Source organism: Mytilus edulis, chromosome 2 (assembly GCF_963676685.1).
Source record: "Mytilus edulis chromosome 2, xbMytEdul2.2, whole genome shotgun sequence".
In the NCBI taxonomy this organism is placed as follows: Eukaryota; Metazoa; Mollusca; class Bivalvia; order Mytilida; family Mytilidae; genus Mytilus; species Mytilus edulis.
In genome coordinates this window covers 21,165,386-21,376,988 of record NC_092345.1, presented here as the reverse complement: position 1 = coordinate 21,376,988, position 211,603 = coordinate 21,165,386, and the positions used below count along the sequence as shown (strand labels likewise).

The 211,603-nt window shown below is 31.9% G+C and overlaps 8 protein-coding genes across 12 annotated transcripts; 2 read left to right on the top strand and 6 right to left on the bottom strand.

The window, feature by feature from the left end:
• Positions 1 to 3,923: 3,923 nt before the first annotated feature.
• Positions 3,924 to 23,897, bottom strand: LOC139511701 (uncharacterized). The gene is made up of 14 exons (XM_071298730.1): positions 23,796 to 23,897; positions 23,211 to 23,350; positions 20,908 to 21,009; positions 19,946 to 20,044; positions 19,587 to 19,685; positions 18,984 to 19,082; positions 18,039 to 18,139; positions 17,309 to 17,698; positions 15,691 to 15,879; positions 14,637 to 14,917; positions 13,054 to 13,318; positions 11,904 to 12,189; positions 10,257 to 10,342; positions 3,924 to 4,622 (listed from the first exon to the last, which is right to left on the bottom strand). Exons 8-14 carry the CDS (start codon positions 17,540 to 17,542, stop codon positions 4,590 to 4,592), a joined length of 1,374 nt encoding a protein of 457 aa, XP_071154831.1. The 5' UTR covers positions 17,543 to 17,698; positions 18,039 to 18,139; positions 18,984 to 19,082; positions 19,587 to 19,685; positions 19,946 to 20,044; positions 20,908 to 21,009; positions 23,211 to 23,350; positions 23,796 to 23,897; the 3' UTR covers positions 3,924 to 4,589.
• Positions 23,898 to 29,168: 5,271 nt separating this feature from the next.
• On the bottom strand, positions 29,169 to 51,628 carry LOC139511700 (uncharacterized). Its single transcript, XM_071298729.1, has 15 exons — positions 51,537 to 51,628; positions 51,206 to 51,345; positions 49,814 to 49,915; positions 47,488 to 47,586; positions 47,132 to 47,230; positions 46,150 to 46,248; positions 45,044 to 45,144; positions 44,350 to 44,746; positions 41,373 to 41,561; positions 39,545 to 39,825; positions 38,634 to 38,898; positions 37,019 to 37,304; positions 34,883 to 34,903; positions 33,195 to 33,285; positions 29,169 to 30,709 (listed from the first exon to the last, which is right to left on the bottom strand). Exons 1-14 carry the CDS (start codon positions 51,547 to 51,549, stop codon positions 33,197 to 33,199), a joined length of 2,181 nt encoding a protein of 726 aa, XP_071154830.1. The 5' UTR covers positions 51,550 to 51,628; the 3' UTR covers positions 29,169 to 30,709; positions 33,195 to 33,196.
• Positions 51,629 to 58,493: 6,865 nt separating this feature from the next.
• On the bottom strand, positions 58,494 to 88,421 carry LOC139511698 (PAT complex subunit CCDC47-like). 2 transcript variants are annotated; one of them, XM_071298728.1, is made up of 13 exons: positions 88,340 to 88,421; positions 85,516 to 85,636; positions 83,604 to 83,716; positions 82,496 to 82,609; positions 75,132 to 75,306; positions 67,101 to 67,285; positions 66,388 to 66,489; positions 65,161 to 65,265; positions 64,630 to 64,712; positions 64,222 to 64,280; positions 63,817 to 63,926; positions 63,265 to 63,458; positions 58,494 to 59,116 (listed from the first exon to the last, which is right to left on the bottom strand). In XM_071298728.1, exons 2-12 carry the CDS (start codon positions 85,631 to 85,633, stop codon positions 63,267 to 63,269), a joined length of 1,356 nt encoding a protein of 451 aa, XP_071154829.1. In that variant the 5' UTR covers positions 85,634 to 85,636; positions 88,340 to 88,421; the 3' UTR covers positions 58,494 to 59,116; positions 63,265 to 63,266. The 2 variants fall into 2 exon arrangements, with proteins under 2 accessions (XP_071154829.1, XP_071154828.1); XM_071298727.1 differs by having other exon boundaries at positions 58,494 to 58,990; positions 63,291 to 63,458.
• A 2,348-nt stretch (positions 88,422 to 90,769) lies between these two features.
• Positions 90,770 to 109,339, top strand: LOC139511688 (uncharacterized). The gene is made up of 16 exons (XM_071298705.1): positions 90,770 to 90,800; positions 91,005 to 91,064; positions 91,393 to 91,494; positions 93,929 to 94,027; positions 94,391 to 94,489; positions 94,775 to 94,873; positions 95,452 to 95,543; positions 97,584 to 97,938; positions 98,368 to 98,562; positions 99,085 to 99,362; positions 99,739 to 100,003; positions 101,525 to 101,825; positions 102,517 to 102,549; positions 108,067 to 108,156; positions 108,413 to 108,522; positions 109,083 to 109,339. The coding sequence occupies exons 2-15, from the start codon at positions 91,026 to 91,028 to the stop codon at positions 108,517 to 108,519; spliced, it is 2,154 nt and encodes a 717-aa protein (XP_071154806.1). The 5' UTR covers positions 90,770 to 90,800; positions 91,005 to 91,025; the 3' UTR covers positions 108,520 to 108,522; positions 109,083 to 109,339.
• A 4,593-nt stretch (positions 109,340 to 113,932) lies between these two features.
• LOC139511687 (cyclin-dependent kinase 5-like) lies at positions 113,933 to 131,813 on the bottom strand. Its single transcript, XM_071298704.1, has 11 exons — positions 131,682 to 131,813; positions 128,780 to 128,868; positions 127,842 to 127,909; positions 126,200 to 126,317; positions 124,553 to 124,648; positions 124,078 to 124,152; positions 123,037 to 123,133; positions 121,517 to 121,586; positions 120,845 to 120,905; positions 116,267 to 116,347; positions 113,933 to 114,304 (listed from the first exon to the last, which is right to left on the bottom strand). Exons 1-11 carry the CDS (start codon positions 131,716 to 131,718, stop codon positions 114,182 to 114,184), a joined length of 915 nt encoding a protein of 304 aa, XP_071154805.1. The 5' UTR covers positions 131,719 to 131,813; the 3' UTR covers positions 113,933 to 114,181.
• A 3,963-nt stretch (positions 131,814 to 135,776) lies between these two features.
• LOC139511695 (SWI/SNF-related matrix-associated actin-dependent regulator of chromatin subfamily D member 1-like) lies at positions 135,777 to 199,189 on the top strand. 4 transcript variants are annotated; one of them, XM_071298718.1, is made up of 17 exons: positions 135,777 to 135,931; positions 154,619 to 154,733; positions 155,744 to 155,782; positions 167,939 to 168,053; positions 178,698 to 178,743; positions 181,104 to 181,226; positions 184,174 to 184,236; positions 184,563 to 184,622; positions 185,693 to 185,812; positions 186,160 to 186,261; positions 186,814 to 186,975; positions 187,283 to 187,380; positions 187,856 to 187,910; positions 188,481 to 188,561; positions 196,258 to 196,380; positions 197,309 to 197,410; positions 198,789 to 199,189. In XM_071298718.1, the coding sequence occupies exons 1-17, from the start codon at positions 135,857 to 135,859 to the stop codon at positions 198,840 to 198,842; spliced, it is 1,533 nt and encodes a 510-aa protein (XP_071154819.1). In that variant the 5' UTR covers positions 135,777 to 135,856; the 3' UTR covers positions 198,843 to 199,189. The 4 variants fall into 4 exon arrangements, with proteins under 4 accessions (XP_071154819.1, XP_071154818.1, XP_071154821.1 ...); XM_071298717.1 differs by having other exon boundaries at positions 187,838 to 187,910; XM_071298720.1 differs by lacking the exon at positions 155,744 to 155,782.
• On the bottom strand, positions 144,520 to 153,302 carry LOC139511696 (steroid 17-alpha-hydroxylase/17,20 lyase-like). The gene is made up of 8 exons (XM_071298721.1): positions 153,168 to 153,302; positions 151,354 to 151,605; positions 149,463 to 149,665; positions 148,480 to 148,726; positions 147,257 to 147,449; positions 146,775 to 146,927; positions 146,342 to 146,446; positions 144,520 to 145,629 (listed from the first exon to the last, which is right to left on the bottom strand). Exons 1-8 carry the CDS (start codon positions 153,177 to 153,179, stop codon positions 145,289 to 145,291), a joined length of 1,506 nt encoding a protein of 501 aa, XP_071154822.1. The 5' UTR covers positions 153,180 to 153,302; the 3' UTR covers positions 144,520 to 145,288.
• A 4,492-nt stretch (positions 199,190 to 203,681) lies between the features above and the next one.
• LOC139511694 (E3 ubiquitin-protein ligase TRIM71-like) lies at positions 203,682 to 206,296 on the bottom strand. Its single transcript, XM_071298716.1, has 2 exons — positions 204,975 to 206,296; positions 203,682 to 204,359 (listed from the first exon to the last, which is right to left on the bottom strand). The coding sequence occupies exons 1-2, from the start codon at positions 206,291 to 206,293 to the stop codon at positions 203,987 to 203,989; spliced, it is 1,692 nt and encodes a 563-aa protein (XP_071154817.1). The 5' UTR covers positions 206,294 to 206,296; the 3' UTR covers positions 203,682 to 203,986.
• Between the last annotated feature and the right edge of the window lie 5,307 nt (positions 206,297 to 211,603).

Here is a 211,603-nt window from a genome sequence, read left to right as displayed (position 1 = left end):
TGAGGGTTCATTTGAACTTAATCTCATTTACATGGATCTTTGATAATGTTAAGTTAATGCAATACAGTATACAGTAAAAAAAATCTTAAAGATTCAACATTAAACCAATCATTATCAGTAAAGCAGGCAAAACATTTCAGCTTGAACACTCTACAATTTAATTTAATTGTATTTTTATTATAGTGGATTTGTTTCAATTTTGGCATTGGTAAAAAAGGGCTGAAAGATTCCAGAGGGACATTCAAAATCATACATAAAAAATAAACTAACAATGCCATGTCTAAAGTAAACAAACAAAAGTACAGAAAACAACATAGAAAACTATGGGTAAGAGCAACACTAACCCCACCAAAACGGGGTGATATCAGGTCCTCTGAGATGGTAAGCATATCCTGCTTGTCATGTGTCACCAATCGTATTCCTTATGTTAGTACATACCATCATTTCATAATGGTCAACTTGTGATGTCTTCTGTAAATCTTACGAAGGGTTTACCTAAACTTCACCACTTGGAACTCTTGGTTTGATAGCTTCCTTGTGAACAGCAGCTCTCTCTCTCTCTCAATGATATAGGAAATACAATTCCAAGAATATCAAATGGGAGATATATACTCCGTATGAAGGTGCTGCTGGAACATTGCTACATAGAAATGGAAAGTTCACAATTGGGAAGCTGAAATCATTTCTTTTTCATTAAGTTTTGTCTTAAACCGATCCTCATTGTCAATTTCTAGATGAAAGTCAATATATGAGGCAGACGTCACTCTAATTGTTGCATCCTTTTTCTCAATTTCGATAGGAAAGATGCGTTCAACATAGTCACCAAAAATGTTGAATTATTTAGTGATAGTCCGAGAGTACATCATCTATATAGCGAAATGTTAATTTAAAAGGATATTGTTAAGTTCTTTTCTTTCTTTCTAAAAAGTTCTGAATGAAGTTTGTCTGGTATGAATTAAGGAGCAAGTCGGCAAGAAGATGGGCAAAGTTTGTTCCTATGGGAATACTGATCGTTTGTTGAAAAACATGTCCTCGAAAAGTAAAAAAATAGTTCTCAATCAAGAAATCAAGCATCTAGCTACAATCCCCTTCCCTTTTCATGAATGTGACCTACCGAATTAGACTATTTACCGGGTTTGTAATAACATGAGCAACACGACGAGTACTGAATGTGGAGCAGGATCTGCTTACCCGTCCGGAGCACCTGAGATCACCCCCAGTATTTGGTGGGGTTCGTGTTGCTCAGTCTTTAGTTTTCTATGTTATGTCATGTGTACTATTATTTGTCTGTTTGTCTTTTTCATTTTTAGCCATTGCGATGTCAGTAAATTTTCGATCTATGAGTTTGATTGTCCCTCTGGTATCTTTCGTCCCTCTTTTGTATCTGCGTTGTCCAATTTTTTTTATGAAGCACAACAGGACCAACTTTTTCAATTTGTCTTTTAGTTTGGAATGGGGAATACTTGTGTAAAGTGTAGAAAAGCAGATAGCAAGATGAAAGAGTCTTGTATTGTATTGTTTATAGAATCCACATCTGATTCACGCCACGTCTAGAATATGTAGTTTCACAATAACTTTAAAGCCCGAATTTGATTGTTGATTAAATTGATGTTAATAATTTAAAGAGGTTTCGTGGAACACAAGGGAGACCAGCAATATACTGTTGTATGTAAGGATTGCTACGCTAATGTTATCTTATCATAAACTCAAGATTCACCCTTTATCTTAATTCCTATATAAGGAGGTAGCAATATAACTAAAATATGCAATGGGATATCTGTGTAAATTTGGATCTCAAAGCTATTAACATACAGAAATAAGACAGTTTATGCATCTCACTTTCCACGTTTTTTCACTCTGTTTTGTATTAAAATTTTCATCAGAATTACTGAAGCTAAATATTAGTATGTCAGGTGTTGTACTATCAAGTCGTACTCAACGGATATTTACTAGGAACATACTCAATTACTAGTTATCTTAAATACAAATGAACAAACTAATCATCGTACACTACTACAATTATGGCTTTTTACATGCAATAAGTATAAAAATGGTCAGTCCAATCTATGGAGTATGCTATCGATTTGTTGCCAGCTAAGGTCAGCTAGCAAGCAAAAGTTTCAAGGAAACCCTAACTTATTTTCGCAAAATGACACGAGTTATCACGGATTTGGCTACACTTTTTGGACCTTTTGGATTATAGCTCTTCATCTTTTATATAAGCTTTGGATTTTAAATATTTTGGCCACGAGCATCACTGAAGAGACATGTATTGTCGAAATGCGCATCTGGTGCAAGAAAATTGGTACCGTTTATTTTATTATCTCCATTTTGAATTTATGAGATATAAATTCACTAAAATCGTTGACATCAAACTTCTGTTTAAGGAATATAATCTTTGTATAGTTTATTTGGTTGGAAGCTGTTGGTGATCGTGGTTATTTCAAATAGGATTGTCTGTAGTACATTTGTTGATATCCTTCAGGGTTCATATATAATTTTGGTTGAAAATCGACTGTCCATTGTGCTTGATCAGGTGAATCTGTACGGTGTAATTTGTAAAGGATTTTTTTTTATATCAGACATCAGGTTATAGAAACACGGATACTTGTGAGGCATTATTGTTATCATCAACGATACTAAATGAAGACTTCCTTTTTAGAATGCTGATACTGTCAAAATTAAGGGAGTTTCACATTATCATGTTTCGGGATCTTACAGATGTAGAACTCGTTTATGGATAACAAATCTCTCATCACTTGGCTGGTATGTAATGAATATTTTACAGGATTAATAGAAATCTGGGTTTCGTTAGAATCATAAATGACGACTGAGCCATCTCTTCAAATGTGTCCATTTATTCTTACTTAATTTGACCACTCAAATGTCTCTTTTAATTTCTGTTCATCTTTTTCATGCTTGCTTCTCCTTCTCATGCTTGTACAAAATTCAAATGAATAACATACTTCTTTGCAAATGTTATCTGTCTTGGTCAGCACTTCGGTGTTGACATGAACATCAATTATATGGTCATTTTCATAAATTTCCTGTTACAAAACTTTGAATTTTTCGAAAAACTAAGGATTTATCCAAGGAATAGATTACCTTAGCCGTATTTGGCACAACTTTTGGAATTTTGGGTCCTCAATGCTATTCAACTTTGTACTTGTTTGGCTTTATAACTATTTGATCTGAGCGTCACTGATGAGTATATTGTAGACGAAACGCACGTCTGGCGTAAATACAAAATTTAATCCTGGTTTCTATAATGAGTATCTACAAATGCTTGTACAAAACTCAAATGAATCACCTACTTCTTTGACAATGTGATCTGTCTTGGTCCCATTTGACAAACGACCCATGAACATAAAACAATTGAACATGTCGTATTTTTGTACGTTTCTTGAGGTTTGCAAAAATAAGAATTGTGATTTTTTTTCAGTTCTTTCTGAGCTGCAAGAATTGACCATAAGTTGTCATTCAATTCTTTTCATTTTTTTTTATGTTTTTCTTAAAGCTTTCACTTGTTTCATAAGCTCCCCTTTTAAACATTTCAATCAATGAATGTTTCAATTTTGTTACTGCAGTTACTTGTATCACTGTTTGATATGCTGGTGTGAATTTTACAGCTTCTTTGAATTTTCATCTCAAACTTGGTGGCATATATCTTCTTGATTATCAGAGGATAAATTTTAGTTTCAGCATGGTGAACCCATGTTCATTAAATGTACCAGAGTACTTCTTATAATCTGGACTCAATTGTCTTTAGACGTCATTTCAAACTTCTTTTTTTCTTAAAAAAATAGTTTAAGGACCTACTTATGAGGATTAAAAAAGAATAGAGAATAATGGGGAAAATAATTAAGGTTAGAAGGAAGGTAGAAATTAAGCACCCTATTCAATGACATATAAACAAACTAAACTAAAGTTTTTCAAACTTTACTTTTGGTTAACGAAATTCTATAAAACAAGATCATGTGAAGACTGAAAGTGAAACAATTGCAACCATTATTATCAAATGATTACTTATTAATTAAAGTGCGTAAAACAATATGGATACAAGGATTTTATTAGAGCAATACATCAAAACCCTTGTTCAGTACAAGCTTGTTACAACTGGAAGATGAGTTATTAAATCAGTAAAATATTCCAAGTAAAGATATCATGTTTACATATGTTAACATTCATATACATGTAGTACTTTATCCCTATTTTAAAATCATTATTGATCAATTGCTAACTTTATGGTTATAATTTGGAAGAATACTGTTGAGCTACACATGTCAGGAACTATGTATATTTGTATGTTTCGGATGGATAGACGGACAAAGTGCTTTTAGCGAAGACGTTAAAAGACAAATACCAAACTTCAGTAGTTATTGGTCCATCAATAACACTTGTGTTGGCCAAGCTATATGTCAATGTATACAATAAATGATATTTTAGATATATGAAATGTTTAGCATTTGTAGATCATGATTATCTTTGTTCTGGATATTTTGAAGTATATAAGAAAAACACATATTTTTAACCAAATAATATTGTCACAATTTTCCAATGTTTTCAGAATTCTCCAATATTTACACAAACTAGAAGTCCTCCTCAGGGAATTGCTCTTCATCCTATAAAATCATACAAATGATACAAATCATCCTATAAAAGCATACAAATCATGCAAATCATACAAACCATACAATTAAATTATCTTGATTCATAATATTCACGATAATTTCTATTCATTTGAAAATTTGTATTTATCATCCCAGAGACATATAATATACAATCTATGGGAAATATTTATTTTATCTAAAATATATGTATACTAGTCAACAAAAAAAACGATACAAGACTTTTTTCAAATTAAAGATAAAGTTTTCCGTTCATTGGAACAATATTGAAGGTAGTAATACTTAATCATTATGGAAATATAAATCCGTTTAAAAAAAGATTTTTTTGCTTTCGTGACGTTTTTTCGCGATTTTTTGTTTTTTACAAAATTTACATAAAACGACAATTTTAAAAACAAAAATTCCAATTAATGATGCCAACCTCTCATTTAAAAGTAAAGACAATGTTTGCCATCAATTTGTTTTTAAAAATCATACAGTTTCTTTGTTTATTTGTTAAACAAAGTTCGGCCCCACGAGAAATCGTTAAAATGTATACATTATCAACTGATTTACCATATAGACAGTATGTGTAACGTGATATTCAAAAAGCGGTAAAAATCTTAAAACTAATCCGAAAGGTTCCAAATTTACTGTGTGTTGTTTTCATATCTAAAGCATTGATTTGAGACGAAAAAAAAAAATTTTTTTTGCATTTTTTGAGATTTCAAAAAACACTTTTCCCCCAAAATTTAAAAAAAAAGAATATTTCAACCCATTAATTACAGCATGAACATAACTTGATTATCATATTGAATATTTTTAAGCAAACTTGAAATTTTATTTAGTACTTAGAAAATTATCTGTCGATTTTTTATTCAACTTTCCGCAAAACTAATTTGCACCCTATGCTCGTTTACACGGAATTTAGATACTTTCCGACAAGTTTTGATTTTCATTATCACATGTGCATACATTGCAGATGAAAGCTTTTTTAAATAGTATGTCTCATTTTGTTTTATATTTAATACTTTTTGATAAATTTTATTTCAAAGTCGTGTATCGTTTCCTTTGTTGACTAGTATATATATATGTGAAATAGGCAAACGATACCATAGGGTTATTCAAACCCATTTGTCGAAAATAATCATAAATCAATAATAATTGACAAATGATGAAAAAAATCGAAACTACAAATTGAAAATTCTATGATATATCTATCAGGTATATATAGATATTTTTCAATTAATCATATTTAGTTTTTGAGTGTCTGACCCAGTAACATATTCACCAACAGAAGACACATTCGTTGATTCATATGTTATTATCGTTGTGAATATCGTACTCAAGTTATAGCCCAATATATATGGATATATACTCATTTACTTGTTATCTTAATATTGCATCCTGTACTAATATCACAAGATTTGTATACTTAAAATTGTTTTTACGAACATATGTCAAAAGTATGCTCTGGTCGTTGGACGAGACTAGTCTCACCCGTTGGTAGGTAGTCTTGTGTGGACGAAAGCGCGTATTGTGTACTAAAATTACAAGCATAGTATCTGTGCTTACTTATCAATTGAAACTAGAGACAACGATGGAAGAATAATACTCATTTTAAAATATAGAACTCGATGGTAATATCTTAATTTACACTACTGAATGTGTATGCTCCAAACATTGGTAGAAATAGAAACCCATTTTTCAAAAAAGGAAACGATATCGATAACAATTACCGCTTAGGAATAATAAAAATTGGGGGTTGATAAAAATGAAAATTTAACTTCAGATGATAGAAAAAGTATTAGCTCTATCAAACAAAATAAACGACTGTCAACAGTTAAAACCAATTAATGAAAATATATATTGATATTTGGAGAGAACTTAATCAAAATACCAGTCAGTAAATTTACTTGGAGAAGAAAAAGTAATAGAAATGTTGCCAACAGAATTGATTTTTTTTCTAATAAGCCCAGATACGAGACCTCACATAATATCAGCAGATATTAGACCTGCACTAATATCGCATACAGACCATCAAGCAATCTCTATATAAATAAGACTGAAAGCTCAAATTAAAATAAAATTCATACAATGTAGTTACGGCCATTTATTGGTGCTCTTCAATATCCCATTAACTGGGACAGATTAGGTGAACGTTCGTCTGTAACGCCCATTGCTCACGACCACCGTATTATAAACATTTAAAAAAAACTGTGGGGTCACCAAAGGTTCTCAACGCCTAAATAAAATAATTCGAAATACTAATCATGAATGACCTTTGAGTTTTGATTTATATTTAATACTTAAGCGTTTTTTTACTTGTGTTTTCGTTATGCTTTGACAATCAATTTTGATAATATGATAGTGCACGTTCTTTCAGAAAAAAATACTTAACTAGCGTTAAAAGTTACAATGCATGTGTTGATTCTTTGATTTTTTTTTCGGAAGTCAAACTGTTTAACAATTGCGGTTGTCGAATTATGGCATCTTTCAACTTTGCATGAACAAATGCAAAATCCACATTTAAAAGTTGTGCAAATACAAAACATATAGACAAAATATACTTCTGCTCTGTCTTTTTCGTACTTGCAAGTTATTGGATAGTTAGACAGCTATTTGGATTAAACCTTGTGAAATTTGCATTTAAGTTATAAGTAAAATGTATAATTTTGTGTGTATAGGAAACGTAAACTGTTCTGCTATACTGCTACAATACTTGAGAAAACCCTTGGCAACAGAAACGTTTTCAACTTTTTTTTTCTAAACTGACCCAATTTACATAGTAATGGACGACTTCGTACATTTTATGAATGCAAATAAAATATGTATATGATATTCTGTGTATTGTAGTTCGTCTATTCGTTTTTGTTGATGATTTGCCGTCCTTCTGTGAGTGATTATTTGTTATTGACTTCAAGCTTACTTGCAAATTATTTAAAACCCAGACTTGAATTATAAAAATGTCCAAACAAATCATGATTTTCTTTTTTTTTTTCAAACATACATCACATCCATAGATAAGGATTTAAATTCGCCAGGTCTTTAATTTCAATTTAGTGAGTTGACTAGAGTAATATTGCGGACCATTTTCCGATTTGCCTGCGGTATCTGTGTTATTTTCCCTCACTCAACTTTTGTGTTTGTCATGCCAAGACTTTTTGAAGCTTTCATGTTATACAGTGTGTGTTTTGCTTATTGTTGAAGGTCATACGGGGACCTGTAGTTTGGTAACGTCTGTTGGTCCCTGAAAAAAATTTGTCTGATTGTCTATCACACCACATATTCTTATTTTTATATGCAGTTATATCTATAATAACTAGAGGCTCTAAAGAGCCGGTGTCGCTCACCTTGGTCTATGTGAATATTAAACAAAGGAAGCAGATGGGTTCATGATAAAATTGTGTTTTGGTGATGGTGATGTGTTTCAGTGGAAAATGTTAATAAAAATTTACAAATTTTATGAAAATTGTTAAAAATTGACTATAAAGGACAATAACTCCTTAGGGGGTCAATTGACCATTTCGGTCATGTTGACTTATTGGTAAATCTTACTTTGCTGAACATTATTGCTGTTTACAGTTTATCTCTATCTATAATAATATTCAAGATAATAACCAAAAACAGCAAAATTTCCTTAAAATTACCGATTCAGGGGCAGCAACCCAACAACAAATTGTCCGATTCATCTGAAAATTTCAGGGCAGATAGATCTTGACCTGATAAACAATTTTACCCATTTTCAGATTTGCTCTTAATGCTTTGGTTTTGATTTATAAGCCAAAAACTGCATTTGACCCCTATGTTCTATTTTTAGTCATGGTGGTCATCTTGATTTGATGGCCGGGTCAACGGACACATTTTGTAAACTAGATACCCCAATGATGATTGTGGCCAAGTTTGGATTAATTTGGCCCAGTAGTCTCAGAGGAGAAGATTTTTGTAAAAGATAACTAAGATTTACGAAAAATGGTTAAAAATTGACTATAAAGGACAATAACTCCTAAAGGGTCAACTGACCATTTCGGTCACGTTACTTATTTGTAAATCTTACTTTGCTGAACATTATTGCTGTTTACAGTTTATCTCTATCTATGATAATATTCAAGATAATAACCAAAAACAGCAAAATTTCCTTCAAATACTGATTCAGGGGCAGCAATCCAACAACAAGTCCGATTCATCTGAAAGTTTCAGGGCAGATATATCTTGACCTGATAAACAATTTTACCTGGTCAGATTTGCTTTAAATGCTTTGGTTTTTGATTTTTAAGCCAAAAACTGCATTTTACCCCTATGTTCTATTTTTAGCCATGGCGGCCATCTTGGTTGGTTGGCCGGGTCACCGGACACATTTTTAAAACAAGATACCCCAATGATGATTGTGGCCAAGTTTGGTTAAATTTGGCCCAGTAGTTTCAGAGGAGAAGATTATTGTAAAAGTTAACGACGACGGACGACGACGGACGACGGACGATGGACGAGGGACGACGGACGCCAAGTGATGAGAAAAGCTCACTTGGCCCTTTGGACCAGGTGAGCTAAAAATGAGAATTGAATTGTCAAAGAGACAACAACACGACTAAAGAGCAACAAACAGCCAAAGGCAACATCTAGATCTTTCGTAACTATTTTAAAAATTGCATAGTCTTGTATCTTATTAATTTTACTATATACTTAAAATATAGATCTCTGATTTCTTTATACTTCATATGAGTGTAACGAAATCAGAGATCTATATTTCAATTAAATTGTTAATTTTAGTTCATTTATTTGTTTATGAGTTAAGTAAGACGGTTATTTTCACTTTTCACAATTTTACACATTTTATTGTAGTTTTTCTCTATTGCTCAGGCAAATAAATCACGAAAATAATGCTTTCCAACAAGAATACAATAAGAACATTGATTTTAAAAATGCGGCCAAAAGTCAAAATTTGCTCGCAGCGGGAAAATTCAACAGTTTGATTTTTCATTTGAAATAAAATAATTGTTATGATTTATACGATGTTACTTTTTCAAATATAAACATTCGAATTCGATATAAAGTAGAGCACAAAAGCGAGGTTCATCACCCTTCTTCTGCTGTAAGTTTAATTAAGTTTTGTTTCATGAATTGGTATTCTTAAATTTGAGACTGTTGTATGTGATGGTAAAAGATGTGAAAAGAAAGTTTCATTTTATGTTCTGTACCAAGTCAGGAAAATGGCCATTGTTATATTATAGTTCGTTTCTGTGTGCATTACATTTTAATGTTGTGTTTCTGGTATGTCGTAGTTCTGCGTTTCCCTCAGTTTTAGTTTGTAAACCGGATTTGTTTTTTTCCTTACCGATTTATGAATTTTGAACAGCGGTATACTACTGTTGCCTTTATCTATGTATCGAAATGTGTAACAATTGATTATTTAGATCCATACTGGAAGGCCTCTAATAGACTGAGTGAGCATTAAATCATACTCGACGATAAACAAGTTATAGGTGAATTTTTCAGTATAATTACTGATAAACGTTTTACGTCCGACGACACTGTCATGAATTTGATTCTAAAGGCAAAGGTTTCTAAGATAAATAACAGTATACTGATTGATACAAAATACAAAGAAATAATAATTAAACTAAATGACACACATAAAGAAAAAATACTCACCAAAAATAATGATCCTAGAGTTACTTGAGACATTTTCACAACATCAGTAAGGGATGTAGCCATAGCATACGGCAAACAAAAGGCTGCTGTAAGTAAAAATGAAATCATGTGACGCCTATAAGATTGACCCATTTTGTCATTCAAATCTTTGTGACCCCAGGGACGCCCCTATATTTCATTTCAAATTTGTTATATTGTTATATTGGTGGGGTGACGCCTGGGATTTATTGTCCCGTTCAAGGGTATATGTGGTTTAGGGTGGATCGCAACCGTTTGCCAGATAAAAGCACATTTACAAATTTACCAAAATTAGTTGGTCTCTTTAAGTCATAGACATGCAAATATATCAAAAATAACACTTGCATATGTTAGAAATGAATGTTTTGTGATACACTATATACAGTTTACAGTTGTCAGACAAAACCAGGTTCAACCAACCATTTTTTTTTTTCTTGAAATGTCCTCTTTTCTTTAAATGTTCTTTTCTTAAAATGGCCATTGTTATATTATAGTTCGTTTCTGTGTGTGTTACATTTTAATGTTCACTTTCTATTGTGTCGTAGTTCTCCTCTTATATTTGATGCGTTTCCCTCAGTTTTAGTTTGTAACCCAGATTTGTTTTTTTCTCAATCGATTTATGAATTTCGAACAGCGGTATACTACTGTTGCCTTTATTTACAGTATGATATAAAACCATCCTTAATGTTTTCTGAAACCCTTGGAAATAGCCAGAAATAACTGTTATTTTTTTTCTATAATACCTTTCAGACATAAAATATGACTATTATTCATATAATTTGTTATTAGGATTAATAACTATTTATTGCATTTTGATTCATACAAAATTTTAAAATGATTTCGGAGGTATTTGTTGGTTTTATGATAAAAAAAATCCACAAAAAGAAGAGTCACAATTTGTTAAGCACTTATGCAAAAGAAAACAACAATCTGTGTTGAAAATTAGTGAAAAAAATCTTTAAAGTATGTAAAAGCTATATCGTAAATGAAAATAGTGTCAATGGTGTACCCTTACAAAAATCATTTTTCGAAAGCTTTCCTAAACTTTAATTGAAAAGATATTGATTGTAGATACATGCACCAGGGACAACATACATAATAGGGGAATTGAACACTTATTTTGCAACTTAATCTAAAATGCATGACATTATTTCCTTGTCGGGTTTAGACTTAACTTTTGGTCCTTTTCGGTTTTATTAGCTGTTAGACGTATGAATTAAGTATACATTTTTTTACCTCCAGCGTCACAAAAGAGACATTATTTGTCTGAATAAACTCATCGATTAATTTTGTATATACGCCAAACGCGCGTTTCGTCTTCAAAAGACTCATCAGTGACGCTCGAATTCAAAAAAAATAAAAAGGCCAAATAAAGTACGAAGTTGAAGATGCTTTAATGTGCATCTGGTGCATTAAAATTGATACCGATAATCTTATTTTACAAAGAAAAAGATTATGCTACGTCGTTGTTGTGGACTGACACTTTTAAACAAAATTGAGCTTGACAATTTAAGACTTTTTTTATTTTTTCATTCGTTCAAGCTTGAACCGACTAGTGCAAACTATGAACTTACTCCTTGCAAATTACCTTTGATATACATTCAAATTCATATGTCGTATTTCAGTTACCTTTTGTTTTTATGACCTCATAAGAAATGGTCTGCAAGCTTTCATACTCGATATTTGTAACTTTCTTTACTCTTTGATCACTGCAACAGGAAAATAAACCACTCTTCTTTAATGGTATTGTAAGTTCAACCTCATTTTCGAAAGATATGTGGACTTCTCCAGTAAATGTTTTTTTGGGGTCATCTAAACAGATATTAATTATCTGGAAATTATCTCTGTTGTTTTGGTAAGTTAAAGCAAAACTCTCTTCTCTTGATACTTCCACTAGGTTTCCAAACAAGGTAAACTGAGCAAATAAAAAAATAAACAATTGCACAAACGTGAAAGATATTAAGTTGTGATTTTTGTGAGAATATACTGATTTTTAGAATAATAATAGAAGATTTGATATATTAAGTAATGTAATTTCAAGCGTACTACTGATTATTTAAATGACTTAGGTATGAACCCAGCTATGTTCCGTCAATACAAAATTAAACATTCCAGAAAAAACTATCAGAAGCAATGAATGTATACCTACTGTATTTAAATATCGTTAAAATAAGAGACTATATTAAGCTTTAGTTATTGGTCATTTTACGCTTATTTGTAAAACAATGTTGTATTTTCATTGCCACATCCCCATTCATAATGTAAAAATGATCGACTTTTCTTTGAGTATTCGTGGATATGTCCGCATATCGTACAAATAAGGGCAACAGTAGTATACCGCTGTTTGAAATTCATAAATCATTTTCCGGACTTGGTACAGGACATTTTAAGAAAAAAATGGTGGCTCGAACCTGGTTTTGTGGCTAACCAAACTCCCGCTTTTTTGACAATGTTACGTATATTAACATTAAAATGACACCATTAAATGACAGGACTGCAATACAAATAAATGGGAGAACATTTAGGACAGAGAAACACACGAATAATAGCTATCAAAAGGTACCAGGTTTATCATCTAACACGCCAGACGCGCGTTTCGTCCACACAAGACTTACAAGTGACGCTCAGATCAAAGAAGTCCGAAAGTATCCCAGATATCTATTTGGAGATAGTTCTTAAATTTCCTAATTTGTCATGAAGTTAACTATTGAAGCTTTGATTCTAAAACTAGATTTGAGAGTTACTTTCTATAAGCTTCTGAATTCAATTGAAAATTTACCATGAATCTTTGCCCATTTTTGACAAGACTTTCTTTGCTTCTCTTCAATGATTTTTCATTATAGCCTTGTCTCGCCCAATAATTGATTCTACTATCAGATTTCCGTGCGGCGATCCCTTCTATTACCAAGAGTTGAGCATCAGCATCTACCCATTTTGTTAAGAAGATGAATTCAATCTTTCTTTGTCGGTTTATAGATCTATCTAAAGCATCGACAACCCCAGGTAAGTCTTTTTTCACTTTTTCTTTTGATGATCCAGCATAACTACAAAAACGAATACATAAACAAAGACATAAAATTTAACCTGCATAAAAACTTTTTTCTGAAATGTTAATTCTTTCTTATAAAACGGGGAACTAACACTGCCTGCAACTGTCTTACAATTGAGATGTTTAGCTAGCTATAAAATCATATTTAGTCCATCATTTTCTACTTAAGAAAATGCCTATACTTTCAGGTATTTCACATTCAATATTTTGTGGTGATTTCCTTATACTGCACCAACATGTCGGCATTAATTTAAAAAAATAACCAAACCTTTAAATAGACTCACTTAGAAGGGATATAATTACGACACTATTGTCATGTCAATAAAGATGGCATATTTTAGTTTTAATATTGATTCCCTCATATGGTCTTTGCATCGGAAATAAACACATATTTTATAAAACAAGATACGGGTTATGTTGTTATCAAGTCAGGAATATGACAGTCGTTATCCATTCGTTTGATGTGTTTGCGCTTTTAATCTTTCCCATTTGATAAGGGACTTCCGTTTTGAAATTTCCTTGGAGTTTAGTATTTTTGGTGATTTTACTTTTCATAATTTTCATATATACACATGTATCTTTACTTGTTTCAGCGGGGAAAAGCCAGGCTCTATTTTGACTGAAGTAATATAATTTCAACCGCTTGAAGGAACTGAATTTTATTGAAATTAATGTTTTCTAGTTGTCTGCTCATAGTACGTTATTTGTATACTCACGCTGCATGTGATATAACCATTTAGCACGACAGGGCCGACTAGATTAGACGTGTTTCCCAGTTAAAATTTTATTTTGCTTATATGAACTTATTTGATGATGTATTTAATGTTTTGATTTCAGTAGTACTAATAAATTACTGACTGTATTTTGTCGATATGATGTTATGTATCATAATGTGCAATTAAAATCAGCACATGGCACTGTCGTATGGGTATTTTTATTTTTATTAGTGTGTAGAGTTGGGTAGTCTATGGGCGCCAGTAATCATAAAAGAATACTATTTTGATGCCCTAAAAGGAAAAAAATGTTTTTAAAAATAACTTAGCATTATCCTCTTGGTGGTATGCCTTCCTTTTGTCAACTCTTTATATCTATTTAAGACGTCGTCCTAATTATTGAAGCTACCAAGTGCATATTACAAATTTAAACAATAAGGTTCAGAAAATAAAGTTTTAAAGCAAACATATTATGTTGGTATAAAAAAAAACTCTTTCTTTCGAAAATGAATATAAGATCAACCTGGCTATATTAAGAAAACTAAACACTTCAGATGCAAAATATATAAAACATTTCATCCTTAAACCAAAATTTCATACATAGAAAAATGACGTATTCTAAAAGTTGCAGATTTTCCAGATTCGTCCATTTCTGCCTCCATAACTTCCCAATCGTCAACTGAACAAGGCGCATCGATAGATGTTGCCAGTATAACTACAGCATCATCCTCAGACAACTTGTGATGGATTGGGATTTTAATACCAATTTCTTGCTTTGGTTGTTGACCATCAGTCATCGATATGTCGACTATGTTTGTTGTCAACATATCTCCAGACTCATCTTCCTTTTCTTCTTCATTCACTTCTTTGGTATCAACAATCTTAAAAAAATATATTTGTCTTATTTGGTACAAAGTTGGGATAATGACTATCTTTTGAGTAAATATAAGACTATTCATTGAATTCACAAAAAAATATTGCGATGTTATTATATTATAACAAGAATGTGTCCCAAGTACACGGATGTCCAATCCGCACTATCATTTTCTATGTTTAGTGGACCGTGAAAATGGGGTAAAACAGTAATCTGGCATTAAAATTAGAAAGATCATATCAAAGGGAACATGTGTACTAAGTTTCAAGTTGATTGGACTTCAACTGCATCAAAAACTACATTGACCAAAAACTTTAACCTGCAGCGGGACAGACGGACGAACAGATGAAGAGACGAACGAACGAACAGACGGACGCACAGACCAGAAAACACAATGCCAATAAATGGGGCATAGAAATAAGGTTTTATTTCATTTTTTATGTGAATAGATACCGTTGGTTAGAACATACGTTTCGACTTAAAATTTCATCCAGAAATGAACATTTTTAAAATTTGTTTTTTAAATAGTAAATAGTAATTTAATAGAACCGCCTTCAAAAAATGTTTATTACTTTTGAATATAACTGAAACATGTTAAATACCTTTCCGATTATTTCGTGTACTTATAAAAAAAAACTGCTTATATTTCGGCATTTGTGGACTAACACATAAGAGAACTATTTCAGCTTCAGTACGAATTGCTTAGTTAATGTTAAGTATGTATTGGAATACATATTAAAATTGCGTGGTACAATTATTATAAATTGTTCAAATAGCTACCTGTAAACACATTTGTCCTGCTGATTCAAATGAGCCTTTTGGAATACTTATTTCAGCTTCAGGTTCTCCTTTTGGCTTCAGTGTCACAGCTTCAGAACCGATGCTAAACTTTTCCGGCTCTATTTGTTTTCCAAAGTAGAATACTACTGACATTTTTTTAACACTAATAGTTACATGAACCACAGAATACTGAAAAAAAGAAGGGCAAAATGAAAAATGTGGTAAAAAATGATCTTAGCTGATTTTGGCAAAACCTTTCAGAATATTTGTCTCTGAATGCTCTTCAACTTCGTACTTTATTTTGCCCTTTGCCTATGATTTTTATAAAACGCCACTGATGAGTCTTTAGTAGACAAAACGCGCTTGCAAAATTAAAAGCCTTGCATCTTCGATGCCACTGCTGGTGAAAATTCTCCAAGTGTATCACTAGGCCTGTAGCTAGCACTTCTGTGTTGACATGAATAATCGTTGAAATTGTAATATTGATAAATTACTAGTAGATGTTTAATTGGAGAGTTGCGAGTTTTTTGTAGACGAAACGGGCGTCTTGTGAACAAAATTATAAGCGTGGTTCATGTATCTATGATACAAAAAAGAAGATGTGATGTTATTACCAATGACACAACTTTCACAAGAGACCAAATGACAGAGAAAGTTAACATCCACATATCACCGTATGACCTTCGACAATGAGAAAAACCCATACCGCATAGACAGCTATTAAAGGCACCGAAATGACAGAAGTAAAACAAGAAAACAAGAAAACTAAAGGCCTAGTTTATGTACTAAAACGTAACGAAAATCAAATATGTAACACAGCAACAACCACTGAAGTACATGCTCTAGACTAGGGACAGACGTGAGAGGGCGCTAACCAACTTTTTTACAACCGCTTAGTCGATGTCATTGCTGGTGAAGCCCAGTAATGAGCACCTCTGTTTAACATGAATTATTATTAATATTATCAAATTAATAAGTTAAGGAATTGTTGAAATTCTAAGCATTTCCTTTGAAATGAATAGATTACCTTCGCGTGGCAAAATCTTTCTTAATTGTTTGCCTTGAATGTTCATCAACCTCGTACTTATTTGACCTGTTTACTTTTTTTATCCGAGCTGTCACTGGTGAGTCTGTTGTAGACCAAACGCGCGTCCGGCATTCGCAATTATAAGCCTGGTATCTTAATGAGTCTTCCTTTCTTATTAGCTAATATTAGTCCTTACATTAAAAGAAATCAATCAAAACGGTTGATGGTTATCGCCCTTCTGCTTATTCACCTTTTTTCACATTTATGTTTGTTTTAATCTGAAATAATAACAGTAATAAAATATCATAATTTCCGCACGAAAATGTCGCAAATTTCTAGTAAGGGATGTTTCTGCGTATCCAAAGGATAATTTATTAATGTTGAGATAGTTCTTATTTTTCATATCGTCTCGCACTATCTGTCAGCTCTCAGATTACTAGTATACATTTTTCCATAGTTGTACCTCTCTGTTTTGTTTTTGCTTCATGTGTTAATGACTGGCATAGTGTCTACTTCAATCGTTATCGTGATCCTTATTTACTGAAGGAAACACTGATTCAAAGTGTCTTTTCATTTTATCAGATTACTCACATGTTTGGATTGGTTCTTGTGTTCCGTAAACTTGTCAATACAATCTATTCGTCCAATCTTTTCATTCGACGACATTAAAATAAGATTCTCACTGCTTGCGAGAACAGTTTCCAGACGTACATTAAGTCTCAGGGTCTTCCTCTTGTTACACCAAAGTCTGCATTCATAAATATCACTAACAATTTCAGTGTTGTCTTTGTGGCTATCCGTGACATCAGAGTATTCTGACTTCATCTTACCGCAAAACAGAAAAAAGCCGTCGTCATCCGTGCCATTATTATCAATGATTTTTTGTCATCAGCTTCATCATTGCCAATAATATTCACACCTAGATTTTCCAAATATTTGTTTTCTCTGGCTTTGAGATAAAATACTTCAAACAGAATGGATCTGCAATACAAAGACAATTTTGATGTTTCACCTCAAAGAGAGTATAGGGCATCAACTGTGAACACATAAGTAAAGGAAAAACAAAAGGAATAATACAGAATAAAGAAGGCATCTTCTATTAAACGGAACGTGAAATAAAAGGCCCATGTCAAAGGTGTGTCGATCTCTTTAAAATCTCTTGATAATGTCTGTCACATAAACACTAAATAGCAAGTCTTGGGGGAAAGAGAAGCACAGTTTGACAATTATCCCTTGAAAAACACATTACACATTTGTTTTTGTCAATATTTGCTGATGTCTGTGTATCAATTTTATCACAATTTGTGAGAAATAAAATTACTTTTGTGCATATCCAGAACTTCGAGAATGCTGCTTCAGCAATATTTCTATAATTTTCTTCTGTTTCTTACTTAGTTCGTGGTCGTCAATCATTGACCATGACTGGAATCAAATAACATTATTATAAACATTATAATCATTTTATCATCACATAAGTTAAAAATTATTTAATTTACTGTAGATATAAGTGAATGCAGATTTTGAGAGTTTGGAGCGGTGATAACGTAATGGTGTAGCAAACATTTAAAAGCAATAAATGCTTCATGCAGAATTCCAATAACATTAATTTTACTCAAAACTGGCAGGTCTGATTCAATTCTTTAAGAAAAGTTGCTTCAAAAGGTACTCTGCATAACAATGTAGATTTTGTAAAACAGAATGTGTGGTGTTGGGGGGGGGGGACTAAATAAAATACTGAATGAAAGTGCAACTATTTATTTAATACAAAACGATACAACTTGTGACCAAGAACAAATGATATATTTAAAGGAATATTAGCTATGACTGAGACAGGAAATCAAACATGAATAAAATCCGGCATATTGAGATAATAATTTGCCATAAGCAGTCAGTTTGGTTCAATTGTTAAAAATAAAATCATACAAACATTCTCTTGTGAGCCAATAATTGTATATTATTTGGGTCCGTATGTATGCAACATGTAATTTGACCCTTAGTTGATTTGTGCTGATTATGTCCAGTGATTGAAACGAATATCAGATGAAAAGTTGAAACTAGGAACGGAAGAAGTAAGAAGATCGTAGATGAAAACGTTACTAAGTTGTTAAACTTGTGTCTGATCCATTCGTGATTTTGCACAATACAATGTGTTTAACTAAACAAGGAAGACTGCAGTTAATTTCAAATATATTTGTTTTGTATTTCGTGACTCCGATTGTTGAATAAAGCTACCGATGTAATGAGATTAATTTTATATTGTACAAACCCAGTCTTGCAACAAAACTTCAACTCCAAGCATGCACAAAGTATCTACAACTGTAGTTTGGCCAGCTTTCACTGCAATCTCTAATGCAGTTTCTCCATTCTATAAAGTATAGAGTAAAACAATAAAACACAAGTGTATTGGTTTTTTTTGTCTTCTTCTACTGTTCTTATATGATAAAAGAAAACGACACTTTGCTGAAATTGGTGAAAAAATATACAGATGTCCATTTACCATTTTACCTCCAGATCATGCCTTAGTAAAAAAAAGTTGAATCATAATTTCCTGTCGATATGAACATCTACATAGTATGTCCTTGTTATCTAAAAGGCTTCACGAAATTTTGTTGTGTGATTCCTAGGAGTTAAGATGACAAACGGTTGCAGAAGTATATTGAAGCCAATAAGTTCAAAGGAGAAGAACTCCTAGAAAAAACAAATAAAATCATAATTTCCTATTGATATGCACATCTACAAACTTTCATGAAATTCTGTTGTGTGGTTTCAGGGTAGTTGCAATGACAAGAACAGGACTGACAGACGGCCCAGACGGACGGATCAAAACATTAAACCCGACACAATAAATTGGGAATAAATATCATCTTACACTGTTTACAGCACTAATTTATGTGCCAAAAGTTATGAGTGCTATAACTGCTTCAGCATGGCCCTTTCTCGAAGCTTTGTGTAATGGTGTTTCATTCGACTGAAATAAATAATTCTGGTATACTATAAATGTTTTCATTTGAAATTTTGTATTGGTTCAGAAGTCAATTTAAAGGTAATTGATTAAGTTAACTAACTATATAAATTTCTAACAATTATAACAAACGTTATGGATTGAATAATTTTATGATCATTTTCAAAAGTAAAATTTTAAATTCAACTGCTTCTCCTAAAACATCGATAAGGTTGGTTCAATATATACATACGAAAAAAGCTCTATTTTTGTCATTTAGTACTTACACAATCTAAGGCGTCAACTGAAGCTTCTTTCTCTCTCAGCTGTATTATTAGTTCCACAAAGCCGTTACAAGCTGCATAGTGCATTGCACTCCATCCAGCCTATAATAAGTTAATGATTAGAATACGTTAGTTGACTCATCTGAAATATAAATACTTAAAAGAAACTATTATTTAGCCGTTTTATGTATACATTGAATTTAAACATACATGTATATATATTTCGCATTTCAGTACCTATGGGAACATGTATCTGGTGTTGTCAGAACTAATGGTTCAGGGATATCAAAATCAGACAATATTTAAACTTCACAGGAGAAATTTTATATAAATAGTAGTGTACTTTTGTCCCTTCTATTCCCAACTCGTTCGTTATGTCTGTGTATGTAGTGGAATACAAGTAATATATATGTAACTGGTGCATTCAAAGGTCAGATATTTTGATGATGTTTGTCGTAATTTGTACGGTAATGTTGTTCATATATGGTTCGTAAAGCTAGAAACGATACATACATGTATAAGCTTATTGGTCCTTCGAATAATCTGGTTCCTCGGGATTAAAATTCTTACATGATAGTAAATATTTGAATATTGTCTTTGGACATGCTGCTTATTGGCCTATAATGGTTTTAGTTTTTACACATTGTGACTTGATAGAGAGTTGTAACATTGGCATTCATATCACATTCTCTTATTTCTATTTAAGACTTCTGACGTCTTTATATTTGTTTTGGGATTCACGTGTCTTCTATTTACGGTGACATCTGGTTTCGACATTTGTGAATCACGGGTTTATGAGTAAATTTTAACTGCCAATTACTATTAAAAACAAAAGAGGGTTCGGAGTTCGCCTTTATTGTTATTGGTCTTTTTCAGAGTGTTTTTGCTTATTAGAAAAAAGCAAACAATTGATACAAAAAAAAAGCATTTCTAACTTCACAATAAAACGTATATATTATTCTCACCTGGTCGCAACAAGATACATCTGCATTTTGAACAATCAGTTTTAATGCTTGTTTCGAATTCCCATTACGTAAAACTTGCAACAACTGTATTCCCAGGCTATTCTACAAAATGATACAAATAAAAAAAATCATGGTAATATAAAAAAAGAAGATGTGGTATGATTGCCAATGAGACAACTGTCCAGACCAAAATGACAAAGACATTAACAACTATAGGTCACCGTACGGCCTTCAACAATGAGCAAAGCCCATACCACATAGTCAGCTATAAAAGGCCCCGATAAGACAACGTAAAACAATTCAAATGGGAAACTAACAGCCTTATTCATATAAAAAAAAATGAACAAAAAACAAACATTTAACACATAAAACAAACGACAACCACTGAATTACAGGCTCCTGACTTGGGACAGGCACATAAGTTTGTTATACATATTTTCAAAGTATCTCTTTCTATATCCGTCTTATCAAATTTGATTGAATGCACAATAAAAATTTGTTGGTCGTTTTCAATACTAGTAGTTGTTGCTTGGCAAAAATAAAAATCTAACATTAAACTGCGACTGGAAGGTTCAAGACTGTAATTAAGTAAAATAATAAAAGATAAATCTGTTTTATTGTTTTGAGTTTTCATGATTTCAATTTACAAGAACGTTTTTCTTTGACCCAAGCATTTAACTGTTTTTGAGAATATAATACTTTGCATCAGAATTCCAACTTGGAGACGTATCATCTATATATAAGCTGTGAAGTTCCTTGTTGTGTTAATCTGTGGAGGCGGGCATAGGTTGTATTTAAAATGTAAAACGAAAGGGCTAGGTCTTGATTCTGAAAATCTTTAATAAGACTACTAGTCTTATAACATTTTAACATTAAAGAACAATGTTTGCTGCAACGCCAATATGATATTTTTATCAAGCACATCACAAATTAGTTCCTTTAATAGATATTATAATACTTACCGAACTGACTAGAAAGATGTTTCCATTAATTACTTTATAAGCCTTGCCTTTAGCTTAGTTTTGAAAGATATGTTACAGTGTCGTTAATCACAGATTATAGTTTTTTTACCTTGTTGATTTGTTGATTTTGATATATTGATTTTTAGTATATGCGCAATGCGTTAGCAGACTAAAGAGATCTGTACAGCTTATAAATTTTTGACAAATATTTTTTGAGTGTAAAACTGTATTTCTCTTTCTAATATAATTTCGTTTTAGAATTGCATATAAATTTCGTATGTTTATATTTTTGGCAGACCTTGAAAAAAGTTTTTGCATGCATTATAATGTGTGAAAGCAAAGATTACTCATATGTACGTAACTATATATTAATTTCAAATAAATCTTTTAAAACATTGTGGCTTTTCTTCATTATGGTTTCAGTTGTAAAAAGTAAGGATGTCAACTCGATAAAGACTTGCTAATCGAGTACTCGTTGGATTAACCGAGCGATACTTGAGTACTCGCTTGGACAAACATTTACGTAATAGAAACCAAAATTATATCCATTTTATGTAATGTGGGTCGTTGTCTTATGGACGTAAATCGCTCAACATTATTACCTAGGACGAGAAAATAGTCCAAGGTATTGTATACCCTAATTAATAACTCATTTACCACATGTACTAATTATATGAACTGACAATAATCTATTCCAGTAATTCATCAATATCTACAGAATAATAATTTCACAAACAACAGTATTTTGGAATCGTTAAAAAACATTTTTAATGATCAACAAAAGGGGTGATAATTAGAACTTACCATGCTTTTAGACATTTTCTGAGGGTCGACACAGGTGGCAACGAATTTGTTCTTTTTTTTTGTTATAATAATAATTGTATCTTTTTTCTGGGACGAAGCGATTTCTCAACTTTATTAGGTGAATAACAATCCTGCTGATAAAAATATATGCTCTAGCGGTACAGAAGTGGAGGAATGACTAAGATTAGTAAAAAAGCCTCTATTTAAATGACAGTTAAACGCAAACGTTAGAATCTAGTTTTACTTTTAGTTATATGTGATTAATGTTATTTCCAAGAAGGTGCTCTCAATAAAATATATTTTGTTTAAGCTCGAGAAAACAACAAAATTCTAAAAGGAAACCGATTAGTCGAGTATCATTCTGGTATTCGCTACTCGGTATAACCGATCAATACTAGAGTACTCGAGTAGTCGTTGGCAGCCTTAATAAAAAGTTAGATCACAAAATACTGAACTCCGACAATTGTTTCAATAACTTTTATATGCATAAACATCTACAAAATCATAATGGACATTGATCAACTGATGTACACTTACAAACTCTTTGGTATCTGTTGGAGTAACAACTATTTTAAAGCCAGTTAGTTCATTCTTAGGCCGCACTCGATTTGCTCCATAGTGGGATTTGGTTCTACTAACAGATGGTGCAGTTTTCAGAGTCACGTCTGTATCGATAACTGTTCAGAATTGAATTAAAGTAAAACACATATTAAATTGATAAATTGAGTACTTATTTTCACATATATAATTTCATGTATAGCTTTTCAAGTAGATTTAAATTGATATTTATTCAAAAATAAGTTTTGATATGTTGCCATTTTGCGCATGTCCCAATTTAGGAGCTACGGAGATTGTTAGTCTTATATGATTTTTAATTTTATTTCATTTTTTATCTTTCGGAGTTTAGTATGACGTCCAATATCACTGAACTAGTCTTTTTAAGGGACCAGCTGAACCACGCCTCCGGATGCGGGATTTTTCTCGCAATGTTGAAGACCCCACTGTAGCCTTCGGCTGTATTCTGCTCCTTCGTCTGGTTTTTTGTCTCTTTGATGAATTCCCCATTTATATGCTTAATTTTATTTGAATCTGTACAAGCAAAAGAGAATCTTAAAAGCTTACCTTTAGTGCTCATTTCTTTCTACAATTAAGAAGTATAATTAGTTTAATTATATTTTCTTTGTGGATATTGATTGACCCTCGGAGATTCTTCAAATGTTTAAATGGTTTATGTCATGATTTCATAAGAATGTATAATATTACTGTTGGTATCGGATACTTTCATTGTCAGTATTCATTGAACATGGTACACATTTATCTGCAGACAATAAAAGAATTTCATAAACCTGTCAATATTATAAAATCATATTTATTGGTCGGTTGCTAAATATACCAAAACATTTTTTTTCCAGGAAAGCAATTCGATTTTGCAATGCGTAGTTATTTGTTCTTTGTTCCAGTTGGGACTATTATAATAACAGGACCGGAAACCGTTACACCAATCCGTGTAATAATATCTACAGCATAGTCGTTCGAACGAGATTTTATCTGCGCTATTTATCGATACGCCATATTGTTTTGGCAGTGACAGCGTTAGACCTGACCATGCACGGGCATATTGAAATTTTGGTTTTAACACGAAGTTTACAAAAGTTCAAAACAAGGTGGCTATATTTTCACGAGACCAGGTTAACTTTTGTTATATGAATTGATTAGAAATTGAAATTGTCAACATTGTTTTTATTGCACATTTATGGTTTTCATAAGGATTATTTATGATCTGTTAACCTTTGACACGTTGTTTTCTTAGTGGTCAAGTAAAGTGCCGGCATTTCGACTCTATCTGGTTTATTTTCAACACTAATATTGTATTGACTACTTATTAATATTTTGTCGTAAACAATATCTATTATTTGCATTTAAACTAATTGATTCAATTATTATTCTTTATTTCAAATCTACGAATTTTAACTGTTTTTCTATTTATGATGACTAATGTTTGCCGATATATATTGTTAACATGAACCGAATACTAGTTTACTACGTGACACGATTAGTTGTCAATCAAAACAAAAAATAATCCGCTATCGGGGCAATGAAATAACAACAGATCGATCAGTTTCCAGTCCCGTTAGTATAATAGTCCCAGGTTCCAGTGACCTGCAAGGTATATTTACACTTTAATACAATCCGATGTTTAACTCATGAAAATAGATCGTCTTTAATTTCATTTCTATTTTATTTATATAATTAAAAACTATATCCTATTTCTAACACAGCTCCAAGCCCTCTGAATAATATTCGTGCAGTTTCTGCAGTTGAACTGCAGTTTATTTTAGATTTTTTACATTTATTCAAAATTTCAAAATTCATAAACGAACAATTCTAATAATTTTGTGGTATAAATATGTTTTTAACAAAGTACTGACTATTACCAAATTCAAAATTCATAAAAGACAGCTGGCTTATAGTTTTGTACGTCATAGTCGTGTTTATAAGAATCGTTAGTGACAAACTAATAAAAAAAGTCGAAAGGCAGGTAAAGGACCAGCAATTCCGAGATTGTTCCATATACAACTAAGGTAATCATGTATTAAGTTAGAAGATCCGTATTGTTTCGAACCAATCATAGTTTTGTAAACAGTTAATTTATTAGTATTATCATTTCAATGATAAATCATATCAACATAAAGGTACTAAATATTGGACAGTGATACCCTCGTAGACGAAACTTCGATCTGCATTGGCACAAATACCAGGCATATAATTGTTTTCGCCAGACGCTAATTTATTCTAGAAACAATAACACAAAAGACTCACAAGTGACGATAACATAAAATAAAAACCAAATAAAGCACAAAGTTAATTGAAGAGCATTGAGAACCAAATATTTCGATAGATTTTACCAAATACAGCTACGGTTATCTTTTTTTCTAGGATGGAATAAAACAAAATTTCAAAAAAATCAAAGTTTCGTAATCAGTTAATTGATATCATCATACCAATGTTAACTCATGTCAACACAGAAGCGCTTACTACTGGAGAAGTAATCTTCTCGGGATTGAGACATCAACCATCAGTGGCACCGCCCAGTGGTTAAAAAAAAACTCATCATAAATGACAGCTTTAAAATGTGAACGTCAGTCGTGCGTTTTGTCTGCACAAGACCCGTTAATTGTGCTCTGATAAAAGAAAAACTACAGTATGGAGTTTTGCACAGCATTGAGAACCACAAATTTCGTATGTTTTAATAAAAAAAAAACAGCTAAGAAATATAAACCTGGGTTAGAACATCCTTTGTATACTGAACATTTTTAAAGTTTTGTAAACTCTTAATTTATTAAATTATCATATCAATGAAGATTAGGTCAACCCGGAATGCTGACTTCTGTGGCAGAATTATTTGAGAAGGAAATCTTCGTCTTTGAAAACCCTTGATGAAAATCTAGAAAAGCGCTTCGGACGAAAGTAATTATCTAAGTTGTTTTAATTGTTCAACAGCCATGGAAAACACCAAGTTGTTGTAAAAACAATCATAAAAGACAACAAGCTTAAAAGTGTGTACGTCAGATGCGCGATTCATCTACAAAACTCAGAAGTGACTTTCTTATATTGGTTTGTTTTTAGTGTGATTAAGATTATAACACAATGTTGACTGCTCTACCCCTATTTTTCACAATTTTACCTATTATGTCTGTTTGTTTTGTTCACGCATCGTTGCCAATCGAATAGAATTTGATGAGACTGTCACACAAGTGAGAGTTTTGGCTAGCTATAACACCAGCTTCAATCAACCATTTTTTTCATAAGAAAAGTAATAATAGACTGCAACAAAAACAAACGCACATAGAAACGCACAATTTGATAACAACTGCAATATTCCTAATGTCTTACAGGACATTTTTGGGAAAATGGTGGGTTGAACCTGCTTTATGACAATGTTTAAAATATCGATGTCAAGATAGGAGAACAAGATTCAACATTGTGTTATGGTTCGTGTTGCTTATTCTTAAGTTTTCTATGTTGTGTCATGTTTTCTATTGTTTGTCTGTTTGTCTTTTTCATTTTTAGCCAGGCGCTGTCAGTTTATTTTCGATTTATGAGTTTGACTGTCCTCTGGTATCTTTCGTCCCTCTTTTTTAAACAATCAAATATGAGAAAAAACACAAAAAGGCATATAAAAAGCTCATAGGCAAAAATGAAAAACAAAAGTACAAATTGTACGGAAGATAAAGATCATGATAAATCAAAATATATTTTCGAAAATAATGCCACTTAAAATTTCATGAAGGTGAGATTCTCTGGGCTTTACCTCAAATTCTAACTCCAACTTAGATACACTAATGTGAACTTATGATAAACTCAAAATTAATCCTTTACAGATCATTCGTATTGGGAATATGTCTTGACTTCTATATATGATCATATAAGGAGGTATCATATAACTGACAAATGCAAGTTTGGTATATCAAAGTCGGATCACAATAGATATAGAAAGGTTTAGGTATGACTGCCAATGAGACAAGTCACAATTTATCAACAAAAAAAAAAACAGGGTTATTTACATACAGAATAACATCATATACATGTCACAATACGTTTTCGCTTTATTCCTACTTGTATGCTGCATTGAAATTTTTCATCAGAATCGCCAAAGCTAAAATCTAGTATTTCAGGTCTTGTACTTTCAAGTGATACTCTACGATATTTACAAGGCACATATTTTAATTAATCGTAAACACAGATAACAGATTGACAATTAATTTGCAACACTAGTCCAATTGAGGATATTTACAGGCAATATATATATTACATATATACTATATATATACAAATGGTCAGTTCATTCTATGTAATATGCTTTTTTTTGTTGCCAGTTAGACAAGTTTCAAATAAAATTCCAAAACGACTCGAGTTATCTCCCCTTTGTAAGATCTATATCTTATAAATCACCATGAAATATAAAATCGTTAACATTTCTGTTTAAGAAATTGAGTTTTGTATAGTTCAAATAAAAGTGAATGATGTGGTTATCTGGTTCGGTAGTGGTGGATTTGTTAGTGACTATGCAGTAAGCAAGAAGCTTTTTACATTTGTGGATATCATTATTGCATAAATGGGTACATGCAATTTGGTTGATAAATTCAGTCCAGAAGTTGCTTGATCATATGAAACTGGATGGATATTGCAGCAAATTGTTAAAGGTGTTTTTTTAATCAGACTTGCACATTTATAGGTTTTGGCAGCGGAATTACTTGTGGCATTATTGTTATTACCAAAACTACTAAATGAAAAATTCATTTTCGAAACTTTCGAGAACTTTACGGTGTTCCTAATTATCATCTTGTGGGATCTTACTGTTGTAGAACTAGTTAATTGTGAATTAACAAATCTTGTCACTAGGTTGTTACATAAAGATTATTTCACGTGATTAAAGGCCTACAATCTGGGTTTCTTTTGCTTAAATGATGACTTAGATCTCTCTGCAAATGTATCCATTTGTTCTTTCTGATTTGTTTACCTTTCAAATATCATATTTCTTTCTCAGTCTCCCTTTTCTTCCTCTTTACCATTGAATAACTCTTATCTCACCACAAAACGCAGACGAAGTAAATAGTTCTTTGCCAATGTAAGCTGTCCTTTTTTTCATTTGATATATGACCCGCAAACATGAGTTATTGAACATGTCGTGCTTTTGTATGGTCTTTGAGGGTTAGATAAGGAATAGTGATTTTTGTCATGTTCTGTTTGAGTTCTGCAAGAGTTTTCAACCAGAAATTGTCAATCAGTTATTTTAGTATTTTTATTGTTTAGTTATATTGAAGTTTTTATAAGCTCCCTTTTTCAACATCTCATATGAATGTTTCTTTGTTGTTACTGCAGTTACTTAAATCACTGTTTGCTTTGATGATAAGAGTTTTTCGGTTTTCACCGCAGCTTTGGTTTTCTCCTATGACTTAGTGGCATACTTTCATCTGGGAACATTAAAGGAGATCTCCGTATGTCTCCACTGTACATATGATTTAAACATATTCATTAAATATTACAAAGTACTTCGTATAAGCTGTACTCAGTTGTCTCAAAAAGTAAAATCACAAAAATACCGAACTTAGAGGAAAATAAATTCGGAAAGTCCATAATCACATGGCAAAATCAAATAACAAAACGCATCAAAAACGAATGGACAAGAACTGTCATGTTCCTGACTTGGTACAGGCATTTTCAAATGTAGAAAATGGTGGATTAAACCTGGTTCTATAGCGCTAACCCTCTCACTTTAATGACAGTCTCATCAAATTCCGTTATATTTACATTGATGCGTTAACTAAACAGACACAATAAATAAAACAGTAAAAATATGGGTACATCAGTCATGCTCAAAAAAGGTTTCGGGTCTTACACATATGAGGTGTCAAAATATAAAGAATAGAGAATAATGGCGAAATGATTTTTTTTTTAAATGAAGGACTCAATTCATAAAAACAAACTAAAATAATCTTTTAAAAACTTTATTTTTGGTTAACGAGATCATTTGAAAACTGAAAGTTAAACAATTGCAAACTTTATTATAGAAAGTTATTGAAAGTGCAAAGTAATATAAAAACAAGGATTGTGCTAGAACGAAATGATACTTTTTAAACCCTTGTTCATTACAAACTTGTAACAACTAGATAAAATCTTCCAAATAAAAAGATACATTTTGCATATCTTAACAAGTCATTGTAAAATGTCGCCAGTTAGAGAGTTTAAAATCAATTAAAAAACGACAATTTACTAAAAATAAGAAGTAGGAATTTAACATTTATGTCAGAGAAAAAGACGATTACCACAACCAAATAAAAGTATTTTTTAAGAAAAGAAGAATTGTATTATTAGTTACATAGTGTGCTAGTGACCTAAAACGGTATATATGGAATTTTTATTGACCCCATATTTATCGTATTAAGTCACTAGCACACTATGTAACAAATTTATCTTGCCGACTATCTCAACGTGTGAAATTAAGACTAGTGATTCTCAAAATGAGCAAGTCTTCAAAACTGTTAGCATTAAGAAAATACGTCCATTGATCCTACAAAAACAGTTGCCAACAATAACGACTTGTAAGGTTTAAATGTGTTTTATGAATTTATTTCAATTTTAATCATCAATTTCTTCGTCTGTTGGAACTTTTAAGTTTTTTTTCTCAGTACCGTTTTGTTTTTATAAAGGGACATAACACCATTACTAACCGTGTATGAAATAAGCCCCGCCCCCTTCTTACCAACTATGGAATATAAAGGGACGTAACTCCACTAATAACCGTGTATGAGATAAGCTCCGCATCCGTACTAACCTAATATCAAATATACACGGTTTACACGGTTTGCGGACGCTTTTAACCAATCATATTCCTGGAAATGTATACGAGGTAAGATAAACTGCTTTACGAGTATTTTTACACTCAAATGATCTGCAATATACATACATATATATATCACTCTGCCTTGAAATACCCCGATAAAAATGACACAAACGTAATGCCCTCTACTATTTGTTTTAAAAAAATGGACTATTTCATTACCTGAAAACTTAGGAAAACAAAAATAAAATCGGTCCAGAATAGGACTTTCCTTTTTGTATTCAATCTGTATTTGATCACTGCGCAATGTTTGAATATTTTAAAGGAATACTGTTGAGCTAAACATGCCAGAAACTATTTCCTAAATGGGTTTCGGATAGACTGGCAGACGAAATGCTTTTGGCGACGAAGTTAAAAAGACAAAAACCAAACTTCAGTAGTTCTTGGTCTATTAATTACATTTGTGCTGGCCATGCTAAACGTCAGTGTACATAATAAATGATTTTTCAGATATATAAAATGTTAAGCATTGGTAGAACATAATTATCTTTGTTCTGTCTATTGTTTAAGTATATAAGACAAATACATATTTTTACAAACAAACAAAAAAATGGTCACAATTTTCCAATGTTTCCAGAATTGGCCAATATTTACACAAATTAGATGTCTTCCTCTGTGAATTATTCTCTTCTTCCTATAAAATCATACAAATGATTTATGATCATGATATTCACGATAATTATTGATCATTTGAAACATGTTTTGCATCATTCTATCTAGGGGGAATATTCATTTGATCTAAAATATGCCGAAGAGGCGAAAGGTACCAAAGGAATATTCAAATCCGTAAGTCGAAAATATTCTGGTAAAACCATGGCAATAATCGACAAATGACGAAAAGACAGAAACTAGAAGTTGAAAATGTAATGATATCTATCAGGAAAATTTATATAGTATTTGAATGTTTTGGTCTAGTACCATTTTCACCAATAGAAGACTCATTCGTAGATTCATATGTTGCTATAATCTAATCATATGATATATTATCATTTTGATTCTCGTGTTGAACTATAACTTGATTGCGAGTATCATATTATAGCAACATATGATCAACGAATGAATCTTCTGTTGGTGAATATGGTACTAGGTCAAAAATTCAAATATCTTATACATATTTACTTTTTATCTTAATTTTGCATACTGTATTAGTACCACCAGATTTGTATACTACAGATTGATTTTACGAACATTTGTCAGATTAATGATCTGACCTTTGGTAGGTACTCTTCTGTATATAAAAGCGCGTCTTCTGTACTAAAATCATAAGGGCGCAGGACATTTTAGCAAATATTTTTAACTGCTAGTGGACATTTTAGCGAAAACATAAGAGCCCTTTTTAGTGCAGGATTAATCCGTTCACCTGTATTGTTATAGTCCATTGTAGCACAAACTTATTACTAGATTTATTTCACTTGACTGGGCGAAGTTTAAGAAGTTCAATTATTTAAGACCAGTCCATCTTTTGACAGGAGTTTTGGGGTAAACTCATCAATGAAGTGTCCAGTTATTCGTCCCATATCATACACTCAGTTCTTCTGTATATGCGTTTGGTGACACTGATAGGTGATTAGAATTCAAAAATAATTATAACGGCAATCATCTTCATCACACACATCTTCAAATAGATTGTCCTTATGAAAATTAAAACATAAGCTCCGCCCGATCAGTTGAAATAACATTGGTAATACCTGGTTGAATGATACTTATTAAAATCATGAACAATAATTTATATTGACTTAAAAGTTGTGTACATGCTCACTCTGGTTCATCATGGAAATAAATGTTGTTGAAACTAACAACTATTTACGTTTTTATTGATACTATCATCAAATTGCAAATCAACAACATATAAACAAATATAAAGTATTGACGATTGTGCACCACAATCTAGACTAGACAAAGAGAAAGAACAGGATAAAAATTTAAGGCCAGAACGGAATTTTATCATTTGCTTTAACTTTTAGACTTTTAGGGCTGTATTTTATTAGATATTATATTCTTTATATTGCTGTCTTGATTCAATTAAAGTTCATTATTATTAATTTATTATAAAATAGGTTAAAAAGAAGTGCGCTCAAATTACATTTCACAGCGGTATACTACTTTATTATTCATCCCTTATATTTTTTTAACTTTATATTTACATTGTATCATAGATCAAATTTATTCGTTCAGTGTATGTTCATTTGTGTAACTACGTCTTTTGATTGAGTTAAGCCTATCAAATTGATATTTTATAGTGTATCTTTCTATGTTGTGATGTTACACTATTGTTTCAGATAAGGGTGAAGGTATTGCTACCATTTATTCAAAATGTTTAAACCCGCTGCAATTGTGCCCACCTGTCCTAAGTCAGGAATCTAATGTTCAGTAATTGTCGTTTGTTTATTTGGTTCATAAGTGTTTCTCGTTTCTGTTTTTTTTATATATATATTAGACCGCTGGTTTTCCCGTTTGAATGGTTTTACACTAGTAATTTTTTGGGTCCCTTTATAGCTTGCTGTTCAGTGTGAGCCTAGGATCCGTGTTGAAGACCGCACCTTGACCTATAATGGTTTACTTTTGATATTAATTGTGACTTGGATAGAGAGTTGTCTCATTTTCACTCATACAACATCTTCCTATATCTATTGATAATTTCAATTTTCGCTAAAATGGGTATAAAATGTTCATCTAAAATGGGTTTTACTTTGGCGCTAAAACGTCTGATTTGTTTTCGCTAAATTATCATAGCAATGCGTGAAAATGTCCTCCGCCGAATCATAAGGCTAGTATCTTTGCCTTTTAATTTTTATTTCACTGACGTATTCGCCATTTCTCCTTTTTCACATTAAAATTATAATTAAGCCTAGTATATTTTATTTCTTTTCTTTTGTTTTATCTCATTGACGTATTAAGCATGTTCCCTTTTTCACATGTGTTTCTTAGAAACATTTTAAAGCAATTGTTTATGCTTGCGACATTTTTCATAATTACTGTTCTTACTTACACGTTCGTTTTTAAGATATTTCCTTTTTAACCATGAACTTCAAAACAATTTACCCTTCATATTTAAATGATCATATATACATAAATGTGCTGTTTTAGGTAGAGAGAATAACTTTTGAGACTTAACTTACCTTTAAATTTGTGTTCGTTGTCTCGTACTTGGCGGTTTATATTTGACTACCCCCAATTTATTCAGTACTTGGTCTGACATTTTCTTTGGCTCTGAAATGTTTAAATTGTTATTCACACAATCCTCATATCTACAGCGGTAAAAATAGTATTTTAATGGAAAAATAAGGAAATCTGACAAAGAATCGTCCAAGTAACTGACCTTATATACTCGGTGTGGATATCTACCTTACTTGTGGTCAGATTCCAATTTGATCTGAGCGTCACTGATGAGTCTTATTTTGACGAAACGTGAGTCTGGCGTATTAACTTATAACCCTGGTACCTTTGATAACTTTATACAATATATCCAGTAATAAATGCTTCGATTCTGGTATGGTTTGAATCAAACGGTTAGTTTGATAGTAGACTATATAAGGTGTGTGGGTTTGGCTTTTTTTTTTTGCTCATTGAATACAAAATCCTCTTTTGTTTTGGTATATTACAAAATGTTTCATTTATAAATTAAAGAACCTTAGTGAACGCACTCACATACCCCACGTCCCAACATTATCACTGGAGAAATGAAATAACTGTAGAAATAAAAAATTGTATCAGAAAAAAATTAAATCATAATTTCCTGTCGATATGCACATCTACATAGTATGTCCTTATTATCTACAAAGTTTCATGAAATTCTGTTGTGTGGTTTCATAGGAGTTGCGATGACAAACTGTTGCAGAGGTATATATTGAAGCAAATAAGTTCAAAGAGGCATAACTCCTACGAAAAATATTGAATCGTAATTTCCTGTAGATATGCACATCTACGTAGTATGTCCTTATTATCTACAAAGTTTCATGAAATCGTGTTGTGTGGTTTCAGAGGAGTTGCGCTGACAAACTATTGCAGCAGTATATTGAAGAAAATAAGTTCAAAGTGGCATAACTCCTAGAAAAAAAATGAATCGTAATTTCCTAGTTATATGCACACCTACATACTATGTCCTTATTATCTAAAAAGATTTCATGAAATTCTGTTGTATGGTTTGAGTGGAGTTGCGATGACAAGAAACATGACTGACGGACTGACGGACTGACAGACTGACGAGTAAAAAAAATTACACCCACCGCAACTTTGTTGCGTGGGGTATAATGACAAAACAACGAATGCTTTGCTTGTTTAACAACACTTGATAATTTGAATAAAGTACACCTCTGACTTTCTTACTTAGTACGCTCAATTTAATAAAATTTTGCATTTAATGGCATTGTAAATGTTCTATTTAATTTAATTCATGTGATTTAGAGGCTTCACAAAAGTAAATGACTTACTTTGTTCTACCTACAAAACAGGATTGGAAGCTCCGACCCCACCAAAGAAAGGGGTTCGTGTTGTTTATTCTTTAGTTTTCTATGTTGTGTCGTGTGTACTATTGTTTTTCTGTTTGTCTTTTTCATTTTTAGCCATGGAGTTGTCAGTTTGTTTTAGATTTATGAGTTTGACTGTCCCTTTGGTATCTTTCGTCCCTCTTTTAAAAGAATCTTTCTTTTACATAGTTAATTCATTATAAGTAGTGAGTAACTAGTTTGTGGGATTTAATAGGTTATGAAAACACGAATTTGATTGTTCCACAAAAACCCCATACTGTACAAACAATTTGAAGAATTGCAAAATATAAGAAGATATAATTTATACTAGCTGTTCTCACCTGGTTTGGGAGGATCCGGTTCTACAAAAAGGTTGATAAGAAGAGATATTAGTATTTTTTTCCGCATTAATTTATGAATGACAAAAGCACGAATGCTTTGTTAAAGATGCAGTTCTTGTAGTTATACAACAGAAAACAAGAATGCTGTTTACGATAAGAGTATATCATATTCATGACGATTATTTTTATAAACAATTTTGAACGACCAAATAGCAGAAGCAGTTTTTAAACATTATTTTTTGCATTATTAAACATTTAATGTAAGCACATGAAGAGAAAGCTGTTCCATAGTTTGTGTTTCATGTCCGGATATTATCATAACAAGGTGATGTTTGAAAGGACACTGTCGAACTGCCGATATTTGATGATTAAGTATAATTAACTTCCATCATGTTGTATTACGGACTCGTCACTTCATGGTTGACTGATGTGATACATAAAGGCAACAGTAGTATACCGCTGTTCAAAAATCATATTACAGGGCTGATAAAGTATGCTTTGTTTCTCATAACGAATGGTATATTTTTTTTTAGTTCAAAATCTTTCTTCGAAAGCATTTTTCTTTTTATGAGAAGCACGTTCCGCTTGTAGGGCAAACCAAATCAAAACCGTCCACACTTCATCCTCGATTTGAGCGACTTGACTTTGCAATATTCAGTTTTCATTGTTATTTGTTTTTCTTTCTACTTTTTCCGTAGGGATATTTAGTTATCCTTGAATTTCTCATGGTGATATTCATGCCAAAAATTGATAATAAAGTGGGACAATTATATATCATTATCTTCCTTTTTTTATATTTGAAATTTTCTGTCCTTGTTTGGTTGATATTTTGTTTGATCTTGTTCATACTTGGTTTGTCTTTGCAGTTATGTGACTATAATATTTTCATTTCTCAACGTTTGCAGTAGAAGTGGGACATCGTTTACAAAACTTGATAAAACTTTAATTTGTTATGATATAGATTCATTTTCAAAATATGAGTCTTCATTCAGGAATTCTTAATGAATATGTACAGTTTGTTCTAGGCATTTTCATTTTTTAACGCTCATATAAAGAGTGTAGGACAAGATGACGTTGCTGAATTTGTATGATGTAGTAGAACTTCGGTAGTGGCATGAACTTCGGATATTGTTGTATTCAAATTGGCAGATATATAGGTTCCATCATTGCAACAATCTCCACTCGAGACTGTTACATTATACTAATTAAAGCGCGAGGCTTGTCGACCTTTATAAGTAATTAAAATATCTCTTTTGAAAGTGGAGAAATATCGCAATGCACGAGTTAAAGCGGTGGTGTCTGCTTCTCTAAATATTCTTATCCTTCCTTTAAAAAGATTTGCACAAAGTTGTGGTCTTTATATGAGACGTCATCGCGCATGGTCGTCTTTTTCGGGATGTCACAATAGTAAATTTAGAAGAAATCAAGAAATTTTAACGTCATAATCAAATTTAGACCAATCACTTGCTGAGAACAAATATTTCACTACTGATAAGAAATATTTTTCTCACTTTTCTCACATTTGAAAATAACACAAAAATTAGCGAAATAAAAATAAATCAAACTTATTCTAATTTAAAGAATGTATTTCCATAAAATGCATAGCTTTAATTCCTTGTCTGGGTTATACTTTACTCTTGGTCCTTTTCGTTTTATCAGCTTTTGACGATTGTATAAGGTTTTATAGGACTTTGAGCTTCAGGAAAGATACTTTTTTTGTCGAAATACGCATATGGTGCAGTAAAATTGGAACCGATAATTCTATTGTACAAAATTAAATTAAGTCCAGTCATTGTTGTGGATTCATACTATAAATCAATTTGAGCTTGACAATTTATGGCATAGACGCTGTGATGAAATTAAGTGTTCAAATTTCTTCTAGGTATATATTTCTAAGATTTAGTGTCATTGACTGATTTAATATTTTACCGTTTCAATAATCCTCGTGTTTGACATAAATTTCAATATCGATGTGTCAAGCAAAATAAAATCATGGCTTTCTCTTCAGGAAATGCCAATTTAATTCTGATTTATTTTTTACAGAATGACCCAACTAAATAGAAGTTTGAACTAACTCCTTCTTCCAAATTACTTTCGTAAACATTCTAATCATATGTCGTGATTTAATTTAGTTACCTTTTGGTTTTATGACCTGATAAGAAATATTCTGCAAGCTTGTATGCTCAATATTTGTAACTTTCTTTACTCTTTGAGCACTGCAACAGGAAAATAAACCACTCTTCTTTAATGGTATTGTAAGCATAACTTCATTTTCAAAAGATATTTGAATTTCTCCAGTAAATGGTTTGTTGGGATCATCTAAACAGATATTAAACATCCGGAAATTATCTCTGTTGTTTTGGTAAATCAATGCAAAACTCTCTTCTCTTGATACTTCTGCAAGGTTTCCAGAAAAGGTAAACTGCGAAAATAAAATTTAAACAATAATAATTGCACGATGTGAAAGATATTAATTAGTGATTTTAGTTTATCGTGCAAAAACGTTAATTTTTAAATATACATACGAAGTAATGATCTTTTAAGATATGAAGTATTCAAGCGTACAACCTATAACTTAAGTTACTTAGATATACGTTCTGTCAAAATAATGAAGCATTCCAGACAATTCTGTCAGAAGCAATGAACGCATATATATTAAATTAAGATCTTTACAGTTACACGAAAATATTTAAGGGCTAAAACGTGAATCTTTTATTGAGTATATTATTTGGTAGTATCATGTTCAAAGTCTACTATTGCTTCTAGTGTACCAGTCTGTATGTGGCAGACAAAAAAGTAACATTTCTTGTCTTCTTATTCAACTGAATTATGGATTTCTCTTTCCTCAATTCGCGCTTAAAAGTGTCGCTTTAGTTTCTATGTGTTTTTTGTGTACTGTTGTATGTCTGTCTATTTGTCTTTGTCTTTTTTAGCCATTGCATTGTCAGTTTATATTCGACTTATGAGTTTGAATGTCCCTTCCACTCAATTCTAAAATGTACACAAAAAACTTATATTCAAAATAACAAAAGGATTATATAAACCATTGTTTACTTGATGACATAGTACAAAAAAGAAAATACAACTTTATATTCTTGCGTCCAAAGCATTATGACACACATTTGTAAAGCCATGGCTCTAAATAGTTATCAAAGGTACCAGGATTATAATTTAGTACGCCAGACGCGCGTTTCGTCTACATAAGACTCATCAGTGACGCTCATATCAAAATATTTATAAAGCCTATAACAATTATCAGAACACGTGAGCTATATCAAAATAGATATACATAAATTACTTCATCCTGAGGGATACAAGTTTTTTGTATGTCAGTTAAAATGTATTTGAACTTTGTATTAATTATTGTCTTAAAAAATTTCAAACTTCTTGCATCTAAGGAAACACTACATAACTTGCAAAAATCTTGTTCCAAATATCAGGGGAAATACCTGCAATATATAGGCTTCAATCATAATTATTTTGCTTCAAGATTCCTAATGCAAAACTATTGTTGTCAGTCAATGATAACTTTGTAAAGGTTGTTGCTTATTGATATATTTTTACCAAAAGATCTTATTCATAATTTTTATCACCATTTAGATAACAATGTTTAAAATAAACTCATCATAGTTATCGTATCTCATATATCTGTAAGGAGAACATTCTTAAATTTCCTCCATTGAAGCTTTGATTAAAACATTTGTTTGGAGAGATCCTTTCTATAAGTTTTTGAAATCAAATGAAAATTTACCATGAATCTTTGCCCATTTTTGACACGACTTTCTTTGCTTCTCTTCAATGATTTTTCATTATAGCCTTGTCTCGCCCAATATTTTATTCTACTATCAGATTTCCGGGCAGCGGTCCCTTCGATCACCAAGAGTAGAGTTTCAGCATTTACCCATTTTGTTAGGAATATGAATTCAATCTTTCTTTGTCGGTTTAAAGATCTCTCTAAAGCATCAACAACACCGGGTAAGTCTATCTTCACTTTTTCTTTTGATGAACCAGCATAGCTACAAAAACGAATACAAGGGCAAATTCATAGAATGTTACATGCACAGTTATTATAAAACTGGAAAATGACACTCCCTGTGGCTAGCTAAAAGTGTGGGGTTTAGCTAGCTATAACACCAGGTTTAATCCATCATGTTCTACTTAAGAAATACCTGCACCAAGTGAGGAATATGACAGTTGTTATTCATTCGTTTGATGTGTTTGAGCTTTTGATTTTGCAATTTGATTGGGAGCTTTCCGTTTTGATTTTTTCTCGGAGTTCAGTACTTTTGTTATTAACCGTTTCCTAATTTTAATATATACATGTATCTTTATCTGTTTCAGCGAGAAATACATTTTGATTTCCAAAGTATAATTTTTTGAAACTCTCAAAGGAAAAGATGTTGTTAAAATTACTTAATTATGCTATCAATATCGCTCTTGGTGGTATGCCTTCCTTTAAGAAACTCGTTATACCTATTTAAAACTTCATCCTATTTGTTGAATGAACCAAATGTATATTACAAATTTAAACAATAAGGTAGAGACATCAAGCTTAATGACAGATATATCAAAATGTTTCTTTCTATCGAAAATGAATATAAGATCAAACACTTTCAGTATATTCTGAACAAAATTCGAGATACTTAAGCCATAATTTCATACATAGAAAAATGACGTATTTTAAAAGTTGCAGATTTGCCAGATTCGTCCATTTCTGCCTCCATAACTTCCCAATCGTCAACTGAACAAGGCGTATCACTAGATGTTGCAAGTATAACTACAGCATCATCCTCGGACAACTTGTGATGGATAGGAATTTTTATTCCAATGTCCTGCTTTGGTTGTTGACCATCAGTCATAGATATGTCAACTATGTTTGTTGTTAACATATCTCCAGATTCCTCTTCTTCTTCTTCTTCATTCACTTCTTTGGTATCAACAATCTAAAGATAACACGTTATAAAAAGATGATATGATATTTCTTTTGGGAACAAAATATTGAAGCTACACCAGCTACATGTTTCTAATAAAGGCAACAGAAGTCACCTCTGTTCGAAACTCATAAATCGATTGAGGAAAACACAAATCGGAGCTTCAAACTAAAACTGAGGGAAACGCATCAAATATAAGAGGAGAACAACGACACAACAGAAACACAACATTGAAATGTAACCCACACAGAAACGATCTATAATGTAACAATGGCCATTTTTCTGACTTGGTACAGGACATTTTAAGAAAAAAAATGTGGGTGGAACATAGTTTTGTAGCATGCCAAACCTCCCGCTTTAATGGCAATGTTAAATATAACATTAAGATGACAACATAACATGACAGGATTACAATACAAAAAAGTAGGAGAACATATAGGACAGAGAAACACACGAATAATAGCTAAAAAAAACAAGTGAAACTGCGAGCTACTGCTCACTGATGATACCCCCGCCGCAAGTGGATAATATTAATAGTGTAAAAATATGCAAGTGTTCGGTAAACAGAAAGTTGTTGAGTGATGAATCTGAAAACGCATCACACGGTATAGCTGACTTATATAAATCCTGAAACCAAATTTCAGAAATCCTTGTATTTTAGTTCCTGAGAAAAATGTGACGAAAATTTTCAACTTGGCTATCATTTGTAAAATCAGACAAGTGTTCGGTAAACAGGAAGTTGTCAAATGATGAATCTGAAAACGCATCACACGGTATGGCTGACATATATAAATGTTGATACCAACCTTTTTTTAAAGCGGGGGTATAAAAAGACACCAGGTTTAACAATTAACACGTCAGACTTGCGCCCTAGTGACCCTCAGATGAAAAGAGTTCGAAAGTTCACCCTAAAAGTGTTTATATGTAATCAATAATGTTGAATGCATTAACATTGCTGGTAGCATTTTAATTCTTATTTATCGTGACACAGTTAAATTTCTCGTGACACAGTAAATTTTCTCGTATATACTTTGAGAGTAAATTGCAGATAGCTGATCTTTGCAATTGATTGTGATGACATATGTATGTGTACAATCTTTGTGCCAACCATGGTTTAGAAAAAAATGTTTTGTTTTGTGAAAAGATTATAAAATGATTATCTTTTGAGCAAATTTAGGATGTGATATATTGAATCCACAAAATGATCGCAATGCTATTATTTCATTAAACAAATAAGGTTATATTCCTTATTTGATGTGAATAAATACCGTTGGTTAGAATTTAGCTAGAATTGAAACAATTCAATAATCTATAAAATTAGGGAATATTGTTTTCTATAATAAATATATATATATATACAAGGCTAAATAGTATTTTATAGAGCCGCCTTCAAAAAGTGTTCCTTACTTTTTGATATCACTAAATTGCTTTTCCAATTAGTAAAACACATTGAAAACTATTTAAGCTTCATTACGAATTCCTTAGTTAATTTTACAGATATATCGGAATACATATTAGAATTCCGTGGTAGAATTACTAATAGTTGGTAAAATGGTTACCTGTAAAGACATTTGTCCTTCTGATTCAAATGAACCTTTTGGAATACTTATTTCAGCTTCAGGTTCTCCTTTTGGCTTCAGTGTTACAGCTTCAGAACCGATGTGGAACTTTTCTGGCTCTATTTGTTTTCCAAAGTAGAATGATACTGACGTTGTGTTAACACTTATAGTAACACGAGCCACAGAATACTGAAAAAATAAGGGTAAATGAAAGATGGGATACCATTTTACCTTAACTGTCGTCTGCAAAATCTTTCGGAATGTTTGACCCTGAATGCTCTTCAACTTCGCACTTTATTTTGCCTTTTGTCTTTTGTTTTTATTAAAACGTCACTGATGAGTCTTTAGTAGACAAAGCGCCTTACAAAATTAAAAGCATGATATCTTTGATGTCACTACAGGTGGAAATTTCCTCCTCGAGTGTATCACTAAGCCTGTTGCTAGAACTTCTGTGCATTTTGACATGAATAATCGTTGAAATTTTTATATTAATACATTAAATGTTTAATCGGAGAGCTACGTACTAGTCTTTTGCGGACGACACGAGCTTCTTGAGTACAAAATTATAAGCCTGGTATCTATTCTATGATGACTTTTTCACAACTGCTTGGGCGAAGCCAATGCTGGTGAAGCCCAGTAATCAGCACCTCTGTGTGACATGAATAATTAAGATATTATCACATTTATTTTTAAAACAAAACTTTGAATTGTTCGAAAAACTAAGGATTTTCTTTCCTTTATAAGAATAGACCACCCTAATTTGGCAAAACATTTCGTAAATTTTCAACTTCGTACTTTATTTGACTGTTTAACTTTTTTGTTTGAGCTTCACTGGGGTCTACTGATGACGTAACGCGCGTCTTTCATACACAATTTTAGGCCTGGTATCTTTAATATGTCTTCCTTTCAAATTTTATACGCTTTAATTAGCCCTAACAGAAGAGGGAATCAGTCGAAAACCGTTAAGTTTGTTAGAATCTGAAATGAACATATAGATTCTACCACTGCAGCGAGTGTAATACGATATTTATCCACTCGAGAGAGTTAAATTTTCAAATTTAAAACGCGAGGCTCGCCGAGCGTTTTAAATATTTGAAATTTAACTGTCGAGAGTGGATAAATATCGTATTACACGATATTTGGTGGTAGAATCTGTTTCTCTAATGATTTTCAAACAATGTGCAGGCAAACGTATTCCTTCTTTTCGAATGATCTGCAAAAATATGTGTTCTTTCTATGTTACGTCATCAGGCATGGTCGCTTTTTTCATGCCGTCCAGTAGGGAATTCAGAGGAAAGCAAGAAAATTCGACGTCATAACCGTATTTTAACCAATGAAGAACTGAGATCAAACGAACCACACGTTGATTATATTTTTTTTTTATCAAATGGGTGCAGAAAGGGATAAATTGACGAAGAATTAGAGAAAGTAATATAATATCACAATTTCAGAATAACAAGTTACAAATTTCTATTTTGTGTATGTTGCTCATAGTTATCAAAGGGATGTGTCTGATTATCCAAAGGAAACATAATCTATCAATATTGAGCTAGTTCTTATTTTTCTTTTCGTCTCGTCCTCTCTGTCCTCTCTTCATTTTCATATTTTCAAACCTAAAACCCCGGTCCCACTAGACCACGATCGCACCACGCTCGCCGCGATCTAAAATAAATTAAGATCGTGGTGAGGTCGCGATATGAGCGGCATGAAAATGTAAATTTTCATTGCTTCACGATGCTACTACGTCCTCATTACGCTTCTACAACGATCCCGCTACGATAATTCTACGTTCTCGCCGCGCTTATTCTGCGACCTCACTACGCTTATCAAGATCTTTCTACGCTCATCACGTTCTCACTACGACTATACCACGAGATATGCGATTGCAACACAATCTTACCACGCTTATATTACGATTATACCACGCTCATACTGCGATCTTACTACGTTTCAGCAATAACGTCAACATCGAGTTCGATATAAATACTGTTTCATTCCTTTTATTTCTGATTAATAAGTAGATTTTACAGAATTAATAAAGTCATGCCACCAAGATTTACCAGAAATCGTGGTCGTAGTGGTAGAGGCAGAGGGAGCTCTGATAGTAACGAATCCTGATCTAGCAGAGATGTCGGACCGACTAATGCAACCTGAATCACAACTTATTGCTGATCCATCAAGCTCAAATTACGATGTTTTAACGCACTATAGCAGGGATGACACATATGTTTCAAGCATGGTTGAGCCGTTGAAGAAAAAGGACAAGAGGTCCAAATTACATACAGACAATCAAAACCTGGATAGCTTTTATATATTTCATGTGAAAATGACAATGAGCATACATGTCGTAGTATGAACGTAGTCAGGTCATAAGAAGATCGTGATGAGGAGGGCATGGGCGTGCTAGAATCGTACTATGGTCTTAAACAGCGTGGTGTAAACGTAGTATAGTCGAAGTGTAAGCGTAGATAGGTCGCAGTGAGAACGTGATGGTCGTAGTGAGGTCGTAATAACGTCGCTGTGAGATCGTAGCGCAGTCTCTCCGAACAGAATCACGCTTTCGCTACACTCTCGCTACGATGGTACAGCGACCTTTGCGATATTACCATGACCTTAATGCACTCTCACTACGCTTCTACTACGACTTGATTTCGCAACGACCGCACCACGATTGTTTTGAGAATGTTCAAAGTTAGCCACGCTCATCACGATCTTGAAGACCTCACCACGACCGTATTACGACCGTACTGCGATCTACACAATTGCACTACGATCGTCAAAATTTACATTTTTTTTCACAGATCGTAGTGTGATTGTGGCCTAGTGGGACTGCGGTATTAGAAGCTCTCTGTTTTGTTTTTGTTTGTTGTGTTCATGACTGGCCTAGTGTTTTTTATTTTCGTTGTCATGATCCTTCTTTTCTAAAGGTAATAATGATATAAAGTTTTAGTGCAATTCAGCTTTTTGGATAACTCACATGTTTGGATTGGTTCTTGTGTTCCGTAAACTTGTCAATACTATCTATGCGTCCGATCTTTCCATTTGATGACATTATAATGAGATTCTCGTTGCTTGCGAGAACAGTTTTCAGACGTATACTAAGTCTCAGGGTCTTCCTCTTGTTACACCAAAGTCTGCATTCATAAATATCACTGACAATTTCAGTGTTGTCTTTCAGTGTAAGGCTGCTTGTGACATCAGAGTATTCTGTCTTCATCTTACCACAATAAAGAAAATAACCGTCGTTATCTATTTCTCCACTGTCAATAACTTCTAAGTCTTTAGCATCATCATTGCCAATCACCTCCACTCCTATCTTTTCCAGACATTTGTTTTCATTGGCTTTTATGGAAACTATTTCAAACTGAATGGATCTGCAATACAAGAACAATTTTGATGTTCCACCTCAATAAGAGTAAAGGGCGGCACACAATAACTGTGAACATACAAAGAAAAACAACTAAAACAATAAATGATAAAAAGAGCGTCTTCTGTTAAACGGAACGTGAAGTTAAAGAACGATTGTTTGTCATGCTCTTTGTGAACTCATGAATGAAGTCTGACACATAAACAATAAATAACAAGTCTGGGGGAAAAGAGAAGGCACAGTTTGTTCCCACAGAAATGGTGATTGTCTCTTGAAAAAGATTTGTGAGAAAGAAAGAAATTACTTTTGTGCATATCCAGAACTGCGAGAATGCTGCTTGAGTAATATTTCTATAATTTTCTTCTGTTTTTTACTCAGTTCGTTTTCATCAATCATTGACCATGACTGCAATAAAATAAAATTATTGACATTATTATTATCATTACATAAGTTATATTTTTGTTTTTAAATATAAAAAAGAATGCAGATTTTGTGAGTTTGGAACGGACAGAAAGTAAGAGTTTTAGCACAAAAGTCAAAGCAATAAATCAGATGACACAGAATGTCATTTATTTTGCTTACAATTGGCAGTTTATGCATTATCTTTTAAAGGAAAGTTGCAGCAAACGGTATTCTGCATAAAAATGTGAATTTAATAGCAAATGGATGCTGGGGGGGGGCGTAAATTAAGTTAAATATATATATGTGCAACTATCCAATAAATACAAAACCATACAAGAAGAAATGATATATTTAAGGGAATATTAGCTATGATTGAGACAGGAAATCAAATATGAATATAAGCGGGATATTTGAAAATAATAATTTGCAATAAGCAGCCAGTTTGGTTAAGTTTTTAAATAATAGAATAAAACAAACATCGCGGATAATTAACAAAACCCTTCTCTCGTAAGCCAATAATTTGATCTAAGAATGTCCGATAAAAAGTTTAAACTATGGAAGGTAGCAGTAGGAAGAACGTTGATGAAAACGTAGTGAAAGTAGTAAAAATAGTATCTAAACCATTCTTAATTTTTAACAATAAAATTAGTTTTAACTAAACAAGAAAGACTGCTTTTGTTAAATTTTACGACCCGCACAAACAGTACTGTATATGTGAAGAACAAATGAGATACATTTGATTTTCATGTTTTTATCTATGTAATACTATCAAACAAACGTTAGAAAATAGATAAATTCTGTTATGATTTAATTTCTGGGACTGACAATTTTTTTCATACTATCAAAGAATTTCAAAATTAATAAAAGTGCTTGCTTGGAATCAAATATTCTCATCGTCTAACAGTTGAATTATGTTTATTGTATTTAATTTTGATAATTTTGTTATATTATGACTGATTGTCGAACAAAGTTATCGATGTATTGAGATTAATTTCCTATTGTACAAACCCAGTCTTGCAACAAAACTTCAACTCCAAGCATGCACAAATTTTCTACAACTGTAGTTTGGCCAGCTTTCACTGCAAGCTCTAATGCAGTTTCTCCATTCTAAGTATAGAAGAAAAACTAAAACGTAAGTATATTTGGTTTTCAGTCTTCTTCTAATATAATGAAAGAAAACAAATCTTTACACTTCTCAAAATGGAATAAGGAGAAAATATACAAATGTATAGTAATGTACATACCATTATACCTACTGATCATGCCTTAGTCAAAATCGTTAACAAAATGCAATGTATGGTGACCTATAGTTGCTAACATCAACGTCACTTGGCCTCCGGTTGTGGATAGCTGTCTCATTGTTGTTAAACTCCATCTTTTTATTTTATATAAATAGAAGGGAAAGTCTTGCTTTGTCATATTTTGACAAAATAAATGTATCTAGGAAACTAAACATACTCTATATTTTACAATAATTTAATTTTGGATGTAACGCGTCTTCTGATTGGCTGACGTTATTTTGTTATGAGCCCATAGACATAATTTAGTCATGTGACCGTGACGTCATCAACGTTTGTTCATGGTTTTCTACGGTTTAAAATGGAATTTAGAATTAAATTATAAGAAATGACTGTAATATTTTTTCTGTTTATTCGAAATAACATAAAAAATGTGGTGCACACTGTTAAATAACCCGCTACGCGCGTTATTCAGTGTGCACCAAATTTTTTATGTTATTTCGAATAGACAGAAAAAGTATTACAGTCATTCCTTAATAAAACTGACATTTTGAACGGTGGTATACTGCTGTTGCCTTTATTTCTTCATGAAATAAACATGTTGCTGATCATAACATTAATTTCCTCTGAATGTCATTTCATAATAATAAAAACATATATTAATCAGACTAACAAGTAACATAGAATCATATAAAAAATAACCATCTTTGACTTCAGCAAGGGAAAAAATTATTTTCTAAATATAATCTTACACTGTTAACAGCATTAACTTCTGCGCCAAAAGTTATGAGTACTATAACTACTTCAGCATGGCCCTTCCTCGACGCCTTGTGGATTGGGGTTTCATTCGACTAAAATAGATAATTCTGTTTTACTTTATATGTTTTCATTACAATCTTTTATTGATTCAAACGTCATTTAAAATATAGTTGATTTATTTAACCAACTATGTGAATTTTTAACGAGTAGAATATCTTTTACGGAATGAAAATTGTATTTATCATTTTTAAAAGTAAAACTTTAATTCAACTGCTTCTCGTAAGACTACATTAGGGTTGGTCCAATATTTACATATGAAAAAGCTCTATTTTTGTCAATCAATACTTACACAATCTAAGGCGTCAACTGAAGCTCCTTTCTCTCTCAGCTGTATTATTAGTTCTACAAAGCCGTAACAAGCTGCATGATGCATTGCGCTCCATCCAGCCTATAATAAGGAAATGTTGTTTTTTTTAAAAAGCGTTTTGCATCTTTAAAAAAAAATACAAATATCAAGAATTAATTATTAAACGTTATTTTAAAAAATTGAGTTTAAACACACATATTTCACATGTATCGGGTGTAGTCAGAACCAATGGTTAATGGACATCAGAACAAGAATAGATTTAAGTTCCATATAAGAAATTATAATTAAAGAGGTAATTTTACATTGACTGATAATTATGTTCCTTTTTATGACTGTATTGTTCTTTTGATTATTTTTTTCACAACTTGTTCGTTATGCATGTACCTGAAGGGAAGTGTTTTAGATACCAATGAATGCAATACGTGTTTAACTGATAATTATCAAGTCAAGGAATGTGATAACACAAACTACTGAAAATATTCACTCAATCACTTATATTTGATTTTGGGGATTATTAGTCCTTTGAATAATTCTATTCTCTCATTGGAGGGTGAGAACTACCTGAATATTCTTGAAGACAAACATGTGTTTACATTATGTAAATTCAGAGCAGGTAACCATGCGTTACCAATATAAAAGGGAAGATGGCAAAACATTACCCGAAATGAAAGGACATGCTCGTTATGTAGTTCCGGTGAGATAGGCGACGAATTTCATTATTTGTTTTGCTGTTCGCATGTGAAGAACGAAAGACAATTATTTCTACAAACTAAATTTTCAAATAGCCCAAATATAATTTCATTTTGCTCACTATTTAATAGTAAAAAACAATCTGTCTTCAGAAAACTGTGTTTATTTATTAAGGGTATTATATATAAAAAAAACAAAAGGTGTCTTTCCATGTAAATGTAATCGCATAAGCATCTTACTGATTTTTTTTCTCTTTCTATTAAGTTCAACCTTTACTTGTACATGTTACTAAACATGTATGCCATCATAATTTAGTACTTTTAAATATCTTGGTAATACTGTATTTGTTTACCTGAACTATTATATCTTTAATTATATTGTATATTTCTCTGTAAACTTGTATTTAGTTTTTAGAGAATAAAGTATCTATCTATCTCATGATTACAAAGTTTACATTATAGTACGATTTTTGAATGGTATTAATATTGATTTTATTTTTAACAGTTTGATACATAATTATGTACTTCTATACATTGAGGAGCACTTATTTCCCAACAGCCTGTCGATACTGTATCATACTTATATTTTAGCATTTCAGAAGAACTAACATCATTATGACTTATGACGTCGTTACATAAAATCCGTGTTACGATAACTGTTTGATATGGTATTTTGGAAGACATGTTTTATTCATCAGTTGAACATGGGCTTTACATTACCAAAATACTTTGAAAGCAAAATACAAAAATAAGGAATTTAAAAATAGTTGGTAATTCACATACCATCTTTTGCTCGGAATTCGGTATTTTTTTTTTTTTTTACTTTTTAAAAGCCAAATACGATTAAAGACAAACGTAGGCCCAGATGTATACGCTAATGAAACAAAGGCAACCAAAAGATACAAAAAGCATTTGTACGACTAATCAGCAAAAGAAAAAGGTAAGGGTTCCGCGGAACCAAATGTCTCGCCTACTTTTGCTTTTAGTCACAGGATCAACAAAAACGGAGAAAAAGGTATCAATAGTTTTCATTCAGTTTCTATCTTTTGATTATAAGAAGCTTCTGTCCAAGTTTTATGGTTTAAGATTCTAATATATTTTTTTTTAAACTTTAACTGCAGACTGTATGTAATGTTAAATGGAAGACAAACTAAGTTCATTTATAAGTGACATACGGATAGAAAAAAACAGGAAATAATTTTTAAAAAGAAATATTCTAAATACAAGCTTTTGATAATAAACAAGCTTCTGTCCAAGTTAGTACAAATCCAGGATACTAGTAGTTTAAGAAAGTTATTAAAACAAAATTAAACACAGGATAAATATAATTTAAACTGGCAGAAAACCAGTCCATTTATAAGTAAACGATGAATAAACAGATTATTATTTTACAAAATTTACTTCTAGATACTATCTTATGACCACAAACAAGCTTCTCCCCAAGTTGTGAGAAATCCTGGATCCTTTAAGAAAGTTGTTGAAATTTCAAAATTTTTTACCACACAGTGAATATTTGTGAACGCCACCGACGATGATGACGAAGGACTGTATGATCGATATGTCTCGTTTTTGCGACAAAATTCGCAGGCTTGACAAATAATCGTACATATAATTCTCACCTGGTCGCAAAAAGATACATCTGCATTTTGACCAATCAGTTCTAATGCTTGTTTTACATTCCCATTACGTATCACTTGCAACAACTGTATTCCCAGGCGATTCTACAAAATGATACAAATGAAAACAATCATGGTAGAATGTATTTTCTTAGTACCTCTTGCGTTATTGCTATGTCCAAGTTATTTAATTCATACGCATCAACTTTATATATACTATACAGTTCTTGTCAATGTTGAACTATCATAAATATAAACATTTAAATGTGTAGCCGAACTAAAGTTGCATTTAAAATTGTAAAACAAAAGGGTTCTGTCTTGATCCACAAAACCTTGTTTAACACCAGTCTTATAACATTTTAAAATCAAAGAAAAATGTCTGCTTGAATGTCAATGGGGTATTTTTTATCAAGTAAAACAAAAATTAATTCGTCAAATTGACATTAGAATACTTACAATAGTTATCAAAGGTACTAGGATTATAATTTAGTACGCCAGACGCGCGTTTAGTCTTCATAAGACTCATCAGTGACGCTCAGATCAAAAAAGTTATAAAGCCAAACAAGTACAAAGTTGAAGAGCATTGCGGATCAAAAATTCCAAAATGTTGTGACATATACGGCTAAGTTATCTATGCCTGGGATAAGAAAATCGTTAGTTTTTTTAAAAATTAAAAGTTTTGTTAACATGAAATTTATAAAAATGATAAACTGTCCAGAAAGAATTTGCATTACTTAATATTACTCTATAAGCTTTTTGTCTTGGCTTTGTTATTAATATACTTAACAGTATCGTTAATCACAAATTATATTAATTTACCTTGTTCATATTTTGATCCTGATAAATTAAATTTTATTTAAATATATTAACAACAAACTTTTTAAGAGTAAAACTGTCACTCACTTTCAAATTAATTCTTAAAAAAACATGACACATTAATTGCATATGTATATATTTTTTTGTAGACCTTTAAAAAAGTTTTGCAGACATTATAATTTAAGAGAGTAATACTCATATGTGCGTATATATACATATATATTTCAAATAAATATTTTAAAAACCTTGGGATTTTTTAATGATTTCCGTGGTCTTTAAGATACAAACTTTTGTCTTTTTACTTAACTGCTTTATACATACTTTTCTACATGAGAAAATGCCTGTACCAAGTCAGGAATATGACAGTTGTTATCCATTCGTTAGATGTGTTTGAGCTTTTGATTTTGCCATTTGATTAGAGCTTTCCGTTTGGAATTTCTGAGTTCAGTATTAATTGTGATTTTACTTTTATATATTGTATTAGTGTATAATTTGCCTAACGTTTCAATGACTTGTATATGCATGGTCATAAACATCTACCAAATCATTATGAACATTGATTAACTGATGAACACTTACAAACTCTTTATTGTCTGTGGGAGTTACAAATATTTTGACAGCAGTTGGTTCATTCAAAGGGTGCACTCGTTTTGCTCCAGAATGGGGTTGGGTTCCACTAACAGATGGTGCTGTTTTCAGAGTCACGCCTGTAGTGGTAACTGCACGGATTTTTAAAGTAAAAAACAGATTAAATTGATAAATGTTTATACTTTGAATTTCACATCAATAATATCAAATAAACGTCATTATTAGAGCTTTCTTGTATAATTTAATTGCCATTCATTTACAAAAGAGTTATCATGTGTAGTCATTGAAAGCTGTAATGCATAACAGAATCTTAAAAGCTTACCTTTAGTGCTCATTTTTTTGTTCAATTAGGAAGTAGAATGGTAAACTTCGTTTAGTTCTCTTTTCTTTGTGAATATTGATTGACCCTCGAAGTTTCTACAAAAGTTTAAATGGAACATGACACGATTCTTTTCAGATCAGAATGTATACTTTTACTTATTGTATCGGATACTTTCATTGTAAGTATTCATTGAAACATGGTAGACTTTTATCTGCAGAAATTAAAAGAAATCTATAAACCTTTCATTATTTTACAATTAATGTAATTGGTCAGTTGCCAAAGATACAAAAAAAAAACATTTTCGGTACAGTATTTCGCTTTTTCATTACAAAGTTTTTATTTGTCCTTTGTAATACAATTCAATTTTTAACTCATGTTTATATTTTGTCTTTCCTTTAACTTTTATTCATGATTAAAAACTTTCGATTTATAATATAGCATTATTTCCTCTAGTTCTATTTAGAAAAAAAACGAAGGGTGAAATTTGTTCAGGACCAGACCCTGGTTCTTCGTTACATTTGGATCGAAAAGATTCAACGACTCATTGGTAGGGTATGTCCCTATTAAAATTAACCGGTGTCGGTTGGCCACCAAAACTCAGAAACCGTAAGTCGTAGACACCTAGGATCTTCACCATTCATCATCAATTCATGTAATTTTAAAAAATACCTCAAGGTCAAATGTGTATGTTGACCTTGACCTTTGACCTAACACCTTGTTATGGGATAATCTCAGCAACCTTAATACTTTCAGAGGTGTTGTATAGTGGAAAATGTTTGGGTCATTAATGCGCAACTTTGTTACATTTTGACCGAAGAGATTTGACCTTTCTGTAAGGGGCATAACTCTTGTTTTAGGTTTCTGAAAAGGCAAAATCAGCTTTTAATGTATGATCAAAGGTCCTAGACCCATGGGGTCTTCAGCAATGACATTGGGGACTAATGACCTTGATCAAGGTCAAAAGGTCATAGGTCAAGGTCATGTCCCATATAGCGAATGATGTGTTTTTGAGCTTATTTAAAAGATTTTCAGTGTGTTTTAAAGCTTTTTAAGGTTGACCTTGACCTTTGACCTTACAAATTTTTAGGATTTTTAGTCAATATCTCAAAAACGATTGTACTTTTTAGTACGTTTAGGTGACTGAGGCACAACTTTTTTAAATTTTGAACGAAGAGATTTGACATATTCTGAAGGGGCATAACTCCTGTTAATGGTTCCGAAAAGATAAAATGACCTTTAATTCTTGAATCAAAGGTCCTATACCCATGGGGCCTTCTTGCAATGACATTGTGGACTGGTGATCTTCACAAAGGTCAAGGTCATCTAAAAAGCGAATTTGTTGATTTTTATATTTAACGTTTTTTGAGTGTAAGAACTTTTCGATACATTCTACGTCTATTGGAACATGTATTTTACATTACAAAAGGAAAGACCTCTCAATTGTTCAAGAACAATTGACATTTTAATTATTTCTTCATTTCTTTATAGCCTTTAAGTTTATAAACGAACAATCTAATAATTGAATAGCATAAATCATGTCTGTACTACAGTGCGATTGACTATTGCGCTGATGATCTCCTTATGAAAGTTCATCAGCACAGGTATCGACCAAATGTTTAAAACATTTATATGTCAAATACAGTTTAGGTAATCAATGCATTGGTTAATTACATGGAGAATGTGTATATAGGACACAGATGCCCCGTCCCCACTTGTAAATATGCATGAGTCAACTTCCACATACAGATAAAGGATTCACGTATTTAAGACCGATTGTGATTATAAACATTGTATAAGTTTCATAACATTTGGTTGAGGCAAACTAAAGTTAGATAACGGATACGACCGATTTAGCCATTTTTCCATTTATAACGACGCATAACTGAAGAACGTTAAAAGCTTTATGTCCCCTACGATACGGCGGTGGCATAAAATCATAAGTATTTCGAACACCTCATAGTTTTGTCAACAGTTAATTTGTGAATATTTCCATTTCATTGATAGTTCATGTCTACATAGAAGTGTTAGGTACAGGGCTAGTGATACCGTCGGGGAGGAAAGAATTAATTAATTTTGTGACACTCTATTCAAATAAAAGAAGAATGTGTCAGTGGGACACAGATGCCCCCGTTTAAAAAAAAACTCTTTCAAATTAGACGGGTTTTTTTTCAATTATAAATTGACATAACTCGAGAACGATGAAAGTGACGCCAAACAAATTCAAACTTGATTTCTGATTTGTATTAAAAAGCATTGTGTATAAGTTAACCAAATTTTGTTGAGGTCAAAGTTAAGTAAATTGCGGAAACCGAAAATTCAAATTGATATGTGTTCGATGGTAATAACAATTATTTATCACATACTTAGCATTGATATGATAGCTTTTGCATATGTGTAATGAGCGGAAGTACACAAGCCATAATTTCCCACCCGGGCTGATAACCCATATCAGGGGCGTCTCGTGCAAAAACCCATAACAGTGCTTCTCGTGCAAGTTACTTCCTGTGTTTCCGGTATCGATTGTTTTCTTTTCCATTGTGACGTCAGATATTTTTTATGACGACGTCAAAATTTACGGGAACTTTTGTGGGGATAGTTTAGTACTTGCTAACAAATGCCATTGATAATTAAAAATAATTTTATAGTACAATAAACATGGAGTAATAATGATCATAAAACTCTTCCAAATTTCCAATGTTTCAAAATGCCTCTATAGGAAATGTTACCATACATATATATGGAGGTAGTGATGCGTGGTGTTGGACTATCATAGTTAGTTTGATGTTATATTTGTAATTTTCATCGGATTTTGTCAAATTGGTTGACCTCTTTTCTATTAAATTCATGTGTTATGGTAAAGAAAATTATTCACCGCCTTCATTTATTAGTTTTGATTTTGTTCAACGTAATCTGTATTTTTATGTTTGAAGTTAGATTCAAAACAAACCGGACATATATATAATATAGTTAATTGCTATTAATTAGTATTGCAATGTGCATTGTGTTTAAATGTAATATCAGTATTTAGTTCTATTATAATCTTATATCAATCCTATTTCTATCTTATTTTTTAGACATAATTTTTCAAATATGACGTCATATTTGTGCTGTTTCAGAAATTCAAATGTCTGCATGTCGTAATATTGTGCCTTTTCACCATTTCGTTCGTATGTGACGTCATGGTTATAACTTTTTGCGTTCAGGCCTGGTTTTTCACTGAGTCGGGCGTGTCTATTTTCTGTGTTGGTCTTCAATGTATTATGTATTCGGGTTTTGTTTTCTGTAATTAGTTGACGTCAGTTTTATGATGTAAATCTTTTATATTCATTTGATTAAATTTACTGTTTGCAATAGCATAATTTGTTCTATATAATAAGGATGTTCTTATCACAAGCAGAAAACCCTAGCCGTATTTGGCACAACCTTTTTCAACTTCTGATCCTCAGAGCTGTACAACTTTGTACCCAACCCTTTTTTGACTTTCGAACTTTTATATCTGGGCGTCACTGGTAATTCTTGTTTGGACGAGGCGCGTTTTTGACGTAATATTTTAAACCTGATGCCTTTTGTTATCTGTTGTTCGTGTGTTTCTAATACGTTCTCCTAATTTTTTGTATTGTGGTCCTGTACGTATTATTATGTTGTCATTTTGATGTTTTATTTAACAATGCCATCAAAGTGCGATGTTTGGCATGCCACAAAACCAGGTTCAACCCACCATTTTTTTCTTTAAAAATGTCCTGTACCAAGTCAGGAAAATGGCCATTGTTATATCATGGTTCGTTTCTGTGTGTGTAACATTTTTACGTTGTGTTTCCGTTGTGTCGTTTGTTTTCTCCTATATTTTAGTGTAATATAGGACGTGTCACGGTACTTTTCTATCCCAAATTCATGTATTTGGTTTTGATGTTATATTTGTTATTCTCATCGGATTTTGTCTAATGCTTAGTCCGTTGCTGTGTGTGTTACATTTTAATGCTGTGTCGTTGTTCCCCTCTAATACTTAATGTTTCTCTCAGTTTTAGTTTGTTACCCCGATTTTGTTTTTTATCCATATATTTATGAGTTTTGAACAGCGGTATACTACTGTTGCCTTTATAGTATATTTGATTCATAATTAATTTAACTTCTTTATAAAGTTTTTGGCTGTTTTAGTTATTGCATTTGTTTATTTGCCTTACATGAAACTATTGTCGGAAGTATATGATAAAGCGATTAATACATGGCCTTTTCCATATCAGCCTGGGTATCATCCCTCGACCCATATCTCAGCACCTCGACTCCGTCTTGGGCTGAGATGGGGGTCTCGGGATGATACCCAGGCTGATATGGAAAAGGCCATGTATTAATCTCTATGTATCAGTTGCAAAATATTTGGCTGAGGTAAGCAAAAGATGGTGAACGGAAACATCAGACATACTTCGCCACGGTGGGAAATAGTATAAGTTGGCAACCCGAAGTTATATCTGAAAACACAAATGTGTACTCCTTTGTAATACGTTTTTATGTACTGGTATTTAGGTTGTGTTATGTAATGTATCCATTTTTATTGTGTAGTTAGTCACCACTTGGGTTTTATCATGTTTATCTATCATATAGTCATTTTATAAAATTCACTGTTTGCAAAAGTATGAATTATTATAAATAATAAGGAGGTTCTTATCCCAGGCAAAAAACCCTAGCCGTATTGGTCACAACTGTTTGGAACTTTTGGCCTCAGGGCACTTCAACTTTGTACTTGTTTTGGATTTCAATATTTGTTCATCTCAGCGTCACTGATTGTGCACGAAACGCATGTCTGGCGTATTAAATTTTAAACCTGGTACCTTTTGTTAGCTATCATTCGTGTGTTTCTCTGTCCTATATTTTCTCCTATTTATTTGTATTGTAGTCCTGTCATGTAATGTTGTCATCTTAATGTTATATTTAACATTGCCATTAAAGCGGGAGGTTTGGCATACTACAAAACCAGGTTCAACCCATCATTTTTTTTTTTTTTTAAATGTCCTGTACCAAGTCAGGAAAATGGCCGTTGTTATATCATAGATCGTTTCTGTGTGTGTTACATTTTAATGTAGTGTTTCTGTTTTGTCGTAGTTCTCTTATATTTAATGTGTTTCCCTCAGTTTTAGTTTCTTAGCCGGATTTCATTTTTTTTCTCAATAGATGTATGAATTTCGAACAGCGATATACTACTGTTGCCTTTATTTAGCCAACTGCTTGTCATAAATGTGCATATGTATGTAAGTATTAAAATCCATAGATTTGATTTTTATCCGAACCATGTCTTAATGTCCAAATTTGGTTGCTAAGGGCAGTAAACAAAAATATTATAAAAGTGGCATCGACCCCGAGGACACAGGTTGCAATAAAATTCACCAGATACCAGGCTATTAATTGTATATGCCAGATGCGTGCTTCTTCTATGGGAGACTCATCAAAAAGTACAAAGGCGAAATAAAGTACGAGGTTGAAGCGTATGCAGATGTACGGAGAACCCAAAATTCTAAAAGGTTTTGCCAAATCCAGCTAAGGAATTAAAGTATTTTTCTGAGATATCAAATACTTAGTATTTGGAGGAATTAAAAAATTGTAAAGTTAATTTATAATTGTCATCATACTACGGGGCTAATATATGACAGGCTTCGAATAATTTCATAGCACAAAATATGTTCTTGTGACAATACTGATACAATGATCTTTATATAAATCCACTAAGAATCGAGTTTCTTAATATGTTAACAACTGAATATCACAGCAAAAACCAGCGGTTTTAGTTTGTTACACCGATTTTGTTTTTTGTCCATGGATTTATGAGTTTTGAACAGCGGTATACTACTGTTGCCTTTATAGGTCATGGTTACACAATTATTTGTGTCTACAACGTGGTTACTGTAATCCTTTTTCATTTGCACTACATTTTCCTTTCATAAGCAAATTTTCGTCGGGAGATCAATATCTGATTCATTTAAATTAAATATTCAACTATATCTCCTTTAAAATAAAATCATGGTACATTTTGGATGTAATTGCTAGTTACATATAAAATATTATATTTCTAGTCACGTTGACAAGTCCAATAACCAAACTAATTCATTAGCAAGTTATTTCAAGGATATCAATAATGAAGTTGAAGAAATGTCTAAATTGCTGTCAATTTTGTACTCGAGATAGGAAAGGAAATTTCACTTGCAACATAGTAGATATTTGAAACAGTAAAACTACCTTTTGAGTTTGTTATCCATTATTGTTTTACAGATGACAACAGATATGTTGCAATTCTTCCAACCTCAATTTCATTCTCGTATCCTCAAAATAGGCCCATCTTATAGACTTAAAACCAGGTGTGTTCTTTCATGAGCAAAACTATGGTTGCCACATGTGCTTGGACCACCAGTATTTTGGTAATGTTCATGTTACTTAGTCTTTAGCTTTCTATATTGTGTTTTGTACACTGTTGCTTGCCAATATGTCTCTTCGATTTTTTGTCATGGTGTTGACAGTTAATTTTCTACTTTTGACTTTGAATGTCCCTCAAGTATCTTCTGCTATCTCTCTTAAAGCAATAAGAATAAATATTCTTTATACCACAAGGCTTTGTCGCTCACCTTGATATATGGGATTATGAACAATGACTTATCTCAAACCCTTTTATACTTAATAACTATACAAATAAGATGTGGTATGATTACCAGTGAGAAAAATTTCCACCAGAAAGTAATGATTTAGATGTTAGCAACTGCAGAGCATTGCACAGCCTTCAACAATAAGCAAAATCTATACTGTGTAGTAAGCCAAACAATTTCTATGGTATTGAGATGTGCCAATGCTAAAACAATTGAATACCAAATATCACTGACCTACCAATAGTAGTTTCCTATAAACTGATCTAATCACAAATTAATACATTGTTGATGTTCAATAACGATTGATGCATTCAAAAAGTCAATAAATGAACACATGTAAAATATTTTATTTAAAATCTCTGATCACATTTAAATGTAAACTATATACAAAAGCACATACATATATTATAATAACACTTACAATCAGTTCTGATTATTACAAGAACACCTAACTCGCATCACTTTTTAAGTGTGTTTATGTAATATATGTGTCTATGATAAAACAGTCAAAATGCAAAAATTGTAGCTGCAATGAAATGAAATTTCACTGATTAGAAATAAAACTATGTTCATAATATGAATAGAAAGCAATATGAAACAGAATAAAAATATGTGTGTAGGTAGTAGGGGGACAACAAATAAGCTAATGATTTTACTTCATAGCTATACACTATGTCTCAGAGATATTTCTACATAGCCATACAGTATGTCACAATGACATTTCTACAAGGCCATACACTATGTCACATGACATTTTTACATGGCCTTGACTTTCATCATCTTCATTTTCGGCTGTTTCCTTTTGGCTTCTCTTCTACTATCTCTCTCCTACAAAAAATATTGAAAAGATAGAAAAATATCCTTATGCTTACATCATTCTACAACCATTGCAGTATTTAATGAATGGCTATTATCTATTTTGAATTTATTGAACCATAAAACTAATTTTTGACTCTTCACATTGAATAATCCGCGAAGCGGATTATGTAAAATGTGAAGAGTCAAAAATTAGTTTTATGGTTCAATAAAATCAAAATAAATTATTGCCATTCATTATAAATAAATTTCTATCAAAACTAAAGCTAAAAGAACTTTTTATATTATTTATATTAGCAATAACAACGTACACACATGTTGGCGTATGAATACACAACGGTCAAAGTGGGCGTGTCGCCATCAAAATTGACAACATTGAAAATAAAACGAATAATTTTAACCAATCAGAAGACAGTAAAAACACAAAATTTATTTATTAGAATGTGTAAATGATCAGACAAAGTTTTGGTATTGATAACATTTGTCTTTGAAATTTTACCTTATTTGGCTTTAAAAATTTTTGATTCAAATGTGATTGGTAATGTTTTTGCAGTACAAAATTTAAATGCTGATATCTGTGACGATTTTATTCAAAGTTTTTTCGATAATTGTAAACAAAAAAAATGCTTGTACCAAGTCAGGAAATGACAGTTGGTTTTTACATTCATTCAATTGGTTGACATCTGATTTTGTCAGGTTTTACTGACTTTCTCATTTTTCAATTTATCTTTGAGTTCAGTCTTTGTGTTAATACTTTTTTAAAAGAAACTAGAGGCTCTAAAGAGCCTGTGTCGCTCACCTTGGTCTATGTGCATATTAAACAAAGGACACAAATGGATTCATGACAAAATTGTATTTTGGTGATGGTGATGTGTTTGAAGTTCTTACTTTACTGAACGATTTTGCTTCTTACAATTATATCTATCATGAACTTTGCCCATTAGTAACAGAGAACTATATTTGGTAAAAATTTACATAAATTTACCAAATTAATGAAAATTGTTAAAAATTGACTATAAAGGGCAATAACTCCTTAAGGGGTCAATTGACCATTTAGGTCATGTTGACTTATTTGTAGATCTTACTTTGCTGAACATTATTGCTGTTTACAGTTTATCGCTATCTATAATAGTATTCAAGATAACCAAAAACGGCAAAATTTCTTTAAAAATTACTAATTGGAGGGCAGCAACCCAACAACCAGTTGTCCAATTCATCTGAAAAATTCAGGGCAGATAGATATTGACTTGATTAACAATTTAACTTCTTGTCAGATTTGCTCTAGATGCTTTGGTTTCATAGTTATAAGCAAAAAACTGCATTTTACCCCTATGTTCTATTTTTAGCCGTGGCGGCCATCTTGGTTGAATGGCCAGGTCATCGGACACATTTTTCAAACTAGATACCCCAAAGATGATTGTGGCCTAGTAGTTTCAGTGGAGATTTTGTAAAAGATTACTTAGATTTATGAAAAATGGTTAAAGATTGACTATAAAGGGCAATAACTCCTGAAGGGGTCAACTGACCATTTTGGTCATGCTGACTTATTTGTAGATCTTACTTTGCTGAACATTATTGCTGTTTACAATTTATCTCTATCTATAATAATATTCAAGATAACCAAAAACAGCAAAATTTCCTCAAAATTACCAATTCAGGGGCAGCAACCCAACAACCGATTGACCGATTCATCTGAAAATTTCAGGGCAGATAGTTCTTGACCTGATAAACATTTTTATCCCATGTCAGATTTCCTCAAAATGCTTTGGTTTTTGAGTTATAAGCCAAAAACTGCATTTTACCCCTATGTTCTATTTTTAGCGGTGGCGGCCATCTTGGTTGGTTGACCAGGTCACGCCACACATTTTTTAAACTAGATACCCCAAAGATGATTGTGGCCAAGTTTGGATTAATTTGGCCAAGTAGTTTCAGAGGAGAAGATTTTTGTAAAAGATTACTTTAATTTACGAAAAATGGTTAAAAATTGACTATAAAGGGCAATAACTCCTAAACGGGTCAACTGACCATTTTGGTCATGTTGACTTATTTGTAGATCTTACTTTGCTGAACATTATTGCTGTTTACAATTTATCTCTATCTATAATAATATTCAAGATAATAACCAAAAACAGCAAAATTTCCTAAAAATTACCAATTCAGGGGCAGCAACCCAACAACCGATTGACCGATTCATCTGAAAATTTTAGGGCAGATAGATCTTGACCTGATAAACATTTTTATCCCATGTCAGATTTCCTCAAAATGCTTTGGTTTTTGAGTTATAAGCCAAAAACTGCATTTTACCCCCTTTGTTCTATTTTTAGCCGTGGCGGCCATCTTGGTTGGTTGACCAGGTCACGCCACACATTTTTTAAACTAGATACCCCAAAGATGATTGTGGCCAAGTTTGGATTAATTTGGCCAAGTAGTTTCAGAGGAGAAGATTTTTGTAAAAGATTACTTTAATTTACGAAAAATGGTTAAAAATTGACTATAAAGGGCAATAACTCCTAAAAGGGTCAACTGACCATTTTGGTCATGTTGACTTATTTGTAGATCTTACTTTGCTGAACATTATTGCTGTTTACAATTTATCTCTATCTATAATAATATTCAAGATAATAACCAAAAACAGCAAAATTTCCTCAAAATTACCAATTCAGGGGCAGCAACCCAACAACCGATTGACCGATTCATCTGAAAATTTTAGGGCAGATAGATCTTGACCTGATAAACATTTTTATCCCATGTCAGATTTCCTCAAAATGCTTTGGTTTTTGAGTTATAAGCCAAAAACTGCATTTTACCCCCTTTGTTCTATTTTTAGCCGTGGCGGCCATCTTGGTTGGTTGACCAGGTCACGCCACACATTTTTTAAACTAGATACCCCAAAGATGATTGTGGCCAAGTTTGGATTAATTTGGCCAAGTAGTTTCAGAGGAGAAGATTTTTGTAAAAGATTACTTTTATTAACGAAAAATGGTTAAAAATTGACTATAAAGGGCAATAACTCCTAAAAGGGTCAACTGACCATTTTGGTCATGTTGACTTATTTGTAGATCTTACTTTGCAGAACATTATTGCTGTTTACAGTTTATCTCTAACTATAATAATATTCAAGATAATAACCAAAAACAGCAAAATTTCTTCAAAATTACCAATTCAGGGGCAGCAACCCAACAACCGATTGACCGATTCATCTGAAAATTTCAGGGCAGATAGATCTTGACCTGATAAACATTTTTACCCCATGTCAGATTTGCTCTAAATGCTTTGGTTTTTGAGTTATAAGCCAAAAACTGCATTTTACCCCTATGTTCTATTTTTAGCCGTGGCGGCCATCTTGGTTGGTTGACCGGGTCACGCCACACATTTTTTAAACTAGATACCCCAATGATGATTGTGGCCAAGTTTGGTTTGATTTGGGCCAGTAGTTTCAGAGGAGAAGATTTTTGTAAAAGTTAACGACGACGGACGACGACGACGACGGACGACGACGGACGACGGACGCCAAGTGATGAGAAAAGCTCACTTGGCCCTTCGGGCCAGGTGAGCTAAAAAGGCATTGCCATAAATGTCACTGTCAAACGTATTCACTGGCAACTTTTTTAATTTCCAGTATATTCTTTTAAGCATATCATTAGTGAACACAGTATTTGACATTTTCATTATAGATGCATATTCTTTCTAACATGTTATAAAAATATTAAATAGCCAGTGTTTCAACCATTACACTTTAAGTAAGATTAACCATAAAAAATATTTATTAAATGAATCAAGGAAATGATATTTACTGTTCCAAATAAACATGCTATTCAGGGCTATGTCTTTGCATTATATATAAAGTTATACATTTAAGAGTTACATAAATTCAAAAATATTATAAATCAATAAACTGAATGCATCTAAAGTATTTACATATATTTGACCTTAGTATATGTGTAAACATAATTTTGTAACAATAAACTACTCAGAAAAGTATCAACCGCACTTTCCCAGAAAATATTAAAGTATTAATTTTGATTCATTATAACACCTGGGATATAAATTTTCATGGAAAGTGTTTTCTAAAGGCTTGTATGTAGATTATTGTAGAACCACAAAATCAAATATTCGCAAAAATAAATTGTTTTCTTAATTCATAAAAATAGATACCCATGAAAATAAATTAACATTGAGTATTATCCTTTAATCAGAAACGCTCAGTTCAAAATAGTTCAAAGTCAAACAAGTACAAAGTTGATGAGCATTGAGGATCCAATATAACAAAGACTTGTGCCAAATACGGCTAAGGTAATCTACAAGCGTTTACCTCCAATTTTCTAGCTTTGTCAGGATCTTCTTCAGCCATCAACCTTTCTTTCTCCACTCTTCTTTTCTCTTCACGTCTTTGCTGAGCTTGTTCCTGACGTTGTTGATGAGTTGCTTTTTCAAAAACTTCTTGCATCTTCTGACGTTTCTTGTCTGCTTTCGCCCTAGCCTTAAAATGAGAAAGAATAACTTTGCTATTTCACAGTTCAAAGTTAAAATCCCCTATCACAAATAGATAATGTGTCATAATTTAAGTTTCTTCATAATATAAGTTCTATTTGGAAGAACTATTCTGTAATATCATTTCTACTGGAACAAATATTACTATGCAAATAAAACAATATTTGTTTTTTACAGAATATAGGGTGGAGAATTTGTTCACACCGTTACAGTTACTATGCATTGTTTTTAACAAAATTTGCAGAGGAACTCAGCCAGGTGAACAAATATATTTTGCCATTACCAAAATTGCATTGCCTATACTATGCAATTTACAAAATTTAATTTATCTATCATAAATTTCTTACCTCTTTTCCCAACTGAAGACGGCTGACTTTATCCACACAGTACAGAACCAGTTTAAGAAGTGGTAACATATTCTCCATGTCTGTAGGTTTACATTTTCCTTTACCAGGAACTGCAAATGTATTAAAAAAAAACACCTAAATATATGTCCTTAGATGAATATCTATAAAACTATCTTATACTTACAATAATGAACAAAATAAGATTTGGATTCATAGTAGAATGAAGAAAGTTATATTACTTTCTGATGTCAAATATTGATACATGAATTTGTATTAAAATAATGCCTATTCTGTTTTTGTGTTTGTAATAATTATTTGTATAGTTGTACATTAACAAACAAGCTGAAATGTAAATTTTTTCAGTAGTCTAAAATATTGCTGAAATAGTTCGAAAAATTGACTTACCATTGAAACAGAAAGTCAGTACTGGCTTGACCTCTGGAAGTTTTGACGTTTGGCTATCGCTGAAAAAAGGTTTACAATATAATGATAAAAAAAAAAATACTCCCAATTTCCATTTTTTCACAAATTCAGTATGTAATTTTCTAAATAGATTTAACAAAAAAATCATTATTTTATTACCATTTCTATTAAAATAATTTTTTTGTGATTTAAATGATAGGTTGTAAAACTATGGTTAAGTTGAATAAAATCTTGAGGCTACAATAAAATAACAGACATTTCTAGAAATTCATTTATAGGTCAACATCTACTTTCAATATACGATTTTGTTAACGTTCATAACTTTTAGAGTCAAGAAACATTACATATGCCTAATCCCTATTTTCAGTTAAATCTTTCACTCTAACTTACTCCTGAGCTTTTGGTCCACTGTATTGATCAGAAAAATGCATGAACTCCACCAGACCCTCATATTTATTTAGAACACTTGTCACCTATAATGAAATAGAAACTTTACATAGAACAGCCTGCATATCTCTGTTATATAAAAATATGAATTTTATGCATATTTTCTGTTGTAACTAAAGCACTATTTGCATTGTTAAATTGTTGAACTTTTTTAATTGAGCATTTTTGTCCTCTTCAACCTTGATAAAAGAAAGCTTTTTGGATCATAAAAGACCTAGGAAGTAATTTCCTGCCATTTTTATAAAATTGCATATGAATTCTTATTCTTTTATTTTTATGTTTTTAAGCAATAATCTATATTTTTCTAAAAATTAAAAATACGTTTTCACAATAAAAAATGTTTTGTTACCAGGATGACTCATAATTTAAAATTTTTAAATACTCTTAAAAATATGTCCCTACACATTGAAACTGACTCATTTTTTTTTAAATTCTTCAAGTACATATGTAATCAATAATATTTCTGTACATTACCTTTTTATCGAGAACTGTGACAGTTGCCTCCCCTATCTCACTCAATATTTGATAAGAACTACTGAGATCATATTTCTCTCCATTCTTCTTTTCGGTAAACTGGCTCTAAAACAAAAAGCACAGAATGAATGAGGTTCTGGATAGGGTTTACAGAATATAGAATAGCGGACAAGAAGTACTGAATAAAGGACAAAAAATGAAAGAATAGTTAAAAAACAGACCCTAACAAGAATGTGTCCAAAGTACATGGATGCCCTACTCGCACCATCATTTTCCATGTTCAATGGACCATGAAATTGGGTAAAAATCTAATTTGGCATTAAAATTAGAAAGATCATACCATTGGGAACATGTGTACTTAGTTTCAAGTTGATTGGACTTCAACTTCATCAAAAACAACCTTGACCAAAAACTTTAACCTGAAGCGGGACAGACAAATGAACGAACAGACCAACAGACGGACGGATGAACAGACCAGAAAACATAATGTAGGTATCGTAGGTGGGGCATAAAAAATAAAATATCAATAAAAATGATAAAAAGAAATATAAGAACAAAGACCCTCATGTATTAAATTGTGTTGGCATGATTTTAAAGCAATATCCAATCATAATATGATCTTTAAACTCTCTTTAAAATGTACAGTCCTGTTATTTTTCCAAGTTAGTAATAACATGGCATTATCATGTTATTGACCTTTCTTCTATACAAATACAGGTGCACATAGTATACAAAGTGATATAATTATTGTATATGTTTACTGTCTCCTGATACAATACTTCTGTTGCTAAAGAATTGTCATGTTCAAACTACTGTTTATGCCACAGTTCAATTTAAGGACCTTATCTTTGTTCGTGTTTGAGTCATGTCTATTTCATTCAAAAACAAAACTAACAGTTGGGAAGTAAAATCACTATTTATATAAGCTCAATGTTAAATTGCAGGATTAAAGCAATATTCTAACAGTGGAGGAAGATATTAAATTTATTTTTACTCACTACTAAACAGGAGAAAAGCTCAGCCCCTATACAAATGTTGTACATCTAACTTTTTTTTATTTTATTCAGCATTACAATGATTTAAAGTTGGCAAAGTTTTAAAATTTAAGGACTAGACAGTCTGTTATAAAAAAGACAATAGTTGTTTGGTTTCAACAATTCTTTCAGCAATGCAAATGCTTTTGAGATGCTCAAATATCTACATAATTAAGAGTACATAAAATCTTACAAGATCAACCATATCTTTATGAATCTTGGCACAGGAACGTTTGGTGGCAACAGCAAATACAAACTTATCCATCACCTTGGGATCCATATCTATCTGTACCATCTAATATAAATAATGAGAAATTAAAAGAATGATTAGATAACTCACTCAAATTTACAAAATAATTTGAAACATAATTGCAGTTCTACAATTAAATATATTTCTAATTTGTTTAATCATAAGTTTACTTTAATTAGAGTAGGAGATGACAAACACATACATATATATATTCCACAACTCAACGGAATCAAAGTGTGTCACAATTTTTCTCCATTTGAGACAGTTACATTAAATATTTTATCATTGGAAAATACACTTAACCAACTTATCTCTGTGGATACTTAATTTCCAGTTTGCCCCTTCAAACCAACTTCACAGGACTTGTTTCTGAAGTGTTCTTATTTCTTCAATCATTTTCCATTTACAAGGGAAGATCAAAATTATATATATTTACAATGATTTATCTTCATAAAAAAAAAATCTCGCAAATTGTGAAAATAAATCCCTTGAAAAATTGGTTCATTTGCCGCATCAACAAGTTATCAACCAAATCTGGAATAGTTATTTAACAAATATGTTGCCTGATAATCTATACTGTTACACAGAGAAAATATAGATTTTTTTTACTACAATGGGGTACATATGTCTTTTGGTTATTCATTTTAATAACTTACAATTTGATCCGATACTGGTTTCATGAATCCTGCGATCGTACTAATGAGATCTTGTCTTTTGATAAGTTTTAATTCTACCAACATTCCCTCCACACATGACCGACCACTACACCATAAAGCATAAACATTCTCTGATTCTTTTATAAAAGTGCCTGATTGAGCTTCTTTACTTGTTCCATCATCACCTGAACATTATATAAAAAATGAAAATATCAACAAACAGTACTGATTCTAAATGTATTTACAATTCACAGTACATATTTTACACATTATCATACCATCATGGTATAATTTTTCAATTTTTACATATATGCTTATAGTTTGGCATTGTATAAATTCTACATGCTCTTGTTTCGTTTTTTTCTCTCATGTGTATCAATTTCCATGGATTGAAGAAACATTGCATGGTCTGCACACAAGTCCACAGAACATTTTACATTTCGTTGAACCTTTGAATTTGTGGTTTCCCTTTACCCATGATTAATAATGAATCCACAGTATTAATGCTTTTCTAATTAAAAAAAAAAAAAAAAAAAAAAAAAAAAAAAAAAAACAGGAGAAAAACAATAAGGTCTTTCCTCGCGGAGAGGAAAGACCTTATTGTTTTTCTCCTGTTTTTTTTTTTTTTTTTTTTTTTTTTTTTTTTTTTTTTTCATCCAGCATTTCTTTGACATGGCCTCCCTTCGTTACTGTTGAAGTAATCAAGACCAAATATGGACCATCGGTAGACCTCATCATGAAGTATTACCAGATGAGGCTGTGTAGGATTTCATCATCCCCTTTAGAAGTTATCTCCCTTTTATTGTTTTTTTTTCGACATATCATGACCTTATTTGGACAATAGTTAGATCTCATCATGATGTGTTACCATATGAGGCTGCTAAGGATTTCATCATTCCCTATGAGAGTTATGTCCCCTTGAAACAATTTATTTCTTTTACATTTTTCTCAAAAAGTATTCAAGATAGAATCCATTTGAAAACGGAAATATGTACAAGACCAGATGGCAATGTTAATTAACATATACAATCATTTTGTTGTTAACCCTTATAAGGAGTTATTTCCCTTGAAAAAATATACACAATTTTTGAAAAATTGTATCTCGAGAACCGGAAGTCGTAAAGACTTGTGACCTACACCAATAATCTTAAGTTCATGTGACCTTTAATTTGCACCCAAGGTCAAAGGTCAGCGAGTGCAAATAAAAATTACGCTGCAATTTCGAGCTTTCATATTAAGAAAACGATAAGAGTTTTCTGCATACTTACAGCGTATAAAATGTTCCTCTCGACCAGCTCTACATTTTATACACTGAGCTCAAAAGAGTCCGACTCTTTGTTCAAAAGTTACGACGGGATGATTCTTAAAAGTATAGTATTTTGTGTATATCTTTTTAAAGGTAACAGATATCAACCTACTATAAACTGCAAAGATGATCAGTAGTTCAAGACCTTCAATTTGAGGTCAATGTCAGGTCATGATGAAATTTCACCTTGACATTCACATTATACTATGACCTTGACCTTGTGATATTTGAAAGGTCAAGTGGTCCTGAGTTGAATGGTGATAGTCCCATGTCTCTACGACTTCCGGTTCTCAAGTTTTGTATTGCATCATATATTTGATGATTAATTGTGACCTTGGTGAACTTTGAAATTGTCCCAATTCTTTTTATATAATGTTGTCCTTCAACTGTAGATCATTTATCATTTAACAGATGTGAGATATCTATTGTTGTTTGAGAGATAATGCAGTTTGAAGTTTTGCAAGCGGAGGCATGTATTTCTGAATCATCAAGAGCTTACCACTTAAAATGTTTTAGAAATTGAAGAGGTTGACATAGTTATATGTTTGACCAAATACCAAAAACATTCCATGGAAAAAAACGCCAAAAAATCAATTTGAAATTTTCAAGTTTTGCATTGACTTTGTAAGTTTCATAACTTCTATTTATATAGTTGATATTGTATCATTATTTGCACTTTGTCAAATGGGGTCATCTGATATATCAAATTGAAGGTGTTAACAAACTCTACTTAAAAATGAAAATTTTAAACCCCCTTTTCATCCCAAGGGGGACGGGTGGGGTCATTTAGTGCAAACATTCAAATTTCTCAGATGGTAAGGTTGTCGCATATCAAATGAAAGAACATAAAGCATACATTTCAAATTTCAAATTGATGTCTCCCAAAAATGGGTTGGATGGGGTCATTGAGTGCAAAAAATAAATGTTCTTTTAAGGTAGGGTTGTTGTATATCAAATGAAAGGTCATGATGTGTACATTTGAAATATCAAATTCCCGACCTCCAAAAATTAGTTGGATAGGGTTATTAAGTGCAAAAATCAAACTTTCTAGAACATGGTGTTGTCGCATATCAAATGAAAGCTCATCTACTCTGTTCCATATATCATAATTCCGATCTCAAAAATGTAGGCGGATGAGGTCATTAATTGTAAAAAGCGAAAAGTTTCAGAAGGTATGCTTGTCGTATATCAAACGAAAGGTCGTACAAAGTACAATACGAAAACATCACTTTTACAGGAAAGACCTTTCAATTGTTTTACAAACAATTGAGATACTAGTTCTTTTTAAGGTCTTTCCCCTACGTGAGGAAAGACCTTATTGTTTTTCTAATGTTTTTTTTTAAGGTCTTTCCCCTACATGGGAAAGACCTTATTGTTTTTCTAATGTTTTTTTTTCTTTTTCTTTTTTTTCTTCCAACATTTTTTTGACATGCCCGCTTATGATGTCTGTTGAAGTTATTAAGACCAAATATGGACCATCACTAGACCTCACCAAGATGTATTACCAAATGACTCTGTTAAGGATTTCATCATCCCCTTTAGGAGTTATCTCCCTTTTATTGATTTTTTTCAACATGGCCCCCCTTCGTTGGTTTTAAAGATATCATGACCTTAATTGGACACAATGTAGATCTCATCATGATGTATTACCATGTGAGGCTGAATAGGATTTCATCGTCCCCTATGAGAGTTATATCCCCTTGAAAAAATTTCTTTCCTTTGCATTTTTCTCAAAAAGTATAAAAGATAGAATCGATTTGAAAACGGCAACATGTACAAGAACAGATGGCAATATTAATGAAGATGTACAATCATTTTGTTATTAACCCTTATAAGGAGTTATTCCCCTTGAAAAATTGAACATTATTTTAGAACAATTGTATTTCGAGAACCAGAAGTCGTAGAGACTTGGGACCTTCACCAATAATCTTTAATTCATGTGACCTTTAATATGCAGTCAAGGTCAAAGGTCACTGAGTGCAAAAAAAAATTACGCTGCAATTTCAAGCTAACATATTAGGAAAACGATAAGACTTTGCTGCATACATACAGCGTATAAAATGTTCCTCTCGACGAGCTCTACATTTTATATGATAAGCCCAAAAATGTCAGACCGTCTGTTCAAAAGTTACAACAGGATGATTCTTAAAAGTATAGTATTTTGTGTATATCTTTTTAAAGGTAACAGATATCAACCTACTATAAACAACAAAGATGATCAGTAATTCAAGACCTTCAATTTGAGGTCAATGTCAGGTCATGATGATATTTCACCTTGACCTTCACATTATACTATGACCTTGACCTTGTGACAAAATGTAGAACTCATCATGATGTATTACCATGTGAGTCTGAATAGGATTCCATCGTCCCCTGTGAGAGTTATATCCCCTTGAAACAATTTCTTTCCTTTGCATTTTTCTCAAAAAGTATAAGAGATAGAATCGATTTGAAAACGGCAACATGTACAAGAACAGATGGCAATGTTAATAAACATATACAGTCATTTTGTTATTAGCCCTTATAAGGAGTTATTCCCCTTAAAAAATTGTGAACAATTTTAGAAAAATTGTATTTCCAGAACCGGAAGTCGTAGAGACTTTAGACCTTCACCAATAATCTGTAATTCATGTGACCTTTAATATGCACCCAAGGTCAAAGGTCACCGAGTGCAAAATAAAATTAAGCTGAAATTTCAAGCTTACATATTAGGAAAACGATAAGACTTTGCTGCATACATACAGCGTATAAAATGGTCTTCTGGACGAGTTCTACATTTTATATGATAAGTCCAAAAATGTCCGACTGTCTGTTCAAAAGTTACAACGGGATGATTCTTAAAAGCATAGTATTTTGTGTATATCTTTTTAAAGGCAACAGATATCAACCTACTATAAACTGCAAAGATGATCAGTAATTCAAGACCTTCCATTTGAGGTCAATGTCAGATCATGATGAAATTTCACCTTGACCTTCACAGTATACTATGACCTTGACCTTGTGATATTTGTAATATCAAGTGGTCCTGAGTTGAATGCTGCTAGTCCCATGTCTCTACGACTTCCGGTTCTTAAGTTTGATATTGCATCATATATTTGATGATTAATTGTGACCTTGGTGAACTTTGAAATTGTCCCAATTCTTTTTCTATAATGTTGTCCTTCAACTGTAGATCATTTATCATTTAACAGATTTGAGATATCTATTGTCGTTTTAAAGATAATGCAGTTTGAAGTTTTGCGAGCGGAGGCATGTATTTCTTAATCAACAAGAGCTTACCACTTAAAATGTTTTAGAAATTGAAGAGGTTAACATAGTTATATGTTTGACCAAATACCATAAACATTCCATGGAAAAAAACACCAAAAATTCAATTTGAAATTTTCAAGTTTTGCATTGACTTTGTAAGTTTCATAACTTCTATTTATATAGTTGATATTGCATCATTATTTGCACTTTGTCAAATGGGGTCAACTAATATATCAAATTGAAGGTCTTGATAAACTTTACTTAAAAATGAAAATTGTAAACCCCCTTTCCATCCCAGGGGGACGGGTGGGGTCATTTAGTGCAAACATTCAAATTTCTCAGATGGTAAGGTTGTCGCATATCAAATGAAAGATCATAAAGCGTACATTTCAAATTTCAAATTGACGCCTCCCAAAAATGTGTTGGATGGGGTTATTGAGTGCAAAAAATAAATTTTCTTTTAAGATAAGGTTGATGTATATCAAATGAAAGGTCATGATGTGTACATTTGAAATATCAAATTCCCGACCTCCAAAATTAGTTGGATAGGGTTATTAAGTGCAAAAATCAAACTTTCTAGAACATGGCGTTGTCGCATATCAAATAAAAGCTCATCTACTCTATGTTACATATATCATACTTCCGATCTCAAACATGTAGGCGGATGAGGTCATTAAGTGTTAAAAGCGAAAAGTTTGAGAAGGTATGCTTGTCTTATATCAAACGAAAGGTCGTACAAAGTACATTACGAAAACATCACTTTAACAGGAAAGACCTTTCAATTGTTTTACAAACAATTGAGATACTAGTTTTTTTTTTTTTTTTTTTTTTTCTTCCAACATTTTTTTGACATGCCCGCATCTTGTTTCTGTTGAAGTTATTAAGACCAAATATGGACCATCGCTAGACCTCACCAAGATGTATTACCAAATGACCCTGTTAAGGATTTCATCATCCCCTTTAGGAGTTATCTCCCTTTTATTGATCTTTTTCAACATGGCCCCCCCCTCGTTGGTTTTAAAGATATCATGACCTTAATTGGACATAATGTAGATCTCATCATGATGTATTACCATGTGTGGCTGAATAGGATTTCATCGTCCCCTATGAGAGTTATATCCCCTTGAAACAATTTCTTTCCTTTGCATTTTTCTCAAAAAGTATAAGAGATAGAATCGATTTGAAAACTGCAACATGTACAGGAACAGATGGCAATGTTAATGAACATGTACAATCATTTGTTATTAACCCTTATAAGGAGTTATTCCCCTTGAAAAATTGAACATAATTTTAGAAAAATTGTATTTCGAGAACCGGAAGTCGTAAAGACTTGGGACCTTCACCAATAATCTTAAATTCATGTGACCTTTAATATGCAGTCAAGGTCAAAGGTCACTGAGTGCAAAAAAAAATTACGCTGCAATTTCAAGCTTACATATTAGGAAAACGATAAGACTTTGCTGCATACATACAGCGTATAATTTGTTCCTCTCGACGAGCTCTACATTTTATATAATAAGCCGAAAGATGTCCGACCGTCTGTTCAAAAGTTACAACGGAATGATTCTTAAAAGTATAGTATTTTGTGTATATCTTTTTAAAGGTAACAGATATCAATCTACTATAAACTGCAAAGATGATCAGTAATTCCAGACCTTCAATTTGAGGTCAATGTCAGGTCATGATGAAATTTCACCTTGACCTTCACATTATACTATGACCTTGACCTTGTGATATTTGAAAGGTTAAGTGGTCCTGAGTTGAATGGTGGTAATCCCATGTCTCTACGACTTCCGGTTCTCAAGTTTGGTATTGCATCATATATTTGATGATAAATTGTGACCTTGGTGAACATTGAAATTGTCCCAATTCTTTTTCTATAATGTTGTCCTTTAACTGTGGATCATTTACCATTTAACAGATTTGAAATATCTTATGTCGTTTTAGAGATAATGCAGTTTGAAATTTTGCGAGCGGCGGCATGTATTTCTGAATCAACAACAGCTTACCACTAAAAATGTTTAAGAAATTGAAGAGGTTAACATAGTTATATGTTTGACCAAATACCAAAAACATTCCATTTAAAAAAAAACACCAAAAAATCATTTTGAAATTTTCATGTTTTGCATTGACTTTGTAAGTTTCATAACTTCTATTTATATAGTTGATATTGCATCATTATTTGCACTTTGTCAAATGGGGTCATCTGATATATCAAATTGAAGGTCTTAATAAACCCTACTTAAAAATGAAAATTTTAAACCCCCTTATTATCCCAGGGGGACGGGTGGGGTCATTTAGTGCAAACATTCAAATTTCTCAGATGGTAAGGTTGTCGCATATCAAATGAAAGAACATAAAGCGTACATTTCAAATTTCAAATTGACGTCCCCAAAAAATAAATGTTCTTTTAAGGTAGGGTTGTTGTATATCAAATGAAAGGTCATGATGTTTACATTTGAAATATCAAATTCCCGACCTCCAAAAATAAGTTGGATAGGGTAATTAAGTGCAAAAAATTTTCAAACTTTCTAGAACATGGTGTTGTTGCATATCAAATGAAAGCTCATCTACTCTGTTCCATATATCATAATTCTGATCTCAAAAATGTAGGCTGATGAGGTCATTAAGTGTAAAAAGCGAAAAGTTTCAGAAGGTATGCTTGTCGTATATCAAACGAAAGGTCGTACAAAGTACATAACGAAAACATCAATTTTACAGGAAAGACCTTTCAATTATTTTACAAACAATTGAGATACTAGTTTTGTTTATTATTGTGTGTTTTACATTTATGATAAATGAGTTTAATAAGTTACAAGGAGATTTCACACATGAAAGTTGTATAACACCACCATTTTTGTGTTTCTGCACCAATTACGGCTATCTGGCCATGTGTTGTTTGGTGGTGTTCGGTTAGTATACCGGTATATATTTTTTTCTGAGATGTTGATTGTTGATAGCTGCTGCAGTCTGTTATAGTGATCAATATTTTAGGTATTTCATATTTGTCTCTTTATGTTGTAATCTAAAACAGGATAAAACAATCCAATACCACTATACCAGTAATACTCGACTTCAAACAAAGTTCTGGAAAAATATGGAACAATTCCTGAAGAAGATGTGTAACTTCAAATAGTCTGGACTGAATGATCAAATGACTTTTAAACCAAATACAGCCTTGTCCTTCTGACAAAAGTTTTCTTAAAACTTACAATTATTGTGGATTCATTATTTGATTTATTATTCATGGGATACCAATATTTGATGATTATGTGGTATAAGATTTACCACAAATTTAAAGGTTCAATGTGTATAACTTTTCTATAGGCTTGTATGCAGATAGACCTTAGTAAAACCACAAAAATCAAATATAAAAAAAAATACAAAGTTACTCATTCCACAAAAATTGGTTCCCATGAAAATTAACAAATCCACGGAACTAGTAATTTGAAATTTTAACTAAGGCCAAAACTTACCAACAATACTGAATTGTTCCTCTAGTATCTGTCTGTGTGAATTCAACCAAGCTTGAGCAAGTTTGTGATTGGTATTCTTCCCATGAAGGAAGTTTAATAAATACACACCAAGTCCAGCTAACATGAGTATTTCTATTACAAAACTATCCCAGTTTGTTCGAAGATGTTGTGGAACCTATTAAAATTCATATGAATCAATAACTATATTATCATTAGTCACCATAAATTCATGGTACAGTCAGCAAATGTGTTCACCTCATATAATTTTAATACCAGTTCAGCTTCATAAGTACAAGATACAACATATTTGGAGCAAGATCTGCTTACACTTCCGGAGCACCTTTGGTTGGGTTCCTGTTGCTCAGTCTTTAGTTTTCTATGTTGTGTTTTGTGTACTATTGTTTGTCTATGGGTCTTTTTTATTTTTTAGTCTCTCTTTAATCATTTATACAAAAACTATTTGGTTGGAAAGAAGTTTTTACATTATATATTCTATTCAAATCTGCCTGTTCTACTGGAATTTAGGTCAGCAATGAATTTCTAATACATCAGTTTTTATTTATATGTGTGTTTATTTGTGTGTGAAAAGTTACAAATAAAGTTTTTATTTTGACGCTGTTTGCTCTGCCACACATGTTCTATCAATATTTTCATAATAAGGAAACCATCTAGTTGAAATATGTAATTCTAATCATTACATATTTATACATGACTAATCATTACATATTTATACATTATCATGACTAATCATTACATATTTATACATTATCATGACATGACAAATAATGTTTTATGTAACATTTCTTGAGGTCTACACAGAGGGTGGTAAAGGTTTATTTTCGTGCAACGTGTTTTGCAATTTTTATATCGCGTGCAGCTGTGAAAAAGGTTCGTTATTCACCGTGTTTCGTGAAATCGGTAAAAAGATCAACGTGCAAGAAATTTTTGATTGTTCGTTCATCGTGAAATGGCAATTTTATTTCGCGTTCTTCCGTGCAGATACCCCCCCTTTACGCCCCTCTACACAATAAGGTGTATTTCAAGTTATTTTAAAAACATTTATTTGCTAGGACTATTTGAAATGGTTTCATTTTCATTTCAATATGCTTATTCATGTATAAAAAGTTGATGATCTAGTTGTTTTTGGTTTGAAATAGACTTTGAACAAAATATACCAAATCTAAACGACATCAATCATATACAGTCCAGCTATCGCGGATTCACCAAAGCCCGCGATTCCACGATGGAAATTAATTAAAGATCGCGGATTTCCGTGATGGACGCATTTAAAAGATCGCGACCTTTTACCTAAATAATATCCAAATCTGGTCCGCGAAGTCCACGATGACGGTTGATTTACAGGATAAAACAATTCCTTTAGTGATGCTACATTTTGTAGCTGATACAATGTAAGCTGTCTTAATGTGAGTGCAATGAGATAAGACAACGAGGTGTAATTGGGTCTACGTGCAGAATAATAACAAAAAAATGTTTAAAGGGTTTTTTTATTCATTAAGCAAATGTATGATATGTGATTACTAAATACTTTTTATTCTGAATTAAGATAAAATATTTTAATTTCATCCTCCCGAAAAAAAGCTTTAATTTGTTTATCAAATTTGAAACACGCTACCTTTGTCGTACCTTAATTTGGATCTTATTGTGAGTTCAATAGGTAAGCAACAAGGTCTAACTGGGTGTACATTTAGAATAAAAAATACATTTGTTTTTTTAAAGGCTTACGCATTCATAAAAATATGTATGATGTGATAACTCATTTCTTTTTATTCTGATTAAAAAAATAATTTTAATTTAATCCTCCAATAAAAAGTGGTAAATTGTTTAATAAATTTAAAACATGCTACCTTTTTTGTACCCCAATTTGGAAGTTACAAAGATTACAATGCCTGTCAATCATTACCCCAATAAAGGTTAATAAACGCATGACCTGCGTCGGCCAACAGACACCTGCTGTTATAAACAAGTATGTGTCCGGTTTATATTTCAACAGGTAAACAGAAGTTAGTTAACAGAAATTGATAGGTGTTTTTATTAAATTGTTGAATGATAGTTTAAACCAAGCTTCACATGTTCTTAATTGAGTCTTTTATGCAAACATTTATTTCAGGAGGATAATACGTCACTTGGATTGTCTGATTATTGTCTTTGATTTCGTTTGAATAAAGTACAAAATTTAATCCATTTATACACTTTCAATCTTTTTGCAATAAAAAACAAATGCTGGTTTTATTTGTTACAAAATTTTCAGCATTTTAATTCTATAATTATAAAAATTTGACCAAATTATTAAACACAATCTTTTTTACTCATTTTGGACTGGTTGGAAGTTGTTTGTAAAATGCCCAGTGACAAATATCTTGTATATTGTCGTGCAATTTCTTTAAGCTGTTGCTGGTTAGCGCGTTTATTTAATTAATTCCCCGGTCAATATACTCGTCTTTAAATCCCTGGGACTGTTAGACAACAGGACAGTTATCAAATAGAGTTTTAATGGCATTTAGTATACATTCAACATTGAGCACTACAAGACATGGTTAAGACCCGGGGTTTATACATGTACTTATATGATGCAAAGGACAGACTGTAAACTCGGAAGCCTATTTTCTGCATTAATTAGTGCATGTCATTTTTGAAGATAACGGTTGGAACATTATGTAAATAATAAGAACTAGAGGCTCTAAAGAGCCTGTGTCGCTCACCTTGGTCTTGTGCATATTAAATAATGGACACAGATAAATTCATGACATAATTGTGTTTTGGTGATAGTGATGTGTTTGTAGATCTTACTTTACTGAACATTCTTGTTGCTACAAATATCTCTTGTCTATAATGAACTTGGCCCAGTAATTACAGTGGAAAATATTTTCTACAAATTTACAAAAATTTATGAAAAATGTTAAAAATTAACTATAAAGGGCAATAACTCCTTAAGGGGTCAATTGACTATTTTGGTCATGTAAACTTATTTGTAGATCTTATTTTGCTGAACGTTATTGCTGTATACAGTTTATCTCTATCTATAATAATATTCAAGATAATAACAAAAAACGGCAAAATTTCCTTAAAATTACCAATTAAGGACAGTAACCTAACAACGGGTTGTCCGATCCATGTGAAAACATCAGGGCAGATAGATCTTGACCTGATAAACAATTAAACCCTGTCAGATTTTCTCTTAATGCTTCGGTTTTTGAGTTATAAGCCAAAAACTGCATTTTACACCTATGTTCTATTATTAGCCGTGGCAGCCATTTTGGTTGATTGGCCAGGTCACGCCACACATTTTTTAAACAAATTACCCCAATGATGATTGTGGCAAAGCTTAGTTTAATTTGGCCCAGTAGTTTCAGAGAAGAAGATTTTTGTAAAAGATTACTAAGATTTACAAAAAAATGGTTAAAAATTGACTATAAAGGGCAATAACTCCTTCAGGGGTCAACTGACCATTTTGGTCATGCTGACTTATTTGTAAATCTTACTTTGCTGAACATTAATGCTGTTTACCGTTTATCTCTATCTATAATAATATTCAAGATAATAACCAAAAACAGCAAAATTTCCTTAAAATTACCAATTCAGGGGCAGCAACCCAACAACAGGTTATCCGATTCATCTGAAAATTTCAGGACAGGTAGATCTTGACCTGATAAACACTTTTACCGCATGTCAGATTTGCTCTAAATGCTTTGATTTTTGAGTTATAAGCCAAAAACTGCATTTTACCCCTATGTTCTATTTTTAGCCATGGCGGCCATCTTGGTTGGTTGGCCGGGTCACACCACACATTTTTTAAACTAGATATCCCAAAGATGATTGTGGCCAAGTATGGATTAATTTGGCCCAGTAGTTTCAGAGGAGAAGATTTTGGTAAAAGATTACTAAGATTTACGAAAAATGGTTAAAAATTGACTATAAAGGTCAATAACTCCTAAAGGGGTCAACTGACCATTTTGGTCATGTTGACTTATTTGTAAATCTTACTTTGCTGAACATTATTGCTGTCTACAGTTTATCTCTATTTATAATAATATTCAAGATAATAGCCAAAAACAGCAAAAATTCCCTAAAATTACCAGTTCAGGGGCAGCAACCCAATAACGGGTTGTCGGATTCATCTGAAAATTTGAGGGCAGATAGATCTTGACCTGATAAACAATTTTACCCCATGTCAGATTTGCTCTAAATGCTTCGGTTTTTGAGTTATAAGCCAAAAACTGCATTTTACCCCTATGTTCTATTTTTAGCCATGGCGGCCATCTTGGTTGGTTGGCCGGGTCACGCCACACATTTTTTAAACTAGATACCCCAATGATGATTGTGGCCAAGTTTGGTTTAATTTGGCCCAGTAGTTTCAGAGGAGAAGATTTTTGTAAAAGTTAACGACGACGGACGACGGACGACGACGGACGACAGACGACGGACGACGACGGACGCCGGACACCAAGTGATGGGAAAAGCTCACTTGGCCCTTCGGGCCAGGTGAGCTAAAAAAATGGTGGAAAACATGTTTGTCGTATGATTTGCCAAAACCTAAGCTTTATCAAACTTACTGGGATATATTGAAAATGTAGTGCTGGGCAAACAAAAAGACATAATTTGTAGTACTTTAGCATAGAGAAAAAGACAGGAGATGGACTGGGAGAAGAGCTAAGTTTATTGTATTTAATTTAATGCAACAATGTGAAATATCTTTTTGAAAGATTTGTGTGGTTCTTAAAAGGACCGTTGTAATCTTTGTGTAAACTGTATACACCTCAAAGGGCGTTGAAGTCTAGCTCTTGATAATGGGGGTCAGCTTCTGGTGGATTGTTCTCAATCTGGACAGCAGCAAGTGCAGGTCTTTGCTTCTTAGGCTTCCGACGCAGCATCTCATTGACAGCATTGATGACATTCGTCCGGAAGATGTCTTCCTGACGGACCTCAGGGTACATCCGAATTGTGAATTGACGAATTATTTCTCGCCTGGCTGGGTCCAGTTCACGCTTGCCATGCTTCCCACCACCATTCCAGTTGTAGAAGAAGCGCAGGTTGTCCATGCCGTACAATTCTGGAAAAAACCTTTTTGTTAAGGCAGCCGCAAAATTACCAGAGCTCTTTGCCGAAACCTTGATTCTTGTCAGCTCCTCATTTGGAATGTTGTACAAGTCTGGTATGGCAGGTACCTGTTGGTCGTCTACGACTGTTCTATATCAAAACAAATTTTCTCTTTCATCTTCACAACAATAATATTCCAAAATAAATTTATTACTTCATTAGTTTTCTGTCAAACTGGATTTCCTATTCAAGGTCCGTATTGACTAAAATATGTATTTAAAAGATGTTGATTTTTATCGATTGATTGAATTATGGTTGCTCGTTTAACCTTCAGAGACAAATATCAAAATACATATTCTGCGAATGAAAAAAAACCACTATTGATACAATATATATGCAGGGTAATCGGAATTAAAGGCTAGATGTTTAAATTGGCGTGAAAATGAGAGTACATATATGTTGTTTGGTAAGAATTTACAACTGACCATCTATTGACACCTGCTATTTTCAAAAGGTTTCATAGAATTCTCTTCCGATAAAGTTATTTGCAAAAGGAAGTTTTCTTTCAGTTTCGTCATTTAATAAATAAGAGAATGATTATCTTTGTAAAAAAGTAAGTTGTATAAGAAGCGTAAAGATCAAATTAATAAAAAAAAAAAAAAATTAAATAAATTCCGACAAAGATGTGTACAAGAATTTAAACGTTTTCAATTAAAAAAAATGGTAAGTAAATTCTGCCGAAAATAAATCTGTATTTTATATGTGTTGCCAATTGTTACATTTACGGGTATTTATAATATTCTTACAACCGTGAGAATTTATTTTGGAAATTGTTTACGATGACATATTCGGGTATTGATAAACTGAATACCTGTACATGTACATTTACCTGGTTGAAATCCGTTGACCAGTTCGTTTATTCCCGGGGGCAGTTTAATGTCATTTGCTGGTATATTGTGCAACAGGGTTTTATGGCTTGATATTTTTCAAGTTTACTGATGTCCTTTTCGATTTTTTAAACATATATGCACCATACAATCATCAGTTACAACAAAACAAAAAGATGTTTCTCCACGATAAAACAATTCACTTAAAAATCACCAGATGTCAGCCTCTTCCGTACTATTACGTAGTAGTGTTTTTCAAAAATATGAACTGAATCATTTGTCAATTGACATAAAGACTAAATATTATGATATACTGTTCCCAGTAAAAACCTAAACAAAAACCATTCAACAATTCAATAAGCCCAATTTGTAAGACAAGTATCATTTTAATGATAAAATGAATATCACATTTTAAAAATTACGATTTTTTTTCTCTACGGTAACAATAAAAGAAAGGGGGGTAGGATCTTTATCGGGACAACGGGATCGGGTGTTTTTAAGCTCGGGATTTCAAGATTGACCCTTTCGGGATCGGAAAAATCTTTGTTCGAATTTCGGGATGTCAGGATTTAAATTTATTTAAATTCGGAACCACGGGATTTCGTCTTTTTAAGCCCGGGATAACGGGACCAGGACCCCTCCTAACCCCCTCATAAAAGAAAAAAAATAATTAGTCGCAGGATTTTAAACTATTTTTTTTATTGATAATTAATAACTTGTAACATTTATGATTGTATGAATCTCAAACAATTTTCAATTTACAAATTTCTAAAGATAATGAGTTCAAAATCAGTGAACATAATGTAGCTCCTCCTTCTACATTCGATTATTACCTGAACACCCGTTCATTGGTTTAAACTTCTCGTATGACTTTTGTGTATTTTCCTGCAGGTATGCCTCACCACACAAATTAATGTAGCTCCTCCTTCCACAATCGATTATTACCTGATCACCTGTTCATTGGCTTTTTTTAGTATTTTCCTGGTATGCATTACCTTTCAGACAAAAGTACAAACGAAAGACCGCCCAATGTCAATCAAACTTTACCTGAGCTTGAATAGAACTAACAACAGGACAAGAGGAGTAATTACTGGTCAATGTGATTTTAAATAACAATACACAACCAATAAACTGACAAATTTTCGCTACCAGCTTTTACCGCCATAATTAATTCTCAAGCACATTCATTGTAACAAAAATTAAACATTATCGATAACATCAAATTCTGCGTTATTACAATATATATTCTATTGATTTCCACGAAGGTCCACGATAAAAAATTGACTTGTCCGCGACCATAATGGACTTTTCGCGGCATATTATCGGTAAAAATTGAATTTCCCCGTCGCTATAGTCCGCGTCTTTAGATGGACTTTGCGGGAATCATCTTGGCGGGAGTGTATGCATTAAATTTGTACTTACCTGATTAATTTTTAATTCTGGTATCTTTTCCTTTGGTTTTGTTGATTCACGGTCTTTATCAAAGCCAACAAACTCTTCCTCATCATTGAAATGTTCAAATTCATCATCTTCTGTCTGAAGCAAAGGTTATTAATACAGTTAGTTTAATAAACATTTAAATATGATCAAATGATATGTTAAATCTTTATTATTAATGTGCGTTCATAAATTGGATTTTTTTTCAATACATTAAATAGGCATGTAGCCTATTTTATAGCTCACTATGGGGTATGGGCTTTGTTCATTGTTGAAGGCGTACGATGACCTATAGTTGTTTATTTCTGTGTCATTTTGGTCTCTTGTGGAGAGTTGACTCGTTGGCAATCATACCATATCTTCATTTTTTTATGTGTATGCAACTGTCCTAAGTCTGTGTTGAAGGCAGTACATTGACCTATAACTGTTTACTTTTCTACACATTGTGACTTGGATGAAGTTTTGTCTCATTTGAACTACTACGACATCTTCTAATTTCTAGCGAATTGGTAAATAGACAAGCTCACAAACACATGTTTGTCAGAATGCACAATTCTGCATAGATTTATACTATAAATGGTATTCATACATACAAATGTTGTTGTTTTCTATACAAGAGCTTGTAAGTCAAGTGATTGTCATAGGTTGCCGTCATAATTGTTTTTCAATTAATGTTATATTTATTAGCCATTAGATTTATGGGTCTTGTTCATTGTTGAAGTCTGTACAGTGGCCTATATTCGTTTACATCTACTCATCTTGTTTTCTTGGTACATATGTAGAAACCTGTCTATATACAATTCAGCAGTTGTGGATTTCTCTTTTTCCACCTGTGCCCACTCTAGCTATATTCTTTTTTTGGGGTAAAAATATTGATTAAAAATGCTTATGTACTTTTTCAATTGATTGTTCTTGCAAATCTTTTGATTTATCAAAAGAAATTACATGCCCACTTCTATGGGTGGGCAGAGTGGGCAAGCTAGAAATTTTGCTCATGTGGTTCCCTCTTCCACTGTGGGCAGGTGGACAAAGCAAACTCCACCTCTTAAAGCTGTAGTGTATACACCATCTCCTTATTTGTATAAACATGTACCTCCACTGTAGCATCATCATCTTCATCTTCCTCTGCAACAGTTTCATCTACTTTCCTCTCAACTCTCTGTTCTTTTACTTCATCTTGTTTTGTATCTTCAAACATTACCTCATCTGAAAATAATTTCCTAAATTCATAATCATACATTATGCTTTTTTTCTATAGTTGTTAGCAGCATCATCATTTGTGTGTAAGCACACTGAAAAGTTTTAATGTTGAACGAAAATGAGTAACACAAATAATTACATTAGTTGCAATGAATTAAATTGATTTCCCAGTGAAATAAAAACCGATGATTTCATACAATGTATTTGAAATAAACGTGGTTATTTCACTCCTCTAAAGTCATTGTACAATAGGTGTTGCCAAGACGTTGTAGATGATGTTGGATCAAAACTAATTGTGAATGAAAAGAAAAAGATATAATTCCTTACATTTTAAAGTCATTTGCCAATGTAATAAAAAGAATAACTCATGACCGAACCTCACATTTTAAAGTCATTTGCCAATGTAATAAAAAGAATAACTCATGACCGAACCTGACATTTTAAAGTCATTTGCCAATGTAATAAAAAGAATAACTCATGACCGAACCTGACATTTTAAAGTCATTTGCCAATGTAATAAAAAGAATAACTCATGACCGAACCTCACATTTTAAAGTCATTTGCCAATGTAATAAAAAGAATAACTCATGACCGAACCTGACATTTTAAAGTCATTTGCCAATGTAATAAAAAGAATAACTCATGACCGAACCTGACATTTTAAAGTCATTTGCCAATGTAATAAAAAGAATAACTCATGACCGAACCTCACATTTTAAAGTCATTTGCCAATGTAATAAAAAGAATAACTCATGACCGAACCTGACATTTTAAAGTCATTTGCCAATGTAATAAAAAGAATAACTCATGACCGAACCTCACATTTTAAAGTCATTTGCCAATGTAATAAAAAGAATAACTCATGACCGAACCTGACATTTTAAAGTCATTTGCCAATGTAATAAAAAGAATAACTCATGACCGAACCTCACATTTTAAAGTCATTTGCCAATGTAATAAAAAGAATAACTCATGACCGAACCTGACATTTTAAAGTCATTTGCCAATGTAATAAAAAGAATAACTCATGACCGAACCTCACATTTTAAAGTCATTTGCCAATGTAATAAAAAGAATAACTCATGACCGAACCTCACATTTTAAAGTCATTTGCCAATGTAATAAAAAGAATAACTCATGACCGATCAACACTGATAATTATTAATCAGTTTATTGAAACATTTTTTGGTAGGTGGCATAATATTTTTCTGATCATCAAAATAAATTTAAGCTATCTAAAGGAAAGCTTGTTTTTGTTGTGAACTATGCATATTCTTGAATTAATGTGTCATTTGGTCACTTGTTAAATATTTTTCTATACTTGAATTATTTGATAAACTGTTCTATAACTATGTAACACCAGTTACACCACTGTCCCAGCTAGGGGAGGGTTAAGTGCTCACAAACATGTTTAACCCCAACAAATTCTTATATGTGCCTGTCCCAAGACAAGGACCCTGTAGTTCAGTAGTCATCTTCGTTCAAGTCAGCCTTATTTGTTTTTCATAAATTTTGTCATTTTTTTATTTTGATGAATATAGACTGAATAAGACAAACAATAACATTGAGTTTTTGGTTGTTTTTTTGTAGTTCAGTCTTTAGTTTTTTAAAGTACATTTACCTTGAAGAATTTTGTACATTATTGTTTGCAAAAACTTATTACATTTAGTGGATCTCAAACAACACCCTAATATCAAACTAATCAATGCACCCTACTGTACACTGAAAAAATAATTATAAAATCAGTTAATGTATCAAGCTACTTTTCTTTTTTTTAATCTAATACAATAATGTACAAAAGGTACCTTCATCAAGCTCCTCAAATTCAGCAAACTCATTGTCATCTATGTCTGCACCATGTTGATTACCAGCTGAAACAATTCCTACCACCAAAACAAACAATCCTAATAAAACCAGCCTCATATTCTGTAAAACCAAATGATAAAAAAGACATTTCACCACTTCTCAGTTAGTTGTTACTGCCATATACATGATTATTGATCTTAATTTATCATATGCATCTTCAGGAAAAATCTTAATTGAAGACAATGACTTTCAGTTCCTAAATTGAGCATCCATCATGAGCAACAAAAACTTCTTCCTGTTTAAAGTATGTCCTTTGCATTAATATGAATGTAACAAAAGTGCATATATTGAAATGACCAGTTGGTACATTACTATAATCGAATCTTTAGGAGAGAGCTTATCAGCATAGGCCCCCCTTATCAAAAGTTCTGGATCCGCCACTGATCAGTTGGCTATAATCAAAGTTATCCAAAGAATAAATCAAACATGTTAAAAGCTTATTCCAATTGAGATGAATGTTTGAATGCTAATTTTTAATGATTAGGCATTTTAAAAAGCAATAACGTTTAATAATACATCCAGTCAGCGGTACTACTTGTACCAGTAATTTTTATTTACTTGAAGAAGTAAATTTTAATATACTTATTTAAGTAAATTTGTAGGACACTTATTTAAGTAAATTTGTAGGATACTTATACAAGTGAAATTTATTTACTTGTAATGGGAAAAAAATGGCTAAGTTATGTCCCTTAGACATTAAGATTTTTTTTACTTATGCAAGTAAAAAAATCATCCTATCTTCTTTTCTTAAATTCTTAAGATTTCTTTGCTCTAATCGAATTTTAAATTGTCTGCCCTTTGCATGCTTTGCAGATGTCTTTACTAATTATTTATGTGTAATTTCATGGACAATGCAAATCTCATTAGTCCTTTATCTTCAGAACACTGATCATTTACGAGCCCCCAAGGAGCAATTTTTGAAGGCCTTGCACAAATGCTTAAGATCTTTACGCAATCAGTTTCTTTGTTGAATTTTAAATGAGATGAAACATTGAACTCTTATAAAAAATTATGAGCTAACTTCAGAAAAATCATTAAATGCATGTTTTTACATTTCAAAACTTGAGAATTTTTGTGGGATTGTAAATTTTTTTTACTTATACAAGTAAATTTTTTTTTAAATTAAGGGGAGATTATTCAAACATTATAATTCACTTATATAAGTATATATATATTTTTTTATCTCTTCAAGTAAATAAAATTACTTGTACAAGTAGTACCCCTGACTGACATCTGACAACATAAATGTTTGTTCTTTCTTTAAAGTCATAAGAAACGAGTGACTGGTGAAAAATAATGTTCATCCAATTCTTGAACCAATGCATGTATATATCATAAACTTAGTCCTCTATGATCGATTTTATCATTTTTTACGCAAATATATCGTATAATCGTCAATTTTTTTTCTATCTGTTTGTTATGATTTAACACATATGGCTACTCATTAAATGCCATGTTTTGAAGCTGAAGTTAACTGATTGTCACCTTATGGTAAATAATCAACAAAATGCATGGGTATTGAGCACGTGTTTAACATATACAATCAGGTAATAGTTTATTTTAATGACAGATTCATGCGTATTGCTATCACCAGATTTTTACGAGGAGGGTCATGCTTAGGTCACTATTCATACGGAAAATATGTCAGCGAATTGCTTCCTGGCAGCAAGCATTAAAAATAAGTATACTTCTTCTAAATGTGGACAAATTAAAGAATTTTCCTCAGAAAAAAGTATATGTACATAAGTTGTATAATGAAAACTATCCATTTAGTTTTGAAAAACATATGCATATTTTTTTTAATTTGAGGTTTCATATGACTTTAATATTTATATGTAAATGTAGATACAATATGCCATGAAGGCTGGTTATTTATTACTATTAAAATGTCATGCCTATTTACAAAAAGTAATCAATAAAGTAATATTTTTGAGCAAATTTTGAGTCATTTTGTACATGTACAAAGTTTAATATGGGGACGAAGTCCCCAATAACAGTAGAAAATTCAATAAAAAAAAAAAATTCGGGAAAATTTCCCGAATTTTTCATTGTACTAATGAACTCAAAATCGTTCGAATTTTTTTTGTCGCGTTTTAAAATCCCCGACCTGCGCAGAAATCTACAATGAACTTCCTTTTTCCGGTTTTGTTTGTATGAATCTTTGAGTAAAATATATATTTATCAGTCTAGTATAAATAGAAAGGAACGCAATACCAATTTCATTTTTAAAAATTCCTTGATATGAAAAAACGTTCTTTGTTTACATTGATATGACGTCATAACTAAAATAACGTCACAACTAAAATCCCTAACAACAGAACCAAAATCGGAAACGTTACGGTATTTCCGTTTCTTTTTTTTAACAAATATTTAAGTTACAAAAAAATAATTCATACAGACTTCGTCCCCATTTACAGGTAATGCCTGCCTCATATTATTTAGGAATGTAATGTATAAATTATAACAACTTAATGATTGGGCATTCCATCCTCCATCAAGATGAAGATCAGCAACGAAAATGGTTTGATCGAAAGAAATCTTTAAACAGCTAGTACAGAAAATTGTACTGGTAAAAGTTTTTATTAGCTGGTTAGGGACGCCTTCCTACGACATATTCCAAAATGGACTTTTTCTCAAAATTAATCATACATTGACCGATTGAAAATATAGCCTGAGTGATTTGGGAATGTTTGCTATATGAAATGCGTTTATAAGTATGAAAATCAAGAGCAGTTTAAGTATTTAGGACGCAAAAAAGGGCACCTGGATTTCTCGCTTTCCCCTTTTCAATCAAATGTGTCTTCTATTTTAGAGAGCTTCAACAGTTGACTTCCGTCACTTAAGCTTTTATCGTACCAAAGTTATCTCGTCCCAAAGACCCACAGGTTTCTTGCATAACATTGCAGAGACAGAAAATTACAGAAAATTAGGCTATACTTTATCAAAACTTCTTCAAATAGTACATGTATATAATATGTATTCATGTTAAAAAGTCACTGTTTAATTATTTTTAATTGTTTTAATATTACAACATTACATCTTTATCTTGGCAATTATTAATACAAGTACTGAAGTACTGAACATGCATATTAGGATGACCACAAGTTCTTGTAGATGGTCAAATGCACTTGTCTCAGAAAAAAAATCACATTTCTCTTTACATGAAACTGAAGGCAATGTACAGATATTTATATTTTTTTTCTGAGACAAGTTCATGCGTGGATGGCGAATAAATGACAGAAAATTCAACTTCATCGTGATATAAATCAGTATACCGTGACTGATTCGCCGTGTGTTGTTGTATATAATATTAAAATAACAGTTACATGTATATATGATTTCCATCCATTTGTATATCATTCTATCTACTATATAATAATAGTGCAATGCTGTAAAAAATCGAATGTTTTCTTAAAGCCGGATTGGATACGAGTAGACATTCATCTTTTCCCGCAAACACAAATACAGAGTTACCAGTCCTTGCCGGTATGGTCGCAAAACGTTCTTGAGATATTCTTCCGCATGCTTTAACACAATTTATCGGTACGTGTGTATTGATATTATCAATGATTTTTTTACTTATATATATATATCTAACTACAAAACATTTTCATATTATTAAATAATTAATGTTGTAAACAAAAATATTTTTATCAGTATTCATTGAAGAGATGTATTTATATCAAACGATAAGGAATGTTATTTTGAACTCGTTTATGTGCGCGTATTTATCATGTTTATCTGTTTATAGATCGGTTACATCCCAAAACTAAAATTAACATAATGGAAATCTAGGCGATAACAATACATCGGAATGACCTCAAGGTCATCGCGATGTAAAAAGGGATGGACAACACAAGTAACATATACGCATATAAATAGGATAGAATTAAATTTTCTAATGATAAAAACAAACGTACAAACTAAAATATACAAACATAAAGCTAACTTTGGTGATGGATAAGAAACGTAGCGTGTCCCCATCATGGACCATAAACAAAAGTAAAACACTATTCGAGGCAATTTACATTAATTTAATTACATTACAGAGAATTAAAGCTTAACTGAAATCGAAGAATAATTACCCTTTTTTCAAAATGTCGTTGCTGGTTTGCATTTTAACAACCTATGAAACACTTTTTGTTCGAGTTCTTTCAGTACAACATTGAACATTGAAAATGGAGCTACCCGGCAAAACACAGACAGACAAAGAAAAAGAAAAGTTCACGAAAAACAAGCTTTTCTTTAGACAGCTAAAATGTCTTTTGATCATCAAAAAAATATTGCGCCACTGTGACCTACATGTATTTGAATATCAAAAAGTGTTTCAATAAACACAACGTACCGGTATGTATTCTGGAGTGGCATCATTAGACTGCAATGTTCAACGTCGAAAACGTTAGATCTGCGCATTGTTCAAAGCACTGTGGGCAGGAAAGCTGAAATAGTTTTAGATTAGTTAATAGCGTACAAATAAGGTTAACAACTTCTAGCATTAACTTGCCCGACAATCTCTAAGTAAAATAAAGAATCAGCCAACCCATTAAGACATCCACTTGCCATAATGTCTTCATAATATCGAAGAAAGGGATACAGTAGAAATTTACCTTAAGGAGTTTTTTTCGGCTCAATTATCGTAGTACTCATTCTTTTATTTTTCAGTAAAGATTAATGACATAAACACAATTACAAACACGAAACCAAAAAAAACACTATTAAACGGATCAGTCATAAAATAAGTAGCCATTTATATCTTTCTATACTTATGACTTTTGCTCACCTTTGAAGCTTCATGGGGACCTATAATTTCTAAACTCCGCTTAATTTGGACTCTGTTTGACATTTGTGTCATTGGCCGTCAAATTGCATATTATTATTTCATATTGACAAAAAGTTAGTATTCCAAGGATTTGTATAGTATACTATACAAATCCTTGGTATTCCCCATAACAGAATTTTATTTTATGTAAAACTGTCTGTTGATCTCTGAATGACTTTTTATTGTTTGTACTCGTTAGGTTGCTGTCTCCATTGACCCATACCTGGCATCACCCGTTATGATATTTAACAATACATTCAGGCTTTGATTGATAACCGTACTAAATCAAACACTATTGATTAAAACAAATAGCTGTCATTTAATATGCATGCGAAAGACTTATAGAAATCAACAAAGCAATTTAATAGAGCATTGACTTTTGCTAAATGATTTTGTAATGAAAGGGTAAATTTAAATGAATATCAGGAAGAGTTTTGTCGTGAATATTTTCATAATATTGTGATGGTTCCAAATTAATGAATAGATCAAATTTAATTCCGATTAGTTAGGACTACAAATAAATATCTACATTTTTCAAGTCAGCAACTTATTCGAATTGATATATTTGTTAAGGTGAAATGTGCAATTAAGTCTTATTCTCATAAACAGAACTGATGACAACAATGAAACATGGCGGAGATTGAAGATGACAAGTCAGCAGATTTGACTGTAAGTATTTTATTATAGTTATCAAAAGTACCAAGCGTCTTATTTTTAAATACCCAAGATTCATAAGTGACGTTCAGTATAAAGTTGAAGAGCATTGACTAATGAGGACACAAAATTGCAAAAAGTTGTTCCAAATACAGCTAAGGGTAATCTATGCCTGGGATAAGAAAATCCTTAGTATTTCGAATAATTAAAATATGTTTTGTATATACAGTAAAACAGAAAACCCCAGAGTGTTCAACTATAGCCAACGAACATCAAAAGTGTACAACATTGACAATATATCTAGATCTTTTCTTGATATGTATATATTTTAATATTATTTCAGCGAACACGTGGACTAAAGCTTATTTGGTTGACCAAGAACAAACAGCTGAAAGAAGCGAAATCCTTATTGGAAGAAGAAGTAGACTTAAACTGTAAAGATGAGGTATTTGAATATTTTATAAGAACTTCGTCCATTTTTTTTTATTTGGCAATTAATAAAACACTCCCAAAATAATCGTATTGACAGAAAGGCACTTTCTAAATACTGTTAAATATCAGTACAGACAGGGCCGTAACTAGCCCCTTTTAATACTAAGGCAAAATATATTCGCCGAGCGTAACGAGGCGAAAAAAATTTGGCGAGGGGTCTAGGGGCCGCTTAAAGTCCCCAGAAGCTCTGAGAAAAATAACGCAAAATCGTGTATTTTGAGCGTTTCCCGGACTCTTTCTTATATAGAAACGCAAATCATTTTTAGCTATTTTTTCGACAATGTTCTGGTCTCAAAGCAAAAACATAGATTCATTGTTATTTAAGACTTCAAAGTTTTAGGAAAATTCAAAACATTAAAAGACCGATATGTAGGATAAAGCAAAAATCGAAATTCTCATAATCATTAATACCGGATCTGTCTGTCTGTTCTTGTCTTGTATTGTGCTTACTTGAGATTTTTTATGACTAGATTTAAATGTAGTGACAGTCATTAGTGTAGTAATATACGTTAAATACTAGTACTGCTCAAGTCGACATTACGGACCATATTGACCTTGTTTTACGGTATTTATGATTCTTTCATTATTGAAGACCCTCCAGCAACTATCAAAATGAAGAAAACGATTAAAAACTTTTACCATTGATCATTTGTATTTTTTCTATACATTGACATTGTGTGCGATTAGCTCCCATGCACGTGTACTTCATATTTCTTTATTTTCTGTTAAAGGGTCTGAACACGACTTAATGCAAATTTAACCCTTGAATGTAAAAGGTCATATGGCAATACATTGATGTTTTTTTCAACAAATGATTTGATACCGGGAATTGGTGGTCTTACTTTAATTTAAACCATGTCAGCTATCTAGTTTTATCCACAGGCGTTTGGGTATATGATACAGTTATTTTTTTAATTTTTTTTGTTGATTTAGATATTCAATTTTCTATATTTATAATACATATCTATCACTTCTGTGCATATCCCACCTACAGAAAATACCTAATTTTGCAATCCATACTAAGAAAAATTGGGTATGGTTTTATATACAAGAAAGGCAGTTTCGTATTCTTTGATATCAAGTTCAATTCTCTATGCAGAAACGACTACTTTTTTCTGTGTCCAGTAGCATCGTATATTCTTAAAATTTTTCTCGCATGATAAAATTAAAATTGAGAATGAAAATGGGGAATGTGTCAAAGAGACAACAACTCGACCATAGAAAAAACAACAGCAGAAGGTCACCAACAGGTCTTCAATGTAGCGAGAATGCCTGGACATCGGTGGACATGCTACATTACACAGTTTCTCATTTTGAGAATCACTAGTCTTAATTTCACACGTTAAGATAGTCGGTAAGATAAATTCGTTACATAGTGTGCTAGTGACCTAATACGGTATATATGGGGTCAGTAAATTCCATATGGGGTGAGAGCGTAATACGGTATATATGGGGTCAGTAAATTCCATATGGGGATTCGAGCTTCGCTCTCACCCCATATGGAATTTACTGACCCCATATATACCGTATTAGGTCACTAGCACACTATGTAACTAATATTACACAGTGTGACACGTTTACAAATGAAAATCAGCACTCAGACTAGTCATTAAGTAGGACAATAATTGAACAAAAGACAAACCCGTGACACAGAAGTACAAACAATAGACCATCTACTCTAAAAACCAAAAGTAAAATAGAAACATGGATTTCGAAAACAATATGCAAATGCGACATCAGAGAGTGAAGAGAACTTGCTCCTTGCAAGACACTTTCAGTGAAAACAATTTGATATGAAAACAATCATATGAAGACAATCTTTTTTTTTTTTTTTTTTTTTTTTTTTAATTAAAACATGAGGCATTTGCCTCATTTGCCTCAATGCAGTTATGGCCCTGACAGATATACCAAAAATGAAAGCTGGCGTAAACAGAACTTACAACATATATAGCGAGAGTTTTACTTATATTTACATCATTACTGAAATGTTCATAGAATTTCTCACATATTTAATCAAACAAACGTAGTTGAATACAAAATTAGTGTACTGTTATCACTTTTCGAAAGGTAGTGACAGATGACGATACAAGAGATAGTCACTTTTATTTTCTTCGTTCTTTTTTCGTTTACAATGTTTGTAAATATTTATTTTTAGAAAATTGTTTGTCAAATCTCTACTTATTTTAAATGTTTAGAAATGAAGTCATTGTCAATTTCAATAACTCAAAAAAGTCTTTTGAAGAAAAGAAAATGTGTTTGTCCACAAACGTTTACCAGTTAATCTTTATCATTGTATCAAATCAATTTTTAGAAAGTCACATTAAAATTCTCAAACTTTTTTTTTATCAATTTTAAAGTTAAATTACATGTAGCTTATTTATATCTAGGCTGGTTGGAATGTAATACATTATGCTGCTGCCGGTGGATATACAGACTTGGTAAAAACATTGGTAAAGAAAGGAGTCCGTGTCAATAAGAAAGATCGTGTAAGATATCAAAAGTAGAAATGTTAGGATATAGGATTAATATGAAAACATCTAACAAAATATTTTCTATTACAACATTCTATGTGTATTTGGGTTTCTCCTCATTTAAGTAGGCACATTTCAATTTGAGCTTTAGCTTCAACTGAATAAATTTTTAGAAGATGAAGACCTATATATTATTAGGACACAAGTCAATAAACAGATACAATAATTGTTAAAAACAAAAAATATCAGATTCTTTAAAAGCATATTTAAGAAAGGAGTGCAAGTTCCATATGTAAAAAGCAAGCAGTTCTTGATTTCTTAAACTTGTAATGTAATTCACACCCATTCTCATTTGGTGAATAATTAATTTTTTTTTAGAATGGAGAGACCCCACTACATAAATGTTCTAGACGCGGACATATCATATGTGCTGTTTCTCTTGTAACACTTGGTGCAGATATTTCAAAATACGACAAGGTTTGTAATGCATTATTCTTCAGTCTAAAAATAAATTTTCACATTATAGATAATTCTAAAAAGTAATGTTATTTTTTTGATTATTTAAGATTTTTTTTAATCGATTACTAAGTAGTTGTTTCTGTTCTGACTCTGATGAATGAATACATCGAACAAGTATAACTAAAACGAAATCGTGGAAGTATCATACACATTTAATCGTACAAGTATATGTAACACAAATGTAATTCTTATACGCAACGATATTAGAACAATTCAACATATAATAGAATACCTCTCATGCAGCATGGTCAGACACCTCTGGAGGTAGCTGTAAAATCTAGAAATGTTGAAATGGTCAAGCTGTTCTGTTTGTTTGGTGCTGAACCTTCATTACAGGACTGGGTAAGGAAACTTAAGATTAACCTATAGTTACCTGTAAACTACCTGTAAATTTTGTTAAATATTATAAACAGCTGCTTAGAGTTTGACAATCTAATTAAAAACCGATCTCTAATCGCTCCAGTTTTCTGATATGATCAGAAAACGGGAGCGATGAGCGATCGGTTTTAAATTAGATTGAGAGTTTGACTACGACAAAACATGACCACAAGCGAATGGTATTAAATATTATGACATTGTCAATAGTGCGCATGGAGCTTCTTCTGTTCTGATAGAAAAAAAAAGCTAAATGCATGTTCATTTCAAAAACATACAAATACAAGGCTTGTGTAACTTTTGTTGTATTATTCGTGTCTGAAAACTTATTGGTATATATATAGGAAATTGCCAACCGTGACTTATCTATTTAAAACCTAAATCTTTATTTGACAATTGTGATTTAAATCATAGAAAACCAGTGAATTATAGAAAAAACAAGATGTGGTATTTTATGAAATAAAAGAATAAAAGATGAACTTTGAAATAAAAAATGACCCAATTGATAACCAAATATTTGAGTATACTGTAATTTGTACTTGTAGTCTTGGACAATGGAAGAACTTGATCAAAAAGAAAATCAGATATTAGAACTGCTTGTTAGCCAACATGGACGTATGCCAGGTTATAAATATGGGTGTGTTTATTATAAAATAAGATAACAAGTACTATTTACACTGATATGTGTCCACACTTGTTATAAAAGTGATATTAACACCGACACCGCAACTTCCTTGACCACAGCCGATTTATAGTGTTTGGCTCAATTAGTACGAACCATCGCACGAAGTGAGAGACGAGCGTTTATTCTATGGCGAACACGCACTTGTAAGAAAGGAAGATGTGCAATCAGTAAAAAGTTAATATACTGCTTGAGAACTAGTTACTCAATGCTATCAAACAATTTATTATCTTGTTGTTTTTCTCCATTGCTCATTGCTCCCTTTTTAAGGCTTATTAAAGAAAGGCGAATTATACCATTGTGATAATCAAAATCACAAGTCGAAAAAAAGAAAATCAATGCTATGTCATAAAACGAACAAATGATGGAAGCCAGATAGTAGTTAATAAGATCTTATAAAACCCCAAAATAGAAAAATTAAAGAATGAGTAATACGATCCCCACAAAAAAAGAAAAAAACCTGTTGGTTTTCTCAGGTGCTTCTGAAGGGTAGACATAATCGTGTTAAAAGGTCTCTTACATCTACTGTTTTAAATTGTGTAGTTAAAACTAGAGGCTCTAAAGAGCCTGTGTCGCTCACCTTGGTCTAAGTGCATATTAAACAAAGGACATAGATGGATTCATGACACAATTGTGTTTTGGTGATGGTGATGTGTTTGTAGATCTTACTTTTACTGAACGTTCTTGCTACTTAGAATTTTCTCTATCTATATAGACTTGGCCCTTTAGATACAGAGGAACATATTTTGTAAAAATTTACAAATATTACCAAATTAATAAAAATTGTTAAAAATTGACTATAAAGGGCAACAACTCTTTAAGGGGTCAACTGACCATTGTGGTTATGTTGACTTATTATTAGATCTTACTTTGCTGAACATTATTGCTGTTTACAGTTTGTCTCTATCTATAATAGTATTCAAGATAATAACCGAACACCGAAAAATTCTTTAAAAATTACCAATTAGGGGGCATCAACCCAACAACCAGTTGTCCAATTCATCTGAAAATTTCATGGCAGATAGAAATTGACTTGATGAACAAATAATCTCTTTCAGATTTGCTCTAAATGCTTTAGTTTTAGAGTTATAAGCAAAAATCTACATTTTAACCCTATGTTCTATTTTTAGCCATGGTGGCCATCTTGATTGGTTGGCTGGGTCATTGCACACATTTTTTAAAACTATATAATCTAATAATGATTGTGGATAAATTTGGTTAAATTTTATAAAGTAGTTTCAGAGGAGAAGATTTTTGTAAAAGATTACAAAAATTTACGAAAAATTGGTAAAAAGAGACTATAAAAGGACAATAACTGCTGAAGGGATCAACTGACCATTTTGGTCATGTTGACTTATTTGTAGATCTAATTTTGCTGAACATTATTGCTTTTTACAGTTTATCTCTATCTATAATAATATTCCAGATAATAACCAAAAACGGCAAAATTTCCTTAAAATTACCAATTAAGGGGCAGCAACCCAACAACTGGTTGTCCGATTCGTCTGATTATTTCAGGGCACATAGATCATGACTTGATAAACAATTTTATCCATGTCAGATTTGCTCTAAATGCTTTGGTTTCAGAGTTATAAGTCAAAATCGACATTTTACCCCTATGTTCTATTTTTAGCCATGGCGGCCATCTTGGTTGGTTGGCCGGGTCACCGGACACTTTTTTTTAAAAACTAGATACCCCAATGACAATTGTGGCCAAGTTTGGTTAAATTTGGCCCAGTAGTTTCAGAGGAGAAGTTTTTTGTAAAAGTTAACGACGCCGCGACGACGGACGACGACGGACGCCAAGTGATGAGAAAAGCTCACTTGGCCATAGGGCCAGGTGAGCTAAAACGAAGTACGTTAATGTAATAACTGTTAAATCATAAATTTATTTGGGGTACACATCTATAATGCAACTTGCATAGTGATGGGAGTGCCTTAGGCGTTTGAGCACTGATTATTTATAGTTTATAAAATGAAAATCGTTTGTTTCAGATCAATTCTTCATACAGTGTTATATGTTTCACCTGAAGATGAAATAAGACTTGACAACATAAGAGTGGACGTAATGAAATTTGATACGTCTTCGCCGTTTTACTTTTATTGCAGTAAAATGCAGACAGAATATTCTGACATTCGGAGTAAACTAACAGACGAACAAGAAACATATGGGGACACATACGAACTTTGCATTTGGGGTTGTTCAAGTCAAAATTTGAAACTTATATTAACGGTGCCTGGTGTGACACAATGTAGTGAAAAGTTGTTTGCCATTACACTCGAAGGAAAGCCTGTTTCTGTAACAAACGTCTATAGACACCTGGCTGAGGAGACTGGCGTAGAAGAAGATGTAAGTACAATAAAGTATCAGTGAAACTTTGCAAATCCCAAAACAAATGTTGAAGCAAATATATGGACAAGTTTGAAAATGTTCGAAGATAAAACTTAAGATATATTATATATTTGTTTATGGTCTTGTTAAGCTTACCAGTATTTTAATTCGTATTGTAAAGTTTTCCTCTCAAATTTTTTTATTTTCTTTCGTTTGGTAAGAAATTGAGCTTTGACGCCAAAAAAATCTTGAATATTCTCCTGCTTAGCAGAAATGCTTTGTGGGTAGTTGTCTTACCTGCAATTATATTATTATTGCCCATATAAATTTACTGATGCAATTATAGAACTTTTGCACTTTTTATACTGAGAAGAACAAACTTTGAATAATTTGTTTACCTCTTTGATATGGATTTCAAGAATAAATTGTAAAAAACTGATATTTCAGTTCACAGAAGTTTTAGTCAGCGTGTCACTAGAAGAAAGAAAATTGTCAAGATTTTCTATTGTAAAGCACTCTGCGCCAGAAATATTCGCTATATCAAACGAACAAACGACAACGATTATTCCACAGATGGAACCTGACGCAGAAATTGATATACCGAGAGGTACTTTTGAGCAACCAAGTGAAATGGCAGTAAATGTAAGCTTTGATAACAGTTACTTCAAAAGACTATTGCGAATGATTAATTGGATTTTGGATTTTGTTAATCATATGTTATTTTAAATTATAGAATTTAAAAAGGGTGTACTCTTAACTTCCCATAAGAAAGAACGACTGGATTTATCCGAGCTTAAACTTTTAAAAATCAAAAGTTTGTAGCTAGAATTTTAGGCAAAATTATTAAACTGACATATTTACACATAAAGAATAACGAAGTAGTTAATCCCCGTCTTTCATGAATACACGCAATTTAATATTCATGAAAACAGACTAGAGTATATGTAAAACCTATTAAAGTAATGATCATGATGTGTAAAAGATAAAATATTCAATCCGTGAGGATTTAAAAAAAAATCTGTTTTGCCAGGAATACACTGATTATACATGTAGTTGTACAATATCGAGATATTTTCTTTAAAAGTGGAAGTGTCCATATGTGCCGTGGTCTGGCTGCTGAGATTATATAATATTTTAACATATATTTTTGCCATTCCGTCTTAGTTTGTAGAAACGAAAGAAGTCAACAAAGAAGAAGAAAATGGCACAGCTATATTACTGACCAATGTCTTAGAACTGACCGTAAACAATGGACAGCAACCAAAGGAACCAATACGTGTAGTCATACCAATACATGACCAGATGGCTTTGTCCGATGATATCGTCGTGCTGACCTCAACAACTGACCAACCGGAAGACTCGGAATTAGACTGGGAAATTAGAGATGCAACGATTAATCCGGACGGAAAGTCAGCATTCTTTTATGTCAACCATTTTTCTTTGTAAGTGGATTACACTTGATGTTCTACTTGTTGCTTTTGTTGTCAGTATTTCGCTTTTGATTGTTATCCTATTCAACTATTTTTCTTCGTACTTTCTTCGGTCGGGTTACCTTTTTTTATTCGAGTGTCAATTAATGATGAGTCATAAGTATACGAAACGTGCGTATGCGTACACAATTTTTAGCCTAATTTCCTCGGGTATCATTGATGAGTTTATTCTTGGATTTACGAACTTTGCCATATGACTGACTTACTAACCTGGTCTGTTATTATAGTTTGTATTCATTAACTGAATCCCTAAGGTATATTTATATAAAAAAATGGGTGTCAACATAATATCAGGACAGTAAAAAGTTATACGTTTTTTTTTTCCTAGTTATTCTGTATCAAGAAAGAAAAAGGTTGATACTGATCTGTTGGAAGTGGTAAGTGCAATTGAACGCTCAATTACCAGAAAGAAACGGGTCGTCTTTTTCCTGCTGACCAAATGGATAAACAGTGAGTCATCTGATCTCGTCCTGGAATGTGCCGGACTGAGGCAGTTAGATCAAAGAATCGAACACTGGACAACCAATGGCTATGATGTTTCTACATTACAGAAAAGCGAAGTTTACCATGCACAACTCGGTCAGAATTTCAATGTAAGATTGTCTTAAAGAAGTTAACATGATAATTTGTTTGCTACTTAAAATGTGAGCGTATACAGTAATTTGGTTTGATTGCTACTTAGACAACTATCAAACAGCATGCATGGATGTAACTTATTCATGAAACTTCGTGAATAAACATATAAAAAGTAAAATCACAAAAATACTGAACTCCAAGGAAAATTCAATAAGGAAAGTACCTTAAGGGGCAAATAAAATGGCAAAATCAAACACGCTCAAAGACATCAAACAAATGGATAACTGTCTTATGCAAGTTGTTATAACAGCATTGAAAACCGAATTGTTGGCATTTGACTCATTTTTTAAATCCTACTACCATTTGTACGAATTTGCTGGGTGTTACAGCAGATTCCAACGAGTATGAGTTTACAGGTAGATTCTTTGGTTAGCTTCCTTGTTAGCTCAACCATGAAATGATTATTACCTCAAAATTGGGAGGAAAATAGCACCAATTCATCATCCAATGAAAACACTCATATCAATGGCCTATTTATAATATGTATGTTTCATACAAACAGGTTTCCCTAAACAACTTTGCAAATTAAATTTCATTTCTTTTTAGTTTTTGATTGAATTAAAAAATTCTATGTATTACAATAAATTAGAAGCGGAGTTACGGTTTATTTTTTTGTTCAAGGATGATGTACCCTTGTGTTGATTCAATGCTAAACAAATGGACATTTTATAGAAAATCCACAGCATTTCCCCTTGCACTTTCATAGTTGGCAATTTAGTACTTGATATATTGAGGATTTTTGCAAGCAGTGCTAGCAATGATTTCATTGAAACAAGTTTATAAATCTAGGACTTTTTGTAAACAATAAACGCTAGCACATCATAGAAAATCAAGTGAGTAATCTATGCTTAAAATTTTATAACAAAAATATCTGCGGATTTTCTACAATAATCTTGGTTTATTTGCCACAAAATCCCGTTTAACTTTTAAATGCAATAAAACTACAAATGATAATGCTTAATCGAAGTTTCCTCATTGTAAATGTACAAAATGGCCCATCTCTATTATTCATTATCTTTGCTGTTTTTATATTATTGCAGTTTGAAACATTCGTAATTCAAAGGCTACAGAAGGGGTCATTAACCTTATACATACACATAACTGGATTTATAAATGAACTGAGTAATTGATTGAAATAAAATTGGCAAATCAAACACACCTACATCATGCTTGTGGATTATAAATTTTAAATTTAGATTGAAAACTTATTTTTAAACTGACTTGTAAAACAAGTTTTACAATGTTTATATTCTGTCACTAGTTCTGATTGGCTATCTGTTTAACTATTGACTCCACCCAAATGCTTGTGTTCCTTACCTAATAATGATTTCATGGTTGAGCTAGCAAGGAAGCTAACCAAAGAATCTACATTTAGCTTCATACTCGTTGGAATCTGCTGTAATATAAATATACAAGGTGGTTTTGAACTTTACTTGATCTATTTGAATTTATGTTTTTGGGGTTTTCTCTATATGTAGCTCAAGCTAAATGGAAACGTGACCGACATGGCAGACGAGGACACAAAGTGTATAACACTGCAAAGTAATAGGAATAATTTACGTGTGTTTAACATCGGAGTTAATGGAAGGGACCAACAACCAGCAGAGGGCGAGCTTGAAATATTTCAACAAAAAGAAACTGATGAAGAGCCTAAAGAAGTACCAACTGTACATTCAAAGTCAATGTGGTGCACTTCGGCAGTTGTACCCAAACCACATGTTGCAAACGTTGTTGTAGAAAGTATTTTGAAAATGAATATAAAAATTCCAGAAAAACCAGGTAGTTCATTTAGTACGCCTGTCCTCATTATGTTTCTTGTATGACAATTAATATCCTCTCAGTTTTTAAACTTTCCGGTCGCAAATAGAATATACAATGTTCTTTTGTTGAATTGTTTGGATTGTTTTATTTAATAGGTAATAGGTTCGAAGAACAATTACGTAAGCTCCATCGGTAAGATGGCTTCGTCATAATTGACTAAATTGAAAATTCACTAATGAATAAAATTAAGAATGGAAACGAGGAATGTGTCAAAGAAACGAAAAGAAACCAGCCCAAGGCCACCAAGGGTCTTCAACGCAGAAAGAAAATCCCACACCCTGGCCCTAAACACAAATGTGTACTACTTCAGCGTAAATTGACTTCACACTTAACTCCAAAACATACAAATGAACCAAAACAAACAAACAAACACACAAACACACATACATACAAAACTAACAAAGGCGTGACAGAGATTTCTGACTTGGGACAGGCGCAAAAATGCATGTGTTGTAAGAGCTCAACCCTTCCCTATATGAAGCCAATTTAGAATTCTTGTACTTTTACTTCCTTGTCAAAATTCTCCTATGTTCTAATGAGTGTGAACTCAGAAATCTTTTCCCCGAAAAAGTAGCTTAGATATTTAAAGGGTCAAATAACGACTCTATCATACCTTTTCATTATTCATCTTTTATTACTTTTATTACAGTTATAGCAGAAGAAAAGCCGGAGGTACCCTCAGGTATGTATAAAATATAACATTTCCCCCTAAAGGTGCCATTCCACCATTGGTTTTCCCTGTTAGTCTTTGTTAAGCATAAGCATCTCTCCCCAAAACAACAAATAATTAATAAAATAATAATACATATTTCGGGTGTTCTTGTAGTGCTTCGTAAGGTACGCAGAACCTGACCAACTTTTTATATTCGTCAGATTTCTCATAGTACTTTTACATTCGATGGTAGGTCACGTTCATTTATGTCATATTCGATGTAAAAAGAACATGTTAACTCTAAAAGTCACCGACCTAACGAACCCTTGTTGGTACGTTGATACGGCAAAAATATAAAGATGTGGTATCGGATTCCCAATTAGACAATTATTCGCCATTTCAGACGCTTTAAAAAGCGTAGATGTAAGCATCTATAGAGTTTTCTTCAAATTCAAAATTGATGATTTCTATTTTCGATGTATGTTGCATTGGCGTTTGTTTTTGTTGCTGTTGTTCCATTGTTTTCCTCTTATAGTTGATGTGTTTTCCTCAATTTTAGTTCGCAACCCGAATCTGTTTTCTTATAATCGATTTATGACTTTGGACAGCGGTATACTAAATGTTGCTTTTATTTTTTCATAAAATGTTGTATTTTGGAAAAGTTTGTTTACTTTTAAATTAAAGAGACCAACCAAACATATGTTTTATTCGGACATGTCTCGAAATAGGACAGTCCTGTACATTGACATTATATGTATTCGTACAATGTGTTTGTTTGAGTAAAGATAATGTTTATGGTGACTTGAGTAACACCGGTATCACTCAGATCACAATTCTACCTTGACAGGTAAGTTTGTATTTAGCCTATAAAATACTTATATAGCCTTGAGAATTGAAAGGTCAGTTTATCCCATTCATACAATAGAAGTTTACCTATAAGGGTCAGAATGGGGTTTACAGAATAGAGAACACATGTAATAGCAACAAAAAATAGAGAATAGAGAAAATGAACAACAAAATAAGGAATAGAGAATAATTTAATGTTCAAAAGTATAAAGAATAACTGTGCAAAATAAAAAGGTAACTTAGGTAACTGTAATGCAATACTGATAAAATAATGATCAATGTACAGAATTGATAAATAATCTTGTAACAGAAAGACTAAATAGTAAAATCATTTTCATGAGAATTTTACAGAATGAGAGTTATTTTTAAGGCTATTAAAAGAAAAATGACCTAAAATTTAAAGAATACAGATATTAAAAAAACCCATGCAGGTCCTCATGTCATTTACATTGTCAAAAAATAAGACACATCTTGTCAAACTGGTTTTAAACTAGACATGTAGTCAAACTGGTTTGGTATAACTGACTGTTTCTTGCCCTAGATGTTTATTTCACCGTGACCTTATGTGTTTGTGCTAAGAGTACATTGTACTGTCATATTTATTGATTTTCTGTTGGAACATGACCTACATTGTTAACATGCAAAACATTGCCTTGAAATTTCAACTGATATTAGTATAATAAATTAATATTTGGAATGTTATATCCTGGTTGATGTTTTTTTGGGGACCAAGATGTTTTCTTCATTCTTGTTCACATTATGATTATTTTAACCTTTAATGCACATTTAAAGATAGAAAAAAAATCAGCTCTCATTTAAAATATTTTGCAACTATATAATAATCTGTCAGATTTGGTGTAAACAAAAAGCAAGACCGTTTAATATATAACCTGCAAGCATAGCCTATTTCTATAAAGTCAAGCAGATAGTTTTTTTATATCTGAAAAAAAAACTACCATGTAAAGAAATATGTAATTAAAAGGCCGAAATAACCCCAAAAATTCAACATTAACAGATTTTTAACAATTAAATCAAGATGCACAAAGTTTTAAGTATTGGTCAGAATATAGGGTTCTTTTGTACTTTATAGTACGGTGACCAGACCCAATATTTTTTAGATTTAATCGTCAAACATACTATATGGCTATATTATATATCATTGGATTCGGAAAAATGAGTACTATTGAAATATCGATGTCGTCAAAAGGAAATGTGGTAACAGTTTTGCATAAAATGAGGTCAAAGATCAAATTCTGTTTTTATTTTTTGTTCTTCTGTACTTTCAAAATTTGAAGAAATATACAACAATTTAGGTTTAATTCTAGATACATACATTTTCTTATATCAATTTTCAATGAATCATCTCGAAAATGTTAAAAAAAATGAACAAGAAATCGATTTATTCTGGAAATTGGCGTTTTTCAAATATTTGTTCTATTACACAAGATCAACACATATTCAGTTTAAATTACTGTAGTTACCTTGCCGGCTAAAATCCAACCTCATCAATAAATGATGAATATTATTTTTACCTGCATCCTTCTGTCATGAAGGCATATTTTGCATAAGACCATTCATGAAATTCATTAAAACTAAAAAGCACTCAATTATTCGAAAATAGTTACAATTCAACATTCCAATCAAAGAGATCCACACAACAGAATTATATCTTCTGGTTAATTATCAAGGAACATAATTTGAAATTTCTACATAATTCTGACCCTTTACAGGACCAAAGCCCCGGACATGTAAGGTTTTGTAATGAACAAACACATGACTCTTTCACATGCAGATTTTCCTTCAATGAAGACACAAGATCCTGCAAGAACTCTGCTGAAATATGCCTTTTAAAATACACGGGGTGTAATGAATCATTTTACTCTCGCCAACCGTATTCTAAAGGTGACCGGATAGGAGTTTAGCAATGTGTAATGCGTTTCAAATTTTTAGTTTGAAACGAAGTACGTAAAACATACTGTTTCAGTGCCGTCTCGCAGGAAGGTAACCTGATTAAACTTACATCTTACTTGTGGTAAACTTGAATAATTATTATGATGGAGTGGTTTTAAAGAGATAGCTCTGATCATAAAACCTTTGAAATTATCTTTCATGCCAAAACAAGGGCTTTATCATTGTCAATATTACCGAAACTCTAAACACAACTGAAATAGTCGTGCGTGTCCTTCGAAGTCTTGTAGACAGTTTGTATACCTACTCCAAACAGAGACGAAGTTGCGTCGCATCCGGTAAGTACATGTGCAGCAGGCAATAGTTTACAAATTGTTGGGGAAAGACAGACACATAGTTATTGAATGGGTAAAAATCTCCGCCCATCATTTACACTGCTAATGTTCCACATCTGCAACCACAACTCGCTTGTATGTGTCCTATTTTTATAGTAGCGAACACACAAAACAATTACAATTGTATAAGAGGTCTGTATAATTGTTCTTCCACTCTTTCACATTTCCCTTTACTCCGTGTCAAAGTTTAAGGCATTGGGTATAGGCCTTCTCTTAAATGCTGAACAAGTTACGACAGCCATGAACAGTGTTGGTATAAATAACTAAGTTTCAAACGTTCTGACTATGTAAAGCTCACATTAGGTGGAATCTTATCGGATTTGTCAAGGTTTTCCAGTCAGGAATACTTCTCCGCTCTATAATCTGATACACTTTGATGGAAGCTGTAGTCTCTGTGCGGGCTTCCCTTTCGGCAGACTTTATAGAGTTGTTCGTGTCGTAGCGGTCAAAAACATGTGCTACTATGTGCGCCATAGAAATTCATTTTTTAATAGTAAGCTGCAAGGTCGCCGCATGTTTTACCTTTCTTAGCATTAATAAATTGAACCAATGCCATACCATCTCTTATGTAAGTTGTGACCGATGATATAAAGGAAGGTAGGGAAAGTGCACAAGAGACTTAAGATTCGAATTGCTTCACAAAATCCGACTTGCATGATTTTCTCATGGTGCCGTCATTTTGAAAAGGGGATAATGGAATGGGTGCGACAACACATGCATGTTCTATGATAACATCATCTCTACATTTTGCCGAAATTAGTGCACGTCTAATTACAAGTTATGGATTTATGCGACCTGAAAGTATTTCCCCCGATTTATTTTTCAGGTTTGTGTTTGACTTTGATATTGGACTATAAAAACTCCTTGTGATCTTAAGAAAGAGCACTAATGATAAAATGTTTAGACATTTTCAAGCCTTCCTCGACAACTGTGAGCAAAGAACCTCGAATATATCTTGAGCATGCATTTAAGAAGAGATATTGATAAGACATTGAGGGTGGGATTCCACACCAAAGGGATCAGTCATGGATCATTTAGATGGTTCACAATGGCAATAACATGTTCTTCATCTCTGTTCATTGCTGTTGGCTTTGTTTCTTACTGTGAATTTGCATAATTTTCAGCCTTTCCATCCTTTTCAGTAGTACATGACTAATGGATTCTATGAAATGTCTAGTAAAGGCCCATCTAACAAGCGCAGACTTTTGAATTGTTATGCCTACAGTGCCACCTAATCCCCTTGAGGCTTTTATAACGGTCTTTTCTGTTGCCATGTCATAGTACTTTTAAAATGTCCAGGAATCTGTCTAAAAAGCAAAGTAGCCACCTATAAAAGGTGATCAAATGTTCAAAGAAAATTGAAGCATATCGAGTATGTAAAGTGGCATCCACCTTCGTGGAGTACGGTTGGTTACAAAAATATAATTTTACATTTGAGATGACGATCTCAAGGAAGAGACCAATTTCCCTCTCGTTCTGCTCTAACATTTGACTGCTAACTGTCTACTGCTTCAGGGAACATATCCCAGTATGTAAATATAAGTAATACATCACATCCCAATAGCGTATATGTATCTATAAGAGGCTGTATATGAGCTTCGAATAGCTCCGTCATATGAGCGTTATGAATTTTGTCTCGCTTGAATTGCTGAAACAGTGCTTTTGAGACAAATGAATTTGATATTATTGATTAATAAAGGTACAAATGTGTGAAATAACATATAAATGTTAATTATTTTACATTTTGCGTTAAAAAAATCATGAAATTAAATTGGTACGTACTCTATTAAATGCAAAGTATTCGTAGTGTTAAACTTTTACAAAAACTCTTTAATAACGAATTAATTTTGCTAAACTTTCTTTGAAATCGTTTAAATAATATGAATAAGGTGTAACAACAATGTATATAATAACAGAAATCACGGATGTTATTTTACAATGTTGACCTCAAAACTTTTCTTAGTCGATTTTTCGTTCAAGTTAATTAACGTACTTCAAAGCCCGTTTTACGAAAATTGCACCGTACGATCTTTTGACGACAAGTCAAAATGTTAAGTTTAACCTTTGAATTACCAATACTGTGATTTATAGCCGTATAGTCCGAATGACAATTAAACTCCTTAAATAAGCGACTTTTCCTTACTCGGTCACCGAACTATTAACAATATCACAATAACAATAAAGTGACCTTAATTTTGGACAAGGTAAATGGCATGAAGCCAAATTTATCAACTTCTATTGTATGAATGGGATAAACTGACCTTCAATTCTCAAGGCTAAATAAGTATTTTATAGGCTAAATACAAACTTACCTGTCAAGATAGAATTGTAATGAGTGATACCGGTGTTACTCAAGTCACCATAAATGCGCATTTAAAATGAAAACATGTCGTTTCAGATGACGAAGACTGCGATGACATTCCACCGTCGAGTAATGAAAACTCGAATGAAAACCTGGAAATACAAGAAGATGAACCGATATCAAATGGTTTGTATTTATTTAGTCATAAAAAAGACAACAATTTTAATAGTTTTCCTTGAAAAGTAAAACGTATACGTTAAGCTAAATGTATAATTACTTTCGCTCTTATCTTTGAATTGATGTAAGTGGGTGGGGGTATTAACCCTAATCATTTGGTAAAACGGGAACATGTATTAAAGCAGAACATATTTTTGCCGTCTTTCTTTAGCCAAAAAACAGGTTGGATCTGAATATTTTAGGATTTTTCACTTTTGCATTGCAGCCATGTCATTTAAGAAAACAGTAAATCTGACACAGACTATCTACAAAGCTGGTAAACCAATGGATGTTCTCGTCATAAAAACAAAGAAAAAAGGATACGTTAGATGAAAGGTAAAATTAGAGGATCAATAGTTTAAAGATAATGAAAATGTATTAAATATAAAAACAAAACGAAACGAAATCCAACAGGCAACGTACATACTTATCAAGACGCAGATGTATATATATATACAATATGTCTGCTTACATTTTCAGATGAGAGAACTCCGAAGAAATTCAAAACGGAAAGTTCCTAATCAAATGGCAAAATCAAAAGCTCAAACACATCAAACGAATGGATATCAATTGTCACATTGAATATGACAAAAATCATATAAATCATATAATTGGATAACCAGGTGCATTTAAAAGAGTATAACAATGCAAAAAAAAAATCAAGTTCATTTTACGTTTTCGCGTTATAATATAGTGTTTTTCGCTTTTCTACCCTTTTGTCTTCGAAAATAAAAACGACAACGCAAAATTAGTAGGATCCGGCTTCTATGGAGAAAAAAATGTTTCTTTGTTAGTATATCTCCGTACCTGCTTCCAATTTTTTTTTTAAAGTATCTGTTTTAATTAGAGTTCAAATTAGATATTATTTTCCGTGTTGACATCAGTTTATCTTTCAGGATTTTACTAGGATGTTACCAGATAACTGACAAGGAGACTGAACTCATCATCATTTTTGTAGCGTTATTACATTACATTCAACGATTTTGAATTTGTGGATGGCTTTTTTTCATAAAAAATATTTTTCAACTAATTTTTATAGATGTCGTTTGTATCTGTGCATGCATTAAAACTTATGATTTTAATTGAACTGGAAATACTAATTACCGAACATTTCCAACTCAAAGAAATTAAAAACATAGGTTTCGTCATTAAATTCGTTTGTATTTTAATAGTAGTTTTTACCTCATTTTGTACAGTGCTTATATACTATATTCATATACCTTTAATTTGAAAAAGTTCTGCTAAAAGTATTCTATACAAGGGTATGAGTGGCCGTTCATGTTGAAATAGCGATGGTTCCACCTAGATGCATTTTCCATCTAGATACTTCGCATAACTATCTAAATACTTTGCATAACTGTCTAGATATTTGGCATAACTATCTAGATGCTTCGCACAAGTATCTAGATGGTTCGTGTTAGTATCTGGATGCTTTGTTGAAGTATCTCTTCAAAGCAAATTGAAAAGTATGTGTATTCATTTTAACTATTTCCATCTAGATAGTTAGTCATAGTAACTATAGATACTTATTTAAAACTATCACGGCCACTCATAATATAATGATGACTTCAAATTTACCACTAGGAATCCTTAATTGGTTTACTAGCTTCCTAGTTAAATGAAAACCTCCATCAAGAAAATAACAAAAGAACGCACGCTCTGGAATATCGTTTCAACTGCAAGATATATATATACTCCATATACAGACGCTGCTGGAATGTACCTACATAGAAATGGAAAGTTCACAATTGGATACCTGAAATAATCTCTTTTGTCTTAAGTATAAAAAAGATGTGATATGATTGCCAATGAGACAACTATCCACAAAAGACCAAAATGACACAGACATTAACAACTATATAGGTCACCGTACAGCCTTCAACAATGAGCAAAGGCTTTTTTAAGGCTTTGTTCAATACTCGCGTTGCCAATTTCAAGATGAATAGATAGATTAGTTAAATAAGGGCAACAGTAGTATACCACTGTAATAAGGTCATACGTCGATTGAGAGAAAACAAATCCGGGTTACAAACTAAATCCGAAGGAAGCACATCAACTACAACAGGAAAACAACGAAACAACAGAAAAAACACTGAAGTGTAACAAAAAATAATAAAACGACAATGCAAAACACCGAAACGAACTAAAAGATAACAACTGCCATTTTCCTCACTTGGTACAGGGCATTTTAAGAAGAAATGGTGCGTTGAACCTATTTTTCTGGCTAGCTTTATCTCGCGCTTTATGGCAAGGTTAAATATAACAATAAAATGACAACATTACATGACAGGACTACAGTACAAATAAATGCAAGACCATTCAGGACAGAGAAATACACAAATAAACAATACAAGAGTACGTTTCGACATGCTTATAGTTATTAAATTATTTATTGAGAGAAAACCATTTAAATATCGGACCATGAAATCAAAAGATAACTGTTTGTTTATTTTCGATTTCCTTCTACCACACACGAATTAAGGACCAAGTCGACAAGAAGCACAGTTGGTTAACAGCGTAATGCCGATTGCCTGTTAAAACACGCCTTCAAAAAGTAACAGATATTTTGTTCTATTAAAAAATAAAGCACCTCATTAATATTTAAAATATAAAGCTATGACAGCCAATGAAACATCTATCCAACAGACCAAATTACTTTGGACAGGCACTGACGTAATGTCAACAACAAGTCAACAACAATCCCTGAACCTTGACAGTGATGTAATAGTAAAACAAGTAAACGTATAACATTCAGTAGAAAAACGTCAGTCTTCTCAGATCGATCCGAAGCACACTAGACAACTCACAGATATAACATTTTCAAATGATATATATATATATATATATATTTCTTGGTATAACAATAGTCCTGTTTTTATATTCTTCAAACCCTTTAACCTTAGTCAGATGGTGCTGAAAGGGTGATGTAAAATCGTGACTATTGAAAGATTAATTAAAAAAAATACAAAAATGATAGAAACAAAGTACCGATCTAAGTATATTCCTTGTATTAGTTTCAGAAAAAATAATTTTTAATATGCGTGGTGTTTTATTTTAACAAAGTATGATTTGGGGTTCGTGTTGTTTATTCTTAAGTTTTCTATGTTGTGTCATGTGTACTATTGTTTTTCTGTTTGTCTTTTTCATTTTTAGCCATGGCGTTGTCAGTTTGTTTTAGATTTATGAGTTTGACTATCCCTTTGGTATCTTTCGTCCCTCTTTTATCCCTTCCTTAAACAAGATTTTTCTATCTACATAATTTGGGTTTTTTTTGTACAAGATTTGACTCAATAATTCAATCTTCAGAATAAGAAATACTGATGTAAATAGTAGAGATTTTAAATGTTTTTCTTTCTTTTGTATTCACATCTGATTCTGAAGCAAGGTTTAAATCCAATATGTACTATCTGATTAAGAATCTCCATCAAATGATATTTGATCAAGCATCAACTAACAAGTTATATGTACATTTTTTCTTCTTTTCTAATAATTGTGACTATGACCTTTAGGATATTGATCTCAAAATCAAAAATATTAATATATCCAAGTCATGACAGGTGCACTCGACTCCAATTGTAATAGAAATAGATTGTCAGTTTTCGTATTGACAGGTTCTCCCCAGACACTCAGGCTTACTCCCACAATTAAAACTAGCAATTGCGAATGGCACAATAATCCCGAGTTCCTTAATTAGGCAGTCAATGTAGTGTTTCTCGCAAACAAAAACAATATTGTTTAAGGCTTTGTCAGCTGGAAAGACAACATATTTGTCATGGAGGCAAGACAACTCCTCTATCACCTGAGGGTCTTTAAAGATGGAAGGAGCTTTGGTGCTCATTGACCCTTTAAGCTTACTAACTCTTATCTAAATCAATGACCTCACTGATGTCAAATCCATTTAAAACTGAAATCATCCCTTTTGTTGTAAAGTTTTGTTTTCGATCAATCATTATTGTGAATTTCTTAATGAATATCAGAATATGATGCAGACTTAAATGCATCTGTTGTATCTTTATTTTAAATTCGACGGGATAGATGCACTCAAGGGAGTCACCAAACTTATAATTATTTTGGGAGAGGACATCACCTATGAAGTGGAAGACGAAGTAAAGGATAATTCTAGCTTCTTTTCATTTTTTCTAAGAGACTCCTGTATGAAGTATGCCTCAAATGAATAAAGTAACAAATCGACAAGCAGAGGAGCAGAGGTGCACAGTTGTTTCCTATGGGAATGCTAATTGTTTGTAGAAAAAATACTCAAAGTATAACAAATATGTTGACAATCAAGAAAATCAAGCATCTTCATAATGTCAGTTTTAGAGTATTTACTGTTTAAATCAGCATTGTTCTTTACAAAGTATTTTTTTCTCCCTAAATCCAAGCCTTTTAAGTTTTGAATTGGGAATGTCTTTACGTTAGGAATTGAGAATATTTGTGTGAAGGGTATATAGGTCAAATGTGTTAAGCTATTACAAGAGGAAATAGACTTTGTATGTACTCTAACTGATATTTGGAATTTTTAAGTATCCAGATCTGATTCATATTGCCTCTAGAGTAAGTACATTGAACTTTCACAATAACTTTGGATTGCTGATAGAATTAATGTTTTAGTTTAGAAACTTTTTAGTGGAGTCTTTTCAAGACCTAGAAATATAACATTGCTGTTTAGGACAGTTAGTATGTAATTTAGGTGTCCAATGAAGTGAAGGAAGATCCAGTTCTTAGTCTTTGGTTGAAGTTCAGAGGAACTAAGAGCTATTTAGTGCTTGGTGGTATATGTTGAGTTTCCATGTGCATTGTCAATTCCAAATTTATTTATCAAACAGTTGATGTTATTTGAATTACACACATAAAGTTGTTCTTTGGGGATTTTAACTGGCAGGGACAACATACTTGTTATAGAGATTGGACAAATGCTTAGCAAAGGGGTTGAAGATTGACTATTTGTGTTCACCTGTTTGTATGCTTGCTTTCTTTTAATTTCATGGCTTAGCTGTGAGAAAATTTATTTTCACTTTTGTACACAAATGTTTTCTGCATTTTGTGTTTTTTTTTCATTTTCATCCAGTCTTATGCATGGTAATTCATTTTGAGCTCTTACCTGGCCAGGATAAAATTGAGAATGGAAATGGGGAATGTGCCAAAGAGACAACAACCCGACCATAGAAAAAAAAACAATAGCAGAAGGTCACCAACAGGTCTTCAATGTAGCAAGAAATTACCGCACCCGGAGGCGTCCTTAAACTGGCCCCTAAACAAATATATACTAGTTCAGTGATAATGAACGCCATACTAATTTCCAAATTGTACACAAGAAACTAAAATTAAAATAATACAAGACTAACAAAGGCCAGAGGCTCCTGACTTGGGACAGGCGCAAAAAAGTGACGGGGTTTAACATGTTTGTGAGATCTCAACCCTCCCCCTATACCTCTAGCCAATGTAGAAAAGTAAACGCATAACAATACGCACATTAAAATTCAGTTCAAGAGAAGTCTGAGTCTGATGTCAGAAGATGTAACCAAAGAAAATAAACAAAATGACAATAATATAAATAACAACAGACTACTAGCAGTTAACTGACATGCCAGCTCCAGACTTCAATTAAACTGACTGAAAGATTATGATTTCATCATATGAACATCAGGCACAATCCTTCCCGTTAGGAGTTCATATTCATTTTCAAACCCTTCCCCACTCTGAAAATCAAATATTGCCCCTAATAAAAAAACAAATAAATATTGGATTACCACTTGTTAAAAACATTTTATAGCTTAATACTGCACATGATAATATCATTCTTTCCAGTTTATTTCTAATTCAAAGGCATTTCAAATGCACAATTTTTTTTCTTCAGTTTTCTTGCAGTTTCCATGGTTACAACGAGATCACAACAGAAATTGTTGGACAGAGCCATTACTATCCATCTGTTAGACATCAAACACACTTGTACTGACATCTAGGGGCAATATCAAAATTAAAATTAGGTTTAATGTTATCTGCCATGAGATAAGACATTAGAATCATTTTTCACTGCTGGGTCAAGGTCATGGAAATAAGCATGCTGTAGTCCCTCTTCTGCTGATAATCTTCCTGGAGGGTTGCAAACCAATAATCTCTGGAAAAACAAAAAAAAATGGTTTTAAATTTTATCCTTTAACTTTAATTGATAAACAGCTGTGCAATGAGCACATGATATGCCTGTCATGTTTTCAAAGAATAAAGTTCAATAACTTCTCAATGTCATATCAGAAATTTATAAAAATCCAAAGGGAGATTAACCTAATAGATATAAATCAGTTACCAAATTTTAATGAAAACTTGTCATAGCACTTAAGGGATATTATCTGAAAACTTGAAAATTACCCCTTTTTATGCCCCATTTATGGACATTATGTTTTCTGGTCATTGCATCTGTTTGTCTGTCTGTTCGTCCGTTCGTCTGTCCCACTTCAGGTTAAACATGTTAGAGTTTTTGGTCAAGGAAGTTTTTGATGAAGTTGAAGTCCTATCAACTTGAAACTTAGTACACATGTTTCTTATGCTTTAATTTTTGTAATTTTAATGCCTAATAAGAGTTTTGGCCACAATTTCACCGTCCACTGAACATAAAAAATGATAGTGTGATTGGGGCATCTGTGTACTATGGACACATTTTTGTATATGAATAAAATCCTATAACTCAGAAACGAAAAATCTAAAATTTATAAAAATCAAATGGGAGCTTACAACAATAGATATAAACAACTTTATTACATGTATATATAAAAAAAACCAGCTCAAAGCTTTTTTGAGATATTGTTCCAAAACTGGAAAAGCCGTCTTTATGTAATGAATAAAATAAGTTAAATGGGCCATAACTCGGAAATGTCAAATCTAAAATTTATAAAAATTGAAAAGGGAGCTCAATATATAAACAATTCACCAAAGTTTCTTGAAAGTTGGTGAAAGCATTTTTGTGTCATTGGCAGAACACTGGAAAAACCCGTCTTTTTGAAATGAACAAAACCCCAAAACCTTGGAACCGTAAAATCTAAACTTTATAAAAAATAAAAAGGAGCTTATGTCAATGGGTATTAACAATTCACCAAAGTTTCATCCAAATGGGTTTTTTTTAATTAATATTTGATATGTTGAGGGACGGACAGGGGTAAACAATTTTTAGTTGCGGCGGCATAAAAATCAACATTACCATATATTATCAGTTAAAGTCAGAACAAAGATTGCAAATAAAAATAAGTGTCAAAGCCAGTAAATAATAATAATTTAAAGCTTGATATTCTACTTTTGAAGACTGTAGGTTAAAACAAGGTTTAATCCAATGTTTTCTATATAAGAAAATGCCTGTACCAAGTCAGTAATATGACAGTTGTTATTCATTCCTTTGATGTGTATGAGGACTTGGTTGCCATTGGATTAGGTACTTTCCGTTTTGAATTTTTCTTGGAGTTTGGTATTTTTGGTATTCGACTTTTTGCAATCTAGAAGTTGTTCGATTGCTACACAATTGCCTTATACCCCACATTTGTTATTAATCTAATCCTATAGCAATATGAATTTTAGGCAGAAAATTGAATGAACAGTTTTAAATTATTTTTTTAATGTTCCCTTCCTGCAGTTCTCTGAGTTACTGTCATTTATATGAATTTCCTGTTTTTTTCAACTGTCAGGTAATTGTCTCCCATGTCATCATTTTTATCAAACCAAAGATAACTTAATTACTTGCTGGTAAATGTCATATGAAAAAAAGAAGGTTATTGTATAGAAATGCCTAAAAATTATTCGAATTTCAAGAGGCAGAAATGTTAGTACCAGTAATCAATAACTTAACAATAATGTCAGAAGGAAGAGTCTGAATTCAAAAGGTACTATAGTTTAAGCATTTTGATTACTTTTCTTTTTATTCGAACCTTGAATTAAAATTCAATGCACATAAATATGGAATGACTTTCAAATCAGGTAGCAGTATTTTACCAGTTTTTTTTATTTTCAATAATGAAGAAATATCTTAATGTCAAGAATAAAGAAAACTAATTTTTATCAAGAACCTAAAGTATGAATTTAAAAAATGAACACAAACCTGTAAAAGGTCACGACCTTTGGCACTGAGTTTGGGAACAACTTGTTGCCATATAGTAGTTACTTGATATAATGGAAAAGGCTGAAATATAAGACAATACAGATTGATTGATTGACTATTTGTGTTTAATGCCACTTTCATCACAGTTCACCGTTTCAGAATCTAATGCATTCTGGGTAATATTACAAAAGTGTATGCCAAAACATTAATAATGGATATAAAACGTTGTTAACAATGAAAATTCAAAGAATGAGGTAAAGTTATTTTTATTTTGGTGTACGAACAATGATATTACCCATAGTCCTTTAGACTCTGAAAAGGCCAATTTGCTATAACATGGGGTCAGTTAGCATCACTGTATGGGGAGGAAGTTGTAGTGTATGGGGAGGAAGTTGTAGCACACAGAAAGATCCAATGATCATAGGCAGCAGAACTAACAATCAAGGTAAACTATAGAATAAATGTAATGTTAAACTAATTCTTATCATCAAATTGATTAAGTAACAGATAGTCACCCACTAGAAAATACATCCCCAAAAAAAAACCAAAGAAAGAGCAAATTTAAATAATTCAGCATTTTAAAGTATTCTGTAAATTTTATTAAGCTAATCATAAGCTTCTGTAAATTAATTTATTTCATGAATATTTTATTTCATGTTTAGCTACTGGTATTTCTAGCCCACTACACAGCAATTTAATTTCACTTTTTTTAAATTTACTTGATGAAGTTAGATCAGGAAAGGTCAAAGTTTAAAATTTCAAGACAATTTATATCAGCTTTATTTTTCTATGTGCAAAAGTCACAAAAATTTATTGCTCACCAAAAAATTAGTTGGTTTACAGTAAATGATCCAACAACCTACAATTCTTAAAATATTGCTTCTTTTTTAATGTATTTGTGTGAAGGGAAGTCTTTATACAAATATTTTCATGAAAATTCTGTTTAATAATCTTATGATGCCTTAAGAAATTAAAACATTTTTGTAAAAATGCATATCACATTTCATCATACCTTTCACATTAATCAAAAATTGTAAAACTGAAATTTGGATTAATAAAACATCCTGATATGTTCAATTTGGATTTATGGACACTGAGTGAACTTTACTCAACTTTCACTTCTCAACATCATGGAAAACACTAATACTGTAAATTCAGAAATTATTGCGTGCATTTATTATTGTGATTTGTCATTTTAGACTAAAATGCGATTTTTATCTTTGCGATACAAATGTATTGAGAATAATCCTGTTTTATTCATATAAAAAAAATCTAAAATGCGCGTTTAAGTAATTGCGATTATAACCCTGTTGCATTTTTCGCAACAATTTCTGAATTTATAGTACTTAACAACTGCAAATGGTGTGCCTTCTATCTGTGACCATATCAGTAAATCAAAAAGCTGAATAGCTCTGAGGGGAAAGATGGCCCTTGTTTCTATTTCATTTTTTTTTTGGGGGGGGGGGGGGGGGTATCTTTTGATAGTCTTCATATAAAGAATGAAAAAAAAAAAGAACAGTTGAAAAAGTGGAAGAATGACACTATTGGAATCAATTGTTGTTTAATGTAATTTCGTTTCTTTAGTTTAGGATTCAATTTAGACCAATGGAAGAGATCTGCATCTACTAAATCTAAACATTCAATTAAAGTTGATAGTTAATTATCTAAAATTCAACTAGTTGAATTCTGTCATTTAACAACAACTACAATTATTTTTGAAATCTTAATAGTATACGATTGAACTGCAGGCTAGGGCCATTTTCCATTTTTTGTGACAGTACTCTTAAGATTTAAAATTTTTTTCTTAAGAAAGTTAGGACTGAAAAATCTATTCAGTTTTGAATTTCCATTGATAAAGTTCCCAGTTACATTTCTCATCACAGGGATGCAGGTACTAATAAAAATAACAATATGATTGATGTTAACTGTGTGAAGCTTGTTTCCAAATCCTACATTTTGAAATATTTGTAAAATTTCATGAATAAATAGGTTTTAACTACAAAATGCAACATTTGTAAATTTTTTTGTAACTATTACAATGATTATGTTGGTACACAAAATTTAGTTTTAATGGAAGACTACTTATATACTAAATGTCACATTTTAAGTGTTTATTTTAGTGGATAATTAGCTGATAAATTGAGGTGCTCCTGAATTGGAGGAAGATTCTCAAAACAGAGTTTTACAGAAAACTAGAGGCTCTAAAGAGCCTGTGTCGCTCACCTTGGTCTATGTGCATATTAAACAAAGGACACAAATGGATTCATGACAAAATTGTATTTTGGTGATGGTGATGTGTTTGAAGTTCTTACTTTACTGAACGATTTTGCTTCTTACAATTATATCTATCATGAACTTTGCCCATTAGTAACAGAGAACTATATTTGGTAAAAATTTACATAAATTTACCAAATTAATGAAAATTGTTAAAAATTGACTATAAAGGGCAATAACTCCTTAAGGGGTCAATTGACCATTTAGGTCATGTTGACTTATTTGTAGATCTTACTTTGCTGAACATTATTGCTGTTTACAGTTTATCGCTATCTATAATAGTATTCAAGATAACCAAAAACGGCAAAATTTCTTTAAAAATTACCAATTGGAGGGCAGCAACCCAACAACCAGTTGTCCAATTCATCTGAAAAATTCAGGGCAGATAGATATTGACTTGATTAACAATTTAACTTCTTGTCAGATTTGCTCTAGATGCTTTGGTTTCATAGTTATAAGCAAAAAACTGCATTTTACCCCTATGTTCTATTTTTAGCCGTGGCGGCCATCTTGATTGAATGGCCAGGTCATCGGACACATTTTTCAAACTAGATACCCCAAAGATGATTGTGGCCTAGTAGTTTCAGTGGAGATTTTGTAAAAGATAACTTAGATTTATGAAAAATGGTTAAAGATTGACTATAAAGGGCAATAACTCCTAAAGGGGTCAACTGACCATTTTGGTCATGTTGACTTATTTGTAGATCTTACTTTGCTGAACATTATTGCTGTTTACAGTTTATCTCTATCTATAATAATATTCAAGATAATAACCAAAAACAGCAAAATTTCCTCAAAATTAGCAATTCAGGGGCAGCAACCCAACAACCGATTGACCGATTCATCTGAAAATTTTAGGGCAGATAGATCTTGACCTGATAAACATTTTTATCCATGTCAGATTTCCTCAAAATGCTTTGGTTTTTGAGTTATAAGCCAAAAACTGCATTTTACCCCTTTGTTCTATTTTTAGCCGTGGCGGCCATCTTGGTTGGTTGACCAGGTCACGCCACACATTTTTTAAACTAGATACCCCAAAGATGATTGTGGCCAAGTTTGGATTAATTTGGCCAAGTAGTTTCAGAGGAGAAGATTTTTGTAAAAGATTAATTAACGAAAAATGGTTAAAAATTGACTATAAAGGGCAATAACTCCTAAACGGGTCAACTGACCATTTTGGTCATGTTGACTTATTTGTAGATCTTACTTTGCTGAACATTATTGCTGTTTACAGTTTATCTCTAACTATAATAATATTCAAGATAATAACCAAAAACAGCAAAATTTCTTCAAAATTACCAATTCAGGGGCAGCAACCCAACAACCGATTGACCGATTCATCTGAAAATTTCAGGGAAGATAGATCTTGACCTGATAAACATTTTTACCCCCATGTCAGATTTGCTCTAAATGCTTTGGTTTTTGAGTTATAAGCCAAAAACTGCATTTTACCCCTATGTTCTATTTTTAGCCGTGGCGGCCATCTTGGTTGGTTGACCGGGTCACACCACACATTTTTTAAACTAGATACCCCAATGATGATTGTGGCCAAGTTTGCTTTGATTTGGCCCAGTAGTTTCAGAGGAGAAGATTTTTGTAAAAGTTAACGACGACGGACGACGACGACGGACGCCGACGGACGCCGACGGACGACGGACGCCAAGTGATGAGAAAAGCTCACTTGGCCCTTCGGGCCAGGTGAGCTAAAAATGGAAAAGATCATTTCTCTCCCCGATCTCATGTAGCCCCTCGGACTTCCTGTTTACTTTGAAAGTTGTTGACCTACAAATTAAAGTATTGCATGTTGATGTTTGAATCATCTTCAGCAAACATCATTATGTTTAAATTTAACAAGTACTATTTTTTAATAAGTGCACAATCTTTGAGAATGATTTAAATAACCAGTGGAGGATATCCCTGCTTATGCGTAGTGTGGTAATCCAACAATGACGTCACTATAAAATATAATGTAGGTTGGATATATTTAGAATATCACATCATACTGATTTTTCGGGATTGTTAAAGAAACGTAAATAGTGTAAAGGAGAGCTCAATATACGATAATTTCGAGAGAAACAGAAGGGAAATGTGTAAAAAAGTGTTTAAAGTCAATTTATTCATTTGTGTCTCCCCATCTCATCATTCTCAGTAAGATTTGTTCGGGGGTTTTCCACACTATAAAAACAAAATGAATGATGTGAGGGAATGTCACTCTGGTCAACCCCATTGGGGATTGACGGCTTGAAGCCGTCTTCCCCAAAAACAGACTCCATGAAGAGTTATGTGTAAAAGTAATATTTATACCTTATATTCAGGTAATTGAGACATTCCTGACCAGGTATCATCTGTAGGGGTACCTAGTAATCTGTTGTATGTTAAGGTCCAATAAATCATTGTACAGTTTGTGAAGCAATGATCACTGTTTTGCCATTTCTCAATAATAAAAGTTTCAGGAATATCCTCAAGAAAGGGGCATCAATACATATGATTATAATATGAAATAAAAAATATTTAGTACAGGAGTCTTAGCATCTCTGAATGTATTATTATGACCTCATAGAAAGACAACTTTATAGCAACCTCTTTAAAATGAATGAAATACAGTTTGTTTTCAAGTGTGATCAGACTTGCATAAACTGTAACACAAGAACCAATTAGATATAATTTATTACATGTGTTTTGTATCTATGAATGACATCTCTTTTGTGAAGGTATGAATGTGCTTCTAGGCTTCTAGCATGTGGCCCATATTTCCCTTTGATTCTAAAAAAAATTAACGAAAATGAAAATTTTGTCCTTTTTGGACCATTAAAATCTAGTTCATTTATTCACTATTAAGCTTTAGTGAAGACCTTCAATGAGTTTGCACCCACTTTATTTTATTTTTTAGGCCAAAATAGGCCATACGTAACTACTCTTCTTCTTTTTCAAAATATTACAAGGTTTTGACTTTACACAGTCTGTCATAAAGGATACTTGAATATTCTTTTGAGTTGATCATCAACATCATTACCAGGAAACAATGGCCTTCCTGCATTGGCAAGTTCTGAAAATCACAATCATCTATAATACTAAAATTACGAGGTCCAATTTGTCAGCCGTCATCACGTAAAAACGACGAATCACAGAATTCAACTTTATATATAACTAATATAGTACAAAGGTGTAGATTAAAAATTACACCACTCCAGGCCCTTTTGTTTTCCATGTAATTAATATTGCCAATAATTAAGAAGTTCCGGGTCGAGTCCGCTACCGATACCAATAGTATATTCACCTGTTACCTATTACCTTATCTGTACGTTCCGCATCTGACAGGCACACCACCAAACGTTGTATTCAGGATTAATATGCTATATACACGGGTCATAACCACAGAGTTGACACTTCTAAATTGTCAAATTGTAACCTATTGTAGTATTTTAATCAGTAAAACTTTCTAAGATAACAATACGAATACTAAAAATCTGGACTAAAAATAAGGCGTATAGGTACAGTTTTCAATTTGTTAGTGGGCATGACGTAAAACAGCGAAGCAAAGAATTCAACTTTATTTATAACTTATATAGGACAATGCTGTTGATTAAAAAATACTCCATTCCAGGACCTTTTGTTTTTCAAATAATTAATATTATTGTTTCAGTTCGACGGGTTCAAACAGAAAGACTTGAAAGCAGAGAAAAACTGTGTATCTTATAATCGGCATGACTTTATCAGATGACAATACTAATACTAAAATAAGGCTTGCGCATAGTTATATATTATAATTCAGTCACGGACCCGTGATATCACGGGTGTGTTCTAGTATGTATATACAATTTAGGCTAATCACAGAAAAATAACAGTTTTGCATATGAGGCTTACAAAACAGTGGAAGGGCAAAGATTAACCTTGATTTTAAAGAAAAGTGAAGTGACATGAAGACATTACATGAAGAATTCCTTTCTTACTACATTTGTTAGATAACAACAAAAAAATATGTTCTAGTTGCAGTATATAGTGTCATTGACGCATTGATCTTCGGTCTAAATATAAACATCAAACATATTTTAAATGAAACTGATACTGTACAGTTTTTGTTTAGAAAAGTTATGAATGTTTTTAGTCCAAACAGTAGTTTATAACAATCAGGTCAACTCAAATGTGTTCCTCTTTGTACAGATCATAACTCAAAACTTCTCAACAAACAGCATCATAACATGTCCTAACATATTGTTATCAACAAACAGCATCATAACATGTCCTAACATATTGTTATCAACAAACAGCATCATAACATGTCCTAACATATTGTTATTAAGTGGATTCATTTTTTTTCATTGGTACCATATTTATTTTTATTGATTTTGCAAATGCTTATTTCCTGGACTTGCAAAAGTCTATTTACAGGCCTTAACTTTTTTAACATTTAAATTTGTGGTTTACCTATCATCTTGGTATCAACAGACAATTAGTATTTGACGAATAAAAATGAATCCAAATTAATATATTTTTACCTGCAAATATACATCCAGCTGACCACATGTCTATTGATGTTGAATACATCTTAGCACCAAAAAGTACATCTGGAGGTCTATACCACAGTGTCACCACCTATACAAATATAAACTGTTTACACTAACTTTGAATGTTATTAGAAGTTCATTTCTTCAACAATTTTTATCCATTATTTTTCACCATACATAAAATGCCAGATTTTCATTGGATTATAGTAGGGAAACATTCTATTCTATCCCATGGCTTGTTATAATTTATAACCATTCACTGAGATGCATGATCGTTTGTGTGATTTATTAAATAAAATAGTTGTTATGTACATGATGTCATTGTTTTTACTTTCAACAACATTGTCAACTGAGGTGAAACACTGCTCAATCACAAGTGACAACATTCAGCATAATGAATTAAATAACACATAGCTGAGAAGGTGATAGAGCAGATTGTTACCCCTCATAAAAATGTTGTCAACTGAGGCGAACACTGCTCAATCACACGTGACAACATTCAGCATAATTTATTAAATAACACATAGCTAAGAAGGTGATAGAGCAGATTGTTACCCCTCATAAAAATGTTGTCAACTGAGGTGAACACTGCTCAATCACACGTGACAACATTCAGCATAATTTATTAAATAACACATAACTGAGAAGGTAATAGAGCAGATTGTTACCCCTCATAAAAATGTTGTCAACTGAGGCGAAACTGACTGCTCTATCACCGTACCAGCTACTTGTTTGTGTTGTGTACTGATGTAATGAAACAATTATATTTTGGAAAATGCAATTATCTACACTACAGTTTGTTTATGATAAGAGACACTGATATATCTGTATATAAACAAGTAATGTTATTGTTTTTCAAATGTATGAATTGCAGCACACATTTAATTCTGAACATATTGCCCAATAACTGATAGATGAAACATATATAAACAATAAAAAGTTTTTCCTATGACATTTAAGAAATTAATGAATTTTACTTTAACAAGTTTCTGTATTGACACAATAAATATCATAGGTTCATCCCTAGTTTACCTCTGCAGAATAAAATCTCACTGGTATTCCAAATGCTCTGGCTAATCCAAAGTCTGCAAGTTTCAATTCACCATTCTGTAAAAAGCATCATTCAAATTAGTTATACAATTTGTTCTTAAGAGAAAAATTCAATTTTTTTTTGTGTTTTTTTTTTTTTTAAATAAGTGTGATTTTTTTCCTCTGAAAGATTTTATAGTTAAGTTTTCATAAAAGGTTCAGGTAGTAGATCAGCAGTACAAAAGTCTTTAGCATGCAAGAAACCTTCTTTTACAAATAAAAAAATAAATTAATGAGAACTCTACATATGGTAAAGTACAGTGATTCATATTCTGTCTCTCACAAGCTTAATTAATCTCAATAACAATGGGGTTCTTTTTTCAGACCAGTTTGCCTTCATAATTATACTAATTTTCTAGTAACATCCTTCAATACAATATATAATTCTTAGAAATGCTATAACTGGTATCATACCTACCTTATTAATGAGTAAATTCTGAGGTTTGAGATCACGATGGAGTACATTGTTAGAATGACAGAATGCTAAACCTCTTAACAGCTGGTACAAAAACGACTGAAAAGATAAAAAATAAAGGAGTAAATGTTACAGGAATAGACCTTTTTCTTAATAAAAGAAAGTAAGGACATACTTAATATATATATAAATAATACATAAATAAGTACAATATATCTATAATTATAAGCAGAATTTAGTGCACTTCATGAGACATATGATAATTCCAAAAAAATGAGAAAAAATATTGGATGATTTAATGCTAAAAATTTGTAAGGGTTCTGCGGAACCCAGTGGCTTGCCTACTTTTGCTGTAAATCGCAGGCTTAACAAAAATGAGGACAAAAATCAATAATAATATTCCTCTTGATACTATCTTTTGATTGTAAGAAGCTTCTGTCCAAGTTTGGTAAAAATCCAGGATAGTTTATGAATTTAATAAATGTTTTAAAAACTTTAACTGCAGACTGTATGTAATGTTAACTGGAAGACAAAACTTAGTCCATTTATAAGTAAAATACAGATACACAGGTACAAAATATTAACAAATTTTCCTTCTAGATACTAGCTTTTGATCATAAACAAGCTTCTGTCCATGTTTGGTACAAATTTAAAATAGTATACGAAATTAAGTTATTAATTATTTTTTAAATTTAACCACAGAGTGCATGAATGTGTTGTTTCCTGGCAGAAAATCTAAGTCCATTTAAAAGTAAAATACGGAAAAAATGGATTTATTTTTTTACAAAATTTACTCCTGGATACTATCTTATGATCATACACAAGCTTCTGTCCAAGTTTGGTGCAAACCCAGGATAGTTTGAGAAAGTTATTAAAATTTTAAAAACATTATCCACAGAGTTAATGTAATGTTTCCCTGCAGAAAAACTAAGTCCATTTATAAGTAAAATACAGAAAAAAGGAATTTTATTTTTGCAAACTTTACTTCTGGATACTATCTTATGATCATAAACAAGCTTCTGTCCAAGTTTGGTAGAAATCCAGTATAGTTTAAGAAAGTTATTCAAATTTTAAAAACTTTAACCACAGATAGTGAATGTAATGTTTCCCCGCAGAAAAACTAAGTCCATTTATATATAAAATAAAGAAAAAATGGAATTTTATTTTTACAAAATTTACTTCTGGATACTATCTTATGATCCTAAACAAAGCTTCTGTCCAAGTTTGGTAGAAATCCAGTATAGTTTAAGAAAGTTGTTAAAATTTCAAAAACTTTAACCACAGAGTGAATATTTGTGGACGCTGCCGACGACGACGACGGAATGTAGGATCGCTAAGTCTTGCTTTTTCGACTAAAGTCAAAGGCTGGACAAAAATCATATAAATTGTGAGACATAAGATTTAAAAAGATTGTTCTGGGCAATAGAAAAAGTGTATACCTTCTATGCCCTTGGATCCACCACTGATTGAGTATTTTATTTCTGCAATAAATTACACAGATAATCATTTGATAAGTGTAGGGGATAGCTCTGCTTTGCTTGGATATAATCTTCAGCATTTCAACATGAGGACATGCAACTATGATAAAGCCTTTCCAAACATGAGATATCAATTAGAGACTGACATACTACAAAGAGATTATAGTAGTACCTGAACTGTATCCTGGTCGATCTCTCCATTACAGCTGTCAAAGTATTTTTTCAGATCCTGATCACAGTATTCAAATACTAGTGTTAACTTCTTTTCACTGTGTAACACATCATGCAGTCTGAAAAAGTTTTATACGGGGTCAATTGTTTTCTTGACATATAAAAAACATGTATGATCTGTTTGTATAAATACTTAGTTTTCTTTCTAAATGAAAAGGTACATATTGTATCTAAAATATTATATCCAAATATATATGTTGTAACTGCTACTGAAGATTCTTTTATTTACATGGGTATTAGTTTTTGTGAATCGAGGGAAAATCATGTGTTCATGTATATTTCATTTCATGGTTTTACCAAGATTTGTGTATACACAGCTACTTTTGAATAGGTTCTATTTCTGTACTAAAAATTTGTAGTACTGGAAATCTACTTTTAAAATTCAGTACTATTTTGTTACTCTAAAATTATTGTAATATTTAGGTACCTGTATTTTACAGTACTTTATTTGTACTTGAAATTTAGGTACTACAGATTTTTGGTTACTAAGGTTACATTTTCAGCATTTTGAAAGTTTTTCTATTTCAAATCTCTTAAAGTTATGATTTTCAAACATGGAATATTGTATTATTTCTGTACTAAAATATTCAGTACCAATCAAGTACTGTAAAATACAAGTACCTAAATATTACAATAGTTTTAAAGTAAAGAATTAGTACTAAATATTAAAAGTAAATTTCCAGTACTGCATTTTTTTAGTACAGAAATAGTACCTATGCAAAAGTAGGCTATATTTGTGTGGATTCATATACATGTACATGTATAGTCATGGGTACCAAATTTTGTAGATTGATAAAATCTTGCATTTTTAATGAGTTTATGACTTCATGGTTTTGCCAAAGTCTGCTTACAACCCAACATAATATTTCTTGTGCATTGAGCATTTACATTAGGGGTTCACCTGAAAGTTTGTATTCCATGAATAATCAAAGTGTGATAGAACTGGTAAAAGTATTTGCTGTACATGTTACAGAAAATATCAAAATAGATCGTTTGTTTTCAACTGTTTCCATATGAAATCCTGGTCATTGTAAACCAGTCTGATAATGCTTTTTTTATAACAACAAATTACCCAGTGGAAATAAATATGACTTGTTGCAGATTTGCAAACACAGTAAGGTTTACCAATACGATACCCCAATTATATTTACAAAATTATTTTGATATTTAAACAAGAGAGCCCCTATTTTTTTTAATAAAGCATCAAAATTTTATTTGTAAAAAGGTCAAATTAACCTTTTGGTATATAACACTCATCGTCACTGTGTTTGAAAAAGTAGTCTGTTATATGTAGCCTTTAGCGGATCACAACTTCTATGTAAAAGGGTTAACTATTTAACTTTCATTTTAAGAATGCTTAATTAAATAAGCTTAATTTTGCAATACAAAAGTCAAGCAAACACATACTTTTACATGATTTTTGAAAGAACTGTACAGTGAAAAATATGAGCACTTTATTTCATGAAAACAAAGTGGCATTTACACAATGAACATAAAAGCAAATGCTTTTAAAAATGAATTCACAATAGACAAATTATCCTAATAACAGCAAAGTATACAGACAACACAAAAGTTGTTTTTACCTGACTATATTCTTGTGCTTTAATTCTTTCAATAAACAAATTTCTCTTAAAGCTGAACTTGGAACACCCTGTAAATATAATTATTAAGTGCATTATGTTCATGTATAATGTTATAGCACTTTTGTAATACAAATTGTTTCAAATGTACTGTACTTGTATTGAATGAAAATGAAAAGAAATTAATTTGATCTTTTCTTACTTATAAAGAAACAACATTTAAACCTGCTGCATTTGTTTGCACATATCAGGAACCTGTTGTTTAGTGGTTGTTGATTGTAGATGTGGTTCATAAGTGTTTATAGTTTCTTGTTTTTTATATAGATATGACCGTTAGTTTTCCTGTTTGAATGGTTTTACACTAGTCACTTTTGGAGCCCTTTATATCTTGATGTTGGGTGTGAGCCAAGGCTCTGGGTTGAAGGCTGTTCTTTTACCTATAATGGTTTACTTCTACAAATTGTCACTTGGATGGAGAGTTGTCTCATTGGCACTCATACCACATCTTCTCATATCTACAGGCACTACAGGCACTACATTCTATACATGCTATATATCATATCCTGAGCAGATACTTGTAAAACGAACATAATTTGTATGATTTATATGTATACATCCCCCCGCCCCCCAGGCCCCCACCCCCACTCCCTCCTTTAAAAAAAAAAGAGTTTTTTCAAGCATTGTAAGTTGTTTTCTTGTTTGAATTGTTTCACATTTTTTCATGCCAGGAACTTTAATCAATTATGATATGGTATGGGTTTTGCTCAATGCTCATTGTTGAAGGTCATATGGTGACCTACACTGCATACATTCACTTTTTTTGGTCAATCAATGGACTCAGCATGGTTGAAAATTGTCTCATTGGCAATCAAACCACATCTCCTTAATTTTGTATTACCAGAATCTATTTTTACTGAATATAGAAGTCTAGTTTATCTTACTTCGTCATCATCATCTAGTCGTACTCTTTTTAAAGCTACAACTTCATGTGTGTCACGATTCTTAGCCTTGAAAACTGTACCATATGTTCCTATAAAGAAAATCTAATTACCGTAAATATGTTTAGTAAATCATGTGTTACATATATAGAGAATAATACATGGCAAAATCCGTATCATATGCCGTATCATCCCGAGATATCAATATCAGCCCGAGGGCCTCTATTCCCAAGGGATGATATTGGTCGAGGGTGATACGGCATGTGATACAGATTTTGCCATGTATTATTCTGTTTATCATATATTTTAATGGAATCATATTCATGGGATATCCATTTTTTTTAAATCGTCCGAAATTATAAGCAAGAAAAGAACATTGTGATTGTGCTGTATTTTCCCAGCTGATTTTTTTTTATAGACTTCCTTATTTGCTTAATATCCACATCGTAATATCCCCTATAACCAAATTTAATTCTCACTATATGTTTAAGACAATGTATTAAAATGCATCCACCAACGATACTATCCTAATATTTCAACAAAAATTAATATTAAAAAAATAAATATCGTAAGATGTAGAATGTTTAAAGTTTTATTGTTTATTTGGCGATGATATTATTCATGATCTGGTTCATTTTAACTTCTGGCGAAGTGAACACCAAGAAAAATATTTATTGGAAAGTTTACTATCTTTTCTAATCAAATTAAAATCGTAAAAAATTTCATTTGTGTTTAACCCATCAGGTAATGAAAAGAGACTTCATAAAAAATAAGACTAAACAATAAAACTTCAGATATTTCCATCTTATTGTGTCTTTTTTTTATATAGATGAAAATCGCTCGTGAAGTCACTGGTACTATTTTTTTTTGGAAAATATTGATTTTATTTGAAATGCTAGGACATTTTTGTTAGTTTGAACTCGATACAGGGTATGTGATACAGACTGGAAAAAAGACCCTTTATTAGATATACAAAATTGCTGTATTTTATACTAAGTATATGATAAATGTACCTAACATACCCATATTCTGTTCTTAAACTATAATATAGAAATGTAAAAACTTACAAACACTTCATATTTTTTCAGTGGAAATTTGTGTTTTTTTGTAATTCTACATAAATTATTTCTCTAACTTTTTTCCCAGTGAAACATGTTACCATGGTAACCAGCTGGTAACTAACAATTTCAATTCAATATTGTTTAAACTTAATAATTATTGAACGATTCATGCATGAATATTTCTTAATCATTTCTGTCCATTCAATTTTGCAATACTAGCCTCACCGGACACAATTACGAACGATTTTTGAACTGTGATTAATATTTTTTTTATGTAGACTACTTTTCTTGAATTTTTTATACCATAGAATTTAAGATGTATGAAGGCTTTCTATTTTGCATCATATCCCACATAAATTTTTATGCATGTTGGGATACTTTAGTAAGATTTGCGTGACTTCGTTTTACGGGTCAAGAGAGCCACATATGGACGCAATTCCGAACAGCACTATATTGATATATCTTGCAGAAGAAATCAATGACAACAGTCTATATTGATAAAGCATACATTAATCTTTATCTCAAACACATTTTCATAGGAAAATAAAAAGCACAAGTTTGTTTTTTACTTCAATTACTTCAGCAGTGGTTGCAGACGAAATGTCGGTCATGTGTAAAGGAAAGATTTTTGATTTTTTTTGTTTTTGTGTAAGTTCCTCCTTTAAAGGAGCACTAAATTCAAGTTTATCCATTTCGGTGGTGTACTTATCATTCATCTATAATTTTTTTTATATTGGTCAACATTTCTTTCGGAGTTGTCTGGACTTTTCAATAAAATTAACATATTTTCTTTTGGCCATAAATAGGTTCACAAGAGTCTTAAAAACGTCAATTGTGGGGTTATATGGGCATGATAAAAGGCATCACGCATATGAACAGAATCAGGAGATATTTTTCTTTCTATATATTAACAAAAGAAGGCAATATGCACTTACCTTTATGTATTTTTTTTATATAACTTCCAGGTCAGATTGCCGTTCTTATAATATTTTCAGAATGATTTTGTCATCGTCATCAACATTCACCAAGTGCACATAAATTGTATTATCATGAAAACAAGGGATTTTTAATAGGGTTTTTATTTATAAAAACATTTATTGATAAATATAAACAAATATGATCTCGGAGGGCAAACATTGGAAATCGTTCGTAATTGTGTCCAGTCGTAATTGCGTCCTGTGGGGCTAATTGTTTTCGTACTACTAATTTTGACTTTGCATTATGTAATTTTAAAATTGTGCATATAAAACATGAAACTGTTTCCTTAAACATTGTAATGATTGTAAGCTTTATTTAATTCTTTATGTTGCTCTTATCTTACTGAGTACCAGAATGTTTTTCCATTGATAAAGTAACCTGTCAAAAAAAATATAAATTCAGGCTTCAAACGTCAGGTTACATTTAAGTAGCATTTCGCTAGGGCAGTGAGACAGCTATCTATGTTAGCCAAAGGTAACAATCCTGGCTACTGGGATGTGAGACTGCATTTAATTATTTGGTCAAAACTTGACAAAAGCTTGTGGGTTGTGTTGTTGATGCTGAATCTCAAAATATTTTATTCTTATTCTAATGACTCCAATACAATATGTGTTTTTATTCAAATTAAGGTGCCTCAGGTTGCAATGGCATAGATACAATCTTAATTCAGTATATGCAAATTATACAGTTTGTCTCTTATAGCATTATTGCCATTTATAGCTGTCATAAATTATTGATTTATTCAGTTGTTTACAACATAGACGTAAGATTATAGTTTCTTCTTTGAAGTAGAAAAAAATCGAACTATCAAATTATCTACTATATTTCCAACGTTCTCGTCCATATTATTCATAAATTTTACGAACCTTCTCCTATTTTCTCTAATTTTTCATATTTTTGCATTTTCTGGAACAATTTTCCGGAGAACTATCGTACAGGGGAGCGAAACCATGCAAATGGTATGAATTTACTTTCGACACGTAGTGTGTCGCCACCTGCCTCTTTAGAAACTTTACAAAGTCCGAGAGTCAATATAATCTAAGTTAACAGTTCGATATAACGTTTTGACCGAGAACGTTAATGATTTTGCAAGAATGATTTTATAAAGAGGCTTTTTACATTTTATTGAAAATTTCCATATTTTTTTTAACAACTTCATTGATTGTTGCATTAGCCTTCATGTATTCTTAGCGTCTGCATTCAACATAAAGCTCATGGGATTTCCTGATAAACTTGCAAAAGTTTTCTTTTTGTCTGCTGCGGCGCCGGCTTCCTCTATGGTTCAGTGTTACTGTAGTCATAAATGAAAGACATCATTCACAGTGCCTGGCACATCTGTTGTTCCTCAATGTACTATCTTGGTTCCAGTCTTGTTACTTATATATATATATATCAATGACCTGTCAGTATTGAATTGACCACTTACTAAGAAGGCTGGGTTTGAGGACAAGGAGGCTTTAAAATTATACTTTTGGTAACAAATCATCATTGGTTATGATAAATGAAAATGAAAGAGGACACTGACTGACATCCTGACTTTTATTATCACTGGACTAGTATATATTTGTTTAGGGGCCAGCTGAAGGACGCCTCCGGGTGCGGGAATTTCTCGCTACATTGAAGACCTGTTGGTGACCCTCTGCTGTTGTTTTTTTATTTGGGCGGGTTGTTGTCTCTTTGACACATTCCCCATTTCCATTCTCAATTTTATTTTAGACTATATATAATATAATATATAAGAAAAATGTAAGTAAAGAGAGATTAACAGCTTCGTTGCTTTCTATCTAGATAAATGTACTGTGCTATCCGTCAGCTAAAAGAAACAACCCATTTAGCATGGCTACATTCTACATAATCGATCGTACACTAGAATATGTAACCTCTGCTAAATACCGCTGTACCATATACATGTAGTACAGTCATACCTCGAAAGAGAAACACATATATAGTTGATATTAGACAATATACGTATACCGTGTCTTGAAATGTGAAATTTATTTGTATGAGGCTTAGAAACGGGAAAATGCGAGGTTCTATCATACTGAAATCGATAAAAAAAAAAAAAAAAAATAATAAAAATATGAAACAAACATTTGAAAAAAAAAGTGTTGGGAATTTCCCCCTTGGGGTACCATTTTTGGGTATTTCCCTATGAGCGTAGTCTAGGCGGTAAGCATTGACAATTTAAGGAATTAGAAAGGGAAAATGAATTTAATTAATAATATTTGATAAACATGGTATATAAATTACCAATTTGAAGACATAACAGGTTTAAATTCATAAAATTTTGACCATTGTTACTACATGTTGTCATGGTTGCGACGTGAAGTTGTAAGTAGGCGGGGCTTATAGGTGAGTTGAGGTCATTGACGTATAAAGCTAACGTTTATACGTATAGCTTTATCTGTATAGTAAAATAGCTGATTGCAGTATAATATATCATCCTACAGTACCGCAATAAATCAATGTGGTTCCGTAAACATAATCTGAAAACACAAATCATCGCGATTTAAAACCCAGGGATATCAAACACTCGTTCTGTCAAAACTTGAATAGTCTTGTTTTGCTCATTTATATACAACAGAGAACCAAGTCGTAACCCGAAATTGAGATGGTCTAAACATATTCACCACAATAAAATTAACGTCACTGACAGAAACGTATGCTGTATTCATCATACAGCCTCGTACTATAAACATGTAGCTCAACTATACTTGTGACCAGGATTGTTGATTTTGAGTTGCTTAATGTCCACTGGCAAATATGTCATGCATGTCCTGGACAAGCAACAACCAGGAAACCCGATTCACTCACACACAAGAACATGCAATGACTCATACAGACACTCATACTCTTCCACAACACAATACCTTCCTGTATTACTTGTTTAGGCTACAACAGTCTTTGATATCTTAAGTGAACAGCTCATTTCTACTTTTCGCTATCCTTGTTAAAAAAAAAAGCTTAAAACCAGATGGTATATAGTGTTTGTAATTTGATCAGAAAAATGTCATTTTCATTGCATTAATAAGGTAGATATGGTGTCTTCCTCCATCTTGGATTTGGAAATACCAGAAAACAAGGTCTAGATCTTTAATAGAATGTGCAAATTTTTAGAGTAGTGGGTATTTCATGCGTAAGAACTTTCATTTCAGTATGGTTGTATTTTACAAAAAACAGAAAACTTTTGTTTGATAAATTTTTTTCCAACTTTGCCACATAAGGGAAGGCAACTCAAATGCAAGGACAGATTATTCAGATTTTACAATAGAATGTGTTAGGAATTTACCTTTTTTTTTTAATATAGCGAAAAAACGGGTCCGGTGATCCCATTTTTTTCATTACTTAACTGAAAGCATACTATTAAAGCTATCTTCTCATATGTTATCTCAAAATTCTATGGTGTAGTTTACGCTTTATTGCAGAAAATTGGGTTTTCCATACATAATCTATACAAAATTTGTCAATTTTGAACACCATGTAGCGGGAAAATAAGCCCCGTGACCCATTCTATTTTTTTTTTAAAGCATGATTTAGACTATATTTTGGCAAATTATTAAAAAAATATATGGATTGTAATTTAGACACCCCATCTACCTTAAATAACTATTTTCTGTTTAATTTGGAGTGAAAAACCCATGGATGCAACAGTTTGACATCACCGAATGTCGTAACATACTATATAAATAAAAAGACACAGTTTGAGTGGTAAATTACAGAATACTCAATACAGCAATACAGGATATGATCTTTCAATCAGTTTAAATGAGATCTGGTGCTTGCATGTCAGTAATTGCTAGAAGTCCTTTGTTAATTTTGTATCATCGTCATTTTGCTTATAGTTTCTTTTGCTGCCTATTCTGACATCGGACTCCGACTTCTTTTAAACTGAGTGTTTACTGAGCGTATTGCTGTGTGTTTGTTCAATTTACATTGGCTAGAGGTATAGGCCGGGGTTGAGATAATAGTTATCAAAAGTACCAGGATGATAATTTTATACGCCAGACGCGCGTTTCGTCTACATAAGACTCATCAGTGACGCTCAGATCAAAATAGTTAAAAAGCCAAATAAATACAAAGTTGAAGAGCATTGAGGATCCAAAATTCCAAATAGATGTGCCAAATACGGCTAAGGTAATCTACTCCTGGGGTAAGAACATCCTTAGTTTTTCGAAAAATTCAAAGTTTTGTAAACAGAAAATTTATAAAAATGACCATATAATTGATATACATGTTGAACCCCGCCGCAATTTTTGAGCTTGTCCCAAGTCAGGAGCCTCTGGCCTTTGTTATTTTTTTTTTAATTCTAGTTCATTTATATGCATGTTTAGAATTTAAGTATGACGTCCATTTTCATTAAACTAGTACACATTTTATTATAAGCCAGTTGAATTCCGAGTCTTGTTCTAAATTTGATGTCTTAGAAATGGTTACTCCTATTGTAATACATTATGTTCTATATTATTCAGATTTAGATATTGTCGTACATTGATATTTACCATTTGATACATGTCCAACACAATATGTTTATAAAATTCCATTAGTCTATTATATTGTGATTTTTTTTGTTAATGATAATGTAATAAAAATAATTTAAAAAAAACTGACTTTGTTTTGACATGGTAAAATTTCTTAATTAATATGCAAAATGATACATTATAATTCTATACATATCAGTAGTAACGAGAAATATACATTATAAACATGCTTATGACATATGTGATAGTTTTAACCACTTAGACTTTATTGGAGCGAGCTAAGTTGAGTTGTAAAAAATCAGAGTCACACATGATCAAAAACCGATTAAAAAATATTAAGTTGAGGAAGATCGCAATAATCAGATTTCTGAGATTTTTATTTTTATTTTAAATATATGCCGAAATTTAACATTTAAAAGTGCCGAACAATAAATGGGGCGAAACACTATCTTTATACATCATCTGAAGACCGAAAATATATATCTTGTGGTAGTTAGTCATTTCATGGTCACGAGAAAAAACGAGATTTCAATTTACCAAGCGAAGCCGACAAAGAAAATCAAATGCAGCCACAACAGCGGTCGTTCCCAGCACAGGGACCACCAATGAGACCATTTCCCCAGCCAGGTTATTCCCCTGTATGTATATCTTCTTGTCAAAGATTAGTGAGATAAATATACATGTGTACAACTATGAAAGTTAAGAACAAAACAAAAAGGGGGATGGTAATGCTTAGACTGTATATCACTTTTTAGAGGGAAATACTTTATTGCTTTATACATACTAGGTATCACAAAATTAGGACCATGCAACTGATAATGCTTATCAGTCGTCAGTTATGGTGCTGTCTGATGTACAGTATAGTATACACACTCCAAAGACTTATGGCTTTACTTTGCCTGTGGTTAACTCTTATAACAAATAATGGGTTTAATTACAAGATAATCCATTTCCCCATTTAAATTTAGTCACAAAAGTCTCGTGATAACGTCAGAATTTATGCAGTATTGAGATAAATACAGCAGCACTCCATGAAAATATCAACATACATGTATTCAAGTTGTCATAATGATCAACTTACAGTTGGTTATATGAAGGTGATGGAGTCAAACATAAACTAACTGTTATATGTTAAATATGTTAAAATCATAACATTTGCTTAATTAACCTGTGTAAATAAAAAAAAGCATGCATATAGAAAAATGATTAAATGTTAAGAAACCATTTTTCTTATCTCCACTTATGCACAACCATAAGTTTCCAAAACTCACTTGTATAATTAATTTGTGTGAACATATTCACAACAAACTTTCATTTCATGAAAATTTCTTAATGATTGATATCACCCTCAAGATTTTTGCGACTTACATTTGTGTCCAAAATTAGGGAAACCTATGTTTTCACAGATTTTAAATGTCTGGGGATTTCATGCCTAGCTACATGAAGCTTCTTAAAATAGTTCATCAGTGATCGGGAAGGACGTGCGCCCTTCGCCTATAGCGCATATTGACAAGAAATGGCGCATATAGTGACAAATGTAAGCGCCCACGTGGCGCAAGATATTTTTCACTTCATTCTGATCCGTTTAGATATCGTCAAATGGATTTCTGATCGTGTTCTGTGCCGCCATGTGTGTGTGTACACAACTGTGTAATGTTCCTCCAATAATAGGAGCACCTATATATTTTTGGGACGTGTTGGGTGTTTTCCTATGATAATAGAACCATGCGGTTTAACGTCTCGTGTGTTTTCTTATGGTCATAATAGAACAAGCAATAGCCTTTCAAAAAGTGCTATATTCGACTCTTAGCTGATGAAAATTGAAAGAACTCTTGCTTTGTAGATTAATTCATTTATTAGAATAGCCACGTGCATCAATCAACAAATTTTACCACACACGTGAGGTCACACGTTATGAACTTGTAGTATCGTTTAACGTTGTTGTTTACTCCAGAAGGTTCGTCTATTTATAGATAAAAGTTACCTGTGTAAAATCTAATTGCTAAAATAGAGACGACAAATCCGATACTCTACGGGATTGAAAGACATTTACTAGGTTTGGATTGTCCTAACCAATCAATAAATTTTGATTATTCAAGTCTCGTAATATCTTCCAATCAGGTAGCAAGAAAAATTCACGCCCTAAGTGTCCATCGTTCAATTCTTAATATCGATTCCTAGGAGTCCATAACCATGCGGTCTAACTGATAACCCCAAAAACGTAATTAACCATCATTCATGATATAATTTTTTATAAACAACTTTAAAATTTGTGAAATTTGGCTAGTACTGACGAGATTTAACTCTAATAATAATCTCATTTGGTTTAGTTTGCTTTTATTTCGATTGAAAAACCCCAAAGCCTTTTTATGAATACAGTTTTTGTCTCCATAAAAGACGATAACTGTCCTTGTCATTTTTTGGTCTTTGGCTCATTTTGATATTTTGTAAGTAGACTTCAGCGAATTGTTGTTTTGTTCTATGAATTAATGGTACTCTCTACTGTTATTCTTGTCACCGTGATGAAGTTATAATAATACAAGAAGTGCAGAGGAAATGCCTGAAATGTCCTCTGATACGGAACGTCTGGAATAAGTATGGTATCGACGAAGACCCAAATTTAATGTACAAAAAAAAACCATGAACATGAACAAGGCAACAGTACCAGTTTAAACATTGTAAATAAAGGTTAACTTAAATATTATATTGTTCGATTTGGAAAACGTTATTGTATATTCATTGAAATTGAAATTACAAAATCACAGGAGCAACATTCATGATATTATTCGAAATCATAAAGGTATAAGTACCAACATCTATTTGCCAAAATATACTGATACTTTTTCTTTTTTTACAGAAGTCAATTCAAATGGCCCACTCATTTTACAACATGACCCATTATTTTTTTAAATGGCCCATTGAATTTATTTTTGAAGGGCCCTGGGCCCATAGCGAAAAAAACCTTCCAGATCACTGGTTCATGTGATTAAAAGAAAGATTTTATACCAAGGAATACAGTTCAGTTTGAACCAACCAGTTTGTCAATGATGCAGTGCGAAAGTAATTTCATTTTGATAAAATTTGCTTTAAAATGTAGCCAATGATCATGATTATACATGTATCTAATATAATGCTGTCATAATTTTTTTAATATGGAAAATGGTAAAACATTGGATTTGAAATTTTAAATTATAAATTTATGCTTGGATACAAGACAGAAAATTATATTTCTGAAGTTAAATAAATTGTTGAAAGATTATGGGTCTAACAATGTATTTTTTTCTATTTTTGTCCTACATGTTCATGTAATGTCATGTATGTGTGTAATGTTTATCTTATATATTTTACATTTTTGTACTTACCTTGGCTTAGCATTTTATGACAGTGTATAAGATCTAGAAGTCTTTATAGAGTTTCATATGGTCTAATTGTTCCTTAAAGGGAAACTTCGCAAAAAAATCAAAAATTGATATTATGTCCATTCTGTATAAAAATGCTCAAATTTATAGATATTAAAGTTTTATTCCGCTAAATAAGAGATCACCATCGATTTTAAATTTTGAGTATCAGTTCTCTACTCTCCGCCATCTTGTCACCTTCTCCGATGAAAAATCACGATATGTCAATAAACCACAAAGGAACAAAACTACAGTAAACGATGTAGTCGTAATTGCGTGTCGATATCTTGTCAATCGTACGGTTGTTTTATCTGACTGACGAACTTGATTAGGAAAATGGTCTTATATTTTTAAATAACCATATAGTCTGTTATTTTTAAACTGATAATATTGTAATTAGTTAAAAAGTCAAAGTTCAAATCATAAAATGATAAATAAGTGTTCCGTGGAAATTGTTTTCGAAAATCTAATTCGTTCATAATTCTTTCAAGTAATAAACTTTATTTAAATAAATTCGGATCTTCCCTCATCTGATCACCAGCATGGCTAAAAGTATTACTCCCAAAGGTATTGGAAGGGGTGTAAGGTGACACGTCCAGGTATTCAATCGATTTCCTGTCCGGCGGGCTTGCAAGTTCATGCATCGTTTCACTTCTGTAGGTATTGATCAGTGTACACGACCGTTACTTATAACTTTCCATTTTGAACTATCAGGTGCATGTATAATATACATTTTTGTCTTGCGTGTATAATATACTAGTCATTACTGAACTCATACGCTTGTTTATAAATAACATTTCTGGTGTAAAGAATATTATTTATAAAAAAAAAATAATACAAAAAAAAATAATTGAAGAAATACAAATCTATTTACATATTTTTCCAAGGGTTAATTTGGGAAAATGTAATATATACTCGTTGTCAATAGTTATGGACAGATTGGAACATACCAGAATTATTGATCTAAAAAAATGTGCGCACTTGTCGACGATTCGTGTATACATACGCCTGGTAGAAAGTTACTGAACTATAGTCAGTAGCGCTATTTAAAATATGTATACATGTATACATTGAACATAAGAAAGAAACATACATTTTGTGTAAATTGTGGTAAAAGTTTTGTAAATAGACTAGTCCACGTATGCCAACAGTATGTAATCAACGAATTCGATAGACTATTGTATACCAAAAGAAGAAGAAGAAAAAAAAGAAACAATTTGATTTAAATACAGGTCAATTTATAACTTGCTTTGGTTCATCGAAGTTAAGAACAAAGTAAACTCACAGATTTATATATCAATTAAATTGTTCTCGAATAAAGGACGAAATTCGTCATCATCACAATTGTTCCAACATTCATGTAAAATATATGCAACTGGACGTACACTAATAATCCCCAAGGAATATGAATATTTTCTAGGAATTTTAAACATCGTTGATCAAATAGTTATTTAAGTATATATATACGTTGGGAGACGACGATTATTATAGTTGTCTCAGATTTTAATAAGGACGTTCCCGATTATGAATAAATTTGGTTGACGTTTATCACACTTGAAAAGAATATCTATTCGTAATTTTTCGATTCCATTACAAAAATATTTTTTTCTTTATTCGTACATATTATATTCAGCTTCGGTAGAGTTATCTTCAGATAGTTTCATATATTAATTATTACATGGCTTTCAAAAGTCTAAATGTAAGTGTTCTCGTACATTTTTTCGCCTAATAAAGACAAATAAAAATGATTTAGTAAAGCTATTTCTAATTTCTAAGTCCCCCTTTTTTATGAGACATAAATCAAGGACAAGACTTGTATATCATTTCATTCTGACATATGAATTAAGTTTCCCGTCTTTAACCGAAAATTGTGTATTTCTTAGTAAATTAACTTATTTGAATTCAAATAAATAATAGCACCAAATATAATTAAATAATTCCACGGCGACCAATTTTTATTTGTCACCAACTTGAATATGTATTTTTAATGTGTGTATTAAATGCTACCACTGATCCGAATAGACAGTCACACCTGGCAAGGTGTGCCCTAGAGGCGTGGTTAAATACCGAAGTGCAAATAACAATTTACCTTTCAACAAGCCATCTACGAGTATTGCCACAGAACCGTGAATACACACATCGTATAAACCTAGCCATAGCAGAGATAGTAAAAGGTCAATAATAGTACACCAACATATTGTCTTTACAGATTATTGTACTTTAATTTGTTCACCTTATCAGTCCGAAAATGCATTTATTAAAAATAAATTTATAACTTTTTGTGTTGTCTACAAAAATAATTCGAATATATTCGTTTAACATAGATAATTTATCTCACGAATGAGTACAATTGAACGTCTGTGCGTTTTATCTTCTTATTATCGGATGGTTATTAGATAAAGCATACGTCATCGGCGCGCTTACGATTACGTTAAAATATGATTAAAAACCAAGGCTTTTAATGATTGTATTTTAAGGTAGATTCATGGTATACCGCCATCTTGGATTGAACAATCACAGTAAAAAATCGGTCTAGTTATGTGCCTAAATCTGCAAATTTGGAGACAGATTTGCAATTTGATGGTTAGACTGTTTAATAATATAAAGAAAACTTGGCAATTTATTGTATAATTCAAAATAATTAAACAAATATTATTTTATTTTGCTTTTTGAATCATTTTTTTCAAATGAGCCATTTAAGGGAAGATAACTCTTTTAGTAAAAAATTTATACTGGACAGATAGGGAATTTTTTTCTTTTTACTTGTAGCAAGAAAACAAGTTCGGTGACACCATTTTTTCTTTTTCTTTTCTTAAAACATATTACAAAACCTATCTTTTCACCATTTATTTCAAAATTCTATCTCATAGATTATTTTTTACGCACACAATTGTGTTTTTCCATTAACAATCTAACCAAATTTAGGCAATTTTCAACGACTCATAGCTTGAAAAATAGCACGGTAACCCCTACTTTTTATTATATTTTTGAAAAGAGCATATTAAAATCTTCATTCTGGCTAAGTATAAGAAAATTCTGTCTCAAAAAAGATTTACTTATGATCTACCTTAAATCCCGGCATGCAAAAATCAGGAGAAAATGTCACGACCTACAGGAAGTAGTTGATATTTTTTCATTAATTATTGAATTTCTCCTTTATTACTGCACATATAGCGATAAAACTTTGTGAATATATATATTATGTCATAATGAACATATTTAAACCATAAGTAAAAAATCGTGAATTTTCCCTTTAATTGTTTTCTGTTTTCCATGCTAGGACTTTACTTATTATTAAGTAAAGATTGTATGAAATGCCATCAAAAGTCTAATCTAATGTCATTATCATTGGCCTGAATGGCCATTTGATTACCATAATTGCCTTTTGTGACTTAAGGGATTAAAATCGGGATCAGATATAAAATGTCCGGCTGGCTCAAATGTTTTTTGGAAGCCCTGAATTCAAAACCTTATGGGACTGACTTGATATCTAAATGTTCCAAGGCTTATTACAACCTTTTTCGAAACACCAAATATAGTGCATTGATCATTACATTTTATACATCCTATCCATAAATATTTCCAGAAATTTATCAATGTAAATATATGCTCAGATATTCAAGGCACAAAATGATGTTAGACTTGTCAAGAAAATTACAGAACTTTTGCAAGGTGCAAGAATCTAATACCTAATCTAAAAATATAAATTAAAAAAATATTGGTAGTATTAAAAAATTGTTGTGTCAGATGTATAATATTCGTGCAAATAAACAAGAATTTCAATGTGTAAATAAATTTATTGAAGACTTAAATAAATAATCAAGAAACTTGCATTTATGTTCATTGTTCAGTTTTTGTTGTTAAGTGTGTTTCTCATGTATAAGCAATAGATCAGCTGTATTTTTTTTTAACATCATAAACTCCGTATATAAATTACACCCATGTAAGCATCTATTATTTATGTAATTTTATTGTCACTGACATGCATAAGATACACACATCATCGTCGCATGTAAATAAGATAAGCTTATGATAATAAACAAGTTAAAAAGCAATATATCTGTATATATATATAACTTTAAAAGTCACAACAACAACAAAAAACAACATATAATATATATTAACAATCATACACATAGTGTGCTGTACATAGTTAAAATGTATATAAAACAAATAAAAAATTCTCCACAAAATTACCCTTATATATATATACTCTAATATTATTAGAGGTGTTCCTGTCTATAGGAAGCTTATACAAAGTAAGAAGTATTTAGTGTAATGAATGAATGCAAGTTGTACTTGTCTGTCTTGAAGGATTGTCAGACCTCAACCTTTATTTCTTAATTTCTTTTGACAAAAAAAGTTTTTCTAGTTTGGTTTATTTATAAATCAAGATACTGTATAATAAAGCATGATGAGGATAAGGGCCACTATTTTTGGTGTATCGAATGATGTAAGAGGTACATGTCTGTCTGGCAGATTTTATCTTGCTTTGACCTCATTTTCATGGTGTATGGTCATTGATTTTTTCTTGGTTAATGTTAAGCAGATACATTGTATACATGTACAAGTATAAAAGGCTATTAAAATAGTCAAAAATGTCTATTCATCCGGCAAGCGGAACGAATAGCATTTTTGCACGTGTTACCTGTCCCCAAAAGTAGGATTGTGTTTTTGATAGATTTTTTTTTAGAAAAAAAAAATATATATGATACAACAGAAAAAGGGCGGATACCCCAACTCTGGTGTCATATTCCCAGTCCAGGCATATCAGTGCATGTTGATAGATCTTCGTTGTACTAAACTTAAAAATAATGCATCCAAGCAAGTTTAATATTATAGTATTTTTTTCCAAATGCTTTTTGCCTCCATAAGGTAAATGGGGGATCATGAAATCATCAATTTCACTTTTAATTTCAGGCTTATTCCTCCCAGTTAACATGTATATGCTATTGTTCTTCAATCACTCCTATAGAAATTTGTTAAAAGCAAATCATATTCTCTCTTGCATTCTTTATGACATCTTTTAATATAAATCATGATCTCTGATTCTCAAAACGTCCATTGCATATGCACGTTTGTTATCCGACACCTCATCTGGGACACTTTCCGCGTCACATGACACTTTGATTGATATTGAAGATTTGTGCATGCGCAGACGGATGGCCAGACGAATAGAGATTTTTAACTATTCGTCTAGCTAGCCAGACGAATAGACACTCCGTATAAAAAATGTACAATAGGTAAACTGTAGTTGGTTTAAAGAATGATTGAAAAGTTATTTGAACATGTTTGTCTACTATCGATTTAGCAGGGTTCTCCTGATCTTGAACTCAGTTATATAGTTCAGTAGTCCATGTTAAGTTTTAATCATGCATGGTTGTATCTGTATCAAATAATGTAAGCAATAGGTCAGCTATATTTGGTGTATGGAATTATCACATCATGACACGGTGTTCATGTTGTCTGGCAGGGTTCACTTGTCCTTGATTTTTATGATTCATTGGTCAAAGTTAATTTTTTGTAATTTATTAGGTCTACATTTATAAAAAAAGAAGATGTGGTATGATTGCCAATGAGACAACTCTCCACAAGAGACCAAAATGATAAAAAATACGTTGTATTTCTCAGACATGTCAGATACATTTGCACTTACATGTAGACTAACATTATTTGCAATTGGTGTATGGTACAAACTATAAAATTCAATGATACATTTTGTGTGTAAAGCAGGCACAACAGGTCAGTGTACTCTGTGTTTTGAAGTTGATGCTTTTGAGTTTTGATAATTATTCATTGAAGATAAACAATAAGAAGGTAACCACCAATTCAACAAATCATAAACTTTTATTTCAATAAACAACAGCATACAAGGGTACAGAGAAGAAGTTCATAAGATATACATTTGTAAATGACCGAAGTAAGAACATGTGTACAAAAACATTTTAATAATCCTAGATATATTTATTACATTGTATACAAGAACAGGAGCTATGTAAATGTACCATTTAGTACATGTATACATGTACAAACATCATGTAGGTACTGCACTATAAACTCACTGTTTTTTAACATACATGGAGCATGCAGAGTTATGGATAGGAAAATGACATGACAATTTATGATGAAATGATCCAATCACTTTTTTGCAAAAATATTTGAGTGTTAAAACTCTTAATAATGAATATAGTTTGGGGGGATGGACAAAAATTGGTTCTGGCGTAATAAAATGACTACTTCGAAAAATGATGAATAGCATGAATAGGAATGAATGGGAGATGAAAATATAAAATTATTTTGAATGGAAATTGAGCTTAAATTCTAATTATTGTTAATTCGTGTAAACCATTGAAGGCTTTTTATGAATCATCATGTAAACTACACAAACACTGCAGCCTAGTGCTATATATATTTTTTTCAACATTTTTCAAAATATATATAAAAAATATATAATTTCAAACATATAAAATAAATTTTGTACATAACAAAATATTATAGAACTATCTACATTATTATAACTAAATAACCACTTTTAGGTAAAAATATTGCACTGTGAGTAACAAAAATTTTGCTGCAAGATTGGAGACTTAACCTATTTCAGAATTGGCAGACTCTTGGGTTTAAAGTTACTGTATAAGCTGGTGGCTTATGGCTCATATCACAATTACCAATCAGTTCAGAGATATGGTTGTCAATTTTGATTGTTTGAGTTCGTACTAAGTTACTGACAAATAAAAACAATACATTCTGTATAATCACTTCTCCCGTACAAGTCCTTTTGCCTAGTCCAAAGGGGAGATAATTTTTGAATATTTCATCGCTTTTTAGCTTTAGTTGTCCATTACTGTCTAGAAAACGTTCTGGCTTTACAGCTTCATGATCTGTCCAATTATGACTGTTATTGTGTATGTGCCAGATATTGGTGAAGATCTGTGTTCCTTTAAAATAAAAAAAATCATTACTTGCTGTTACACCACTTTCCCAGGTTAGAGGGGTTGGGGGTTGATGATGATCACTCACCCATCCTAACATTTTAATGAGTACCGGTAAACTCAGGTCAGTATCAGATGCAGATTTGATATTTTATTAGATTGCTTTTACATGAATGTTACTAAATGTCTAAGCTGTGATTCATGGATACTATTTATTGCTGTAACATTGAATGATAATTTATGTATTTTATTATTAAGACTATAAGGACCCTATTGGGAATAAGCTTGTTTGCTCTCATTGGCCATCATTGGGTCAAGGCATTAGAGGTACCTATGTCACAACCATTGCTATTGTTCTTTTATGTATTAGTATATTGCTTTTACCTGAATAATTATTTAATTTAATTATTATCCTCATTTGGAATGCTCTTGTTCCATGTTGAAAAGCCTGTTATTCAGTTGCAGATTGTTGCTATCTATCATATTTGTTTTTGGTAATGTTTTGTACAAGAATCAGGCCATTGGTCATTGTGTTCTTTTTTTTTTATTTGTTTAATACGTTTTGTTATACATATACAATGTATCAGGGTCTTCGTAGCTTACTATGCAGTATTGATTTTACTCATTATTGAAGGCAGTATGGTGACATGTAGTTGATTACATCATTTTTTCTCTGGTAGATATAGTTGTCTCATTGGACACTGGATTCATAATTTACCTTTAGTTATCTTGTATCCTCCAACTTGAATATCTTCTCTTGTTATATGTGGCACACCTAAACCAGTTATTGAGGAAACTCTCAATATTTCATATACACAAGCTTCTGTAGGTTAAAAAATAAGTAAAAATGTTAGAAAAACCAATATTCTGTTAATCTGAATCATTGTCAAGTTGAAATCTGACATGATTTAGTAATAGTTATTATAGGGAGCAAGTTCTAATTTGTTCGTTTATATGTAATATTTCAATATTGAATTCCCATGAAAAAATGATGTAGAGTTCAAGAATGATGCATATATGTATGGGTCCACTCGAAATTTTATTTGGTAAGAAAAAGACTTTAGATTTGGCTTTTTTATTTTTGTCAAATAATCAATTTGCGTTTTTCAAAACTGTTTCTATAAGATGTAAAGCTATATAAATAGTAATACCTGTGTATGGAAAATGTTGTCTACTTTCAGTGGTTACTGAGGTATCCATGGCAACTGTCTGTTGTAACTCCATGAAGATTTTTTCTGCGACATGTGGATTTTTCCCTAAGACAAGCACACTCCATTGCATAATGCTCTGCATGTTATCAATGCCTATTTAAAAAATGGGAATTACCGTTTTAAAGTTTCTACATTTATGTTTCAATGTTATGTCTAGATCTTATCCTAGGGATCTGTGTCACAGATGACCATGATCTAATTTTTTTTAAAACTTTTTGTAGGTTAAAAAAACCTATGGTACTGACTTGATAACTAAATCTTCCAAGGTTCATCACTACCTTTTAATTTAGATGCACAAAATATAGTGCATTTATCATAACATTCTTGAATCTGGGATACTGGAAAAAGTGTTTCAGGACTGTTCAATAAAGCAAAAATAATTGATTCAATCAGTTTAATGACATTAAAGCATTTATATATACCTGCCATACTGAGGCATGTTAATGTCATAAAGAGACTTTTCAGGTCCATTTGTTTCTTCTGAGAGTCTGTAATATGGCTGGTATTATATCCATTTTCCATCACATCCACTATAATATCCATCACATCATGGACCTCTCCAGTGTAGTTCTCAACATGCCTGTCATATATTTTTTGATTCAGTTCATCTCTTCTCTGAATAGAATAGGTTAACAAATGGTCAATACAAACTTGTATGTCTAAAGTGCAGCCTTAGATATAGGAAGATGTGGTGTGAGTGCCAATGAGACAACTCTCCATACAAATAACAATTTAAAAAGTAAACCATTATAGGTTAAAGTACGGCCTTCAACACGGAGCCTTAGCTCACACCGAACAACAAGCTATAAAGGGCCCCAAAATTACTAGTGTAAAACCATTCAAACGGGAAAACCAACGGTCTAATCTATATAAACAAAACGAGAAACGAGAAACACGTATATATTACATAAACAAACGACAACTACTGGCTGTTTCAGCAGAAACAGTTTATTTTCTGATTGAATGTGTACATACATATTGTAGTTAATGATTAATGATTGTTTCACATTTTAACTACACATTTATCCTAAATGTTTCTGGTTATCAGGCCCTTATGGTGACATATAAAAAATTCATATTGTATTATTCATTGTTCATCAGTTAAGCCAAAACACAATACCTCTAAACAATTTGACAGAAAACTTGCATACATGTACTTATTAGAATAATTTATCACTATTCTCTTGACCACACTTAACATCCAATTATATTTGATTTTTTTATGGGGAGTTATGGGACTTTGACTCTGTTTTGGACTAATGTAACACAATAACTCTTTGTGAACGTTATTCTTTTGATATTGATCTTTACAGAAGTCTCTCATACTTGGTAGGATTGTTTGCCATCGTGTGTAGTTGACTAATATCGTAATTATTGTAAGTTTGATTCAAATTCAATGAGGATTTCAACAGGTGTTATCATGGTTATATAAATGGGACTTTATTCATGTATACATGTACCGTATATATGCATGTCGTAAGAAAATGCCTGTACCATATTTCAGGAATATGGCAGTTTTTGTCCATTCGTTTGATGTGTTATAGCTTTTGATTTTGCCATTTGATTAGGGACTTTCTGTTTTGAATTTTTCTCCGAGTTCAGTATTTTTATGATTTTACTTTTTTTTGGTATTTGTAGAAATTACCTGTGTTATATCCTTTATTTCCTTTACCAGTCTGATCGGTAATTTTTTTATGAAAGGGAAGATGTTGATAGGGTTAAAGGGACTTAATCCAGACATAGCTTTATCGTGGTCTTTCAGTAGTAAATTCATCTGGTCACTTGTCCAGTCGTCGTCATGGAAACCATAGCAGATAGAAGATGTAATGTCCAGTGAGGCTAGCTTTAGATCAAACGCAATGTCTTGTGGTCCATTTCCTTTTTCATTTAATCTGTGTCATGAAAGGGAAATCATGTTTATTATACATTGTACAGTAGCATACACCAATGACTATAACACAACTTTTTTGTGCCGATGTGGCGTAAAGCAATTACTAATCAATCAACTAGCTATTACACAATTTATTTTGCAAGATTTAGCTGTTTGTATTTTGATACATAATTGTTGAATATCAATTTTTATTTAGATTTGCTGTTATTTAATTTTTTAAATCATTTTAAATTTTTCATGATTATTGATGTACCTTTCTTTTGCATCAACTCTGATTCCTAAACTGGGATTGGCTTGAATTTTTGTCTTTTCTGGTTTAATCAACTCTTGAAAGTTTATACAGATACATTTCAAAGATTTGAATAAGCATTTGCAGTAGTAAGTCTTCATATTTTATTTGCTGTTTGTTTTTGAATGTTGTCTCAGTCAACTCTCAGATCATTACCAAAGTCAAAGATTATAAATTAGTTATTTGTTGGAATTTGTGGTGAATTAAACTACAAAAAAATGACTCCATAACTATTGTCTAGGTCAAAAATGTATAATTCATTATACCTCCCAGTGAATTATATAATCAGTCAGACACTGTCTGACTTTGGCTTGTCATGCAGGAAAAGATATATGTTACATGATGTAGATTTATTAATTATTTTCAAATCCAAGATAGGTAATGGGGATAGAAGTACACATTATTGTTGATGAAAAAAAGTTGTTTTCTAGGTATATCGTTAACTTACCTGTTGAATAAAACTTCAAATGTCTCCATCACTTTTTCTGAGAGAGAATTTTGACATACTTTGTGTAAAGCTAGTTTGACAATTCTTGTGTGAAGCATCCAAATCTTATCATAAGGTCTGGAACCGATTCCTGCACCATGAGGGGTTATCAATTCAAAAAATGGAAGATCAGGTCGATCTAAAGCCTTTTGGTTATTGTAAAGCTGTAAAAAAAGATACACAATTTATCTTTTCTCATATTATTTTGATTAAAATGCAATTAAAAACATGGACTGAAATGAAATTAGAGTTATCCCTCTTACTATAACATAAACTATAAAGTGGCTTCATTAAATTTAGCACTTCTTTTTATTTTTCTAGTTAAATGTTCAACTCTTTGTACAGTTACCTGACAAATGAAAAATATCAATAGAGAGATATAAATTGTAAGCCAATGCATAGTTTTTTTTGCATACTTAAATTCTAAAATATTCATATATATATATATAAGCAGTTCTTTCATCAGCTCCGTTACTAAACAAAATTATACCATCTACTCTAATTCCAACTGTAAAACGGAGAACTCAATTTATATATTAACATGTGACACTTGTGGCATTCAGTATGTGGGAGAAACAATGGACAAATTTAATATTTGGCTCAATAACCATCGTTCATCGTACAAAACCAACAAAAACTGTCCTCTCACAAGACATCTTCGTTCAACGAAACATCCTTTTGATAATGTTACTTTCCAAATTATAGAAGTCAACACCGAGTGGGACACCACGGCGAGAAGGAGAAGAGAAAACTTTTGGATCCACCAACTCCGCACTTTAGAACCTGATGGTCTTAACGAAAAAAAGACGAGAAAAAATACATGAAAGATCAAGAATAATTTAAAACAAAGCATTGTCATTTTTATCCCGTAATATTGGCCAATGGACGTTGCTAACTTCAACTACCAATTATGTATTTTCAAGGCAGCTAAATTCAAGTGCAACATAGACATTGAGCTGCAAAATTCTCATATTTCAAGGCAGCTAAGTGCAACATATACATTGAGCTGCAAAAGTTTCTTATTATCTACATCCGATTTTACCTGGATAGATGCACGCTTGATAAAACTAGTTGGTCTAACGAAATATTGCGTTTATTTTCATCATTTTGTAAATATTTTAAACATTCTTATATTTACATACTAAATAGTGTGTTAAAATTACATTGTTAGGCAATCTATATACAACTCGTCTAAACATCAACCCAACAATGTTAGATCTGTAAATTTGCTTTCGCAAATTTTTTGTTCTTCCCTCGCCGGGATTCGAACCCATGCTTCTGAGATATCGTGACACCAAATCGCCTGCACTGTAGCTGTCCCTCTAGACATATATATAAATATATATATATATAGAAGTCTATAAAAAGGACCAACCAGCAAATTTGCTATGTACCGGATCGTCTAGAATAGATGATACTATGCAGATAAGGAAAAAATTATATCAGTCTAAATATTTGCACAACGGTACTGATATAAGATGTTATTATACATGTTATACGAAAATGTTGTTAATAAATCGTGTTGACAAATATTTCGGCTCAACAAATGGCCTTCTTCAGTGTCAAAAGTTTTAACAATACAATCATCAATAAAACTTTTGACACTGAAGAAGGTCATTTGTTGAGCCGAAATATTTGTCAACACGATTTAATAACAACATTTTCGTATAATAACATCTTATATCAGTACCGTTGTGCAAAATTTTAGACTGATATATATATCCTGTCTTGGAAACAATATTTTTAATGGCCCAGATGGTAAATTTGTTTACAGTTATCTGCTGTAATGTCCACATTTTCAATGATGAGTGGCAAGAAAAACAATCCACATTCAAAAGGAATACACACGTACCTCTTGTACAAATTTGGTGTTGTGTATAATTACAGTACGACATCTTGATGGTCCAAACCTTATACTCATGATTTCTCCATATTGTTTTGTCAGTTGCTGTAATTTAAGGTGTGGTTTAGAGCTATTTAGTTTGTAGAGTCCTCCAATAATTGGCAGGGATATTGGTCCAGGCGGAACTTTTTCTATATATAGTAAATAAATATCCTCCAAAGCTGGATACAATAGTAAACAGATCAAACACACAACTAGTATCTATAAATAAATGATGTGAAAGTTCAAGAAACAAAAATAAAGCATTTGGGAATAAACTGATCCTAAATACACTGGTACCAGGCTTAAAATTTTGTGCACCAGACAGGCTTTTTGTTAACAAAAGACTCGTCAATGAGGCTGGTATTGAATGATTCGTCTTAAGTCATTAGTGTTTCACCACTAGAAAATTTTCATATGTATTTCATATGATAAAAACTTTTTTTTAAAACATTGTCAAAAATTTATTTTAAGTCCGATTTTGATAAAATATTTAGGTTAAACTCAGAAATGTGTGCAGGTTTCCCTATTGTTGTGTAGAAATATTTTTATGAAATGTTATTATTGAGAAATTATTATTTAAATGCATTTATATATATTTAAAAAGTGTGTTTTTCCCTACACATATATAGACGTATATTTCTTGCATAAATTCAAACTTGACTTTAAACAGAGATTAATTACATGAACGAAATAAATTGCAAATATATTAATTGCTGTGACCAAGCATAAAAAATTAGCAAGTGTAGAGATTAATTTTAATTAGATTGCAAATATATTATATATCTTTTTTAAGAAACTGCAAGTATTTATTTATTCAAATGTAAAAAATTCATTCAATATGGATAAGAAATAAATGAAGTTGAATTTTTATCAAAAAATGTGTTTTATATGAAATATATATACTATAATTTTCAAATGATGAAACATTATTGACCTCACAATAAGAAGCAAGATAAAATAAAATAAAAACTAAATAAAACTATAAGATATTTAACAATAAGACAAGTAAGTAAGATACATGTAGTATCTGGGGATTCATTTTAATATTTTCATTAATGCATTTAATTTTTGTGGATTGATTTCTTTTGGGGGTGTTTGCTGTCAGATACTTCAACTTGATTTCATAGTTTTTCCATACAAACCTATTGGCATATAATATTTCGTTAAATACAATTTGTGGTGCACATATACCCACAAAAGTAATAAAAAGGAATTTTCATGATAACAAAAAAAACATAGTAATTTTTAAAATACAAAAGGAATGTTCACAATAATGCACAGCTTTATTACAAAATTAAATAACAAGAAGTCAGTCAATAAAGGAAAGAAAGTTATTTTAAATAAGAGAATACATGAAAGGCATATTAAATTAATAATACTAAATTTATCTTTTGTAGTGTATACCTTGAATATAAATTTATGAATTCAGATTTTTGTTTAAATATTTACTTTTTAAGTTGAATATAATATTAGCAAAAGAAAGAAAATTCAACTAACTATTAAGAAAAATACTTTAAGACAACATGTTTTCATTCAAAATTAAAAAAAGCTACAAATTATTGTAAATGTACTTGTATTATCTTATATTAAATTGAAAACAAATACATGACATTTGTATATATAATGAGTTCAAAGTATTTTATTAGACTGATATGTGAAAATATATGTGAAAATATATGTGAACTTAACAGGCCAATGGCCTTGGACCCGTTTAAATATTCTTATAAGGTAGACTGGATTTTTTAATTGTTTATGAATGCATTCTACATATATAGACTTACCAAAAATATCATTTTGAATATAATAATCACAAGATGAAAGATATCATTCGTACACTCCTTTTTTGATTAGGATAAGTAAGTTTTGAAGAAATATTTCATTTTATAGGACTTCATGTTTTACTGTGCAGAAAGAGGTATGGCTATGTTTATACTCTAAAACATCCCACTATTGTCATTCATATGCAAATTATATATGAATATGCATGAATAAAAAGAAAGAAGAAATTTTACATATTCATAAACAGATATTTTTGTTATTCCAATTTGCTTATTCACTTTTTTTCTTTAAGATTTCTTTGATAATTGTTTGTATTTATAAATTTTGAGAGTTTGGATTTATAGGAATTGTCTTTTCAGAAAGGCCAGCCCATACTATGTAAATGTATGCATAATATTCAAATAGGATGTGAACTTGGATAAGTTTTTAAATGAATTGTTAGCCTGATAATAAACTAACCCAGATTTCGTATTCATTAGACTGGTCAGTGTTTACTACGGTACAAATGTACTACATACACGGTACAAATGTACTACATACAGGTACATGAGGTCATTCAGGTGGACACCTGAAAGGAGGACATTATTTCACAATAATCAAATTTATAATATTGGAGTTAAGATTATTTACTTTTAAAAAGCTGATTATTGTGATAATGGAAGGACTTTAAAAGTTTATTTGATTTAAATTATCAAATGTTAAAAACTTATAAAGCTTCATAAAAGAACTAGACTATGAAAATATCTGTCAAGAGTTTTCTAGTTACAGATTCAATGTATATGGCCAACAGGCCTGCAGATCAAATTTAGAATATGTTAAATTTATCAAATGTTTTGATCTTATCTCACGTTTATTCAATTGTTTCCTCTTTATTAGATTTTTAAATATATCCATAACAATTCTACATATATTCAGGAACAAAAACAAATTTAACACTATAGAAACACAGGCACTTGTTTCTTTCTGAGATGTAGTACTTTCTTTACTATTGCATGCATTTTCTTTTGCAATTTTTAAGAAAGGTTGAAAATGGGAGATTGCGATTTTCAGGAAATATATGTATCAGAAGTTTTTATTATTGGGAAATTAAAGCAGTTACATTATATATTTGCCTTTATAAAAACTTCACAATTATTTCTCAATTTACAGTACCTGAAAATATTACACAAAAAATCTTGCATATATATCAGTCCTGAACATTCCAGTACAATTTAGGATCAATTTTAGTAGGAAGTTGGGTTTTTTTTAGTGAAAAGAGCCCCTGGTATAAAGTGATATAGGTATGAAAGTAGGTACTCACAGTCACAAGCTGATGCATTTGTAAATAATGATCACATGTTTTGTCTGAGATTTGCATTACATTTTTAAATTTCCTTTCTAGATAGAATTTTCTCCGTGGACATGAATCTGATTATGAATTGAGAATTTCACCCATTATTCTTTATTTTTACAGGGTCCAAGGCCTGGTGGATATGGTGGCCCTCCACAGATGATGGGCGGTGGACCACAAAGGGTCATGCCTGGTATGCCTGGAGCTCATGGAGGAATGGCACCTCATCCTTATGCAGGTAACGTCTATTTGTGATAACATACATGTACATCTTTGTTCTGAGTCACATTGAATAGATATGCTCCCATTTACTGGTATCGATCTTATTATATATATTTTGTAACATGCAAAATAGTATAAGTGAATTAAAAAATAAACAAAAAATATAATTTAGTTTTATATTTTACAGACCATTATCATGCAAGGTTGACAAAAAGTGGCCAATACTGTTCAATTATTATGTCCATGCTTGCAGTAAATACTGGGAAATACTGGAAAATACTGGTCAATTGAAACTTTGAGTGGGACATAAAAACCCACATGATGTCGTAATTTTTTGGGGGGTGTTGATTTAGTAATTAATTTCTCACACCTAGCAATGCCAGGTGATAGGTAACTTCATTCACATGTAAAAATTATGCAATTTAAAAAAATAATATCCTGATTGAACAATATGTTGTAATTAATTTTTCAATTCTTGTTAATGAGTACTTGAATACAAGAACATATGTACTTAAAAGGACTAAATTAGCAGGGATAAGTGTTGAAAATTAATAAAACATATCAAATTTATTCATTTATTTAAGCTGAAACATGCTCAAAGATAAATGTTTAAATATATCTTACTTTGTATCAAGTTTTTACTACAATAAATAGTAAAAACCACCATGAAAATTTGAATCGACCAGTATTGCCAGTACTCACCACTTTAGGAGTATTTACTGCCCAACCTTGCCATCATGAAGTTTATCAACAAGATTCTTCTTCCTCGTCTTTCAAATTTTGGGTATTTGTGACCATTGGGAAAAGTAAATCCAGAGGCTGTAGAGATACCAAATTTATTAGTTCTATTTTCATTTCTTAGTGTTTTTCATGCTGTTAAAAGTTAGTGTTTTTTCATGATAAAGAGTTACCGCTTTTTTTTAATGCTGATAAAAAATGGTGTTTTTCATGCTGATCAATTCAGCATTTTACATCAATCTTTTATTTAAAGCTGACATGTTTTCATATTACGTATTGTGTTTTTAGCCGGCAGTTCTGCCTCAGGATCTACAAGTACAAAAGGAAGTAAGTTCTTGCAACAACCAAAGCTTTTTTTAACTGTCTACACAACAAAATCTACTATGTTTTCCTGTAATACTGTTTCCTCTGTCTCAACAATGCATCTAGGGTCTGGGGAAAGTGGGGATGAGGAGGGGGGAGGTGATCATTGTCATCTTGTTAACCCTGGTGTAAGAATCTGGCTTTATTTTTTGATACTATAATTTATTAGTGCCATTTAATTTAAGTGCTCATATTCAAATACTTTATTACTTTGAACTTTTGCAGTTCATCTGTGTCAATATAAAATTTTACCTTTTTCCTTCTTTCTTTCTTTATGATTTGCAGATAAATGTACTATAGAAAGTTTTTGAATTCAGGGAAATGTTATACAATTTAAATTAATTTATCAAAATGAATATTCACAGCCAACTAATTTTTTCCTCAAAAGTGTTAGCAAAATTCTACACATTTTCCATATTTAGAAACAACTAAATGCTTACTGGTAAATACATGTTTACCATAAAAATGAAGAATACAGGAAATTACAAATAAGAATAAAAAAATAGAGAATAATGGGTGCTAAATTATGAAGAATAAATGATAACTGGCCTAGAATATAAAAAATAGATAGATATGACCTAAAAAATTGAAGAATCCAGAAATGAAGGCCCCCCAATCCAGCCCCTCATGGCTGTACTGTAGTATGACAAACACTGATTAGACAGGGATGATAGTATGACTAGGAATAACATTCTCTTTATTTCTTAGATTTGATTTTTTTAGCTGCCTTATTTTGCTAGTATGTTGTGTGCCCAGAAAATTATTATTTGATATCGCTGAATGCATGTGGCATGACCAGACAACAGCTCAGGTGAAACATAATTCTGTATTCAATGTTTAGGTCTGGCCTTGCAGTCATATTGACATAAAACTTTGGAGTAGGATCAATGTACTCAGACTTAGATTTCAACCAATCACAATGCTGGGTTTTGTGTTTCGAATTCAACCAATCAGTATGTTAGATTTAGTGTTTCAAGCACAATTTTTATACTCCAAGTACTAAGTCAAGTTTCATGATCATAGGCCCTGGTTTTATAATAGCCAAGCTTGCAGGTACAAATTGAAATAAATGTTTGAATGTGGCATGTAAGTTCCAAAGGGGAAAAGGTCTTATTTATTTATGAAAATATTTTTATCAAAAGTATATATATATAGGAAAGGGAAGGGAATTTTTATTTTTTATCAATAACATACTACCAGTTAATGAAGTGTTGAATACTGTGGATTTATTTATTTCCATGGATCTCAATTTTGGGGATAAATTACATCTATCATGGATATTTGATTTCGTTGTAAAAATGTAGTGCCAAAATAAGTCTGCTTACAAGCATGTAGAAAAGTTGTACTTTGAATTGCTAAACGTTTGTTTACCTTTACCCTTGAAAGCCACGAAATTCGATATTGCACAAATAATTATGTGTACTGAAATACTATTTACATCATTAATCAAACTTCAAATAATTTTCATTTCAAACATTTAATTATGAGCAGGACTTTTAAATTAACTTATCTCAATTATAATAGAAAGTCTTTATTTCATCTCTATAGAATATTAATAAGTCACTATATATATAAATAGAATTGTTTATTTGTTATGAATTATTTTAAAACCACTACTGCATATTAATTTATCAATTTCAAAAGTGCAGATGCACTAATGATGTAGCCTTGTTGTAATTTGAATGTCTCAGTGAACTCATAGAACTGAAAACAGTAGTGATATGATAATCAGAAAGTACATGTTACCGTATAGCAGGTTATTTTCGTGGGGTGTAAATTTTTGCGGATAGATCAAACTTACAAAAATAAATCCCGCCAATTCGAAACTGTACATGCAAAGGTATTGATAAAAGTTTTGAATCCGCCAAAATATTTTGTATACCTATTTAATGAAAACGGCGAAAAATAATGCACCCGCAATACGGTACTTCAGAATCTATCAATTGATATGTGTGAACCATTAGGGGATCAAGTGTGAAGCGTCAGAGATTCATGCAAAATTCAACATTTGTCAAAGATTTATATAAAAACCACATTAATTTTTAGATCTCATATTTTTGTCGAGCCTGCGACTTTTGTCGCAGAAAGCTTGGCATAGGTATAGTGATCTGACGGCGACGGTGTTAGTTCACTTCTTAAAAGCTTTATATTTAAGAAGGTGGAAGACCTGGATGCTTCATTCTTTGTATATGGATGCCTCATGTTACAAAGTTTCTGTCAGTCACATGTCCAATGTTCTTGACCTCATTTTCATGGTTCAGTGACCACTTGAAAAAAAAGATAAAATTTTTTGTAATGTTAAATTCTCTCTTATTATAAGTAATAGGATAACTATATTTGGTATTGGTGTGTACCTTGCAAGGTCCTCATGCCCGTCAGACAGTTTTCACTTGACTTCGACCTCATTTCATGGATCAGTGAACAAGGTTAAGTTTTGGTGGTCAAGTCCATATCTGAGATTCTATAAGCAATAGGTCTAGTATATTTAGTGTATGGAAGTACTGTAAGGTGTACATGTCCAACTCATTTTCATGGTTCAGTGGTTATAGTTAAGTTTTTGTGTTTTGGTCTGTTTTTCTTATACTGTATGCAATAGGTCAACTATATTTGATGTATGGGATGATTGTAAGGTGTACATGTCTAGCTGGCAGGTGTCATCTGACCTTGACCTCATTTTCATGGTTCAGTGGTCAAAGTAAAGTTTTTGAGTTTTGGTCTTTTTTTCTAATACTATATGCAATAGGTCAACTATATTGGAAATATTTTATGATCTATATGTCAGTCGTGCAGGTTTTATTTGACCTTGACCTCATTTTCACGGTTCATTGCTCAGTGTTAAGTTTTTGTGTTTTTGGCTGTTTTTCTTAAATTATAAGTAATAGATCAACTATATTTTTTGTATGGAAGAATTGTTAGCTGCCTGCCTCACCCTGACATGGTTCATCTGACCTTGACCTCATTTTTTATGCCCCACCTACGATAGTAGAGGGCATTATGTTTTCTGGTCTGTGCCTACGTTCGTCTGTGTGTCCGTCTGTGTGTCCGTCCGTCCGTTCGTCCCACTTCCGGTTAAAGTAGTTTTTGATAAAGCTGAAGTCCAATCAACTTGAAACTTAGTACACATGTTCCTTAATTATGATATAATCTTTCTTATTTTAAAACAAAATTAAACTTTTGACCCCATTTCATGGTCCACTGAACATAGAAATTAAAAGTGCGAGTTTCAGGTTTAAGTTTTTGGTCAAGGTAGTTTTTGATGAAGCTGAAGTCCAATCAACTTGAAACTTAGTACACATGTTCCCTTTTGGTTGATCTTTTTACTTTTAAGGCCAAATTAGATTTTTTACCCAATTTCACGGTCTATTGAACATGGAAAATGATAATGCGAGTGGGGCATCTGTGTACTTTGGACACATTCTTGTTTGGTTAATGTTTAGTTTATGTGACAGTTGTAATAAAGCTTTATGTTTAGACTATCAACATGATATCAATGATTAGTAAAGAAGGCGAGACATTTCAGTGTGTTCACTCTTGTTTGTGAAATGAGAAGAGAGCAGAGTGGGAACATGGACCAATGTCCATGCTATCTGTTCATCATATAGTTTGCTTATTTTTGTTTGGTGTTTTGGTGTAGTTAAAATTACCAACTCAACTTCATTTGTGACAACAATGTATTGCATGCATATGCTTAAAATAGTTTGATGTGCAGCCTACCAAAATTTTTTTATGGTTGGGTAGGTTACTAAAGAATGGATTTTTCTTTCTTTGGTCAAAACATATTAAGTTACATGTTTTGAACAAGAAAACAACCTAAGAGCAGGGAAAAAAATAAAAAAATTGAACCAATTTGTGTCATAACTTTTTTGGGGTAGGATGCTTTTTTGATGGGTAGATAGGCAACATTAAACAATCTAAATTTTATTTGGCTTTGTTTATAGACTCAAAGAAAGGCTTATACTTTATAGACCCAGAGAAAAGGTAGATCCCGTAATATTTTTCTTGTCAGTGAAAATTATTTTATCAATAAAAAAAGTTATTTTATCAATAAAAAAAGTTATTTTATCAGTAAAAAAAGTTAACAGTAGTATATGAGTTAACTTTGTCATTGAATAGATTGGCTAGTGACGTATACAGATTTTTTTTTAAATAAGTAAAATTTTGAACATGATTAACAAAATTTAAATGTGCTTATTTGAATTAATGTTTGTGAAGATCTCACTTAAACAATTTTGATAGATTTAGAGATTCAAAATCTTTTTTTTTAGTTTTCTGTCTAGTCAAACAATAAAATAGTCTTACTATTGCAACTTGTAGCTTGAATATAAGCATAATGACCTTCACTTATTGTCATATTTTTGAAAATTGCACAGTATGATTTACAAGTATTTTATTGATATAGCCATACTGTGAAATTAAATTAAAATAAATTGAATGTAATATTACTTAACTGCACCTATGTTGTGACAGCTTGCTTAGTATATATAATGCATTGCTATATATGTATAAGTGTGTTTCTTATTGTAGCTCTGGTATAATTACAAAAAGGGGGGTTGGGTGGGGAAGGATTGTCTTATTTTTATACGACCGCAAAAATTTTAATTTTTTGGTCGTATATTGCTATCACGTTGGCGTCGTCGTCGTCGTCGTCGTCCGATTACTTTTAGTTTTCGCACTCTAACTTTAGTAAAAGTGAATAGAAATCAATGAAATTTTAACACAAGGTTTATGACCACAAAAGCAAGGTTGGGATTGATTTTGGGAGGTTTGGTCCCAACATTTTAGGAATTAGGGGCCAAAAAGGGCCCAAATAAGCATTTTCTTGGTTTTCGCATAATAACTTTAGTTTAAGTGAATAGAAATCTATGAAATTTTGAAACAAGGTTTATGACCACTAAAGGAAGGTTGGGATTGATTTTGGGAGTTTTGGTTCCAACAGTTTAGGAATTAAGGGCCAAAAAAAGGCCCAAATAAGCATTATTCTTGGTTTTCGCACAATAACTTTAGTATAAGTAAATAGAAATCAATGAAATTTTAACACAAGGTTTATGACCACAAAAGGAAGGTTTGGATTGATTTTTGGAGTTGAGGTCACAACAGTTTATGAATTAGGGGCCAAAAAGGGGCCCAAATAAGCATTATTTTTGGTTTTTGCACCATAACTTTAGTATAAGTAAGTAGAAATCTATGAAATTTAAACACAAGGTTTATGACCATAAAAGGAAGGTTGGGTTTGATTTTGGAAGTTTTGGTCCTAACAGTTTAGGAATAAGGGGTCCAAAGGGTCCAAAATTGAACTTTGTGTGATTTCATCAAAAATTGAATAATTGGGGTTCTTTAATATGCCGAATCTAACTATGTATGTAGATTCTTAATTTTTGGTCCCGTTTTCAAATTGGTCTACGTTAAGGTCCAAAGGGTCCAAAATTAAACTTAGTTTGATTTTAACAAAAATTGAATTCTTGGGGTTCTTTGATATGCTGAATATAAAAATGTACTTAGATTTTTAATTATTGGCCTAGTTTTCAAGTTGGTCCAAATGGGGGTCCAAAATTAAACTTTGTTTGATTTCATTAAAAATTGAATAAATGGGTTCTTTGATATGCCAAATCTAGCTGTGTATGTAGATTCTTAATTTTTGGTCCAGTTTTCAAATTGGTCTACATTAAGGTCCAAAGGGTCCAAAATTAAACTAAGTTTGATTTTAACAAAAATTAAATTCTTGGGCTTATTTGATATGCTTTATCTAAATATGTACTTTGATTTTTGATTATGGGCCCAGTTTTCAAGTTGGTCCAAATCAGGATTCCATATCAAGTATTGTGCAATAGCAAGAAATTTTCAATTGCACAGTATTGCACAATAGCAAGAAATATCTAATTGCACAATATTGTGCAATATCAATTAATTTTCAATTGGAGTTATCTTTCTTTGTATAGAATAGTAGTTGATAATATATGTTGGAAATTTGCCAGACATGACTATGATGTCATTTTCTATTTTTATTTGCCAATAACTTTATGTAAATAACTTCATTGGAAATTTGCCAATATAAAATGTTGCTGATGAAGCTTTTTTTCCTTATCTTATCTAAAATGTTTTTAGATAATGTATGTTGGACATTTGCCAGACATGACTATGAAGTCATTTTCTATTTTTATTTGCCAATAACTTTATGTAAATAACTTCATTGGAAATTTGCCAATATAAAATGTTGCTGATGAAGTTTTTTTTATTGTTTTATACAATAAACAATGTATATTCACTTTTACTACCAACCAATCTTTACCATTCAGTACTTTATTTTACATTTTAATATTTTATGATGTATTTAAAAGAGAAGTTATTGTTGCAAACTCCATTAGAAATTTGAATTGATATCAGTTTTGGAAAAAGTGAAACGGGGATGTGAAAAAAAGGGGGGGGGGTAAATTTTTCTCATTTCAGATTTCATAAATAAAAAGAAAATTTCTTCAAACATTTTTTTGAGAGGATTAATATTCAACTGTATAGTGAATTGCTCAAAGGCAAAAAAAACCTTTTAAGTTCATTAGACCACATTCATTCTGTGTCAGAAACTTATGCTGTGTCAACTATTTAATTTTAGATTTAAAAAGTTTGAAGAAGAAATCTTTAATTGATTTGTAAAATCTTGACATTTGTTTTGTGTAAAAAAAAAACATGTAATGTCAAAAATTTGATCACAATCCAAATTCAGAGCTGTATCACGCTTGAATGTTTTGTCCATACTTGCCCCAACTGTTCAGGGTTCGACCTCTGCGGTCGTATAAAGCTGTGCCCTGCGGAGCACCTGGTTTAAATTGTACTGCTGTTGTATAAACTCTATTTATACCTTGTTTTTGGCTTGTATCTTGTGAGCCTGCAATTTTCTTTTGGTTAAACAATTCAGAAAATTTTCACTTTATATCATGGCCACCTAAAATAATGAATGGCAACTTATTACACTTTTGCACTCAAAAAGCACATCTTGAACTTCTTTTCAATTGACCTAATTTAAATGACCTTGAGAAGCAATGTATATCTGACCTACATGTACACTGAGTATACTAAGGTTTTAATATGAAGAGACTATTTTGGACCAAATATGATATATATAATATATGTAGTATGTAATTTTTGAAATACGATTGCTGTCAAGAAATCTGTAGACTTTTACCATAGTTTATTTGAATAGTTATATGAATCTGAACATGTACTTATATTTTTTATTATGGGCCCAGTTTTCAAGTTGGTCCAAATCGGGGTCCAAAATTAAACTTTGTTTGATTTCATAAAAAATTGAATATATGGGGTTCTTTGATATGCTGAATCTAACCATGTATTTAGATTTTTGATATTTGGGCCCCGATATCAAATTGGTCCACATTGAAGTCTAAAGGGTCCAAAATTGAACTTTATTTGATTTCATCAAAAATTGAATTCTTGAGGTTCTTTGATGTGCTGAAATTAGCCATGTATTTAGATTTTGGATATTGGACCATAAAAGATAAATATCCAATTTCAAATTTTAAAGTTCTAATTAGACCACATTCATTCTGTGTCAGAAACCTATGCTGTGTCAACTATTGAATCACAATCCAAATTCAGAGCTGTATCAAGCTTAAATGTTGTGTCCATACTTGCCCCAACTGTTCAGGGTTCAACCTCTGCGGTTGTATCAGGCTGCGCTCTGGGTAGCGTTTAATTTTGGTGTGTATTCATTTTCACAAATTTTGCGGTCCGTATATTTTAGCTATTTACAAATTCAGGTGACATTTTTTTAAACAAACTCATCATAGATAACAGGCTAAAATTATGTGTGGCAGTCTAGAAAAGACTTATCAGTGATGCCCCAATCAAGTTAAAATAGGATTTGTATAAATCGGATAAGAATTAGAGAAATATAAATATGCAATTTATAAAAATATGTATGGTTCTTTTTACCTTAGGTAAATATTGGTCAATAAAAGCTTCTTTTAACTTACATTTGTATTTACTTCACAGTACATGTAGCATGTTTAGTATATAAAGCATTGTGCATTAAGTTTCTGATTTGCATGTTAGTTTTGGGTACAGATAGGTTACTTCCTGTTACAGTTTGCATTGGCTTATTATATATTGTTTTACGATACTAACATTTGTGTATAAAATCTAGGACACAATTTCTATCTTACATGATATTATTTAAGATAGAAATATATTCTTGTATGCGAAGGTTGAAATTGTGGTGTACATGTGCTATATATATATATATATATAAAAATGTGAATAGGGTTTTTAAATGGAACACAAAGCCTCACATTGTCCCGATAACAGAACAACCTTGTCCAAAATCAGTACATACCTGAGGCTTGAAATAAACACTACATGTTTATTTACATTTATATCAGTGAACTTCTGTGAGGGTCTCCATGGAGGGGGTTTACCGAATAGAAATTAATGGGCCTATATTATAGAAAAATGGGTCAGAAAAATAATGATCTGAGAAAAATAGGCAAAAGAATAAAGAATAAGAGAATGATGGGGTACTTAAATATGAAGAATATATTTAGCATGATGAGCAACATTTATAAAGAATAGAGAAAAATGGCTTAAACTTAAAAGATGAAAAATACATGATTGAAGAAACTGCACCTAGACCCTCTCAGATTGAAACATGTGATAATTTTTTTGTGTTAACTTTTTTTGACAATCTTTGTTACTTTTATTTTAGTAATATTCATAGGCGGATCCAGGGGGAGGCCCTGGAGGGCCCGGGCCCCCCCTTTTGTTGGAAAAATTTGGTTGATTATATAGGGAATCACTGAAGCATGACTGGAGTGGGCCCCCTCTTAGATCAGTCAGCGGGCCCCCCCTTATGAAAAGTTCTGGATCCGCCACTGATATTTAACACAATTATTGTACTTTTGCAACACATATTTTTTAGGGGAAAATCATTTTGTCAAGTGGTTCAGTCTGTCAGTCATTACTTATTTGCAGCATGGCAACCCCCCTTTTTTGGCTCCTCCTCTTCAATTTGATGAAGAGCTTCCACTCATTGAAACCTTGAATTGGTACTATTATATAAAAAAAAAAGGAGAGGAACCTTTTTGTATGGAAGACCATGTGAATTCTTGACTCTTGGATTTTTCTCTTCAAACTTGAGTAAACATGGTAAATGATTCCACTTTCAAAATCTTGTTAAAGTTTTAAAATCATAAAAAAGATCTGCAATGGAGAACCTTCTTTGGGGGAGACATATTAAAAAACTCCCATATTTTATTTGTGGTGTCCATTGCCTAGGCTTGTGATTTAAGGTGGTACATACAATGTAACACTACTGGAATATGTACCAACGTTGGGAGGGATGTAAATCCAGTTATGGTCGTTAAACTCTTCCATCATCAACTGTTATATATCTTTGTAAAAATCAGCTGAAAGTTTTAATCAGGTTCTTAGTAACAGTCGAGGTAATATTAAGCTTCTCAATAATAAAAAAAAGTGTTTGTCAAACCGCTATATTTCCAACAGAAGTTTGTCAAAGGGTGAAAATAATTATTTTGTCAAAATTTATGACAATTGTATGAGCTTAATTAGGTTTGGTACCACCATTATTGATACAAATCAGCAATTGATAGTTCAAGGTCATCTCAGGGTTTTATCATATTTTACTGGTGTTTTATAGAAGATCCATATATAGAGACTACTTTATATTGTATTTTTAAGTTAAACACATCTGATTTTTATATCAGTAATTAACCGGATTTTTGTGACAAAAATGTCGGTTATTGATTTGGGGATGTACGGTGGGCGGGCGGTCGGGCGGGCAGGCGGGCGGGCGGGCGGTCGGTCGGTCGGGCGGGCGGGCGGGAATCAAATGTTGTCCGTGCATTAACTCATGAACCGTTCAACCAAAGCTTTTAAAATTTTAATATGTTGTTACTGACAACTAAATGAAGGTCAAGTTCAATAATGGCGATTTTGACTTTTACCGTTCAGGAGTTATGGTTCTTGAAAGATTGAAAAATGGAGTTTCCAGTCGTGTCCCTGCATTTACGCATGAACTGTTCTTCCTAAGCTTTCCATATTTTAATATGTTGTTACTGATGACAAAATGGAGATCAAGTCCAATAATGGCGATTTTGACTTTTACCGTTCAGGAGTTATGGTTCTTGAAAGATTGAAAAATGGAGTTTCCAGTCGTGTCCGTGCATTTACGCATGAACTGTTCTACCTAAGCTTCCCAAATTTTAATATGTTGTTACTGATGACAAAATGGAGGTCAAGTTTAATAATGACGATATTGACTTTTACCATTCAGGAGTTATGGTTCTTGAAAGATTGAAAAATGGTGTTTCCAGTTGTGTTCGTGCATTTACGCATGAACTGTTTTACCAAAGCTTCCCAAATTTTAATATGTTGTTACTGATGACAAAATAGAGGTCAAATTCAATAATGACGATTTTGACTTTTACCGTTCAGGAGTTATGGTTCTTGAAAGATTGTGAAATGGCGTTTCCATTCACGTTGTTGCATTTACTCATGAACCATTCAATCTAAGCTTTTCAAATTTTAAGATGTTGATACTGATGACAAAATGGAGGTCAAATTTGATATTGACAATTTTCACTTTCACCATTCATCAGTAATGGTTCTTGTGATATTGCCAGGACACAAATAAATATTAATAAATCCGGTTTGCTGTCGTTGTGACAGCCTCTTGTTTTTATTTGAAATTGTTGTCAAGATTTTTTTTAGCTCTTGTATTTTCTTAGCTGTAATTATATAAGAGGCCACATGGGTTGATAGTAATAATCCTTGATACAATTGTTTGCCACCATCAAAGGTCTCGTTGCAAAAAAGGTTGGATAGCGTGTCTCTTAGGCCAAGATTAATACAATAATCTATAAGAAAAGAAAAGGGAAAGCAGGAATTGTTAGAAATACTTCAAAGAACACATCAGAAACCAACACTTGACCTCTACAAAAAAACAGACACAGTGTATATATATTCAACAAAAACAACAACAATCAATAACGCATGGTAAAGATAGCCTGGCTTGGTACAGGCATACAAGAATTACAATATATTGGGTATCTTATAGTGAGCTTTGCTTGAGGTACATGTAGTTTGGCTTGGAATTGTATGTTGTGGATAATCATGAGGAATAATTTGACATCAACTGCTTTCAAACTTTGCCTTTGTCATAGATAGAAAAATTGACAAAGATACTTCTGGTATCTGCTTTTAAAACAATTCTCATTACATGCTTTATGCAGTTTAATTGATTCGTCTTTCATTTTTCCTGTTGATTTTTTTTTCAAATTTCCCCTGATTTGAAAACTATCCATATTTTTCATTGTGAAACATTTTCTCAGCAGATTTATTTTCCTACTAGGATTTTGTTATAAAAGCTTTGACAGTTTTCTGATGGCCTTTGGATAGATGAATTCAAGGACACTATTAATATTTTTAAGGCTTTGTGAGATGTCAGTTACCTCATCCTGACAAATGTTTTCGTTTTGTTAGTTTAAAAAGGTCAGTTGCCTTATTTAAAGTCTCTACTACTAGGTGTCTTGGTTTTAGATCAGCTATGAATTCACAAATTTATAATGTTTATAATGTGGGTGTATTCACCTTATTAATGTAAACTTGACCTTGAAAAGAAATTATTTCAGAAAACATACATTTAAGTAAAAAGTTTAAAAAAAAATATGTAAAAGTGTGATAGGGGAGGAAAGAAAGAAAAGGTAGAAAAGATTGGTGTATACGTGGTAAAACATAATGAAATCAAATTATTACCTTTATTTAGAAGCAACATTCAGAATTTTCCCTATATTATTCCTTACAGTGTATCACAAACTCTGTCTGACCGACAAAATGTCAGACAAAATATCATTTGGTCTGACAGAACTTTAAAAAACATTTTGGTTAAATATATAGTAAACAAGTTCAAACTTCTTATTCGGTCAGACAAACCTAAAACAGTTTGGCACAGACTGCTTCTACAAAAAAGGAAAAATAATTATACATATTATCAAAACACTGTCTGTACTACTGATGTCTGTCTGTCTGTTTACTTTATTGTCAGTTTGTCAGTGTCTGTAGTCAATCTTGTTATAAAAATCAATGTTTACTTTACAGGTATGAGATCAGGTATGTCTCCAGGCATGCCCCCACCGCCTGGACCACCTGGAATGCAGACTCCAATGGATCGGAAAAGATTACCAGATCCCAGAACAGTTCATCATATGAAAGCGTAAGATAATCATCCTTTGTTAAAAAGTCTTGCAGTAATGTTCAAAAGTATTCGAATTAGCTCTCGCCGCGATATAGCCTTTTTGTGCTAATGCGGCGTAAAGCAACCAACAATCAATCAATCAAAAGTATTATGTTTTCCCTCTTTGACCTCTTATACTGTGGATTCATTTATTCTTTATGGTACTAATTTAAGTGAATTAAGGGAAATATGTATGTTTATGGACGTCCTAGCTAAATATAGAAAAGATGTGGTATAATTGCAAATGAGACAACTCTTCACCAACTCTCCACAAGAAACCAAATGACACAGAAATTAACAACTATAGGTCACCGTACAGCCTTAAACAAGCCTATAAGAAAAGTTATACTAAGTTGACCATTCAAATTTGTGGTTCATGTTAACCAAAGAATAACATGAAAATCAGTAGAACATAAATGAAATGAAACTTTGAGAGAATGTATGGGTTTATTTACCAGTGATAAAGTGCATGATGAACAAAGCTAGACACAATGTGTATGAACAACAATTAATATAGAATAGAAAGATGCAATGTTCATGAACAGCAATTAAAATATAGAATAGAAAGATGGCGGAAATTCAAATTGATCTAAATTAATATTTTTTGGTGTATATTATTCCCCCCCCCCCCCCCCCCCCCCCCGCTGTAGCAGATGGGGCATTAAGTTTTACCCTTGTCAGACTGCATGTACATCCATACATCCCAAAATTGGTTTCAGTTCTCTAACTTAGTCTCAACGAAATGTTATGAAATTTACACACAATGCATATTACCACAAAACCCAAATCAAGTTTGAAATCTTCGTATTTTTCAAAAATATATTTATAACTATTCCTTTAATAGTGTTTTCAACATATTCATCATCAAACACTTAATAAGACACAGTTATGTTACTGCTTTTGCAAATGAGTTTCAGGACATTTATTGATTTTTTTCATTTCTTTTGCAAAAAAAAAAAAATATTAAAAAAAAACCCATATATTTTGAGTGCAGTTTTAGTTTGTTATATCACTATTACACAATATACTCTATGAATCAAATATATTTCACATATATATGCACCTGTTTTAATTTTAGTTTTTATACGACCGCAAAAATTGAACAATTTTTGGTCGTATATTGGTATCACATTGGCGTCGTCGTCGTCGTTGTCGTCGTCGTCGCCCGAATACTTTTAGTTTTCGCTCTCTAACTTTAGTAAAACAGAATAGAAATCTATGAAATTTTAACACAAAAGGAAGGTTGGGATTGATTTTGGGAGTTTTGGTTCCAACAGTTTAGAAATTAGGGGCCAAAAAAGGGTTCAAATAAGCATTATTCTTGGTTTTCGCACCATAACTTTAGTATAAGTAAGTAGAAATCTATGAAATTTAAACACAAGGTTTATGACCATAAAAGGAAGGTTGGGTTTTATTTTGGGAGTTTTGGTCCCAACAGTTTAGAAATAAGGAGCCCAAAGGGTCTAAATTGAACTTTGTTTGATGTCATCAAAAATTGAATAATTGGGGTTCTTTGATATGCCGAATCTAACTGTGTATGTAGATTCTTAATTTTTGGTCCCGTTTTCAAATTGGTCTACATTAAGGTTCAAAGGGTCCAAAATTAAACTTAGTTTGATTTTAACAAAAAATGAATCCTTGGGGTTCTTTGATATGCTGAATCTAAAAATGTACTTAGATTTTTGTCGAGCCTGCAACTTTTGTTGCAGAAAGCTCGACATAGGGATAGTGATCCGGCGGCGGCTACGGCGGCGGCGGCTACGGCGGCGGCGGCGGCGGTGTTAGCTAACTTCTTAAAAGCTTTATATTTTAGAAGGTGGACGACCTGGATGCTTCATACTTTGTATATAGATGCCTCATGTTACGAAGTTTCCGTCAGTCAAATGCCCAATGTCCTTGACCTCATTTTCATGGTTCAGTGACCACTTGAAAAAAAAGTTCAGATTTTTTGTAATGTTGAATTCTCTCTTATTATAAGTAATAGGATAACTATATTTGATATGTGCATACCTTGAAAGGTCCTCATGTCTGTCAGACAGTTTTCACTTGACCTCAACCTCATTTCATGGATCAGTGAACAAGGTTAAGTTTTGGTGGTCAAGTCCATATCTCTGATACTACAAGCAATAGGGCTAGTATATTCGGTGTATGGAAGGACTGTAAGGTGTACATGTCCAACTGGCAGGTGTCATCTGACCTTGACCTCATTTTCATGGTTCAGTGGTTATAGTTAAATTTTTGTGTTTTGGTCTGTTTTTCTCATACTATATGCAATAGGTCTACTATATTTGTTGTATGGAATGATTGTAAGGTGTACCTATCTAGCGGGCAGATGTCATGTGACCTTGACCTCATTTTCATGGTTCAGTGGTTATAGTTAAATTTTTGTGTTTTGGTCTGTTTTTCTCATACTATATGCAATAGGTCTACTATATTTGTTGTATGGAATGATTGTAAGGTGTACCTATCTAGCGGGCAGATGTCATGTGACCTTGACCTCATTTTCATGGTTCAGTGGTTATAGTTAAATTTTTGTGTTTTGGTCTGTTTTTCTCATACTATATGCAATAGGTCTACTATATTTGTTGTATGGAATGATTGTAAGGTGTACCTATCTAGCGGACAGGTGTCATGTGACCTTGACCTCATTTTCATGGTTCAGTGTTCAAAGTTAAGTTTTTGAGTTTTGGTCTTTTTATCTAATACTATATGCCATAGGTCATCTATATTTGGTGTATGGAAATATTTTATGATCTTTATGTCAGTCGTGCAGGTTTTATTTGACCGTGACCTCATTTTCACGGTTCATTGCACAGTGTTAAGTTTTTGTGTTTTGGTCTATTTTTCTTAAACTAGAAGTAATAGGTCAACTTTATATGTTGTATAGAAGCATTGTTAGCTGTACATGTCTGCCTGGCATGGTTCATCTGACCTTGACCTCATTTTCAAGGTTCATTGGTCTTTGTTTAGTTATCTTGGTTAATGTTAAGTTTATGTGACAGTTGTATTAAAGCTTAGCTTTATACTTAGGACTATCAACATAATATCAATGATTAGTATAGAAGGCGAGACATTTCAGCGTGTGCACTCTTGTTGATTATTGGCCAGTCTTCAAGTTGGTCCAAATGGGGGTCCAAAATTAAACTTTGTTTGATTTCATCAAAAATTGAATAATTGGGGTTCTTTGATATGCCAAATCTAACTGTGTAGATTCTTAATTTTTGGTCCCATTTTCAAATTGGTCTACATTAAAGTCCAAAGGGTCCAAAATTAAACTAAGTTTGATTTTAACAAAAATTGAATTCTTTTGAAATGGGGGAGGGGTGGGGTTAAATTTTTCTCAGATTTCATAAATAAAAAGAAAATTTCTTCAAACATGTTTTTGAGAGGATTAATATTCAACAGCATAGTGAATTGCTCAAAGGCAAAACAAATATTTTAAGTTCATTAGACCACATTCATTCTGTGTCAGAAACCTATACTGTGTCAACTATTTAATCACAATCCAAATTTAGAGCTGAATCCAGCTTGAATGTTGTGTCCATACTTGCCCCAACCGTTCAGGGTTCAACCTCTGCGGTCGTATAAAGCTGCTCCCTGCGGAGCATCTGGTTATAAAATGTTTTTAAAACACATGCATATGGCACAGTTAAAATGAATAATCATTTCCTTCAAATCAGTGATTTGCTTTACAATATTCTGTGAAAATATTCTATTTAAAATTAAAAATCAAAATAGTTTTCAGAGAAAAAAATTCCAGTCAGTAAGAGACAAATTCACTTCACATGTCAAATAATATCACATTGTAGTCATTGCAGTCTGGCTTCGTCGTCCGAAGACATTTGGTTTCCAGACAATAACTTTAGTATAAGTGAATAGAAATATATGAAATTAAACCACAAGGTTTAGAAACACATAAGGAAGGTTGGGATTGATTTTGGGGATTTTGGTCCTAACAGTTTATGGATTATGGGCCAAAATGGGAAAAAATTAAGCATTTTTCTAGTTTCCAGACAATAACTTGTGGAATGGTGTATGGATCTCTGAAATTATATACCACAAGGTTCAATAACAGAAAGGGATGGTTATGATTGGCTTTGAGGGATTATGGCTCAAACTGTTTAGGAATTAGGGGCAAAAAAGGGGAGAAAACAAGGGTGTCCTTGTTAATGGTTAATGGACAATTACTTTTAATTAAATGTTAAGTTTAAATAACCTGGGGCAGAAAGAGGGTGGGGGGGAGGGAGAAATTGTGGGTGGAACAATTTTTCTTAAGATTTCAGAAATTAAAAAGAAAATTTCTTCAATTATTTTTTTTCCCCAAAAAAAACCATAGTGTATTGTATTTTGTATTTTGTATTTTTTTTTTTGGGGGGGGGGGGGTCAATTTGCTACAGCATGGTGAATTGTACAATAGCAAAATTAGATATAAATTCACATCATATAACCAATCTGAGTTCTTTGACTAAAGTTATTCTCTGTCAGAAACCTATTATGTGTCAAAGATTTAATTGCGATCCATATTCAGACCTGTATCAAGCGGGAATATTGTGTCCATTATTGCCCCAACTGTTCAGGGTTGGATGTTTATGGTTGTATCCAGCTGTGCTCTGCGAAGCATTTTATTGGAACATAAAATCATGTTACTGGCATTCCTGTATGGACTTGAGCCCTCAACCCCATCTATGTATGTCAAAAACTGTCAAAGATACAAGACCTAATACAAACTAGTTGTCTGTAAACTTGTCCTATTGGTCAAATTGACCTATTTTAGAATGTTAAAGGGTAACAGACAGTTTTTAACAAACATGCAAACATAAATTTGTAATAAATAGATAAAATATGATAAAAATAGACCTAGTTTGTCTGATTCTACCCACATGTGACAAGAAATGGAAACAGTAGTCAAGTATAAAGTTTTGTTTGGACAGTCTTACTTCTATGGGGTGTTTAAAGACCTTGACTTCACATGAGAGTCTTGCATGTTCCATATTGGACTGTCTTGCCAAAGAAAAAACTGATGGGGAAGAAAGCTTATAAATTACCAGACCTATCATTTAGCAGACCAACTGCCTGTTAAGTCTTTATGCACCCATAATTATATAAGTAGTGCTTGAATCAATGCAGTTCGAAGACCAAATAAATTATTCTGATATTGCTGGTTTTGATTCTAAGCGATGATATAGAATAAAATAGATACTGTGGATTTATTATTATTCGTTGGATACCAATTTTCATGGATTTCTTGGGTACAGGTGAACCACAAAATTAAATGTACAACGAATAACAAATTTTCTATAGGCTGGTCTGCAGACTTTGGCAAAACCATGCAAAACCATGCAAGTTTTCCTCAATCCAAGAAAATTGAATCCCACGAAAATAACTGAATCAACATAAGATAGATTATATGGTAACTAAAATAGGCCTAAAAAGAATTATATAAATGTTTACATCTTTTGTTCATGTATTATTATATAAGGTTAGTTGTCTCATGGGCAATCATACCTCTTCTTACTTTTGTATTATAAGATTAACTTTGGAACAGATTATCTTTAACAGATTAATCATACAAGTAACAGGTTAAAATAATCTTCAGTTATAAATGTATAAACTTCCAAAATCAAAGCCAAACCTCCTCAATTTCCCAATTGTATTTCTTTCCAAAACCAGTTCTATTATTTATCAAATACTTATATACTTTTTTATATCTGCAAATGAGACTAGGTAATTTTCTGAAATGCACTGAGAACATTTCAGAAGGTGAAATGTTCAACAATAAGAAATTAATCCTATTACATAACTTAATGCTTAATTATTCCATTACAAAAAAAAATGCATGTCATAGTACAAATTAAGGGGAAAATTTAGCACTTTTTCAAATATGTTCGTCTGCCAATTAGGTTATGATGTTGTCATAATAAAAGAGCTGCATTAAAGTACAGGCAGTCTTGAATACTTTTGATTATTAAAAAGATTATAAGGTTGATTGATACACACTTTGTGCTGGTTTAAAGCCAGTCAATTCTCTGAATAAGTAACTGACCAAATTATCAAATTGGGAAAAACATAGGTCATATCTTGAAATAGTGATTATTCTATAGTGACAATTTATTTTAACACATAGAAATTCAAGACAAAATTTCATGATTTTAGTTTGGTCAGACTTTTTGTGCGCCCAGAAAATAAAAGTTATGCTAAAATTAAAAAAAAGTCATGTTTATAATTATTCATCTATCCAGAAATTTCAAATTTCCTCTAGGCCTTTGTTGTTGTCGAGTGGTCTAAGTTTGTTCTACTACTCAGTCACTAGCTAGTATGTCAACATTGAGGAAGTGAATTTGAGTCCCACATGTGGCAGGTGAGACTAACTCCAATCTTAATTTCCTGGGTTTTATGATGGTCAATTAATGGTTTTCTCTTGGCACTAGCTATATATAGGGGGTCCTCCACCAATAATAAAATTGCTGCTCAGAAATAGCCAATATTGCTGAAAGTGATCAAAAATCAATCAATCAATCAAAAGTCCACCTCTTATGAAAGAAGTAGATGCCAAGAACAAGTCCTACTAAATGCACCATAGAGCCAATTGTTGTCAAAAGTATACAGTAGTGGGAGCTTCTTAATCTTTCAGAAATGGTCTAGTTTCCAACATTATAGAACTTTATATGAACTACATATTTACCTAGTGTTGTATCGATTTGTTAAATATGTTATGTAATACGGTGACTAATACCTCATGTTAGACCTTTCTGTCTGATAGTTTTTGCATACATTTTTATCCTATAAACAGTCAAATTGTTTGATCACATCTTTGATGTACAATCTTGTTACTGACAATGATAGATTTAATATAGACTTTTCTTTATGTAACATGAATAAGAATTTGCATAAGATTGATAAACAAAGTAAGTTCATTTGTGAATGCCTTTATTGCACTGACTTAAACAAAGTTAGTTCATTTGTGAATGCCTTTATTGCACTGACTTAAACAAAGTAATTTCATTTGTGAATGCCTTTATTGCACTGACTTAATATTAGGGCCAAGCTAAGTCAGGCTATAGTATATGCACCTTCTCCCATCCTGCTTTTGGTCAGAAATTTTTTCTGCTTTGTTTCTTTGAAAAAAAAAACTTGGAATTCAATGATGAAATTTGTTATCACTTCTGAAAGGCACATGTATTTTTATTTAAAGCTTTAAAAAAAAGATCATTCTGTTACACACCCTGCAAAGCAGTGAATTAGTATTTTTTGCATTACATTTGAATTTGGGATTGAAATGATGATTTTCCATACCAAAAAAATGACTTTTCATTCATAAGTTTGAGAAACTTTTTTATACAATCTTCTGACTTGGATATGGAGAGAACTTTGCCTCATTGGCACTGATACCACATCTTCTTACAAATGTATATCAATTTACACTTGAACAGAATGGACCTTCACAGAAAAGCTCCATAACTTGTGTAGTTATGTAATTTGAACTCTAGTAAGGAATTCCGCTTTGTTATGACTAAGTTATGGGCTTTTTTCGGTAAGAAAAAGATGTTCCTTCTAAGCTATTGTAATCTTGGCCCAATTTGTGTTTCTTTTTAGGTGAGGTGGTCTGGGTATGTTTACTATTGACAAGTGTTACTTTTTTGTTGAGGATGAGTCACCATTTAAAGATTTGAAGTGAAATTTTTGTGCAGCTGTTTGCATAAAGTGATTTTGATTGCCGCCTGTAGACTGTTTGTTCATCCAGTTGTTTATCTATTAATGTCTGTCTACCTGTTATCAAAATGAAATAGATTAAAGATCCACTGTACTTTCTTGATTTTAATTACAATGGAATGTAAAAGGTCTTATTTTAAAAAAGTACATGTAATAGGACTATCTCTGTGTTTAAAAGTGACAAAACCAATAGTTGATTCCCATGGTATACATTTGGAAACATTCATAATAGAAAGTTGTATTTGTTTTACTTTCATATGTATCAACATTCATTGTATATTAATCATTTAAGGGCATATGGATACAGTTTTTTATCCCAAGGTTTTTTGCATACAAGCAATTTTTCACCTATATATCTAATCAATTCAAATATGTAATAGAAAATAGATCATTATTTGTGTTATAGCTGAAAAATAAGTGTGGTGACTCCTGTTTTTCATTTGAGATTCTGAAAGAATTTGATAAGAGTTATTTAAATCTCATATTTTATTCCTAAATTCTAACATGTATAGTTTACCTTTTATTCACTTAATGATGCTTTTTATGCCCCATTAACATTTAGGGGCATTATGTTTTTCGGTCTGTGTGTCTGTTGGTTCATCTGCCCTTATGTCTGTCTTTTTGTCCGTCTGTTTGTCTGTCTGTCCAGCTTGATGTAAAAGTTTTTGCTCAAGGTAGTCTGATGAAGTCCAATCAACTTAAAACTTAGTTCACATGTTCCCTATGATATGATCTTTCTTTTTTTGCCCTATTTATGTACATTTGTACGTCCGTCCGTTTGTCCTCGTTTTGGTCGTGGTATTTTTGATGAAGTTGAAGTCCAATCAACTTGAAACTTACATGTAGTACACATGTTCCTGATCATGGTATGATCTTTCTAATTTTAATGCCAAATTTAAGATTTCCCCCCATTTTCATGGTCCATTGAACATAGAAAATGATAGTGTGGATGGGGCATCCTTTTACTATGGACATATTCTTGTTCTCTGTATAATCCCTTGCTATGAAATGTCTCATTCTTTCACAACCCAGTAGCTTGAAAACAAACAATTATTTATATTATATTTTGAACATATCAGAATATAATATTCCATTTTGGCAGAGTATATTCAAATCTCGTTTATACTCTCCCATAAAATTGAGAATGGAAATGGGGAATGCGTCAAAGAGACAACAAACTGACTATAGAGCAGAAACCTTAAGCTTTCAAAATATTTCAAAACTTTCATAAGATTTGAAATGGCATGGGTATATTTGATAACAAAAGCATCATCTAATTGTAATGTAAACTTCAGGGAGGTGTGTTAAGCATGTCCCCATTGCACAGCTTGTTCTTTACAATCTATCTTATCTTATACTATTTTTGTTGTTCCATAATTTGTCCTTAGAAATACCCAATTGTACTTGAAGTAGAGCAATATTTAAAGAAGTAGAGCAATATTTAAAGTATCTACAGTTATAGGTTGAAAATACAAAACTATAGTGATGATCTATGATAAAGATCCAAGGTTAACTTAACAAATAGAATGCTATTAAATATCTTTAAAAAATATCGGTCAGCCATAGTGTTTATTATTTTGTAATAAAACAAAGTTCTGCCATGATTATTGCTCATTTAGGTGGAAGACTAAATTGTTTGGAGGCTAGATGAACTAGTATTTTGTATGGTCAAAATTAAGTTCAGTGGACTTTTATGATGTTATTATATTATTTGATCTCTTGATTTTTAAATTGAAATGTGGTCATTTTTCAAGTGAAACTGATTTTCTAAAAAAAACTTATGTAAATGAAAGTGTTCTTATAAATTAAGAGTACTGTAAATTCACAAATTGTTGCAAGGTTTTTGTTAAGGTGAATCATGCGACTAAGTGAGTATCTCAGTAGTAGGACCTCGCATTCTGCTATCTTATGCATAGAACTGTATGCTGATTTTCCTGAAATCGGAATAATCTTTGAACAAAAATGAAAGTGCTTTTCCTTTGCTTTTTGTGCACATACTGATTTTGTGTCATATATGGATATCTCATATCCTCTCTTTTCTCTTATACTTGTGACCTCTTGTTACATTTTTAACAAAAAATAAAGCAGTTAAGAGTAATAAGGGAAGTTTGAACTTCTCCATAATCAATCAGAGATGATCTATTGTTTAAGCTCCACATTTGGGCATTGTGTTTTTCTGTCTGTCTGTCTGTTTTTTTGGTTTTTTTTGTCTATTCTGCTTCAGATTTTAGTTTTTGGTCAATGTACATTTTTAGGAAGGCGAAGTCCAATCAACTTGAAACTAAGTACAAATGTTCCCTTTGATAAGATCTTTTTGATTATAATGCCAAGTTAGAGTTTTGACCCATAGAAAACACTAGCGCTGTGGGTCATCCATGTACTATGTACACATTCTTGTTGTTTTGGGTTTTGCCTAAGTCTGCATGCAAGCCTGTAAAATTTGTACTCGATTGAATATTGACCGATTCCAACAAAAATTCATATCCCACAAATGATACTGAATCCAAAGTTTGACCAAAATGGACCCAAAGAGAATAGCCAAATGCATCAAAGGTTAATTTTCCCTGAGCCTAAGTTTTAAATTAATTTCTAAAGTTATCAATGGTGCTATAAAAAAAAAATTGTCGTAAATCATATAGGTACTGATTCACTGACTAATAGTCCCTTCTACAAGTGATATCTACCCAGTGCTTGAAATTGAAATCACACTTAATAATACTGATGCATACAAAGTTATACATGAATGTTGCTGAGATTTTTGTGACAGCTGATTGAGGATATAAATTATTATATAAATAGGACTCTTGTTTGTATGGTGAACAATTAAGTCATCTGGAAACTTAGATTTTGCAAAGTTGTAGTTCTTATGACATTGTTTATTACTTCTAAAAACTTTTTATTTATATTTTTCAGGAAACAAAAAAAGAAGAAAGTGGCTGATAAAATTTTACCACAAAGGGTACGTACAATAAGTCACATATTCTCCCAAGTCTGTACATGTAGTTTTGTCAGGTAAATTTTGTTTGTTGATAACTTTAAATGGAAATGAGGCATGTGAATGTTTAATAGAGTACTTTGTAGGTTTATAAACCATTTATAAGACAGATGGTTGTTGTTTACATTTAATGATAAATATAACTAAATTGTTTCTATATATAGATTACATGGGTACTATATATTGACAGTAGTAAAGAAATTTTAAATTACAGTCCTGATATGAATTATTAAAGGTCCTGTTCTGATTTTGGGATTGCTCTGGATTTAAACTAGTATAAGAAGGTCATATTTTGCACGGAAGAGATGTTTCATATATATAATTCCCCACTCCCTTAAAAAACTACTTTGTAAATGAGTCTTCAGAATGATCCAAAATTGATTGTTTTAATTGAGTTACCCTTTTAAATAAAAAGAATTGACCAAATGAATGTTTTATTGCCCAACCAATAAGTACATTTGGCATATATAGCAGTGTCTCATCCGCCATTACTGATACTGGGCATTACCGTTTAGCATCATGGTAATGTGATGCAATCTTATAGATGATAGTATCAATGGTATAAGGTCTATATAAATTTCCTTTTGACTTACTCATGTTGAAATGTTCTTTTTCATATACTTTGGAAATAAAATGAAAAATAATAGTCCAAAACCATTTATTGAGGTACTTTTTCAACAGCTAATATCAAATTCGTTGTTGCTAAAATTGACTTTGGAATATACCGGTACATTAATCTGATAATTTCTTAGCATTGTCTATACTGTCCAACCTACCAATTAGGTCCCTTAAATTATAAAATGTTTAATTAAATATACCATTTAAAATTTCAAATTGAAATAGTGGTCACTATTTTAAATAATGTAACTTTTCTGTCATTCCAAAGTGAACTCAATCAGGACTTAGATTTAAAAATATTCCAAATAGTTAATGGCATTGTTGCAATGATGTTGTTAACAACTAGGTTTAAGCGTACTAAGCTTTACGCATTAGTTACAACCAACATTAATTTATTTAACCGCATAACCTACTTTGATTCTTGTTCAAGGTAATAGGTGACAAAAAGTAGGATCTGGGCGGTGTTTAAAACATACGTTAATTAATGCCTTGTTCATAGATTAATAATTTTTTAAATAATTTGAAAGTTCATCTAGCACATTAAATAGAATTGTATGCATGCATGCGTTGATAAAACTTTCTTTCTGCATTATTGCCCTAATAATGTATTTGTAAAAAGCAGACGATTTTCAAAAAAGGCTTATAAACTCAAAATCATGTAGAAATACTATATGACTTGTAAGTTCAAATCAGATCTATAAATAGGCATTAATAGTTTCGGATTCATCATGTGATGATAGAACTTATGTACTGCACTTTTACCACACCCCATTTGTGTCACATGTTCTTTGAAAAAAGGGCTGGACTAACTCATAACAAGTCCCAATAAAAAGTCCAAAGAGTAAATAAGATATATATATAGGCGCCAAATGACTAATTTGTTTTTCAAAATGATTTGCAAATAGACATTATGTAACATGTTAAGCTATTTGTCAGTTTTTCAGCTACTTAAATTTGGTACCTATCAATTACTTGAAAGATTTTGATTGGTTTTCTTTTTAATTTATTTCAGATTTCAGAAGGATGCAAATGTATAATTTCTCTTAATTATTCCAAAATTGGTTTTGGTAAAAAGTCTTCATCAGTTCGTTCACTTCAGAAAAACACTTTAGGAGTATTTGCTTCATCTAAGAATTTTTTATTTTAAATTTAAAAGATGAATAAATTGCTATTTCAAAAAGATAATATCTTTATTATATAACATTATTTTTTTTAAATTGTCTTGGAAAACATACATTTTATTCTATCCTGTTATGGGTTCTGATTGAATTATTTTATATCTTGTTATGGTTTTATAATTTTATCCTTTTATGATTTTTTATTGGTTTATAATTTAGTCCTTTTTAAAATATTGTTAATTTAATAAAATCCTAATGAGTTGTTCATCCTAGTTACTTTGAACCTTTTCTAATAGTTTAGGGTCTTCATGGGGTTTACAGAATAAAGAAATGAATAATGGACAAAAATGCAGAATAAAGGGACTAAAAAATAAGAAATAGAGAAAAAATAAAATAAAGGATAGAGAATAATGGGGTGCTTAAAAATAAAGAAAAAAGAATGGTGGTCAAAATAGAAAAATGGTAAAAGGAAATAAAGAATAAGGAAATGAAGGTCCCCCCCCCCCCCCCCCCCCCCCATAATCAGACAGTCATATATTTTCCCATGGTAGTTATTAATAACATTGATGGTTGTTTCTTATTTTGTAGGTTAGAGATTTAGTACCTGAATCACAGGCATATATGGACTTACTGGCATTTGAAAGAAAGTTAGATGCTACAATAATGAGAAAGAAACTTGATATTCAGGAAGCTTTAAAAAGACCAATGAAAGTAAATAGCAAACTTAATTGAATATATGTTCAGGAAATACAACAGCAACTATATCCCAAACTTTCCAGAATTATAAAATAGATAAAAAAAGGGGTGGGGAATCAATGGCAGAATGGTTTAAGTAGTTCACAGCAATCACTAGCCTGTCATCATTGAGGTTTTGAATTTGAACCCCTCATGTTACTGGTGTGTTCAACTCTGATCTCAATTGACTAGGATTGCCATTTTTCTGGCCAATGGTCTACGGTTCTATCTGGCCACTCAGCTTTCTCAAAATACAATGATATAGCCAAAATGACTGACATGGGTGTTAAACACCAGCAATCAATCAAGAAAAGTAACAAACAAGTATCAGGAGGCAAATGTACAAATCTGTATATTGTAACGATTTTGCCCCTTAAACCGAGTTGTAAGTTAAATTGAATAAGGAGGCTCGATTGAATATAATTTGCATGGATCCTTTGAGTTGGTATATGGTTGAAATAATAACTAAGTCAGGTAACATTTCAATAGGTATTTTATATAGTATCTATATAATCCAATATTTACAATTGTCATAAAAACATACATTCATATTTATAAACAATTTGCCGTAATCATCTTTATTTATAGCCTAATATAGGTCAGGAAGGTTGACCTCAATTTTCCATAGGGTTGACTGTTTCCGTAGGTTGATTTTATAGAAGGTTGAACTTTTCAACCTTCTATTTCCAAAAAGTATGAAATACTTAAAAGGGTTGGTTTATAATAAAATATCCATATATCTTATTTCCTAAAACAAAAGTAGGTTTCCAGAAAACCTTTTTCATATTATTGCATCGATAGATGGTTGATTAAGTGGAACGATGGTTGACGGGACTTTCCCGTAGGTCGAAGGTTGACTTTTGCAAAACAAACAATAGCCATGTGCTAGAAGGTTTAAGTTTTCTTAAAACAATTAAAACTTGCGTACCATACTAATGGTTGACTTTGGTTCAGACATTCTGATTTAGGTTTACTAAATATATATATTGCTACGAGAAATGTGACTGCTCTTGCAGATGATGAGAATAATTCTAAAGTTCGTTTCGTCAACCTTCTATTTATAATTTTCCGATCAAGGGATTGACCAATCAAACCGCTTGTTATGTTCACAGGCAATCTGGTGTATTAGGCCGCCAATACACAAATAAATATGGCTTCTCTAGTAAATAAACTATGGCACTGCTGGGATTTAGATGATTACGGCTAAAACACAAGTTATTACATTAAGAAAATAAGTAAGCAAATAAGGTAAACACATTACCTCATTAATTATAATACAAATACCTGCCAACCAACCGTGAATATTCTGTACGAGGTGACATTCCATCGTAAAAATAGCGATGCAAACACGTAAACAAAAACAGCTGACTCGTAAAATTACTACTATAGAATATGGAGAATATGAGTACTATTAATTTAATAATACGATCACTAAATCGTAACAATGTATTTAAATGAGTAGTTATTGTTGCAAATTCCATTAGAAATTTGAATTGAGATTAGTTTTGGAAAAAGGGAAAGGGAGGGGGGGGGGTAAATTTTTCTCATTTCAGATTTCTTAAATAAAAAGAAAATTTCTTCAAATATTTTTTTTTATATTCCATTGCCCCAACCGTTCAGGGTTCAACCTCTGTGGTCGTATAAAGCTGTGCCCTGCGGAGCATCTGGTTTAATTTGGCTGGAAAATAGTAAATTGCTACAAGACTATTTGGTAATGTTTACTTATGTCACCTCAAAAGATATAAAATTGAGAACGGAAATGGGGAATGTGTCAAAGCGACAACAACCCGACCATAGAGCAGACAACAGGGGAAAGCCACCAATGGGTCTTCAATGTAGCGGGAAACTCCCACACCCGGGGCGTCCTTCAGCTTGCCCCTAAACAAATATGTATACTAGTTCAGTGATAATGGACATCATACTAAACTCCGAATTATACACAAGAAATTAAAATTAAAAATCCTACAAGACTAACAAAGGCTATAGGCTCCTGACTTGGGACAGGCGCAAAAATGCGGCGGGGTTAAACATGTTTTTGAGATCTCAACCATATGGTTAAACAGTTGATTCACTTTTATCTCAATCAATCATATCAGCAACCTTTACTGGAAAAAAATGATGTAAAATACAATAAAAAAACAAATTCAAGAACAACATGCTGGACAAATACACCTTATTGCTAATCCCGGCTGACCCGACCACTTGCACTTTTGACGTCAACAACAATCATTTTTCCATTGTGGTGTCAGATATTTTGTTTTATGACGTCAAAATTTTACGGGAACCTGTGTGATTTCCAGCAATGGCGGACAAATAGCGATAAGGTGTATTGCATCCAGTCTAAGGGTAAATTACACACTAATTACACAGTAATTACACACTAATGATCTGCATTGATTCTATCTAAAACTTAGCCACCACTGTTACAAAAAAAAAAAAATCATTTGATGAAGATATTTTTATCAAACTTTTGAGAACTTATGATTAAGAATCTTGTTTAATAATAATTATTATCTTCCAAGACACTATTAAACATGGCTATCACTCTTACTGAAAAGACAAAAGTTACAAAACAGAATGTTTTCTCATAGGCCAAATACTACTAGTTGATCACACAATATAAGTAACCTTTCTGTAGATAACTATAGACTTACACCACCATCATGGCATGACATGGATTGACACTAGGCATTATTTGCAGTAAAAAGATAGGTTCATCAACTGATCTTTGGTAGGATGTGACAGTACAGCACTTTCCTGAAAATGTTGCTGTTTTCAAATTGAGAATAGTCACAGATTGCCTTTGTTTTGAAAATGATAACAGTCTCTGTTTCGTATTTAAAAAAGAAAGTTTTTACAAACACAATTAGTATGTTTGTAACTTTGTATATTTGTATCTTAAGTTGTCCTTCTTGTGTTTTAGCAAAAGAGAAAACTAAGAATATTCATTTCCAACACATTCTTTCCTGCCAAAGCTGAAGGGGAGGTAAGTCAAAGTGTAATTTAATAAAACATTTTACATAAGATATTTTGTGTCAGTAAATAAATACTGACTAGACTTTTAGAAGTTTGTTCAGTTTAATGTCAAATTTTATGGGATGCTGTTTCTATGCTTAGATGACAATGTTTATTTCTTGCAACTATCTCACAAGTATTTGTCGACAGTACACTGATTAACGAAGTAATTTCAGACTACAACAGATCATTTAAACAGTTATTATGTGAAGTAAACAAAGTCTTTTTGGCTAAAACAGACCATATAAACAGATTGTGTGTATCTACAAAAATGTTAAATCAGCATATCTTTTAAAGGATGGAGAAGAGACTGTTGCATCATGGGAGCTTCGAGTAGAAGGAAGATTATTAGAAGATGTAAGTGGTCCAGACAGAATATTTCATTAAACAATTAGAGCGATAACTGTATTTGGTTTGGTACTTTTATTGACTGTTTTTGCTGTTAGTGTTCTTGGTTTCTAGATGGACACCCTAGCCAATTATGTTATTTGATGCATTCTCTCGATTAAATGTACATTTGTAAATAAAGTACGTGAACTCTCGCAAAAACCTTCTTAAAATCTTTAAATCTTCAAACTTGATGCATTGTTTTTCTTCAAAATTTATATTTTATATTCATAAGGTTACCAAGTTCCTTTTAAATATAGATGATTTATATATCAATCTGTTATCATATTGCATAAAACGTCAAAAAAAAACTTTTAATATTATACAACTTGACAAAGTTACATTTATTTTTACTTTAAAAACAAAATTTCAACACTTTGACTGATGTTAACACAAAAACTACAAGGTCTTTTTTTGTTGAAAAGGATAAAGCATGCCAGCTGGTAAAAAATAATTCCTATTTTTAACCAGCTGGCATGCTTTATAGAACTACCAAATAGAAAAGATAAGATTTTTTAAATTTATTTAAAAAACGAGAACATGGAACTGTCATTTTTTTTTGTCTCGCCTTTTCGTTGTAGTAGTATGAGAGACATATGTATTACTAACTGGCGATAGAGGCAGTGTAAGCTATTTGTTTAAAGCTTTATATTTCTGAAGTAGGAAGAAGACCTGGATGCCTAATAACTTGCATGCAGAGACCTTATGTTACAAAGTTTCATTCTGTCATATTTCCATTATCCTAAACCTCATTTCCAAGGTTCAACGACTACTTTAAAAGTATAAATTTAAGTTTAAAAAATTCTATAAATAGTAGGTTAATAATTTTTGGTGCAGTTAATGAATGTAAGGGGAATTGTCAGTATAGCAGGTTTCAATTGACCTTGACCTTATTTCATAGTTCATTGGTCAATCTTAAGTTTTTTTGTGATTTGGACAAGTTTTCCTTAAAGAAAATTTTTACCAACAAAAATAAATGAATCTACAGTATGTTTAAAAACACTATAAAAAATACTTATGTATAAATACATATATTTCAGGCTGCCAGTGCAAAGATAAGTGACACATCAAAACTTAAAAGGAAATTCTCATCATTCTTTAAAAGCTTGGTGATAGAACTAGACAAAGAATTGTATGGACCAGACAATCATCTCGTGGAGGTAATATTTTATTTTTTGACAAAAACATCAAACTTTATCATGTTTTTAATTTTTGATCAGATAAATTGGTGATATATATATTATGTTTAATGGTTATCCACCATTCCAGAGTAAGGATATTGATCAATTACTCCAGTATTCCATGTGATTTAATTCTAAGTTAAAATAGAGTTCTGATGGTCTGTGTACTCTTAACAATATGCTTTTGTTTTTTCCAGAGTAATTAGCAATTAAACCTCTTAAAAGAACATTTTCATGTGATGAGTAATGATTGCTGGGTTTAGGTGTATCATGCACTCATTGCACAGCTGTTTATTTGATTGTTATATGTATTGTTGAATTTTTAGTGGCACCGTACACCAAGTACCCAAGAAACTGATGGATTCCAGGTCAAACGTCCAGGGGACCAGAATGTTAAATGCACAGTCTTGTTAATGCTTGATTACCAGGTGGGCTATTAATTAAGAATATTTTGTATTTATGCTAGTAAATCAAATCAGTCTGAAATACAGTTGCCAGAGACAGCCGAAATTGTCATGCTGTTTCTTACCTTTTTGATATATTTAAGTACAAAAAAAAACCAGGAGAACTATTTTAATGTAATTTTGTTACTCATAAAAGTAAGAAAACAAAATAAATGTCTGCGGCTCTTTCCACAAAAAAGAGTAAATTCTACGATCAGTTTTAACCAGAACTTTTGAAAAACAGTCGCTGACCTTTTTCGTTAAAGAGTTAATTACTCATGCATCATTACTCGTATTTCCCTGGTATATTAAAGAGATACCTTTAAGTCATATATGTATGTCTTTAGCATGAAACTACAATGAATAGTATATTATAAATTGTAAACATAAGAGAAATATTTTTCAAAATAAAAAATTATAATCAAAAAGTTCAATCACTCAATAAAAATCAACAACTTTTGATCGATTTTATATTTCATACTGTTTATATTACAATTTTTTTTATTAAAGATGTATAATAATTAGTATATATTTTAGCCACCACAGTTTAAGTTGGACCAGCGACTTGCACGTTTATTAGGAGTACACACACAGACAAGACCAGTTATTATCAGTGCTTTATGGCAGTATATTAAAACACACAAGCTACAGGATCCAAATGAGAGAGAATACATTAATTGTGACAAATATCTTGAGCAGGTTATTATTTATGTTATTAGAGAAACAAGTACAGATTGAAAATCTGAAATTAGAATTGAAAATTAAATACATGTTAATAATTAATGAACCTTTTTCAGCAGATTGGTTAAAAGTTTTACAATTTAAACTTGTCTAAATTTAAAATCAATGTATGTTGTTTCCAACATTGTTTGTGTCCATTAAAATTCATTCTTGTGAATTATCATTATAAAAATTAATTTAAGTGTGATTGTTTGATTTATTCTTTAGTACAATTATAAAAATCATTTGATATACTTTTGTACATTTGTATATCTTGTTGTTTCAGATCTTTGAGTGTAAAAGAATGAAATTTGCTGAGATTCCAGGAAAGCTACATAATTTGTTGATGCCACCAGACCCTATTGTTATCAATCATGTTATAACGTAAGTTATAGGTTTTATTAATATAGGGAGATGTGATATGATTGCCAATGAGACACCTCTCCACCAACGTTAAGATGACAAAAGTATAAGCAATTGTAGGTCACTGAATGGCCTTCAAAATGAGTAAAACCCATACTGTATTTTCAGCTATAAAAGGCTACAACATGAAAATGTGAAACTATTCAAATTAAAACAAAATAATGGGCTAATTTATAACAATACAATTTACAGATTAGAAACTTTACAAATGGTTTACCACCAAAAATCTGCTCTTTTGTTTCAATCATATCTATCTGAAATAATTGCATGTGATTTTGTAAATGACAAAAAATACAAATATATTTACAGTTCAATAGTATTTCAAAGACTCAAAAACAAACATTGATAATATTTGTAAATTTTATTATATGATTTGGTGATGGAATTAGTTTGCTGGAAACATTTATTTATATTACAGTAACTTTACATTTCACAGAGTTGAAGGACCGGATGCAAGAAAAACTGCTTGCTATGATATTGATGTTGAAATAGTAAGTTATTTTAAAGCAGTAGATATGATTTTAAATCTTTATATTTTTTGTTTTATTAACTGTATTAATTTGCTTCTTGTAATAAAGTTTTTCTTTTGAAGTTTTTGTGTAATCTGACGATAATCATATTAGTTAATGTTGAATATTAGCTGAAAGCGAACAATCTTTTTACTCAACAAGTATAATTTGTGCCATTTTAGAATCCATTAAAAGAATTTAGGGATATATTTTCAAAAGTTTTACAAAAATGTTTTGATTTTTAAAACATCTCAAACAATGTTACCTCAACCAATGACTTTATATTCATTTTGGGGTAGGAACAATGAAATTACCCATAGTTTCTTACAATTAAGAAATTTTTAATACACCTTATACTACACATCGTTTATAAAATCTGTAAATGATGTCATTGATGCATCATGCATATGTATTTAGTCTCACTTTGAATTTCTTAATGTTCTGGAAAATTCTGAGAAATATCTTTTAAGTACAAAAAATTAATCACATGCACACATCACTTTTACAGTTGACTGAATCATTTAAGACATTGAATGTTTTATTTCTCTACAGGATGATACACTGAAGCAGCAGATGAACTCATTCTTACTGACTACACAAAGTCAACAAGAAATCAGTAACCTTGACAACAAGGTAGGAAACTATTATCACATTATAACTCATTCTTATTGACCACACAAAGTCAACAAGAAATCAGTAACCTTGACAACAAGATAGGAAACTATTATAACATTATAACTCATTCTTACTGACCACACAAAGTCAACAAGAAATCAGTAACCTTGACAACAAGGTAGGAAACTATTATAACATTATAACTCATTCTTACTGACTACACACAGTCAACAAGAAATCAGTAACCTTGACAACAAGGTAGGAAACTATTATAACATTATAACTCATTCTTACTGACTACACAAAGTCAACAAGAAATCAGTAACCTTGACAACAAGGTAGGAAACTATTATAACATTATAACTCATTCTTATTGACCACACAAAGTCAACAAGAAATCAGTAACCTTGACAACAAGATAGGAAACTATTATAACATTATAACTCATTCTTACTGACCACACAAAGTCAACAAGAAATCAGTAACCTTGACAACAAGGTAGGAAACTATTATAACATTATAACTCATTCTTACTGACCACACAAGGTCAACAAGAAATCAGTAACCTTGACAACAAGGTAGGAAACTATTATAACATTATAACTCATTCTTACTGACCACACAAGGTCAACAAGAAATCAGTAACCTTGACAACAAGGTAGGAAACTATTATAACATTATAACTCATTCTCATTCTTACTGACCCCACAAAGTCAACAAGAAATCAGTAACCTTGACAACAAGGTAGGAAACTATTATAGCATTATAACTCATTCTTACTGACCACACAAAGTCAACAAGAAATCAGTAACCTTGACAACAAGGTAGAAAACTGTTATAACTCATTCTTACTGACCACACAAAGTCAACAAGAAATCAGTAACCTTGACAACAAGGTAGGAAACTATTATAACATTATAACTCATTCTTACTGACTACACAAAGTCAACAAGAAATCAGTAACCTTGACAACAAGGTAGGAAACTATTATAACATTATAACTCATTCTTACTGACCACACAAAGTCAACAAGAAATCAGTAACCTTTACAACAAGGTAGGAAACTATTATAACATTATAACTCATTCTTACTGACCACACAAAGTCAACAAGAAATCAGTAACCTTGACAACAAGGTAGGAAACTATTATAACATTATAACTGATTCTTACTGACTACACAAAGTCAACAAGAAATCAGTAACATTGACAACAAGGTAGGAAACTATTATCACATTATAACTCATTCTTATTGACCACACAAAGTCAACAAGAAATCAGTAACCTTGACAACAAGATAGGAAACTATTATAACATTATAACTCATTCTTACTGACCACACAAAGTCAACAAGAAATCAGTAACCTTGACAACAAGGTAGGAAACTATTATAACATTATAACTCATTCTTACTGACTACACAAAGTCAACAAGAAATCAGTAACCTTGACAACAAGGTAGGAAACTATTATAACATTATAACTCATTCTTACTGACCACACAAAGTCAACAAGAAATCAGTAACCTTGACAACAAGGTAGGAAACTATTATAACATTATAACTCATTCTTATTGACCACACAAAGTCAACAAGAAATCAGTAACCTTGACAACAAGGTAGGAAACTATTATAACATTATAACTCATTCTTACTGACCACACAAAGTCAACAAGAAATCAGTAACCTTGACAACAAGGTAGGAAACTATTATAACATTATAACTCATTCTTACTGACCACACAAGGTCAACAAGAAATCAGTAACCTTGACAACAAGGTAGGAAACTATTATAACATTATAACTCATTCTTACTGACCACACAAGGTCAACAAGAAATCAGTAACCTTGACAACAAGGTAGGAAACTATTATAACATTATAACTCATTCTCATTCTTACTGACCCCACAAAGTCAACAAGAAATCAGTAACCTTGACAACAAGGTAGGAAACTATTATAGCATTATAACTCATTCTTACTGACCACAGAAAGTCAACAAGAAATCAGTAGCCTTGACAACAAGGTAGAAAACTGTTATAACTCATTCTTACTGACCACACAAAGTCAACAAGAAATCAGTAAACTTGACAACAAGGTAGGAAACTATTATAACATTATAACTCATTCTTACTGACTACACAAAGTCAACAAGAAATCAGTAACCTTGACAACAAGGTAGGAAACTATTATAACATTATAACTCATTCTTACTGACCACACAAAGTCAACAAGAAATCAGTAACCTTGACAACAAGGTAGGAAACTATTATAACATTATAACTCATTCTTGCTGACCACACAAAGTCAACAAGAAATCAGTAACCTTGACAACAAGGTAGGAAACTATTATAACATTATAACTCATTCTTACTGACCACACAAAGTCAACAAGAAATCAGTAACCTTGACAACAAGGTAGGAAACTATTATAACATTATAACTCATTCTTACTGACCACACAAAGTCAACAAGAAATCAATAACCTGACAACAAGGTAGGAAACTATTATAACATTATAACTCATTCTTACTGACCACACAAAGTCAACAAGAAATCAGTAACCTTGACAACAAGGTAGGAAACTATTATAACATTATAACTCATTCTTACTGACTACACAAAGTCAACAGGAAATCAGTAACCTTGACAACAAGGTAGGAAACTATTATAACATTATAACTCATTCTTACTGACCCCACAAGGTCAACAAGAAATCAGTAACCTTGACAACAAGGTAGGAAACTATTATAACATTATAACTCATTCTTACTGACCACACAAAGTCAACAAGAAATCAATAACCTTGACAACAAGGTAGGAAACTATTATAACATTATAACTCATTCTCCTTCTTACTGACCCCACAAAGTCAACAAGAAATCAGTTACCTTGACAACAAGGTAGGAAACTATTATAACATTATAACTCATTCTTACTGACCACACAAAGTCAACAAGAAATCAATAACCTTGACAACAAGGTAGGAAACTATTATAACATTATAACTCATTCTTACTGACTACACAAAGTCAACAAGAAATCAGTAACCTTGACAACAAGGTAGAAAACTATTATAACATTATAACTCATTCTCCTTCTTACTGACCCCACAAAGTCAACAAGAAATCAGTTACCTTGACAACAAGGTAGGAAACTATTATAACATTATAACTCATTCTTACTGACCACACAAAGTCAACAAGAAATCAGTAACCTTGACAACAAGGTAGGAAACTATTATAACATTATAACTCATTCTTACTGACTACACAAAGTCAACAAGAAATCAGTAACCTTGACAACAAGGTAGGAAACTATTATAACATTATAACTCATTCTTACTGACTACACAAAGTCAACAAGAAATCAGTAACCTTGACAACAAGGTAGGAAACTATTATAACATTATAACTCATTCTTACTGACCACACAAAGTCAACAAGAAATCAGTAACCTTGACAACAAGGTAGGAAACTATTATAACATTATAACTCATTCTCATTCTTACTGACCACACAAAGTCGACAAGAAATCAGTAACCTTGACAACAAGGTAGGAAACTATTATAACATTATGACTCATTCTTACTGACCCCACAAAGTCAACAAGAAATCAGTTACCTTGACAACAAGGTAGAAAACTGTTATAACTCATTCTTACTGACCCCACAAAGTCAACAAGAAATCAATAACCTTGACAACAAGGTAGGAAACTATTATAACATTATAACTCATTCTTACTGACCACACAAGGTCAACAAGAAATCAGTAACCTTGACAACAAGGTAGGAAACTATTATAACATTATAACTCACTCTTACTGACCACACAAATCTACAAGAAATCAGTGACCTTGACAACAAGGTAGGAAACTATTATAACTCATTCTTGCTGACCCCACAAAGTCAACAAGAAATCAGTGACCTTGACAACAAGGTAGGAAACTATTATAACATTATAACTCATTCTTACTGACTACACAAAGTCAACAGGAAATCAGTAACCTTGACAACAAGGTAGGAAACTATTATAACATTATAACTCATTCTTACTGACCACACAAAGTCAACAAGAAATCAGTAACCTTGACAACAAGGTAGGAAACTATTATAACATTATAACTCATTCTTACTGACTACACAAAGTCAACAAGAAATCAGTAACCTTGACAACAAGGTAGGAAACTATTATAACATTATAACTCATTCTTACTGACTACACAAAGTCAACAAGAAATCAGTAACCTTGACAACAAGGTAGGAAACTATTATAACATTATAACTCATTCTTACTGACCACACAAAGTCAACAAGAAATCAGTAACCTTGACAACAAGGTAGGAAACTATTATAACATTATAACTCATTCTTACTGACCCCACAAAGTCAACAAGAAATCAATAACCTTGACACAAGGTAGGAAACTATTATAACATTATAAATCATTCTCACTGACCACACAAAGTCAACAAGAAATCAGTAACCTTGACAACAAGATAGGAAACTATTATAACATTATAACTCATTCTTACTGACCACACAAAGTCAACAAGAAATCAGTAACCTTGACAACAAGGTAGGAAACTATTATAACATTATAACTCATTCTCATTCTTACTGACCACACAAAGTCAACAAGAAATCAGTAACCTTGACAACAAGGTAGGAAACTATTATAACATTATGACTCATTCTTACTGACCCCACAAAGTCAACAAGAAATCAGTAACCTTGACAACAAGGTAGAAAACTGTTGTAACTCATTCTTACTGACCCCACAAAGTCAACAAGAAATCAATAACCTTGACAACAAGGTAGGAAACTATTATAACATTATAACTCATTCTTACTGACCACACAAGGTCAACAAGAATCAGTAACCTTGACAACAAGGTAGGAAACTATTATAACATTATAACTCATTCTTACTGACCACACAAAGTCAACAAGAAATCAGTAACCTTGACAACAAGGTAGGAAACTATTATAACATTATAACTCATTCTTACTGACTACACAAAGTCAACAAGAAATCAGTAACCTTGACAACAAGGTAGGAAACTATTATAACATTATAACTCATTCTTACTGACTACACAAAGTCAACAAGAAATCAGTAACCTTGACAACAAGGTAGGAAACTATTATAACATTATAACTCATTCTTACTGACCACACAAAGTCAACAAGAATCAGTAACCTTGACAACAAGGTAGGAAACTATTATAACATTATAACTCATTCTCCTTCTTACTGACCCCACAAAGTCAACAAGAAATCAGTAACCTTGACAACAAGGTAGAAAACTATTATAACAATATAACTCATTCTTACTGACCACACAAAGTCAACAAGAAATCAGTAACCTTGACAACAAGATAGGAAACTATTATAAGATTATAACTCATTCTTACTGACCACACTAAGTCAACAAGAAATCAGTAACCTTGACAACAAGGTAGGAAACTGTTATAACATAACTCATTCTTACTGACCCCACAAAGTCAACAAGAAATCAGTAACCTTGACAACAAGGTAGAAAACTGTTATAACTCATTCTCCTTCTTACTGACCCCACAAAGTCAACAAGAAATCAGTAACCTTGACAACAAGGTAGAAAACTGTTATAACTCATTCTTACTGACCCCACAAAGTCAACAAGAAATCAGTAACCTTGACAACAAGGTAGGAAACTATTATAACATTATAACTCATTCTTACTGACCACACAAGGTCAACAAGAAATCAGTAACCTTGACACAAGGTAGGAAACTATTATAACATTATAACTCATTCTTACTGACCCCACAAAGTCAACAAGAAATCAATAACCTTGACACAAGGTAGGAAACTATTATAACATTATAAATCATTCTCACTGACCACACAAAGTCAACAAGAAATCAGTAACCTTGACAACAAGGTAGGAAACTATTATAACTCATTCTTGCTGACCACACAAAGTCAACAAGAAATCAGTAACCTTGACAACAAGGTAGGAAACTATTATAACATTATAACTCATTCTTACTGACTACACAAAGTCAACAAGAAATCAGTAACCTTGACAACAAGGTAGGAAACTATTATAACATTATAACTCATTCTTACTGACCACACAAAGTCAACAAGAAATCAGTAACCTTGACAACAAGGTAGGAAACTATTATAACATTATAACTCATTCTTACTGACCCCACAAAGTCAACAAGAAATCAATAACCTTGACACAAGGTAGGAAACTATTATAACATTATAAATCATTCTCACTGACCACACAAAGTCAACAAGAAATCAGTAACCTTGACAACAAGGTAGGAAACTATTATAACTCATTCTTACTGACCCCACAAAGTCAACAAGAAATCAGTAACCTTGACAACAAGGTAGGAAACTATTATAACTCATTCTTACTGACCCCACAAAGTCGACAAGAAATCAGTTACCTTGACAACAAGGTAGGAAACTATTATAACTCATTCTTACTGACCACAAAAAGTCAACAAGAAATCAGTAACCTTGACAACAAGGTAGGAAACTATTATAACATTATAACTCATTCTTACTGACCCCACAAGGTCAACAAGAAATCAGTAACCTTGACAACAAGGTAGGAAACTATTATAACATTATAACTCATTCTTACTGACCACACAAAGTCAACAAGAAATCAGTAACCTTGACAACAAGGTAGGAAACTATTATAACATTATAACTCATTCTTACTGACCACACAAGGTCAACAAGAAATCAGTAACCTTGACAACAAGGTAGGAAACTATTATAACATTATAACTCATTCTTACTGACCACACAAAGTCAACAAGAATCAGTAACCTTGACAACAAGATAGGAAACTATTATAACATTATAACTCATTCTTACTGACTACACAAAGTCAACAAGAAATCAGTAACCTTGACAGCAAGGTAGGAAACTATTAAAACATGAGTACTCATTAAATATAGACTGTCTTCATATACATATAGCTGCCTCTCAGTAGTCTCGCAGTAGTGTGTTCACATAAGTTGGGGAGTTTTGGGGGTAAAAACACGGACAGGTATACTGTGGATTCATTCATTTTCATTGGATACCAATTTTTGTGGATTTCGTGGTTACAGGTGAACCACGAAGTCAAATGTTCAACAAATGACACAAATTCTGTAAATTTGTATGTAGACTTCATCAAAACCATAAAATTAAATAACTACGAACATGCAAGTTTTCCTCAATCCACGAAAAAATTGGTACCCACGAAAAATAACTCCACAGAAATCAGATAGTAATATTGACATTTGCTGTTTCTCTGCTAAGCATGCAGCATTATAGCTGCAGAACTGTAGCTCTTAGGTCCTTATGCTATTTTTTTACTATTTGCGTACCATAGAGCTACGGATTTTTCCTTTTTCAAAACATTCGGAATTGAGACCCAGGTTCAGGTCGCACTTATTTCCCAAAAAATTATTGTTTATAATCAATGCAAAGCTTGTCAACATATATAGTTCGTTTCGTTAGATATTTTTCTAGGATATGACGTACCTATTTATGTTTGAGTATTCATTTCCTTAACACTATTATCTAATTATTTCCATTTGTATACATTCTCCGCCTATTTTGTTCGGCCATATTGAATCTCGTGGTGACGTCACGAAAAGTTATAAGACTTATGCCTTGATATAAAATATGCTCTATAAATTTATTTTTATTTGTATTTCAGATTCATGAAACTGTAGAGACCATTAATCAGTTGAAAACCAACAGAGAATTCTTCCTCAGTTTTGCCAAAGATCCACAGGAATTTATAAATAATTGGTTGATATCACAGACTAGAGACTTAAAGGTAGAGTATAATGCTCTATTGGACATACAATAATTGGTTGATATTACAGACTAGAGTCCAGTATCAAAGTTCCATTTGTAAAATTGATGCAAAGACCCATATGAGGTGGGGGGGGGGGGGGGGGGTATTCTTCCCTCTCTTGAGGGTACTATGAATAATAAATTTGCATGATAATGCAACTTATTCCGTTTTATGGGAGCTATGAAATACAACTTAAATTTTTCTGGGGGAGTTTGTTCTTCCCCCTCAGTACATCAAAATTTAAATTCATTTTCATTATTTCCCAAAAAATAAAGTTCCATGCCCCTTTTTTCATATTTGTTCCCAAAGAAACCCCTTTCAGTGCTTTGGGTATTCTTGTAAATTAATGATTTGCTCTTATATATACTGATACTCATTCTTCCCCCTCTTTCTACAAAAAGGACTAAATATGGTATATTCTGAAAGATGTAACTAGTTGTTCTGTTCCGCCAGAACTATTCAAATAGCTACATTGTTCCAGGACTTTTCAACTAGCTACTTTTTCTCGGAACTTTTCGACTGCACTCGGAATAAAACAACTAGTTGGAAAGTTCCATCAGAACGAAATAACTAGTTGAAAAGTTCCGCCAAAACAAAGTAACAGACGAAACATAGTGGCTGCTACATACACACGGGCACTGCATGGAAGTAAGCATGTGTACTGGTACTTTTCTGATTTTTCTTTGAATATCTTGTATGAAAATTCCTTAATTTCTGATGGTACCTATCACTTGTTAAGAAGAATTACCAGGAAATGTAGCTTACTGAAAGGTTTGTAGACATGTACATCAGAGGTTTTTTAGCTGTTTAAATTGTACAAATATTGCTATGACTGTTGTAGCAAAGAATTTATAATGAATTCTGTTTTTAACATAATCATATTTTATTTCCAACATTTTACTTTCAGACAATGACAGATGTAGCTGGTAATCCAGAAGAAGAGAGAAGAGCTGACTATTTCTACCAACCATGGTGCCAGGAGGCTGTCTGTAGATACTTCTATGGAAAGGTAATAATAGTCTATTCCAATTTATCATTCCTTTTATGTTATGCAATCTTTTTTTCATTCCATGAATCCAAGATAGTTATATTTCCCCTGACTGTCAGTTTGTCCTTTCCTGGTTCTTTTGACAAATATTTCCTTTTTATTTTTAAGGAACTATAGAATAAATAGATTTTATATATGGTCTGCATCTTAACAGCAATGAGTTGTAATGTTTTAGCACTTTTCAAATCTGTTATAAACCTACTACCTGTTTGCTGAGGTCTTTGCTGACACCTTGAATTTTTCAACAGAAGTTTAACAGTGATAACTTGTACATATTGTCAGTGTAAAATTCTACACTCCATTCCTCTGAAAATGCCACACAGATTCAATTTTTTTGGTGGATGCTAATTTTCACTGATTTGGTGAATATTGTGTTTTTGTTTATATTTGTTTTCATGGTTTAATGGTGTTGCAAAAGTTTTTATTGAAGCCTACAGAAAAAGTGTACCTTGTTATACATTTAAATCCATGTTTTACATAACCTGTGAGAGCCACAAATTCTAGTATTGCATGAATAATAATAAATTCACAGTAACTTATCTCTGAATAATTATCTGACCTATCTTGCAATCCTTTACTATGGGTTTATTTATTTTTTGTTGATTGAATTTAGTTTAAACATATTTATTTATAGTGGATTGGGAAACAAGTTTTGCAACTTATATTAATCCCTTTCCACTTTGCGGGTGCGAGTGCTGCCTTGTAGCAGCTTTAGCCTACTCTTTTTCGAAATCTACAAGGGTGTCTTTAACGTGCAAGAGATATGGCTCTCTCTTAACACGGGTCAGCCATTTATCATCTCCTTCCGACGGACTATCATTGTTTCCTCAAGACCATACTCGCAGATGGTGTCATGGGAGAGCCGAAAATTTAGTTCCTGAAAGTGAGGAAAAATAATGTGAATGCATGTATTAGATAACATGGTTTTGAGAAAGATTATAAACATGCCAATGACCAATATATACTTCATTGAACATTTAAATTTGGGTATCTTTACACCCACAAAACACCCACTTATATTTAATGACTGTAGTCTTTCAATTGCATAGACATTTTTCTGGCTTAAGGGAGATAACTCAATTTTGACACTGATTCAATGTCTTATAACAAATGCATTACACTACTGATACTTATATTATGTACTAATTATGTCTTGTCTTTTGGTGTCTATTTATCATTTCAATTCAAACTTTTTTTAAGTTGATATTCAGTAAACTACATAAACAGAGGCTCCAGTAAGCTTTCATAACAGACTGTTTTCAGATCTTGAGAGATATTGAATGCACTGTTTGTAAAATGTCATGTTTAAATTACTTTAATATTTGTAATTTTATTGCAGGTTCAGCAAAGAAGAATGGAAATCGAGCAAGCTTTGGGTATAAGAAACCAATAAGCCTGGAAATAGATCTTATGAGTTTTGGCAGCTGTTAGTTATGTATAAATGATCAGTGAATGAGTTGGCTGAATGATATGAAGAGTTTGCAGGAAGCCTCAGAACACCTGGTTATGAAATTTTCCGAATACTACTCATGATGTTAGACTGAATTTGGGTGCTAAGATCTGCAATATTTTATCTCCATATTGTAAATTCATGTTTCATAAACTTATATTTTTGTAGTACAAAAAGCATTTGATTTTCTGTAACATTACTGTTATCATAAATAGATATGTAAATAAATTGTATAATTTTTTTATATTGTAAATGTTGGTCTCATGTAGAAATACAAGATTGTCGTAAAACCTTACTTGTTTATTATTTCATACAGACATTCTGGATTGATAGTTATTCATCATATGGTTTACAAATCGCTATTCATAATTTTGTTAACTAAGTAACAGAGAAGTCTGCCATCTTTTTATAGACAGAAAATGCAGGAATAATATACTTTAATGATACATGTATACCGTTTAAGGCAGGAATAGTTCTGAAATTACCCGAAGAAAATACTGAAACAATGTTAAATCATTTTGTAAAAGTAGTATTTGGCAGGGATAGTCCTGAAATTACAGGAACAATAAACTGAAAAATGTTTAACCAGTAATATATTCCATATGATATGAAAAACCATTGAGATAGTCTGTTAAATTATTGAGCTTTAGTAGACTCAGCTTGACATATGGTATAGACACTTGTTTCTTGCTGAAGACTGTTGTTGCAATACATTGCTTAAAGAAGATAATTATCTATTCTAACATTACAACTAATTTCAACAGTAAAAATAACAGATCATTGTCTGCTTTGAAACAAAAGTGAAATACTTGTCCTACACTTCTGGATTTTGAACTTTTCTTGATGTTCACTTAACATGCTGAAATTGACAATATTGCATGGTATATTTTTTGCTACACATGTACACATTCAAGTTTTGAACCCAATGATTGGCACTGGAGAAAATGGAGTTAATCCTGCTGTTTGTGTTTGTCTGTTAACAGAAATGGGTTTTAATTCTTATTGCTCTAGAGAAATGCATGAAAACAAACAGAACATAAATTTAAATTATAGTTGGCATATGGTCAAGCAATACGTCATTGGAATGCGGCTGCAATGCACATTCTGAGTTCATGCAGGTTTATACAACACTCGTCAACAGCAAGACACAAACGTAGTCCGGTAGTGAGTGGAGCTTTTATATCTGTATAGCAATATCTGTTGGGCTGTATATGTATGATAAGACACCCAATCACAGGATTAATACAAATCTTTTATATATACTACTTTCAAATATCATACATTTAGCTATACATTCACCCAAAATTTTCATTCATTTGATAATGAAAAGTTTTAAAAAAAAAAAACCCACCTCTACAGGGTCATTTATTTGGATTCCTTGCTCTACTCCTTTGGTACCATAGAAAATAAATGAATCTTCAGTAGATCAATTTAACATGGATAAATTCTTCCACATGATTGAACTTAACATCAATAATTCTTCTTAAATTGTTGGTCATTGAAATGATGGTTACCATAAAAGTAGATAGAAAACTGGTCATTTTTGCCATTGAAAATAAATCATCTCGTGGTAATTTGCTCATCTGGAATGTGAATGGTCATAGGTATGATATCTATATGGGTCTTATTACTGAGTAATTTGGTTTTTCCTGCCTTTGTTCCCGAAGGTCCACGTGAGCTTTTCTCATCACTTGGCGTCCGTCGTCCGTCGTTAGCTTTTACAAAAAATCTTCTCTGAAACTACTGGGCCAATTTTTACCAAACTTGGCCACAATCATTATTAGGGTATCTAGTTTAAAAATTGGGTCCGGTGACCCGGCCAAGCAACCAAGATGGCCGCCATGGCTAAAAATAGAACATGGGGGTAAAATGCAGTTTTTGGCTTATAACTCAAAAACCAAAGCATTTAGAGCAAATCAGACGGGTAAAATTGTTAATCAGGTCAAGATCTATCTGCTCTGAAATTTTGAGATGAATCAGACAACCCGTTGATAGGTTGCTGCCCCTGAATTGGTAATTTTAAGGACATTTTGCTGTTTTTGGTTATTATCTTGAATATTATCATAGATAGAGATAAACTGTAAACAGCAAAAATGTTTAGTAAAGTAAGATCTACAAATAAGTCAACAGGACCAAAATGGTCTGTTGACCCCTTTAGGAGTTATTGCCCTTAATAGTCAATTTTTAACCATTTTTCGTAAATCTTAGTCATCTTTTACAAAAATCTTCTCCTCTGAAACTACTGGGCCAAATTAAACCAAACTTGACCACAATCATCATTGGGGTATCTTGTTAAAAAATTGTGTCTGGTGACCTGGCCAACCAACCAAGATGGCCGCCATGGCTAAAAATAGAACATAGGGGTAAAATGCAGTTTTTGGCTTATCACTCAAAAACCAAAGCATTTAGAGCAGATCTGACATATGGTAAAATTGTTTATCAGGTCAAGTCAATCTATCTATTTGATGCATAAAAACTCTGTCCCGCTGCAGCTGAATGGCATTAAGTGTAACCCTTTTCTGTCCGTGCTCTATCTTAAGTTTGCCTCAACTAAGTGTTATGAAACTTATAGAGGATGCTTATAATCACAGATATATATTAACATTGAATTTAATAGGCATCACATTGTTCTAAAGTTCTGTCTCTTTATTCTCTAATCACTATAGAGACATACAAATATTTAACCAAACATTTACCATGGCACAAATAACAGTTACGGTATGTACAAGTACAAGCCACTTCATCTCAGGGTTTATGAACCTTACTATTAAGTTTCAGTTCAGTGTATTTTATTTTATATTTAGATACACATACCAAAAAATGTACACGTCTGTTTTTTTTTTTATACAATCGCACAATTTTTGCACCTGGTATGTGTTAGAAGACATTTGGTTTCCAAACAGAAACTTGGAGCATACAAGAATTGATCTCTATGAAATTGTACCGGTTATTGTCCTTACTGTTTAAGAATAAGGGGCTTACACAGTATTTCTCTTGGTGTCAAGACAATCAATTATGTTTAAGTGTTGGATTACTATGAAATTGTACCCCAAGGTTCTATTTCCAAAAACGAAGGTTTGGATTGATTTTTTGGGTTATGATAAAACTCGATGAATAAGGATCCAACAATCAATGATTTTCTGGTTTCTTGACAATAACCTGAGCTATGGACCTTACTGTTTAGGAAAATGGGCAAAAATAATACTATCACCATACTCCTATGAATTGCTTATCACTTGACCAATTCACTGGTCTTACCGGGAAAGCTGCGTTTAAATGCAGTATAATCATTACAAAATAATGTGTCAAATGTTCATTTTCACTTTGATGAGTATCTATAAATTCTTAATCTGGTATTGAATAAATATTACATAAATAAAGGCAACAGTAGTATACCGGTGTTCAAAAGTCATAAATCGATCAGACAAAAATCTGGGTTACAAACCAAAACCGTTGGAAACGCATCAACTCTGACAGGAAAATAAAGGAACAGTAGAAACAGTAAAGTGCAACAAAAACAAACCTCCAACATACATAGAAACGAACTATTTGATATCAACTGCCATATTCCTGACTTGGTACAGGACATTTTAAGAAAAAATATGGTGGTTTGAACCTGGTTTAATGGCATGCAAAACTTCCCACTTTATGGCAAAGTTGAAAAATATCGCTAAAACACTACGTGACAGAAATACAACACAAAAACCTGTAAGAACATTGATAACAGAGAAACGCACAGACAAATAATTTAATGGTCGACACAACATGAAAACCGCTGAACAACAACAGAATATCAAAAAACAGTGACACGCTTTTGTAAATAGCATGCAATCTCAACCTTTATACAATTATTTTTATTTTATGTTATCAATGTATACAAAACAAAACATACAAAACTAAAGACTAAGCAACGTTTTCTAAGCCGAATTCCGTGGTTCATCTCAAATAATCTAGATGGATAAATAGATCCTGCCGCACATGTGGTACCTGTGTTTCTTGTGTGAATACAAACTAGGTGACAAGTCTAATTCGGCAGGTCGAATTCGAGGAAACAAGGAGGGGATTTTTCTACACATCCGTAGTTATTAGCGAAACAGTAACGACCAGCCCACAACTGATGGCGTCCGTTAAATTATCGTTGGGATGATTTCAACTTCGTTTTTGAACTCTTTGTTCAATAGCTTCATAAAAATGGCAAATGTGTGACATAGCAATCCTACAACTTATTTGTATGTAGGATTGCTGTCATGTTGTTTACAGTTAGTTCAGTTTTTAGTAAACAAGTGTTTAAAATTCAGAACATCAATTTCATTTTTCAAACAATCATGGAATTTCAGGGAAACATTTCAGCAGCTTTAACATAACCATCCAAAATTTTATCCCATATTTCATTATTTTACCAATTAATTGTTGTTTTTGTTTTTTTTTTGGCGATTTTTTTTTTGAGCGATCGATGAGGTACAGACTGTTGTATAAACTTTTAGACTTGCTATAAAATAACTGTGCCTCCGAATTTGAGAAAAAAACAAGAGATGATGGATTGAAGCTTCGTAATAATAAAGAGATAGCATTTTGAGCATGTATTTGGCAATTTTCTGTGTTTTATTGACAAATGGACTAAGTTATCTAAAAATCAACTTTACATTGACAACATCAGTAGCAAGCAACACACACTTTTTTACACATTTTTATTTGGCAATTTTCTGTGTTTTATTGACAAATGGACTAAATTATCTAAAAATCAACTTTACATTGACAACATTAGTAGCAAGCAACAAACACTTTTTTTCACATTTTTATTCTCAAAACAACAAAGACAAGTTTCTATCAGATGCACATCCAGGATTTTGAAAGTGGGTCATGGTAATCCAACGTTTGGAGACGATATAAAAAGTCTGTGCATTTATCATAGATGTAACTACGTCAGGGGGCAAGGGCCTCATGCTCCTTGGAAATTCACCCATGACTTTTATTTACTTTGTGATTCTTGTCAATGCTATGATTATTCGGTCAAACTCACATGTTCATATACCAAAAGATACTACACCAAACTGTGATTTGATCTATCTTGATACGAAATCTCAAAATTAGATTAGTTTAACGCAAATTATTTTTGACGCACTACTTTTGTTTTCTGTGCAGGTATTACATCCAATCCATAAGACGTCATTGTGGTCAATGATAAGACTTAAAGGTAATTCTATTCCTAAGCTTTTTACTTCCTTATAAAAAATAGCTTCCCCTACTGAATTTAGTGCATGTATTACATGATTCTCACAGTCAGAAACTAGAATCATATCTGGAGAAGTTACTGCCACGTCTCCAGGATAAAATTTAACCTGGTCAGAATTTATAGTTTTAAAACCATTATAGGTCCAAATAAGTTGTCCCCCATGATCTAACATTACTACCCTACCTTCAAATTCGTCGTTTATAACGTCGACAACTACTATTTTATCTCTTAAGGTAGATAGGGTGTCTTCCTCCATCTTGGATTTTGAAATACTAGAAAACAAGGTCTAGATCTTTGATGAAATGTGCAAATTTTTATAATAGTAGGTAATTCATGTGTAAGAATTTTCATTTTAATATAGAAAATGCCATGTTTGATCACATTTATGATTGTATTTTACAAAAATAAGAATTCTGTTGTTTGATTATTTTTTTTCCAACTTTGTCAAATAAGGGGAAGCAACTCAAATGCAAGGGCAGATAATCCAGATTGTGTTACTTTTACTATAGAATGTGTTAGGAATTTACCCATTTTTACATGTAGCAAGAAAACGAGTCTGGTGACCCCATTTTTTCTTTTTATTATCTGAAAGCATAATATTGAAGCTATCTTCTCATATTTTATCTCAAAATTCTATGGTGTGGTTTGCGTTTTATGGCGGAAAAATAGGTTTTCCATGCATAATCTATACAAAATCTTTACAATTTTGAACAACCTGTAGCGTGAAAATAAGTCCGGTGACCCATTCTTTTTATTAATGTTTTTAAACAAGCAGGATATGAACTACATTTTGGCAAATTATTAAAAGATTCTATGGATTATAATTTAGACACCCCATCTACCTTAAAGTTTTGATTCTATGAGGGTAAGTTAACATTTTGTGATTGTTCTTGTCATTTTCAATAGTATGTTGTCTGTCACCATCAGAATTGATGACAAGAAGTTTTCTGATACTGTCTGTTGCTGCAGGAAATGTTAAATATGCCACCAATCCTACTATTATACTATTATCTTTTGTAACATGAACGCCTAAAGTTATTAATGGTGCAAAAGAAATAAATGTCATAAGTTTCCCATCTTTGATATATATTTTCAGATCAGATTCTTTAGCTGATATAAGTATTTTTCCATCCATTGTCTTTGCCATATCATACATTGTTATCTTTACTTCTTTCTTGATTTTCATATTATGGTTTTCAAATTTAACTTTTTGCAGTATCTTACAGTTTAAACTTCCTATCAATGCAGTTTTGTCACTACTGAATAGAATATTTGTCACACTCTTGAAAGTACTTTGGTAAGTGTCTACAATTTCAAATTCTGGAACTGTATACAGATCACCAAGCATCTGACTTCCTATTGTCACGTGCTGATTGCTAGGAATAAACCTTGCCTTGTAAGGTTTGAATTTTTTAATTGAATAATTCGGCAATGACTCATATAAGGTTTGGCCTGCAGAAAAAATGTCAACCACTTGACGAGACTGCAGGACTTGATTTAAAATTTTCATCCTGGTTTCCAACACATCTGCATTCATTTTTAGGGAAGACAGTTCTGTAATGATCATATTTTCTAAAGGTTTCCACTTTGCTTCAAGTTCTTGTAAAAGGTTATTAGCATATTTTGAAATAGCCTCTTTCATTTCTTTCTCTGTACGTAGAATTATTTCCCTTGTTCCTTGGAAATTTTTGTTACCATCTGCAAATAGTTTTTGCAGTTTATCCTTTTCAATTCCGAGAGACTGATAGTCGGATTCAAATTTATTCATCAGTTCCTTCATTCTAGAAATGATGTCATAATAAACCTCATCAATAGCGTTATAGTCATGCATTTTATGAGTCTCAGGTAAACATTTGGAACAAGCAGGACTATGGCAATCTTTACAGTAGACAATACACTTTCGTTTTGTATGCTTTGTGCATTCAATGTTGTCAAGGTCAACTTTACGCACTGACATGATATAATCCTCCGTACCAAAATCTTTAAGATTTATAATTTCATGTTCCATTGATGCCTTACTTTTACTGTGAATCTTGGAACAGCACAGGTTACATAGAAATAGTTCACAGTTAACACACTTCCACTTAATCTCAGGTGATTCTTCACAGAACTGACACACAGTTGAAGTTTGTGCTTTCCCTACAGACTGAGAAAACGCCATTTTTGTATTATGAATACAACTATAAAATACCCAAAGGATTCAAATAAGATTAGTACGTTCTCAACAGATAACATTAAAACTGGGTTATATAATACACTAAATCAATATTGCATAGGATATATTATATGTTATTCAGGTCTCAGACAGTATATACTGTGACATTCCCGGCTTAGAGTTTATATCCCCTGAGCCGAAGGCGAAGGGGATATAAGCCCTAAGCCGGGAATGTCACAGTATATACCCTTTCTAAGACCTGAATTACACATATATTACGGATTACCCCTGACTTAATGTTATTTTCCAGTGCAGGTATTTGTTGACAACATATGAGGGCCCTCATGGGGTTTTTGATTATGTGATTACTTGGCCGTTTTTTTAATGATTATTTGATTATTAAGCCAAATATTTCATGATTATTTGATTACCTAGGACTGTATTTTTAGTTTATGATTATTTGATTACTAAAGATAAGCAAATATTTAATGATTATGTGATTATATTGGCAAAAAAAATGGTGATTATGTGATTACTAGGACCCCCCCCCCCATGAGGGGCCTCACATATATAAGTTGAAAAACCCAACCTGATATTTTCGGCATACGTGAAGGATTTTTTTAATTTGCTGTGAACATATTTTATCGTGTATGTAATAATTTATAATAACACTTTTAACATTAAATTTAAGTATCAAAAGTGTTAATTGCGTGATTTTGTATCAAAAATGTATTATTGACTGAAGCACGTCATTATTTTCCCTCTGTGAGCCTCCGACAGTCTGATAGCTTTTGACTACGTCACATAGCAACCGGTGTTATGATGACGTTTTTGAGGTTCCAATTGGGGACAACAACGTCGTATATACCCCGGCAGTTTCCTGAATATATACTGACATCTCTGTGTTTTTATCCAATCACAAACCTCGACACATTTGTAATCCGTAATATATCATTATATAAATAACACATAGCTGAGAGGGTTGTGGAGCAGATTTTTACCCCGAGAAAAAATTGTCAAAGCCAAGGTTGACAATGCTTTTTCGAGGGGTACCAATCTGCTCTATCACCCTCTCAGCTATGTGTTATTTAATTTATTATACTGAACGTCCTATCAGAATTGTCTTTCACAGATTAATTTTATTTTAAAAGTATTTTCTACGACGTCACGTACATAAAAAGTTACGCGTATTAGAAAAAAAAAACAAAGATGTTTTATTTATTTATTTTTTTGACAGTTAAATAATAATCTGAGCCAAAACGTAGAACTTAAACATTGCATTTTTTTATTTGAATGTGAAGGTATGATATCTATATGGGTCTAATTTCTGAATGTGAATGGTCATAGGTATGATATATATATATGGGTCTAATTACTGAATGTGAATGGTCATAGGTATGATATCTATATGGGTCTAATTACTGAATGTGAATGGTCATAGGTATGATATCTATATGGGTCTAATTACTGAATGTGAATGGTCATAGGTATGATATCTATATGGGTCTAATTACTGAATGTGAATGGTCATAGGTATGATATCTATATGGGTCTAATTACTGAATGTGAATGGTCATAGGTATGATATCTATATGGGTCTAATTACTGAATGTGAATGGTCATATGTATGATATCTATATGGGTCTAATTACTGAATGTGAATGGTCATAGGTATGATATCTATATGGGTCTAATTACTGAATGTGAATGGTCATAGGTATGATATCTATATGGGTCTAATTACTGAATGTAAATGGTCATAGGTATGATATCTATATGGGTCTAATTACTGAATGTGAATGGTCATAGGTATGATATCTATATGGGTCTAATTACTGAATGTGAATGGTCATATGTATGATATCTATATAGGTCTAATTACTGAATGTGAATGGTCATAGATATGATATCTATATGGGTCTGATTACTGAATGTGAATGGTCATAGGTATGATATCTATATAGGTCTAATTACTGAATGTGAATGGTCATATGTATGATATCTATATGGGTCTAATTACTGAATGAGAATGGTCATATGTATGATATCTATATGGGTCTAATTACTGAATGTGAATGGTCATAGGTATGATATCTATATGGGTCTAATTACTGAATGTGAATGGTCATAGATATGATATCTATATGGGTCTAATTACTGAATGAGAATGGTCATAGGTATGATATCTATATGTGAATGGTCATAGGTATGATATCTATATAGGTCTAATCATTGAGTAAATGGGGTTTTCCTGTCTTTCTTCTTAGCACATATATTATAGAAGTAAGAGCAAAGACAATAGGTATTGGGTCAGAATAAAGTATTCTAATAGGATGATGGATCTTCTTACAGACTGATAAAACATATTTAAACAAAAATCTGATCATGTTTGTCTAGTACAAAGCTATTGCATCAATATGTTTTCTTTCTCAAAAACTTTTTATATGTTCTATAGGATTTAAAAAAAATCATCCATTCAATCTATTAAGGCAAAAATGTAAAATGTAAACTTGACTCATGTCTGGCATACAAAAATTTAAGCCTGGTATCTATGATGAGTTTTTTTTATACACAAAAACTCTGTCCCGCTGCAGCTGAATGGCATTATGTGTAACCCTTTTCCGTCCGTGCTTAATCTTAAGTTTGCCTCAACTAAGTGTTATGAAACTTACAGAGGATGCTTATAACCACAGATATGTATTAATATTGAATTTAATAGGCATCACATTGTTCTAAAGTTCTGTCTTTTTATAAGGTTATATATATACAGACAGTCACACCATATGTGTCTCAGGAAAAAATTCTCCATTACTTTTATGAAGTCTGGGTTCCACATCCTGTTTGCAATTTAAGTAATACAATTAGCTGTAAAAAGTAAAATCACAAAAATACCAAACGCCGAGGAAAATTCAAAACTTAATGTCCCTAATCAAATGGCAAAATCAAAAGGTCAAACACATCAAACTAATGGACAATTGTCAAATTACTGACTTTGAACAGACATTTTGTAATATAAAAAATGCTTGACCAAACCTGGTTTTATAGCTAGATAAACATCTCACTTGTATGACCATCGTATAAAAATCCATTATATTGACAACGATGTGGGAACAAAACAAACAAACATAATAGGTACAATTGTCACAAATAGGGGTACAGCAGTCAGCATTGTGTTATTATTTATATCACTATAGAAACATACAAATATTTAAACAAACATTTACCATGGCACAAATAACAGTTACGGTATTTACAAGTACAAGCCACTTCATCTCAGGGTTTATGAACCTTACTATTAAGTTTCAGTTCAGTGTATTTTATTTTATATTTAGATACACATACCAAAAAATGTACACGTCTGTTTGTTTTTTTTATACAATCGCACAATTTTTATTATGTATAAATATAAATTTAAGCTGTCAACTGACCCTCACCTTGACGGGGAATTTTATATGACTCTTTTGTGTGTGTGTGTGTTGATGTGCACGTGTGAGCATGAATGAGGGTTTGTGAAACACAAGACTTTTATCACATTATGGAGGTCAAATATGTACTACTTGTACAGTACTTAAAATGAAACTAAATAGCACAAATCGTTTTGTTTCACAAATGAATATCAAGATTACACAAACAATAGTGATATATTTTATTTATATACAATAAAATCTTTCTCAATATTACATATTTTTAAGACAGTAGTCTCACAAACACTTAACCAACCATAACAGCCAATGAGAATCTAGATAACTTCTCAATCCTGTGGGAGAATTTTACAATGTCTTTTTTTTTCATCAATGATAATGAAACAACTATATAAATATACTTTTTAATGGTGATATCTCCACAAACTTTTTTAAACAGACAATTACAATACTGCATTGAAAGTAAATGAGTTATTCCAGCCAATATGGAAAAGTTTAATTTCGTTATTTTAGAATCTAAAGGATTATGGGTAATATCTTTTTCAAACCCCAAAATGAAAAATTCACATCATTGGTTGAATTTTGATTGTTTAAGGCTTTGTTAGCCAATCACAGCGTTTTAGGTGTCACACCACCAATTACTCCCTTAAATTTAGAACGTATGTGAAATTAGGCTTACTGGGACAAAAAACAGTGCATTTGATGTCATTGTTTACTTAAACTAAACAACAAATTGGCAGAAATGAAACTTTTGGTGAAAGAGAAATATACTAAGACCATTTTGAGCAAAAATTTATTAGTTTATGAGTTTGCATTCAAAATTGAGGATTAATGCACTCCATAGTATACTAATTTAAGATTTCCAGAAAACCAGGGGTTATTTTTAGTGGTATCTCTATTTGAAAGACCTTTTCTTTTTTATATGATTTTAAACATCAGTTGAAAATTGACATGAAGAAAGCTGATACATGTACGATTCAGGATATACCTGGTTTCCATGAAGTTAATCTTAAGGTAAAATGTTTCGAAAGCTGTGAAAATTGTAAAATTTGGTTAAACAGATAGGGACTTTTAATTGGTGGTATGACACCTTTAGTGAAAGCTTACCCAGAATGCATTAGATTATGAAAGAGCAAATTGCTGCAATACTATGATAAGTTTTCTCCTTGACTGTCAATCAACACACATACACAAAATACACACACAAACAGTAAAAATTCTCATAATTTTCATACAAATCTATATTCTGTTGTTGACATTACTAACAAATGATAGTTAACAATATTGATACAATATGGATTCTTTGTCAGCTGATATCAAAGAGAGGTAGAATTATCATGCCATATAAAATTTAATTCGCTGTCCACTATTTTACGGAATATATATTTTTTGGTTCATATGTCTTGTTGGTCATACTTTGGGTACTGATATTTTTCTTAATGAAAATAGAGTATGGATATCTAGAGTTTATAAAATGTTGAATTGTAAGTCTGCCAATAAAAAATGTTTAGTCATGAAAAACTGAATTGCTAATGTCTTCCTACAGACTTCGTTCTCAGCAATTTAGTGTGAATTGTTTGTACAGATGAAGCTGAAAAGCTCTTAAAAAATCAACAAAAAATATACTTACAATACATTAAATGCACTAAAATATTTTTGTTTTTACACTTGATGATATGATATCTTCTGTGAGGCAAGTGTGATGAAAAATATTCAATTAACCATTACAAATCTTTCTTATAGAACTATAGATTAATCCAAAGACAGCTTAAAAGCAATTATAAAACATTATTTTATTTTTTGCAATTTGCTTCTATATTTCTTCAGAGGCTTTAACAAGCAAAATAGTAGAGTTTTAATAGCTGTCAAGAATCAATTCTGACAAAAAAGGATA

Bases quoted from the DNA above. Each gene is read 5' to 3' on its own strand.
- LOC139511701 (XM_071298730.1), bottom strand. From the start codon at position 17,542: ATGAAGTCAGAATACTCTGATGTCACGGATAGCCACAAAGACAACACT. The intron at 15,880-17,308 runs GTGAGTAATCTG...TCTTTTTTTCAG, and splicing joins ACAAGAACCAATCCAAACAT to TATTCTGTGGTTCATGTAAC. The intron at 12,190-13,053 runs GTAAATTTTCAA...TTATTTGCTCAG, and splicing joins AAAATGGGCAAAGATTCATG to TTTACCTTGTTTGGAAACCT.
- LOC139511700 (XM_071298729.1), bottom strand. The intron at 47,587-49,813 runs GTGAGAATTATA...TCCTTATTATAG, and splicing joins ATGTATCTTTTTGCGACCAG to GCTGGATGGAGCGCAATGCA. The intron at 41,562-44,349 runs GTGAGTTATCCA...TTATTTTTTCAG, and splicing joins ACAAGAACCAATCCAAACAT to TATTCTGTGGCTCGTGTTAC.
- LOC139511698 (XM_071298727.1), bottom strand. From the start codon at position 85,633: ATGAGGCTGGTTTTATTAGGATTGTTTGTTTTGGTGGTAGGAATTGTT. The intron at 66,490-67,100 runs GTAAGTTATTAA...TATTTATATTAG, and splicing joins AACCAGTATCGGATCAAATT to ATGGTACAGATAGATATGGA. The intron at 64,281-64,629 runs GTAAGTTAGAGT...ACCTTTTTTCAG, and splicing joins AGTGGACCAAAAGCTCAGGA to CGATAGCCAAACGTCAAAAC.
- LOC139511688 (XM_071298705.1), top strand. From the start codon at position 91,026: ATGGCGGAGATTGAAGATGACAAGTCAGCAGATTTGACT. The intron at 94,874-95,451 runs GTAAGGAAACTT...TTGTACTTGTAG, and splicing joins AACCTTCATTACAGGACTGG to TCTTGGACAATGGAAGAACT. The intron at 108,157-108,412 runs GTTTGTATTTAT...TTTGCATTGCAG, and splicing joins AGATGAACCGATATCAAATG to CCATGTCATTTAAGAAAACA.
- LOC139511687 (XM_071298704.1), bottom strand. From the start codon at position 131,718: ATGCAAAAATATGAAAAATTAGAGAAAATAGGAGAAG. The intron at 126,318-127,841 runs GTAAAAACAACT...AAACTTTTTCAG, and splicing joins AAGCACAAGAATATAGTCAG to ACTGCATGATGTGTTACACA. The intron at 124,153-124,552 runs GTAGGTATGATA...TGCTTTTTACAG, and splicing joins AGAATTTACTCATTAATAAG to AATGGTGAATTGAAACTTGC.
- LOC139511695 (XM_071298717.1), top strand. From the start codon at position 135,857: ATGCAGCCACAACAGCGGTCGTTCCCAGCACAGGGACCACCAATGAGA. The intron at 186,262-186,813 runs GTGGGCTATTAA...TATATATTTTAG, and splicing joins TGTTAATGCTTGATTACCAG to CCACCACAGTTTAAGTTGGA. The intron at 197,411-198,788 runs GTAATAATAGTC...ATTTTATTGCAG, and splicing joins GTAGATACTTCTATGGAAAG to GTTCAGCAAAGAAGAATGGA.
- LOC139511696 (XM_071298721.1), bottom strand. The intron at 149,666-151,353 runs GTACGTGTGTAT...CTTTTTTTACAG, and splicing joins ACACCAAATTTGTACAAGAG to CTTTACAATAACCAAAAGGC. The intron at 147,450-148,479 runs GTAATTTCTACA...TATTCTATTCAG, and splicing joins AAATAAAGGATATAACACAG to AGAAGAGATGAACTGAATCA.
- LOC139511694 (XM_071298716.1), bottom strand. From the start codon at position 206,293: ATGGCGTTTTCTCAGTCTGTAGGGAAAGCACAAACTTCAACTGTGTGT. The intron at 204,360-204,974 runs GTAGATGGGGTG...ATCTACCTTAAG, and splicing joins CATAGAATCAAAACTTTAAG to AGATAAAATAGTAGTTGTCG.